Below are 275,390 nucleotides of genomic sequence, written 5' to 3'. Positions count from 1 at the left end.
GCTGATAAATCTTTTATTAGTCCTGAAGCAGTGAGTAATTATTTTTCAGACATTCCTTTGACATATATTATCCATTCGAGATGACTAATGTTCATGCAACTACTACGAATAAGTATTCTATTACCATACCTTTTTTTACAGAATTAGATAATAATGAAGAAATTAACTTTTTTTTAAATATAAATTCCTTTTTATTTGGATGGTCTGATTGGATTTGATTTACTTACTACATGGCAGTCTAAAATACACCTTAAGGATAAGATGTTAGTAACTAAATTTGGTTCGAATCCGATTCTTATGTATAACTCTAAAAATTGTAACTTATATGAAGATATTATACCTGCTATTAGTACTAAATTATTTAGATGGAAATGGAGACAAAAGAGGACGTAAGAGGCCTTCCTGCCAACGGCGGCTATATGCTTACGGAGACATGCCGCTGAGGTGAAATTTATTCCGGGAATTAGCGAGAGTACCGGGGTTGCCCCTGGCAAAGAGAACTGCAACACATTTCTCGGGATTTATTTGGAAGCCTGGCGAACTAGCGACTCAGTTGCGGTCTGGACTCTGTCCACGATGACACCTCTGTCTTTGTGAGTTGTATAGAGAGCGGTGTTATCGGAATAGAGGGCTAGCTCCACATTGGGAGCCCTAGGGATGTCGCGAGTAAACAGCGAGAAAAGAAGGGGCCAGAGGACCGAGCCTTGACGGATTCCGGCCCTGATGATATGCGCTAGTCTGTGTCTAGTGGCACTTGAAGGTGGTAGAGCTTGTAAACCAAGCCGTTGTGCCAGACCTTTTCGATAGCCTTCGCTATGTCGAAGAAGATCGCACCCGTGGCTCTCGGCTTCTGGGAGCTGTTCATCCCGGAAAGGATGGACTCCGTGATTCTATGGATTTGATGGCCGTACGAGTGGGCCGGCCTGAAGCCAAACTGCTCATCGAGAATGAGCCCTTTTTCTAGGGCGAAGTCTAGGAGGCGCTTTTCGACTACTTTCTCGTACAGCTTGCTAAGCGTGTTGAGAAGGCTGATAGGGCGGTAACTGGTGGGGTGTTACGGGGCTTGCCTACTTTGTAAATACTAATAACAATGGCCTCTTTCCACTGCGCCGGGAAGGTGCAGTTTACGAAGAGGGCCAACTTTTCGTTGAGCGGCTTCTAGATGTTGTAGCTGGCTGTGAAATGTTTATGTCTACGAATAGTTTGGATAAGTCCCTACCGAACTCTGAAACCGTTAATTCATTGTTTTAAATAGCAGCTGCCTAATCGTGTCTTCTTTAATCCGTGTTTCTCCTTTTTGAAACAAATTTGATTAAATTTTGTTATATATTGATACTAGTATTAGTTCACAATTTAACAATTTCTAAATATAATATATATAAAATAAATGATGTACAATCTCTTGAACAGGGTTTATTTCATTCGAGTTATTTTCTTCTAACTTAATTAAAGTTCTTAAGTGTTTTATATACACGTTATATCGGCATCTAGTTTACGTTTTACTATATCTACGTTGTCGTGGTCGTGGTCCAATTTTAATTAAATAGGTAGGTACGAATAGGGTTTAACTCATCATAAATTATTAGCATTCTAAATTGATACAGTAGGTAAGTTATATAGATATTGTTAATACGTCACATCACTGCGCGGTCTGATGCTCTGCGCTTCTGGATCAGGGTCTTCTAACATTCACTTGGCCGGAGTCGCCTGAGATGTAGCATATTCGTCTAGGACACTCTTCCTATTCTTTTATGTAACGCGCTACGAAAAATATTTTTCTTTTTTATAAAACATCAGAAAAACGCTCGGTTGTGGAACGGCGGAGGTCGAGGTGATACGGGTGGAATGTCCTATTCTCCCTCGACGTCTAATGATGAATTTCAGCTGCAGGTATTAATCCGAATCACTCCTCTCAACACTCCATGGTAAATGCGGTAGAAGATGCAGTGACCCCACATTTCTACGCAACGCAAAGGATCAAGCCGATTGGTCGTCGACCAACCGCTCTTTGTTGAACGGTCAGGTGGAAGGAGCTGTTACTATGGAGCCCCCGCCCAGAGGTGGGAACAGTACTCCATGTGGGGTCCAATTTGCGCTTTAAACAGTTGCAAGCGGTGGCCCGGAGTGAAGTACCGTCTCGCCTTGCTGAGCATACCAAGCTTTTTGGAGGCTAATTTAGCCTTGCCCTCGAAATGACCACGAAACTGAACGTCGTTCGATATGTCAACGCCAAGTATTCCGAAGCTGGCCGTGGCTTTAAGAGTGTCAGAGTAAAAGAGGAGTGCGAGCGACGGAGGGTGTTTTTTTAGCTAACAGGGCTATAATTATCAAGAACCAATAAAAATATTAAATTGTGGCGGCAATGTAGTTCACAAAAGTGTTCAATTTGCTGTGAGACACTTTGTTTGCCCCAATTGTGTGATGATATCTTGCCGGGGTGTTCTGGCGGTTGTCGCGGAGTTTTCCATTGTAAGTTTTTCCTTAGATTGTTTATATCATTTCCGATTTTTTTCTTCGATGACGCACGCGCGCACTATTGCTCCAATACTGGCAGAGTCGCCATGTAAGGATGCGAGTTAGAGACGGTTGTAAACACAGGAGTCAGGTTATGAACGGCTTTATTCTCGAATAAGATGTGATATATTAATGGGTCTTAATGATTCATACACTTAATGATGAGCAATCGTGTCCTCGAGGTACATAGGTAAGTAAAAATATGATTTTATAAATAAATTCAGATTTACGAGAATTAAGTGTATTTTATTTTTCTTCTTTAGATAAGTTACTATTTATATACAGCGACTCCGCGTCAATGACGGCAAGGCCAGACCCAGAGTGGCCCAGTGGTTTGACGTTTGCATGGAGCGACATGTCGGCGAGGTGAAGCACGACTAAAACACGAATTGCTCTCATTCAAAACGAGTTATATTTTTATCATCATATATTAATATTTTCCACTATGTTACACAAACATTGAGAAGTAACTAAAAAGTGAAACTCGGAATAGTTTTAACCAATATAATGCTAAATAATAACAGAGTGCGCGATGGCATTCGTTAGCAGAATCGACATACCATTTTGACGATTAGCAGACTTGCTCAGATCATGCTCTTGATCCATTGATCCGGTTTTTGCGGATTTATTCCTATTAATGAATAGGAATAAATCCGCAAAAAGCTCAATTGTTATTTTTGTACCGTTACATCTACCCATGTAGATATTAGCGACATCCGTCACGATGGTAGAAAAGACAATACGGGGACATAATCGGTCGAGACAAGACGCGGTTCGCAAGATTTGTTATAGAAGAGTAGAGCCGAAGTCGACCCCGCGACGCCATCGATGTCGTCGTCGACGTTATATGTTGTCACGTCACCGATCCGACAGTCGGAACGGACGAACGACGACTCGGCTAGAGATTCTTTATTTTCCTTCGCCGTTTGACGAAAATCCTCACGTCGGGGACGTCTCCAGCCTCGTCCGGAACGGTATCTTTGACGGATCGACTCGCCGGAATGCACTTTTGATCTTTGAGGGGGGTAGATGTCGCCAGTGCCGTGAGAGGACGCGCGTTGTCAATAGAGACGTTTTTCGAAATGTCTCCGTCGATTTCGCCCTCAAGAAGCTTAGATTGAACTCCCGTCGAGATGATGACGACGTCTGGACTGTCCGTGGATATGGCTGGTTTTATGTTTTCGAACAAATTGGCCTTTTCTGGTCTTTGAGTAGTGAGTTGCAGCGAGCAAATGACTGTACCATTTGTTAAGTGTTCACCTGCGGTCACATTGACGTCGACACGCGTGTCCACAGTGCTTTCTTTAATGAGACCGGGACCTGGGTTTGGATCGTTTTCAACATGATCGACAGCATTCTGCGTATCGTTACAAATAGATGCAAATTTAATCTTCTGGCTCTCGGCGGCTGCTCCGCTTCGAATACCTAAATCCTCAGGCATTATCAGACTATTGCTGCTTTCTCCAAATAAGTCGCAAAACTTCCTATGACTATCCGGTGCGATGGTGTCGACCTGTATCTTTGTGTTTTTCAGAGAACTCTTGTCACATTCCTTAAATTTTGTTTCGCCTAGTTTCTTTTTTTTATGTTTTTTGTTACTAATATATCCTTTACTTTGTTTGTCACTCTTTTCTGGACATTGTCTACGTTTAGGCTCTTGGTATTTTTTAGGTTTTTCAAGTTTAGTGCTCGTATCAGTATAATCTTCGCTTCCTGGCTCGCTTTTAAGTTTACCGGGTAAATCGAGCGGGACCTTATGGATTTCAACGTTTACTTTAACTTTGTTAACAGATTTATTTTTGTCTGATACTTGATCCAATTCAACATTATAAGTTGAATTTTTGCCTAAATGGGATGTTTCCTTATTTGAAAGGCTTTTTTCTGCTTTATTGCTCTCCAACGAAAGAGCTGCGTTTTGAGAGATGATATCGATTGTACTTCCATTATTTTCATTTTGAAGAGATTTGAGCGAATCTTTAGACGGTATTTCTGTCTCAGGGAGATTCTTAAAATGGTTTTCTTGATCTACTGGAATTTTACTATCGAATTCTTCATTTTTATTTGTTATCATTTTATTTTCACCGGAATTAGATGAACTTTGAAATGTGAATGTATTTTTAACCGACTCGGTATTTTTAATTTTGATTATAGTGGTGTTATCGGCGGTGGACGATCTATCTGCATTATCGCTGCCTTCGTCACTTAACAGCAAGTCTCCTTCGACGGTTCCTAAACTGACAAGTTGGCGTGGCTCCGTGTCATTAATAAATGGCATTTTATTTTTACACGCATTTGTCAACACACTTGAAAAATCGTCATTGTTTGTGGAGTATTGTGGAAGTTTACTTGAGTGACTGCTATTCACTTGGGGGATTTCTGATGCTTTTGAACTGGTTTTAGTTAAACATCCGTTAGAATTTACTTTGGCGTTTGACGAATTGCGATCGTCTCGTGTTTGATTTAAGGAGGTAGACAAACCAATACTATTAATTTCTGAATAAGTTTGCAGATTATCTTGAAGACATTGAACCGAAGGCGGTTTTTGCAGTAGCGCATCTGGAATAATTACTTTCGGAATACCCCAAAGTGACGGGTTAACTCTTTGTAAATAAATTTCACTAGTGGAGTTGCACTTCAAAACTTCTTTGCCGTTTTCGGCTCGTACAATATATTTCTTGCTAGTTATTCTGGGATCGGCCTGTGGTGTAGTAGCCGTGTGAATGATTTCTGCAAAAACAGTTTAATGTCTATAACTCGATAACATTAGCATAAATAAAAAATGCAAACTTGGCGCACATACCTTTAATCGATGAATGATCGGCATCACAGTACAAATAATCCGGCGATTGGCACGATCCGAAAGGGTCCTCGGGCTCCGTTAAAGCTGCACTGAAGCTTATTAGTTCTGAATCTCCGCAGATTTTTTCCGTACCAGCATATGTTCCATATGAATCGACGCGAATTTTTTTTTGACTTGGTTCTTCAGAATGTGGCAGTACCTTGTGTTTGAGAACAGGTTGTTCGATCTGATTGACTGGAATTCTATCCTGATGGGCCGAATGTTCTAAATCGTTGTACAGTTTTCGTATGTCGTGACTTTTATGTCGACTAAATCTATCGGCGGGTGGACTTCTGGATCTGTGACGCGAAATTCTTTGAGGACTGTTCCGTCTATGTCGCGCTTTTTCTCTCTGTCGATAGAGGTAATCGCTATGTCTATCGTTGTCGCTCCTGGTCGAGACGGACGCGTTGTGATATAATGGTTTGAATTCAATGGTGTCAGAGTTTTTACTTTTCTTGTCTAAGGCTTCATCGTCTCTTAGTCTTAGCTCCTTTGGTAAGTGAACGTGTTCTTCGTCACGTCTATTTTTAAATTGGCTAAAATTAATCGTGACTGTTAATCGAATATTTACCTATTCGGGATGATAAAATAATCATTGCATCCCTTACCTAGGAATTGTTTCCTTGAAATTTGGGATGTTTTTGGAGCAAGTCTTCTGTTTACTATCCAAAACATTTTCTTTTATATCCATTGTACACAGATGTCCTGATTTTCGTTTTCCAACCATTTTACAATGAATGTCCTCAGTTTTGGGCCTGTGAATATTTCAATATTCAAACCTTCCAATGTTCTATAGAGGTAGTATAGTATATTTAAAATTAGCTCAGTAGTTTTTAAGTTTTTTCAGTACAGACATATAAAAACAAAATATTACATTTATTTAAAACATTTATGAAGATATATTGCGTCCATGTGTATTGTTTAGCCTCAGAAGGCAGAGTGCATTTTATTAGCATGATCTGTCATTCTGTGGTAAAATATCCAATCCACCACCCTGGGTTTGATACCTGGCACATATATTTCCTATCTAGGGTAGTGCAAGATGAACAAAACTATTACTTAAATTTACCTGCTGTCAATATCAGTATTCTTAGACGTTGTCTTGTTATTATATGTTACTTTCCTAAAACATTGTCTTCCTTTATTTTGAAATGCTTGAATTACCATCATGTCTTTCCTAGAAATATAAACGTCATATAAACATGCTAACCTATAAAACACTATTTTATGACAAAATTTATAATTTAATTCATTAAATAAAATCTAGTTATAAACACAAATGTATGTATGTATTCCATATTCAAACTATCAAGTAAAGAAGTTTTTCTTAATTCCAAACAAGGGTACATACAGATCGGGTTGATACAGAGAGTATCACAAAATTTTGATTGAAGCAAATTGGTTATTATTCTTATACACTATACACACACAAACTTGTGCAGTCATATTCATAACAAATTAAATCTTAAATTAATTAAATCTACAAAATTAGTTATTTGAGCAATACTCACTCCAAATTTAACTGTGTGATCATATTTGTCTTTCTCTCTATTTCTGCTCTAGCAGTTTTCAGCAGCGATGAATAATTAAGTTCTAATTTTTTATATTCAGAACTAAGGTTTTCAAAATCCTGAAAAATGTTCTACAAATACAATGCATTGGCACTGCTATTCAGAGCTTTTGAACACCTTTTTAAGAACAATCTACTTTAAACATAACAAGCACACAAAACATAAACAAAGTAAAATAAAACTAAATATAACCAAAACAGGATATACTAGTACACTCACTATGGACACTCACAAGCCTTGTTCACTGATTTTCAGTGAGTGCATTAAATACAACTGAAGATATTGCAATATGCAGTAGTATTCAATGAAACTATACTTATTATTTCTGTGTGCCTTTTGGCAATTGCCTCCTCCAATGAATTGTAAACCTAAATGCACCCTGGCCCGAGAAGAAAAACTTAAAAAGTTCCTTTGCTTTTTTGAGTTATTACATTAGTTGATGTGGAAATATTGAGGAATTGTGTGTAGAGCTTGAGAATATTAAAGTTCATTATGTAGGTAAAAATTATTTAAACACTATATGTAACATTCTAATAACTTACAATTTGTAGTTGATTTATAGTGCTGGAATATTGTTCAAGTTTCTTCTTCAATTCACTATTTTCATTTTTAAGCTGCAAGAAAATAAAAAAATATTAATCTAAGGTTTCATTTTGGCGCTTAATTTTGTCAATGTCCGACATACGTCTTCAATTATGTTGGCTTCTTCATAATTCTCCAAATCATCATATATGTTTTCCATCGTGATGTGCGAATTCTAAAATATCTTATCTAAATTTCACACATTAGAATTAGTTTATATTGTCGCTTATCATTATTTCATTAGTGAACAAATCTTAAATTACATTATTCAAGTATTCTTTGTAAATGCGGGGGCTTGAGACAACTGACAAAGTTGACAGTTGACTTGACTATTCGACAGGCTCGACGCACTAGCCACTAACGCTAAGAAAATTTAAACGAAAGTTGTCACGTGACAAAGCGTGAGCTGATGTTATTGCTATAAATTCGTTTAATATTAGTCGTCACGACGATTGAAAATTATTTTGTCTCAGGCCCCAGATCACAGATTAAGTAGGGAATAGTCGAGTGTGATGCCTAATTATTGGGACCATGGGATGGCTTGAACGTTGAGTTACGACGAGGTGGAACTTTTCCTGACACTGAGTGAGAGCACCAGAGTTATCCCTGCCAAAGAGAGCTGCCACGCTCTTCTCGGAATTTATTTCAATGCCCCATTAAAAGTCTAAGTCAAATATAAAATGATTTATTCATATAGGTAATACAATGTAAACTTATGAACGTCAAAAAAGAAATACATAATAAATACTTCTAATTTTACATTTATTGCCAGTTCTCAAATCAAGTGCGTAGAACGAAAGAGAAGAACTAGCAATAAACTTTTCACCACTCTTTTAATCGCTAAGTTTTTTGTTTTACACAATGTTTGTAAGAAGCAGCAACCATTACACCATGTTCCACATGTCATCAGCAGGAGGCATGGTGAATTAGGAGCACGCACTTACATTTTCGTGGGAACCACACGCAAATACATAGTCGAAATAACTAAAATCACCGCATACACGAATTCAAGTACGACCAGTCACCACCCGGTAGCACCCGTTAAGGAGTATCACGCATAGCCAGCCATCGGCCCCCTCGCCATATTTTAGGGAGAAAGACAACCCAACGCATGGACGCCGCCACAAGCAATGACATATTTTAAGCGAGCATGACGATCCTTGAAATGTAAACTTGGCTACATAAGAAAATAATAATTATACTTAAATAATTTGATACCACATGGAGCACGCTTTGTTCCCACTTTACATTAAAACAGTCGTGGATGTTGATGATCGCCCCAGAGTCTGGAAATGCAGCCGAGAGATTCAGTCGCGTTACCTGTTTAACTGGAGCAAAACCAGTCCAAGCACTAGGATCGTTTAAATATTAATTTGTATTATAATAGGCCTAAGCAATTAGCTTTACTTTAACGTACGATTTGAATGTGAACACTTGTATCTCACTAGGCAATTGCAGCTGCATTACCCCATAAAATATCACCACAGGACATAATACTATGAACATAGCTGAAATAAACGAGCTTTGCTGTATTGTTGTCCGTAAGGTTGCGTATGTTTTTTAATGCAAACACTGCAGAACTTTGCTTATTTGAAACACTTTCTAAGTGTAGGCCCCACTGGAGTTTACTATCTAAAGTAATTCCCTAGAACACCGCATTATCAACAAAGTCTTTTCTCATTTTTTGTTATTATTTGATCATTACTATTTATTTATTTTTTAGTTTTTTAGTAGTTTAGCACACCAATTTAATACTTTTCGTTTAGCTTAATATTATTTGTATTAAACCAGTGAATTACACTGGAGATGGCACTGTTCACATTTACTAGTGATGGATTACGTCGTTTCACTTTAAATTAAAGCGTTATGCCATCAGCAAACTACTCGTACTATATCGTAAAGCTCCTTTACAAGAAATGGGAAGAATTTATAAAGTATGGAGCCTAGCGGTACACTCATTATAACAGACGTTCCGCGTGATGTCGTTCCATTTTCATTTACCTTTTGAGTTCTATCGCTAAGGTATGATTCCATAAGTTTTAGTTTATTAAGCACTTTATCGCCAGTGTTGAAGTTTTTTGATAAGAATTTCATGATGGACACAATTAAAAAGGGTTTGATAAATCTTAATGGCATCATAAGAATTTTCACAAGCATTTAAAATCTTGGAAATTAATTTAATACCAGTATCAGCTGTAGAACGACCTCTTGTAAAACCATACTGCTGGCATAAGTTTATTATTATTACCGGTGCCAGTCGCCTAAAGTCGTGGTTGCGGTTTGGAGTCTGGCTACGATGACACCACTGTCTTATGGATGGTACAGAGAACGGTATCATCAGCATATCTAGTTAAAAGCATAAATAATTTAACACAGACAGACAGATTAAGGATTATCTTAGAAACCAAAAATTATTTCAGCCACATATTCATAGCTATGCCGAGCTATAAATATGTGGCTGAAATAATTATAATATAAGTATATCTATAAATCTACGTCCTAGTTTGATTTCCAAACATCTTCCTTTTTGCATGAGTTGTAAATGTTTTGTAATTTAAAAAAAAAAACACCTTATATGGTATAATTTTTTATTGATAATAAATGTCGATAAAGTACGATACTAGTCCTCAAAAAAATTAAACACATTCAACACTGTTTATAAGCTTCTTATAATGTATTATTTAGTAAGTGCGTAGCGTTAGAGTGTCACAAGACAGTCAACTGTCACAAAGTAATTATGTGTGACTAAAGTTAAAACTATTGCCAAAAAAAAAAAAAAATTATATCTGTTATACATTTTAAATTATATGTGACTATGGTTCTTCTTTTACCTGTGGCGTCTTTTATCTATGGCCTAACGCGCATTTGTAAAACAAATCTTTCTCATTTTGCATTTTACCTAGGTGCATGTAGTCAATGCCCAGTAAGCAGCCAGATAGGCGTCTGAATGTAGTGTTCTACGCATGTGATGATTTAATGACAATTTTTTTATATATAATAGATAATTATTAATTTGGTGATTGTTTATGATTATATGATTGTGTTTTGCATATTTTCTTTGTAACAATTAGTTTATTTCTCAAAACGAAATGTTTACAAATACTTACAAATACTACATTTGACTTGTGTAAGACTTAATTTGTGCAACGGGCTTCTATAAATTATTGCCTATATATCGGTTCCTTAAGAGTTCATGATGCCGACGGACTCTGAATGCGAGTGTGACTTAGTGACTAAGGAGTGGCTGCTAGCAAAGTTGCGATCGGACGAGAGAGACACTATCCTGATTGATTGCCGTGGATCTAATGAGTATGCAGTGTCGCATATACGATCAGCAGTAAATTTCTCGATACCTAGTATAATGTTAAGGAGATTAGCTGCTGGAAAGATAGAGTTGGCTTCGACCGTTCAGTGCAAGGAATTAAAGGCGCGAATTACACATTGTTGTTCGAGAGGAACTTTTGTGCTGTACAGTGATGGAGCAACTCGGGAACCTGACTCGGTCCATGGCATCTTGCTGAAGCGACTTAAACAAGATGGAGTGCAAGTTGTGTGCCTAGAAGGTATGACTTTTATTATTTTGGATAATATTATATGCCCTTATGTTACTATGGAAATCGTGTAAATTTTTTTTTTTTTATATTTTATGAAGTACCTCTATCTGTTCCTAATATTAAGGTTCACTGGCTGAATTTATATTCACGCACATTCACAAATACACAAACAATTTCCTTTAATTTGTCTTCTCTGTCAAGAAGTAAAATATATATCTTCTGCACACTTTCAACGATTACATTAGCTTTGCTAAAGGTTTTTAATGCCTATCATCTTGAATCAAAACAAAAAAACATCAATTGTCATCATCCATTTAACTGATTGACTGTTAACTTACAGAGTGAAATGTAGCAGGGACCTGTTATAGAGAGAGAAATATTCATATTGTGTATTAAGATTTTTTGATGATTATAAGGTAACCTGAAAATTAATTTAGGCTTTGAGATTTTAAAGTTCAGGAATAGCATATGAATATTTATGATTCTAGTAAGCCAATAGTAATGCATTGAACTGATTTATATGTATATAAACATGTGACCTAGGCTTCTTATGTAGTGAAAACTGTATTTCTATGACCATAACATCACCATCACAACCTGACAGTTAATTATTTTCCTCTGCAGTTTAGTATAAATTAAACATTTGGAAACAATTATTCTTACAACCACCACTATTATTATGATGCCATGTTTGTGGCACCTTAATAATTGTGCCAATAAAATATACTATGCAGTGAAGTTAAATAAATTATAAAAGAAACCTTTATGCAGAAGACAAATACAGAATAAAATACTTTTATTCGCTCCTAGAAATGGTAGTTAACAACTACCTCATTAGGTTGGTTATTGCAAATATATTTGTTATTATCTGTATTTACTTCTGGCACATGCTTCATGCGGATTATAAAGCCAAAAGTAGCCAATGGTGGTGTTACCAGAAAGTGGTCTGCTCATACACAACTATAGAGATATAAAGATTTGACTTAAAAAATGGTTGTAAACTAATGTTTGTTGGGAATATAATATATTAGTAATGTTGATGATTGCCATCAATCAACTGTGAATTTTAGTGTTCATATTTACATTAAGGAATAGGTTAAATCTACCAAAATCAGCGGAACACACTGTGTACAAGATTTAATACATTTTCTTAAAAATGATGTCACTCTAATGTTCCTTACCAATTTTGTGAGAAGGCTAAGAGTAAAGCCCACCGACCATATAAAATAATAAAGAGACTCGGAATTTTATCTATGATAAATAAATAAATAATCAAATGATTTGTACATACTAATATACAACATGAGCAGACTGAGTTCGAGACTTAATTTGTGAAGCCAGGGAGCCAGGAGATGTCACTTAAATAAAAAAGTTCACTGCAGTCAAAACAGTATTCCAGTACAATTATTATTTAATTTCACCAGAAAATATATAATGTTAACTTCAAACTGACTAAATAGTAAAGTTAGATAATCCCAACTTGTAGCATGAAATAAGCATTCTCATTTAATTGTTGAATATAATTAATATAATAACACCTGGAGTTAAATTGATTAGCAAATGCATTAAATATTAAATGGCTGATTGACCTGACTTTTAAAAAGTGCAGAAATTCTTAAGTAGCGGTTTTTAACATGACGCTAGGCTTAATAATAATAGTGGAGGTCTATTACTATTATCTAAGGAGCATCCGCCGCCCGTCTGCCAAACGTGGGAGAGGAAGTCTGCTACTTATTGTGCTCCACAATGCGAGACGATAGATTATGATCGCCGTTCTAGCTCGAACACGTTCACGTTTCCGACCATTACATTTTATGCTGTTATGAATAATAATCCTATATTTTATGTCGAATTATTATTTGAAAATAATAAATTTATATCGAAATTGTATTTAAATGTGAGCATTAATTCTGCATAAAAGTAATCCCGTGGTAGCATGGCACAGATACCGATCTCGTGGTAGTGGAAAGTCTACTAAGCCGGACTATATTTTTGTTATCAAAAAAGTTTTCATTTACTAAGTTTTTAATTACTTCCTTTTAGATTATTAGATACACACCTACATTCATAATCTAATCAATATTCAATATAGAGTGTTTACTAAAATAAATCAAATACATATTTTAAATTCGTAATATCATTTACGTAGAATGTCGGACATTAGTAAATTTAAAAATATGCTACAGTTATTGATAAATTCTTGATTTCAAGTAGGTAATAAAAGATTTTTTTTTAATCAGTCCAATCAAGCTAAAAATTTAGTTTGATTATTATAAATTGTTAGAAATGAAGAAAAAAATTAAAAATGCAAAACTCTCTTATATAATATTAGAGGAGAGATTTATTTGTAGGAGTTTAGTGACTTAGAATTTACCTTTACACAACATTTGACGTAAGTAGTTTTGTTTTGTGGCAGCAAAAGAATTTAATGTTTTGGAGTTCTAACTCGGTATAGGCCAACATACATTGCCCATGGGTAAAACATTATTTTTTAAATATTGATACGTTGTATGATATTGTACAACATCTTGTTAATGCCCGCCTTCCACCGCGAGCGGAACGACCCATTACGGCCTCCGCTACCCTCGTTACGATGATTTCCATACATGCCGTCTCCGCTTTGATGGAAGAACACGGTGGTTTTCACGGCGCACGCGATGACAGTTTTTTTATAGATATTTTTTTAACACATTGGGTTATTTTATACAAAACGCAAATATTTCCTCTTTATAATATTAGCAAAGATAACACACATAATAACGAACACAAAAAATTAAATCTATAATAGGTAATGATCTGTTGGGCGTCGTTCATCTTCAAAGCGATATTGGATGCCGACTGGTGGATGAGGCCACTAGAGCAATATTCGTTGATACGGTTATCTGTGGCGCCACGTCTATTATCATTTGAAAACTGAGCAGACTCTTAATTGGACCTATATTCTTAGAAACGTCTAAAACCTATTTATCAATATCCATCTAAGCATACATACAATAAAGCTGTTCATCAAGATTCAACATAGTGCCTATTTATAGAAAATCAATATTAAGAGAAAATTAGTTATCCGTTATCTTATTATATTATCCGTTATATTATTATGCGGTCATCCTTACTTCTCCCCTAAACTACACACTGGTTGTGGTCGCCTTTTGCGTCACGTTACTATTGAGAATGAGCCTTAGTAAGCATTTTTGCCGGTTTACTCTTGCGCTCTCTCAACACCATCGTTTATTTTTGTTTCAATGTAACATCCTAAATGTTCAAGGCATCGTTTCTTAGAAGCCGATCCGGGCGAATGACGTCAATGTTACGAAGCTTGTTTAATAAATTTCTATTTTTATCTGAACATTGTTCCCTTTAAGGGTTGACTCTCGAGAAACTGGTAACTTAGGCGGCTTGCGTAAATAGCGACATACCCGTTTCCCAAGTTTAATAAGATAACTTAAAATGCCTCAAAACGCGAAAGAAAAATTCCTGAACGTCGTTTTTATTTGTCTCTTTAATAATAATAGTTGCTTATATTATAGTTATATTGTGGATTAAGCGCAAAACACAAGGTTGTATAGGAGGGGGTTCCAAGGCTTCGGCTCGACGCCCACCCGCCCACTACCACGCCGTCTTTCTCGTTTAATGTGTTATGATATACATATTATTATAGTAAGGAATTAGGAGAAATATTTTTTTCGAGGCGTGCTTAAGCGAAGGTACACTTGACAAATATTGATCTAAATACTTGTTTTTAAAGAATTATTTGCAATCAATATGAGTGACACGATATTAGGTCACCTAATACCGTGAACGGCGGGTGTTTTCCATCACGGCTCCATTTAGCCGTTGGTTCGCTTCCGCGATATAATTGTGGACGTACGTCGAAATTGATTTCCTGTTTTCCACAAATTCTATTTGAGAATGTCGATGTTATTTAAAATTTGATACGAACCAAACGTGAAGTTCGTTCAACGTGGGCGCAAAGTAAGTAGTGGGTGATATAAACGGAGTCCTTGGCGGGAGGACACCGCCCGGGAATACGTTTGGGCGTGGAGGGGGCTTACGGCGTTCATTGAGCGCGGCAGATGAATGGGACATGGTGAGTCACGCGATCGATGAAAGAGTCCCGCGCCTGCGCTCGCCGCTCTCCACACCGTGGCGACTGATGAATTAGACTCTCGCTCCCTTCATAATTCTTCTGACCCGAGCGTATTACATTTCCCGCATCAATGTAATACGCACACAAAAGATGTACATATAAGGACCAGACTCATATCATCGTCTGTATCGTTGAATTATCTTTCTGTTTATTCTAAATTTATAGGTTGAACACTGGGCTCACTATGTTCGCATCACCTCAACACCTTACCGTAGGTACCTTATAAAGCAATATTTACTATTATAACAATGTAAATATTTAAAAAAAATCAAGATCGTCAAACAATTGTTATCTATTTGCCATTAAGCTAAACTCATCATTTTTCGGGAAATATAAGTCAATTTTTATTGCTCAACGGATCAATTTAACTGCCACACTCTATATCGGAACTATAAAAGAACGATGCGTATTCCTGTGTACTAAATTGACTTTTGTTATAAGTTTATAAAATCAAACAATCCAAAATTGTACAACGCTTCAGGCGTAGGGATATGGTAAGATGACACTGCCCTATGATAGAACATATCTATGAGAAATGGAGTACAAGGCGTCGGATGTGCCCCGACGCACCGGACGCGGCCTGTCGTTAGTTTGGACGTGACCGAGATATAAAATGTTATTTAACTTTCTTGCGAGGAAGTTCGCAGCAGTCCTAAAATTTCGTGTGGAGCAGATGTGACTTTCTCCGTCACATCATAATAAAGTGAAACGTTATTTGCAGGTGACTTCGCGGAGTTCCATCGGACATATCCCGAGTGGTGCAGCGAAGCGGGCGGTCAGCATCTACCTCACTTGCCACTCATGGGACTGCGGTTAGTAACAATTAAAGGCAGGCATACATAGGGGAAAGGCGGTGACTTCATGGGAAAGCGATTTCTACGCGTGGGAGTCGGCATTCAGTTCATATTGGAAAAGCGCGATACAAACATTCATAAAAGGCAAAATAAACATAGGTTCAGAACGAACTAACTATATATGAATATAGTTAAGCGGTTAGGTGCAGTGTAGCGCGGCGTAATGCGTGGTAATAATAGTTCCTATTGACACTTGCACGTGTCGATTGATACTGGAAGGTGACTCGTAGATTACGTGGCTATGAAATATTCCATTCACAATTGTCGGCTCCGAGTAGTTTTTGTATTTACGCGTTACGTTATCGCTCGATTCTATTAATTAATATCTATTTATTGAGGCTAAATTATTCAATATAAAGTTGTTTTTGAACTTTCCTATATCGAAGAGCGATAAATGAAAGTGACTGGACAACATTACTAGAAGTATTAATTATATGGACTAGATAGTTTTTTTTTCTGTCGGTTCGCCTGAGGTTTGTGCCCCGGTTGAGGGCCGATGGCACATTGCAGTCGCCACTTGACATTAATAAAAGCGTATTTCTATTAGCTTACGTCGTTTAGAGCGTGGCCTCTCATTGAGTCAACTATTGCATTACGGCTACGCTCCATTCGTGCGCCTCGCGCGCTCACTTATCGCCGTTCACTATTTTCTAGGCTTTTACCTACAATATTAGAATCTTTCAAATCAATATATATTATTCGGGATCTTCCGAGCTTTGTCAACCACGTACGTTCATGGCTATAAATAGATATTTTTAAATTGATATTGCCTCCCACGATCGCTGTAAGGTGAGGCCTACACCGGGATTTTTCAATCTAATTTTTGTGACATTTCTTTCGATTTTGGAAGGATTTTGATAACTGTATAGTGGATTAGATTTGTTAGAGGTATCGTGGAACCGAAAATTCCTGGAGCAAATTATAATGGTCTAGGATAGGACTTTTCCAAGTCTTACGTTGTGTAATTAATTGTCTTATGCACGTGACAATTAATATGCCTGTCGAGGTTTATCAGTATCATTTAGAGTGCAATCGCACTATCATAGGTCGAAAACGCCCAAAAAGTAAGAACTATTAATTACGTAAAGTGAGAATGGTTGTAAAAAATGTAGTTGTTCCGCTCGCGGCATTGTTTATGTTTGTGCTCGGCTAATGTAGGTAAATCTGCTCAAGGCTGAACCGTGCAACTCATTCATTTGTCGTCGCTCGTCGTGAACGAGATAATAAAGGCGTCAAATTTATTTGGTAACGTAAATGATGTCATCGGTTATTTATCTGAACGTGAATGAGCCACGCAAACTAATTGTAATACCTAGGTTATAGGTATAGGTCCATCATTATCTAAACTTTCCTTTTAATAAAGGCAAAATGGGGCTGGGACTTGCTTTGGTATCGCTTGTATTGTACAATTCAATTTAATCTTTAGGGACACAGTGTTAGCCGCACACACACGCAATCAGAATAAATGCGACGAGAACTTTTTTGTCCGATTTCGCTCGTTAAAGCCCTGACAGGATGGAAACTAGTAAGTGAGGCATTAAAAAAGCCCTCGCAGGCGGTCATTGGCGTCGGGCGGGTCGGGCCACATTCCTGTGCGCTGGCGCACCGCACGCCTACACGTACCCCGCGCATTGCCAGTCCGACCGATAGCGACGGCGTTTTCCCGCTACCGCTCGGCCGGTTCGAGATGAACATCCAACTTGGTCGCTTTGGCGAGCCACTCGACATGTTATAGGACTCGCTCATTAATAACACGAGCGAGCTGTGTAGCGGCTTCCGGTACGCGCCCTGCCCCGCTCTAATGCAATGACCTAACAGTTTGCGAGCCTCTTAGCTCCGAAGTTCTCAGAGATGTATCTATACTTTGTACACTTCGTAGTCACTCAGTCTCTTACTTTCTATTGGAGTGAGAAATAAAAATAAAATAATAGTAGAACGTAAAGATTTCATTTCTGGTTTGTTGAACTCGTGCGACTGGCGCGAACCTATCGGTGTCGTCGTTGTTGCATTTAGCAAAATATTATTAATAAAAATGAGCACTGCTAATTAGAACAGTATTGCGCAGCAGTTCTCGACGAGCGAAACATTCAAGGAGTTGATGTGGGATGGATTCTATTGAACCGAAGCGGCGCGGCATTATTAAACAGGGCGCGTGGGCCCTGGCCTACGCCTACGCTCTGCCCACGCCGCACGCCCGATTGTTGCTTTTCATTGACATATCCATCGGATGCTCTCTAAACCGATGCCATCCTTATTGCGTTTATAATTATTCAAGGAAGCAAACAGTAACGAAGACTCCTGCAGACCTATTGCCTCTTCCTGCGATAGTACATTGCCGTTGTTGCAACAAATTGTTCAAAATAGACACATAAGTCAAACCGATTTTGCGATTGGTTTGCGCGATGTCGCTCTTTGATTGTTTTTAAAATGGCATAGTTACTGAATGGAGGCGAGACGAGGGAGAGGGTGATTTCGGAAAGGTATCGCGTGGGTGGAGACGCGTCGGCGGTGAGAGGGAGAAAGGCGTGGGCGGCCATTGATCCACGCGAGGGGCCGGGGTGCTGAATGGAGACCCTCCTCCCCCATTCAGCTACCTCCATCGATCGCCACCCGCTCCCATCGCTCCTCGCCCGAGCCCGAGGCCTTTGAGACTTTTGAGTAATTGTTAAATTTTATCGATTATCTACCATAGTAAAGGTCCTTCCGTCGCAGGTCGCTGCGCATCTCGGGTGCGGGATGCGACGAGGCGCTGTCTTCGGGATCGTCTTCGGAGTGCGAAGAAACGCACGTGCCGCAAGACTTCCCCGTCGAGATCCTGCCCAACCTATTCCTCGGAAATTCCGCCAACAGCGAGGATTGCGAGGCGCTCGCCCGCCACAACATTAAGGTACCCGGAGGCCCGAGGAAGGTTTTTTAATAGTCAATGTCATTAATTTACTAATATAATGTGCCCGGCATTGCAGTACGTGCTCAACGTGACCCCCGACCTGCCGAACACGTTCGAGCAGGGATGCGGCATCAGCTACCTCAAGATCCCCATCGCCGACCACTGGAGCCAAAATCTCTCTGTGCACTTCCCGCAGGCCATTCACTTCATCGGTGAGGAAAGGATCGGTCGCGGAATAAGGAAACTTACATTTATTTGGTTCGCTTTACAATTTCACTCGTTGAACACGCAGAAGAGGCGATGTCGGCCGGATGTGGCGTGCTGGTGCACTGCGTGGCCGGCGTGTCCCGCTCCGTGACCGTGACGCTGGCCTACCTCATGCAGCGGCACCGGCTGTCGCTGCGGGACGCCTTCGAGCTGGTGCGCTCGCGAAAGACGGACATCGCGCCCAACTTCCACTTCATGCGGCAACTGCACTCGCTGGAGCGGGACCTGGGCCTGCACGAGCGCTCCGCCCCTCTGAGTAAGGTCCGCGCTCGACACCCCCGCGACCCTCGCTCCGCTCCGGCCCCGCCGCCCTTCGGTCCGCCTACAGTCCGCGCTTGTGCAGGTGCTGGAGGAGACGGGCGCGCGTGAGCCCGCCGAGCGCTGCGGCTGCGTCGGCGCCGTCGGCGTCTCGCCCGACTCCGGCATCGAGTTCGACCGCTGGAGCGCCGCCCGCGACACTCCGCGCTGACCGTTCGCCCCCCGCTCCCCGCGCTCCCCGAGGGACGCCTGTCCTCCGTGAGGACGCCTCGTCGCTTTTGTATTTAGCCAAAGTCACTAGGTGACACCGTCTGTTGCGCGGGAAGACCCGAAGACGTTTGCCAATTTTCATGTAATCGTGCAACTCACGAAGCAAGGTTTTGTGTTTCTGTAATTTCTCTGAAGAGCCAAACCCGCAGCCAACGCAACAAAAATAAACAAAAGTAATTTTAAAAATATTCTATTTTGTGTAATTTTATTGAATTGCAGCGCATCCATCGCATCCGTCTTCCGTCCGGGCGATGACGAGTTCCGATGCATTGAAAAGATATATTTATGTTTAACGGAGTGCTTCTAACGGTTCTTCCACTGTTGTGCATGTTCCTCGAGCGACGGCCGCCGCTTAAAGGCCGCCGTTCGGTTCCGCCCTGTCTGTACTTCATCGGTTCGTCTCATTATTTTATTCGAGAGTATATTGACGAAGAAAGATCGAAAGTTTATTTTTTTACTCGTGTTCCTCTATTCGATGGTGGGAAATGCCACACCCATCGACTGTATTCTAGACAATTCTAGGTTTCGCTAGTGAACGTGTATTTTTGTATTCCGACGACTGCGTTTCCCGTTTAATATATTTTTGTATTACAAAGTTATACGTTATACGAGTCGGTTCGTCTGTTACGAGTGTAAGTAAGACAAGCTTTAACGTTAAGTATCTTAATAAAGTAGTAAATTGTTACAAATTGTAAATTTGTTATAGTTTAAGGAATATTATTGAGATTCAGCTTCCCATACTTTCCTCTCGAACGTCCGCGCGGACTAGATTTCATGATTGTTATTAGCGGAGGAGGAAGAAGCGGAGAGCGGACGTTCGAGCGTCCGGGCGACGCGATCTATCGGAGCTCAGTTGCACGTTGTTATTGAATTATATAAATTAGTGCACAAAGTCGCTCAGACCCGGCGTAGCTCGTGACGTCACAGGTGACGATATTCTTGTACCCGTGTATGAATATGAAATGTACAATTTAAAAATATATGTATAGTACGTTGACCCGAGAAGTTTGCTTTTTCTGTGGCGTCATTGCCGCCTGAAACCCTTGATATTTTTACCTCGGACGAAGTATTAAACCCTGGTGAAAAAGTTTTAATTAATTTATTTATTTTTAAAAGGCGCCACTCACGAGACACCTACGGACCGAAATTTAACAGCTTACACAGAAAACACGAAATACAAAAACACACAATAATCACATGTGTGCACAAATCATCAATGAGGAAAGAATACAATAACAATAAATGACAAATAAACTAGATTAAATCAAATATGCAATTTAAAAATGTATTAGATTTATTATTTTATTGTAATTGTTATTGGTGACGGAACAATGACTGCAGCATCTTACCATTGAAGACACAGAGACTGTCATAAAATGGTTCAGACTCGCATGTCTTCAAACCGTGGTTTACTGCAGACAGAGTTTAGAAGAGCAAAACAGGTCTGATGTCTTTCTTGTGCTTCTCTTCATGATAAATTAACTAAAGCCAGGCTTTTCTCATACTCTTGTTTTTAGCTAATGTTTACTACATGCCGGCATTAGTATTTGGAGAATGGCCGTTTAATTCGTTTCGGCCGTGGATTCTATGAACATGGACAGAATATTGAGGGTTCTAGCCAACACTACCATATTTCAAAATGCTACGGACCAGAAAATTTAATAATGTAATGTTTGAAACATTTAGTCGATCGTCTTATGACTGGCATTATAAGGCAGTGTTAAAGATAAATAACTTTATAGTATATTTAGAATTGAACAGCTCGCCAGTTAGACTGAAATGTATATTTCAAATTATATGTAATAAATGTTTTCCGGCAGCACAGATATGGGTCTAAAATGTTTGGGGTCAAAAGTGCTGCCCGTTTTGAATACCGTTATGATTTTACTTAGCTTCATCTGGTCTGGAAAGACTCCACAATCTATACATTCATTAAATATTATAGCTAACTCTGAACTGATAGCATCGATTACTGATTGTAAAATGAATACAGATACACCCCAAACATCTTTAGTTTTTTTTTAAATTTTAGATGTTTAAATATTTTTATAATATCATTGCAGCCAATGCGGCTTAATATAAACTCATGAGTGCCTACAGGAACATTTTTTTGCAATAATAAAAGGGCGGCTGATGGTGAAGAATTTAGAACGCTGTTTGTATTTAATGGGATGTTAGTAAAAAAACTCTTCAAATGCAGAGGATACTTCGAGGTCGGAACTAGATACTTTGCCGTTTATGTTCATCTTATATTCAGTTTCATTTCTGGAGATTCTTCCAGTCTCCTCGTTATAGTTTTCCAAGTAGCCTTTAGCTCTTATCAGAACTGTTGTTTATTTTAAGACTTAAGTGTTTCGCCGTTTAAGGTAGGTTTCTTCGGGACCAAAAAAGTTTTTGGAGTGAACACATTTTTGAATTCATCAATAAATTAATAAAAAAATGTGTTATATAAATTATTAGGGCATTGTTTACTAAGAAAAAATGACATTTTAAATATCAAATTCCTCCTAAATCTGTCTAACCGAGCATCTGTTATAGGAATTGTGTGTATTTTCTTTTTTGGACCTTTACATTTAAATATTTGAAATTTAAACAATTGACCAGAGTGGTCTGATGCTAGTTTGTTGATAATACAAGGTGCTGAGAGGAACCATATTACTATAGATATTGTCAATGCATGTTGCCGTGGTGGCTGTTACCCTAGTAGGTACAATAAAATTATTAATTAAATTATATGATTTAAAAGGATTAAGCATACGTTTACTTGAACTACTGTTGTCAAGCAAATTTAAATTAAAGTCTCCACTTAGGATCAATTTTTTCTTGGATTTTTCCTTCCTTTCTTTAAATTTGATTTTTTTACTAACCAATATTAATGAGCCACCACATATTGCATTTCTTCTGCAGAACGAACTACCAATCTGATGATTACAAAAATTGAAAATAACTTCACTTGTCTTTAACCAGTGTTCTGTAATACACAATATTATGTCAACATTTTCACTGCTCAAAAACATCTCAATTTCTAGTAATTTATTTTTCATGCCTTGTAAATTTTGGTGAACCAGATTGATAGTATTGTTCTTTAATTTACTTATCTTACTTACTAATTCCAGAGACTCTCTGTTGTCTTAGTAATTAATTTCAATTAGAAATAGTATTTCTTGGAATATCTTCCAAGGTCATAACTAAAACCTGCTCAATAGAAGCAGGTTGTCTAGCCAAATTCTTGGCTGTTATAATCTATAAATATTACAGCGGATCAGCTCTGTCTTTTTAAATATGTAGGTAGATTTGTATCTATCCTTTGTTAAAAAGTAATTATTACAAGTAATGTAACTAATGGTATCAATTAGCTTTTGCTAAAAATGATTGACAATTAAACATGCCATGGTTAGATAAGTTGCATAATTGATAATATTGTATTTTATTTACATTTGCTCGTTTATTGAAATGCGTCGACAGCGATTTTGTGCTGATGCTAAATTTTGATGGAGATCGCTGATGTTTTGCAATTAAATCTTGTCGGGTTTGATTATTAGCTGTTTCCAAGCCATAAAATAAATTTATCTCTTTTGGCGTCTATTCTTATGGCTATGGCTTATGGCTTCCTGCTCGTAATATTTATTCTAATTCTCCAAGTTAGAGCCTACAAGATCAGCATCTATTTCGCTATGGGTTTTAAAAATTATATCCCATCGTAACTTTATTGCTTTAAGAGCTTCCTCAAAACCACAGCGGTTGATGATTTCCAAATAAAATAAAACATTCGTATCGGTAATTTATTAAAATTTAAGTAAACGTAGTACAATACTCATAATCTATAACAATATAATTAGTTTGTGTTGTTAAATTTCTAATTCTTAAAGAACAGTCCGAACCGAGTCAGCTGACGACGTGTCAGAACGTTCAAATAAACCTTACAATATTTCTAATTGACTATCGTTGGGTGAAATACGGGGCCCGCGAAGCCCTTTACGACTAAATAAATTTGCTAAAATAGCTCTAAGCTCTATATAATATAAATATTATAGACTTGTAGTGAACATTTACAAAATATTGGTCGTGGACTCATGGAAAATATTATATACATCGATTTTGACCTAATTATGCCTTTGGATTCGGACGGGTACGCTTTGACGTACGGTTAACGAAACATAACGCTGTTCGGCGACCACGCGACGAGAAAAACCATCGGTCTTCATTTACCAATATATATACGACGACTAAAAATATTCCATAACATATCGAACCGTGGCGTCGACTCGGCGAATGCGGTCCCTCGGAGATATTGAAACCTAAAGTTCGACGACGAAGATCACAAAGGTGTCGAAAGAGATAAAAATAACTCGCCTAGCAATAACGGAAGCATTATATCGGTTGACGAGAACGGTAAGCGGCCGTCCGAATCCAAGAGAACGACTTTGCACAGAGCGTGCTCTACGTTATCCTACGGCTATCTGCTATCTACGCTTATGTACAAGGGCACTGCTTTATTGCTTTCGTTGAACGCCCAACTCTGTCTCTACTTGTCGGATACCGCCGATGAACGCTCGAGGAGGAGAGGTCAGTTCGTTCTTTGGAATGTGAGGAAGCGACTCAGCGAGCAAAACTCTCGTTGATCTATAACAATTTATGAACAGTACGATGGCACAACTAATTTGGAAAATAAAACTTAGAATTTCGTAACGTGCCATTATTTTCTGAATCCGAGCCGAGCGGACGTCTCCACGCGACGGGAGTCAATCGCAAGGGCGTCCCTCGTCGCCGAGACGCCGCGGCCGCTAGTGCACCGCGTCGATGTCTCGCTGGGCCCGAGAGATCTTCACCTGCGGACACGGGAGGCGGTTATCGCTGCGCACGACGCGGGGCTTCGGCTCGGGCGGCGGGCGCACCCACCTTGTCCTTGGGCGTCGAGGCCTCGCCGGACTCGAGAGCGAACATCTTCATCTTCTCCTTGAAGGACAGATGCTCCGGGACCGGCGCCGGCGCCGCCCTCGCTCGCTGCTCCGCCAGGCGACGCGTTCGAGGGTCTCTGCGCGGATGACGTCGCTCGGTCAGAGAAATGAGTCGAAAGAGAGCTTCGCGTCGCGTCACGTCGACGCCTCACCTGTACACCTCCTGGGCGCCGATGACGCCCGGCGTATGCGCGGCCGACGGCGAAGCGTGCGCCGCTCCGCCTGCGACCTCGTCCAGCATGCTCTCGGCCTCCTCCAGGAACCGCTGCGACATTCAGACTGTCTCACATTCGGCACATTTAAGAGCAATATTATATGTGAGGATTTATGGGTGAGTATATGTTTTACCAGGGGAGCAACGTGTTCCAACCTCAAAGTATGTGTAGTATACATACCTTCTCCAGTAAGTATTGATTATTTAGAATTATTTCTGAACAACATGACCGATGTAATTTGTAACAGAATAAATCAAGAAGCAACTATAATATTAGGCGACTTTAATATGACAAATATTATGTGGCAGGTCGACGAAAGACATTTTTCATGCATACCGATTAAACTAAGCCATGGCACAGTGGAAAATTCATTCTTAGCAATCGCCTTTTGCAATCTTAAACAGTGCAATATGGTTAGGAACACTTCTGAACGAACTCTGGATCTAGTACTAACTAACTCCCCCAAAACGGTAAATGTGAGTGAATGTCTAAATCCACTCATACATTTGGATAGTCACCACCCACTTGAAATCGAGCTTGTAGCGCAAATACAATTAAAATATCTTAAGCATAAGAGAATTCCCTCTTTAAATTTAAATAAATCCGACTTTACTAAAATTTACTAGTCTCTCTCTCTTATCTATAATGGACTGAGATTTTGGGATCTAATGGAGACATAAATCAAATGGTGGAAATTTTTTATGCAAAAGCTTTACCAATATTGAAAGAAAATACGCCATGCACCATACCAAAATGTGAATCTTACCCTCCCTGGTTTAGTAGACCCTTAATTAAATGCGCGAAAGAGAAACTTAAATACCACAATCCAAGAGACAAACAAACATTCGATTTATGAAGACGGAGGTATGATGAAATGAACTTTTAAAGAAAACGCTGCTTCAACATTGAAACAAAATCCGAAATACATATGGTCCTACGTTAATAACTTAAAACGAAAATATTTATATATATATATAATTATCTTTTAAAAATAATAAATGTGCAATTTGAAGTAAACTTTTATACCTTGGAATCTCTGAGCGTTCGTAGGGCAAACATCGACTTGCTATACCTATTTAAGGTAATTAACGGACTTGTGGATTGCCCAGAAATTTTAGAAGGTTTATCCATACAAGTTCCTCGGGTCGGGAGTCGTTTGTACAATCGAAGATGTTTTCACATCCCACATTGTCGAACAAACGTTGCCAGAAACTCTCCAATTAATAGGTTATGTCGCTACCATAATGAAATTGCACAGAGTTTTGAAATTTTTCATGGTTCTCTGGCCTCAGATCACCATGACCGATAATTTATTTTCTTGGTTCAAATAGTTTAATTCTTTTATAGTTTGTATTTTAAATTTTATTGTTGTTTGTATTAACACTGTATATTGTATCTACTTGATTTCGTTGATCGTGTCCACATGTTATGTGTTTGTCCTAATTATGTGGTCCTAATAAAAAAAAGAGAAAACGAACGTCAGACGTTCGTCATTTACGAATATTCATAACGACTCACGTCGGGGTCCTCTCTCGGTGCGGCGGGGACGTCCAAAGGGGGAGGCGACGAGGCGGGAGGTGCCGGAGGCGGCTCCGAGGCTCGCTCGTGGAAGGACACGCGCTTGTCTCGACCGGCGCCCGCCGGGGACCTGCGGAGAGATCGTCGTTGTAATCGGCCGGTTTCGACGCGACCCGGGAGCGGGGGACGGGGACGGGGGGCGACGTACTGCGGCGACAGCGGGCGCCTGGTGGCCATCACGGCGAAGGACGATCCGCGCTCGGGGGGCGTCGGGGCGACGGGCGCGACGGGCTCGCCGGACGCCGTGGTCACCGCCGACACCGACATGCTGGACACGTTCACGGACAGCTCGCTCATCCGGCTCTCTTCGCTCGAGCTCTGGAATTGAAATTGTGATGACGGATTCGGTCGTGACGGGCGAAGGCGCGAAGGCTCGTGCGTACCGAGTGCGTTTGGAAGCCGTTGACCGTCTCCGCTCTCGTGTTGCTCTTCAGAATGGACTTGGGCGCGGGAAACTGCGGGTACTGGGCGTGAAGCCTCGAGTCCCGCTCGACCAGGGGTTCCGAGGGGGGAGACTCGTCTTCGGGGCTGCCTTCGCCGTTTCCGCCTTCGTCCTGCGAGATAAATTGGATCAACTAAAAATAATCAAATAAAATATTGAAGTTTATATAAAAACTTTTGTGCCTCACATTACAACACTCTTAACAACCAAATTGCTGTCCCTGCTTTTCATCCCTGAAAGTTGCTAAAGTAGCTCCAGTTAAGTCTGGTCGTAAAGCCGATGTTAAAAACTACTGACCCATATCTGTGTTACCATGAGAAATTTCCAGGTATTACAGGAGCAATGAATTGCCTTTCATCAAAATTACATATATATTTATATAGGTAAAAACCCTATACATCGCTTTTGTAGATTACAGTAAAGCCGAATCTCTATAAAACACGATTGCCCCTGGAGAGCCTCAATACAACAAGGAATAAAAAAAAAGATACGTATAATTAGAAATATATATACAAGTAGCACGACTTATATCAAACTAGAGACGACGGGTGAAGAATTTCCTATAGCCAGGGTGTGAGACGTGGCGATCCTTTGTCTCCAAAACTCTTCTCAGCCATTTTGGATATTTAGAAATTTGGAATGGGATAATGTCGGCATAAACATTAACGGCAGACAACTTAACCACCTAAGATACCAATTAGTGCTCATTTCAGATAACACAAAGACGCTTCAAACTATGCTGCAACAGCTGATAAGACAGTTGGGCTTTCCACTTGGGCTTGGACTTAAAACGAAAATAATGACGAATAGAGAAACTATTCAAACTCAAACTAACTTTATTCATATCAAGTACCAAGTACAAGGTAAGGGTAAACAAGTACACTTATGAACGTCAGAAAAGAAGTTAAATTAATTGTAAATTTACATTTACTTGCCATACAAATAGACGGAGATGCTATCGAATATGTCTATGTATCACTACGTATATAGGGCAAATATAGTATATTTCATTAAAAGTGCGAAAAGCCTGTTGTCGGAACAAGTTGCAATGACGGTTCCGCACGTGTACTGAACAACTATTTTTAATACAGTTGCGAAAAAAATAAGAAATTTATGATATGAAGCGACTTTTTGACTTTTCCCGTAAAATGTTCTCCGAAGCATTTTGTGCAATTATACTGAGTTTGGGCAGTGTTAATGCAACAAACAACTAAACTCGCAAGAACATTTTTAAAAATGGCGCAAACCGTAAAAGAATATAAGCAGAGACTTTTTTTTTGTTTTCTTCAACCATTCTGGGTAGGCAAAGGAACTATGCCCATACAGCCAAGTCTTCAGTAGAATTTTTTATCGATATGAAATGAAATTTAATGAGGTGAGATGAAATGAAATCTAACCTAACTTATTGAATCAAATCATTAATTTTGATATTGAAACAAATTAGTAGCTTTTTTTAGAAATATTTGCATGAATCATAAAAGCTTCTATGGTTTTTTTAGTAAAAACTTCGTGATTTTTTTCTTTTTAATAATAGACATTGTTTTGACAATTGGGAAAGAGAACACACGAGTGCGGAAAAGGTAAAGAAAAAGCCCACATCCCGAACGCTATACGTCCCTGCAATACGCCACTTTTTGAGCAACTGAATTAAAAATATAATTTAATGACCAAATATATCTTGAGATAGAAACAAGAGTGTCTTGCGTACTTAAAAGTAAAGACTTCCCAATGGTTGTTAGAAAAAGGTGTTCAATTTATGTATCTTACCATGTGTCACATACGGCAGCCAGAATATCTCAGAAACATCTTCTAAAGTTGAGAACATGAAAGGTGAATGAAAAGAAGCATGTTCGGTGTAACACTGAGACATCGAAAAGGATAAGATCAACAACCAAAGTAGAGGACATTATAAAGAAAATAAGGCTAATAATTGAAATGGCGCCGGACCGGGCAGATGACGACAGATAGCAGGTTGAAATGGACCAAAATCATTACAGAATGGCAACCACACGATGGAAAAAGGAAAAGAGGAAGACAGAGCAGGAGATGGGCGAAGAAAACGATATAAAGAGAATAGGAGGCACAACTTGGACAAGAAGAGCTAATATCAGAAAAGAATGGTAGCAGCTGGAAGAGGCCTATGTGTCGCAGCACACGATGGTTACCTAAACCGGGTCACATTATGTATTTGAATTAAGTTTTATAGTGTTAATATATTTTACTGGGTGTCAGGCTTCGTAGACCTTAAAAGCATTAAACACTGTGAGCGATTACTATAAAGACTGGAAAGTATCGAAGTTATAGGAATAGCCTCGTACCTAGGTAACGACGAAACAGTGAGTAAACCAAAACAGTGAGTTCACGTTTGCTCGCCACCAGTGGAATCCCACCAGGTGTTCTATATCCTACTCTCACTCCGACAGCTCTGACGCTTTCTACTGCTTGACGCTTAAAATTCTGAACTGTACCGTCTGGTGTTGGGTCGCGCGGCGCTCGAAGTCCCTCTCGAGCTGCAGAGCTCGTAGCTGCTGGCTCTGCGCCGGGGTGCGCGCCGCGCCCAGCGCCAGGAGCTGCGCGACGGTGTGGTCCCGGCGGGCGCGGGCGGCTGCCCGCCTGGCCTCGGCCTGGCGCTCGCGCTCCTCCCGCTGCCACGGGTTGTGCGTCGCGTAAGCCGACGCCGACTCCTGGGCGCTCGCCGCGTACTGCTCTGTGACCGCACACACGATTGACGGATTGATTACGATGACGGTCTCGCGGCCGGCGTCGAGATAGCTCTCGTCGTGTTTACCTTCGTCTGGACGGACGCGGGCGGGAGTGCCGGGCGAGAGCTGACCGAGGTCGCCGGGATCGATTTCCGGCCTCCGGGGACCCGGCGGCTTGGGAGCCACCGGGGGCTGCGACCGCTGAGGCGACGGCGGCCCCGCCTGGACCCACTCGTACCTGGACACGATCACGCGTGAATGATGGCGTTACACTAATAAATTTTTCAAAAAAATTTAGTTCTTTCTGGGCGGACTCACCGCTGCGGCTGCCCGTACGGGGCGTAAAGCTGCGGGGTCGGCTGCTGGTTTTGGGAATTGAAGGCTTGTGAGCCCTGAATGTTGTGCAAGCCGTGCATCGAGCCTTGCAAACTCTGCAGGCCAGGGCTCGGAATGTTGTGCGACACGGGTTGAGGGCCGGGCTGGCTCGTCAGCTGCGAAGAGGCGTCGTACGCCGCCGGCGCGTACATCTGCGGCGTCGCCGGCTTGTGGAACATCTGTTGTTGCGAATGCTGCTGCTGCTGCTGTTGCTGCAAGTGTTGCTGCATATGCTGATATTGTAATTGCTGTCTTCTCGTCACCTCTTCGGACATTTCGGCCAACTTCGCCGCTCGCGCGTTCGCCTGGTTCACCTGGAATATTTTGATATTCGTCAACAAAAAACGACCCGATAGCCGTCACTACACAATTTTAACTTATATACCATATAAAATATTATTTATTATAAAAAATATTGATAAAATAAAAATATGTATTTCAAACACCTCCTCTACCTGATGTCGGTCGAGATCCGCGTGATGCTCGTCGAAGTGAGCCGACTGAGGCCGGCCTCCGCCGGACGACCGGAGGGAAGACCACCTACTGAAACGGACGGATGCAAATTAATATAAGGCGTCTAACGTTCGAGATTAATCCGAGGTCGTAGAGGAATACCTGTCTCTTCTGTCGTGGACGGAGGCGAGGTTTTGGTAGAAGGAGTCGACGGGCGGCGAGGACAGGTTGTGGCTGCTACGGGACTTGCTCGCCGTCGCCCTGACGCCGGGACTCAGCGGAGTCTGCGGGCTCAGCGGACTCTGCGGCGGCGGCGGGCCGGGAGGCTGATGCAGCGCTGGCGTGCTCTTGCTGGGTTTGACGGGTTCGGCCGCCAGACGCGAGGGCAGGTCGCGCTCCGATGCACGTCGACCCCCCGCAACACCGCCACCGGCGCCACCTGCCGCAACCCGAGGGTTATTGCGAACCGAGTAGGCGAGATTTCAAAGGCGCATTTGAATAATATTACGACGTTCGATCTTAAATTAAATAATTAACATATTCATAAAAACTAATACCGGGCAACGCAAACGATGAAGGTACGAAAATAAATAAGGAAACAATAAAGAAAAAGTGTACAAGTCTGTTCTCGTGCAAGAATAAATACTCTGTGGACTCGTCGACGTCGACACACCGTGTGTGCCGTATTAAATTGTAGGGCGAAACCGCAACTCCGTGTTTGCCATAATTTCACAAAAAGACATAACAAACATACAGTACACTAAGCCAGTGCGAAACTTAAAAAGTAAACGAATCTAGTTCTTAAATAATAAAAATCAAAAGTGTTGAACGCATTCGAAACAAATTTAAATATCTATATAAAATTGCGTAACGGTGCGGACAGCAACACACCTATCTCATGCGCTGTGGGGGGAGGTCTTACGCGAACTGGAGTCTGTCGAAAGAAGCGAGGACGCGGGACAGCTGAGACAATCGTCGCTGGCACTCAGCTCGAAGCGGCCGGTCGCGAGGGCGGCGTCCCGGTCCGTCCGCTCGGACGGCCGACACGTCGACACGTCCGAAGACGACGAGTGCGCTCGACGCACCACATCCACGATTCTGGGTGCGCGCGATTCGTCCCAGTTTTCTGTATTGTCCGTTATGCAGTAATCTTCGCTTAGTTTGACCGGGGAACTGACTCCGGATTTTGCCGATTTCAACTTTATATTATCGAGCGTTATAATTCTTGGTTTTTTGTCAATTTCACTGAACACGAGACTCCCATTAATCGAGGCGTTTGTTTCCGTGTGATCTTCGGAAGGCAAATTGGGCAATTCGAATTCATTGCCCTGCGCGAGGGTGTCCTCGCTACCGCGAGAACCGAATTTCGACCAGTCTTCGAGCTGTATCAGAATGCTCCTTACTTCTTTTTCTGACAGTTTACTTTCGCCTAGACTCGTGTCGGTCGCGCTCCGCTCGTAACGGATGTCGTATATGTCGGCCAAGCTAGCGCTGACCGGTAAGCTCAGTCTGTGCTCGGGCGAAGTCTCGTGGCGAGCGTGGGTCAGGTCGGGACTGGATTGGCAATTCCTTTTGTAGTTTTTCACGCAGTACGTGAGATTTATCTCATTAAAACGTTTAGTTAAAGCTTTGACTTTGCCGAATGCGGGACGGTATTCGTCGGGCGATTTCCAAGTTTTATTTTCAGCATACGCCAAACCCGTATCGTCAGGTTTCGCCTCGACTTCATTATTTGTTTTTTTAAGTAAATTAATTAATTTTGTATTGCAGTTTTCTTTCGTGGACGCGGTCGAAGTGTATTCGGTTTCATCAGATTTACTCGACAACGATTTGGTCATATTGAAAATGGTTTTCCTCAACCTGCAGTGAACGTCTTGTAAATTTTTAAATTCATCATTAAATTTCAATTCCAATCTGCGTCGAGCCGTTTTCGCCGAGACGAGGAGCTCGGTTCCCATTTCGGACGGCGAAGGCGGAGTCTGACAGGTGGCGTCGGCGGTCGCCGGTCTCTTCTCCTCCGACCCGTCGAGGGATAACGACGGGAGTATTCTACGTATTTTTGGGGTGGGTATGTTCTCGTTCGTCCCGTCTTTTTCGATGATGATCGGCTCGCAGTCCGGTTCGTCGATGTAAGGTATCCGGGGAGCCTCCGGTTGCGGCGTACGGCAACAATCACACGCACTAACGCAGTCACCGACGGTCGTACATTTCCGCACGTAGCGTTCCTCTTCGACACGAGCCTTGCACATGTCTAGCAGGAGTTTTGTACTAATGGGTTTCATTCGGGGTGGAAGACGGATGCGCTCTCCGTCATCGCCCCGACGTTCGCAGTAGAGAGGAGGGTTCGGGATGGGAGGCGAAGTTTCGTACGGGACGTGAGTGTCTCCCGGAGAGGGGTCGTCGTCGTCGCCGTCACACGTAAAAGTGAACACGGGGACTCGTCGGCGCGCGGCGAGATGGCCGTTAGCTTCCGCGTAACGGCCGCACGTATCCGGGGTCAAATCGTCCTGCGACTCATTATTTTCTCTATCTGACGTCACGACGAGCCTAGGTATGGAACCGCGATAACGCGATAATATGTCTTCGCTGTCATCTGTCGTGCTAGATTCGGAAGATGCGTTTCTGAGAAAATGGCATCTATCACGATTTAGGCGACGGCCGTATCCTGCAATCATAAATTCTTCTCAATTAATACGCTACGAGGTCTAACGAAACGGTCTAAAAACTGACGAAGCCGAAAAAAAGAAAACGAAAACCACAAAACGAGCGATAACTTAGAATGAACTGAAACGAAATCGCAAAACAATCAACAAAATATCGTCGGAGCCATTTGCCTGCGGTGGCCAGTTCCGAGAGAGGCGACGTCTGCTTCAGCAAGGCCGGGTGAGGGTTCGTGAACGTTCCCGAGTTTCGACGCACGCGGTCTTCGTACGGTACGTCGTCATCTAGAGTACGAGATAGAGTGAGAAATGAACGGCCTTCTTTAAATAGATCGAGGACGCCCAGAGGAAGACTTACCCGGACGTTGCTGCGCGTAGGCCGGCTGGTGCAGAAGAGTCGCGAGGCCGTGCAGCACGGCGCCCTGCTTGGCCACCTCCAGGGTCACTATCGGGCCCGTCCTCACTAAGTACTCGGCCGCCTGCGGAAGTGACGGCGAATAGTCAGAGGGACGTCACAGAGTTACGGAACGGAGCGGTGGATAAACTTTCGTCGTACGTTTTCCTGCGAGATGCCGACGAGCGAGTGACCGTCCACCGACAGCAGCTGGTCTCCGGCCGCCAACCGGCCGTCGGCAGCCGCGGCTCCTCCGGCGACCACGGACTTGACGTAGATGCCCAGTTTGCTCTGTCCGGCGCCCTGCGGATATAAATCGAGAGCGTAACGTCCTAAACGGTCGTCCGACGCGTCGCGACGTGCGACCGAAAGACGCACCTTAGCGGCGACGATGCTGAGCCCCATGCCGTTGGCGTTCTTGTGCAGCTGGATGAGCTGCGGCGTGGGATCGGGCGGGCGCCTGGGCGGCGCGGCGTGCGCATGCATGTAGACGGTCCAGAGCCCGACGGCGTGCGGCTGAGGCGCCAGACGACACAGCCCGCCCCTCTGCAGCGGCGCCACGAACTCGGCCAGGCCGGGCGGCACGCCGCGCACCACTTCCGCGCTGAAGCCGTCGCCGGGGATCAACAGCGCCGTGCCCAGCCACTCGCTCTCCTCCAGCTCGATCTGCTCGCAGAGAAAGGAATCGTGACGGCCGGGTCAGAACGGAGACCGGTTCGGCTCGCGAACTTTCGGGATCACCTCTCTTCCGTCGGCCCGGTACAGCTCGTCCGCGAGGGCCCGCGCGTGCGCCACGGCGGCCTCCACGAGTTCGGGAGGAAGGAGCGGCGAGAGCAGAGCCCGCACTTGGACCGAGTTGAGCTTGAAACAGGCCGCCAGGGCGGCTCTCACTTCCTCCGCCGTGCGGTACTCGCCCTGGATCAGACGAGCTGCGGGACGCGAATACGTATTATTGATTTGTGGGTGGAGCGAAGCGAACGGTCCACGCTCTGGGACGACTCGCGTTAACCCTCACCCGCTCTATGAGTCCTCGCCAAGTGGCAGTCGGCCGCCAGCTCCAGCCCCTGTCTCTCGGCCCAGGCCGCGAGCAGCGCCAGGCGAGCGGACAACGAGGCGCCCCATCGAGGCGTGATGTCGTTCGGCTCCGAGACTAGCTGTCGAAAGAGTCGAGCGTCAGACGCGTCTCCATTACACTCGAGAACGGAGGAAAGGGCGAGAGCGAACCTTGTTGAAGGCAATGGCGTTGATGAAGTGGAAGAGGTGCGAGAACAGCTGAATGGTGAGCGCGGCGTTCACCCGACAACGCCGCAGCAGCACCATGGCGGCGGCCAGCGCCTGCAGCACGGGCGCCGTGGCCTCCGTGTCGTCTCCTCCGCCGCGGGCCAGCGCCCACACCGCGCCGCGAAGTTCCTCCGCGAAGCACGACACCAGGTTGCTGAGGAAGGATACACGATATGAGTCGACGGGAGGGCGACGCGGAGGCGAGATGTAAGTAGCCCGCTCACCTGAACGCGTTCTGCACCGTGGCGGGGAGCGACTCCTGCGCCTGCGTGGAGAAGGAACAGATGTGTCGGTCGCACTTCAGGAAATGCAGCAGCTCGCTGGCGTTGGCCATCCAGAAGGCCTGCGCCGCGGAGTCTGCGCGGCGCTCCTGTTTAGAGAAACGTGTGTCATCGTAGTTCGGCAACCCACCCAAGGTTTGATCGAGTAATACAAGCTTGGACGGTGATCTTCGCTCACCTGCACGGTGGTGTGTATGAGGGTAGCGACGTGGTGCAAGAACGCGGTGAGCTTGTGCGCTCGTTCCGTGGGCGTCAGCTCCGGCCTGTAGTGGGTGGACGCGCGGTATCTGCAAGGAGAGTCACTGGCGCGTCAGAGCTCGGCGACTAGAGAGCTAAAGTTACGCGAAAAGGTATTTCGCCCTCACCTGGCACACAGGTAGAGCGTGTAGACCGGGGCCAGCTTGAAGGCCGGGGCGTGGGGGTCCAGCCTCGCGATGACGGTGGCCAGGAACTGGGCCTGCCCCGCCTCGGGAAACTCCAGGACGGCCGGCAGGATCGCCTCCTGTCCCGGTCGCCAAGCGCCGCCGCCGCTTCTGATTCGTCATTAGCGACTTTACCGAGGAGTACGATTGCGTGGAGATTAAAATTAAGAATGAACTTATTACGGAAGTTCTAAAAGTGATAAAGGGCGGGCGGGACCTTACCTTTAGATCGGCCCGAGGGACATTAACGAATTAAGAAGCGACAACGGCAAGCCGACGCGAGGCGAGAATACCTATTTTCGTGTCCGGAGCCCCCGCTCTTGGCGCTACAGATGCTCTTGGTCTCGACGTTGCCGTCCAGGTCGAAAGTGGTCTCGTAGTTGTCCTTGTAGCTGAGGCGATGCGACGTGCGACTCGAGTGCTCGCGCTCGTCGCGGCCGAACTCGTGCTTGGAATCGGTCGAGCGGGGCGACTCTTCCGGTTTGAGCGTGTTGTTATTGTCGTTGTCGTCGTCGTCGAACGCGGCGTCGTCAGGGTGGTCCTCGTCGTTGTCGTCGAGGAGGTCCCGGGGGTGCGAGGCCAGCGACGAGGGAGACATGGCTCCGCTGTCCGCGGTTGACCTAACGTTCGTAAACAAGCGTATGTCGTGAGCCAGTGACAATCATGCAAAACAAAGACGATATGTGACGAACATAACGAGCGACACGAAAAGAGTGAGTTCATGAGGGGTGCGATGGTTCTAGGTCGGAGACAAAAGGTCGGTGCCGTCTATTAGTGCAAACACTGAGTTCTAAATTGTCTAGGAACGCTCGGAAGCGGGCGGTCGCTTACCTGTCGTAGATGGAGCCCGAGCCGTAATGTTGCGACTGTGAAAGGTTTCGGTTGATGAGGTTTTCTTGCGCCGGATCGACGAAACGGAAGGTGGACACTCGCCCAAATTTGAGGAGGCAGCCGTGCTTTAATCAATAAAAAAATTAATTTCATTTCGATTCCCATTAGTAACGATGATCACGATATCACCTTCGCTTCGTGTTTGAGTACCTGTAGTCTAGTAGTGTGCGTGACCCGCCGTCCGTTGACGTAGACTTGTGCGTCAGCGTGCAGCGGAGTGACGGAGTGTCCGCCCTCGGCCGGAGCCAACACGCAGTGCCGCGGCTGAATGGAAGGCCCGTACAGCTGCAGCGCCGTGCCGTTCACCGATCCTACCTGAGACGGACGTAAAGAACGTTATGAGACATAATATAAGAGAACTAAACGCTCGTTTTTAGTAGAACGAGTAATCCCCGTGCGGCTAGCGTAAATATTATTATTGATGAAAATAAACATTATTGATGTCTATTAGCGCGAGTCCGTCTCCCCGCCGTCGAATGAGTTTAAGGGTCAATTCGGTTGATTTAGCTTTGTTGCAAGGTTATAAGGCTACGCTATGTCCTACTGTATCGGATAGCAGCAGCAGACCTAGTTATATTTTTTATTTACTATAAAACATACATTGACGAAATATTAGGCTCGAGTACCTAAAGACAAGAATACTCGGTTCGCTCTTATCGATTTTTATCTGTGAAACTGAGATCAGGTAAATGTTATACTGACGTTCATAATAAGTAATTGTGGAGTGAAGATTTGCTGAATAATGAACACTCGCCGCTTGCTCAATGTATAAGAGAGTTGTGAATCGAATTACCTAATGGATATGTACGTGAGACACGACAGTCGGTATCTAAGAAGAGGGCTTACAAGTAGACCCCAAGGTATAGCCATAGCTTCAATGTCTTATTCTTATTTTACTTAGGAAGGTAGGTTCTGTGACTTGAGTTACGTACCTCGACGACATCGGCGACTCGCAGCCGGCGTCCGTTCTCGAGGGCGGTGCCGTCCGGAGTGACCTCAATGAGCATGGGTTCTGTTCCGGGACGTGCGCCCGCGCCGCCGCTCGGCTTCTTCTTGCGCCGCCGCGGCTGACCCTCCGCCGGCCGACGCCGGACGTGGAACATTATGGAGCCTGGACAACGAATACACTGAATCGATCGGAACATAAGATGCCTTGCGCTATTCTTGTCGGCCGCGAAATCAAAATTCTAGTGTCGATGTCACATTTCATAAATTTAAAATAAAGTAATCTTCAATAGAGAACAAAATAGCGGTTTTAAACCCGGTCCCCATTCCCATGACTGCTACCAATTAGGAGTAGTATTTTAAATATAGGAGTTTAGAATCAGTTAGTGGAGTCTGCACCCGCCAAGCATCAACGTCATTAGAATCGCGAGTTTGACCGATATGTATTGTCCAATATTTACAGTACTATCTATAAACATATATCGGATCTGAGAGTATTCTTTTGTTTATTGTGTTATAAGGTATAAATGTAGTTCTTATCTATATGGAAACATACATCGGTTTAATAAATAAATAATGTGTAAAAAAACTTAGTTTAGGTAGAATTGTTTCATATAATATTACATAGTACACCACGAAAAGTTATGCCATATTTTATGAAATTGCTTTGCCTAAGTAATTGGTATTCATGCTGACATTGAAAGTTGCTTGAATAAAATTAATAATTCTGATACTTTTAGTATTATTAAAGGTCACTACGTGCCACATAAATAGACGCCAATATACAAATTGCTTCTTCAGAAGGAGAGTGAACTGCGCGAGGCGTTATAGAGCATTAGAAAGATAGCAGCTGCTGTCGTGCTTCAAACCAGCTATTATCAAAGTCGAGCGAACCTAGAATATAATTGCTACGAAAACGTGTCTCTGAGCTGTGAATAATTGACTAGTGTGAAAGTGCCTACGTTTTGTCGTATGTATTGTACATGAATTTTAATCTCGAAAGGGTTTTTGATCAGCCCCGTCCGTTTGCCCTTCAGAATCATTAATCTGCTAAATACGGTTAAACGGTACAACCCTATAGTTTCATTATACACAAACATGCTTCATTAGGTAATTCGTTTTACGACACTAAATCCGTATTCAAAGGATAAATTGGAAGTGTGTCATTAGATTATGTCCAACACCTATATCTTTTCAAGTTCAACGTAAATGTGTTAATAAGTTGTTTGTAATTAACATATATTTTCTAAATATACAAACCTTAAATGGAGGCAAAAGTACACAGCACACCTATTTGGTATGTCCTCATGCAATTCTTCGACGTGGATCAAAGCAATAAATAACTTAATAGGAGCGGCATGTAGCCATTGTATGGTAACGGCGTACAGCGTAACGTTATGTCTATTTGTGCGCTTATTTCGATACCTGCCTATTACGGTAATATTCTTGTAAATTAAAAAAATATTAGGCGGTGATAAATCATTTCATGATTTCTATAGGTAATTAAGGTAGGCAACTAAGTTACATAAAGCATAAATCGAATAATATGTTTCACAGAGAAAGCTGTGCGAATTCAAAAATCAAGCTGAAAGCCCTCTCGTCATTGCAATCTCTGTTGGGGCCTGATGCATATGGATGCATTGCAAATCTAAAAAGCGAGGTTACTTTGCCACTAGGAACAAGTTTTTTTTTGACTCCTTTAAAGCTCAATCTAAAAAATGACATAAAAATCTTGAAGTAAAATGGAAAGTTTGTTCTCAAGATATCGCACAGTGAGTGCCACTCGTGGCCTTTCTAAAGGTAAAACGTGTTCTGGATACCAACTACAGGCGGAAAGTCATTATTAGGAACCCTTTGTCGTAAACAACACTATTACTAGGTATTCATGATTTGAAACATGGATCGAATGGAATTGCCAAAAGAACTTGTGAAAGGACTTGCGAGAACTATAACGCCTAATAGTATGTTTTTAATAATTGTCGCGTAAGTCAACTTTATCAAAACGCATGTAGGTTAATGGTTTTGTCAAATGGGACTTGTCATGAACTTCGCGTCACGTTTACAACTCCACCTTCTCTTCTCTGCACTGTGGAACGTGTCTCCTTTAGGTATTATAATATTAAATAATACCAATGCACTATATTGACTAACTTAATTACCACCTATACATACTATGACATTTATTTAGTTTGCTTATTTTTTGTGTTGTCGTTCGGGTTGTAAGCAAAATAAACAATGTCTGGCGACCCAGAAACAATAGCTTAGCCCTCCGGGAATGCTGCAATTGGAACGCGGTCAAACACACGTCACATTTTCATAAATCTGCACATTTTTAATTAAACTTGTGGTAATTACTTTCAGACAGATATTTGAAAAACAATATAAAACCAGCTAGAGACAACCTGATTGACCACGAGATTACGTACTTGTGTTCGTTTAAAAATATCAATCTTTAGCCTAATCAACGTACGTGTCTTTAAATTTTTGTAAAATTTGCCATTTGAAACTCATACCAACTCTAAGATGTTAAGTTTCATAGCTAGTATTTGGTGTTATTGGGTGAGAAAGAGAATCATTATGTGCTTAAAATGTTAAACGTAAGTAGTGCTATCGAACAGTAAAAATTATGAGTTTCTTAGACGAAATATCAACTCAGTAGGTTTGCGTTTATTTATTATCAAAATAAAATATATTTATATATCATTGAATTATTTTAATGAACTACCGTTTTGAGATAAATAAAATCGGATGACTTAATTATACGTAATTTAGTCATTAATCTATGAATGCTCAACTTCAAACCATTTCGATGAACAAAGAGTGCTATAGAATGTTTAACCTCCTTACAACGCTCTTGTAAAGAACGGGAAAAGGCTCGTTTTAAGATAAAGCATTAAAAATCAATGTTAGCATCTCGTTAATCATCGTCCAGCTCAAATAAGTGGACATAAGTGTATATATAGACATAGGTATGTAGGCATCGATGGGGCGCGGACTTAATACAATTGCTATGCTTGTCGCCGAGCCCGACACATTACAGGCTATTTGTCTTCCCGAGAGCTTTTATCAGGTTATTGGGCCGAGTGCTCGCTCTCCCTGACATTTACAAGGAGACTAAATAGACATTGGGCACTTCGGTTCAAGTTTAAACTATTTCAGTATCATTTCAAAAAAGGAAATGATTATGCTTTTAATGTAAAAACAATGGAATCTCAATATTCTTAAGATATGTGAGTAAAATATCTTGTTGTGTCGACCCGAAACGTTTACGATCGACTCGTAAAACTCCTCTTGTCGAGCGAAATAGAGCAAGTTTAATGGAGAACATCAAAATATTTGATCTTTAATTCGCAACCACAAAGCGCTTAGAAAGTTTAGTCGAAACTGAACGAAGTACATGCACGGTAAGTTTAAAACAAGTTTGTGACTTACTGTCAGGTAACAGCGATATTATTTAACAATCCTATGAAACTAAAAACACTGTCAACATTCGCGAAACGTATATTCCAAGGACGTCATTATGTAGATCGATTCACAGAACCGACGGGCATCGAACCGCAAAACAAGTTAAAAATACCAGCACAGCCACGAGAACCGGCCTCTGTGGACACACCGGTCCGACTACTGGGCACATGCGTTTGTTTACTATCTGCCTCGATCGCATCACCGGCGAGGCCGCGGCGGGAGACGACGAAGCCGCCAACTTTGGACTAACGGCCAGTGGCCGCTGGGCAGCCGGCATCAGGTAACTTACGACGAATGCCCCAATCCATGTCGTGACGGAGTGCGGAGCGGGTGACTCGCGGCGTCGCGCCGACACGACTGCGGCCCTCCTCCCGCGCTCCCCTACTACTATTTCCAATTCCCGTATGTTCCCAGACTAACCGTGTTTACTGCACGAGCCATCACGTGCCGGGCTAATCGACGACATTCGATCATCACTTTTTGAACTTGGCACAATTATGGGAACTTCAAACTGGGGTCACTGACCCAAGTCCATTGAGACAAAGACTCCATAGGGGCTGTCGCGTGCATAATAATAACCGTTTATTACATTCGTCGTAATAGAATATTAAATGATGATTACCTGCGTAACATCTTTAACGGACTGATGACGGTCATTAAGGTTAATAATTTGCAAAAAATCGGCCTCTACATTTTTTTTCTCTACTTCAATGAATATTAATTACAAGTTTTCATTAATAAGACGTCGTATTAGCACGTCCCTTGGCATAAATATTTACGTCCCAAATATAAATTTTCAAATCAACTATTTAAAAAAATAATGTTGAGGTTGTGGATTACTGTAAAAAATGTTTTAGTATTTTTTGTTACATTTTCTGGAAATTGAACAATCCAATCATTCATCTTACATTAAATGCCACTTCCATATATGGCTGATTAAGCGATAAGGGTCGCTAGTTCGCAAACTTTTTCTGTCTGCCAATATAAGGAGTAATCACCCTGCCCGGGGCCCTCAATTACTAACTACTAATTACTATGAATACCGTGTTTTTAGAGTTTCAGTTCGCTCAAAAAGGGGTTTCATGGTCTCGCGAGGACGGGAATAAATTATTGTTTTCTGATAAAGCTAGAATCTCTTTGTGTGGAGAGGACCAACGCCAACGAGTGCTATGATGACTCACCGTTCCGGCGACGAACAAGCATACAAGAAGTTGGGTTTAGATTGGCCAGCCCTGTCCTGACCTCAAATCAATTGTGCATTTATGGAAAGTTCTAAAAGAGAAGAGTGGGATCAGTACAACCTGCTCACGCGAAACATAACGGAGCTAAAAAGAGTAATCGCAGAAGAGTGAGATTGTATTTATTATTTCATTTGTAACATTAAACTAAAAAAAATCTTGTCTTTATCGCCAAATATTTTATTGTTTGGCCGTATTCATTTAAAACATTATACCTAGTCTAGCCATAAATACTGAAACAAAGATAAAAAAAAATTCTATTGCAAATAACATTTATTACTTTTACAGTGTATTAGTTTAGTACATAAATATAAAACAATTTTATATATAAAAAGCTTTTTCGAAGTGGTCTCCATTGGCTGCAATACAGTCCTTTAAACGTTGAGGCCAGATATCAATAGAATTTTTTGTGACCACCCTTTGCGTACCGCTTCAATAGTTGTTTCAGTTTTACCAACCTATTCGTATTTAAATAATCAGTTAAGAAATTACTAGTACGTCTCTTAAAGGCTATCATCTTATAAGTCATCTTTTAAAATATGCGTATATATATTAAATCTTTTCCTACCTTTCGGACAGGATTTCTTTGAATTCTTTGCCTTACTGCTTTGACTACCTTTTCCGTAGTAACACTACTTAGACGGCCAGATCTTTTTCTGTCACAAACAGAGGAGGTCTCGTCGTATCTACTAATAGCCCGGTACACAAATATTTTACTAATATTCAACTAAGTACTAAGTATTCAAAGATTTCGTCAGACATTTAAAAAAATTTGCCGGCATTAATTAATTAATGGCACGTATTAATTTATACGATTGGTGTACAACCGTCAAGCATTACATTATTAGTCGTTATTACGTTATTTACATTTTGTTTTCTTCATTGCTTACACTGCTAACTTTTCCTAATTATTATTTGTTTCTACTGAGTATTAGATTCTTATTTTCTTTTGCGACTGAGGCGCAAACTAGCTGCTGTGGTCACTGGCAGAATGGCCAGCGCTGTGGAACAACTCTGCTCCTCAGCATAATGCTGAGTCAGGGCCAATTACGACCACAGCACACACGCATTAAACAATGAAACCTTTTTCTTTAAAAAAAATATTATCTCTCTCTTATTATTCTTTTTATTCTCTGTTGTTTATTGTTATTTTATGTGTCATATCATATCATATCATATAGACTATGTGGACTTCAATAACGTTACAGTCGGTCCACTATCTAGTTTAAGTCTTGCGGAGGCGATGAACACTCCTAGGGGACATGCGCGTCGGCGGAGGGCAAGATCGTTTGCAGTCTGACAAAGACGTTAGACGTTAAGAATATTCCGCACAGACCGCTAAATTTATTAATATCTATTAAGTCCTTACATATGAAATTGGCGTTTTGTATGGGAGGAACAAAAAGTCGAATATTTTTAAATATAATATATTTAATTAATCAACGTATGAACCATTGTTTTCTATGCACTTTTGCCATCTCATAGGTAGTTCATTGATCCCTTTACTAAAAAAACCAGTCGGACGGGAATCAATAAAATCTGTGAAGGCGATTTGGACTGCCCCATCAGAGTTAAATTTTTTCCCTTGCAAGAAGTTGTCCAAATTTCGAAAAAAAATGGTAATCTGTTGGAGCAAGGTCCGGGGAGTACAGAGGATGTCTTAGACATTCCAATTGAAGCTCTTCTAATTTGGTAGCCGTCTGTTGTGCAGTGTGTGGTCTAGCGTTGTCGTGAAGTAGCAGTGGCGTGGAGCGATTGACCAGCCTTTGTTGTTTAGCCGCTAGCTTTTCCATCATGGTTTGCAATTGCTGACAATAGACATCAGCCGTAATAGTCTGGCCAGATTTGAGAAAACTGCAATGAACAATACCGGCACTAGTCCACCAAACGCTTACAAGTAACTTTTTTGGGGTTAATTTTCGCTTGGGGCAGGATTTGGCTGGCTGGCCAGGATCCAACCATTGCGCTGAGCGCTTCCGATTATCGTAAAGAATCCATTTTTCATCACAGGTAATGATTCGGTTTAAAATACCTTCATTATTGTGCCGGTTCAGTAATGTAACGCAGCAGTCGACGCGCGTTTGCCGGTTTGCTTCAGTCAATTCGTGAGATACCCACCTTTCAAGCATTTTAATCTTCCCAATTTGCTTCAAGTGAATTAAAACAGTTTTACCACTAACACCGCAGCCTGCAGCTAACTCGGACGTGGTTTGCGATGGATCCGCTTCCACAATAGCCTTCAATACTTCATTATCAACTTGGGTCTCAGGCCGTCCACGGGGCTTGTTCTGCAGGTCGAAATTTCCAGAACGAAAACGTTGGAACCAAAAACGAACTGTGTTTTCTTTTGCAACATGACCGCCATACACATCATTCACCCTTCGAGTCGTTTCCGCAGCACTAGTGCCACGGCGGAACTCGTACTCGTAAATAATGCGATACTTTCAAGTTTTCCATTTTGTAAAATGAGTGACGCAAACAGAAAAAAACAGAAGAAAAAAACAAATGAATGACGGTCATCGAAGCACAAATACATGAGTAAATAGCTGTACAAATTTGAATTTGAAATTCCTAACCAAAGAGGAGGTATTTGAGGTCAAAGTGCCAGTACGACAAAACGCCAATTTCATAGGTAAGGACCTAATATTTACTATAACCTACAATTCGCGACAACCGGGACGGATATATCGGTCTGGATAAAAGTTATGCTACACCAAAACTATGACCCCACAAATATTCATCTAACTCTGATGGGGCCTCGACGTGACGAGCCTCGAGGCCAAGACGCGTCTGAACTTTTTCCAGAAATTGCGGATTTAAAGTTCTATTTGGCAAGAAGCCTCTGCAGAGAGCAGACCTGCGTTGTTATGTTGACCAACAGTGTAAAGATAAAAGTGGACTTTACGTCTATTCGTCGCCGAACTCGCGAATTAAATACAAATTGTGGGTACTCACTGCGATGTGGATGCGTCATGACGATGGCCAGAGGACACTCGTCGTCCTCCAGGATGTACTCTGAATTGTCAGTCGTGTCCACCTGTCATCAATTCCAAAATGTATCATAATGTGACAGATCTTTAAGAATAGGTAAGGATAAAAGAAGAAGAGTGAACGGATGATTCGGGTCGTGCAAAGAAGCACCGCGAAGACTTGAACCGAGGTCATTCGTTATGTCGTTAACCGACTTCACGAAAAGTAAGTTTAGGTATGTTCGGGGAAGGCGCCGACTACTGGGTAAGTACGGTTCGCAATTTGTGACATTTCTCCAGTCTCTCTGTTGAGGGCGCGGCTCGAGTGGGGAGAGGCGACAGTACCTGCACGAGGCAGTAGTGCGCGGGCTCGTGCCGCGACAGGCCGTACTTGTCGAGCATCTCGCGGAGCACGGCGGCCGCGGAGTCCCCGACCGACAGCAGCAGCGTCTTGTACGGCACGTCCGGGCACAGGGACGACCCGTAGATCTTCAGCGTGCCGCCTGAGGAGGAAACTGGTCATTATGGCGCTCGAACGTGTCGGTCTAAGGCAATGGGAGGGCGTGACGCGCGCGGTTACCGGTGTCGGGTCCGCCGTCCTTGGAGCGGAACTGCTGCAGCTTCCTCTCGAGCTTCTGCTGCCTCCGACGCCTCATCACCGCCTCGGGGTTGCTGATGCTACGAGTGAACGACGTCTCGGGCAGTTCTGTGGAATGTCACAGAGATTATTGGGAACTCCGGCGCGACCCACTAGGCTAGATCAATCGATGGTAAAGACTATACCTGAGTATAACTTCTCGGCGACCGGACGGTTCTCGTCATTCGTGTCCGACTTCAACCTGGAGAGTTTCTCTTTTTTCTTTAATTCCTTCTTCTCCCGTTTTGACAATTTCCGCTTGAAGTTTTGGTCTCCCTTCTCGTTTATAGAGGACAGTGGCATCTGAAATAAAAATGGGTTCGTTATATTCGGTCTTAGGAAACGACGAATGCGACGCTCGCCTCGAGATCGAGCGGGGTACTCACGTCCGGCTGGGAGCAGCACTTGAGCAGGAAGCGACCCTCGCGGTCGTCGGCGTGCCAGTTGAGCTGCACCAGTAGAGGCTTCTCGTGGGGCTCCAGCTGCCGCTCGTCGCCCGGCGCGTGCGTTTCCCACAGAGTGTAGGAGCCCAGAGACAGCATGCGCATGTCCGGACGGAACTTCTCTATCAACGTCCCTGAAATTAAGAGTATCGCTATCACCGAACTGCTCGTTTGCGCGTACAACGTATATTCTATTACCAAATAACAAATGAAATTTACCAATGACATCGATGACTGTAGCATCGGATGCGACGCGGATGCACTTTGTGGCAATCTTCTGGCCTGAATCTTGAAAGTAGAATCGCATAACGCCATGGAACTCCAAGTTCTAAAAAGCAAATATACAAATGAATGGATAATTTGAGATAAACGTGAGAGTTTCCTAAAATATTTTAATTGTGCCAACTAAAAGGTTTGCTCATTTTAGTTACTATGAGACCAGAATCCATAAAAGTTGTCAAAGGCTTTTTAAGCAATATGTAGGAGGAGGATTCTACTAATTCGAATTTTTGTAGGGATCATCGAATTGTATGGAAATAATATTTATTGTTATAATTTATTCTTGCAGTCCGACATAAGATATGTGAATAGAGAAAATATTTAGCTTATCGCGATCCTTTCGTAGATAATGGTAGAACGCATTGTGTGACTCACTCTCTGGAAATATTCTGTTATCCAAATATTAATAATCAGTGAAAATTTAGTTCGTAATTTTATTTCGTTAAATGGTATTTCGTAACTCGACAAAATGTAAAGGCAAAATATCAACATGGGCTTCAAGAATGATCGAGATGTATCACAATGAATGTATCTATAAATGTACCTCGTTGGGCTCGCTGAGTTCGAAGAGGTCGAGGCGGTTGGCGTTCCATTGCTGGATCATGTTGCGGAGCGCCTCGCGATCCAACATCCGCTTGTCCGCCGCGTCCATCTTTCTTGTCACCGCATCAATAACCCTGCAATCACCCACCAACGTCTATTAGTTAACTAATTGATTATTCGTTCGTTAGTAAATAAGCTAAAAACATTAAGAGAGCAATAAAGCTAGAGAATAGAAAGTCGAAAGGATTTCCTATACATTTGTGAGAGTAGAATTTTGATATTGTCGTTTAAACAACTCTCACTCTCTTCCTAAAATGGCTTCAACAAATATAGAGGTAACATGAACGATTTGGTAATTTCACTTAAAATCAAAATAAGGCTATGTTTCCAAAGAGATTGATAAGAAAAGTGAAAAGTGTATTTTCTTCTCTAATATTTATCTTCCTCCTTCCTTCCTCCGCAAATACTCAACGAATATTGCATTTTAATATTATTGAATCAATATATTTATTATTGCATACGTTTTTCTGTGTTCTATGTTTTGTCAAACACGCTTAAATGATAATAAGAACATTAAAAGCTACGTTTGTAGAATTAGTACAAGAAAATTATTTATTTCCGCTTCCCTGCGGAAATCTCGCAACAGTACCTACTGTCATTTCGTTTCTACATGTTGTTGAAAAGGATAAGAGGAAACAAAACAACTGGTAGGTTATATCACTTTGTTTGTATAACTGACAACCATAGTAAGTTAGTGCTTAATTAGCCACATTAAGTCCTTCCGCGGACCCCGGCACCCACAGAGTCTCTGTAGCCGACCCTTGAATGAACGCTTGAATGAGTTACTGATTTGCTTCACCTGAGCGTTTCTTAATGCAGTTTTTGCCGCGAAACACCAATATGTGGAACGTACGAACCAATTCGACTAAATGTCCTTCAAGAAAAGAGCGTACCAATTTTAAAAAGGCCAGCAACGCACTTGCGAGTTGCTTCTGGCAATGTAAGTGTATATGCAGGCAATATCACATTACATCAGATGAGCCTCTTGCCAAATTGCCTCCTATTACATAAAAAAAAACCCCGGAAACCACGAAAAGTCTATTGTGCTCTTGACATACTCTAGTTAACAGTCCCCAATTGGCAGAATTCAATGATCAAATGCGAATGCCAGCTAATTTAAGAAGGAATTGACAGGTATCTACTATTTTGCAATACGTCCGGACATATTATCAGTATCAGTTATTATCGGAACCACTATCAAGTAATAATTGTTAGCTTTTATCGCACTGAATAATGAAAACGAAATTCGAATAATGTCATATTGCTTCTTATCTCCTACAATTAATATTACTAAGAATTAAAAAATATTTATCTATTTCTGCCACAAATATATTTTCTTAACCCAGATTCTTTCACTGGATGGAAAAAAGTAAAATTTTAGAAAATTTAAAAATCTAACCAAAATTATTTGACACATTGAAGGCATCGTTATAATCATAACTCACTTAACCCATTCTTTATCAAACAGTGTAAACCAGACCAGATTGCATTTCGAATAAATAAACTTTACATGTAACATCAGATGGAGAAAAATTCAGTCAGTGGGCGGATCCTGGTATATATCATGCGCAGGCGCACCTACACTTTCGTGTTTGTATTTATAACGTAAACATATGGCCCCGCGCTCTACACCAAACCGACAACCATACGTGGCGAACTCATCAAAAACATCCGTGAATTCAACGACAATAAACATGCAATCATATAAGTTGTCTCTATAAGATCAGCCCGTGTGATATTATATCGCAGTGAAGTCGAAACAGTATCCAGGTTTCCGTTACTTGGAAACGTGTTGTTTGGAGTTCTAGCCCTCCGTCTCGACTAATGTTAGACCGAACTCGAAACCTAATCTCATAACATGTTAGGCATTCTACTACTTCGTTCGCCAGGCGATGCTCCGGCATTCAACAAATAAAACATACTGAATGCGGGAAGCATTCATTTAAACACGAATCGTTGACTCGTAAAAATAAACACGCACGGTTACATGCACGAGCTTATTTTTACAAAGGTATTTACTTACAGGAAATATACTATTAAAATAACTATGTAGGTCGGTGGTGTATCTACTAAACTGGTGTAAAATCAACCGTGAAGCGACATTGAACGATTTGGATAATATGTGTTTACACGACGGTGTACAGACCGATACGGTCGCTAGGATTTCCGAAGTGCCTAGTTTGTCATTGGCGTCGAAGGTTCACGCTCGAATGCCGACCTTGCCCCTTTCCTGTGCCAAACGGCAGAACCATCATAACATGTTCCATATTCTTATTCGACAAAACAGAACTGCGTTACTTATCGAGTCATAACATCTCTTTCTACTGCATCAGGGTGTGAGTGAGCGCTTCGTAGAGATCGCACCTAATTAACATGAGTTTCACAATTGTATGATGAATGGACAAGTCTATTTCAAGAATCCTACTCGGCTTTTGAACGTTGTTGATATCATGAGATATTTAATTTGGTGTTAATGTAATTTATGTCAATAATGAAACAAATGAAAATAATGTGTTTAAAAATATAACGTTCACTGGACGTAATTCACTTAGAGGCTTAGGTCCTTGGCACACTTGTCGTTTGTGCGACTTCATAACCGAGCATGTTATACATTTAGTCGGTAACACGACTGTGTTATTATATAAATCTCTGTACGCTTAGACCTTTTAAAGGAAGTACGTATATACGTAGTACGATAATACTTGCTTATTATACTGGAATGTTAAAACATTTCTATACTGTGCTACAAAACTGTATATATATATCACTTCGGACTTGTGCGAAGCCGTGAGACGCTAGTTATATATTAAAATATGCATTTTTCCTTCTACAATATTGAATATCTGATAGGTCTCTATGAGCGATTGCTTGGAATGTGCAGCGCACAAGACTACTTTTGCTATTATTATTTTCTAATAATATCCGGCATTGGAAATTTCAGCGAATACTTTTGACGCCGCTACGCCAACGAGTGAGCAACATCTAAAATAAAGCGTGGGAACGTGTGGAGTACAGTTCAGAGGGTGCAAAAACTATGAGGTCGAGCAGCGACCCTACAACAAGTGCATAGGGGCGTAACACGTGAACCTGTCGGGCCCCGAGGGCGACGACTGCCTTTTGCCATCCACTTAATAGTGGTGGTTAATTTAGTACAATCGCGTGAACTATTTAGCTTCAAACCTTAGCTGTTGTTAGTTACATTTTTATTAAATCTAATGATTTGCTAAAATCGGTATAAAAAATACGAATATTATTCCGTAATACTAATATATAGTACTATGATCAAGTTCACAATGTAACAAAGGCCGGGTCATCGTAGCGGTATCCACATTGGCTGCACAGCCTGACAACCTACCGTGGCGTGCAGCAGGCGAACAATGGAAAGCTCAGGTTACACTTACGGCGTTCGTGGGACATGAGTGTCAACTGGCACAGTTGCCTAGCAACCGCCGACACCTATTCAATTTTAGTTGACTAGTTGACAGCCAAGCAGTTGGTAGTTTCATCAAATAGAGTTGCGTGAGAGATAGAGAAGCATTCGGTTATATTCGCAGTAGCATTATATTACTTAAGCTGTTTATCTATTAAAAAACCAGTCGTCTACGTGTAGAATTGCACCTGCAGTAGACACGTTCCTAAGCCAGCTGTATTCAAATACTCTATATTAATGACATATCGTTTTTAACTTATAACTGAAGCTGATTTTTTTAACATTATCTCGCAATTTTTTAAGATTTTAATGAGCCAGGTTACGTTTAATGGATATACGTTTAGATGTACCAACCGTACAAAATGATGGAATGCAAAGGCGTCGCCTTGTGGCCTACCACTTCAATGACTCATTGTATAAATATGCACGACAGATACCTTTTGCTCGTAAAGGTATCTTCATCCAAAACTCACTTTTGTTAATCACTTTCGCTGACAAAGTAATTATTCGAAAATAAAATCGAGAGCATATTCTTCTAACATCCAGAATTCCAGAATCAATAATGAATATAGTTAGTTAACATTAACATGAACGATTTGTGTCAAGCATTTCAGCCTTATTCTGCTTTCGTCAAGTTTGTAAACATGCCGTCGGTGACATGGTTGCTCACCTGCCGAGGCGACGTGCGCATTCCTCGTTTAAAGCCACTGTAGGACTCACATTACAATAACTGTTTATGCGAGATCTGGACTAAGTCATTATCCACGCAGATCTTGTTACGATAACCGTATGAAGCTTTAAACCTGATAACGTATTAACAGAACAAAAGTAGTAAAGGCCCTTATACACCAACAGCATTATCGCAGGAGGGCAGGAAGTGGGAAGTACTTTTTTAAAAAGTCTTTGTAATCGCCAATGCTCGCTTTTGATTTTAGAGAGTAGTTGGGGAAAGTGATAGTAGGGCACGTCATTAGAAGTCTGGTTTCGTTCCGGCGCACACGACGCGACGACTGCGTCAGAGAGACCGTAACTTGGCACGCGGCCTCGCCGATCGTAAGGTGACAGACACTTTAATATTTTTGCCTCAAACACATCATGGATTTTCATATAACTGTAGGTTTCTATCTTAAATATTGATTGATTGATAAAAAAAATAATGAGATATTATCTATCATTGATAAAACGACGAAATATTTTTTATAGTCGAGGTGGAGAGGGTCGGGCTTCAGCGCCAGGTACGGCTTGGCATCAACCGCCCTTTCTCACGCAATTCGATACAAAAACAACGCTACTTTTAATTTAGCAGTGCCATAACCATAATCATCACCAGTATGTTATGTTCTCGTGTGATAATACGCTCAAAGCCCGAAACTAAGATGAATTATTAATTAATTTCAAATTCATCTTTATCTGAAAATCAGTTAAACAACAGAAAAAACAATGCACTTCTTGCGTCAATAGTACTAGTACTGCACGAAATACATACCATTGTTTACTAAACATTTGTCAGAACGATGTTAGATAGTGCGTGAAACGAACACATTGAAGGTACCGCTACAAGTACCATGGCGAAACTACTTCAGGCTCACACGCTAAGTGTCAATGCAAACTGCAATAAAATGACCTATAGTGAAGCAACCTTTCTTTAAAGATTAGAAAAACACCGTACAGAAGTTACCGGAAAATTAGTTTGAGGCACCGTAAATTATTATAACGATAATGAACGGGTTAACGCTCTCTTTGCGACGTTATTTCGATGTCATGATTATCGTCCAGGTCAAATGGAAGGAATTTTTAATTGAATGCTAAATTATCTTTAATTTTTAAAGTACAGATAAACATTTTTTGTAGAAAACGATATTTAAATTCCCGGTTTTTGATTCTTTTACATAAACGACTGTTTACTGATAAACTGTTTCAGTCCAATATTTAATGTAAAAAAAAATACTCAAGACATTTGAGAATCTATAGAAAGTGAAACTAATCGATGCCACGGGTCGACCGGAAATACATTTACAAAAATATTCGCCAAACGTTTCGTTTTTCCTTCAACATAATTGTATGATGACTGTTAGTTAGTAGTAAAGTGAAGCCATACAAATGACGGAAAATAATACATTGTCAGTGACCACTTTCAAGCCTTTGTTCGTTCTTTGTAAATGCGACTCATCGAATATTATAGACTCTGCCAGTCTCAAAAATATTGCCATTTTATGCACTTCGCAATTATTTTACATTTTAGGCAGGTAATGTAGAAACCGCACCAAAGTCTCACAGTATCCTTTTGAGAGAGGTTATCTAAGCGTTTATGGGGCAACGGCCGCGAGGTATGTGTTCATACAGACGCCTCTTAGCAGCATGAGTTGTGAGAAAGTTAAAAGACACAAACAGCGATAAAGAAAAGCGCGTAGAAGCACAAAACGCTCTACTTTAATGGCGTTCTTAAATATGCAGGACGCGGAGTTCTCACCGCGTCTGACCTACATGTCTTCTTGGTTTCTAACATCTGTCCAAAGTCCTTGAGATTGTCAAATAAAGCTCTCGCCATTCATCATTTACCAAGTTTCATTCACCTGTCGCCTTTTATTTTGGGAGGAAGAGAATTAGGGGGTGTTTTTGACGTTTTCGTATACACAAATTGAATAGAGGTAAAATCTGGCAAGTACATGATCTTTGGAGTCGAAAAAAATAAACAGTCGTCTTGAATCGGAAATCTAGCGGAATCGGATTTACGGTTTTTGGTCAAAAACTGGTGGCTGGGTGGGGTGAAGTTTTAGTCCAAAAAAGCCAAAATTATGAAGGCTTCAGTGGAGCCTTATCGCTGAAATTTTGCAGGGAATTTTTGTTGGGTACTGGTATGGAGTATATGTGTGTTACTGGTTTGCTGAATTACGTCCGGGAAAGATGAAAGCTTCAATAAATTTATGGATTTACAAGCAGTTTTTATCTCTCTCTAATTTATTTGCTGGGAGCGAAAATCGAAATGTGTAATGTGAGCCCCTAACCCCCCGCGAAAAAATGAAATTAATAAATCGGCCACAATGTTTCCAAAAAGTAGACCAAACGGAAATACTTACATGAATAACGAGATCGATTGATAGACGTTCGACAGGCAGTGATGTAGCTCTTAGCTCTACGTCATGCTATCTGCAACAAATAGTGATCTTATACATTTCTATAATATTTCGAGGACAAATAACACTTAGCGAAACATTGATCGAAAAGCATATGATAAGCGTAAAAGTACCTTCGTAAAATATATATAAATGGTTTTCATAGAAAAAAATATAAAACACCAAATGACATGACAATAAAAACAATCCACCACTTTTATTGATGTGTATATAGGACCTAATTAATACTTTCGATTCCGAAAAAACTATTCTAAGTGCTTTTAATCTACAAAAAATTATCAACTTATAATGAGCTGAATTAATAAAATAATCGATCCCGGATTTCTAATAGTTCGTTAACCTTTTAAAAAGTGTCTGTTAAATAGATCTTATGCCAAATAAACAAGACACGAAATTTGAGGCATAAAAGAAAGTCACAAGTAAATGACAAATGTATAAAACTAATCAGTATGCTGGCCCATCAACGTGCACAATGGCGCACGTGTCACGATTACGATTACAACATAAAACTGAAGAGGGCTAAAACCTCCAATAGGGAATTGTAATTTTAAATAATTAATACTCAAACTTAAATTCAATGTATAAAAAGTATGAGACAAAGGCTGTATGATTTGATTTAATCTTTCTCTGATAAACTAGCAACCCAGAAATCAGCTATTTATTGAGATTACTTACGTAAAAGATCATGAACCACTCAATTTAATGATGATTCTTTAGTCTTTCAAATGGCAGGTATCATATATTTATTTTGTTCATGTATATACTATATAAATATATTATTAAACAAACAGGTTTAAATACAATATATTTTAATTATATATGTTCTTCATCTACTTCAGCATTAGGACTCTACCAAAACCTAAGAAATGATATTAATTCAGACAATGTCAATACCATTTATTTAAACCTATTTCCTCTACTGTGTTGTACACATATACAACATGAGTCTCTTAAACTAATTTAAAATCAGTTTTTATGGTCAGCAGGGTAACCTGGGTCTGTCTTGAGAGAAGAGTACAAGAAGGTTCTTTCTTACAAGGGTGCAAGTTACAAAGAATTAGTCAATAATAGGTAAAATTACTCCAAAGTATAGATAAATCAGACATAAACATTTATAAACAGTAAAAATTCAGAAGAGAACTTAAATAACTATTCATAAGGTACATTTTAATAATAACTGGAACAATCAGTGTAACCATTATGAGTCATTCATATTAAAGTGATTTAAGTTTTTTTGAACACTTCCACTATACATCCCTATGTAAGATGTAAATTAATAAATTTGTATGTGGTTAATTATAAATGGATAAATACTTATGTGTATATAAAAGAACAGGAACAGAAATTATAAATCTCTACACAAATTAAATTAAATACGTATCAAGGTAATTATATGAGGTATTTAATATACCTTCGTAATACTTACTATTTTATCATAGAATTGGTACAATAAAGTTAAAAAAATTGTTTGAGGATAGTTTGTTGGTACTGTACTTGTAACACTGCAATGTCGTCATCACGACATTCTTGATATATACCAATTTACAAATTACAAGTTCAAATTACTATATGTACTCAAAAAGAACATAATTTACAAACCTGTGAAATGTAATCGGCATTTAAAAACTTTCACAAATAAACTTTGCTCATCATTACAAAATACAGACACTTGAAAACTTGTCCAACTTTTTAAAACTTTCATCGGATACACTTGGGGCGTAGTACTGAGGTTAACGTGATATCCAATATTACAACATTTGGTAAAACATTTATTTTTATAAATAAACGTTGTGATAACACTTATCGTATGTGTTTTAATATTAACCCGAAATAACAGAAATATGTGGTATCATCGCAACCAAGTACAACACAACACACGCGCGTTTGTCAAAACTTCAAATGCCTAAACTTGACTAAACGTTTTCTCTTTCCTGAATTCTGATTGCTCAGTCATATCCACAGAACACTACGATATTCACGCATATTTTTAAGCTATGTTATAAACACACTGATCAGGGTGATTATAAAAAGCTGACAGGCCCAATAAGAGATTATATTTTTAAAAACTAATTATATAAACACTTAAATTTCAACAACAGAATTTATGAAACTCATACTAAAACTGAATTACGTCACTTTATCGTGAATGCTTTATTTAACAGGACTTGACAACCAGACGACCACGACGTGACGACTGTCGAGTATAAAAACAGTAGTTTTGTCCTTAATGTCAAACATTAATTAACATTTAAAATTGGAATTTTCTATTATAGTATAAGATGGAATATCTTTAGCTATTCAGTCTAAGTATGGCATCACAATTGATATTGCTAATAAGTTCAAAATCTAAGCACGCGATTAATTTGTTTGGGTCTTTAGTTTGAAATTTAAATATCGCGTCGTAAATAAAATAAAATGTGTCTAAGCAAATAAGGATACCTATTTATCGACACCATTTTTTAATGCCATAGTAGAGTATACCCGTTGTAGAGAAAACCCATTTGGTTGAAGTACATGTTTTTTGCTCAAAAATGAGTAAAAACTGCCTAGCTGTTTAAAAAAAGATAATCAATCCTGGAAACATTTATTAAAAGTGTTTTCTTTGATGTTATCAACCCTATATTTTAAAGTTTCTTAAACTAATTGGAACATAACAACCGTTTCAATTTTATAGTGCACACCACAGAGTATATATGCTGCATAAACTGTAAAGATAATTTTTATTCTAGTGTCTTTGATAACGTGTCTATTTTATCCAAGTGTGCATCAAATTAAGCAGACTAGACGTGAATGACTTTAAAAACAATCAATAAATCAATTATAAAAGTCGTAGGCCATATATGCATTTTTTATAGATGGGTTCGTCAATAATAGTTCTGTAGGAATGTTTATAAAATTTAACACTCCAGCATATTATGATCATTGGTTTATAGTTCATGTTCTCACGATGCATTTATGTTAATTGCAATAAAAAATCAAGTCAAGTATAGTTTATGAAAAAGAGTAAACATCACTCACACAATAAATACTGGAATTAAGTCTTTGTATCAATTTTTTTAGCATAACCTAATCTTAATCTCTTCACTGCCTTAACTATATTTACCAGTATAACACATAATATGTACATCATAACATCTTTTGACTAGATAAATAAACAAAAAGGAGCTAGTTAAATTTGCAAGTACAATAAACATTTATTTAGAAAGAAAATATTTATTATAGAAAATAATACTCGACATTCGGGTCAAATCAGTAAATCTACAAAAATGTATTTTTTCTTACATTACAAATGAAGAGATTACAAATACCTAATATATTATTAATAAGAATAAATCTAAAAAATGATCTTACAAATAAATCTTAAACTTGTACGTTCTAAGGAGAGCTGGATCTAACTCAATTCATGTAAAATTGCCCTTAATTTTCATTAAATGCTATGGTCAAAATACTTAAAAAAGAAAGTCTGTTACTCTTTATATTTTATAAAATATACAATTTCACATGAATTGAATTGTGATTTAGCTGAGATTTTTGTACTGTCTAGATAACCCCTTAGATTTATCCGAATGACTTGCTGACATTATCTGCAATGTAAATATTCATGAAATTGTTATCCAGGCAGAGTTATCCATGACAAACAAATTACACTAAAATGAGTGACATTAGACTCTTAAATGCTTTACTCGTCTGAGCCTTCCTCTTCTTCTTCATCATCCTGTTCCTCTTCAGATGATGCAGTATCTTTCTTAGGTGGAGCTGCATCTTTACGTGGTCGCCCTCTCGCTCTTCCTTCTCCTGATGAAGACTGGAATGCATAATTATAAAGATTAGAAAATCATAAATAAAAATTTAAGCTATAAATTATCAAAGTAGATTTTCAAGACACCTTAGCTTTAGGTGCAGCTGCCTTTTTTTTAGATCCTTTAGGTCTTCCTCGACCTCTTTTGGCTACTGGTGCCTGTTCTTCATCTGAAGAATTTTTAGACTCTTTTACTTTTGCAGGAGCAGCTGGTCTTCCTCTTTTCTTTAAATCTCCTTTTGCTTCCTAAAAACAAAGAATTATCAAAAACATATTTATTTATACACAATGAAATTAAATAATGTAAACAAAATTCTCACAGCTTGTGTTCCATTTGCTTTAGGCCGACCTCTTCCCTTCTTCTCAACTGCAGTTGATCCATCGTCAGACATTTCTATTGTGATATTTTCAATCAACTGCAACAAGTTATTCAGAGTAACATTTAATATCACATTGGGTTAACCACTGTATATAAGACAGTTATCGGACGCATTATTACTAAAGCCGGGCAATGACACATACCTAATTTAAGTTTATACATAACTTTTATAATTATATGACATTACTCGTAAATTATTTATCAAGAAAACAGAAATCTTGAATAGATTTTAATTTGATTCATGCTAAGCTCTATCTAGTTTTTCTATTACAAACAATTAATGAACAATACGGCACCGACGCTAAGCTGCTTGTTATAGATTTAGTGGAAATGTCCAGGTTTATGAACAAATAAGATAGATATTTCTTCGCACAAAACAACAATTCTCATATACCAGAATTCACCACCTAAAAAATTTGCCATTGAAACATATAGGCCCACGAAAGCTAAAGTAATATTAACAAGCGTCAATTTAAATGGAGGCTGACTGCCTTTTGATAATAACAAGTATTATAAGAAACATACAAATGTTAAACACTGTATTTTATTATTAATATATTTTTATTAAGAATGGGGCCCTAAAAAAAATATTTTACTATTTATAAAAGTAATTCATTTTTACTCACCAAATATTTGTTTACAGCAAACAGTGTCGAATACTAAAAGATTATGGCGGGCTGTGAATTGATCCAACTCAATACTTGGCGTCGGTATAGAGGTCGCCTCGGTCTGTGTGATGCTGTTAACAACCGGTGTTGCCGTAAACTATTTTTCCTCAAGAAAAAAACTATCAAATTTAAATTCAAAATCATTTATTCATATAGGTAACACAATGTACACTTATGAACGTCAAAAAATAAATATATATGAAATGCTTCTAATTTCACATTTACTCCAAATTACTTACTGTTCTCAAATAAAAGGCGTAGAACAGAAGAGAAGAACTGGCAATAAACTCTCCGCCACTCTTTTTAATCGCCAAGCTTTTTGTTTTACACAACGTTTGTAAGGAGTTGCAACCATAACACCATGTCCTACATGACATCTTAAGTAAGTAATAATAATAAAATAAATATAAAACAAAGATTTGTCCTCTACCAGCATGGTAAATAGGAGCACGCACTTACATTATCGTGGGAACAACACGCATATCTTTACATAAGTAATAACGAGCGTCGGATTGTCCGATAATAAAATGCTATAAAATATAGTCCAATATTGTCAGTACACTTCTATTTAATTTATTGAAATTATACAGCTGATGAGTTTATTTTGTGAAAACGGTGCTCGAAATGTCTAAATCTGATACGCATTAAGAAATTATTTTTGTTAGTAATACATATCTTATATAACTTGTGAAGTACCAACAAAATAGTGTCTCATCGAAGACACTCTCCTCAAAGCTATAGTCAGCATTGGAATACTAGGCGTGGACATATCGAACGGCATTCAGTTTTGTGGTCATTTAAACGGATAAACTAAATTAGCCTCCAAAAATCTTGGGTGTGCTCAGCAAGGCAAGACCAGCTCCTTCCACTTGAAAGAATTCACTGAAGAGCGATGGCTAAAGGCAAGGCAAGATGGGGAAAAAACTCAAAATGGATAAAAATTATGCTTACTAATTTATTGGAGAAAACTATTCTATTTCTACTAAAATTAACACTAATGATTCACTTTTTAATTTCTACAACACAAAAATAATACAAACATTTTGTTACTACATATATATTACTTATTAATTAATTATTAATAAGATAAATACAGCCGAATTACTACATTTCATTCATTCACTGTCTTTTATTTCGAGAGGGATAGAGAGAGGAGTAGGCATTAGGTGTTAGGCTGGCGTAAATTTTTTGAATTTTGGCCAAAACCTTCACCGAATTATTTGCCATATAATATGCACATTTGGCGTTTCTCTCGCAATCAATCTGAAAATTGATTCGTATGCCTTAATTGACCAGTGCATTAAATCTGTATACCAACTTGAGGTTATTTGCTAGGTTCGAAAATCGTTTTATTAAGTGCTCATAAGCATTGTGATCTTTTCTAACTGCTATTTTATTTACCAACTTTCTTTGACAAGCGTAGGTAAGAAAGACTAAGCCTAAGGTTCAGTGGCAATGTCGGATTCTTCCTTCAGGCTCTATTCCATTATGAATGGGTCACGCCTGTTGATCACTTCTTCAACAAACTCGTTGTTATAGGTATTATTGATTAATATAGTTATACTATTATTATAATTTCGAAAATGTAGTTAGTTTTATTTTAAACTATTATTTTCTAGCCATTCCTTGACATTATTTCACAGTAAGTATCTTTATCAGTGAAACTTTTTGTGGATATATCCAATGTGTTAATTTTTTGTTTTATTTTTTGTTTTATACTTTTAGAGATGTAGGTGATTAGTACGTGTCGTCATGAAACAATAATTCGTTCTGAAAAGAACAGTTAATTGCGTTACCGTTAGGACAACTTTTTGCCGCGCCTCGATTTTATTGTCTACGCACCCTTCGCATCTTGGTACCACATGTTACCACTAGTGGCCAGGTAGGATAATTTTTGTATATAAATCTACAGTTTTTAAAAATTAAACACATTCCACATTCCATCTTCACCTCTTCTCAACGAATTATTAGGAAGTTTTATTTTAACCAAATAAGGACCAATCAACATAAACCAAAACTACCCTAAAGTGGTGACCCCGAGAAGAACACCAAGAAAATTGAAGATGACGAACACAGAAAATTCCGGTGCAGAGCGTCAAGTTTCATCACAACCGTCGAGCCAAGAAGTCTCCGGTATCTCACTGTCGCTCCGTGTGCCACCATTCTGGCGCGACCAGCCGCTCCTCTGGTTCTGCAGTTTCGAAGCAGCAACCGCCGATCTAAAACGAAGCCAGGCCCAGCTCGCCCAGATGGTCATCGCACAGCTTGAAAAGCAAGATATCCAAAACATCGCTGATCTCATTTGCTCGCCGCCGGAAGCAGATTACTACAACACCATTAAAGACCGTTTAATATCGCTATACGAAGAATCTAACAGCGCACAAACGAAGAAGCTACTGTCGCAAGTTGAGCTTGGAGACCAGAAACCCAGCCAGCTGATGAGGCAAATGAAGCAGCTTAACAAGGACAAATTTCCCGAGAGCACCATCAAAATGATGTGGCTCGAGCATCTGCCGCCACACATTCGTTCCGTGCTAGCCGTCAGCGAAGCGTTTAAAATCAAAACGACGCTTGACGACCTGACCTTGCTCGCGGACAAGATGATGGAAGTCCACACGCCGTCGCAATACATCGCTGCCGTCGCGACGCCTTTCACACCTGTAGCATCGCCACCAACTCCAGAACAACAACCAACCATCGACACCCTCATCGGTGAAATAAGAAGGTTGTCTTTGGAAGTTGCCGAGCTACGAGTACAACCGCGCGACAACTACCGCAACAGTCGTTCTCGCTACCATTCACATTCACAATCACGCTCGCGGAACGCATCAACAAAGCGCAACGAAAACCGACGAGAGTCACAGATGGAAGATCGAAGCCGGAAAAAATCTCCAATGCCGTACTGCTATTACCATCATCGCTACGGTATGGACGCGAAGAAATGCACACCACCATGCAGTTTCAAGCCCGTAAACCAGTCGGAAAACTAAAAGTAACGCTGGCCGCGGCGGAAACCGGCGTTACCGAATCATCACATCGCCTTTTCGTTACCGACAGGGTAACGAAACTTACCTTTTTGGTCGACACAGGAGCCAATATCTCCGTGCTACCAAAGACAAAAGGCTCACGCGAAAAACCACTGCCATTTCAACTCTACGCCGCCAACAACACGGTCATTCCAACATACGGAGAGAAGTCACTCCAACTCGATCTTAACCTCCGAAGACCATACACATGGAAATTCGTCGTAGCAGATGTGTCTAAGGCAATCCTGGGAGCAGATTTCTTGCAGCACCACCACCATTGTCGATGTAAAAAACCGAAGATTGATCGACGGGAAAACAAAGCTGGTAACAAACGCTCAACTCAGTACTGCAGACATACCTACAGTTCGTAGTATTGACATAGAGCAAAATTACCACAGCATACTAGCAGATTTCCCAGGCACAACCAGAATCACTTCAATGAAGCTTAGTCCCAAACATTCCGTTGAACACTTCATTGAAACAAATGGACCGCCCCTTCACTGCAAGCCACGCCCCATTGCACCGCATCGTTACGAAATCGTCAGGAAAGAATTCCAAAACATGATCGATCAAGGGTTATGCAGACCAAGCAAAAGCCCTTGGGCATCACCTCTTCACGTCGTGCCAAAGAAGAATGGAGACCTACGCGTGTGTGGCGATTACCGAAGACTCAACGCCATAACCAAGCCCGATCGGTATCCCATACCACGCATACGCGACTTCACATACCAACTCGCAGGGAAGAAAATTTTCTCCACACTCGACCTCAATCACGCGTACCAACAACTGCCAGTCAGCGAGCAAGATGTGGAGAAAACCGCCATCATCACACCTTTTGGTCTTTTCGAGTTTCCGCGCATGTGTCCTGGTCTAAAGAACGCCGGACAGACTTTCCAACGCTTTATTCACGAAGTACTGCGCGAACTCAACTTCGTATTCCCTTTCGTTGACGATCTACTCATAGCATCAATCGACGAGGAAGAGCACCGAAAACATCTACGCATCGTATTACAGCGACTAGAAGAATACGGCATCACCATCAACCCATCAAAATGTGTTTTCGGCCAGCGAACTGTGAAATTCCTCGGTCACCAAGTCACAGCGGAAGGAATACAGCCACCCCAAGAGAAGGTACAAGCTATTACAGACTTTCCAAAACCACAAACCGTAGAAGAACTACGACGTTTTCTCGGTATGATAAACTTTTACCGTGAAAATATCAAAGATGCCGCCACCATACAAGCGCCGTTAAATACCTACCTGCACAACGTCAAGAAGCGTGACAAAACTAAGATCGACTGGACCACTGAATCAACGCAAGCTTATGAAGCATGTAAAGAGAGCATAAAAAACGCCGCTTTACTTGCTCATCCGTCTCACCAGGCGACACTTGCTATATTCAGCGACGCTAGCGACAAAACAGCTGGTGCCGCACTCAATCAATTTATCAACAACTCATGGCAACCACTCGGCTATTTCTCGAAGAAATTCACCGACGCACAGACTCGCTACAGTACCTACGATCGAGAGCTACTCGCCATCTACATGGCTGTCAAACATTTCCGCAAAATGTTCGAGGGACGAGAAATAATTATATTTACCGACCACAAGCCGCTAACTTTCGCTTACACAAAAACAAATACAAACAGCGAATCACCGAGACGCACCCGACAGCTACTTTATATCAGCGAATTTACTACTGATATACGACACGTCAGTGGATCTCAAAATGCAGCCGCAGATGCATTATCACGTGTCGAAGCAATCACCTGTCCATCGCCGATTGACTACAATCTACTTGCAGAAGCTCAAGAACGCGATAGCTCTACCATTAAAGCACTCAGTCTACAGAGCAACTTATGTTTCAAGAAAGTCAACCTGCCCGTCTCAAATATCAAATTACACTGCGAAACTTCAACCTCACAGTTACGTCCGTACCTACCAGAAGAATACCGACGTACCGCATTCAACGCAGTACATAACGTTAGCCACCCTGGAATCAAGACTACGAGAAAATTAATTACGCAACGTTACTTTTGGCCCTCAATGAACGCAGACGTCGGCAAGTGGGCAAAAGTATGCCTACAGTGTCAGCGCGCCAAAATACAACGCCACACATCAAGTCAATTATCAATTTTTTCACCAACCGAACGATTCGAACACGTTCACATCGATATCGTTGGTCCGCTACCTACCGCGGCCAGCGGTCATCGATACCTCGTGACAATGATCGACAGAGCAACAAGATGGCCCGAAGCATACCCATTATGCGAAATATCAGCTGAAGACGTCGCCAAAGCGGTATACGAAGGTTGGATTTCCCGTTTCGGTTGTCCTGTAACAATAACAACGGACCAAGGACGCCAATTTGAAAGCAGAGTATTTGCATCTCTTTCTCGCTTACTAGGAATCGAAAAAACGCGTACAACTTCATACCACGCACAGTGTAACGGTATCATCGAACGATGGCACCGTGTCCTTAAAGCCGCATTAAAAGCAAGACTACAGACCGCAAGAAGCTGGATCAACGAGCTCCCAACCGTCCTACTCGGATTACGCGCCGCTATGCGAAGTGACACCGGCGTAAGCGCCGCCCAACTTACCTACGGATGCAACATACGCTTACCCGGTGATTTCTTATCAACGACCCGCAATGATGTCATCATGGACTCTGGCTACATCGATCAGCTGCGCGACGCAATACGTAACTTGCAACCAATGCCGAGTCAACCACACAGCAACACAAAACCCATATTTGTACACCGCGACCTGCAAACATGTGAATACGTATTCGTACGCATAGACGCCGTAAAGAAGCCATTACAAGCACCTTACGACGGACCCTATCGCGTGCTGAAACGAGACAGTAAGATATTCACGCTGCAGTTACCTAACCGTGAAATGAATATCTCTATCGACAGACTCAAACCTGCCTACACTATCACCGAGCAAGATGTGCCTACTGATACAACAACGAGTACCTGCAACAAGCAAAACACATCAAGTGCGAGCGAACTACGTGAACCATCAAATAGCCTGAAACATCAAAATGACAACAACCTGAAACAACAAGACACTGGGAACACCTCAATACCTACAAGAACAACTCGCCGAGGCCGCGTTATACGCCTGCCGGTACGCTTCGCTAGAGGGGGAATCCTGTAGGTGATTAGTACGTGTCGTCATGAAACAATAATTCGTTCTGAAAAGAACAGTTAATTGCGTTACCGTTAGGACAACTTTTTGCCGCGCCTCGATTTTATTGTCTACGCACCCTTCGCATCTTGGTACCACATGTTACCACTAGTGGCCAGGTAGGATAATTTTTGTATATAAATCTACAGTTTTTAAAAATTAAACACATTCCACATTCCATCTTCACCTCTTCTCAACGAATTATTAGGAAGTTTTATTTTAACCAAATAAGGACCAATCAACATAAACCAAAACTACCCTAAAGAGATATATCTGTTTTGTTTCCTAAATAAATACTACTATTTACTATTTTCGGACACGATAATCGACATATCATCTGTAAAAAGGATACATATATCAGTAGAAAAATTGGGTAAATAATTAATATACAGGAGAAAGAACAATGGAGTCTAAGTAACGCCTTTTTACCTTAGCCACACAAACATGTACCCCTATTCGTTAAGTTTAGTTGGGGAGGTGTGTTATTTCAACGTATATTAAGGAATACCATATAACGTTTCAGCTAATGTAAAGGTAAATGTCGGATTTGCTTGGCTCATGTCATGAAACTACAAGTTACTACCTACTAGAAACTAACGATATTTTAGGTAATTATCTTAGTAGTATTGTAACCTCTTTGAAAACAGTATTATTCATCATTTATTACATTGAATTTGCCTAGAAAAGAACTTAACCTATTGTGCATAAGTTTCACAAGCACTTTAGCTAAAGTTTGTCTGGTCTGTAGTTTTTAATATTATCTGTATTACCTTTTTTAAATATAAGTATATTTGTAGTTTTTGGGTGGTTACTGTGTCAAAAACCAGTTTGTAGTCAACAGAAGCTACATAAAGATCTCGCTACTTCTCGTTCCGTCACAGAACAAAAGTAACAACATAGACTTTCCTCACGCCAGCCTAACTCACGAAAATATATTTTAATCGTAAATCTCAGAAAATTACAAAGACACCCCCAATTCCGTCTGTCGCCGTATGGGAAAGTACCCCAAATTAAACTCTAGGAAAACTCTTAAAAAAGAGATTGTTACTTTCCACTCTTTTTTAGTTTTAGCCTTTTATGATGCTTTGTAGGGTAGTGTAGGGGACACTCAGGGATGAGATGAGACTTTTAAAAGTTATGCACGCTTAAAACAAAATAGGTTAGAAGACCCGAAAAAAATTATGAAAACTTTTTATCACATCGGAAATTACCCGGTTATTACGACATGCAACTTTACATACAAGAATTTGTCTTAACTTAAAAGTTATGAAAGGAAAGTTAGACTATACAAGTATATTTTCCTACCGAAAATGTAAATGAAAACGACATTAATATTTTTTATCTTCAATTACGCAACGCGATTGGTGACGGTGACGACACAACCGCCCTCTGGTAAACTAACCTGTGTCAGGGGCCATGCTGTTGCCTTCGAGCTTGAGTTAGTTAATAGGCATGCATGATCGGGGCAGTGCCACTGCCTCACAGAAAATCGACATGAAGTGATCCAATGGCGTCATCTTAGAGTGAAACTTCCGGTCGTTTGTAAGGAAATTATAAATTATCCTTCCAAGAGTTCTACTCCCCTCTTTGAAGGCACTCTCCTTTAAGCCTCAGCTAACATCGGAATATTAGGCGTTGACATATCGAATAACGTCCAGTTTCGCCGTCATTTGGAAGGGAAGGCTAAATTAGCCTCCAAAAAGCTTGGTGTGCTCAGCAAGGCGAGACGGTACTTCACTCCGGGCCACCGCTTGCAACTCTATAAAGCGCAAATTCGGCCCCACATGGAATACTGTTCTCACCTCTGGGCGGGAGCTTCCCAGTACCAGCTCCTTCCACTTGACCGTATTCAACGAAGAGCGATTCGAATCGTCGACGACCAATCACTTTCCGTGCGGCTTGATCCCTTGGCGTTGCGAAGAGATTTTGGGTCTCTCTGCATCTTCTACCGCATTTACCATGGGGAGTTGTTCGGTCTAATACCCGCAGCTGAGTTTCATTATCGGACGTCAAGGCAAAATAAAAAATACCATCCGTATCACCTCGACGTCCGTCGTTCCACAACTGAGCGTTTTCTAAGGCAGTTTTTGCCGCGCACCACCACTATGTGGAACCAGCTGCCCACTGAAGTATTTCCGAACCAATTCGACTTAGGCTCCTTTAAGAAAAGAGCGTACCAATTCTTGAAAGGCCGGCAACGCACTTGCGAGCCTTCTGGCAATGTGAGTGTCCAGGGGCGGGATTACTTAACATCTGGTGAGACTACCGCCTTTATATGAAAAAAACCCGTTATATAAAAAGAAATTAGGTGCACTATTTGCAAACAGGTATTTGAAATCAGGGTGAAATAACAACCCTAGACAACAGCATCCATTTTATGTAACGAATCTATGGTTCATGTGGACTAAAGACTTCGGCCTGCCTCGACAATGTGAAAAATGAATTCGCTCCAAATGTTATCGATTAATTCGCGCCGGCGCGCGTCGTAACTAACTGAATCTCGCAAGTTGGAAATAATTTCATTTCACTTGATTTCAATTGCGTTGTGTCGCTACATTTTTTAAAAATTAATGCATAATTACAGCAAATATCTAACGTGTTTATAATTTGGTTTAATAATTAAAAAGTGACCATTGAAAAATATATATTATTTTTCTCGGAATCTCTTAACAAAGCATATTATACGCCTATTGAAAATTAAATTAGGTTGTGTAGTGTTCATTGGTAAATCGAAAGAAACTAATTAACAATAATATTGTACAGTGTTATATATTTATAATGGGGTCGATTGTGTTAAAAAGTTTATCTATTCTTCTGGGATTGTTCTTCATATTTATGGGTATTACGAAGATTTCTCCATTTATTTCAAAGGAATTGCACAAGGAATTGGTTAGTTTACTTTTATTATTTTCAGATTAAAATAAAGAAATATGCAAAGGTTGTTGCATTACATTTTTGTTGCGAAGCGATGTTCCTTGCTATTTCGGTATTTGGCTTGCCGCCTAATAACACGAAATTCTGGATCTGTCTGGTGACAGAGCGTTTTGAATATTGAGATTAGTAATCTCACGTAAGTCGCGAGTCGCAAGTTATTGCTAATTTTTCTGATTGCTGTCTGAACGGATTGGATAATGTATACATTCCAAAATATTTTGAAACTGTCATTAAAATTGTTTGCAGCGAAAGGAGTACGTTAGATATGCGAAAGTGTTTCCGTTGAGCGAGATGCTGGATTTTAAAGTTCCGTCCAAATGGTACCGACGGACCATCGGGGGATGTGAAATACTTTTTGGAATAATTCTCGCTCTTATACCACATCGTAAGTTTTTCGGAATTATTAAGTTACCTTATTGAATTGTACAGAATGTAAGGCTTCAATGATTGAAAATCATTATTTATTAATATCTCAAAAGTTTCCGTTTCGACGCTTTCAGAGAGGATAAAAAACGCCGCAAACATTGGTCTAATCCTACTGATGGTGCTGGCGACGTACTCGCACGTGGCAATCAGCGATCCCTTCGACCGATCCGCACCCACCATCGTCTTCTTCTTCATGCTTTGTGGGAGACTGGTTGTTTGGTAAGCTGGAGTTCTTCGTTTCTCGCATTATTTGTATCCCTAGTGTTATACACCTGCTGAGTTACACGAAAAGTGAACATCGTCTGCGGTCTATTAATAATATGTGCGTAAAGTTGCACCTTGACCAATTTTTAGATGATATAAACATGAGTTAATAAATAAAATTAGTCCCATCACTTCGGTAGCGGCTTCTGGCAAGCATCCAGAAAATTCGGAATGAGAAATCGCCTGTCTTTAGAATTATAGCTTTCTTTAATCGCGATTTATCTATGATCAAATTAGATTAGTTCACAACAGATTTGCTAACATCGTTTAGGTATTCCAATCGACTTTATAACTTCAACAAAAATCGAGATTCGCTTAGATGAATTTTTTTTTTAATATTAAGATAATCACCACTTTACGATTTATGTAAAAACAGCCAATTCTATTCTAATTGTTAAAGTAATTATTGTGTGTTCTCCCGTTTAACGAGTAGCACAGCATCAGTTATTCGTGTTAATTAAAACGGCTGGGCGTCAGCGATGACGCCGTCTCGCGAGGACAACATCGTAACATAAACGACACATTCATAAAGACACTGTTTCTATTGACACGTCTCTTCGACGTAATCAGATCATCGCATTTATCTTCTTTACCAATTACTCGGATCGTACATACCTCTTTAGTCTTGCCTTTTCTGGTATCAATACTATTAATTACAATTGTGTTTTCAGGTATCAAACCCATCGTCGAGAAATGCTGGAGAAGTTATCCGCGGCACAAAACGGCAACGGTCTTAAGAGAGATTGATATTATTTTGTGGTCGAATACATTTAACTTTTTTTGCGTTTTCTCCATCGGTATACTGAGCGTTCCTTTTCAGCAGTTTCGTTTGTCGCACCTAGGTCCGGATAAGCGAACGGGTAGGTTGTCGAATACGAATTTATTAATGTTACTTCAGTGTTCGTATTTTTTCGTGTTTCTAGGATTAAACGCACTGTGATTTTGGTCTAGTCACTTTAATTTCTAATGGTTCCTGACGATCCTAAATTGTCACCTAATCAATCAATAAAGAAATCGAGTCTTAGCTGTATGTAAATATTAAAACGTTTGTGAATATTACTCAATTTAAACAAATATAAATAGCGAATAAATTTGTCATCATCATAATATTTGGTGACAAAATGCCACTATAATGACGGTAGGCCTTTAACTCATACCGATGTTGGAAAGATTCGTCCAATCGTTTGAGTCATTATTACTATTACTAAGTAGTCACTGAGCTCATTATTCCACGACCCGAGTAACAATAATTGTAGGTCTACGTCATTTGTTTTCAGTTTACTAATCATGCATCATTTTATAAACTTTGAAGGTTTCGTTGAACAGAAGTTATATTACTTTAAGTGTGATTGTTGTACGATATACTAGAGTAGGCTATTTGTATGACTGTAACGTTACCTACTTACTGTCTCGTATTTACCAATTACCAGACGCCAGTGTGTGACGGATGGGGTTTCCCCTTTAGCTTTATGTGAAATGAGTGTATTGTGGTGTAATTTCTGACTAAGTAGTCATTAATTAGATTTAGATTAATCATTTAATTAGATATAATCGTAGGCTAATCGCTCTGAGTTTGCTCAATACAAACGCAACAGCCTCGACATTTGGAAACTTGAAAGGAATTTATAAACGCACAAAAGTCCTATAGAGTTTCATTTTCTGCTCTCCTCCCGTTCACTTGTACTAAACATTATTATAATTTGTAATTTACGGTAGAGAAAAATGTTACCAAAATAACACACTGTATTAAGTAGGTACCCATTGAGATTGATATACGTAGATGGCACATATAGCCAATTAATAATAGAGATGTAGTATGAAAGCTGTAAGATGTAATATGTAAGTATGAAAGCTTACGATGGCCGAAGGCTCCTTTGTGTTGTAGTTTTGTACTTTTAAATACACGTATTGGAATTCGCACATCAATCTAACAATGGAAATCCATATTTTATTATTTATTTTAAAATTTATTACTATCTCCCTAGGAAAAGAATAGCCTATTGGCTGTGGTTAAAGTGTGTTTGTGTGTGATGAATAGGTAGACAAGAACGATCATGAGTGGTTATTAGTTTTATATAAGAGTATCACTGCCTGATGTTGAAAATTAGCAATCATGTAATTTTTTTTATTAAGAAATTGAATTTAAGCTTTTCGTGTACAATAAAAAATTAGTTAACATACCTTACTGGATTTTCTTTTCACATTAGTTAAGTTGCGTGTGAATGTAATCCCTGGAGTCGTAGGTTCGAAGCCCGGCTGTGTACCGGATGGACTTTCTGTGTAATGGACTTTCTGTCTATATGTGCATTTAACACGCGCTCGTACGTAATGGAAATCATCGTGAGGAAACCGGCATGCATTAGAGATTGTGTCAGGCACATAAGGTGCATCACCTACTCACCTATTAGAATTGATCTAATGGGATGTACCGCCATTGGTATTAGTTAAGTTAAATATTAATTAATTAAAATATATGAGTTCCATTAAGGTCTAATAAATATATATTGCTAAATGGCCAAAATAGGATTAAAACAATTAACCCAAAGAGTGGGAATTCCAAAAACGACTGTGAATAGATTAAATAATACTATTAATAAATATATAGATTGACATATTTCGTAGGATAATTTTATTAATTGCATATACAATTTGCATTATATTCACATATGAATTTATATATCTTTAATACTTATAATAATTTGATTAAATACAATACAATAATATCTTTATGCCGGATCATGTCCTGTCTGAAGGAGCTCTAGAGCATTTCTCAAACTTGAAATTGCAGTTTTAACATCCTCGTAATTCAATGCACTGCTAGCCCATTTGCAATATTTCTGTGCCTTAGCAATTTGATCGGGACTAAGCTGAGCAACTAGCATTGAATTATCTCCATAAGATGCTGTAGATGGAGATGGTTGTGGTTGTTCTGAGGGATCATATGGTACAAAACCCCCAGGGTTAGGGTCAGGCGTATAAGGTACTGGGGGAAGTTGTGATGCTGCTCTTAATGCGGCATTTGGATCTGGTAACGAATTGCTGTAGGTGGTAGGTATAACAGGTTGGGACAGAGTGCTATCAGTAAATCCAAACTCTTGTGGAAAGCTGGTAGGGACTGCGGGTCCTTGAGTTGTTGCTTGTCCACCATCACTTGATCCTGCTTCATTTTGGTTTTGGTTACTGTCCTCAGATGGTTGTGATGCTAGAATAACATTAAGTTATGAGTATAAGTATGAAACAGTATAAGTATGAAAAAAAAAACATAAATCACACCAGCTTCTGGCATCTCTCCATTCTTTAAGCAGCTGTGAATATGAGCTGCTCTCCACTTAGCATATTTCATGTTTTGGGCTGCTTCATCAGTCAATTCACCAAAAGTGGTAAGGACATCATAAATCATTCCCGCCAAGAAAAAAGATTTTACCACATTCCTGCCAAAAAAACCAAGACTAGAAACTGTCCGGGTGTAAAATACATATAAATAATATATTGTTTAGTAAAACAAGGTGGTTATGGTGTTGACGCAATAGCTAAACAGATTGATATATTTTAACAGCATTCTATCAAGGAAAACAGTATTCAGGATAATACAAAATAATGATGATGTATACAAGAAGATACCCACCATAAAATAATAAAATGGAAGTTAAAAAATTTAAATGGCTTTTAATAGTAAAGAAAATAAAAAAAATCATTTACTTTCCATAATTTTGCTCTCTGTCTTGCTTGTCTGCAAAAAGAAATAACTTAAGAGCATAATTCTCCAAATGTGCTTGAGCCACAACCTCATTAGATATTGCATCATTATCCTTGTTAATCTTTTTAGCTTCTTCCAACCAGTCCATGATAGCTAGATAAAACACAGAATGATTTAAACTATTGTGGCCAACTATTTCATGGCATAATAAATTGGCTAGCTAAACTAGGGCTTTATGATTAAATGCCTATGTGAAATGACATATAAAATTTGATTGGCCAAATTCCTAAACATCAGGATCAGATATGAGTTTTATAACTAATATGACAGGGCACAGTGGTTAAAAGTGATAAATTGTTAGATATAGAATAGTCACGAAATATACATAAAGGTCTTACTCATTAAAATCTTGGTTTCTTCTGGTGTTTTTTTTGTTGTCAGTTTAAGTCCGACTTGTAATGAATGCAGACGACACCAATAGGCAATAACAGGGTCTCGGGAATCATGCTCAGATGCTGTTTTAAGATAATATTGTATACTTTTCAAACTGGGTGGACATTCCGGTATATTTAAAGACATTGTTTTCACTTCAAAAAAATATATAAAATAATAATATTGGTTTATGTAATGTAATGAGTAATGTTTAATTATAAATGAAAATGTTTAAAATCAATCAATAAATATTATCTAGAAAATTACGAATATTACTGTGGAAGCTGAAAAGAGACACAAAAAATGTTAGTATACTAAATGATTACAATAAATCACATAATGAAACCACAAGAAATCCAGAAATTTAATAGAGATAGAGATATAGAGAGTATATTTTCAGACGCAAATTATTGCAATTAGATTAAGTCTAGAATATTGAAGGGTATCAATTGTAATGATGTCATTCGTCATGCACTCGCACAGAATAAGAACTAAGAGTTGGGTATGTTAAGTTAGATGTTAGAGTCTGTATTGAAAACAGATCGCCAACAACATCATTAAAATACTAATAGTTATATGTCATTCATAGTTCAATAGTAATAATTTTGATAATTAATAATATGGAGAAATTATACGACGCATAGCAAATCAGAATTTCATATTGTCCGGGCGCTAGTTTGTATTACAGATACATCGGCAACTGTTATAGACAATATTAATGATTAAAGAGTAATAATACACATTTTTTTAATGGAATCTCGCTGTTGGCCTTAAGGGCCTTTACAGCTCAGCTCGGGCTGTTTTGGCAAGCGTAGCTCGGCCAGAATGGATTGTTTTCCCGCGGCTAGCGCTAGGGCGTCTCCTGTGAGACTCGAACCTCGGCTTGGGCCGTCGCGGGGTGGTCAATCGCCTGAAGGGCAGGACGGAAGCTCACTGGAGTGAGCGAAGTACGAAGTAAAGGTCCTCGCCTTCCCCGGTGAAGGCGGTTTTTTACCTTAATCTGTGTATTTTTATTTTTATTATTATTGGCCGCGCGGGCGGCTTTTAATTTATCGTTTGCTACGGTAATTGGATCATCCGGATCCGTTAGTATGTGTCGGGGCCTCCTACGAGCCTTTTTTGTCGGGAAGGGCAATAATACACAAATATATATATATATATTTATTTATTTTTTTTTTTATTTATATATATATATAGTCATTGGTCAATGCTTTTCAATGTCAATTGTCGTTTGATAAAATATAATTTTAAACGATTTTGTCAGAACTCAGAAGTCAGAATATAACTAATATTTATTTTGTATAGCTAGAAAAATAAATCCTGTTGAAATATTTTTCGTGTTTAAATTTTGAATTATAGTTGGTGAAATGCCTTCGAAGCAAAGAAAAATTGCTATGATGGGCTACAGATCCGTCGGTGATTATTAATTTTACTATTCCTTAGTAATTTTTGCTGTGACGTATCATTTTAACTAACAATAAATAATTTAATTCGTTTGCAGGCAAATCCTCTCTGATTATACAATTTGTGGAAGGACAATTCGTTGATTCCTATGATCCCACCATTGAGAATAGTATGTATTTTTTTTTCTTAATTTAAGGCATATTAATAACCGAACCATGCATATAGTGTGGTTAGTTCTAGAACTTGAAAACGAAAACATATTCTTCTGTGCCTTGCGTTTATTTTTTCTATTTATTACCACTTATACATAATGTATGTTTTAGCATTCACAAAATTCATTCGACTTAACTCCACTGAATATGAAGTTAAACTGGTAGACACAGCTGGTCAAGATGAATATAGTATATTTCCCCTGCAGTACAGCATGGATTTTCATGGATATGTTCTGGTGTACTCAATAACTTCAAGTAAAAGTTTTCAAATTGTACAGATAATCTACGACAAACTCTTAGATATGGTTGGAAAAATTCAGTAAGTTGGTCATATTTTGTAATTAGATTGTTATAACTTAATTAGTGGGAAAACATTTTTATTTAATATTTGAAAATCTAAATAAAAATAATGGTGAATTAATATTTTCAGTGTCCCTATTGTCCTAGTTGGAAATAAAACAGATCTACATTTGGAAAGAAAAATTAGTACAGAAGAAGGAAAACGCTTAGCTGAAAAATGGAATGCTGCATTTGTTGAAACAAGTGCAAAAAGAAATGAGGTAAGTTGTAAGAGTAATATTTCAAGATTTGACATGAATAAGCATATAGCTTTATAGAAATATGAAATATAATGGAATGTATGTAGACTTTCATGAATTTAAGAAAGTGCGTAAAAGTACAGACAGGTAAAAAATTCTATAAACATTTTATTTCAGTCTGTGACGGATATGTTTCATGCAATGCTCTCAGAAATAGAGAGATCAGATGGTCACATACCAGAAAAGAGTGGCTGTGTTATTTGTTAATGATAACTAAAGCAAAGGAAATGCATAAGTAATTGTGAACAAATCCAGGTGATAGATGTAATAAAAATGCAATTGAGTTTAGCTGCTTAGCTACAATGTGTTCATTTAACAGATAACTTATAATTTTAAGCTGTATCCCATAAAAGAAAATTCGTATAAGGTGTACAATTGGTAAATGCTAATTTAGTCAAGTAACAAATTTTGCAATGTTTGGAATATACCTAACTTTCTTTGTAATTGTTGATATTGCAAGCCCACAAGCAGTTCAAGCTGTCATGAGCATATGTCATATTTTGTTAATCTTATATTAATTAATTTAAAATTGTATTGTCTTTTGTTAACATGGCTTTTACACATTAAGAAAACCCCTTTTAAACGGATTGAAGCTATGTATTATTATTATAAACTTATAAATTAAAATTTTCCGACGTTTCACGTGCTGTACAGCGTTCGTGGTCACAGTGACCACGAAATTATGTAAATAATTATAAGTTTATAATAATAATACATAGCTTCAATCCATTTAAAAAGTGTTTTCTTAATTTAAAATTGTTATTTAGTATGACTTCTGTTTGTAATATATATTTTAATGTATATTATTACCGTATAAACACTAATTTTAAGTTAGACCTGCCATTGTATCTGAATTTAGTTCAAACTTCTGGTATTTTATTACACATTAATTATTAGAATTTGAGACATAACATTCATAATATAGTTTTAATTAGTTTTGTATGTATTGCAAATTATCATACTATACATAATTTACTCACAACGGACCTATTGAGAGTCTAAGTGGAGAAACTGTATCCAAAAACTAATACATAATTTAGTGAATTAAATCAGAAAAATGATATTTCTCAAAATCTTAACTTAATGTAACAAAGGCAGTAAGGTCTAAGAATTTTTTGTAACACAATCAATTTCTAAACATGCAATGTGTTAATTCAGGATTACTCTTTCAACACATTTTATGTACAGGCCTTCTAATGTAATATTTAGACTGTAAATATAAGCTCTAAGTTATAATTATGTTAAACTTTGATTAAAAATAGCAGCTATCACTTGCAATGATTTTTATTCTGAACTTAATAGCAAGTGGTCAATAAATATATTTGCCTTTGTACACATATATGTAAGAGCAAAAATTTTGATTGTTAAAATCATGGTACTGAATGAAGCATTTAACTCATATTTCATTGGACTCAAAAGTAAAAGAGCCCATACAATGTTTTACAAACCTAGATGCAGCATAGCTTTTACTGGAATGGATAAGCTGTATGCAATTGACTAATGATTTTGTGCATTTAATTGGTTCTTAAGTAGATAGTAAGTTCAGATTCAAGATTAAATTTATTCAAAAAAAGCTGTGACCAAGTTTTCCTAAATATGACATAACTGCTATCATCTAGTGTCTATCTATCTAATGTCAGTAAATTGGTGAACGAATAATATTATGATTTTTTAAATTTAAATTACACTTCATTAACATAAAATACATATACAGCACTGTCTATAATTATGATAACAAAGATTATTATTATAAATTCTATATGTTTAATTAAAAATATTTCATTTAGATTTTTTTAGTGTTACTTGTATTTTGGAGCCGGAATAAGCACCAATAACTCTTGCTATTTCCTATATTTTATATATTAACAATACACTTGGGGTAAGATTCAGTCGAGACTTAATACTAAGTATGACTCTGACTCTTCCCAGCCATGAGTGATTAAGGCTGTAAAGCAACATAGGTATATTGTATATATAGTTGTAAAGTTAGTAATTAGTAAGGATACATTTTATTAAGCTTATATTACTTAAAATGGTTTATAATGGTTTTTATTTGTTTCATTATTATTTAAATAGAATAATTATAAACTGATTTTTTTACTTTTTATATGTGAAATTGCAGTAAAAAAAATCAATGGTCCAACTTCCTGCTATGACCCGGGCCTCAAATTTCTGTATCTTTTTCATGATCATTTCTTAATCTAATAGGCAATTGGAATATATTGTAATCTAATCTATGGGTATGGCCCTTTTAAGGTAAGCTGTGTCTGTTTTGCGAAAACAATCAAGAACAACGTTTAATTCTAATGCTTTTAATTCACAGATGCCCTTAATAATTAATATGACTGAACTAAGGGTTATTATTGTGTGCTTTAAATCACATAACATGCCATGCCACTTTACCGAGATTTGCTAATATTAGAAGCTTAAAATAACTTAAAGATTTTTAAAAATATCTTAATGGTCTGGTGTTCATTGTTTACAATGTGGATTTGTCCAAATGTTTCTTTCTTCTCAAACAAATGTTACTTTTCTTTCCTTTTTTTTTTCGTAATTTCACGTTAACGTAGTTTGTAGAAGGCTAGATTACTAATATAATAGTTACGAAATATGTTGATGTGAGGCATATTACATTTAAATAATTGTTAAATAAGAATATAGAGTTCTACAGTATAGTTTTTAGCATTACTAAAACTATACGTACCTATTACTATAGTACGTGCATTTAATATACTGGTCTCCGATTGAAATATAATCGCTTATTTGAAGCCTGCTCCAGACTCGCAGGGCGCCTTGTCGAGGCACACGCCAGTCGCCACGAATATTGGCGACTCCAAGGGGCTTAGTCATGATGCCTTAACAGTTAGTGTATGTAGAAAGTCGAAAACTAAATTTTTCATACCAATTTAGTTTCCATCTTTGTACATACCGTAACTGCGGGTTACTTTGATCTAAAATATGCACTTTTTTTTCAAATCAAATTGTAGCATCTCTTTGTGATCAATATGTCACGATTATATCTTTCCATTGTGAACTTTTTTTACAGGCGTAGTCTTCTGGATTAACGCTGCTAGTGAAATATCTTCGTCAGAGTCGTCATAGGATACAATGTGGATGAAGCAAGGCATAGTTATATCACTGGCGCTTTTTCACGAAGATAGGGTACGCTTTAGTTGTTTTTTCGTCTGTATTTTTGTTTTATTGTTTTGCAAACAGGATGGCCTTGGTTCTATCAGATCACCAACGCAGGTGGACTTTGCAGGAGGACTATTAAGTTTTCTTTTCTTAACAACATTTTTCAGTACACGCATTTGTAACTTTTGCATAAACAAGTCAGCAATAAGTTCGACGTTTATGATGCGGTCTTGATTTGGCAGTCTACCGTAGCTAGGTAACCAAGGGCCCTGGGACAAATTAAAAAATGGTGCTCCAGTGCTATGTAAACTGATTAGGTTTTATCAAATAAAAATATGAAATATACAAATACTTATTTTAAAAATGCTAAGCTATTTAAGCTCTTACATAAATTACAATTAATACTTGGTGTAGGTTTGGCGAATAAAACGAAATAGAGAAGATTCAAGTGTTTATTATATAAAGGTCAGACCTACCAACTGACTAAATAACAATTATATTTACAATATTTTCCTAGATTTAGTTTTCGCAAAAGTATCTGTTCGCGCTAAATCGGTGTCAATCAAAGAAGGATGACAATTGTCCATTTGATATTGACACACGAACCGGAGGTGTCCCGGCGTAATGGCGCAAGGGAGTTAAATTTTAACCGCTGTCGCGTACTCACTAAATATATACCGTATAGCATTTACTTTTTTTTGATTCGTTATTGAAGGATCCAGTGTTTGGAGTGAGATACGCCACCGTTGATGCTAAGTGCTAGTCTTATCGATTATTATATCCCTTTTTTTATTATACTGACACGCGACAGCCGAACCAGCGCATATTATTTCACCGAGGGAAGGGAGCATCCTCGATATAGCTTCCGGATACCCAGGCCCACACATCTTTTTTGGTCCTTCTCGAGCCGTATATGTGTCATATCTCTTAGATAGGCATATTTATTTTTCGTATCTTCTTTAACGTATTTTAGGTTCGTTAAGTTAAATTGCGGGTGGGTATTTTCTTACCTATATTACGACAAATTTAATATAGATTCCTAAATAATCGCTCGCTGTAATAATTTTGTTACTCTATGGTAAATTCATCCTGATTAACAATACCTAATATTTCTGAGTTTTGTTGATCGACAGGCTCAATATCCGACACTAAATGTTATCAAATGAGATCATATAGGTTCACGCGCATAAAAAATATTAAAACACGGAAAATTTATGTAATTTAGACTATGTTTGGAGACTAAAACTATATTCAAACTGTACTTCTTTGGTCAATCACAAATTAATTTTACTTCCACAACAATTTCATATAACTAACTCTAAAGCTGTGAGTGTGTTCAACACGACATCAATTTACATACACCAAACACTGTTTGTTTACATTCGACAACAAACGAATTAACAAACAAATATAGTGGCGCGGGGAATATGACGCGCCTCAATTTGACGGTTTCGCTTCGATAGATTACATTCTACATTAACATAGATGAAGCAAAAACGTTGTCAATACAAAAATTATGTGTAGTATATGAGACATACTACTTTATAATATTCTTATATAACATATTAATTTACTGGCACAATAAAGTAGTAATCATTATTTATATATGGCAACTTTTAAATTTCCATTAAAAAGGGACTGTCCCGAAATCGTTTTGTTTCTTTTCTACCGCCCGATTCATTTACTAAAGTTCAGTATTTGAATTAATGTAAATAGTTCTTGCTGAAAAGAGAGCTACTGCAAAAAAGTTAATTGTGCTTTATAATCATGAACGACCCTTCTTCTTTATGAGTCGCAAATCGCAATTGCTGGAATCTCTACTCTAGTGCAAAATATAGACTTTTACTGTGCTATATTGACGCTTTAGTGTCGTATATTGCCAAAACATGGCAGGGAAAGGAAGTGTAAAATGGTCAAAATGCGGTATAATATTTTTCGGTAACCTTCCATAGGTTTCCTCTTCTATCCAAGCATGGGTCTCTGAAGTAAGTAGATGAAACATTTATTTAAGATAAACTTCCTCCTAATTTTACAAGTTCTCACTTTTTGCACAATTCCTACCTGAATTATGCAAAAAGTGTACAACCTCTACTTAATAGTGTTCTGTGGCTGTAGTTGTCAAATTCAACGATCAAAGTTGTTTCAAAATATTAACTGTCAATTTTCAAGCGACTGCTGTAGTGCTGTCAACCAGAGTGAGAATTCGAGATTCTAATTATTATTGTTATGCCGTCAACAACATAAATTTTGAAAATAATTGAACAAGTTTATAGTGAAAATGGCGACAACAGGGGTTGGTTTTCGGTGGTTAGATTTATTGGAAAAGGAATTTGATAAAGCATGTGTTGGATTAGATACATCTTTAGGTGAGTTAACTACATTTATACATAAATACCTACAATCTCAATTTCACTGATGGAAAAAAATACTCGCAGTGACTGGGTTTCCTTGGTAAAAAAGTGATTTCGTATAGTTTGCGACTATAGGTTGTCCTGGTGTTCTTTGTTAATTTGTTGTTTATTGTTACGTAAAGAATTAGTTATTACTGTAAGGTCATTGACTCGAATCAATAGGAATTGTGTATAATCAGTAGAACGTGTGTTTCTCAGCGGATCTGGAGACCGAGGAACCGGATACAGTGTTTTCTTCTCGCCAAAAAATAGCAACGTTGAGTTCCTGTTTTGCTCAGCTCACTCACAAAGCCTTGACCATTTTTCAGCACAGTGCAAAACTTGAGGTAAGCTAATGACTAAAATTTGTTGAAATTTTTTAAACGTTTACAGTAGGAAAATTTTAATACATTAGCTGATTAATAGAACTTTTTAATTATGAATGTCTTGATTTATTTATAAGTTGACTTTATTTAAAAAGATCAGAACCAAATTGGTGTCTGACTTTAAATGTTAACACTAAAAGTCTAGCGACTGCTAGCCTACATGCCGTATATGAAGACATATACAGAGGCATTAAATAAAACAAACATTTTTTCATGCATCACAAGAAGATTGAGCAGTTCTTGCGATCAGTAAAGAGTAACATCCCTATGCAATGCAAAGTTTGAACTAAACTACCTCTACTCTAATGTGGCCTCTCTTGCTTTGTAGAACCCAACAAAGTAAAATAAAATATCAACTCAAAGAATACAGTACAATATTCCTCATGTTGCTGGCCATTGTCAATATTGTTTGCCTTGTATTGTAAACCTGTTAGATTTTATATTTCATTAGATCTTTTTATTTTTTAGTTATGTTGTTTATGATGTTCGTATTTATTAAAAATATTTGTCAAAATGAATGAATTCAAATTGAATCCAAAATGGGTTTAAACTTTACTAACTTTAAAAAACTACTAGGTATCATTTTATCCAAAGTACACATATATCCGATATATGATATATCTGAAGAACTGACAATGACCATGAAAGTGTTTGAAGCCGTTTAAGGAAGCTGGATACATATAATAATTATAATAGATATTTGTATACTATACAAACAAGCTGACTCTAAGAAACATGATCTACATGGCTGATCACGTTTCTTAGAGTGAGATCCCTATGAAAAAAACATCTGCAAAGCTCAGGTTGACTGTCCCAAAATCCGGATTAAATATCTAGTTAAGTATCTATAATGTAGAGAGGACAGGATAACATTCTTAGTGAGTAATTACTATAGGCACACCACCCTTTTTGGGAAGAAGTTTAATAAGTCAATTGCCATTACTCTGTGCGGTGTGTAGTTTTAGTGCATAACCTCTAACATGCTTATTTCATTAAAAGAAAATATATTCTCAAAGTGTTGCACATTATAACGACCCAATAAAATGATGATAGAGAATTGTATAATGTGATATTTACAGTACTTTAAATGACAATATTATAACTGTATCATCATTATCATTTTCTTATTGTATTTATGAAAAACTAGAATCTAAAGTTTAATAAAATAATTGTCTGTTTATTAAAGAGTACTTTATATCACATGCTTAGAATTAATTGTCAGAATTTCTCCAAGTAGGGCCGCGGTCATACGGATGTTTATGAAGATGCCTTCGATGTGGTAATTGGTAGGAAACACTTTCTGTAGTAGTCTTCGGTTTAGACTTCCCATCTACACTGCTCAGCATTTCCTGATCTTCTTCTATTATGTTATCACTGCCTGCTTCGAAATAAGCCATGTCCTGTTCATCTTCACCAAACTCCACATTTTCTTCCGAATCTGTTTCACTCCTACAATATATTACAACCATATAAAACGTAATTCAAATCGTGCTACGCTCAACTATCGAGTTAGTCTCGGATATATTTCGTACTAGGCATTACTTATGCATATTTTATTGGTAAAGAATTGAAGAATCAAAACCTACTTAATCCCCTTAAGTTTCTGTAGCAATCTGTCGGCAGCTGCCGTGACGTCACTAGCGGATGAAGACCCACCCGGGTCATCAGTGAGCAGTTTCTCTAGACGCTGAAGTGCAGCGTCGGCACGGTTCGTCAAGCCAATGAATTTTTCTGTGAGCTGTTGGAGCTCCTTTTCATTGAACGCTGCGTGTGATGAATTTCGGAATACGGTTTCGAGTCTCTTGCAAGTCGATTCCATCTGAAATGATTGAATATAATGACAATGAATAAGCCTGTAGTGACAGTTTCTTTGCTAAACGACGTCGATAGCTCAAAATACCTGTGAAGGACGATTGCTGAGAAGCTTCATTACTTTATTGTCGTGGTTACGAACACTATTCTGTATATTTTGCAATTCGTGGAATGTTGATGCAGTTCTGAAACAATCGCAGTACAAATAAGTAACTTATAGACAAATTTTCACACATTTCTGTGCATGTGATAAGAAATATTAGAAGACATACTTATTTATTAAAGAATCTATAAGTTTGTCTAAAACATCTGCCACATGAGTCGGATCATCCAGTTGCACTCGTTGACAGGAGTCCACAAATCGCCTCTGCTCGTTTAGCACTTCCTGCATCTAAAAAAGAAAATAGGATTACTGTTTTCTCTGTCCTAAAGCAGGCGATGGACTAGGCAGGATAGAAATAGATTCGGCCTGAACATTTATTGAGCTAAAGACATACCAGACTAAAAGTAGCCTAGTCACGAGTCACGCCGAGCGTTAAAAAATGCTAGTAGTATTTGTCCAGCTTAGCAACGACCAGATAAAAATTCAGTAATCATGAATTCGTGAGGAGCAAAAAAAGCATATAGGCTATATATAGATAGGAATGCAGGTATAATTATGCTTCTATAACTTATCGTCTATGAATATTTCTTGTCTTTGAATAATGGCCTTCTCATATTAAGCTGTGGTTTCAGTGCTTGCTGATATAACTATTAGGAATCTATAATATGTCGCTTGAAGGTTTTGGTATAATTTCTGTGCTTTATATTAATAGTAACATTATCGTATTGTGGGTTTATATTTTTGTCATTGGTTAATTATTGTAATAGAAATTAATTTTTCCTTACAAAATTGCAGTGTAATTATTTACATTTCATAAAATATGCCCAAAGTACGTAAGAAATATAAAGAAACAAAGATGTCTCTAGATTGATTAAAATCATCAATCATGAAACGAGTTATTTACATGAAATAAATCTTAAAATTATTTTGTTACCTTTAAGTCAATTTTGTAAGTGTTGTCATTCAATCGCCTAGAAAAAGCTGCCTCTAAGTCTGCAGAGTTGAGACGTGCATCTCTTTGTCTCCTGGCTAGGGCTCGTACACCGTCAGCAAGTTCTCTTCTAGTCACATTCACGAGGGCCATACCATCTCTCATTAGAGATTCCAGTAGTATGCTGCGACGCCAGGTGTCGGCGTATGCACCGCTTACCTTTAAATATAATATAATAGTAAATAAATGAAAGCAGCGGTTTCATCTCTTAATATTGTTTGAATAGCGTTCAATCTTCTAAACTCTTACCTTTTCTAGCAGATGCGAGTGGGAGTCGATTTGATTGGTGAGATTTTGAGCAATTTCAACAAATGTTGTTTGACTTCGCTCTATTTTGTCGGTGCTCTCTTTGATGGAAGCCTGGAATGAATAGTTATTATGTAAACAATTATGTTGGCGTGTCCCTATTTCAATGGTAATTGATTTCTACGAATCCTACCTGTACACTGGTTTGTAGCATGTGGAGTCTATGCTCTAATCTTTCCGCCGCCAACTGCGCTCTCTCAAGCCTTAATGATAGAGTTGTTTCCACGCGATCTGGAATTGTTGGAATATAGTTAATGAAGCGTACGTGCAAGAGGGTGCACTTGGTTAACTGATGGGCCTGTTTGTTCAATTGCGAAAGTTGCCCACGGTTAGGCACTAAAATAGGATATGACACAATAAGATCACACAGTGAGTCATTGCATTTTGAAATATTTTACCTAACACTTAGGTTCACGCTTTATACACGTCAATAGCACAAAATGATGGCTTGTGATGTTACTTGCAATTTATGTGAGATTGCATGTTTGCTCTCACCCAGTTTGTCTTGTATGACGTCGAGTCGTCTCGCTTGTTTAACCTGCAACGCACTGATGGTGTCCAACATTCTCAATCGCTCGTCAATATTCGCTAATATGCTTGTTAGATCCTGAAAATATACAATATTTCATCTTTTTCATATTACCACGTATTACCACGAATCAGTAACGCACTGAAGTCACCTTAGGTATGTGTAAAGCTAGAGTGTGTTGCTCGGCCGGCGAACAGCGCGCCAGGCAAAGGCAGGCGAGCGCCGCCACAGCCACATTTAACATGGCCCTGCCTGAAATATAAAACCATAAGAACAAACTGAATATCGTTTAAATAGAATAAGCCACTGGTGATACTAAGTTAACTGTGTTCATACAGTGCGATGCATCAATTTTGGTAAATCAATCCACGGATGCACGGATCCATGAATGTAAATGGTAGTGGATTAATTTCAGCTTAAAGAGTTGCCGGTAATTGATTTTTGGTAATTTTGACGTTGGTTAAGATTGACCATTCATACTGCAGCCATTCGCTCTAGACTCTGCATTGTATCTTAAACGATTCCTGTTTATACGAGGAGTTCGTTCGAGTATCTTAATATACAAACTGCCTAAATGAAGAATAAATGCCTCATTCTGAATAACAAGATCACAAAAACAGTTGCGTAAAGTTTATCGACACGATGGAGATTTTAAATTGTTTTTGTTTAAATTTCTTGTCAAAGAAATGGTGAGTAATCTTCTGTTCCGGAAGAAATCGCTGTACTGGTGACTAACACAGCACGTATTATTCCCAACGCATCTAGATTTTGCATTGTTTGTACTTTAAGCAGGTGTGCTATTTTGTCATTATTATGCATGACTATTTGTTTGCATTCCCCGACAGTTCGAAGACCCGAAGCCCGCTAGTATTGATTTGTGACTGTTGCATCCTCTAATTCTCAGCTAGCTTCTATCGTACCGTACCTACTCTTTCTAGACGCGGAATACGGCAATATATATACGTATAATGATACTAATATTACAATCGCGTTGAAATGCGATAAATTCGGCAGCGAGCCGCTATTACACATTATAACAATGATTTTATAATGTTCTGGCCCAGCTCCTCAAATTGTCGTCGCTCGCCCACTCAAGTTCGGGGTCAACCTTTCGTCAGATCAAGCTCGTCTCGTGTGGTTTCATAATCCGTCTTCTATTATACGTCAGTCACGGCCCCTGATTAAATCATTTTGTATGAATATCTATTTATGTCCATCGCTTGTTATGCTGAACTTGTTGCTAGTCGCATGAGTACATAAGTTCTTACATTGAAGAAATAAATTAAGTTTTTTAATACGATAAGGCTGTCGTAGTAGTGAGTGGTCACGTATTTTGATTGAAACTTGATTCGTTGCGCAGCTATCGAACTTATGCCCTATTCATAAACGCATGATAATTATCGTATTATATATTAGCATGTTACTGTACGTTTACAGTGTAGATTTATTTACAGTGTAGACGCAATTTATACGCGCTTTATAACAATCTATCAAGGTTGTATCATGCAAAAGCTCGCAAAACATGTTCACGTGGCGCAGGACTTTTAGACCTCTTAGACAATTGTATATAATAATGTCAAGAATTCAATTACTGTTGATGAGAGGGATGCGCTTCGTGTCCAAACAATGATATCATCATCGAAGCGCTACTGCCCATCGGGCCTTGGCCTAGTCGACCAAGAACCTCGAGCCAGTCCTGTACTTGATGATAACTGTCTGTTATTTAAACGCTTCTTTGGAAATATAATATTCGAGCGTTTTGTTTGTTAAAAAAATGTCTTTGAACGTACCAAAGTTGCCTTGGTGTGTTTGAAGTCAGACAAAATGTGTCAAGAGACTCATAGTTATCTGCGATGAAAAAGGAAAGGAATGCCGATATTTGGAGTGCGACCGTGTCCTTCGCAAAACTTGTGACACTGGACCCGGCTTACGAGAACTTTATTTTTTACAATATGATAAGACATATATAATATGTCATCTGCTAATAACAGTGTTGTGAAAAAAAACCATTTCATTTTATATAATTTTCCAAAAATCATGCGTTTACCCCGTATTACAATAATTGGGCGTTGTAAAGCCGCGTGAGCACACTAAAAACGTTTATTAATGTCTAATAGAAATAGACGTAAAATCTAGTACAAGTTATAGGCCGCTTGTTAAAGTGCAATAGGACTGGAGCGGAGCCAAACCGTCTAGGAAATATATCCAGGTTTCTTTCCTAGCGTTTATGTGCAAATATATTTCATAATGCAAAATTTCTTACAAAAAAGATTGTCAAATTTATTAAACTAGGCAATATTTGAATAACCATTCGTTTTAGTTCTGTATTGTCGTCGGCCTTTACATCTTTCCCCTTTTCTATTGTGCGGTTGTTTCCTGGTGAGATCATGCTTATTCCTGAGCCGAGCCACGATGCCTGTCAGCCATGCTGACAAACAAGCAACTCACTATGAAGGATTGCCCGACACTGGACAATGAAATTAATCGGTTTTTCTTGCGTAGTCATGCGGCTTCCGTATCTAAATTAAAACGTAGCAACCCCACTCATAATACGTTCTTTAGGCTTGGGTGAGAATATTATTGTTGTCGAGTTTTTACCTAACCTTACCTGCCTCGTTAGTAGGTATAGTCGAAGGTATTTTGTGCTCAGATAAAACTAAATTATATAAAGTGAAAATAATACAATGTCCTAATGCCAGTATTCATATCGATATGATTAGAATGTGAATATAAATGCTGTGACCTGCGCCTGCTCTCGGAATGTGGTCGGACTGCCGATTATAAATTTTCGCTGGGTGCAATTCAAGTGACTCACCGCCCTGATCATTTTCAGGACCACCGTGCAACCATTACTATTTTGTTTTATTAAGATTTATTGTAACCGGATCAATCAAGAACTATTTAATTTGGTTAAACTGTAAAGTACTTTTAACATTGTAAAACATTTTTATATTAATTAAAGATAGCCTCCTAGATTGCGTTATCTTCTTGGCTCACAGATCGGCCTCCTTTACGACTTTGTCACATTAAATAGAAATTGAAAAGACTAGGACACACTACCAGAGGGCTCGCAATAACAATGCCGTGACAATTTCAAGAGTTGCTGTAAACAACTACAATCTATATAATACAATCTGTATTAAGTCATAAATGAACATCTTCATATCCACGAACCCTCAAACATATATGAAATAGTATTGTACACAATAATGTTTTTTGTAATAGGCTCGTGGAGACTGCGCGGCGGCAACACAGAATATTTTCTGCTAAATAGCTGTCGTTCTGTTATTTTTATATTAATCTTTGAGTAAATGTACTATGAATTATAGCTCGTGCCATAAACGTTTGACAGCTCATCCGAAATATTACAGTATTTATGAGTAATAGGTAGTATAATTCGGAGTCGGCATGCCATCATAAAATGTGTAACATTTAAAAGTATCTGTTAATCCTGCTTAAAGCTGTGCGTTAGTACACAACATAAAACAAAGATTATTGAAGGACCAGAAGCTTTTAACGTTTTTCTTGTATGTGACTATTTCGATGACATTTTTCTGATAACACTGCGATGACAAATGTAATATGAGTCATGTTAACTTTTTATTTAAGGAGTCAGGAATTAACAGAAATGGCTGAATTGTTCCTTATCCAAATAAACACCAAAATTATGACAAGTACTACATTTAAAAAAAATTGCCCCTCTGTGTCACTGTCAATTAAACAGTAAAACTTTTAACAGCAATAGTTTTGCATTAGATATTCTAGAGATGATAATTATGATAAACGGAGATACAACAATGACAAAACAAACGCGTAGAAAGCACAGGTTTTCATTAACAAACAGTTGAATTGAAGCCAGCGTCCCGTCTCCTGCGTACAATTGTGCAACATGAATATTTAATCCGTACTAATCTCGCTCTTAGTAAACATCAATTCACGCAATTGATTTGAGTTATTCGACGCATTGTGTGTGGAATTATTAATATGGATATATCGCTTGGGGATTTACCTAAGTACATTTGCTAAAGTTTTTAGAGTTTGCTAGCACAATTCTCTTTTGTTCCGCAAAGTAATAGAATAGATAAACAATGATATCTTGTGTTATGCCCTCCGTCATGGTCTCCTTCATATTCTGATTACACCTCGGTTTATTTTGTTATTGTTAACGACAAATTAAACAGGTATTAGTGGGTGACGAGAAACACGAGGAAGTTACGGCACTGAGGTCAAGACGGCAAGGTTCAATGGCTGAGAGACGTTAATGTATTGTCAACTTTGTTGGTAATCTGAGAAAATAGATATTTTTTCTAAACAAAACTAATAATATAAAGTAGCGGGTTTATAAATTACCTTAAAAGTTACGCACCCGAGCAACGCAATTGCCTCTCGTCTCGTTCCAAGTAAAGAAATGAATTGTTTCGGGAATTAGGAACTGATAATAAACAAGACTCAGAACGAGCTTTGTGTTGCAATCTGGTTTTTTGATAAGGATCGTTTAATTTTATTTATTTTATTCGTCTGCTCAACCATTCGTAGAATCTTAGGTCACACTTTATGTAAACTACACAAAACGTTGTAATAAAGAAGGAATGCTTGCAAACCGGCTTCGCGGCGACATTATCTAAATTTCAACATTAGCATGATGGAGACTAAACGTCAGTTAGATCATTATATTTAGTTTGGCTTCAGCTACATATGTGAATTTTGAGTTAACAATGTCTAAAGCTATTTACAATCTTCTTTACAATATGAAAGTATTCTCTAACGTTGCTATAGGTAAACAACTTATACAGTTGTATAGTTTAATTATAAAGTAATTTATGAATTCGTTTATAGTTAAGGCAAAGGTGACGAGACAATAATGCTAAATACTTTCTCTTGCCATACTCTTATGCGTCGGGAGGTTAGCGGTTAAGATAACAAAAAACGCATTGCCAACATTAACAGAGCACGTAAAAGCCTCGCGCTATGAGTCCATTATAAATGGATGTATTTGTCAATCCGTCCTAATTAAAGTGCTCATAGAATTAGGAACGAGCATATTGAACGGCAATTATAAACATCGTAGAGATAGTAGGTACATTAAGATTAATAAAAAATATTCTTTATTTGTTCATGTGGGAGGCATATAATATTTGAGCGCAGCAGACGTGTCGGGACCGAGGAGCTGTTTGCGACGGACAAATACAACGCACTTGTCACCGGGAGCCCCACTTGTAGCTATTTGCTTACGTTGATACGCATACTGAATTAAATTCCCTCTAAAGAATGTTAGGTGATAGAAGCCTAGTAGATGGCGTGATCGTCCTGATTTTAAAGCAGGTAAAATATTCAAACTATATAGACTTTCAAGACATTTTTGTCGGCGTCGGGACGTGACGACCCCATCGCCCACTGGTGAAATAACCTGTGACTGTGCAATCAGTCAATCCCTTCATAGTGTGAGTGCTGTTGCCTTCCGGCTTCAGCCAAATAAGCAGGCACGACCGGAGCAGTACCTCAGGGTTTTACCACACGCGGTCGCGGTGAGACTCCCCCTCTTTGCGTCCTCTTAGAGAAATAACAAGTAAGTCGCCTTTTTAGAGGAAACACTCCATTATTATCGGTTTGCTGTTTTATTCAGCTGCAATAGAATTATTATCGTTCAACGTGTACTTGTATGATCAACACTCAACCGTTTCCCATTAAGTTTCATATGGAAGTTAGATCGTTCACGGGAAGTGCAAGTTATTCCGGGGCTGACTGGAAATGTAATTGATTATGGCCGCCTGCGGGCACTTTGCGAAATATCTCCGAGAACAATGGTTATAATTTAAGTAGAAAGGGCTTGTAGCAATTTTAATTAGAAAATATTTATTTGTGGCAACACAAGAGATGCCGCGTGTGTTCAACGAATTACACAATTTCCAAGGTGCTACTTTTGTAAGAATTAATGATGATTTAAGAACAGCTTTATTCTAATAACGCGCAGATTATTACTTTATACGCCTCAATTACTCTTTACTTGGGAAACAAATGATCGATTTCGAAATATGTTAAACGGGTGACGTGAAACAATTTCCTAAATAGTATCCTGATCACGTTATATCTTGATCTAATCTGCACTTTACAGTAGACGTTAGTGCCAACATGTCTTAATTCACAATTAATGATTAGCCCAACACCTCTTCAAAATCTGGACTTTCGTAAGTATCACTTGTGCACCTACGTTGATTACGTAAAGGCCAAAACGTCTAAAGGAAATATATGAATGCCGTAAAATAAAATCTAGATCCGAATCGCGAAGTAAAGGTCTCCGTTGCCTTGAGTGCAGCAAACTGATGATTACGATATCAAGACGGTAGTTTGCAAACCGGTCAATATTATGATTTATGCTCTTGGACTTGTTTGTTTGCCGCGAAATGCTCCATAAATTTCTTGAAATACAAAGTTTATATGGTAAATGAATATTCTTCACTGAAGAAGCTTACAACAGTTACTTGTTAGGGAATTAATTCAGAGAATTTAACGGGCAGTCAAATTTTTAACTGCTAATTAATTACACATTACTGCGTAGAATGGGTAAAACGCGAATAGGTTTGCGATTATGCTAATTTATTATTATCTTTCGTACAATGTCGCAATTTAGTATTTACTTCATTCTGTTATATCGGTTTTGTAAGTGTAACTTTGAGTAGAAAGTTTCTCATCAATGTGTAGTAAAATAATGTAAACCAGTAAAACTATTCTATTGTGTAATTGAGTAGGTATATTTTTAATGAAAAAAAGATCATAACTGTTATGTTAAAAAATGATATTGAAAAATAAATAAAAGCAATATTGTTATTAATAGAGTCGTAAAATATGTGTTTATAGGTAAATTATGTTTAATGTTATGATTGAAAAATGGCGTTTTCCTACCACAAATTAGCATATACATTTACATATATTATGTATTATTAATTGTGATTGTTCATGTTCAATATTTTCGTAAAAGTATGAAAACGGGAGTTTGTTTCGATTAGACGCATATGATTCTTAATTTATTTTCGGCACATTTAGAGAGTCAATCTAATCTGCATAATTGTTTCGTTAGGAATTTAAAGAGGTTACAATATTCGCATGGATCGTAATGGCAGTCCATTATCAAAAGATGCGGTGATAAGTTGATAAGCTTTGACGTTACCTATTTGGAGTTGGTGTCGCGACGCGTGCGATTTCTTAGAACGGGAGAGTTCACAATCACAGCACTCACAATTTATTTTACTTTAGAAACATCGTAATGTTGCGCGTGAACTTTGCGTGTTTTCGGTTTGCGCGCGACGAGTGCGGCCGGCCCAGCATCCGCGACGGTTGTGGCTGCGACGGCGACGGCCAGGCTCGGCCACGCCCCGTGCGTACGCGCACCTCCCCGCTACAACTGAAGCCTTCCTCAATAACTTTTCAGAGGTTTTACATCTTATGCTTTCACTTACAGTTGTAGCGTGGAAAGTGTGACGTTATTTTGTTTATCATTAATATTAGTCGCGAGTCCACGATGTCCGTCGCATTATTGTCAACCTATAGTAACAAATAAGTTCAAACATTTATATTTATTAAACATTGGGTTGGATAGAATATCCTACTGCAGCTCTAATAGCCGAAAGTCAAGTACGATGCCATAGACGGGAGTGAGGAGAGTGCGTGTGCGTGAGAAAGACGTAGATAAATAGTCAAGGGTAATGAAATGAATCGTTTGTTTCGATGTTAATTAATTAAATACGGAAACGGTGAAAAGACGTCTTTGATCGCTCATTACGGTTGCGACACTCGTCGTTTATATCAAGTGTCCAATTTACGATGGATCATCTCAATCAATATTGGTATTACAGTTAAAGTGCGTTACGTAAAACTTTCCCTCCTTCGATGGATGATGCTGAACATTTTGCGATCATCAAAAGCGAAGCCAATTTCCCACACACCTGTGCATGATTTACTGCCTTCTGCGTAATTGGTGACGGCCGGCTTGGGTTCCGGAGAAGTAGACATTTTCTATTTACATTAGTTACGGTATTTAAGCATCGTGTCTTTAATGTATTTTTTAGCATTTCAATTTATTGCCAGATAAAAATGATGTATTTTGTTATCTATCTTGGTTTGTATGTTGATTCTTGAGATGACTGCAGCCTTCCTTATCTTAACTCACTAGATTTTCGTCATGCGTGTTATTGTTTGCTTTGATGAAAGCAGATAAGTACTTTTTGAGGAACGCAATTTGTAAATTTTCAATACTCTTTCCTTAGTTATTAACACTTATAATTATAATATTCTTATAATGATAGCCACGTTTTTATCAAAGTAATCAAATTTGTTGAATGTATCTTGTTATATCGTTTGCATTATGCTAATGTGAACGTATAATGCATATTCAAGATTTATCTTAGCAGCTATACACAGCTGCTATCGTAAGCTAATATCAAAAGATCCAATATTGAAAATGCCGTTTCATTGTCACTGTTTTTTGCATAACACGATGTGGATGATGTGAGATATCAAGGACCCTTTTGACCGCATGACGAGATTTGCTTTTTATGTAAGTCTCGATTAATATTCAATGTGTGTCAATTTAAGCCGAACTGGGAACTGGAAATTAGTGAATATAATCTTGTGTGTTGTACTGCTAATTGGCCGTCGGGAGCCATTCGACAATGATTGCCTAGTCCGTGTGAATGACCAATCAGCAATAAATCAATTTAGCTAAACGATTCTAGTTTACACATCGTTTCTACACTTTATTGTAGCCAACAGTTTTGTAAGCTTTTTGATTATATTGGCGAATTATGTGATCAAGCAAAAATGAATATTTGAATCGTAATACGTTCCTATTTGTGGATCAAAGAGATTAGATCAAAGACGACAGAGGATACGTGGATTCCGTTGAATAGTTATTGGACGCTTTTGACTTTTGAGGGCAACGACGTTAATCATAAACCGAGTCTTTTTTCATTTAAAGTAGAGATGTTTATGAACCATACGTATTATTTTAAAATAAAATAACTAAGTAATTACCACTCAAACACTCACTCCGCTGGCTCTGCGAACCAAAAGTGTATTGGCCTCCGAAACGAGAAACTTCCTGGGCCTGTCTTGTGCGTCCTCTCAATTTATGACTTTCAGTTGCAGCAGGTCCTCCTTCACTATATCAACTAACCGATTTGACGTCTTGAATAGCTAAGCGGATGAAATTTAGAATTATTGTTTTAATTTCGTAAGCACCAGAAATAGGTGATCGCAGTATATTCAGATCAAATTATGACAAATATTTTATTCAATTACAGCAAATGGAAAGCCCTTGTTAGATGACAATTTGTATCATTGGACGCCGGACTTAATTCGTATCTAGCGGTATCAAGATATCTCCTATCTTTGCTAATTCGCCTTATATTCAAGTTATTCTAATTGCACAAAATTACGTCACTTGCGGGATAACATTGTCTTATCACGGGCCATTTCAATGTATTTTAATTACCATTTTATAAAAGTAAAACAACAATATTTGCAAACTTCGTCGTCAGGTTTTCTTATAATAAGTATAATATAAAGTTTGTATAATAATGTTGAGAATACTATTTTGTAAATGTTTCGCATTTTCAAAATATACCAGTGCCTACGGATTTTAGTCAAATTGTATCATCTTAAAAAGTTATTGATAAAACGAAAAGTCGCAATTGAGAGCATCAATTGAGCACCGACGTCGACAACGTGCACTATTCCTCCACTAATAATAACCATCGAGCATCAATCTGTTGAGATGAACGCTCCGATGCTGCAATTTGCAAGTCCACTTTAGTTTATATTAAACTTAACCTACTTTTCACTTTATGGTAGTCTTCTGGTACTATATCACGATTTTATGGCGTTCATAAACCACGGTTCCCGATTGATATTGCGCTGTAGATACCGCGTAGTACCCATCCACTACAAACTTGTATGTGGAGTAAAAATTAATCTATGTATATAGTTTTAGTTAATTGCGATATTAAAAACTAATAAACTTACATTTAAAAAAAAACCAATCGCTTCTACAACACGATAATCATTGGCTAGTTAAATTACATTACGAACTATGAATTATAATTGAACAAGTTGTTTTTCGTGATAATTTTTATGATATTCTGAGAAAGAGCAGGAAAGTATAAATTATAGTTCAAAGCTTGTCTATTAGTGTGTCAGTATGATCGATGCATTTCGATAACATTGTGCGAAATGGTGATATGTTAACGTTTAGTGCAACGACATTACTATAATGTTTTACATGATTGTGAAAATTTATATTTATATATATATATATAAATAGCTCTACAACCTTTTAGGTCTGGGCCTCAGATTTCTGTATCAATCTGTGCCTAAGGCATGCCTTACAATGTTTTTCGTCTCTGTACGAGCGAGTCTTAAATGCGCACATAGACAAAGAAAAAAATAAAATAAATAGTCAACTAAAATTGGCCAGAACAAAATACCTGCAGAAAGCGATTGTTTAAAGCTCCCAGTCGCCATATGAGAGACATATGCTATGGCCCGCATCGATTCTGATCACTAACCGCACGAGTTCCGCTATTTAAGTTCTTTGTTACCCCGTATGTGGTTTGTGGTTAGACCTAGAACTCGGCTCCGAGCAGCTTTGACCCTAACCGATTGCGTCTTTGTAATTGTATCTATTCGAAGGTAACAGATAGTTCTAAGGTTTCATTGCAGCCCAGTGTTTGGGCATGAACTGCCAACGCTTAGGTCATGCCTCGTACCCCAGCTGTGCACCAATGAAGTGTCGATCAAAACTTTGTAGTTTTCTCACAGGTACCAGTCCACCGGTGTTTTTCTATAAATGTAAAATGATCAAGGGAACAGTACAGATATCTAAAGCCAAGACGAATGCCAGTGGCAACGGTCTGTCATTTATATTATTGCTTGACTAAATCGATTTCTTCTCACAATCCGTAATAACAGTAACTCCTTATATAATTTTTGCGTTAACGGACAATCACATTGTACCTGACTTTGAGTGATCACATAAACTGGGAGCTATTAAGTTTCATCTCCAACGGCTCCGCAGATTAGATTGCGAGGCATTAAAAATAATGGCTCTTTATCGCGCCATAACACAGGCCATGTTGTCTAACACCAGTTGCAGTTGAACCGTCATGTTTCGTTAATTAGCTTTGAAGAAACTTTTAGCACGCTCTGTCCCGTTTACAACTTTCCCAAAAGTTGACCTTGTAATAATAAATACTGTATTTATTGCCTACATAAGAAACTTATTCATATTGAAATGTAACGTCGCGGGCGCAATATTTTGATCGGTCGTTAGGTGAAGCCCACGTCGGCATTAAAACGCATATTATTAGCATTTTTGTCAATGTTAATGCAGCACCTGTGAATGCCAATTACAAGGTGCCACACCTGTGCCGATCGGATAAACTTAAGCATTATTTAATACAATGTAAGATTTGTGAAGGATTACGAATTACGTACGTGACATTCTGAATGAGGAATAATTGGCGTCTAATGGGCTTATGCCCATTACCCTATTTACCTACCTACACAACTACACAGTACGCATTCTCAGTCTAAAAGTTTCGGAGTAAGCCTGCAAAGATGCACTAAGATGATTTCGCGGTCATATAATTGTACAAAGTTTCAAGATAGACTTATAGAAATTTATAAAAGATTGAAATTTATATTAAAATGCTGGAGAAGCTGAATATTGTCGATTATTCGCTTGGATTTTGAATGTTTGATTCAGACGTGCTCGCGGTGAGTTTTATAAATCTCTCAGGCTTACACGTACCTTAGCTTGCGACTGTGACCGCAAATATTGAGGCATGCAAACTTGTTTTCAAGGATCGCATAAGATTTAATGCGCGTCTTGCTTATCGAGACCAATAATGATATGATGTTGATACTTTAGTGTTCTTGGTTTTATTTGAAATGCCTTTAAAGATCGCAGTAATTACTCGGCTTGGATTTGTTTCATAATCATCAGCTGTAAATAAACTAAACACTTGCACGAATAGGTCTGACGCGTCCATAAAATTTAAACTAGCATATGTACTATAATTACTCGCTTATTAGTCATACGAAATAACTATTCACAAACTATTGTACTAACATTCATGGATATATGACATCAGCCTATAGAGTAAGTTAAATACTTGTAAAATGTTTAGTAATTTGGAAAATGGTAAAATCTTAATCGCACAAAATGAAATATATGCGAATCCCTGTGTAGCGAATGTAACAACTAAATCCGACCAACCGTTGTACATTGAATTGGTAATCTAATACGGGATGTTAACAAGAATGCATTACCTTCAGATTGGACGGTGCATAGACCCGATTCCTAGAAGTGCACTACAGACCTGATGACGTCGCTCGCATTGCCAGGTGCAATAATGTCGTTTGCATTTCACCGCTTATATCTCGTTTCCTCATGAATACAATATTTTCGTCTACAATAAGTCTTCGCTAAATAAATAGTTTTCTGATGATTGTTATATGACCAATGTCATTTTATAAATTCAATGTGAAGTAAAAGTAGGCATAATGCAACTGACTAGTCGCTGAATGATTCAACTGATTTTCGTAGAACTATGCTTAGAGGCTTACTTTTTAGCTCTATTTCCAATTACGTATCTATAGAAACACTCGTGATTAACGGTCAGCCAGAAACGTGTCAAATTAAAATGCTGAGAACATATCAGATTCTATTATAGAGGCATCTGCAATGCATTTATAACATCCTATAAATAGGGATTTACATGTCTTCCTTCAACTTGAGAAAAGTTCATTGAAACTTCAACACAACTGTGTAGTGATTTAATACATTAAAACGAAGTAACTCCTCCATTTATTGAAGTCATTGTGCTTAGTGCATGGTGGTTTAGGGTAATCTCATCCTCTATTTCAAATTCTTAAGCTTTTGTTCAATTATGTACGCCCGAAGCGTCTCCTCGGGAGAGCCTTGAAGTCTGATAAAATTACCGATTAAATTTAAAAAGATTAGAGTAACGTTTAAGAATGAAGGTAGTCGGCCGTTCCGTTATATTTTATTACATATCGGACAAATGTCAAATGAAGATAAACCAAATTAATTTCATAGTCAACTACTTGGAAGATTCCCAAGAGACGCCGTGTGATTATCCTGTCCGCCGTCATTTGTCAGTGGGTCATTTATGTAGGCATTCATTGTTTTCATTGTAGAACAATAGAATTTAATCGAAACTCGTCTTATACTTGTTACTACACCTTCTTTAGTCTTTACTTTTCCCTCCTAGTGATTTAAATATACATTTATACATAGGTGGGAACGGAGAAGATATTTTGCTCTTGTAGTGGTTGATGCTCATTCAGTCCGTTATGCGCCCGGGTGGTAATGTCTTTCATACGCCCATTGACTGTCCTCATTGTAGCACGTTTCGAATACTTTCAAATTGTTAAAATGCATTTTCTATGATGCGTAAGTTTAACAAGCTAAGCAATCGCTCCAGAAAGACGTTTTGTGCGTGGGTCTTGAACCCGGTTTGGCTGGCTCCGGCTGTTCACTTTTAATTCGACCTTTTGGCTGCACTTATGATAAAAACGAAATTAGATGCAAGTTCACCTCACACTGTCACATTATACCTTATTAGGATACCTTGATTCTTGAATAACGGCTCATTATCTGTACGACAGTGTACCGTATGAAATTAAACATTCCAAACTCTTTGTTCAAAGGAATAATGTTTAGTAAAGATGCAAGTTATTAACCTCCAGTCTGTTTAAATTATTCGAGAACAGTTAGTGTGGCGAGGTGTTTGCATATCGAGTGACAATAAGTGAAAAGGCGAAGGACCAAAGCGCCTCGGCCGCGTTCACCGCCACATGTAAATGTAACGAGCGCTATTATTCTAGTCAATACTCGGTACAGAGAACAATAAAGGGCGCGGCGAGACCGATTAAACAACGATCTTTCATACGTGCAATGAACTATTCGAGGTTCCACCTTTCGCTATTGATGAAATGTTGAATGGAATAGCCTTTTGAGTGCCCATTTGTTAAGTATGCGTAAGTTAACGTCCAATCGGTTGTAACTCTCGCCCAGGGCCGGCTTATACTACAACTATCATTACATAAATCAATTATGATCTCACCGAATTCGATATGTGTGGCCTCATTAAGATGCTGAGACTGCGTCCAGAATAGTTACTTAAATCTGACACCTGTTATTCAAATTAGGTTCGAATTTCATGTAGCATGTTTATTCCCGCAAGTGTCGACACAGACGGTGATTTATTGTTATTATTTTGTGTTGGAAGACTTCAGTGCGAAGAAGCGCAGCGCGTACGCTGGCTATTGCTATTGGCAAATTGTCTGTCCGAGATGCACACGCCGATAAAGAGCCGCAGGGAATCAATCTTGCGGGAACGTTATCTGCAGGCAATCTCAGCGCACAATATAACGAGGATAACGAATACGGGGAATATATCAATCAGTTACTTGGCGATTTGGGAGCAGAGTTGATCTGCTCCTACAGTGTGAATTTTGTTATAATATTTACAGGCGACGTCCACTATCGGTATTTATAATATGTTAATTCTACTATGTTAATGGTCTTGAATTCGGCGTAGGTCGTGTTTATTGTTTATTGGCCTCATAATTATATTCACTTATTCGATGCGCTAATGAAGTGTCTATAAAAGTGTTTATGAGTTCTATAAATTTTATTTTCACATATCGGTCTTAAATAATAAATGGCCAAGGTATTGCATGATTTTATGAACCTTTAATTTAGCGTGTTAGGTAATCCTCATTTTGTGTTTATCGTAATTACAAGTATTGGAAGCGGTTCTGTCTAAGTACTTCTATTACATCACTTAACGTATCGATTGATTAAATCCCTATTTGCTTGAACGAGTGAAACCGAGTTAGGTAATTTGTTTCTCAATCACATCTTTGTAATGAGCAGAACGCCCCGAATTTAAATCAGTCGCGAGTTAAGAAAATATATTAAATGTACGATCGATTAATAACAATAATTGATTGACGCGCCATATTTCAATTTTCGAAAATACACTGTTTGATACATTTCTGTGAAGCTAGTTAAATCACGGTCATACATTTCGGCTCGTTGAGGTTCGAGTTAAAATGTCATAAATAATATTTGTAAAATCATTTATACAATTAAAGTTAGTTAGTAGTAATGTTCGGGGTTGTGACGATTCATTCCCCATATGCGGCACTCGCTTATTTGAAATAAATTGGCCGAAGGTTGTGAATGTAATATATGTTTAGATAATGTGGGTACAACGCCAATGAACGTGTTACACATTTTCCAAAGATGTTATCTCCGGCGACGACAATAAGCTCAACCGATCTGGGTTTACGATTACATTCTATTGTCTGTTGACACGCCTATAGTAGAATGTTACTATTACAATGGAGTCAAGTTTCACTCTTTTTTTCAGGCCGAGTTGGTGGATATGAGGGCAGAATTGGTGCAGGCGCGCGCGGCGTCAGCTGGTGAGCATTTTTGTATTTTATGAATGGCTGTTATTACTTCCTAGGTCATATAATTTAAATGATGGACAGCTGATAAATAGTTGTCGGCAATTTTGCGTTAATTTAAAACCATTTTTTAAGGACATTTTTATTTGATTCTATATTCCCTAAACTAGACAGACTCTATAAGCATAGAGAGTAGAAAAGCTTTTCGAGTATTTGTATACATTCGAGGTGGCTGTCAAGAGGGTGGAGACGTGGCGGGCAACGTCCCTGAGGCGGCGCGAGCTCGGGCGGAGGCCGCTCAGCTAGCGAGGGAAAATGCATCGCTACGAGAAACGGTTCTCGCGCTCCATTCGGAACTTTTCGGTGCTAGGTGAGAAAGCAAATCGAAATCCTTTTACTTAGGACTAATAAAGTATAGAAACAGTTAAACGTTGTGAAGCAAAAGAGTTAAAGAATATTTGCATCCCGTGTGAGTACGTACTACGTACATACATACATACGGGAGAGATTCGATTTCTTTAAATACAAAATGTGGGACAACGCTTTGGCTCATTTCGGCTCAATGGTTTTTCAGATTAGCGACGAAGTATTTGGATAAGGAGTTGGCCGGACGCATACAACAACTGCAGTTGCTGGGCAGCGACATGCGAGCAGAACTGAGAGATTCTCTCTGGGCGCAGGTGAGAAACGGCATCGCCCGTCTATTGTTTTTAACATTGCAAGAAGTAGTTATATGTATTTATATATGTATAAGATAGAAGAACTGGGTACCCTATATTGCAATAAAGCCAAGTGGGGACCCGCAGGTGGAAGCGGAGATCTTGCTGCAGCGGCACAAGACGCTGGTGCGCGTGTGCCGCGGCACCTCCCCCCGGCCCCCGCGGCCCGCCGGCCCTCTCCGCGCCAGACCGCGCACCGTGCGCGTACGACGCTCGCCGCATCTCGGCCTCGGCATCTCGGTCACGGTGCGTATTCGTCGGGATTACTCTAGGAGCTCATTTTGATGTGCAGTAATGTTGTAAGAGTCGTCGCACGTTCCAGGGCGGTCGCGAGCACGGCGTGCCCATCCTGATTTCGGAGTTGGAGATGGGCGGACCCGCCGCTCTGACGGGACAGTTGTACGTCGGGGATGCCATACTGGCCATCAACGACGTCGACCTCACGCAGGTGATGTTATATACTGCGATTACAATGCGTCGATAATGATAACAGTCGAGGTACAAAACGTTTATTAACAATCACTGCCGACGCCAAAATCGTCAGGCATTAATTAGTTAAGTCAATTTAAGAAACCCCGTTAAAGTTGCTCTGAAAAGAGAGAGCCGTTGACGATTTGCTCGTGCAACTCCGGCAGGCGTGCCACAAGGAAGCCGTGCAAGCGCTGCAGAGCGTGAAGGGGGACTGCGCACTTTGCGTGCAGTACATCGCCACTGACGACGAGGACAGGCTCTCCGAAGACAACTACAGGTTTTTAATATTTGCACAATGCCGTCTCATGAATGAGTCGAAGGAAGAAATTGTACATTAAAATTGTGGCACGTTCAGGTTCCCCTTGTATCCGGAAGACGGCGAAGAGTACTGCGACGAGAGGGACGGCTCCGGAGTAACTCCCACGGCACCGAGGACTCCGGAATATAACCACAGGTTCTAATCTTTTTATTCGAAGGCTGACAATAATGGGAATTACTCGGTAACAATCCTCGCTTAACCTCATACCGATAGCTTATTTGAAAAAGTAGACAGAGACTCAATCTTAATGCAGGTTACGTATATCGTCGATAGAATTCTGCTTTATTTATAATTTATTTAAAGATTACTATTATCAGCTTACAAACAAACCTAACTTTCCAGATGCAACTCGGAGGAGAGATCGCGCACCGGCAGCGAATCGCGCTTCGTGGCGTTCGGCCCTCCCAACGGTCCCGTCGGGCCTGAACTCGCCCCTTACCCCGACTACAACAACATCAACAACAACCTCGACATCCTCGACATGGACGACGACTCCATCAAGATCGAAGCGAGGCTCGAGGCAAGGACGCTCCGGTCGACGGTCCCGCTCAGCTTTGAATGTCCCCGCTTACCGTGCTCGTGCTCCGTAGATGGTGAAGCTGGAGGAGGTCGCGGCGGGACGGAGTCCGGCCCCGTCGGCCTCGCCCGGCTCGACGCCGGTGCACCTCGCCAGGACCTCGCTCAAGAAGAGGAAGGCCCTGGTAAACGCCGTTCTACCGCATCACATCGCGTGGTCTCTGCCGAGCGACGGACGATCCCGTCGACGTTTCGAAAGATGACAAACAATTGTAGCAGAACCGAAAACACATTAATAATAATTACAAATATTAAATAAAAACGACAATCGCCGACAATTGTAGGACTGGAGGACGAAAGGCGCGTACAGTGCGGTGTCCGTGGAGGGAGTGTCGTCGGACGAGCCGGGGGGCGAGGCGGACGCGGCGCGCGCTCGCGACTGGCGCTCGAGGGGCACCTACGTCGCCCTAAAGCAGAGGCACCGCTCCGACGACGACGCCCTGGACAATCGGCCTCGATCCGGTCGGTGTCCCTCGACCGAGGCGCCCGAGAGACGACCGCCCTCCGGCGAGTCCGCCGCTTGACGTTCGCTCTGTTCGCAGGCGACTCCTGCGACAACGCAGTGCCCGTCGCTCGAGAGGTGACGATGGCGCCGAGCGCCGCCACCGACTCCGTTCCCGCCGTCTCGATCGTGAGTCCGGGGGCGTCGGACACCGCTTCCGCGTCTCTCGCCGCCGAGCGCAAGGCGGCCGGGGCGACTGCGCCGACCGAGCTCGACGGCGACTCGAAGCCGAGGAAAGAAATTAAAAATTTCAGGTAGACTTAGACTTAGACGTAGACATTCCATCGGTCGGCGAGGCCGAGTCGCTACGGTGAACGAACTTAAAGACGAGTGCGCTCCGTTTCCAGGATAGGTTCGGCGCGTCGCGTGGAGGCTCACGGCCTGCTCGTGAACGGCGACGGAGACCCCGACTTCGGGACTCCCGTTTGAGCGAGCCCTCGACCCGCTTCACCGCTTCTCGTCCGCCGCTCGTCGCCGGATGGAGCCGATTTGCGCCCGACCGTTATAGCATTTACTTTTGCGTCCGCCGGGGGCTCGTGACGATTCGTTTAACCCCGGAGATGTCGCAGTGTCCGAACGTCGATTATCACTTTTGTTTATTTATTTTTTATATAGAATTTCAGGCAGCTTCGCGTGTTCGCGCATTCGATGTACAGACCCGGTCCGGTAAAGCAAAGGAGGCGACGAGGCCGGTCTTCGACCTTAGATTAAGCAAAAATGCAGGCAAAAAGATGTGAACGTGGCGAGTGTCGAATATTTAAAGAATTCGCCCACACGTCGACGGGCCGTGGCGCGTCACGGCAAAGTCGACCTTGCCAAAAGTCAATTTGCCGAACCTCACTTCTCCGCTTTGCGCGGGACGAGTCGCTCTCGAAAACATTGGACAGACGCGAAAGTATGTCTGCCCGTGCCCCGTTAAGGTTATTGTGATTTCGATTACGGCACAAATACGCTTAAAAAACATAATGAAGGAATCATGACAAAGAGACGATGACTTTATTTAACTAATTGAATGTTGTGGGTTACGTGTTGCTAATTCATGTCAATACATTCTTAAGAGGAGACGCCCTACGGTAAATGAGTTTACGACAAACAGCTGTTTGGAGTCGATCCAAACTTAATCTGACCTTAACATTGTCGTGTCATTTGATTCGCTTTTACACATTCCAATGAATAATGACGAATGTTTTCTGACTTTGCAATGTTATCTATTATTTATTTAATTTTTTATACACAATTAAATATTGTCAAAAACACATATAATCATATAAATAATTTTACATTAATATATCACAATATTTAATAACAAGCGTTCATATTTATGAATCGTATTCATTTCTTTGTAAAACAGCTTCAGATCTCAGGGTTGAATCTCGAAATAGTTTTAAATTTTGCCATTTTCATATTGTAACGGCTTCCATTATTAATTCTACATGGTATGCAAACTCCAACAATATATTATAAATATTCTTTGAAAATACTGCACCAGCAATACATATGTATGTAATATAATTATTTAGATACAATAATTTGAAACGAAACTTTATTATCAAAATTTCATATTTTTTACTTGTGACTTTAGACATTGATATAAAGTTTGGTGTATTGAGGGATAGATAAAAACTACTTTCTGTGACGATATTGCTCAGCCGTGTACCTCTAGGCCTAAATAAGACTGCAACATTCCATAAATCTCCTATGCATTGTATAAGTTTCGCTGTAATTTGTAATGACATGTACCATGTAGTATGGTTTTACCAGTAACGGAACATAGTAGTGTATGTATTATTAATTTATGTTAAATTGAATAAATTTTATAAAAAACATGTTTTTATTGTTATATTTACTCCAAAGATAAATAAATAGAAACAATAGCTTAAGATAGAACGATGTCTATGATTATGGCTCTGACGATAAGTGTGTTCAATTACAATGTTTATGCTGTGAATATCTAGGTTAAATAAAAAAAAACTACTAAATTGTAATCGCATTAAAATTACTCACTTTAAGTAAATGCCATGGTAATTCTTGGCTTATTTTCCTGCTGGCATTCTCATTTGAAGTTTAATTCCGCAATTCAATTCTTTATAATATAAGAATGTAATTCTACTAATAATAGCTAATAATACTAATGCACATTATACCTATTAACTGTTTTCTTTTTAAATATACCTTCTATTTGTGTATCACTTACATTTTTTCTAAATAAAACAGCATTTTATTGGTTATAATCGCCTCATTATTTATTAAGTACGACATAATTAGATCGGCAAAAAATTAAAAATTAGATTTGTATAGTAACTTTTTTATTGGATTATTAAGGCGGGTCTTGCTTTCGTGGGGCGTCCACGGCACATTTTTGGCTTCTGCGGGTGGTGCCACATACCTGAGTCGGATCGCAAGTCCAATTATAAGCTTGCACATATAGTTCTTTAAAAAATGGGGCAGGTGCATTTTTCGTTCATCCAGGCGGTTTGTTGGGTGGGCAAGGCAACTCTCCAATACGCGAAAGCTTTCTTTTTGTATCCATCAAAAGTTTCGCCATCTTGATAAAATGGAATGTTACTTGCTGTTGCTTGTACTATCTAAGTATTTAGTTTTGATTCTGATTCTAAGAATTTGACATTTTTGTCAAGTTTGTACCATTGATACGCAAGAGTCCAGTCTTTCAGTTCTATCGGAGGTACAGTTATAAATGTCTCTGGTTTATGATTTTCCGACCACTCCTTGACCATGTTTGTTGCGACAGAAAGAAATCTAGACAAAGGTTGGTGGAAGGTGTGGCTGTCTTTTGTGCCTTTATTGAATGACTTTAGTGCATTGTTTGTCGCATTGTGGAGAACCTTCGGCTTATCCAAGATAGCAATTTGGATTGAGTGAAATTGTCTGAAATATGCTATGAATCGTTATTCACTTGCATGTTTACTTAAAAACGCAGTTAACGCTCGTTGAAATAACATAGGAGAGGTAGCCGAGTGCAACGAGTCGATATCATACTATTGTAGGACAACAGAAAGGAATGTTTTCCTTTCTGTTTCTTCTTCTCGATCAATTTTTCTACATTTATTGGATGTTTCTTTTTGCGTGTGCCCAACACATTTTCATGTGTTGTGACTGTGCCAAACACTTTTAGCAAAGCATTTTGACGAAATATTTCTATTTCGCTCTTACGCGCGAGCTATGCGGTTAACTCCCGACAAATGCAATGAAAATGAAATGAAATTGTTGCTATAATATTAATCAATTTGCCCAGCATATCTTTTTTAAAATTACGACAAATATGATGAGCAAGTTTTGTTGTGCTTAATAATATATATGCTACTTGGATAGTTATTTTGCTATGACAACCAGTATCATCTACATGCGCTCTGGTTAATTTTCTGTGCAGTCAGTATTTATGATAAGCATGCAATATGTTTGTACCTAAATAAATTTATTTGTATCGCATTATGAGGAAAAAAGTAATGTCATGTTGATGTATATTTTAGAATTATCTGCAGTACTTGTTTTGTTAAACATTTAGTTTATTTGTAGTGAAGTAATTTAATTGATGTAAAAAAGCATATAAATTATGAAAATATATTGATATGCGACTATTTATTTGATGTGCAATTAATAATTTCCCGTTTTTTTTAATGGCCCGCACGGTTTGTGCATTGTGGCCCAGGGTAAAAACAGGGAAACGGGTAAAAAAATATAATTATCAAATGGAAAGTTTTTTAAGAATAAAAATTAAATCTAAAAAATAAAAGATCAATTCTTATAGAGCTAGTTAAAAAGGATTGTAAGACAAGATATTTACAAAAATTTACTTTCTAAATATTGTCTAAATTTTTATATCATTACTTAAGATAAAATTTATATACATGTGGACCCACATGCACATGTTGCAAGTTAACAGGATATGGATGAAGCGAAAGGAATATGAAGGGAAATGAGACCTTCGAAAAGAGCCGATCGGTCGCGTCGAGAACAAACAAACATGATGTGGTTCAAAAAAGATATGATCCGGCAAAAAAAATCCTGTTAACTATATGAATCAATTTGATTTGGAACCTAGACAAGTGTTTCCCTAATTATGTGCTATAGCCAACCATTACCAATTTCTATATGGAGGTTGTGACGTTTCTCTAAAATTCAACCATACAAATATGTCAGTGAGTACGTTTGTTGCTTTAGTAAATGTCTATGTCAGGGTTCCTGATTAATTTAAGTTTCAATGTCAATTTTATATGAAGTAACTATACATGACATTGACAGTGGCAGCTAAGTAGGAAATTTCAGTAATTGGAAACTATTTTGATAGCCAAGCCTTATTTTCGTCTAATTAATAAATTGTAATTAAAAACAATTTCTGCTTCTCCAATACAAAAGAAATAAAATAAAACATTATGGTTGTCAAGGTTTACATAAGTGGGATTTCAGGAAACAAAGAAGTGAGTAAATAATAAGCTGTTGTTAGTTGGAATGTCTTCTTCTTTAGGTTTAACAGAGCTGATTTACAATTTGCTTCATTACTAACAATGTTCTTTTATAGGTGAAAAAAAGACAACAAAGAGTACTGATGATATTAGATTCGAAAAACATTAAGTATGAAGTCATCGACATAACGGAACCGGGTAAAGAGGACGATAAGGATTTTATGCAAAACAATGCGAAATGTAACGGCGGAACTGTGAGCGACCCTAATCCCCGATCACCGCTGCCGCCGCAAGTATTTAATGATGAGGAGTATTGTGGGGTAAAAAAACTTTTAAGCATTTATTTCCTGCCATGAACAAATTTCGTTTGTTGGCTGATGATGACATCAGCATCATAATACTATGACTAACGAATTAGGAACTTTTTACTTGTGGTAATATTGGATTTGCTTAGTTTTAAAATTATGTTTAAAAAAATAAGGTTATAGGTGTTTCTGAAAAAAAACAACAATCATAGGACTGACAAAAGCAATTTTAATAAATTTCTTAAAAATTCTAATCTCTCAGTCACCTATATTTTTAAGTAGCTTTGTTAACTTACAAATCTGTAAGTACAAAGTTCCTTGAGACATACCAAAGGCCTCTGTACAATCATTAGTGTGAGTCAATTCCATTTATTTCTTTATTATGCCATTATATTTAGGAAAATCTCCTCATGGGTAAATTGCATATTAGCTTGCTTGCTTGTTAAATGTTACTTAAAGTGTAAATAAGTAGTAAAAGTAACTTTTTAATTAACCCATTAAATTAGGCCCTGGTTGACTGTTTTCCAAGATTTTTAACATAATTACAGTATTTTGTAATAATAATAGTATTTTACTATGTTATAAATATATGTAATTTACTATGTTATATGCTTACTGTAGTTATAAGTTTTTCTTAAATTAGTTTAGTAATAACTTATATCTTCACCTAATTAATTTTTTTATTTATACTAAGTTTTAATTTTATGTATCTTATTCATATTCAGGATTATGACCAATTTGATATGGCTAATGAAGTGGATACCTTAGAACAATATTTAAAGTTGGAAATACCATCTGAATCCCTCCCGGGTCCTGACAATGAGGTTGGTAAGAGTGGTAGTGGAACTATATGGAAAATTTATAGATAATCATACAATGTCATATTATGGAAATTGTTTATTGTTCTTTCATTTACAGGTGAGTATTAAGAATGGCAGTGTTAAGGAATCCAGTATAGAGAAAAAATATAAAAACTCCAATGTTGATGCATCTGAAGAATATGTAAATAATGAGGCTAATGAAGGTGCTTCTACGAATGAAGAGATACAAGCTGCTAACACAGAACTAGATGAAAATCTATTGGAGGAAGTAGAAAATGAAGATTCTGAAAATAGGTTAAAACCTGAATATGTAAATAAATCCTCAAAAGAAATAGCCCCTGCAAACGACGAAAATGGCCATGAAAATGGAGTTATCAGTTCCCGTGAGCCATCAAATGAAAAAGAAGAAATTCAGCATACAAAGGAAAACCTTTCAGAAGCCCTCATTGAAAGTGAAAAGGCAGTCTCTACTGAATAGTCTGTCTGTTTTATTGCTTATCAGCTCAAATCACTTATAGCACTAAGCATTACTCATCATTATTTATAATCATTGTTCACATTATTGCAAAATTATATCAAATCATTGTATATAACAAAAGTATTGTTGAGATTTTGTGTTATGTAGCTATGTATGTTTACATTATTATGAAGTGGCCTACATCGTTTTAGATATAATTCAATGTAAGATAAATATTTTGACATTGTATTATTTTTATGAATAATTTAATAATGGATTGAATATTGGTTGTAATCCTTATTAACATTTAGATAGAGTGCCTCTTTCTACGAGGATTATATTTGACTATTATTTTCTGCATAATTTGCTTGAAAGTTTTGATCTGGATTTATTTATATAAATGAAATGAGCATTCTACAAATGCTCTTAATGAAGTTCAGGTATATATGATATATCATGGCAGACATGACATTTACTTGTAAGAAATGCCAATATCAAGACTTATAGTCTTAAGGTGCTAAATTCTAGCCTTAATTGCGTTTTCTTGCTTAGTCAGTGCTTTTGTATTGTAATTTTAGTTTATTACATTTATTCATCAATTCTTAATATTATTAAAGACATTTTTAACAATTTTTTCTTATAATAAATTTCAGTAATTATTATCATTGTTTTAATTTTTGTATTTTTTTTTCATCAGTTAATTACGACATGTAACGGAACACAGAGATCTTGATTCAAAGTTGAGCAATTAAAAAAGACGAAGCTCGCGACCCGCGCAAACTAGAGCTCGGCTTCGATAGCAACGATGCTAAGTTCAGACAGCACTGCTTTTTATATTTATGTATGTACGTCGATGTGTTTATCCTAATTTTGCGAATCAAGAAAAAAGAATGCAACTTGATGCCATCTTTACTAACATTCAGAAGGTGTTTGACAAACGAACCCCATTCCATAAATATATTATTATTAGAAAATGGCGCTACTACCTTTTTAGGTCTGGGCTTTAGATTTCTGTATCTGTTTCATGATCATTTGTTAATCTAATAGGCAAGTAGGTGATCAGCCTTTCGTGCCTGACTCACGCCGTCGACTTTTTGGGTCTAAGGCAAGCCGGTTTCCTCACGATGTTTTCCTTTACCGTTCGAGCGAATATTAAATGCGCACATAGAAAGAAAGTCCATTGGTGCACAGCCGGGGATCGAACCTAGGACCTCGGGGACGAGAATCGCACGCTGTAGCCACTAGGCCAACACTGCACTTCGTTTTATATTAAGGTCCTTTGGTCACATTGAGACAGTTCAAAAACGTTTCTTTAGAAAACTTTGCAGTCGTCTATACTCGCTTGGTCTATTTTAAACGTGCGAGGCTCGTTTAAACTGTTTCGAGTTAGACACCCTAAAACTATAACGTGACTTCATGGAACTTCTTTATTAGAATTAAAAATTTAATACTAATACGGCATCGAGTTGTCTCTCTCCCTAAAATATGGCGAAAGGGCCGATGGCTGGACATGCGTGATACTCGTGAACGGGTGCTACTTGTGCTGACTGGTCGTACTTGAATCCGTGTATGCGGTGATGTTAGTTATTTCGACTATGTATTTGTGTGTAATCGTTGTGTAATATTAAAAAAAAAAGTGGCGGAGAGTTTATTGCCAGTTCTTCTATTACGTTCTACGCCCTTGATTTGAGAACTGGCCGTAAATGTAAAATTAGAAGCATTTAATGTATACTTCTTTTTTATTGACGTTCATAAGTGTACATTGCGTTACCTATATGAATGAATGATTTTTGACTTTGACTTTGACTATACTCATACAAGGTCAAGGACTTAAAAAAGAATAAAGTTGATATCGAAACACGTAAAGATGAAAGCATAATATATTTCATGATTATTACTTTGAGCAAATAAATTCCTTAAAAATTTCCTAAATTCTTAACTTAACAATAAATATGGAATAACTTGATATAAAATCTACAATGGAAATGTATAACGCTCAGGTATCTGAAGTCTCGGCGTACGTCTACCCGAAATGTTACTACGAAGTAGCCTCTATGACGTTTCATATATTTTTCTTGACGACCGGAGTGGGTGGACTGCTGAAGTCTCTGCGAAAGGATTCCCTCAGGTCCTCAATTCTGTGTTCACCGTCGGGGAGCTCGTCAAGCAAGCAGGCTTGCACGTTCTTGTCGAGGGTGACGAGCCTCTGGCGCGAGTTCTTGAACTCCTCCACGAGACTGAGGTTCCTCTTGATGCCGTCGACTAGTCTGACCACGGAGTACTCCCCCATGGCAGCGCCCTCTTGTAGCTTCGTTCCCGCTATCTTCGCCATCGATGAGGTCTTCACGTCCGTCACGAGCTGGACGAACCACTGCCTCAAGTTATTCAGGATCGTCACGGGACCCTCGTACTCGTTCGGCACGATCCCGTCCACCTCGGATTCGAAGAATGACAGCAGCGGAAACCATATTCGAGTCCTGAAAACCAACAAGTTTAATCGAAATATTTTAGAACTGGTCGAAGTCACCCCCAAACTTCCCTCTACCCTACTAACCCTATTTCAATTGTCAGCTTCAAGCATGGGTTGTACGATTTGGATGAAACTTTTACTTTTTCACACAATAACTTTGATTCCCACACGATTCAACAATAAAATGCGAGAAAATACCTAGAAGAATCGTTCTGCATGAGCGCCTGGTTGTTTGAGAGCGTGTGGTAATAGAGGAAGAGCCGCGATGTTATGTAGAAGGCGATGAAGACGTCGATGGAGTAGTGCTCGTGCGCAGCCAAAATGAAGAAAATACCGAACATGTTCATCACCCACGTCAGTATATGCATCAGGTACAGGCTTCGGGAGGTGTCTGCGAACATACACCTCTATATATATGCATGTATTAGATTATTGACGATAGGCAAATAAACCTTGAACCAAATGAATCTTTGGACGTTTCTAACTCAAACTCGGGAACTTACAAAAAAAGTTTCAAAACCGAGCTTCGAAGACAATTCACAAGAGCGTTGACTCGCCCCATTACGGGTACGTAAGGTAGATATTAGCCGATTTATAATACGATAAGATGTTAAGTAAACATTCATAATTATTAGGTTATCTAATGAAAATATTTTTATTGCTACGATACAAAAGATAGCTGGACTTCTCGGATGAAATTGTTTTTGGTAAGAAGTGCATTTAAATATATGTTATTAAAATTATGAATTATATGTACTTTCCTTTATCGTGAAGCAGGCGGCAAAGCAATAATAAACATTTATTTTGTTTTGCTCTAAGTCGACGTAATTTTACAGAGGCAATGGTGCCATATCGTTATGTAAACAAATAAACAAACCCGCACTTCCTTATGCGCAAATCGAAATTGGTACAACAAGATAAAACTGATTACATTAATTTAGAAATCGGCGACATTGATTTATTCTTAGATATTTAAATAATTTTATAACGTTAACGTGAAGCGTCCAGTTTTATATAATTCTTCGCAATAATGAATATTCACGCAAAATCTAAATCCAGGAACTGATTTGAGGCAGCAAGAAATCGTCATAAGACGACGTTCGCCAGACTTTAAGTCTTAGAATGAAAATTCATTTTATTTCTTTAACAATGGATGAAAATTACAATAATTATTGAAATGACACAAAACAGTGAAATTGTATCTATGAAATAAGTTCATATATTCCTGGTACAACAATGGTAACTGATGCTAATTATTATTCCCAAACACGAATATATTAATTTGTTTTTAATGTAACAATTGATGTAGGTCATGGTAATTATAATACTTCATACAAAACAATATAAAGAAGAGAATTATTTCGATGAGTAAAAGCCTCTAACCCTAAGTTTTGATCCCTATTATATCAGTAATTACATATACACACATTAAATTTAAAACAAAAATTTGTTGTAGTTCTAATAGTTAACTTGTACAATGCCACACAAAGAAACCTGTGGTCACTTCTATATCATATATTTATCAATAAAAATATGTGAAAGTACTCACATTCAGTGATGAAGAAATTGAGTAGAGTCAAAGCGACTGTGTGCCCAGAGAACATGTAGTCACCACAAGTCCGCACGCCCCTGACTGACATTCCAGCACCACTCCATATGTCGTAGGCCTGCTGTAGTCTTCTCCCCCAGACAGTCAGATCATCGGCAGGTGGATAGAATCTAGGCTCGCACTTTAAGTGAGAACCGGGTACGGACAGCGATGTTATTAGCATTGTAAAACATCGCAACAGAAACACAGTCCCGGCCAAAGCAAAGAACCTTCTAAGAATTATAAACCTAAAAAAGAAAGGTAGGTCATAATTTAGGTTCTTGTGCTCTCTGTTGTGGAAGTGGCAGACATATTTTACAACAGTATTATTAGATAGATTATTAAGAATATATGATGACTTTGAAAATATAATTCAACACCTTTATTTTATGTAAGAGAAATAAATTAATTCACATTACTAACTAAAATTAAATTACATTAATATGTAAAATATTTTAAAATTATTTACACAATATGTTTAATAGAGCTACACTGTATAAGTTATGTAACTTACCTATGTTTATGGAAAAAAAGTACTATTAGCCAAATAGCCATAAGTAGAGAACCAGTAATTTCACACATATCAAAAGCCCATGGAATATGGGGCACATTATCCAGGAAGAGATCAGGAAGGGGTGGATACTTTTTCATATCTGGGACCTTATCATGCACTATTACCATGACCACCGCCGTCACCCAGGTCACTAAGAAAAGATAGCCTGCAAATTAGAAATTTTTAACACAATAGAAACAAAGTACATTTTTATGTTTAATTAATAATATTTACCCAATGCGATGGCTGTTTTCCATATCTCTGGTTTTAATTTTGATGCCTTTATGTCTGTGTAATTGGTCACGCAGTCTGTACTTCTTCCATACACCTCATTTTGTAATTGACTATGAAGATTATAACTTAAATGTGATAAATTGGTGCCAACAAAGTTTATATTTGTCGCGGGGTTGGATAATGAATCATCAAATAAACCCAGCTCACACATAGCATTTCTATTATTTTTTTGCAACTTCTTCACTAATAAAATAAATCTTTTTCGATCGCCTAGTTTTAACTTATCAAATGGATAGTCGTAAAAATCTCTGTCTAGAAAAGATAGCAAACATCGACCATCGATATCCTGAGATTTGCAAATTTCTACAATTAAACTACTTAATTTCTCTTTATGTAATAATTCAAGAACTTCTTTGTTGCTCCATTTTACTATATCCGCATCCATGTTCACAACACTGGAGAAGATATACTTCACAATGAAACTAAAATTATAATGTAGCACTGCAAAATTTACCCTAATATTAAAAATATATATTTCAAAGAGAAAGTGCAAACATTGTTTGAAATAATATTACATTGATATTATACAGCTAACCTTTGTTTTCAATATCCCAACTACGCCATACTTGTTTGTCAAGTGAGACATTGACAATTACCATTGCTTGTAGAGGTTAGGACAAATCACTGGCATCGCCTTTAGATGAAAAGCACGTCTGTGCTTTACATAGCACTAATTTAAACTATTTGTACAATAAGAATATTTTCTGTATCAGCATGAACATTGACAAGAATGCATGCTGCAAATATCCTCAAAAAGTATGTAAGGAAATTGAATATCAAGAAAACACTTTTTAAACGGATTGAAGCTATGTATTATTATTAAAAACTTATAATTATTTACATAACTTTAATTTTTTTCCGACGTTTCTCGTGCTTTTCAGCGTCCGTGGTCACGGTGACTGCTTCAATCCGTTAAAAAAGTGTTTTCTTAATATGTAAAAGCTATGTTAACAAAAGACAATACTAAATTGAATATCGTTTAAAATAAATGCTTTTATCGGAGTTATTATATTGATAAAATAATTAAAGTCGCTAATTGTTTGTGGCATGAATAGTAAAAATCCATGTTATTCACATGGCCAGTTATTTTATGTCGCCTGTTACCTTGTCGGAATACCAACAAAACTATTTATATACGCGCCAGAAAAACAAACAAAAGATGTTGTTTATTATAAAGCATTAGAATAATAAACAGTTCGTTTCTAAAATATTTTTTAGTTATTATACCAATTCGCAATTAATATTCATACTTCAGACAGGACAAGGTGAGTCGGGTCCGCTAGTTGATATGCATATATGACATCGGAAGATAACAAAATCCGCAAATTCCTAGGAAATATTTTATAAACTTTCGTACGATTCTAATTAAGAGATAAATAATTAATGAATGAATTCTACGTCTACATTTTCGCAACTTTATCATTTTCGACATCTCGTGGTAAATTTATAAACTAAAGAATAAATCCATGCGTAAGATTCTTAATAGCCGTTAATTGTTAATAGCGGTTTGTGACTTTTTTTAACAAATCAGAGCGCACATGCCGTTTGGTTATCGCTTACTTATTATTTTACGCGTGAGTACAGTAAGTTTATCAATAAACGAAAAAATGAGCGTAAAATAATACAATTTATCTCTCGTTTAGAATCCTACAGAAGTTTAGGAAATACATAAAGTTGCGGATTTTGTTATATTCCGGTGACATATACATATATATCTATATGTACTTAAAAATTTAACGTTACTTTAATATAACAACTTTTTAAGACCAGGAAATTATAGTGTCAATAAAACCTGAATTCGCATTTTATTAAGTCCATGATCCGAGATCGTGAAGGATATACTTTTGAACTTGCGGAACTAGAAAGCGATGGTCGCATCAATAAAATAAAACAGCAGTCGGTATAAAATTATATAATAATCGGTTTACATAATTACTATTAGTCAAAGTTAATAGGATAAATATAGCACCAAAATATCACAGTTCATAGTATTTGTAATTGCACCAAGTACTTTATATTCACTTGCGCTTCGTCATAAACGATATATCTGGTAGAAATGTTTAGGAATATACTGTAATATAATAAAGATTACATACGTGACGTTTGAGTTTGAATTGAGTCGTGAGCGAACAGGTTACTCTGAATTACTACGTACTTTTACGTTACTACGTTAAAATCAGTGATTGAAGTCTTCGTAGGCAACATACTGACCGACCACAATCAATTTCGGAATCGGTCATCAATCAGGCTTCATGAACACGAGAAGGTTTAAGGCAAAAGGATACTCGTTGTGATTCAGTACGAGTTCGTAGCGGTCGTCTCTCGTGTTAGGAACTATGGCGCCCAGCGGGACTTCCGTGCCGTCGGGTAAAATCTCCGATGCGGCGGGATCCGGCCGAAAGCGACCCACGCCCCAGACAGAGTTCTTGCCCTGCGGTAGTTCGGTGACCGGCACCCTACCGGTACAACGTTTTCTGGAAAAGTGTTTACTAATAAAAAGGAAATATTGAAGAGATATTCCTACGTCTCTCGTGCATCCCAATTTTTTTCAAGGTCAAGACGGTATTCTATCTCATTCGATATTATTAATAATAATGTCCGCTAAATTGCTAGCGCAGGAGACGTTGACCTTTCTTTGTGATCCTAGAGTTACTCGAACTAAAAGTCTTCAGTGAATAAGCTATCTCGCTCTTACAACTTCATTACAAACATTGACGAAAATATTAATGTGGTTTAAGTTTTCATTTTGTTTGTTTGTTTATTACTGTTATTTTTTGATATATTGCTTATGTTCTAATGTAATTGATGTGTATGTGTGTTAAATTTGAGATGTCATATTTTCTTGTATTTTTTAACCATACACATTGTGTTTAAGAATGTATATATAAATAAATATAACCGTACATGTTTCCCAGGGCCACCCGGCACAAGAGCAGCACACCGGCGGGGTGGTCGGGCGTCGTGTACGCGTATTGCGCGGACTTTGTGACGACGTCGGCAAAGTAGATGCCCTTACCGAACATGGCACCCGTCTTCTCGACGCCGTCGGGGGCTATACGAAGTCCTGAAATTAGAATCCGCATCACCGCATCCGCATCGAGGATACTTCGATAAACGTTCTACATCAATTTCGTCGCAAACCTTGCAGCAAAATGGCCGCCACGTTGGAGAGCCGGGAGCCGTGCCACAGGAGCTTCCGGTTGGGTAACGCGGCATAAGGCTCGAAGCGCTCCGCTTCGCCCTGTCGCTCGACGCTCAAGATCTGGAAACCGCCGACCTTTAGACTCGCAGACCGCTAGAGCTGATTCGCTAGGGATTAGAGATCTCACCTGTTGGACCTTAATTTTACAGGAATGGGCCGACGACTGAGTGTTCACCAAGTACCTCATGACCGTGTCGTATTCCGGGGAATCGGTATCGAGAGGCACGATTTCGGTCTTCAGTTTCAAGTAATACTGTTGCATGAGGCCAATTTTTACATCCATCTCTAAATAAAACATTGTCGAGCGTCAGAAGAATCAGGTTCTAAGTACAAAAAAAAGACGGTCGAAATAGAAGAAGGTACCTTCGTGCAATATTTTATAGGTAACGTGGGTCTTGGAAAGATCGTCGAGCATGTTCATCTTCGACCTAATCAAATCCACATTATCCAGTAATATCAACTTCTCGAAGTTGCCTCTGTGCGGTATTTTGGTATAGAATCTATAAAAAAATGTGCTAAAATGAAATTGGCAAGCACATTAAGCTCCGAGGGGGATCGGGGCCGATGCGATTAGTGAACTCGCCTAGTGGACAATTCTTCAATCCTCGTACGGTCTTCCCGCCCTTCGCTGACGACGGCGTACAGATCGCCCAATATGCGGAAGCCGGACGATATCTGCTCCTGCGACGGAACACCCAACGGCATTTTGTTGGTGTCGATCTGAAAGCGGTCGAAATTGTGAATCTTGTCAGTGATAATTTTACCATAGCTCATTATAAACTTGACTCAAACATTAGTGCAGGATAACATCGTGTCAAAATCTACATTTTAACGGATGTTCGGGTTCACCTCAGGCCGATCTCAGTGATTAAATAAAAGCGACTCACGTCCATGTCGGCGATGGTCTTGTTCATGATGTTAATGTCGAACAGCAATATCATCAACTCCTGCACGGCGCGCGGCAGTTCGCTCTGCGAATCGAGGCACAGCTGCTCGGTCTCCCTTTCGGACAAATCGGCCATTTCGATCAGATCGAACTTGCCATATTTCTGAAAGAATTACAAATTGTAAAGAAATGTAAGAAATTAAAAAAAAAACTGAAGGCTTCTCGTACCTTTTGAAAATTGCGTCTCCGGGTCCAGAAGTTTCCAGTTTTTTTATAAAACACGTCCCGGAAGAAAGCTTTCGCCTCCCCCAAATCGTCAAATTCTTTCAAGTAGTGCTTCGGTTCGGAGCCTGTCGGTCCGCAGCTTCTCACCACGCAGTATCTGAAAGGTCAATCGAGACTCAAATGACCTTTTCGTCACATAACCACTTTCATTGGGCGAAGAAAAGGATAAGAGACCGTTTCTGAACATCGGCGACCAAGAGCTGCATGGTGTAGCTCCTGTTGGTTCCGTGCCTGGCGTCGATGTAGACGCGGTTCAGCGTGGCCGAGTACGGCTCGCCCCTCTCGCGATACACGTGGGCCAAACGCTCCAGGCCGGTTCCCATCACCAACGGGATGCCATCTGAAGGATTTAATGAGCCATTCCATCGTAACGTGTCAGTGAGAACGAAAGTTCTCAGAGAAACTTAAACGTAATGTTTTAAAATCGTTTCCAATAAATTGAAACCCAGAGCTCACCCTTGACTTTCAGGGTGGATATATGAGGTTGATCCGACTTAAGAATGTAAACACCTCCGGAGACTCGAACTGGCTCTCCTTCTAAGACCTGTCTGGGCACACGCGAGTAGATCTAAAAAGAAAATAGTTTGAAGACACGTTCCTCGTACGAACACGATGGCTAACTATAACACAAATTATGAAGATGTTTACATTTTCCACCTTACCAACGAGGATGTCAGGAAATAATTTAAGAAACGGGAAGATTGACTTTATTTTGCAGTAGAAACATTTTTCTTGAAATAATAGTTCTTTAATTTTGGTTGTCTTTTTTTTATCGATTAATATAGTTAAATAACGTATGTTTTCTGTTTCGTATATTTAACAATGTAATCTGTTGTGGCTTTGTATAATATAATGTCTCAGGTGTTTTCTTTTACAATATGTATATGTGTATCTGAAAGATTACTAACAAATTAATTAGCAAGCTCGTGTCCGGGATTTATCTCGATGAGATGCAAAACTTTTTAATGATATTGTAATGAGGTTTGATGAATGAATAATAAATATAATCTCACATCCGAAGAGAGCTCGGAAATGTTATGCTCCTCTATGAGCTCGATAGACTCGAGGACGGAGAGAGAATTCTTTCGCGATTCTACTTCATCGAGAAACGACGCTTGCACTATCTGTAATTAAAAACACTTTACAAGTTTCAATTATTCTTGTATCTCCATTAAACTGTTTGACCCGTGACTCACGTGAAAGCCGCCCAACTTCATCCTCTCGGTGAGGGCAGTATTTTGTTGATAATCCTCTTTAGCGGCGATGACGGCCGCCACGGTATCCACCAGCTTGGGGGCGACACACCCGCCCAACTTCAAAACGCGACATTTTATGGTCTCTTTATCTTCTTTATTAGAGATGAGAATATAAAACATAACATTCTTGAGCGGCGGCACAGTCGCTTCCATTTTGATTCTGTAAACCGTAATTTTTATATTTATTTTTCCACACAAATAAAGAAACTTAATCCACTCGGTAGAGACTTCCATCCGTGTCACCTCGACGTGCATCGTTCCACAACTGAGCGTTTTCTAAGGCAGTTTTTGTTGTGCACCACCGCTATGTGGAACCAGCTGCCCACTAAGTATTTCCGAACCAATTTGACTTAGGGTCCTTCAAGAAAAGAGCTGACACTTGCCGTCCTTTTGGCAATGTGAGCGTGCATGGGGGGCCGTATCACATAACATCAAACAAGCCTTCTGCCCGTTTACTTCATGTTACATAAAAAAAGACTATCACCGTTTCGGAGGCGAAGGCTGGAAGTCATCAGAAGGTTCGTCGGCAAAGATCCTTATGCCGATACTGGGTTCGTAATCTTTGAGAGCAGAGTAATGCTTCAACTCGTCGGGTACAGTCAGAAGAACCCTCTGCGGTGATTTGGTCGAATATGTACACCAAAAGTATTCACTAATGAAACCTGAAAATCATTAATTATCAACTTCTTTATTAAATTCCTTATTATAATCCGGCAGTTTACTGATCAGGATCAATTCATATTTGTGCTGCAGAAGCGAGCCATTCGGGGAATAAGTTTAAGAAATTTAATATTATGACACTATCTGGTCAATTTATTCTTGAAGCCTTGTTGTATATTCAAAAAAATACATAACATCAACATCATCATATTTAACATATTTTCTGTTGACGTTTATAAGTGTACTTGGTTACCGATATGAATAAAGTTATTTTGAGCTTGATAAGGAATTACCTCATTATTTTAACATGCAATAATGGACTTTACAGAATGAGATGACAAAAGGAATATTTAATGTTAAAACACTTTTTGAGCACTTCAGTCAGTAGTGAAAACGATAGAATTTTAATAACTATAAAGTGAACGGGCCAGTGGCGTATTATACAACTTTTTTATTAAACCCTTGTTCTCGTCTCTATCGTCTCAACTCAACATTTTACTAAATGCTTAATGAAGTGTTTAATTTGGTGATCTGCACATATATTTATACAAACCTGAACATTCATAGAAGAACGTCGTTAACTTAAGTTGTCCGTTACATTTAGGGCACGGTTGTAGAGCACCGAAGACCATGCAGTCCGCTAAGAGATCTAGAGGCTGAAATATTATTCATCATCAATCCAGTACATTTCTTTTGGAAAAGTGGTTTCATAACAACTGCATTCAAATACTATAATTATTTACCTCTTCTGTTCCTTTAAACATGTAAAGGTTATTCCATTTACAAATGATCTGTAAATCTTGTTTCGATAAAGTCCTCAAACAAGATTTGTATTTGTGAAACAGTTCGCTTTGTACCTTCACAGCCTCACTTTCCAATTTAAAAGATGTTTCAGTCTTAATTTCTTTTACATCTATTGCAGTCTTTTCTATGTTTTGTTCGTCTTCATCTTTAATTTGCTCACCAAGCTCTTTACACTTGGATGAGGAAGTTCCAAACTCTGTATGAGGTGGGACTATGTAATTTTGTCTATAACAAATTTAACAATTTACTGAGGTCGTCTAGAGCAAAGGGTCAATAACAGTAATATTTGCTGACTAGGATATGGCATATGTTAATTTTACTTAAGTCAATGTGAAATATAAAAAGTTACCCCTTTATATACTATAAAGAATATTTTATAGTCTGGCTATAAAAGTTAAACTCAATGTAAATCTTAAACTTAATCACATGCACACACCATCAAGACTGCTGTATCGCAATACTATAATAAATTTGTGTAAAGATTGCTTAAATGTGTAATTAAAGCAATCTTTATTTTTTCCTGTTATCATGAGGTACCAAGGAAATCAGAACAATTACCGAAGCACCACCTAACATTTTATATGAAAGTCCAATAGATACTCTATACTGAAAACCTGTTAAATATTACATACCCAATATAACTTTTAATAATTTCTTGATTGCTATTTGTTAAAAACTCAAAGCCCGGCAAATATTCACCACTTCCTGGTAAATTAAATTTATTCCTGACATTTGCAAAACATTTCACATGATAATAATATTTAATTTCACCACGTTTTTCCTCATATTGAATTTTAGAAATCCGCAACTCATTCTGAAAAAAGGAGCAATATTATCATCATCATTTTGTGATCACAATAAGAGATTTGTAGATTGATAGGTTTGTAGATACATGCCTTAACAATATGAATATTGCAGAGTCTGCATCTGGCTCTAGAATTGTTACTCTCTTCTACACCATATTCAGAGAGAATGGCTTTATCTCTTTCATTAATTACCAGGCCTAAAATGTCAAAAACAGGAGCAGCGAAGTCTTCTGATGGATCAACTGTAAATATAATTATTTATACATATATTAACATTCTGTAGGGACACTGATAATAAACCAATGAAAACAATAGGCTCATATGAACATATGATGTATAAATAAATATTTAATATGTGGTCAGGTAGTCTGTAATTGGTGTATTAACATTACCTAGTTTTCCCTTGATTCTTAGTTGGTCATCATATTTAAGTTTGTTATAATCTTTAAATTTTTGGATTGTTCCTAAACGCTTTCCTTTCTTAAAGAAACATCTTTCATGGTGCCATAATGGTGTGTAAAAATCTCTTGGCTAAAAAACATATATATTTCAAATTATATAAAAAAACGAGAGCTCAAATTATGTAGTGGCATACCTAACAGAAACATTTGTATATGCAGTTGTAAATTGTAATCATTAATATAAACCAAGTACGCATCGGTTGCGCAACCAGTGATGGCAACTTGGGGGTTTCCCTTCAAAAAGGTTTTAAATGCTTTTTTTCTACAACATACTATATTATACTATATAATATTGAGTATATATATACTACATATTATATACTACTTAAATGGATCTATAACTCATATTTGAAATTACATCTAAAAGCGAGTCATAACAAAAACTTCAGGGAGTTTTTAATCGATATGTGGTTTCTGGTATCTGTAGTTGGGTCCTAGGGGAAACATTTTGTAGGAATTGGCAATTGGCATCACTAGCACAGTATCATGTGTCAACTTCGTGTTGTTACTTTGTATAAGTTGGCTGTTGGTCCCTTAGGACTCTTATCTCGTTCCTGAATATCACCCTAAGGAAGTTGCTAAGGAAAGTATAATTTACTCACACTAGTCACGTGATCATAACAAAAAATTTTGGGCCACGGCTAATATCCCTGTTCATGCCTAATTTTTACTTACCTTTATTAGAATTCCGATACGTAATTCACCTTTAGTAATATTTTCTTTGCACTGTTTACATTTTGATGTTGACGATTTAGAATATTCAACTTGATAATTAAACATTGATAAGTATTTAAAAATTTGCCTCGCAAAATTGTTACAATCTCACATAAATTAAATAAAAATGATATAGACAGGAATACACCGCATCAAGCGAGGGCCAAGGAAGAACTAATTGTAATTAGTAACATATTTCTCGTTACCGCGCTTTCGAATTTAATGTGATCGATGACATTTGTCATTGTCTTGTTCTTGCATATCCACAGACATATATCCATACACAAATTATGATTACGCTACGTACATATACATTTATATTGTTGTCACTTAAAAATTCTCATTTCTATTCGGAAGCTTACAATTTTAGGATTTATATGTTACAAATGTTTGTAGCTGCTATGCCACTACAAATATATCGAAAAACCGAATGGTGTTTAGCCTTGTCGAAGTGGCATGTGAACGACAATTTCATCCATTGGGCGATGTTCCTCACGTAGAAGGGCGTACGGGTAGCCGCCTGTAACCGGTGGATATGGGAGGGGGTACAATGCGCGAGACTACGCTAGCATAGGTCATGCATGGTCGGATTTAAGCCTTGTCTGTACAAGTCACCTTGTGTCTAAGGGATAGAAAGAATTATCGTTACGAAGAAATAGATATTAAGTCATGATTAAAAATCTATTTTGAATACTATTTGGACAACTATGAGTTTTATATGAATATCACAATATTTTTGTGTCACATTAAGATTAATTTGTAGTATATTTTATATTAATAAAATTATTTGGACATTAATCTACTATTTATTTAACGACTTCCTGATTAATTTAGTAACGTAGTGCTTTATTACTGCGGCGCCGACGGAAACGATTTTGAGGTATGATATGTTTAATTAAATTTAACTTACCTGCCATACTATCAATTTATAAAGTAAACATTGTAACAGAAATTAAAAATATAATAACTTTCATATTAAATTTTAGGATAAAACTAAACATAATGATCATATTATACATGTATAATTCCAACACTTGCCGTGTACTTCACAAATGTTAGGGAGTTCTAATTGCCTTCCTCTTTCATATCCGGCTGATACTTCTTGCACCTTGCTTCTTAAATCGATATTTGTTGAACAGAAATGGGTATTCCAGCGAACATCAATAGTAAAAATGGGCAGAGATATAAATATAGTAGGTAATGGTATTTGACATCCGGAAGTCATGATTCATGCTTTGCGTCTCGTTTGTTCGCCACACCCAAAAAGCAATTTCTACATGCTCTTACTGGATATATGACAAACTAAGCAATACGAAATCATTCTACCTAATTAACAATTGTAAAATTGGTCATGGCGAAAAATTTAATTTTTTTTAAACATGTAGCTGCAGGCACCGCGTACCAAGAAACAGCTACTATTAAAACTCGACCACGTGCACGCAAAGAATCCGCCACTAGAATCAACTCTATTGTCTTCGGGGATCTTATGTTTAGATCTACTATTATTCTAATTTGGAAATTTTGATAAATAAATAAATATTCTAGTCTTGACTTCCAGCTTCCGTCCCGCCCTTCAGGCGATTGACCACCACGCGACGGCCCAAGCCGAGGTCCGAGTCTCACAGGAGACGTCCTTGCGCTAGCCGCGGGATAAAACGCCATTCTGGCCGAGCTACGCTCGCCAAAGCAGCCCGAGCTGAGCTGTAAAAGCCCTTAAGGCCAACAGCGAGATTCCATAAAAAAAACTTGACCATTTCATTTCTCTCCCAGAGAGCACTCTCTATAATGTTATTTATTTTTATCCTTTGAGTGTTTTTATAATTATTTTATTATTCTACTAATTACCTCCATAGGCCAATTTCTGTAATGAAGGTTGACTATTAAATTTTTCAAATATTGTAGAAAAACAATGAAAATTCCTTGTTTGAAAATGCATTTTAATAGTTTTATAACAGGTTTTGTGTTTTTGTTGAAAACATTATTGTTTCATTTTAACATATTAAGATATTACAAATAAACTGATTGTTCATAAATTGAATAGCATAATTAGTAAATTCAGCACATCTTATGTTGACATACATATAATCTAAATTCTGAATGACATTTTGTATAAACAAAACAGATTCAATCAATTAACTTTAAGTCATTAACAAAAACAATAATCGCTGCCTCGTAAACGTTAATCAACTTAAGACTAAAGCAGAACCATAAATGGTAATGGCACATATAAACAGTAAAATTAATCAAAAACATATTGGAGGCACCTCGGCTAAGGCTACAGTTTTACAATTTAGCCCAACCGACACCTTAAAACATCAAAGAAACTAATCTTCTACAAACCTTATCCATAAAAATTAATTCAGTCTTACATGGGTTTAGATGAAGTATAATTAATATTGATGATGTAGAGATAAAAAATAATAGTGTAATACATAACTTCTATGGAAAATTCTACCTTTTAAGACAAAATGTTCATGCCATTATGTGTGGAAGAAAATGCTGAAACTGTGTAAGACCGATTGTACTTCTATGAATAGAGGTTAGTTTATGACTTGGAGGAATTCAGTTCAAACACTATCCAGGTATCACAAGCATTTCGGTCTCACCTTTAATCTTCTTTTTAATAATTAGGGAACAACAGCATATAGCAATATATAATCAATATTTGTAGTTGAACTTCACTTGCAGCAGGTACTTCGCGTTGACCTGGGCGACGTCGTATACGATGAATCTAGCATGGAGTCAAGGTAACGGAACGGTACTGAGGTACATCGCACTGTAAATATACAAAATAAATCAGTGGCGCTAAAACCTTCTTAGGTCTGGGCCTCAGATTTATCGTATCTGGCTCGTTATAATATTTCAATCCAATAGACAAGGTGATCTTCTCGAGCTTGAAACACGCCGTCGACATTTTGGGTCTAAGGCGAGCCGGTTTCCTCGCGATGTTTACCTTCAACGTTCGAGCGAATATTAAATCCGCGTATAGACAGAAAGTCCATTGGTGCACAGCCGAGGATCGAACCTACGACCCCACCCTGTAGCCAGTAAGCTGACGCTGCTCAAACTTTCCACTTTAATACAACAAAAAAATTATAAAACAGTAAACTAATGTTTTTAAAGGATACTCGTTGTAAAGTAATGACGTTTTCTCTTTCTTTTGAACAGACTTTCCCAGCGGCACAATAACGCCGTCGTCGAGTATTTTATTCTGGGACGGATCGGGCTCTGTCTGGCCCATACCCCACACGGAGTGAGCGCCGGCCGGTAACTTCGTTATGTACTCTGCTTGTTTGCACTTTTTCCTGTGAAAATCATAACAATGCGTTAAACATAATAAAATTTAAAAAATGAACGAAGTTACAAAGTCTGGACAATGTGCTCACATGTCTCCCAAAGCCACCTCGCTGAGCAGCATGAGGCCGACGGGGTTGTCGGTGTTGGTGCAGCAGTAGTTGGCCGACTTGGACACCATGTCGGCGAAGTATATGCCTTTGCCGAACATGTAACCCGTCACGGGGGCTTCGGGCGGCGCTATGCGGAGACCTGCGTCACACATTTTTTTACAGATAATCAGTATCCGAATGATGCTTGCACATTATGATTGAAGTCTAGAAGAATCGGTCACCTTGTGACAAAATGCCGGCGAAGTTAGTAGTCCTGGACCCGTGCCATAGCAGACGCCTGTTGTGGAGCTTACGGAACGGCTTGTATCGCTTCGCTTCACCTTCGCGCTTCACTTTAAATACCTGTCAAAAGCGACAACTTGTTAAAGAATGGAGTTCTGATTAGTTTAAAACAAACGTCCTGTTTAGTGGTCACCTCCTGCAATTCGAGGGTATAATTAGTGTGGGTGGCCGCGTGCGTGTTCTTCACGTAATCGGCTATCATCTGGTACTCTTCATTACTCTTGTCCAGGGGCTCCAACTCCGTCTTTAACTTTTTGTAGTTAGATTCGATTGCACTCACGCCTTCCTCCTCATCTGGGGAAGAAGATCTTATTGTATAAATGTTGTTGATATTTTAATAAATAACTGATTTACAATAACAGTCATTGTATCATCCGGTCTAGTTCAATTCGTACATTACCGCTGTACTGATAAATTCCCAAGTACCATTTTTCCGTTCATAACGGCACCTCCGTTAAAAAATCTACCTTAATTCTGCAAAGCTGGTGAATAATTACCCGAGTTGAGAAGACTGTAGGCGATTTCAATTTCCATCAAGCTGTCCAGCATCTGAATCTTATTCAAAACCGCCTCCTCGCTGTCCAGCAGCGGAGGATTGTCGAGGCCGAAACTATGCGGCACCACCGTGTAAAATCTGTAACAAACGTTCAAAACTCATATGACACCGATTCTACTTCGAAGTTTACTTGTGAACGTTTTATTTAACGACAACCGATGCGGTTTCATCACTAACATCACACACGAAACAATACACACACACAGAAAAAGACATCACAGCATTAAGCGGTAACTATTTCTTGGGCTACAGGAACTGACCTGTTGTCAGTTCAGTCGAAGGACATAGAACAAGTATTTTAATATAATCATATCGTTATATAATATATACTTTTTATTTAATTACAATAATTAACAACTTTAAGGTGCGACAAGGAGCATGATGCATGGTTACAGGTGCTTACAAACATTTTGTAACAAAATCCCTAGGCGAGCAAAAGAGTGTCGAGGTTTACCAGTTCTTGTAGACCGTTCTACGCCCTTTTTGAGAACGGGCAGTGAAGGTTAATTTAAACCATTATTATGAATAAATTATATTTTGTTTGTCCGTAGATTACCTGTTGGTCGAATCCACAATTTTGCTGTTACTTGCGTTACCCTTTTGAACGATCGCGAGGAGTTGGGACAACACGTTGTAGCCGGACTTAATCTGTTTCTTAGAAAGCTTTCCTAGAGGCATCTTCTCCGTGTCGAGCTGAAACAGGTCGAAGGCAGTTTTAGACACCGACGCTGCCTTAAATACATCAGAAAATACCCTTTCATACAAGACGCTCACCTCGAACTCTAGCAGCGTTCTCTTCATGGTGTCAATGTCGAATATCATCTGCACGAGGTTCTGGACGGGCAGAGCGAGACCGCAATTCGTGTCCACTTTCATCCTGCTCTTCTCTTTCATCACATTGTCCCCGTCGCCGTAGTCCACCTCGATCGGATAGTAAGCGCCCGGCATCTATGTAAACATTCTATACGATATTAACACAATCTTTACTACTCTTCCCTCGTGAACATCCCGCTTTGCGAGGTCGGAGGACTAATGACGTCGGCTGTCAATGGCTTACCTTCATGAAATCGTCGCGCATCTCCCAAGGATTTTCAGTTCTCTCCATGTACATGTCTTCGAACTTGCGGACGGCGTCTTGAAGAGATTTGCAATCTTCGAGCTTGTTGCCCCCGATTGGTGTGCCAATTCTACCCCACGAACGGAAGAACCAGAATCTACGCAACGATTGGACGCAATTGAATGTGCTATTCTGCTCTCATAAACGTGATTTATATTTATGTATAATGGCCATGCTGTGAGTGATGTTAATTGAAAACAAAAATTTAATATGTTTAAAAAGAAAAAAGTAATCATAGTAGGGCTAAACAAGAAACATATCTAGCAAACTGTTTTTTTTTCTTCTTCTAAATAATTCTAATCGTTCGGGGCACTTGGCAAATGGAAACAGATAATATGACGTGTTTATCTAAATGTTATCATGACGTTAAATAGTTTAGTAGTTCCAGAGATTTAGAGCGATTTACCCTTTAGCTAAAGTACAGATTTTGTTATTACGCCTCAGGAATCGACATAATTAGTATTGATAAAAAAAAAATATTCAAACAATTGTTCATTTACAACTGAAACCAGCTGAATAAACAACTAATCTTTTAAAATTAAATTTTTGATATCGCTGTGATAGTTGTGTGCTCACGATCTAAACGAAAATCTTCCTCCTTTTTTAAATAGAATATTGCGCGAAAGTACTCACTTCTTCTTGTTATCAGCCGCCAAGACCTGCATCTTATAATACGAGTTCTTGCCGGCGACGACGTCCGTCTTCGCGAGTGTCACTGTATATTTGGCCCCTTCGGGGTCGACGTACACGTGAGCTTCGTCGGAGACACCGGAGTCGGGGTCGACGGCAGTCCCTCCTGTGCGAACCGATTGAACGGAGATTTACGAAATCTACTATAATCAGAAAAGGATACAAGAAAATAGAAAGAACATACCTTTGATTTTTAGTTTAGTGACACCGGACGACTTCACGTAGTTGCTGCCGGACTTTTGAATGGACTTTCCGTCGATCACGTCTTGGGGGACGCGCTTTGTAGGCTGTCGTAAGGATATTTCGCAAATTATATACTTTCGTTACGTATGTAATAATATTGATAAATTACGTACGAATGTCTAACGGTACGGCTACTCACATCCGATCCCCAAGGCGCAATATTGTTATGTTTGATGAGGTCCAGCGTTTGGGAAACGGAACCACTTTTTGAATCGATCAAATCGAAAAACTCTTCGTTCACGACCTGCAAATTATCACTGTTCTAGATTGTGAAGTCTTAATAAGCATTGGCTCCTATTAGTTAGATGTAATACGATTTATTAAGAATTCAACAAGTCATCCAAACGAGACGAGCCTCACTTCGATGTCTTCGGCTTGGATGGACTCCATCTTGGCGGCCATTTTCTCCACCTCATTCTCCGTGGACACGACCGCGGCCAGCGTATCGGTGACTCGGCTCGTGACCAGACCTCCCATTTTTAAAATTCGCTTTTTAATTTCCTCTTTATCCCCCTTGAATTTACCATACATGAAAAACTGGAGATTCTTTAGCGGTGGAATGGGGAATTTCTTCTCACTAAAAATAGATGAACAGTTTTAGTATATTTTATAGTTATAGTACACGCCCATTTCAGTAGTTGCGTTGCCGGCCTTCGAAGAAGTATACTCTTTTTTTAAACAATTGTAGATCGTATCTCCAAGGAAGACCCCTACCGGGAGTCGATCCCACAGTTCACTAGTTCGCAAAAGACTTTTGTACTATTGATAATATTTGAATATGAGAGAAAGATATAACAGATGAGCTATAGCAGATATAAGCGACAATGTACAAATAATAGAATTCTGTTACCCTTGCGGTTCCTCCTTCTTGACGATGATGGCCGGAGGAGGTGCAAGCTCAAACAATCGCTCACCAATTTTTGGTTTGTAGGACTTAAACACTGATCCTTTTTTGTAGCTGGAGGGCACTTTCATCGGATTCCGTTTCGGTGTCCTCGTTGTGAAGCTACATTTGGTCCATTCGCTTATATTACCTTCGAATTAATTTAACGTATACAAAATGGCTATTTATGAATAAAAGACGATGATTAAGCTGTCCTACTAAATTATAACTTGAACTTATTAAAATTATACGATGTCGATCTCGAACTGAAAACAAAATCATACCAAGAACGAGGTATCATAAATAGGATCATATCTAAATTACCTGTGCATCTATAATTGAAAGTGTCCAAAATAAGCTGACCCTGTCTGCATTCAGGACAAGGATCCAGAGCCCCAAATGCCATCATGTCCGCCAAGTGGTCCAAGCACTGGAAACAAGCGTAATATTAGTCTCTAGTCATCAATTATTTCTGATATCTAAGTGAGTATAAATCTTTGGTTTGAAATGTTATTTTATGTTGAAATCACCTCATCTGGTCCTTTTAGTATCTCCTGTGAATTAGCTTCGAGCAGTTCGTGCAAATCACTTTTGCCAAGTTCACTGAGGCGGCTTCGGTACTTGTGGAATGAGTCATTTTGCTTGCATAAGTCTTTTTCTAATTTTTTTTCCTTCTTGATTTCTTCTTCATCTTTAGGTTCTGATTTTAATTTCTTTATTGGACCTCCATCAGGACTTATAGGTCTATTGAAATAAGTAGTTAAACATATGAGGTCAATGGCAAATAGAATTTAAAATTAACAAATAATTATTAACACATACTTAATTTCTTTCTTAACCATGGCTTGATCTTCCTTTTGGAGATGTTTAAATCCTGGTATGTCCTCTCCTCCCGCCAAGAATAAAAACTCAGCCTGTCTTTCGGCAAAGCACTTTACATGATGCCAAGCCGGTGCATCACCATATCGGGGATCAAATTCCATTTTAGAAATTCTTACTTCATCCTATTTACAGATTGTTAATTATATCAAGTTTAAAACAAAGAATTTTGTTTGTTAAATCTTTTAGAATTAAAGTACATATAATATGCTAGATATACAGGTGTCCCAAAAGTCGACGTCAAGTCGAAATTTTCTCATAGGTAATGCCACACCAGTTATCAGAAAAAAATAAGTCATGTATTTTTGAAGTTATGGATATTTTTTTGTTATTCCAGAAAATGCACACCATGTGACAGTTTTTTCATTCCTATTGTTACAAATATTTACTTTTTGCCAATTTTTTTCTCTTACGTCATCCCGAATAGTGTTTTATGTAACCTATGATCCTAAACTCTGTGCTGATCACTCCAACTTTTAGGAAAATGTCATTTTATACCGTACCAAGTTTTCAAAATTAATTTTCGCACTACTTCAACTGATCGTCCTGAAAAAAAAATATTACTCCAGTTTGGCAAGTAGCTTTAAAAGTTAGCGCATTTAATAAGGATTCTACAGTGGTATAACACTGAGTCCATTATTTCTTAGATCGGCCATAAGATTTTTTTTGTTAAAGTCTGTTTTTAACAATCTCTTTGAAATTACAACAAATGATTCTAGCGCACCCAAAACGTTCCTAATGACCACAGCGTGGTTTAAATAAGATGGAGAGAGACATTCCATAAAATGTGAGAGAGACAGATAGTGACGCTTATGACATACGGACGCAAATAAGTAAAATAGACAGTTTCTTTTTTATGATTAGATTTATTACTTTTTTTATAAAAGATGTTCAAATTGCCGTCCTTCAGCTGCAATACAAGCTCGACATCTCCTTAAAAAAGATCGTGAAATGAAGCGGGCAAATCGTCCATTATTCACAAATTCTACTGCTTCCGCTATTCTCTTTCTAAGCTCTTCTACATTTTGAATCGACTTGGAATAGACTTTTTCCTTTACTGCTCCCCAGTAAAAAAAATCAAGAGGATTAAAATCGGGTGAGCGGGCGGGCCACGAGATTGTACCACCCCGCCCTATCCATCTGTCTGGATACTCCTGGTTAAGGTGGTTTCGAACCAAGCGGCTGTAATGCGCTGGACAACCATCTTGCTGGAACCACATATCTCGTGAAATAGTAAGCGGCACGTCCTCCAGCAAATTAGGCAAATGATTTTGTAAGAAATCTAAATAAATTTCAGCATTTAAAACTTCTGGTAACTCAAAAGGCCCTATGACTTTTCCGTTCAAAATTCCAGTCCACACGTTAACTTTGAAACGGTACTGTGATTCATCCAACCATAAAAAAAAATCTAAGAATTGTGGGTATTCTCGGTGTTTTTGAATTATTGTTTGGCAAAAAGCAACCCGAGGTTCATAATCTCGAGGTAATAAGGATTGTACTCGCTGTACATGAAATGGATGGAACTCATTTTTTTGTAGTATTCGGTGAGCTGTACTTTTGGGCACACCTGTGCTGGCCTCAATTCCACGTACCGAACAACTTGGGTCCTCATCAACTGGTTGAAGGACAACTGCCTCGTAGGGTAGTGAAATTCTACCTTCATCGTGCACTTGTGCACATTGGTAAAAACTCTGTGATCCGGATAGCGATCTGCATTAGAGTATCTCTCGCGATACCGTCTAGCGGCTTCACTGGCATTACATAAACATTCCCCATAAATGAGGTGCATGTTAGCATATTCCTGTGTAGTGTACGTAGCCATGGTATGGTACAAATACACAATAACACGTAAGTCCAGGGAAAAGAAAAGGTCGTCGTAGATCACAAATGTAAAATCCAAATCACAAGCAAACAAGTCCGTAAACGAAGCCCAAGTAGTTAGAACACAAAATAACACCAGCGAATACGAAAAGATGCGTAGTAAACGAATTAGCGTTGCGTACTGACCTGTAGTGCGTGTGTCAATAGCAATAAGTAGCGTCACTATCTGTCTCGCTCACACTTTACGCCATCTTATTTAAACCACGCTGTGGTTATTAGGAACGCTTTGTACCCAAAGAATAGAATCGTTTTTTGTAATTCCAGAGAAATTTTTAAAAATAGACTTTGTTTAACAAAAAAAATTTTATGGCCGATCTAAGAAATAATGAAGTAAGTGTTATACCACGTTAGAATCCTTATTAAATGCGCGAACTTTTAAAGCTGCTTGCCAAACTGGAGTAGTACATTTTTTTTCAGGACGATCAGTTGAACTAGTGCGAAAAATTAATTTTGAAAACTTGGTACGGTATAAAATGACATTTTCCTACAAGTTGGAGTGATCTGCACAGGGTTTAGGATCATAGTTTACATAAAGCACTATTCGGGATGACGTAAGAGAAAAAAAATTGGCAAAAAGTAAATATTTGTAACAACAGGAATGAAAAAACTGTCACATGGTGTACATTTTCTGGAATAAAAGGAAAATTTCCATAACTTTAAAAATACATGACTTAATTTTTTTTTTAATTTTTCTGATCACTGGTGTGGCATTACCTATGAGAAAATTTCGACTTGACGTCGACTTTTGGGACACCCTGTATATAGTATATATTGAATTTGTTAAGACCACCAAGATTATACAGTTTAGATTAATAATAAAATTTACCTTGCAAATTTTAATGTCACACTGTTTGCAAGTAGCTCTACTTGACTTAGCATATTCTACTGAGAAATTACAAATACCAGGTTGTAATTTGTCTTCTTTTCTCTTTGTGCCCTTTCCTTTTTTACCTTTTTCAACTGGCATAACAGCACCAGATGAATTAGCTGTAAGAAGTATGAAATAAGATACTCATGTTCCATAAAAAGCATTGGATTTTTAATAGACATACAGTGTAAACTTTAACTTTATTGCATTATAGAGAGTTGTTGTTAATTGGAGAGTAGAAAAACATATAGATAATCCATGACTCCTACTTATTAGTCATGGCCAACAACAGTCTACAGAAGGTTCATATGCATGATGCCGACAGTCAAGTTTATTGCAGGCTACGATAATAAAGCAACAAGAGAACATACACAGCTGTGCAATTTTTACAAACTGAAAAAGTATTACACAATTTTTATCATTATTGTAAGTAAGTGGGTGCTTTGTAGATTGTATCATTGTATAGAAGACAAGCTAAACCAACCTAAGCCAATTGATTTCAATACTTTAAGGAGTTTGTCGTTAAACTGTGGGACATTACATGGGGTTTACACTGTATATAGATTAACATTGTAGCTGGTAGAGTAAGTAATATTATAGTATTAGTATGGCTTATAATATAATATAATTCATACTAAGTCTGCATAAATATAGTGTAAAGTCACTAAACAATATTATAAGAACCTTATTTCCATAGTTATGAACTTACTTCTGATGTTGCTGTGTTACTAATGAGCATGACAATAAATAAAAACCTCTGAATTATCTTACCCAATAGTTCTTTAATTCTTTTTTGATCTTCATTTTTTAGTTTATTAAAATTTCCTATTTCTTGTATGGTTGGACATTTTTTCTTAAACAAACATTTTTCATGGTGCCAATTTGGTTGTTTTCCATCATGAAATGCTGACTGCAAGATAATAAAGTTTGTTTAAAACAAAATAAAATTAATTTTAAATATTCCAAGGTGAAACCATGGTGGACCATGAGGATTGTGTTGAAGGTAGGCATAATTTTGTATTAAATTCATTGACTACATTGTTTAACTTGAAATACCCCTCGAATACAAACCTGCACCATTATCGCAATACGTAATGATCCTTGATCAATTTTCTCTTTGCAACCTTTACACGCCGCTCGACCGGACTTTGCATATTCTGCTTGATACGGTAATTCATTCATTTTCGAATTATCTGTTATAGAAATTCAAATCATACACTTACAAGTGTCTAAACGTGCTGCAATTGAAAAAATATAAACAAAATAAAAACAGTTACCAACGTTCACCGGTTTGCAATTTGTATACCAGAGTATACATACTACATAGTAGAGTAAAATAGATAAACATACTCTTAGTGCCCTCTTAAAATTTTAAATTCCTATACCTTAGGAGTTAAAACTTAGTGAATACGACAAGATTTAACAAGTATTTTATTTACTTTGAAGTAAACAATTATATTAATGAATACGCGCGAAATATACGCGGCCAACTACTAGCATAAGCCATAGAGTAATGATTATGTACCTTCTTATAACTAGCCGATGTCTAGGGTTTACTTATTAGTTCATATTTGACATGTCAGTTTAGCGTCATATTAATTATTATGTTTGTTTCTTTTACAGACGCAACATAGTTCTCTAATCTCTATTGAAAATTTTAGTTTTTATTACCCCTATTAGGCACTAGCTTACCAAATTATACCAAACATCCACGCAATCGGATAGAGCCTTGGCCTTGGCCCGAGAATCTAAACTTCAAGGAGAAATAGATAATTAATTAACTTATGTGCTTGCAAAATTAAGCAATTTTGCAGTTCTAAATCATTTATGGTCGACTTCACTGATTGCAATGATCTAGGATCTTTCGTTTATTTTGGAGGAAAAATACACCATCCTTTTTCAGTTACCTATTTAAGAATAAATAAGGTTTAATCACAAAATATATGCAATTAATGTTCCTTGGTTTCGAAGTCGCCTTGTACTAGGTTGTTATGCTTTAACAGCTAATGGTAACGAATTTACGGTTTGTTAACGAATTTCAATACATTACACAAAATTTTCAATATTTTTATTTTAGTACTTAGACGCAACTCCGGCAGCGAAAATCATTTGGAGGTGTTCACATCAAGGTCCCTCAAGACACCTACATATTCAGTATCAGTTATCAATTCGGGTCATGAAATTGAAAATCCAACTCCAACTAATTATTACATCATACACAAATCAATACATTCTCTTTTTAAATAAGTGGTGATTAAACTGACTTAAAAACAACCGAACCGGGTTAAAAATTCGACGTATATTTTTTGGGTCTGATTAGCTTAGCTCCTTTGACGGTCTGGATAATTGAGGTGATAATTGATATAGTTTTGCAGGTCCTAAAAGTTATTTTTAGAATATTAATAAGTTGTCAAAACTTGAGTCGCCGCGTCGAAATTAATTAATAGTTCTCGCTATAGGTTTTTAAAATTTCAACCATTTTTTTTTTCTATATTCTATATCTAACGGCACGTCATAGTACAAAAATGCACATGCTTTATATTATTTATATGTATATTAGCCTAGTCTTCATTCCGCGACAATTGGGGTCCTAACTTTTTATTCTCACTTTTCTACTAATAAAACCACAATGTATGTCATTTAATAGCCATTGTATGGTAGTTAAACCTCTACTTCCTTAATACATTATGACAAGGAATGTAACATATAATTAAATCTTAATGGTGCAATTTCATAAGACAAAAATCTTACTATATATAAATATCATTCATCATCATCATCAAGCTTCGAAACCCTTCATTTGGGCAATTGCATTATGATGATCTCAATGTTTAAACCATATAAATTATCATAACGCGACGTTGTGTACCTAGATCATCTGTTAAGTTTTATCTAAAAGGTATGAGACGGCCATTGGACATCATGCTGTCTTTGATGGTACATCTAGTTCATTTAGATCGCTGACTTTTGCTCAGTCAGTTAAAATAAAACATCCAGCTCTTATAATATATTATTTAATATTTATAAACACACAAACACAAAAAAATATGAAAATTAATCACAAACAAGTTACAGTTTCAGACATAAAGTTGTTCTTACACATGGAATTCTCCACCATCTCTTTTTTCATCAGATAAAGATTTAAGAATACTAGTTGATGTACTTTGGGAGAGCCACACAAGACTTATAAATAGTCCCTCTAGGATTCCTAAGCCGATGCCTGCAAATATGTCCAAAAAGTAGTGTCTTTCAATAAGGACTCTAGATACTGCTACAGATGTAACCCAGGCCATCAAAGGAGGATAAAAGATGAATGAGACTGGGTCTACACATATCAGTATAAATGCAACTAAAACAGAGCGACTTGCATGCCCAGAAGGAAATGAGTACTTGTCTGGATTTCCTGGTATCAGTTTATTCATTGGTATTGGTCTTCTTCTCCTCACAAATGCTTTTATTATTGCTACTACCACAATATCGAGTAGCAGAGCTGAAAAACAAATCACTGGAATTAAGGACAGACAATACACTAATAACTTTAGGGGCAGAATACAAAGACCCTTTTATTTTATTCAATTCAGAAATCTGATATAATCTGTTGAACTCAAATTAAAAAATATATATATTTTTACCTATAAGCATGTTAACCTGTAGTTGATACAATTCACTATTATTGAATAGCCATATGAATGTGAGCCACCCTGCAAGCCAGACCACTCCGTGACATGATACCTGTAAAAAATAGGATATCAATTAATCATTACTTAAACAAACATAATAAACAAATACAAGTGTTATAGCAGCCAAGGTTGAAGAACATAGTTAGGTATGATTCTATTTAATTCTATAAACTTATCTTACCTCTAATAATTTTGAATGATTTCCAAGAGATCTAAGGGCAGTTACTTTTTGAGCATTTTCAACGAATTTCTTGGTAATTTGTACATCATATCTTAATATTTTTTGTAACATTTCTGGAACTTTTCTTTTATCTTCGTCCCCAAACTAAAAGAATGAAATATTGAGGCATATTAATTTTTATTTAGTTATCATTTTCTAAAATAATATTTAAATACAAAAATATCTTACCATATCCATGCTCAGAATCTGGTAACGAAAATGGATTTTTGATGGAGAATTTGATTTGGATGTTGTAAAAGCTGCATGCAAAGAAACATATTTTTATTATATATTATAATGTGCAGTATGATTGCTTATTTTATTACATTTTATCACACAAATTTTAGATTTTTAGTAACGTGTTAAGATAAATAAATCAGTAATTACGATTAATTTTTACTCAATTAAACCTATTAAAATATTAGGTTTTATAAATATAGGTAATTAATATATATATACATATATATATAAAAATATATATTACCTTCGTTTTCTTATGACGTTCGACTTATTTATGTCTTAAAACTTTGATAAACCGGCATCGACCTCCAACTTAAAATTTAAATCGTTCGTATTACGGTTAATTGAATTGATATAAATTTTACAAACGTTCGAACTTGGAATTACGAATAATAAAATCTGATGTGAATCACCATTCAATTCAACCAGTGATGCCAACACCTACACAACGTTCCTCCTACGACAAACTTCATATACCTAAAAAATAAATACCACTAAAGTTTTTGTTGTACACTCGAATTGAATGGAAATTTCAAATATGCAAACATTACATTACATGACAGTATAAAAAAGCTTTAATTTCGATACTGGATTATTATAGCTTGGAGTTATATTTGGATAGTTTGTTGGTTGCATTCGAGGTTTAACATAAATTGTATCAAATCGTGCGATTAAAAAAAAACAACTTGAAAAAAGTACCTTGACATGAGTCAAGTAGTGATAGTGCCCCTAAATTAAGGGGAAAACGCTAAAATTGGCATCACTGCATTCCTAAATAGAATATCTCTGTTCAATACCACAGAACCCACTAAAAAATAAGAGTTATAGAAATCTGAAATATCATTACTATCTTTTTAATAAAATAATTATTCCTTACGTATATCCTAAATTATAAAATTACTAAAAACCCACAACACACGTAATTTAAAAAATGTATGGAACATTTAAAGCCGGTTCAGTGTCTCGCGAGCCGCCTCGTCGAGGCGGCACGAGTAGTTGCCATCCACAATCTCGCTTTATTTAGTTGCTTTCAACGACATAATGGACGTGATTGGAATGAATGCGTTAGCTACTTATAATACCTTGTGTTTGTATCACAAATATGAAGTAGTAACAGTTGTTCGGATTAATACCTGCAGCTGAGTTTCAACATCGGACGTCGAGGCAGAATTCAAAATTCCACCGGATCACCTCGACGTCCGCCGTTCCACGACTGAGCGTTTTTCAAGACAATTTTTGCCGCGCAACAACGCTGTGTGGAACCAGCTGCTTCTTAGGCCCGTCCTTAAAAGGCCGGCAACGCACTCGCGAGCCCTCTAGCATTGACAGTGTCCATGGGCGGCGGTATTACTTAACATCAGGTGAGCCTCCTGCCTGTTTGTTCTATAAAAAAAATACAAATACATTATATCATAATATCATGCTGGTATAAATATAATTTAAGCTTTCTTTCTTAGGTGTACTGTAAAAGTCGAAAGTCCTTTTCGGGTAACTCATCTCTAGTTTTAATTTATTTCGTATGAGAGTTGCGCTTGTTTATAATTGTTCTTATAAGTATAAGATTAAGTAACGAAATTTAGCAATAAGTACACAAAGTATAATACCAATGTGAATACTATGCAATCCTAACGGAAAAAATATTTTGTACGTGAGACGTATCTGTGCTAGTATATTGTGATATCTGTGCTGAGACGTGGGAATCACTAAAACTATATATATATCTGCTGCTCTTGTAAGAAACTAAGAATGGTTTACGGTATTTACTTAACACAGATCAGGTAGAGGATAATGCAAGAGTACCTACTTCATGATTCTAACAAGTAACACCAGCTTTTCACGATTTAATTTCCAGTTGAATATTTAAATAATTTGGTGTTCTATGTTATGTGTGTTTTTGTTATTGATTTGTTATAAACCTACGTTTAAGGACTGCTTGCAACAAGTTAAATTGTATAGGCCATTTTCGTGATATTGCCTGGTAAGTAGTAGTAATAAAACTAATAATCTCTTCGGCTTTATTGGAAAATTTTTATATTATAACAAAAAATTCGTATCGTAGATACCCACTTGGTACACAATGAGCCAAAAAGAAAGAATAAAGAAAGCTTTGGGAATCTCTGTATATCCATGGAGTTCTGGTATGTATTGATTAATAATTTAAGTATACTTATATAGTGGGCCTGGACAATGCTAGGCAACAACCGAAAAAGTTGTAGTGCATATAGTTTGAAATCATTTTGGCTGAGATTCAGAGTTAGCACTGTGACTTGTAGTCCTATATAAAAATGCTACATGTTTATACATATGGGGATCTCAGGTAAGAGTCCAATAAGTAGGTGAGATGAAGATAAATTTAGATATATTATTATGATTTCTTATGTGCAAAGAAACATAAGTAAATAGTTTAGATTCAGAGGCAAATCTATGCACTAAGTCTGATTAAAAATGTAATACTATTTTCATATTTGGGAGTTTTACTTAGCCTAAACTGTAAACAGAGGGGCCGGGTCATATAGATTATAGTAGCTCTTAGATAAATACAGGTGCTTCCATATATCTATTATACAATAAATGTTTTACAGTTAAGTTAGTAGTTTGTATAAATGGTATAAAGCCTGGTTTGTGTGTGGTTTAAAGCCTATATGTAACACATCATCATGTTTATAGACAAAATATTGGAGGTTTTCCATAATAACATTTTATTGTATCATATCCTTGACATAAAGATTGTTATCCATGATTATATATTAGATACAATATTATGTATAATGTATGTTTAAAAAAATATAGATGAGGAGTCAAATTCTGATGAACCGGCTGCACAAGCAACTGAGCAAAGTGCTGAACAGATGGAAACTACAGATCAAGCTGGCACTAGTGCTGTTTGTAAGTGTTGCTATCAATAAATTATAAACTGCGTGTTACATACCCTGCTATTCCATATACTGCCTATTTACCTATTAATAGTTTCATTTTTATTACATATGTATTTTTATTTTAGAGGTAGTTTATAGTTCTTATTGTAGAGCCTTCTGTGTTTACTGTAGAAAATTAAGCCTAACTCTCTCTCTCTCTTAGGTATTAACTCGCTTACTTTGTGTCTTGGAGAAAGATAACTCTATATTTGTTGCTATATATAACATTGTCCAATTTAAGTACATATATTATTGTTATAGCACCAAATGAAACTCCAAGTAGTGCAGCTGCTGCAGATGCAAGGTCAGATCCAGAAAACCTCCGAAGGTTAAGAAATATATACTGGAAGATGCTAAATCTGCCAAGGCATATGTTTGGCTCTCAGTATGTATCTTTAATAGTTGTTATGTTTATGTGACTATAATTTAGAAGGGTTTTTTCGACATGAATTATCTAGTTTTGGAGTTTCTATATTACAAACAAACCAACATGAAAATAAGAGAAACTAAGAAATTTTATATGTCGTAATCTGATACTAATTAATTTCCAGGCAAATAAACAGACGTGATTTGGCCGAGATGCGACGTTTAGGCCCCAACACTCCGATATCAAGTATAGAGCGCGTGATCGCTATCAACAGAGTGTCCGATTGGAACAGATTAAGAAGGGGCCTCGCTTGTAAGTTCATGTCTATGATTCTATTAAATGTAATGTAGTTATAATAGTCATGTATGTCAGGCTAAACTATTACAATCTTTCTTATTAGACTCTGACTGGTTATACTGCTTATTCATATTATTGATTGATTTTCCTAATACGATTTTAATCAGAATTGTTATACTATATGTATATACATCTGCCGTTATGTATTAGAGATTACTAAATGTTCTCCAAATAAAAGGAGGATATGGTATGAACTCTAAACCTGTAAAGCGAAGACTGAATCCAACTCTATTGAGTGAGTAACGGTATTTACGAACTGTTCCAGAGAAATTAATCTTGAGAATAACTTGGAAATAAATTAAAGACGAAGTATAACTAGATGTAGCTAGAAAATAAGTCATTAGAATTTTTTTCTAACGAAATAATAAAACATCTCAGTAACCTCACTAAACGTTACCTAAACCTTCATGGCCTTCTTAAGGTTTCCGTCCGACTTTTCCATCTGTGAAATGTGAAAAAACCTACAGCACATATTCCTTCCGAACGAGAGTCTTGACTTGAAATGGACTGCCAGTAACAAAAAAAAAGTTAGGAGGTTTGCATAACATCTACAAAATATATTTCAAATCGTTTAAGACTTATTGAGCTGAACATATGTCTAGCCACATAATTTTTCTTTCAATTTCGTCTTGAATATGTTCCCAATATTTTCCACATGTTCCCAACGTTACGGAAGTTATAATAATTGCTAAGCCAGGAATCATTGCTACCTTCACTAACGCCTCAAGCCTATTATCGACGAAAAGCAGCTCATACCGGATCATCTATTTGTAGCACAGTTATGTGACAAAGTGCGGGACCGAGAACTTGCTATAATTCTTAAATATCAAGAATAAAAGAATCGTTCGAGTTAGTGAACGTTAGTGTTGAGAGCTTAGGTTAGCTTAGAAATTAGTATACACTTCAATTACTTATTTGTTGTTAGTTAGACTAGCTTGTAATGTGATGATTTTTCAATGAAGGAAACGAAAGAAAGGTTACTAGGGCCATCCGTACACGATCAGTATCTTCCAAATCACAACATAAAAAATGTTATGTATCCCCATAAGGATATTGGAATTTACCCTTAATATGTAATATCAATTTTATTAAAAAAATCTTTAATGCTCTAACAACTGTTACCAATGTTGGCAAATAACTTAAATTTTAGGTGTAGATAAATAATATATATTCGTTGACATCGGTTAATGCGGCCTCGAAGCAATAGAGATATTAATGAAATATATATTCAGTAGTTTAGTATATAGTAACGCCATACTAAGCGTATAGCGTTTAGGATAAAGAAGCTTTTGTTGCAGCAAATGCTAATAATGTCGAAGAAGAAGAATCATCATCTGATGATACGCCTCAAGACAATACGACGGGTAAGTCTTTTTTGTAAAGGAAATCTGAAATATTAGTCAGTTTCGTATGATATTTCGTTTAATATTTATAATATATTTTCGTTTTGTGATTTTATCGTAAGAATGTCATTAGTTCGGATTGCATGTATTCATTACACGCAATAACGATCGAAACCAATTATTGTTAAATTGTTTGTTTATGCTGCTCTAAAAAAATATATTCCATGATAACTCATTAAAAGTTTAGAAGTAGCCAATAGAAATTTTTTCTTACATAGTATATTAGTCAAAAAGCATTCAAGGAAGATTTAAGGACTTTTTCCAGCTCCGTCAACTTCTAGAATGACACGAAGAGGCGGGAGGCGCGTTATGCTCGCTGGCACGAGTCAACAAGGTGAGCGTTATCTATGTCATGCACGATGTGAACCAAATGTGCAAAGTTAAAGTCGAATTTCGTCTCTAGCCACGTCGAACGACCGTGAGCGGCCGGAGCGTCCCGGAACCGAAGGCTTTCAAAATCAAAGCAGCACTTTGGAAACTAATGGTGTGTATTAGATTTGACACTTTCTGTTATAACTTAATGACCTAAGATTGTTGGCTTCGCTCATCCGGGCTCGACTGACGCTGCAGTAGGGTCACATTGGGGTACACGAGGCCTATCACCATATGTAATGAGACTACAAAATCTACATTACTAGTAAATTTCTTCTTTCTGTCAAAAGAAAATGAAGCAGCACCGGCAGAAGGGCAAGCCGCGGCCCCGCAATCAGAAGAAGATCAATCGGATAATGAAGAAGAGAGTGATGACGGTATGTTCGGTGTTGATTGTTTTATCATAATTTAAAACAAAACTTAATTTTCAAAAATATACGAAACACAGGTCAAAGAAGATCTCCGGAAGCCAACCCCGAGGAGGCCGGGGCCGAGCCCTCGGCCAACGCGGGAACTGCTGAAAATGAACCGCGTCAGGCGAACGACGAGGTTGTTCTTTTTAATACTTAAGTCGAAGTGAAAAGCATAGGGGAAGGCAAAAGAGATAAAAGACCTTTACCTTTAAATTTTTTTTTATAACAGCCATTTCCATTCCATATACATCCATCTCTATAGAATTTCCCAATGACCTACAAGAATTTGTTTTCCGTTTATTGGCTGAAATAATTTTTATATTAAGAGTTGTATTCGTTCCCTTTCAATTCTTATTCGTTCAAAGTGTAATTTAAAAAATTGCAGGAAAACGAAGAAGAGAATAATGCCAGTAATAATTCTGATGACGAGCAACGCCGCCGACGTAAGAGGAGAAGAATAGGTAAGTAAAGAATCCTCAAAATATATCTACATATACAGGGTGTCCCAAAAGTCGACGTCAAGTCGAAATTTTCTCATAGGTAATGCCACACCAGTGATCAGAAAAATTAAAAAAAAAATTAAGTCATGTATTTTTAAAGTTATGGAAATTTTCCTTTTATTCCAGAAAATGTACACCATGTGACAGTTTTTTCATTCCTGTTGTTACAAATATTTACTTTTTGCCAATTTTTTTTCTCTTACGTCATCCCGAATAGTGCTTTATGTAAACTATGATCCTAAACCCTGTGCCGATCACTCCAACTTGTAGGAAAATGTCATTTTATACCGTACCAAGTTTTCAAAATTAATTTTTCGCACTAGTTCAACTGATCGTCCTGAAAAAAAATGTATTACTCCAGTTTGGCAAGCAGCTTTAAAAGTTCGCGCATTTAATAAGGATTCTAACGTGGTATAACACTTACTTCATTATTTCTTAGATCGGCCATAAAATTTTTTTTTGTTAAACAAAGTCTATTTTTAAAAATTTCTCTGGAATTACAAAAAACGATTCTATTCTTTGGGTACAAAGCGTTCCTAATAACCACAGCGTGGTTTAAATAAGATGGCGTAAAGTGTGAGCGAGACAGATAGTGACGCTACTTATTGCTATTGACACACGCACTACAGGTCAGTACGCAACGCTAATTCGTTTACTACGCATCTTTTCGTATTCGCTGGTGTTATTTTGTGTTCTAACTACTTGGGCTTCGTTTACGGACTTGTTTGCTTGTGATTTGGATTTTACATTTGTGATCTACGACGACCTTTTCTTTTCCCTGGACTTACGTGTTATTGTGTATTTGTACCATACCATGGCTACGTACACTACACAGGAATATGCTAACATGCACCTCATTTATGGGGAATGTTTATGTAATGCCAGTGAAGCCGCTAGACGGTATCGCGAGAGATACTCTAATGCAGATCGCTATCCGGATCACAGAGTTTTTACCAATGTGCACCGTCTACTGTTCTCTGAGGGCCGACTGCCAAACCAAGTGCACGATGAAGGTAGAATTTCACTACCCTACGAGGGAGTTGTCCTTCAACCAGTTGATGAGGACCCAAGTTGTTCGGTACGTGGAATTGAGGCCAGCACAGGTGTGCCCAAAAGTACAGCTCACCGAATACTACAAAAAAATGAGTTCCATCCATTTCATGTACAGCGAGTACAATCCTTATTACCTCGAGATTATGAACCTCGGGTTGCTTTTTGCCAAACAATAATACAAAAACACCGAGAATACCCACAATTCTTAGATTTTTTTTATGGTTGGATGAATCACAGTACCGTTTCAAAGTTAACGTGTGGACTGGAATTTTGAACGGAAAAGTCATAGGGCCTTTTGAGTTACCAGAAGTTTTAAATGCTGAAATTTATTTAGATTTCTTACAAAATCATTTGCCTAATTTGCTGGAAGACGTGCCGCTTACTATTTCACGAGATATGTGGTTCCAGCAAGATGGTTGTCCAGCGCATTACAGCCGCTTGGTTCGAAACCACCTTAACCAGGAGTATCCAGACAGATGGATAGGGCGGGGTGGTACAATCTCGTGGCCCGCCCGCTCACCCGATTTAAATCCTCTTGATTTTTTTTACTCCCAGCAGTAAAGGAAAAAGTCTATTCCAAGTCGATTCAAAATGTAGAAGAGCTTAGACAGAGAATAGCGGAAGCAGTAGAATTTGTGAATAATGGACGATTTGCCCGCTTCATTTCACGATCTTTTTTAAGGAGATGTCGAGCCTGTATTGCAGCTGAAGGACGGCAATTTGAACATCTTTTATAAAAAAAGTAATAAATCTAATCATAAAAAAGAAACTGTCTATTTTACTTATTTGCGTCCGTATGTCATAAGCGTCACTATCTGTCTCTCTCACATTTTATGGAATGTCTCTCTCCATCTTATTTAAACCACGCTGTGGTCATTAGGAACGTTTTGGGTGCGCTAGAATCATTTGTTGTAATTTCAAAGAGATTGTTAAAAACAGACTTTAACAAAAAAAATCTTATGGCCGATCTAAGAAATAATGGACTCAGTGTTATACCACTGTAGAATCCTTATTAAATGCGCTAACTTTTAAAGCTACTTGCCAAACTGGAGTAATACATTTTTTTTTCAGGACGATCAGTTGAAGTAGTGCGAAAATTAATTTTGAAAACTTGGTACGGTATAAAATGACATTTTCCTAAAAGTTGGAGTGATCAGCACAGAGTTTAGGATCATAGGTTACATAAAACACTATTCGGGATGACGTAAGAGAAAAAAATTGGCAAAAAGTAAATATTTGTAACAACAGGAATGAAAAAACTGTCACATGGTATGCATTTTCTGAAATAACAAAAAATATCCATAACTTCAAAAATACATGACTTATTTTTTTTTTTTGATAACTGGTGTGGCATTACCTATGAGAAAATTTCGACTTGACGTCGACTTTTGGGACACCCTGTATATTTTCACAAGCCCATATATATATTTTCTTCTACTTAAAATATAAACAGACCGTTTTATATCAAAATTACTATTTATTTATTACAACAGACGAGACGAAACCTTTTATATTTTATAATAAGGCTTTCTGCGCCTGAACTTTGTAAATAAGTTAGTAAAATATCTAAAAAGAATCTTTTAGCTATGAATATTTTTATAAGATAAATATTCTTTGATTACAGTGACCCACGAGACCGCAATTGCTTTGAAGAAATTTAATGAGGTGGGTTCGGTGAATTTGAATAGTAGTAGTACTACCACTAGTACCACAGTTCTGGCAATGAGTGGCTCATTACCTCTGACAACTGTTTTTCACACATACGATCACGTGTTTAAATTAAAAGGGTTTCGAGGCATCCAATGGTGGAGGTGGGAAAGGAAATATTTCGTTTGCGATATTTCAAGGATAATTTCTAGTTACAAAAATGATGTAATGTACTCTACATTACATCATTTTTTATTACATATTTAGTTTTTTAATGACTGAAGTCATTCTCAGCATGGGTCGTATAGAAGACATTGCTTATCAGCGTTCAGACCGCCACTTGCACTCGGCTCTGTGCCGCGATTACTAACCATGACGATTGTCGTTTGAAATAAATAGTAAATAAATAACTCAAGGAAAACTTTTGCACCTAACAAAATGTTTCCTCAATAGAAGTTTCTGCGCGTTCTCGAATGTCCGGTGTGTCTGGAGTGCATGGCTCCACCGCTGAGGCAGTGCGGGCGCGGACATTTACTGTGCTCGCGTTGTTGCTCCCGTCTCAACTCTTGCCCTCTGTGTCGCACGGGACTGTCGTCGGTGCGCAACCGGGCGATGGAGGCCGTGGCCGAGCTGCTGAAGTACCCGTGTCGCCATGGATGCGGACAGGAGAGGCGCTTGAAGCACCGCGAGGCCCACGAGGCGAATTGCTCCTCGCGGATCTACAAGTGCCCCGCCACCTCGTGCACCGAAGGCTCTTCTATGACTCTAGGGGACTTGCCGAGGCATCTGCAGGTACGCGGCGTCTATTTGAGAGGTTACGCGAACGCGACGATTTTGTTATCTGTCACCGTTATGGAACGACCACTCCCTCAGACGCGTCACCCGGCCATGGTGAAACGCAGCCCCCGACACACGATGAGGGTCCCGATGAACCAGGAACACCGGGAGAACATGGTGCTCATGGTGGGACCGGAGATGTTTCACCTCAGGCTGGACGTGGAGCAGCGGCGTGGACTTCACGTACACGTCGCGTACTTGGGGCCGGTCACGCGCGCGAGATACTTCGCTTACGAGGTTCGGCCGTCAGTTATTACTTATGTGGCCTCGTGCTCCGACTAGCTGGACTGATTTGCCCCGCTTCGATAGGTGTCGGTGGACGGAGACGAAATGCGTAAACTCGTGTACACCCGCGTGACGCACAGCGACCTCGAGTGTTCGTCGGTGATCTTGCGCCGCGTGGATTGCTTCCACCTTCCCTTGGCCCAAGCCCCCAACTATTTGCGCTCTCAGCCCGGGGTGAGTCACCTTTTAATTACTTTCACCTGACTTTGTAGATGTTAATATGGTGAATTGCGTTTCAATTGTGAACAGAACAGCGAGGCGAACGCGGGACATTTGGAGCTCACCGTTCAAATATTGGTCAACGAGCAGAGGTGTACGAATCTGAACGAGCCGGGTTCCTGATTGGAGGGGATCGTGTACGTCAGCGAAGGACGTATTGTACGTTACGAGACGTGCCCCATAGTAGACTAACTTATTTGGACGTTTTAACTTGTGCTACGCGTGGGTAAACGCGTAAATAAGTAGGTAAATTGAATGCTAAAGAAATCACAATTATACCGTCGGCTACCGGCGTTAGGCCGTGCTGCCGTCGAACTGCAGCGGGTTTTCACCGCAAAATGAAATAAAGCCGGTTTCGGCGGTTCCTCGCTTAGCCTCGTGGGAACACTCGAGGCTCGTGTTAAGCGTGTATAGACATTTAAGTGTAAGAGATCTCGTATCGTAGGATTTAAGGGACGCACAAATCTGACCCAAACGTGATATAAACAAAGGCCGATTCGTCTATTCACTAAATGTATTAAATGCATTTATTATTTAATGATAGCGTATTTGCATGTTGTACAGTGTTCACTTGTATTTTTGTCGACCTAATTTATTCGTGGTGGGCGGCGAAGGGACAGACCGCTCCATCTATTTCTACATTGTTCGTATAGCCCGTGTGTATATAATAGAAATTTAAAAACTTAATGTATTTTTATATCGTCATATTAAGTGCAAATAAAGGAATCAACCAAAAAAGTGGACGTTAAAACAATTTTATTAAATAAACCATAAACTTAACATGTACAGTGGTTATATACAAATACTACTGCTAAATCACACGGAGTGATCGTTTTGTTCAGTGCTAAATTTAGTGTAGATAAACATTATACATTGCAAATGTTTAGTTCGATTTAAAGATACTCGAGGTCCGTATGCTAATACGAATCTCGAGTTCTCGTCTCGTCTTGTAAATATTTGAAATTTTCTAGAATAAGTTAAAGTTAACGGTCTCGTCGAAGAAATTGTATCGTGTCTCTGTTGCTAATTATAATTAACGTAATTGAATACACATTTCCAAATTTTTGTCTCAGATCATTTATAAAAACATACTCGAAAATACTATTAGGTAACGAAGAAGTCGGGAAGTAAATCTGCGAGACGAGCGCTCAAGCGACCAACTGCTTGGAGGCGATGCACTGTTTCCCGTACTCGGTGGCGGCGAGACCGCGGCACGCGAGGGAAAACTCTCGCATCGCATATAGTACACGCCGCTTATTGCTTATTTCTCTGCAAAAAAAAATATCATAGTAATCGATCAAAAAGCTCGCCGAGAGTTACGTTCATACAGAGTTGGCTGTGTGGCGACGTTAATCTATGTCTCTCGAGTACCTAACCAAAGATTGGGCTGATGAGTCCAAAGTGTAGAATGAAGGAGATGATTCCACATATCAAACCAAATACAACCTAATGACTCACGCCCATAATTTCACTAACAATTTTCCATACGGCAATAATCTTAAAAGGTCCTTTGTTGTCCATCGTTACCTCAACCGATACACCAACAATACCTTTCAAATCGAAGCTATCTGCACAGTATGTAACTATGCACGCTGCTGTGACTGTAAGTTCCTCTGTTAGGCAAACTTAACGTTATCTCTGTCTTGTCTCCAGATATTATCGTACTCACCGAATCCTGGATTTATCTTTCTGGATTTTTTTATTACTTTCAGGGGTTCTTTGAATGGCTTTATTTGCGAAATCTCAACATGTGTTGATGTAACGGTATTGTTGTTCTCACAAACAACATCTTACACAAACAACTTTTTAGAATATCGGTTGACGAAAATACACTACGCACGGTGAATCAATCGATCCTTTAGATTTACGAACATCTGAGCAATTCTTGGATAAATGAGTGAAGATATCGCAAAGCCATTCTATCTACACACGAAGCGAAAATACTCGTGATTACAAACACGCTCAAACTAAAGTCAGGCGATTGGATAAAATAGGAAGTGTGCTAATAGTAATCAGGCTAAGACACATTTTGGTAGCTCCGATAACCAACTTCTGTGATTAAAGCCTTTCCCTCGGCTTCAAAGTTAGCAAATTTAATCCCAATCTTTAAAGGTGGGGTCGGCCATTATTCATAATGACCTGCTAAATCTAAACATAGCAAAACTGATGTGCTATATGTCAAACCGTTCTAATCTGAAAATATGCAGATTTTCATTCCCATGGCCCGGGAAAATCTCATCGATACTCGGTCCTCACGAACTAGTATTCGATGGGTAGGTTATCAAAATAATAAACCCTGTTCTCTTATTGCAAACTGCTTGGGGTTCTTCTGAAACAAATCTCATAAAACTGCTCATACAGATATCCCACGGTCAGCCTCCACGAAGAAATCAATACTTGCTCAGCAACATCATATATTCCTGCCTACGATTACCTGGACACAGGCAACCTTAAATACATGGAATTAAATTTTTAAAGGCAAGGTGTCTCTGTAGCCTGGCCGAGTATTTCGACCAACTAAGCTTACTATTATGACATTATATTACTTTGCCTATTTTTAAATGGCTGATTGTGCGGATTGTATAATTATTCGATTTAAATGTACCACTTTCTTTGCAAATAAACGATTTAATTATTTATAGAGCTTACTTTCCCACACCCAAAAAGACGTCTTTTGTCAATGTCAAAGGTCCCTTTTTTACATCAAAATTATACATATGGCTAATTCCGAGTTGGTTAGATTGTCTACAGATTGTTAGAGCTACAGAAAAATTATTACTCGTGGTGGTTGTGGTCGGTGGTGGGATGAACAAGTTTACGGCCACGGCAGTCATTATTCACGCACAGGCATATTTATTTAAATTTTCGATTCACTTTAATTTTTTTTCTTTTACTATATATTTTTTAATACTAAGCTTTTGTTCTCTCCTTGTACTCAAAATGGCTGGTCACTCACACGCGGGAATGTCCTCGTGTGCCATAACATAATAAGGTATAATGACATTCATTTGTTGTTCAGTCGTACATTCTCACCTGATGACAGATTCCACGAACTTTTCCTTATCACCGGGCGAGACGTGAGGCGAAGGGAAGTTAAGCTCAGCGAGAGGCCGACGAAGCCATTCCTTGAACTCGTGTGGGTTGGTGGCCACTCGATTCATGGCCATCACTAACGCCGTAATCGCCTCCAGCTGGCCCCTTGGTCCTTCGCAACCTGTTTATGAAAACACGTTGATAGCGACGTTTTTTTATATTATGTGTTGGATCGAAGGTCGACGACCTTAAAAGCAATTAAATGAATTTCCATTATTGACGTCGCAAGAAAATCTACGAATCGTCGCTACTACTAAACGCTGACATACCTGATACCGGTCTTCTTTCGGTTCGATCGAAATAAACGGATGAATATATTCTTTCCCTCGTATGTACATAGCACGTAAAATACGAACAATCGTGTAGTTATCGTAATAGTAAAAGTAAATGTTACCTAATATACTAACCGTAAGAATAGAATTCGTGTAGTTAATAATCTATAAAAATCATGTGCAGCGAATAATGAAAAGCGTTATACTCACTGATGGCGAGTATTAAGGCTCGCATGACGTTTGGCGCGAAATGGCTCAACGCCTGGACGCCGTGCGTCGCCAACGACCCGATCCAAACGCACGCCGTTCGAATCGCGCGCGTTTCCGGCACGACTAACGCCCGAAATGCTGTAACAACATTATTTAATATACACAATATACATATACAAAGCCAAATGCACTTGAGTAGTTTAAAAAACTGAAATTACACATTCTATTGTAATTGGTCGATTGTCTCTTTAGCCTTAAGGTGTGATAAAGGTCAGCTCATAAATTAAAATAAAACCTTCGGACCGAGGAGCCCAAGGCCGTAGTCTTGTTGATCAAAATGTTTAGGGTCGGTGGAAATAAATGGTATATAAATCAGAAACGGCGGATAATTACCCAAACTCATCAATTCCGGCATCAAACTGTCGATCCACTCGAGATGATGCGTCTTCTTCCTGGTGAGGGTATAGAGGCCGTAGAATAGGGCTTCGAAGAGGTCGGGCCGGGCTCCTTTAGCCTCCTCCGACGTCAGGAACTGCACGAGCCTTCGCAGGCACCCGTTAAGCAGTCGGTTAGCTTTCTCACACTCGGGGCCGACCATTTGTATTACCTGGAAGTCAAAGTCAATGTCAAAATAACTTAATTCATATGGGTAACCAAGTACACTTAAACGTAAACTATAAACGTCAACAGAAAGGATGTTATTTTGATTCTAAATTTATATTTACTAGCAGTTCGCAAGTCAAGGGCGTAGAGCGGGCATGAAGAACTGGCAAGACACTTTTTTTATCGCCAAGTTTAGAGTCACACATATTGTTTGAACTGGAGCAAATCAATCTCAAGGACTGGGATCGTTTAATAAACAGCTTTTTTGATTAATTTACGTTTAACGAGAGATTACAATTTATTCAGTGACCATTCTCTATTTTCGCTCGGGAGTTTGTTCAACAATTTCCATAGAAGAAATCGAATAATAAACTAAATAATACTAATAATAAACTAAAAATAATAACTAATAGTGTCATAATAAACTAAATAATTTCTTAAACTTATTCCGTACCGACTTCCTTGGAGAAATAACAAATCCCCCGAACAGCCCGCTTCTAGAGCACAAATATGGAACAACCTCTGCCACAGAATACAGTAAAAATAAAATAAAAACATCGACAGAAATTATCGATATTATTTCAATGTTACTTATAACTGGTGGTAAATTATATTTAAATTTGGTGAGTTCCAACTTACAAATACAACTAGTCCGAACCCCGAAGCGGAAGGGTGCAGTTGAAAGGCGGTAGCGGTGAGTTGGGAGATCTCGTCCAGGAACGGCTCGCATTCGGCCATCAGAGCCGACACCGTGTTGTTGAGGATTTGGAACAGAGGCTGTGATTGAGACAAAAACTGCATATCGGTTGCGAGTTCTTTTAACATATTTACAATCACAACTTGAGTGATAACATTTAAACATAATTTATTTGAAATAGTTAAAGATACATGAGAAATGAAATAAGGCTTACGTCAACCAGTGCTGGATTTGTGGTGAGCACAGTGAGCGAGGGTAGAAGCCCTCGAAACATTTCAGCGGCGAGCTGAGGCTGCCGCGACAGCGCACTCATCAGAGCCGCCGCACATTCCGCTGAAACGCTACCGCCCGCTGGCGCCTTTGACAGGATGACAATTTTATTCAATATGACATCTCGCTACTCAGTATTCGAATCAAATCAAAACTTATTTCATCACATTTTTTAATGCTCGTCGGGATTTAAAGTCATTGTGTCATTAATACCAAATCATATTAAAAATGTAAAGATGTGTTCCGTAATTGTTATTTAAAATTTATTTGAGTGGACTAATACTTGCCAATAAGTAAAAAAAAATCGGTCACAATTTTTAAGTTTCAGTTCAGGATGTACGTAAATTAAAAAAAAATCCTTACTAATAAGAACTACTTTATACGAAAAATGCTAGAATTGTATTAGAAAACTAAATACGAATTGAAATCACCTGCGAGGAGATCTGTTGAGCGATGTGTTCCGTAAGTTGCAGTAGAAGCGGAGACGACACCGAGTGTTCGCACGAGGCCAGGGCGCCTCCCGCCGCCGAAGTCAGCTGACGTCGCACCCACGGGTAGGACACACTTTCAGCGCTCTGTTTTTATCCAATAAAATTGCATCAATTTATTTTTACACCGTTAAGTAATTGTTATTTAAAATGACACTGCTGTCTGCTGACCCAACGCAGACATGTCCCGCTTTGTACATTATTTTATTATACATTCATTATTATCTTGAAATGTCACAAGCAAGCGAGGCTGCGAGCCCTTACCTTACCGTCGCGGCCTCGTATATCATTTTAGTGAACTTTTTTACTCACCATGGCGGCATGTACGATGTCCCGCACCAGTAAGGAAGCGGCGTCGCTGCACTCTGTGGTGAGGCGGCGAAGGGCCAGGGCCGCGGGCATCGGACAGCGGCCTAGGGCCGCACCCGCCGCGCGCACGCACTGCACGCCCAGTCCTTTGTATCCGTCGCACGTCTCCTCGATCAGGTTAATCCACGTCGCGTGCGTACCTTTATCGAGCGGTATCTTGGAGATGTTTTTCTGAACGATTTCATATTTTATATCCGGATTTGACTTCGAGATGAATCTTCGACTCACCGATACACTCCAAAGCCGTCTCTAGGGTGCGTTTGTCCCGAGTCTCGGCGACGACTTGCAGAGCGCGTCGCAACAGACCGGGCAAGGCGGCGGGGGCTTTATCGTTTTGCGCGACGTCTGCCAACGAACTGAGGACGTGTAAGGCGGCTTCGCGGCGCGACTCCTTCTGGGCCGTCTCCATGACGGTGGCCACTATGTCCCAGCACATGTCGCCTATCACCATGAAGCAATACATCTGTAAAGATTATGTTGTAGCTTTTGTGCGGAAGGGAAGTTTAAAATAATTGCATTCCGGCCGCGAATGCGATTTTGAAAATATTTATCTAATGTTTAAAACAGAAACATAAAAAAGGATTAAATCACTGAAATTCGTACAACCGCATCTCCGATGTCCTGCCTATAGCACCGCAGGAGTTCTTGATCGTCCCGCGACAGGTCGGACTCGGGAGGCATTTCTGACTTAGTGATGAAGGCCATTAGAAGCTGAGAAAACACTTCTTTCCATATTGGCTTCAATTTTTCAGCACTTTCCGAGTCGGATCTTCCGAGGAGATCGTCCTGAAAATAAATTTGGCGTCTTTTTATACGTAGATTGTTCCTGGGTTGAAGCAAAATTGTGGGTTCATTTACGTGACAGACTAGAACGAAAATTTCAAATTAGAATTTAATCACTAGAATAGGTTTATTTACAAAGTAGTGTCCTATGTACCTGTAAAATGTACCAGAGGCTGAACAGTAAATTGGATCTAGTCTCGTGAAGTGGGTAATATCCTGGCGCTCCCTGAGCCTCCAGAAGTAGACGAAGGAGTGGCAAAACTACACTGTTCTCGCCGTCGGCATTGATGGCTTTCACCACCGTTCCCGAGTGCGTCTCGCACACTGATACGCAGCAAGTCACCATTGCACATACCAGCTCCTGCAATTATTATAATATTAATGACACGCGATCCACATCCCAATCCTAAGAGTCCAAGATTTTAAAGTACCTCATTAACTGAGTCCGGGACGTTGTTTGCCACGAGCACGGGCCCCACAAGCGATGCTAGGTCGGCCATCACGGTTTTACCAAAGTTCTCATAGTTACAGGCATCTCCGTGTGTGGTAGCTATTCGCATTGCAGACAAACACGCTTCACAGGCTTCTAGTGCAGATCCACTAACTATACCATTTGTTCTGTTGATAAGTATTTGATATGAGTAATATCCAATAAATATTTACACTATATATATTTATTATATATCTTTACACTCCAATTTACTGATATCATATACATATATATATCTAATTACTCATTTGTGTTCGCGGTTTTACTTGTGTTGATTCGATAGTAATGTCATGTGTTATCCCTTACTTAAAACTAAAAATCTGTCCCGATACTTTTTATTCATTGAGTATGTTTCTATCCTATCCAGTAACCAAAAAATACATGACAGGCAAATTTTTAATAAATCCTTAAACGGTTAATGTGTCCTTTGCCTCAAGACAAACTGTGTTGATAAAATGTCTGTAATAACGGTATATGTAATATTTTACATATACCGTTAGTACCTATTGGTACTAATTACAGGCGGTTGAAAACCATAAGGCAGGCCAGTTCCTTACATCTACTATACAAAACTAATATGAAAGGTGAGTAATTTACTTACGTATATAATACATGAACAGCCATTTGTAAAGCACGTATCAGGGGTGCTCTGTCAGTAATAGAGTAACAAATTTCAGAAAGAGCTTCATTATGGATCACGTTAAGCCAGCTTCCAACGCAAGTGGCTGCTACCGTCCAGGAGTTTACTATTTCTTCACTTGGTGGTCCACTACTCCAATCACTAAGAGAAAATTTGTTAATGTTTTGAGGAAATTATGAATATTAAGGTTTTCTATAATATTAATGTAAAAATGTTACATACTTATACACATTTTCCAAAATCTTGAGCATATCATTTACAACCATGGGACAGGATTTATTTAAAGTCTTTAAATTTTCTAGACGCCGTTTAGAACCCATTGTCATACTGCTGAACTAAAAGGAAATTCATAAATTACAATGAGAATAATTCTATGCTCAAAAATTATTTTATGATATATTTGTTATTTTATAACAGTTTTCGGTAACGGCAATTAGGGATAATTAGTTGTAGATGAAAGTGAGTGGTAACTGTCAAAGCTTTTATAGGTAAGGGTGGGTAAGTTGGACTAGGTTACCAACCACATTAAAACTCTTATCTAAATGGTTTAAGCAATTAAAAGAAATAAAGCTTTTTCTACATACTTCTTCTGGGATTACTGTCAGGACTTCAAGAAGTAATGATGAGTTTTGTGGTGATGTTAGTGGACTAAGGATAGGTGCTAGATCCATTGTTTCTTGCTGAAGGATAAAGGCAGCCAACTGAAAATTTAATTTACAGTGAGATATAAACCAAAATATAAATAAAATAAGGGACAAATAGTAGCAACCTATTATTCTAATATGTGAATGTTATAACATTATAACAGTCTAAAGCCGTACTGTTCATTATACAATGAATATGCTTACACTTATACATAGCCTATTAGTGACAATCTTTGGTCCATTTGCATATGCCATAACTGATTGTAATAGTTTGTTCAAGAGTTCTTCGTGACTTTCTTTAGGTAGTTCATTCCAACATCTTAAGATTTTAGTATGTAAGGTTGTAGCTGCATAAAACTGCACTACTGTGGCCTGCAATAAAATAATATGAAGTCTCGAATTTTTTTTGACAATAAATCTCATAAGGACAGCAAAGTAAATTATACTTAATATATTTAAATTTTGAATTACCTTAGTGGGCTGAAGGAGATCCCACACAAAGTTCCAAGCTTCAGGAACCTTTTGAGCGTTTGTTAACCATGTGTGAGCCTTAGCACGCTCTTCTGGTTCACCATTATAAAATATGGACACGGCGTACTCCAAATTTTGCACAGTATACTCCATTTGTTATAGTTTTGCTATACTTCAGAAAGCAATATTAAAATTATGTTTATGTAAAGTGTAATTAACAATGAGAATTCGAGATACCACCAAAATAAATGCTTATTATGTTATTTATGTACGTATTACACAATTCAAATTAATTTTGTAATTAAATAGGTATTCCGTATTAGTGGATGTCATTTTTAAGGGTTTAGTAACTAATTTTTGCTATTAACGTTTAGATTATATCATGATAAGTTTTTGTATGTAGTACAAGTTAAATATTTATTAAATTATTTACAATATTTTTACACATCGCATATATATGAAAATTTTAAGACTTTGTTACTATAAATTTCTGTAGTCTGTGATTTAGACATTTGTGATTAGATACTGACAGACTCGCAATAGTGGATGTTGTCTATAATGGTGATGTCATTCAAAGAGTCACCTCACACAAATTTTTAGGTATTATCATTGACCAGAAATTGTCATTTGAAGAACATATTAAATATGTATCTAGGAATGCATTAAATGGTGTTAACATTTTAAGATGTCTAGCAGGTGTTACATGGGGTGCAGATCCCAAAATACTTTCATTATTATATAAATCTATTGTAAGAAGTCATTTTGATTACAGTTCTTTAGCTTATTTAAATAGCACTCATGTACATAAATTGGATATATTGCAGAACAGAGCTTTGAGGATCATATCAGGAGCAATGTGTTCGACTCCCATAAGGGCCATGGAAGTCGAAACAAATATTATGCCATTGATATTGAGACGACTTATGCTTGCAGAAAGATACTGCCTGAAACTATTATCATCAAATAATATCCAAATTATAAATAGGATAATACCTCACCCAATCAATATAGATGGTCCACTCACTTCACCAAATGATCTCCTGAGAGGTACATCTCCAACTCTGTGCCAGATCTTCTTAGAAATTCAATCTCATTATTCGAACATAAAAAAACTTTCACACTGGTCGTGTTACACTCATTCATACAGTTGTATCACTCATCCTATTACGATTTTATCAAATTCAATCGAAAATAATTCAGATTTACTGGCTTTTATAGAAGAAAATAACAAGTATTATACAATCTACACTGATTAAAGGGTAAAGACTGGCAGTAAAGGCAATGATTTTGTGAGAAGTGCGGTATATGATTCCCAAGAAGATGTAGCTCAAAGCTTTGCTCTCGATAAAAAGTGCTCCATATTTACAGCAGAGGCATATGCAGTGTTTGCCGCTTTAAAATCTATAATTTCTATAAATAATTGTAAATATTTTCTAATTTTGACAGACTCTTTGAGTCTTTTAAATAGCCTTAAGCATTCTTATATTAATAATTTTAAAACTAATTATATTATTTATTTAATTAAAGATACTGTCTTGCGGTTGCATAAAAAAGATATAACTGTTGCCTTTATGTGGGTGTGAGGGCACATAAAGGTATTACTGGTAACGAAAAAGCAGACAAAGCTGCATATGAAGGGATTAACACTCTTAATGTCAGAAATGTGGTACAGGTTCCTATGACTGATTATTATTATTATATCAATAACTCGATAAAAAATTTATGGACAACATTATGGGAAGAAGATCAAAAATTGAAAGGAAAATGGTATGGTAGTATACAGGAAAATTTACATATAAGACCCTGGTATGATGAGTTGAATACTAGCTGTATCGTGAGTCGTGAGTTCGTTACCACAATCAACAGATTGCGCTTTGGGCATAACACTGCACCCGCGCACCTCGCTAAACTTAATATTATAGCTAACAATATTTGCTCTTTCTGTAATAATAACGAGATCGCAGATATCAACCATATCTTTTTTAAATGCCAAAACCAAATATTCATTTTTAATAGACTAATATTGGCAAGTGAAATAATGGAAATTAGTGATCCCTCCCGCCGCCAGTTGTGTGATTTGCTCAAAAACAAAAAGTGTTATAGTGCATTATATAAATACATCAAAAATACCGTGGGGAAGATTTAAGAAAACAAGTGAAACGATAGAATAACATGTGAATTAGTGACCGTAAATAAGACTTGGCTTAAAGGTCTCGTTACCAGGCCATAAAATTATTTAAAAAAAAAAAACAAAAAAACAGACTCGCAGAATAGGGAGAAAATAAATGTCAAATCCACGGGCCGAATACTTTCCACAGAATCAAACTGTGCTATTTAATTTTTTCTTATTTATTGGTTCTAGTATTATTGTATCACATATTTAAAAAAATCTAGTATCTATGTAGAAGTCCCAGTAGACAGTATATTCCAGACACAGTCAAGTAACAATTTATGTGTTATTAACACATAAATTATTGTTATCTATTATTATAATTTATCACATTGTCTCTGGTTTTTAGAATTTCAGTTTTTCAAACAAGCGCGAAGAAGCGAAAAAGAACTTTTATTACTCAAACTCTGCAGTTATTGTATTGGCAAAAATGAAGATTGAAGAAGTCAAGAGCACTGCCAAAACTCAGAGAATATCAGCTCATAGTCACATAAAAGGTTTAGGCTTAGATGAAAATGGGGTACCTATTCAGATGGCAGCCGGTCTCGTGGGCCAAGAATCTGCTAGAGAGGTGTGTTATTATTTTGATTAAGGTTCCTTTCAATGTTCTCTTTTATTTTTAATCAGACAAGATTAGTTTAAAGTTAATTGATACCATAAAAGCACATGAAGGCGAGAAGGTATTGATCAAACACTAAGGTTATGTTTTGGTTGCTATGATAAACTACTAAATAAAACTTAAAGTAAAAATAACTATTTTCAATAAAATGGCTAACCTAACAATTTGTTACAGGCGGCTGGATTAGTGGTTGATATGATTAGAAGTAAAAAAATGGCTGGTAGAGCACTACTACTTGCAGGCCCACCTGGGACAGGCAAAACTGCCATTGCTCTAGCAATCGCGCAAGAACTTGGTAATAAGGTAATTAACGTGATATTCAAAGTCCTGTGGTGGAGGTCAAAGAATTTTTAGTATTAAAATGTAAATCATTCTAGGTACCATTTTGTCCTATGGTAGGCAGTGAAGTATATAGTACTGAGATAAAGAAAACTGAAGTTTTGATGGAAAATTTCCGAAGAGCAATAGGTTTGCGTATTAGAGAAACAAAGGAAGTTTATGAAGGAGAGGTCACTGAGCTGACACCAGTTGAGACAGAAAATCCTGCTGGAGGCATGTATTATGACATTTTAAACTTTTAAATTGCATATAAGTTATGTTCTTTTTATGTCAGCCAACATTGTTGCTAAATATTATGAATGTTATGGATAATGCAATGACATTGGTAATTATAAAATAATAAATAAAAGATTTAAAGTAGGAATTTGTTTCCAGGTTATGGGAAAACTGTATCACATGTCATCATAGGATTAAAGACTGCAAAAGGCACAAAACAATTAAAGTTGGATCCCACCATTTATGAGTCTCTTCAGAAAGAAAAGGTTGAAGTGGGTGATGTCATTTATATTGAAGCTAATTCTGGTGCTGTTAAGCGTCAAGGAAGAAGTGATACATTTGCTACAGAATTTGATTTAGAGGTATTTCTTTTTAAATAGAGGATATTTTGTGTTATTGTAATTTTATAAGATGATGAAGAATGTTTTTTTTTTGTTTAATCAACACCATTTTGATATAGATTATTTTTATGTAAAATCTAAATCTAAACCAGCCTAAATGGATTATTAAAGCACTTGACTTTGAATTTATAACATAGCATAAACATGAGTTGACAAAAAAAGTGTACATGATTAAAAGATTACAATTAGTATTTGTTTTTAAATGGATAGAATTTAACTATTTTTTTAGGCAGAAGAGTATGTGCCGCTTCCAAAGGGAGATGTTCATAAAAAGAAAGAAGTGGTCCAGGATGTAACTCTGCATGACCTGGACTGTGCCAATGCCAGGCCCCAGGGTGGACACGACATTATGTCTATGATGGGACAGCTTATGAAACCAAAGAAGACAGAAATTACAGGTACTATATTTGTATCTATTATATATATATTTTTAAATTGTTTTCTTAGCTTACCGTACAGTGTACAACTTTAACAATTAAATATATTTTTTCAGATAAATTACGAAAGGAAATCAATAAAGTAGTAAATAAATACATCGACCAAGGTATAGCAGAATTAGTGCCAGGGGTGCTGTTCATTGATGAGGTAATAATATTAATAAATGCCTTCAGTCTTTTAGTTCCAATCCTTAATAAATCATAGTGTAAATATGACGTTTTTACTGCAGCCAAGTTGATAAATGAACATTAATTTTCAGGTGCACATGTTAGATATTGAAACATTCACTTATCTACACCGAGCTCTCGAGTCTGCTATAGCTCCCATAGTTATTTTCGCAACCAATAGAGGGCGTTGTCAAATAAGGTTTGTATTCACAATTCTTCTACGGATTTAGAATATTCTAATTGCTAATAGGCTATTTGAGACGATCTCAAAACCATTTCTGATTATTTATTAGTACAAATTAATATTTTTAATTCTGTTCAGAAAATTCAGATTAAACAAGATCTCTCTAAACGGGTGTAGTAGGACCGGTCCGTCTGTCGTCCCATGCTAGTAAACACGTAATCAAAATTCAAGTATTTACGTGTTAATTATCATTCTTAAATAAGAAAAATGTTCACACAATATATGCCAAAGAAATTTCAAGATACATAAATATGGAGTTTTTGATAATTTAATGATTGTGTGTAAATTATTCACAGCACGTTTTAAAGCCATTTGCGTTATAGGTTAAAATTGTTCACGCCTTCAAATAGCCCATTGTGGGTTACTTTGAAAAATATGTTCTTATATATATTTGTATTTTTCAGAGGGACAGAGGACATTATCTCCCCTCACGGCATTCCCTTGGATCTGTTAGATAGACTACTCATAATAAGGACATTGCCGTACAATAAAGCTGAGCTATTACAGGTACACAATCTGAGCAATCTTAGTTTACGTAGTGAAAGAGATGTACTTTATTTAGTGTTGTCGTGGTCGATACGACGACTCGACGTTGACTGCTGCATTTGATGAGATAAACATTTTATAGATATTAAAACTGCGTGCGACCACAGAGGGTATATCAATCGAGGACGAGGCGTTGGCAGCACTCGCCGAGATCGGCACCAATAGTACTCTGAGGTATTTCCATTACATTTATTATTACATGAAGTAATTCTTATTATTAATGTCAAACGTTTGTTATAAATATTTATTTATCTAGATACGCAGCACAACTGCTGACGCCGGCGATGTTAGCGGCGCGAGCAGATGGCGCCACTCGTATTGCGCCGGCGCATCTCACATCCGTGCACTCGCTATTCTTAGACGCTAAGTCTTCAGCCAAGATCCTAACGCAGCACTCTGATAAATATATGAAATAATTAAGAAAAAGACTAAATTACGTTATGACAATTAATTTTTCGTTTACAATAAAGTGATTAGATTGTTCTACGAGGAGCTGAGTCACCGCTGTGTGGTTCAGCTGCTGGTGCTTTTCGCATAAGAGCAGTTCAGTTCGAAGGATTACTATCTGTGATTTACTTTTATGTTTTAATTCGTAGTTTCTGTTCTCCGATGTTACGTTAAGGTAATTAAAAGTTCGTTTAATAAATAGCTTTAATTAAATATAAAAGTTACTTAATCTATCTTATTTACACATCCGTTTAACATAAATGACACAATCTGTACAATGCTTTCATTAATGCAATATTTCCATTAGTAATTGTCATTGATGTACTCTTTTTTTAAGTCTTTCGTGATCGAAGGCGAGTACCGAGGGTCGCTAGATCTTTTGACGGGGGCTATCGTGGGAGTTGTAGTGATGGGAGGAGAGAACGTGGGCAAATCGACCTTCACCGCTGTGGGTTCGGCGGTGTGCCTGTAAAGCGCCTCGAATTGCATTTCTTCGGGGTAAGAATGTGACCGGATTTTCTTCTCTTCTCTCGCGTTAGTCGGGTAAACTATAACGATTTTTTCACCCTCCCTGTGCAGTGCCACGGGAGGCAAGGCCGTGCTAGTGGCTATAGACGGGCCGGCCACCACTAGCAGCATTTCTGTGGGGGCCGATTTTAATCTCTCCGCGGTTGTAGTGGGCGTTGTGGATGATGATGTGGTGGTAGAAATGACTACGGGAATGTCAGGATCTTCAGGGGTCTCGAACTCTCGCTTCTCTCCGGGCGGACCCATCGTTTGAAGCATTTCAATTTTCATTTCTAAAGTCGGCGTCGGGACGGGGACGGAATCTGTAGCGTTCAGTTCTTGGGTGGGTATGAATCGTGCCGTTGATTTTGGAAGCTCTCTTGACCCAAATATTGGTAGACTTGGAGCGTAGGCTGATACTAACGGTAGAAGAGTATCCCTCGCGTATCTTTCTGCTCTCGATATGAAGGAAGCTAGACGAGCAGGAAGAAACTGAACGGCAAAACTGGTTTCTTCTTTGTCTGCCTTGGCGTCGAATTGGTCACTCGTCGGAGTAGTTACGTCAAAATGTTTCGCTTTTCGTAAAGGAGGGGGCGATGTAGATCTGGGAGCAGACGTCGGTCGAAGGAGTGGTTCTAATATCTCGTGCATTTGTTCGGGGTTGTCGGATCTTTGTCTCGGAGTTTTTCTCGGTCTAGGTCTAAGGACAGGCTCGGCGATCTCCACTAGACCGCTGGGTGCAGTCTTGGTGTTTGTCATTCCAAAAGCACGGCCAGTGTCACCTCCGCCCCATTCGTATGTATCCACAAGTGCAAAAGGTCTCTGTGGTGACTCTTCGGGAAGCTCGTTGTCATGTGGATCGTCGCCGATGATGTTAGTCACGTTGTCATTTAAGATTATATCTTCCTTTATATTTGTTTCGTTAACGATTCCGTCAATCTAAATATGAACAAAACATAAAAAGTAAAATATTTTTGTGTTTGATATCTACTATATATATTAGTAATACTAAGTAGTATATACTATACATACCGGTTTCATCTCACAATCCCCAGGATAAAGAGGTAATTGAACCGACTCATCTGACACCAACCATAAAAGTTTGCAAAATGAGGATCTGTAAAATTAACAGTAACGTACCTTGAAATTAGTCAGAGATTGATTTGAGCGATTTTTACAAAATTTTCCTAATTCCTTTACGAATACTTTTATATACCCGAGAGTACTGAATTTTTTGCTGTAGCAATTTCTCTAAATACTTACGTTTTTCCAAAGCTATCAGTGATGAGTAGTTTATCGAGATGCACTCGCTTAGCACCGGCGCTCAGCCAACCGTTGTAGGCGGCGTAGTGCAGTGTGGCCTTAAGAGGAACGCCCAATGCCGGGTGTGGGACTAGAACCCGTGTCCATCGGCTCATACCAGAGCTGTCCTCGCGTCTAAAAAAATATTAATTGTACTTATAAGATAGGTTTCCGCAGGGTCACAGCTGTTTTGTACTCTAGAATCTTTAAGCAATACTTGGAATTAAAGGCCAGAAAACTAACGCTAAACGCTACTCTTTATAATTTGTATTTAAATTAATAATTTACTTGGTCATAGGGAAGGATTCGTTGAGGCCCGAGTCTCCGTGTAGAGTTAATGTTACTCGACCAAAGTTAGGCTTTTCCCCTGCATCGATTCCACCCCATACTTCCACATGGTACTGATGCGCTAAAAATAAACACAGGACTGTTAAAATCATAACGAAACTTATGTCGTTCTAATACCTCGCAGCTCGTTAAATTAACATCACGGAACAATATTAAAAGAATAACACCATTCCAAGCGATACCATTTTTTTGTAAAATAGTATCTTGACATTATTACGTACCGCAAAAAGGCTCTTCTTCTCTCGTCAATAAATAAAGTTGACCTCTTCCAAGTGAACGGTCAGCGTAATAACCCATGTTACCGCATCGTCGCTCCGCGTCACATGGAAAGCATCGACCCTGGAATTATCATATATTTAATGAACTCCTAAAACGTATAGCTTATTTAAGATAGACCATTTCACAAGGAATGACGATTCAAATCGTGTAGTGCTGCGCTTGATATGTCAATAATGAACCAGTAAACCGGTAGCACTGTCACACTTGCACTTGCCAAAGTACTATGAAAAGGCAACATTTCTTTCAATCTATCAGTCATTACATTAATTAAATGGATATTGCATAATAACCTCCGAAAAAGCGTCGTAATTTGAGCAAGGAAATGCGGGAAAGTGGCACTTAGGCGACACAGAATCTGTGAAGAATTTGTACGCTCTCCGATGGTTGCACAGGGACCTGCCCTCTATAGATGCCGCCGCCCATGGAAGAACCAAGTCTGACACGGCACCAACGAATCTGAAACATTAATATGACAAAAGTTAACACAAAGATGTTGATTATGATGAGTATGTTTATTTGTTATTGCCTGAACTGACTGCCTGACTTTCTTATTTCTATTTAAACAATATGTTTGTCTTACAAGTTAGAGCATCCATGCTGTACTCTCCCTCCATTTGGGTAGAAGTCTACATGGCCGAGTGGTTGTGCGGCGCCTAGACCTCCCAGGATCAGATTCTCTCCGTTCGAGTGTATTACATCTACGAATTTAGCATCATTTTTGTCCAAACGAGCTCTCGGGTCTTGAAATTCAAATAGCGGGCCCGCTGGATCCAAACCTGTAAAATTACTATTGATAAAGTATCTCGATCATCATGAAGTCCTCTTGGAATCTTTCCAAATTGATATACCAGAAGCTATCATAATAACAATAATAAATGGTTTTCATTCAGAGAGATTAATGTCATAAGAACAGTTAAGTTATTTACAATTATTGTCAAACTTATGGTCCAAATAGTCGCCCACGCTATGAAGGCCCTTTAAATATTAATCACCTTCCCCTTAGGCATAGGAAACTTCTAGGAAAGTGATCAAGTAGTTTGTTAAAATTTTTTGCATACGAGGCATGCCTTTTGTGTTTTGTCATTTCCATATTTCCCGGAAATTTTGAATTTGGATCTATTCTATATTCGAATGTGCTTAAATTTTTAATGTCAAAACAGTTGAAGTTATTAGCATTAATGCTATTGTTTAGTCACAGCTTCGTCTGGAATCTGTCAGGTTAAATGAATCTTTCTAAGGAAAATGTTCGTAGAATAATTTTCCACAACTTTTGAAGAGGCCTGACACGGCTTCAGTGTTTTGAAGAGCTAACATCTGTGTTCAGTGATGATGCCCCATGTCTGCAGACTGTCGAACGCTGGTATTTAGATTTCCAGCACATACATAACACTAGTGTGTTGGTGACAAATCTCGCGAAGGACGCCAAAAATCCGACTTCACTGACATCATTGCTGTGAGACAACTAATTCTCGAAGATCGTCATGTGACGTATCGAGAGATAGATACTCTAATAGGCATTTTAGGGACGACCATTCAGAAGATCTTGCACGAAGCGCTTGGAAGGCACTTTAAGAAAGCAGCTTGGGTGCAGCATGCTACCCACAGCTGTGTTGGATCCCAAGGGATGTCCTCCTGTATCTACCGTAACTACAGGCAAGTTTCCTTAAATGTTTTAAATAATTTTGGATACTTCTTTACAGTCATAACTTCATCAAGGACTATAATGATGAATGATGATGAATAGATGTATAAACTTGGTACTGTCAAAATACCAAGTCAAGTTCTTAAAAAATGGCCCATAAGGTGCAAGAGGTCCAACACCCATAATATCCCTAATACATTTTTACTGATTATTAAAAACTTTGTTTACATCTACCGAATTTAGCTGTTACCCTGGGTATACAGGATAAATATAAATATACTTAATAATAAATTATCATAATTAGTGTAAGATGAAAATGTATATACCTGTTATGCGACTTATGTTTTTAAGTTCAGAGCCGGCGAATCCTGCAACATGGGCTCCTAAACTAAATCCTATTAGGTGAATGTCCTCAAAACGAACATCTATGTTATCCGCCAAACCTGGATTGAACAATTCCTTATTAGTACCTTAATTAAAACATTGACGAAAATGATATTAACCATAAAATGGAATCATACCTTGTAACATCATAGCAAGCTGTTTCCCAACAAGCCTCGTGTTAGCCGCGGCCCTTAAATAATTGGGCATCGACGCTCCTCCTTCCCAGTCTACACAGATCACGTTGCATTCTTCCTGTTAAAGAAATTATGCTCAAGCTTGGCAGTAAAAATTTAAAAAAAATCTTAAACAGTTTCTACTATTTTAACTGGTTTCCGACTTCGACTTCGTCTAAACTTAAATTTGACAAATCGTATAGTAAATATAGTGATAAGTATAAATATAACTCACTACAGCCATTAAAGCGGAGCGCATTTCGTACACCCAGACATTATCGCAATTAGAGCCGAAGCCGTGAACAATAACCCGTGTAGGGCGCGCCGCGTCAAAGGCCCGAGTTGCCCAACTCCACGCTGCAGACATGTTGCTTGCCGAGACTGCCAGAAGTGGCTGGTCACCTCTAAGAACAAGCTCAGTTAGTTGGAATATGAAGACATAAGTTATGATAGTATAAACACTTGTCAGTGTCATGAAAAATAAATTTACATATAATTTTTTTTAAATTTATGTTATATGATAGATATTTTTAATTTATGTTAGATGATCTAATTGAAAAAGGCATACAAAAATGAAACTATATTCGGCAAACGACAATATTACCATTACACAGTATGCGTTCTACTAATGTAAGTCAATATACTGTGAATGTAATAAAAAAGGAATAGTTTTCTAGAAATACCTGCTTATCGTGGAATAGAGTAGAAACTGGGTGCCGACCTCTTTCGGAGGACTGGGAAGCGTCTCCAAATAAGCGAATGGCCCTGCATCTTCAAAACATCCAAATTCTCCATAGCACACACTGCCTTGAGACCTCTTTATCCTAAAATTATTAAAAAAAAAAACAGTGTAATATTACTTAATTATAACTAAATAATTGGTGTTCAGTTTACGGCGTCTTGAATATTTATTAGTTACATCATCTTTTATTGCTTTCATTCTATTCTAATTTCTCTAATCGGTTTTCTATTACGTATAGAAAATACAATACATTTTAAGTACATATTTCAGAATGTTTAATTCGTCATTATAATACCATGATATATTTAAAAAATAATTAGTGAATTAGCGTAAACTATCATATCTATCAATAGGAGCTATTGGCTATTTAACCTGCCTGCTGCTATTAAAGATTGTGATTAAATATAGAAAAAATAAATTAACTATCATTTAGATTTTATCTAAAGAAGTTAATAAAGGATTAAGTAAGCCGTTTGAATCAGCAATTCTGTCTCTGGTATCGACGTAACCAAGTTCATAGATAAACAAAATGAGGGAATCCATATATTCCAAACAATAAAATGTTTTCGCCTTTCACGCTGTCTCTTATACAAATATTACTCGTGTATTGTCAGCAAATGGCTGAACATGTTTTAAGCTGAGAGAAACGATGTCTCGTCTGCAGTGGGAAAAGAACATATAGGTATATATATTTTGTGTTGTTATCGGATTCTTAACGGGCAAGTACGTGCTTTGCATGTACTTTCTAATAATTTTCTTGTTTCTCATACCTCGAATCTTCAACCTGACTAATCACATCGAATAACCTGCGCGATTACTATGTATAGAATGTAGTAAATTTATCGAAATTCTGAAGCTTTCACATTAAATTAACAATTTCGTGAGAATCGTGAGCAATCGTAGGGAACACTCGAATTTCAGTCGCTTGCGAAATTTTTACTGCCTATAGAAAGTAATGAAGCGGTGAAAGCGTGATTAGACTTTCTGATAAAATGCATTCAAATGTCCTAAAGACCTGCGAGTTTATGCCACTTTTCTGAGAAAGTTTGTATCTATTTCGTGAAAATGAATTGGAAGTTAAGATTTAGAAGAAGTAATATATCACGAAGGCTTATTGAGATCAATCTTACAAGTAACGTCCCTTCTCTCGGCGCCCTTTCTTATCCGCATTCTGCTGACAACAGTACGATACTGTCCATAGAATTCCGAGTTTAAAAATCTCATTATTGTAATATTGTTCACTTTGGATTGTTAACATGGCCTTATTATGTAGTTTGCACATGAAACGATTCGGAATTTAATATTTTGTTCAATGAAACAAATCAAAACAATGCGTAAGTATTATAATTATCTTTACGTTCTAACAAAGAGTATTATAATTATCCGTTATTATTGGTTCCGGATATTTTTTTTGCTCATTTGCTTATGCTTGCTTATTTTTGATTGCTCAGGTTAGAGAGATAGATCAGCCAGACAGATAGGTATCTGTAATCAACATTTATTATCAAAACATAAAATCGTCCTTGGATACTTTTTTAAGTTAGAGTTTGAGATTTTTTTAAACTATCTAGATTTTGTAAAATATTGTTTTCATTGGAATAATACTTTCTTTAAATATGACCGGTGATAAAATATTACCTCGTTCGTCCCTTCCTTAGCTCCCATTGCTTTATAGAATATCTAACAGCGGCTAACAGTTCCGAGTCTCGTTTCTCATCTTCAGCCTCCTGCGCTGCTGTCACAGCTGGACCTGCGCCTCGCCACGCATCTAGTTCTGCATCTAGAAAAAATTGCATTTTTACTTTCATGTATAGAAAGTAAAAGTTCGTGATATAAAGGAAATTATATTATTTCTTGCGTACGGGATTAGCGTTCTGAGAAATTCTAGCTAGAATATTTGCGCCCATCAGCTAGGGCTGAGGGTTTAGCATAATATTCTTAGCAATTACGCCAACATTCTTCCAAACATTTGAAGAACCTAATACTGGAGCTGACATCAATATTTTACAAACACGCACAATAGAATGGAAATGGCTTTAGGACACTAGGTTACCTGAATTGCATACGGATTTGACTTTTTGCGGCCTTGATATCACGTTGTAGGGCATTGTGTAAGTAACGCATGTGGCCTACTCTGGACGAAAGTAAGACGCTCCCAGCCATCGCAAATGGTGAGAAACTTGAACGCTTTTTATTACGATTGTGCACTAATGGAATGCCTGCTTGGGCGTGCTAATAGTTGGCATTAATTGCAGTAATTTGGCCTCTTATATGCAGCGATTAATTATCTAAAATTTACTACTACTATTATTATTATTTATTTCTACTGAGTATTAGTATTATTAGATTCTTATTCTTTTTTTTCGACTGAGGCGCAAACTAGCCTCTGGCAGAAAGACCAGCGCTGTGGAACAACTCTGCTCCTCAGCATAATGTTGAGCCAGGGCCAATTACAACCACAGCACACACGTATTACACAATTAAACCTTTTTCTTTAAAAAAATGTATTTATTTATATTTATTTTTGATTATTGTGATTTTATGTGTTTCTGTGTGTGTGTTTTGTTAGTAATAAATGTTGTCTATGTCTATGTCAAAATAGTCAGAAATATGACTGTGTGCAACCCCAGTGTGCTATGTCTTCGAGTACAGTTCCTATGTACCTATGTCTTCGACACTATAGACATATTTATATGTTTGCAGAGTGAATTTACAGTAGCGATATTATGTGTATTACGTGTTTACCTTTATTATATTTTATTTTTTCTCGACAATATTGTATTGGCATAGTCTGTAATATGTGATAATGTACGTATTTCTGTAATGTATGAATAAAAAAAAATTAGTTAAGTACATTAAGTATATTTCTACTAAAAGTACGTTCAATTAGAATTAAATTACATTCAGATGCTAAGGTTGAAGGTTGATTTAGGGCGTAGATATCACAAAATTGCATTAAAGCTGTGTTTTTAAAGATAAAACTATATCGAGGTTATTTTATTAAAGGTAAGTGCAGAAATTGTGATATTAATGCCATCGCAATCATTGTATTGGGTACACTTACACTTAGCTACTACTATGGTGGATAGAGCTAGAAGTAAGGCGATCGAGCGCCAGACGTGCGTCGCCATCCATACGGCCCGGCATTCACATACACCTGGAAAATAATTTACCATATTTAATAAACATTTCGAAAGGACTAATTTCGAATTGAATCATTTTTCAAACTATAATTAAAGTCAAAGGAATCCTCTCACGTAATAAAAAAGCAGATGATTATATTACTATTGTTATGATTATGAGGCACAACTGTTTGTTTTGCAGTTTTCATTGAAACCGCAAGTTAATTGTCACATGACAGAAACCACAAAAACGTTTCCATACATCTATCTCAGCAATTATTCTAAACAATAAGATCATTATAGCACCCAACAGTAAAATACTATAGTAGAATGGCTTTTGTCTCGAAATAATTGTCGTCCAACTTGTTACACATACAAATCTCTATTGTTATAGTTTGAATATTTGTTCAAAAAAGGAAATTGTATCTAGACCAATTGTTTGAGGTTTTTACTTCTTGCTTACGAAATTGATTCGTAATCAAATGCGGCCTGAGAAATTGCAAAAACAGTCAAAACCGTTTACGACGACATCGTTTAGAACAACATACCGGCTATATTGACCAAAAGCAAAGGTCCCGGCTGAATTCTATTGTATTAGGTACTTAATAACAACGTCATCGGCTGTTACGACTATCGGTTTTTACGACCAAATATGAGTAGTTCCGTCGATAGATTTTGACTGTATATTATTCTGAAGTTATGGAAACTCTATCCCAGTCGGGATTTGCCAACAAGCCAACATACTATTAGTTAGTAGTAGTATCACTGGTTTCTAATAGACCACAATACTTTTGTCTAAATTGTGGATTGAGGTGAGGTTTCTATGAGGATAAAATCGGAAATGAAACATTATCCATATATAAAAATAATGGCCTAGATCAGAGCTAAACATAACAAGAGGTAGAGACACTTTATTAAACATGTCACGTGTATATAAGTACAGGATAATAGAGCTATAAATCTTATCTAATATGACACTGGAGCGCAATTATATCGTTTGTGACAAAGTCTTAATATATGTTACTACTCTTATAAACAGTAGGAAGAACATTGAGAAGTCGCTAAAGTGTAAAGTGAAGCCTTCCTTGACATCAGTGTCTGACTTGTAGATCGGATAGTGACTCAACCCTAAGGCGGTGCAATGGAACCCCGTATGTGCACCAATGCATTTTTCTATGTATATGGCAGTGAATACCGGTTCATACACTAAAAATCGACGGCGTGTATCGAAGACTACTGATCACCTATTTGTCTACAAATAATGATCAAGGCGACAGACAGAAATCTGAGTGGTTGTATGGCTATTGGTATATTTGTTTTTATTTTTATATTTAAAAACTTCTGGTGACAAATCCGCATACTCGCAGGCTCATAAAAATGAAAGGCTTTGATATTCAGGCTAACCTCGTCCAATTGTTGCTGCACTCAATATTTATTTAACCTTAAATCAATAAAAACATCACAATTGGTATTGTTCTTTCACGAATCGTAATTTATATATGTATTATGTAACTTTGTTCCTTTGACTATTATGCACATTATAATAATAGTATTAATAGCCTTTTAATTCAGATACTTATACATTTGAACATATGACATATTAGCATATTCACTAGATATAAATATCTCCTATATTAGGTATCTGTATGCTCTTTTATGGCATAGGCCTCCTCCAAATCCCGCCATTACTCTGCACTGAGCCACTCTCCTCCATGCTACCTGCTGTTTCCTTAATTTGGTCTATTCAACTTCTAATTTGACTTCCTCATTGTTGCACATTAATAAGATGCTACGCGAAACATTTTATTTTTAAATTTCTTACAATTCAGTTGCTTTAGTTAATAACTCCGTTTCGAATTTTCTCTATATTTTATATTAAGCCTTAAATCTACGTCCATATCCAGTTTAGGTGTCTCTTATGCTCTATATATAAAACAAATTATTTTTGTGGCGATGTCTATACTCGTCTATAAACATATTTTTGTAAGGATGTTGAGAGTGATAGTGATTGTAAGTATTCTTTCAGTGGGGTAGTGGTGTAGTTAATTATATGTAATGATTATTATTATTACTGTAGAGTTTAAAAGCAAGACTTTAACAAGTTGCAATTCCGGTTGAGTTAGCAACGCGTCTGTAGTGGAAATGTTTTATGTAACTTTTCATGCGGTCTCTTAAACGGGTTTCATTTTGCAATATCTTATAGGTCGTACGTAGTCAGAAAATATTATTAAATTAGTAATATAATATTTAGCTTTTGTGGAATATATTGTTAAAAGTTTGTGGTGACTCAACTCAAGAAATATGTAGAGTCGTAGAAACAAGAGTTAAGTATATATGTATTGTATATACGCTAAGGATATGGTGAAATATGCAATAGTAGAGGAAATGATGAATATTCTAGTACCTAGTCACTGAAGTTATTTAATTTATTGGTGAATCAATGATTGTTATTCTTTCAACTCTAGCAGAATGTAAGTATATGAAAGCTCGGTTTAGATTTCAATTATACACACCGATGAAAGCAATCACGATTAATTGAATGTTCTATCGTGAGCAGAGTAATGATGAGTTTGATTGGATCAACATTATTTGCAATCAAACATGTCGGTCATGATCGTCAGTGACCCGAACGCGAAGGTTCGACCTCAATTTCATGGTTCGACGATGCTCTCAGCCGGATCCTATGAAATTGATATATTTCCGATTGGATTTAAATCTGATCATATCTAACGGATTGCTTTTCCGCATACCATCAATAAATACATTTAAAAATAGGTTTATAGCGTACGATTAGTTGCGGATATTATTATCTTAATGTGTCCGTTGAACATTGATTTAAACATTTTTTTACTAATTTCAATTATAAAATCACAAATTTCAACGATTTGTTCGTAAAGACTCGAGTTTTGTCCTTCTTGATATTTGGTGTAATATCTTCTTTTTCTATCTCAAGGTCGTACTGATAAGCTATAAGTCCGTTACAACATTACACCCTCGCTTACGAATCACATCAAAGTATTAAGCATTGGCTGAGTTATGCGATATTACGATAGCAGAATAACTATTATTTTGTGTTACTTCGAAAAAGAATTTGAAAGAAATTAAAAAGGCTCTACATTTTTTTTTGGTTTCGTCTAATATACTGTGGCTACTGTGTTCCATTATCCAACCCGAGCTCTAAATCAAGGGTAAATTGCGGATGGACTCATCATGCTATAACGCGCGATGACCTCATGGCTACCCAAATGTAATGTAATTTGAACTACTTCATAAAACTAGATTTTATAAATTATTTACCTATTTTTATGAGTATGTCGAAACGATTATACGATATAATTATATAATTATAAATTCCTTGCAATTAAGATTTTAAACACAAAAGATTTAATAAAGAAATATTTCTTAAGCAGAAATAATTAATAAGCTTTTAAAGCTTGCTAACGGTTGTATATATTTCTTTTGGAATATGTAATGAAAGCGATAAAATAGTAATTGGAAAATTGTAGACGTTTTACTATGGGATCGTCTAATTTGTAACAACACAATGATGCATGACGGAGAAGCACAACTTTCACTTAGCTTCATGGTATTATCTTGCTTCAATTTGAAAGTTCAAAGCTGAGTGCATCACGAAGGCCGCTCGTGAAATATTGCTCTATCTATAATAGAACAATGGGTTCCCAATTTGTATAAGTTCTTCCTGTTTTTAACTTGGTACTATTCTATTTTTGATTACGTTAGGTTTGGTTTAGAGCAAATAATTTGTGCTCTTCATAGAGGTTAATGATTAACGCTTTAGAGTTTAAACGGTCAATGACGATCAGGCAACAATTCAATACTGAATATTGTAAGTTAAAATAATGCGTCGCCAAGGTGAGCAGGTATCTGAGACATTAAGATATTTATGTACTTATAAATGTTATTACAAAAATGATTGTGAATGTCTGTAAAACACATTTGTGTTAAACTCGAGTAATTTAACACAATGCGATGTAATTATTTAATTATTATAGTTAACAATATAACGAGTAACGTAATTTTAAATCAGAAAGAGCATCAAACCAATAATCATAATAGTTTTCGATTACTCGCCATCAAGTAAATTTTATAGCTTTAAGATATTTAACACTAAGTCTAGAAAGAATAATGATTCAGATGTTTGATCTAATAAGGAATGTCCTTAGCACCTACAAATTATGACACCTGATCAAGTGAAAGCTGGATACAGATTATATAACATTTAAAATAAGCTTTATACTAACCCTGTCACCTGATTAAATTTAAACTTCTTAGTAATATTTTAATGAACCAACTATATTTACAAATCAAGATTGTTTTCCTGGAGTAAAAATCTATGTAGTCGTGAAGTATTGTAATTGGGAGATATAGGTACCTAAACCCCCAAAGTATAAAGGTGAAAGTAAGAGCGCTGCATGTGCTTAGTGCTAACTTCAAACTTATGTACACACATTGAATTTATTAATAATAATTTTCAAGAGTGCCTAATGTTTATGTAACTCAAAGTCAAATATTAGATATTTTCAGTTACTATTAAATACTTACTTACCTTAGCACTTATAAGGTAATTGGTGCAACGATTACAATATTAGTTATTACATTCTCCGTATATAAGAGTTCAACGCATTTTCATTTTCGTAAATGGGACAGTATATAGGGTTTTAATTAGAAACCAATTTTAATTTAATGAGCCTTCTTTCATTAATATCTATCTTCTTATATTAAAGCTATCCTTGCAGAGGGCGACTGCTAACAAAATACAATACATTGAGCAAAGTAAATAATATAATACACTTATGTTTATATTGTATCGTTTCATACATTGCTTTTTCCAGCATTTGTGTAAATAATGCCCCCAACTAAAAGATAAAAGGTCTGAAAGAAACTTGATTATACATCAACACGATGAATAAAGGTACCTAAGGATTCCTTAAATCCACACCGTTATCCATTAAGGCACTTTCGTAAGCAACCTAATTGATATACCACTTCACGCATTGTTTCCTCACAGCTATCGACATTCACCGAGCGCCAACAATAAGTTGCGTATGCAACCTTTTTTGTACATACTTGTTGCAATCCATTGTTCGAAGGAAATTTGAAGAAAAACCGGGAAACGCGTTGCATGTTAGCAATTTGTCGGTATTTCTGATGCACCGATGATTTATAATGGACCGTAGGTGAGAAGTTATCCTTAGTCCTCAAAACCAGTAGTATATATTTCCCTTCAAACGAATTAGCTCCGTGCCAAATAGAATCAAATTTTTTTTGTATATTGATTGTGAAAAACAAATAGTGAATTTAATAAATTCTTTAATTATAAATATGTAGTTCTTTAAGAATCTGCAACACTGAAATGTAGTATGACAAATTTAACGTTCACAAATACTTCTACACCTCCAACACAATACAGTCTTTGACTTTTTTTAACTTAATATCTATCGTAAAATATTCACTTGTTTATTATTATAGTGACGATGATTCGCATTTCAAACTTTGTTGAAGATACATTTTACAATAAAGCTGTTTACGAGTATTACTCGCATATAAAATGCTAAATTTTACATCAATATATTCCAACTAGTTGATAAAAAGCTTGTTTGTTTATTAGGCCTTTAAGCTTTAATAAATATTCATACTCTTATTGTTAATATTGATAACTTATTTTAAAAATAAAATGGTTAATATGATTGGGAAAGCGAAAACATTATCATCAATTCTTTAGCAAAACAGCCAATGCCACAGAATAAATATGCGCTTATATCACGTAAGGTCTAAGTATAAGAATATTAATTAGACAAACCTTACAGTTAGTCGGACACGGCTGGCTGACCCAAAATATTTATCCACCTATCACAAATGTAACATATATTATCAAAACACAGGCACATAGGAACACACGTCGTATTGACCGTTTGTTTGAACGGGGCCAAAGCATACGCGTTGCTGAACGGCACGGCGTTAACTGCGCGGGCGCATAGAGAAACTCCGCCAAGAGAAATGTGGTTTCCCCACTCAGTTACATCAGTGCTCTGGTTGTGTTTTGGCCGACGTTAACGTGGACATAACTTCCTCTTTCCGCTTCATCCACGTAACATCGATTATGCCAGCAAATGATTAGAACCTTTTATTACATTGTTTATTTGTATATGTTATGTGTTTCATTTATCTAATATGTTATTATGCACCGCTGATTACTTTGATCTTTATTGTATAATGTACGTATGTAGTCGATTATGTTACGAGTATTTTGACAATTACGTTTAGGAAATAGTTACGTTATAATACTGATAGCATAAATAATAGATAACGCCTGACCCTTTATGTATCTATAGAGCTATGCAGGCTGAGATTATTAGAGATGTTCTAGACTTGAAATTGGTACAATTTTAGCGTTACTAAGTTTTAACCAGGCGTTTAAAATAAGTTCGCATTGCAGAGAGACTGAAACTAACAAATTTTATTAATAAAGATAGGTCCTTGAAAACAAAAGTGCAGTGTTGAAGTCTTATATTAATAGTTGGGCGTCAGTGTCGCGGTTTGCATCATTGCACAAGCACTTTCTCTGATCGATAACAAGAGGCTCAAATGAATGTGACGCATCTATTACGTAGGTATTGGTCATTCTTGTTTAACCAAAAAATTAAAATCAATAATCATTTAAACCTCTTTTTGGAGTCGTGTTCTGTGATACAGTTCCTGGTCTTAAAGAAGTTTATTAGAACTTCAGCAAAAAAAAAATTTCTTTTCAATAATTACGTTACGTTGTCGTTAATTAAGATGTCATATTTCTTCATTTTTTACACAGAAACAATTGATCGAATTGATTTGTATTTTAAGGGCTATGGATTACAAAATACAATTTAAGATGTGATTGCGATATTTTTATGTATTCAGCGTAATCAGTTTCCTACTCTGTAATTGTACTCTTTTCGTCTTAGGTATATTTTTATATTAAGGACTTTATTTCACTTGGATAAATAAAAAAGGATTAATTTAATATTTGGATAGTTACTTATACTGCCACCTAGATATATGTTTTGTACATTCTAGTTTGCGTTTACTCTTTCAAGCGCCCTCTATTAGCGCAATGCGACTGGAAACGAGTTTATGTAGATGGCATTAGTATCCGTTGTACCGACACATCCTTTTAATTTCTAAAAATAACACCAGAGTTCGTATGTAGCGCTATATTTAGTTTTTAGAATTTAGATATTTGACAAGAAAGATGGCAGCGAATGTCGACGGCTGTCCATCGGATTTAATGTGAAAATGGCGCATTATGTGATATTTTCACACAATTTATTTATAATAAGTGAAATAATGTGTAGTGTTTCTTTGTGATAGTGAATTTTACGTAATTGACAGTGTTACTGGTGTGTAAATTGGAGAACTCTCTGCTTTCTTAGGATATTGGATTACACAAAATAAAGGTATTTAATCCTCCTACGCTATAAATATTCATTATGGATATAATATTTCTCATATATTTCATATAAATTAAAATATTCTTGCTATAAATGTAAGATTTTTAAATCGCACTTTCGTTTACTTTTATTCAGATAATCTTAAAGGTTGGTGAACTTTTCGTGCCTTGCGATTAGGCATGGTACATAACTTATCATTATTTTCTCGAAATGTAGCCTTAGTTTCATGACATCAGCACTAGTACAGTGTATCAAGTACAACGGCTTTTAAGTAAACTTGTAGAGTACTGAATTCTGATTCATCTAAACATTGAATCAGTGCACAAAATATGTGGGAAAAAAAGGTTATACAATCTATTTAATAATTTTCCTTGTTATTCATACTTAAATGATTTAATGTTTAATATGCATAATATGTTTTGAAGTGGGTACTATTTTTATTTTGATATTTAAAACCTTGATTTCACTTTGTCTATCTAAAATCAATACTTACAATATACCAGTTTAGTAAATGGATACAGGTTAGTTATTATCTTACACAGTTTTTGTAATTCCTGGAATTTTCAATTATGTTAAATGAAGATTCATTATGTTCTAACTGAATTATGTTACACAAGCTACCTCAAAACAATCACTGACCTTGAATATAAGCTTAAGTATGTTAAATTCTAAATATAACAGGAAAAATTGGTCTTTTCAGTGTTGCATATTTTCATAATATATTCAGATTGTGAGTAAAATCATTTTATCTTTAAAAAATTATCTAGTAAATCGAGGTTTATAAATATATATTTTTATTACTTATACTTTTATATATTATATATTAATATTTTACTGAATTAAACATATTTACACTTGTCTGCTTGAAATGTATCAAAATTTAAAATTAAAGATCTGTTAGTAATTTACAAAGCTTGAATGATTTTTATTTTAAATTATGGATAAGGGATTTAAAAAATTGAAACATAAGAAAATCCATAAGTTCTAAGACATTTTTGTTAATATTATTTCTTACAAGTATTATTACTTTACTGCAGGTTTTCTAAGGAACACAACAGATATGTCACATTAAATCTAATAAATTTAATTAAAGATAAAATATAATGATAAGTGTCATCAGACTGGTTCTTGGCAAAGTGCTTTATGTCTGTCATCTTAAGAGTATGCTTGCTGACAATTATTATGATAGGGAAATTGTTTTAAACACTTAACTGAAATATTAATGATTATACCATTCATTCATATTATATGCATGACAAATGTTCACCGTTAATCTACTTCCCAGACAATGGAAGTGTCTCATAGTATATACTTTTTGGGAGACTTTGTTAAATAGACTGACAATTATCATATTTCAATGAAAATGGATAATGGAATGAAAATATATAATATTCATATCTGCCGATGATTGTTTTTGAAATTGTAATCAAATATCCAAACTACCAGCATATTGAATAGCTTGTACCCCAAAAGTCAGATGTTGTAGTGCAGTGTTAGTTTAGTTTTTATAATGCTCTCAAATCTGAGCATTTGGTTCCTGTGCCACTATATGATGGCTGCTCATGAGTGTTTCTTTCTATGTGCACAATTTAAATTCATAAGTTGAACATTGTGACATGTCAGACATAGTACAATTTTCCATCAGGCATTTTTTACTAGTTTTTCTAAAGACGTAATTGGACACAGAACAAAGTTTTTGGCATAAACCTATTTTTTTTCTTTTGTTTAAAGTTATACAAAGAAAGAAGAATAAGGATTTTCTTGGATCTTTTAAGACAAATTATACATGAATTGATTGTATTGGTATAATGTACAAACATTTTCATTAAATATGAACTTGTTGATCTGGCCTGTTTCCAATGTATGCAGTATCGTCACGGAGTGATAAAATGGAATTCAATACACCCAATATTGCAGTTACTTAATTTTTTTTTGTCGAAATTCTGTATCTTTATTACTAGTTGTATTTTTTAAATAATATCAAAAGAAATATAAGAACTCCTAATAGTGTAATGATTTACCCTGAAGCTTTTAAGTCAGCGGCATGGAATAATATACTCTATTTTTGTTACATCCATCGGCCCATGTTGTAGACTCTTGCCAAATAATACACTTTTATGACAAAACATGCATACCTAAACGTAATATAAGTTAAATTATGCGTGACCACTCGGTTGTGTCTGTTAATCGTGTGTTAATAACGGGAAACATTCACTTTTGTTAAACATTATAATAAGCGTTTTGAGAATTAAGTAACCGTGAGATCGCTGCCGTAGTCATATTTATATATTTATAAAACAAGTTTTTAAACAATATATTTAATAATCTTTGCGGATAAATAAGTCGTCAGTAGATACCTATCACCCAATAGTATCTGTAACCACAATTATATTGGAGGTTTGTGTATGAAGAAGGGGTATCGTAGGCGAAGTAAGTGCGAATAGTTGATCGAGGTTATTCAACTGGTGACTAGACAAAAATAGCGCGATCACTAGCGGCATCTCGCGCACCTCTGATGACGCTCCACGAACCACTTGTGCTTCCGGGATGCGACCTAACTCACTGACCTCATGATTTACGTATTCACCTACATTCCAAATAGTCACACGTTGCTTAAACTTTCCCTATAATACTGATGTTAAACAGCGAACACGAAATTCATTCTAAGTTCTGGTGGAATCCAATTTCGCATATCAATAATACAATTTAACGATCCATTGTATCAGTTCGTGATGTCACCCTGATGGATACCCTGATTTATGTTTTGCATTTTCGACGATACGGCGGCGTTGCGGCTGTGGCAGTGTTTGGTGGATATTTATAGCGGCGCCGAGACGCCTGCCTCACGATGCCGCATGTTAATTGGCTACTTGCTCCGCATTTTTCTGGACGTGACCGTTCATGCAACGCCAATGCCATCAGCTATACCAATCGACATTGACGGCCCATACCACGATACGTTGGTGCGCTGTGAAGACCACAGTCTAGACATACTATTTTATTCCAACTAATCTGATAGCTTCAGCTAAAGTAGGCAAAAAAATTAATTTGTTGAGTAGGTACTTTTGATACTTCGTGACCTTGCCTGAATTGTTTATGTAACAGGATAATATCAGTCAGTCCGATTTTATAACCGGGAAAACACGGAATATACTTATGGATATTCTATGCTGCAGCGAAAATATTTTATGTAAATTCTAATGCGTGGTTTACCGAGCGTCCTAATTCCGCTTTAAAACATTTCGTTTTATTACTGATGCTATACTTGGAAGACTACCGACATTGTATATGTATTTCTACGATCGTTTTATTTCTTTAATAGGAACTCAGTCTATGTCCTGGGGACTTGGCGTGAACATTGACCAATATATAAAGTCAAGATAATTAAAAAGCGTTTAGAACTAAACGTTAGCACAAACATGCATGGTTCGAATTGAATACGTTTGTACACTATATTAACTGTATGGAGACTCAATACGTTGAAGCCAGAATGGACATATTTCTGTTGACGTACGAATATTTTTTTAAAAATTATAATCATACAATCAGTCTTTGAGACTATAAGTAGATACGTTGAGTGCTTCTTGACGTGTTAGGCGCTACTCCCAGTGCTAGTCCCAGCCTGCCTATTCTTATTGAAACTCAGTCTGTTGGGTTGTCCTGGTAAAAAATGTCTCGCCGCTTTTTTAGTCGTCGAGTACTTTCTGGTATAGTTAGTTGTCCTGCTAGCTTTCGAAGTCTTAGTTTGTAGTTTAACCCATGAGTGCTTAGTTCCTCTTTTACCATGGGCATATTAAGAAATTCATGGACTTCTGTTGTTTTGGAAAACCATGGGGTGTTTGATATTTGTTGAGTATGTAATTTTGAGCTCTTTGTATTATTATATTTGAGGCACTAGCAGATCCCCAAAGCTGTTTTCCATATGTCCATATTGGTTTTAGAATGGTTTTGTATAAAAGTAATTTATTTTCAATGGATAGTTTTGAATTTCGTCCCAGTAGCCAGTAGAGACTCTTGTATTTGTGGTTAATTTCGTCTCGTTTTTTTTAATATGTTTTTTTCCAGGTGAGTCTGCAGTCTAAATGTATTCCTAAATATTTGACTGTATTTTGATGTGGTAATTGGGTGCCATTTAGAGTGACGGGGGCGCAGTCTTCCTTTCGGAGCGTGAAAGTTACATGCACCGATTTGGACACACTAACTGCAATGACGTACGAATAATTGACAACAACTTTTGTAAAGTTTGTGCTGAAGCCTCTAAGTATGTTAAGATATGTTTCATTGGGTTAGGTTTGTTCTATTTCGTCTTGGATAAAACTTGTTCGCAGTTAGTGCTTGTTACTAGTAAAGCACCTACTTAATAAAGTGGCTTAACGTTTTGTAAAACTATTTTAAAGTGTTCTGAAATATAAAGAGACCGAAGACGGAAATAGCAGTGTTAGAGAAAAATATAATTGTATGATTCACGACGCGTCCACTGTGACACTGTTTAAAAATGGTTGTTGTATTTATAAAAGCATACTTCCAATAAATAACGACAAGAGTGGATAAAAGGATTATTGTTTACAGAACAATTTTTATTTTATACCCAAAAATATTTCTATTATATTTTTGTTTGTCATTTAAAATGCTGCCTGTAATTCAAAAAGCATAATTTTTACAGATAATGCACTTTTTATCACATATGTAAACTATATATATAGTTTGTAGTATAACTTTGCTCTCTTTAATTATATATATAATTTAATATAATTTTAAATTTAATTAATTTAATATATAATTTAATTAAATTTAATTAATATAATTTTCAGTGTATATGTATATGTTTTTAAACGAAGAGCCGATAACAAAATTTGCAATGTGGTGTGAGCAGACAAATAAAAATGTTATGAAACTATGTTTCAGCTAAACACCAACGTTTTTAGAGTGAAATTTCTTTGTAATTGTTGTTTTCCACTTGATAATGACGAAGATATCTCTATTATTATGTATCATGTGTCAAGTAGGTTCCGGTTCCGCGCTGTTTTAATGGACACTTACCACGCGCGGGTGAATTGTGCCCAACGTAATGTAAACAACACCGATAGCTAACTTTAAATCCGTAATGCTGAATCAGGTTTTAGTTTGATTGAAGTAGAAAACAGATACTTAGCAAATAGCCTAAGTAATTACAATAATAAAACCAACAATGAACTTTACAATTGGCAGAATCGCCAATAATATTGGAAACAGATAACGCTGGCTGGTCTTAAATCTGTGAAAATACTGATCAATAATAAATTGTTCAATGTACTCGATATTTAATTCCGCTATATTAGATGCAATCCCTAATATATATATAATAATTATTAAAAAATACACTTGCAATATTTATTTATTTTTTGGCATAGAATGTTTCTTGAAATACCAAGCTTTGTGTTTGATTTATCTTTTGTTCCATGCGATGTTTCTATGTTAATTGTAATGCCTCGTTTTAAGGCGAGTGGGCGGTGGTGTACGACTGTCTCGAACTCATCTGTTCTATTTCAGCGATATGTATTTCCACAGATCTCTCTTACATATTACCAAGTATTATTCATTTTTATAACTTGGTAATATAGTAAAAGCATTACGCGACACTCTGTTAGACGTTTAACAATTTATGATACTCCTAGTAAACTTTCACGACACTTCAGCGATTTTGTAAACTTTCTTAGCGACCAGTTCAATTATTCATTGGTTACTATACTACTTACTGGAAAAATAAAATAGTTTTTGCAATTCTATGTTTCAAACGAACCCTTAATTCTTCCCGAAGTAGTAACACTTTGAATTTGATTGCAGTACATAAGGATCATTAATAATACTTAAGTACTGTAATCGTAAGATATATGTGTATCTATTATAAAGTTTTAACAGTAACCAAGTAGTTCAATTTCGTACTTCTAAAATATATACAAATTACAATACAATACAATTCATATATTTTCTAAATATTATATAATAACCGTCTAATACTTTACTAGAAATTTGTCGGATAGAACAGTGTAGCATGAAATTTAACAATTTTTGTTTACTTCAAAAGGTTAGGTTAGGTTAGTCATCAAGTCTTAATCATTAAGTCTTATATATCGATATAGTTTTGGTGTTTTGAAATAACTTGCGTCCATATTCATAATATAGTTTTTGAGGAAATTCAAATGACAGAAATGAAAAAACCTTGATTATAATTGGTAAAAGTGTTTCTTAGAAGTTCAGTAACGATTTCTCTGTATTGAACAGAATTACCGAAAAGTTTGCATCATTGAGAAAGTGAGCTTACGCGGCGAGTATTTTTGTCACGTTAGCTCGTGGGCGTTGCCAGGACATTTTATTCACTTTTTATGTTAATCTTTTATTTGCTTGGATTTGTACGTACTACTACTAAATATAAATTACTTAGAATAACATATTATTAAACTTTTAAAATTAATATAAACATTTCTGTTCTAATATTGTAATGAGTGAGTTTGTTTGTAGTAATCCCTGGAAGTAGTCTCTCTCTGTAATCTCTCTAAGTAATACCTGGAAGTAGTCCATAGTGCATCTTATCTCTGGTAGCATATTGCAAAATACAACTACACTATTAAATGTCTTAGGTAATAGTAACATATTGTAATGTAATAATAAATGGTAGTTCCTGTAAATTTTGGTTACCGGGTCTAGCTCACATATTTTACAATTGTACATTACACGACTTTAAGGAGTAAACAGAAGTGTTGTGTATAAATACTTAACATAGTGTACAATTTATTAATGTGATTTATTGATTCCAGACAAAATGGTGGTGGGCGAGAATAAACGTACGGCCAACATAATGGACGGCATAGAGAACACCGGCGACGTCAGGCTGCACGACCATCGGCTACGATTGAAACAAAGGTACACACCTATTTCGCACTAATGAAAAAAGAGTTAAATAGAGCAGTGTTGGCCTAGTGGCTTCAGCGTACGACTATCATCCCTGTAGGTTTGATCCCCTGCTGTGCTGAGGAAACCGGCAAAATGGTAGATTGACTAATGATCATGAACCAGATTCAGAAATCTGAGGCCCAGACCTAAGACCTTTTTTTTATAAATCTTACCTTCTGATATATATAAAATGTACATAGATTATCTTTCTTACTTTGTATGGTTATAGATTTGATTCGCTTTTGAATTAATTAGATACATCTGTCTCCGTTACCTTTTTATCTTTTGAAAGAACAATGTCTGTGATCTGATTACAACGATCTGCTGTAGACGTGGTCGTAGTTATTTTATACGTATAATCAACTTTCGAAGCCGGCAATGGGCTGCCTGAGAAATCCTTGATTCGAATAAGGCCGCTCTGGATAAGTCTCACTACTTTTTTGCGCAAATCTACCAGATGGACAAAACCTTCTAATGAACCCCATTATTATGATCCTGATTATATTTCATAATAATCCCAAGTGACGTTACTTTCTTCGATAAAAGTTTAAAATTAAATAACCTTTTAACTTATACATGTTATAAAATAATCTTATCTCAATGCCTTACGCAGTGATTGGAAGGCTTCAACCTCAAAGGCCTTATCAAAGACTTATTAGCTATTTTATTATACACTTATACGTGGCAAGTGGATTACGTGTACTTACATAAAATTGATATAATTAATTTAATTAATTTGTTCTAATACTACATATATATCTTCTGAATACGTCTTAGTTGAAGTTTGTATGTTTTATTTGATGTTATGCATTATAAGTTACATATAAATGTATTGAAAATTTCGGTTCTAACATTAGTGAAATTAAAAATGACTTTTTTTGTGTCTGGCGAATGACAGTCAGTTAATAATGAAGATAGTATTTCAATAATTGAAGTAGGTACTTGTATTAATCGTAGCAGGGGCGTGTGCTCTGCCTTGAGTTCACGAAGAAGTAAACCGTTAATATTTTATTCTAACTCACGTTTCTTTTCAATTCTAAGTATTTTGTCCGTTAATATTTTATTCTAACTCACGGAAGTACAGTTACGGGGTTATTTTCGATGCGCTTAACAGTAGTTAGGACTGGGTTGCAAGTAATATTGAATATGCTGTTGTGAGGCGCAGCCGGTGACCGCATTTTGGGCTATAGATTTATGCTCCTACGCTCAGCTCTTCGGAACTATGTGGGTGTAAAGGTTGTTGGTGACGTCACGTTTTATTGATGTTTGATTTTAATAGCAATTTCTGTTATTATCGTGTTCTGTTTGGTAAGGGTTATTACTTTATCAAAATATAGTTTGGACATTTATTCAATTTGATTGCGGTGCAAATAATTAAAAGTATACTTGATGTGGGATCAATTGATAATTGATATAGATTTTAAAACTAGTATTGTTAGTTGTATCTAGTTTAGATTTCCATTCGTGGCCTTGACGGTTGGACGGTGTCCAGTGAAATCAATCGGTATTTCAAGGTAGAAAAATTAAAAGTTGTTTGTCATTATCAGTTAGTGAAAAAAGTGTGCGTATATGATAAATCTATTGTCTATAGAAGCATCATTACAACATCATATGTATGGACCAATTGTTATATACATTTAAACGTATATTTGTTACAAATATTCTACTTTTCACCCATGTCTTTAAATGACATAATACTAATTAATGGAAATGGAAATTTCAGAATGGGATGGCAGTACCGTTTCGCCGTTAGTCAAAAAGATTAAAATATTCACTAGATAATAAAAATACGATATTTATGTTTTTTAAAATAAATGACGACATGTCGCGTTACAAATGGTGATTGTGCTCACAATGTTTATTGTTATGGCTTGTTTGTGAACATCAAAAAATATTCACCAACAGCTATTGTTAAAGAGATTTAAAAAACTAACGAAGATTGCACTCCTAAATTTTTATGTTGAATTTTAAGTACGTTAAAACAAAATGTTTGTTTAAACTCGAATCATCAAATGGGTAGAATTTTAATTCAATCATCTACCCGTATATTATCCTTGTATATATTGGGTTGGATACAAAGACATTTGAGTTATGTTATATAAACGCTGAATTAATTGAAAATTGGCTAATTATAACGAACTCATTCGAGATGAGATCCATAAAGCAGATTTCTGGCGAAGAAAGGTATACACATTTTAAATCAAAGTTATACAAAGTTACTCTTGATAAATTAAAAAAAATCGGGCCCTTGAAAAAAACTCGATGAATTCAATTAAATAAATATTAATTTGCATCCCTTGGTAAGTTGAAGTCCGGGCTTCTCTACTCTCTATAATTTGAAGCTCTTATCATGCTCATACACTATTATTTGTTTTTTTTTAATCCTTTGGACAACGATAGACTGAAAAAAGATTAGGTACTTTTCGAAACAAAAATTTGTGAATAATTGTATTTAATTTTAATACATAATAGTGATATAGAAATAATAAATCACGAATTTTAATCAATCTCCAATATAGTTGAGTAGTTATTTTCAAACTGTCGGTAATTTGGATTCGAGAGTCGACTGTACACACAATGTGTGTTTTCTCCGACTTCAATATTTTAGAATATCTCTGCCAACACGACACTGCCTTTCTTCAGTTTACAAATCGTTTCTATTGATTTCACGGTCCCTATTCAGATACATAGTGATACTACGTCGTTCACGTTTCAGATTCGACATAGTAAGAAAGCTAGGCCAAGGCACATACGGGAAAGTCCAATTAGGTATAAACAAGAAGACTGGACAGGAAGTGGCGATCAAGACGATAAAGAAATGCAAAATCGAGACCGAAGCGGACTTGGTACGAATCCGACGGGAGGTACAGATTATGTCATCGGTCAGACATCCCAATATTGTACACATTTATGAAGGTACGGAGTTTTATTTTGTTTTTTTTAGGTCTTAATCGTAACTAAATTAACAAAATTACATGGCATAACTACGCAGTTGCAAACGTAATAATTTCGAAAGGGGTTTACTCTTATTCAGATGAGATTTATTTTAGCTAAGACTTGAACAGGTCAAGTATCGGATATTTTTTGTAATATAAGCCTGAAAGTAATTTTATAGTCACACTTTTGTGTAGATTATAAATAAATACTTAAGATTTTATAGATTCATTTATTTCGTAATCGTACAGCTAACAAAAAACAATTATACAAACCTATATATAGCCAAAGATGGAATACACCATGTAGAATGCAAAAGTAAAAGGTTCAAACATTTACGAAAAAAAATTAAATACATTTAACTAAGTACTACTTATTTATTCGGCTGTGTGTGATGGTGCTCATGATGTTCTTAATACTCCTTTTAACCATATTCCGCGATAGCTTAAACAAGTCAAAACTGAATATTTTGCATAGTTGGTGATGATGTGAGGAAAGTGAAAGAAAGCAGGATTATGTGTTTATGAGTGTGTATTTTTGTTAATATGCGTGTGAATCTAACCAGTCTGAAATATGTTTTAGTCACAGGTATAAGTTATATGTGTTGCTTTATCTCGAGACAAACAGGAAAATTGCAATTATTTTGGTCACATTTGACATTATTTCACACTAACATTTTATTTAATTAATTTATTTATTACATAAATACATACATTATCCTTACAGACTATGCCAATACGATAATGTCGAGAAACATCAAATAAAATATACTAAAATACATATATAATATTAAACACATAATATACTCAATATCGTTACTGTGATTACACATATTATATACATTGATTTATTTATGTATTCATTTACTTAAAAGGCTTCATATCTAACCGATTATATAATTATTTGAAAATGTGTCCATTTTTATTTATACCTATATGGCTATCTACAAATACATAATGTATTAAATATAAACGCGTAATAGGTGAGTAATGTGTTAATTTTACTTATAATTTCTTTTTTGTTGCAGTATTTGAAAATAGTGAAAAGATGATTTTAGTAATGGAATACTGTTCGGGTGGTGAACTGTATGATTATCTAAGTCAAAAGAAAGTTTTAGAAGAGGACGAAGCCAGGAGGTAACTCTTTTTAAAGTAGTCTCTCTCCTTTTCATGAGCGCGCATTATTAGGCTAGTAAAAATCATGATTTCATCGCGTGTTCCTCCACTAACTAGTAGTGACTAGTGAAACAAATATATGTCCGAAATTCACATGAGATGAGACGGACGATACAATGTAAACTATAAATACTTTTTTATTTAAATAAGTCGTAAAATATACAATATTTATTAAAATCGTTAGTAACAGATCTCGGCCAAAGTAATGTGCTGTAACTCAATTACTTTTTGGCTCCATAGTACTCGCTATGATATCGAGGATTTTATATTATATTCTGTTTTTAATTAGATTCAACCATTGAAATTTTAGTGAAGGATCAATACATATTTCGATAAAATCAAATCTACGGCGAGTGATTTTGGTTATTGCCCGCTCTTATGTACTTTCTGCTTAGTGGGATTCCAATGTCTTATTACGTCTGTCTTATATGCTTTAATCACGAGCAAGCAATGCAGGTGAAGATGCCATTTTCTGTTTTAATACATTCGAAGTGTGTCATTCGCAGGTTATTCCGACAGATCGCAACCGCTGTATACTATTGCCATATACATAAAATCTGCCATAGGGATTTAAAATTAGAGAATGTTTTACTCGACGAGACTGGTAGTGCCAAGGTATAGTCCCCATATTGTTTCATAAATAAAATTATATTAACTTGTTTGAGTCGCAAATGTATGCAAAATTAATGTGAATTTCATTTAATTATCTCATATCCTACATAAATATGATGTCGAGGCAGAATACGAAATGCTACCTGTATCACCTCGATGTCTGTCGTTCCACAACTAAGCGTTTTTAAGGCAGTTTTTGCCGCGCACCACCGCTATGGGAACCAGCTGCCCACTGAACTGTAACTAATACGACTTTATTCAAGAAAAGAGCGTACCAATTATTAAAAGGCAGCAACGCACTTGCGCTCACATTATCTCACGTTTGGGCGGCATAATCACTTGACATCATGAGCCTCTTGCCCGTTTGCCTCGTATTATAAAAAAAGACGGATATAGTATGCTAAAAAGCGATTTCGCTTGCACTTGACGACTTATACATTTATCATAGGTGTAATTCCTGGACACAACTTAATGTATTTATGAATAACTTAACAGCTAATTAGATAACAGGAGATTATAGTTTATATTAAGTATGCGACACTCCATCGATTTATGAAACCGCTAATTAAATAGCACTACAATACAACAGCACAATATTTTTTTCATCCCATTTTCAGATCGCAGACTTCGGTCTATCCAATGTGTTCAAAGAGACCTCTCTGCTGGCGACATTTTGCGGGTCTCCTTTGTACGCGTCGCCGGAAATCGTTAAAGGCACTCCGTACATCGGACCTGAAGTAAGTCTTTATTCCGACATCCGACCTGGCCTTGACATTGAATTTACGCCATGGACTGACTTAATTTAACGAAATCTTTAAAAAATTGTGTTGAGAATTGACAAAGTGTTGATTGGAGTTGTCCTGACAAAGTTATTTTACCTCCAGGTTGACTGCTGGTCCCTGGGAGTACTCTTGTACACGCTGGTGTATGGGGCGATGCCCTTCGATGGCTCCAATTTCAAGAGACTGGTTCGTCAGATCAGCAACGGGGATTACTACGAGCCCAAGAACCCGTCTTGTAAGGCGTTTTTATTTAAATCCTCGAGTTATTCCTTAATTTTAAAGTTTTGTTTATAAATTGTCTATAATTGTGTTTAAATACGGTTTATTTGCATGTAGTCTGTGCGAAAAACCTATGTATGATATCTAAATTCATGTCAAGCTATAAAAGCTTCGTTTCTAAAATTATTTATAAAAAGTTTTAGTCAACAAAAGTTATAATATTTCAGCTGCATCTCCTCTGATCCGTGACATGCTCACTGTGGACCCTTTGAAGAGAGCCGACATCGTTTACATCTGTGACCATCCGTAAGGATTTTTCTCCTAAGAATAAGAAACATTTTTGTTTTTGTTACCACGATTACTACTTTTCATGGAGAGAATATCGTAACTATGGTAACGAACACGTCTCTAGGCCACGTTTTACAAAAAGCTATTTCTGTAATATTTTTAGGTGGGTGAACGTGGGCTGTGAAGCGTCATGTCTGGAGATAGCGGAGGCCTTGGCGGCTGAGACTCCGGTGCGACTCGACCTGTTGCTGTCCTTAGCACCTGCGGCTCCTTCTAACACCAATAGCGTAGTCGTTCCAGAGGTACGTACGTGTCCGTGTACGCTTGGACGAATGGATCTTTGCAACACAAGTTATAAAAGAATTGGTAGGGGCAGTTATTAGCGATTTCCTCTTTTTTGATCCAACAGTGATAATCTTATGTATTTATTACAATTAAATAATAATCAGAAATTCGTATTGATTTATTTGAAGGCAATTTATGGTAATTTTTGCAGCAAGCCGAGCTGGGCGGTCCGACGGAGAGCTGCAATGACCTCACCAGTTCTACTTCGATGGCAGTGGAGCCCAGCAGTTCTGCTGAGAAACGGATATTGGAACTTGTTGCGGGTATTATTTACTTTCATCTCGTCTAAATTGTGCAAAAGTGAAAAGCTTCAGCGGTACAAACTGTCTTGTGATTTGTTAAATCCATGAGAAATGGTGGCCAAGATAGAAAATGTTTACAGAGGGCGGCGAGGATGCCATAAAGCCATCCCCGACGCGCACCATAGTGGCGGCCGCGGACAATAAACGCAAGCTAGAGCTCGCCACGTCTGGCACTGGCCTGCAGAGGAAGAGGGAACGGGTCGCCAGGTATTAATTAATTATCCCACCCAAAATGTTTTTGATCTTCAAATGAATGTAATAAATATTAACCTATTGATAAATTCCTTAGTTCCGCTAGTATAGCAGGTGCGCCCGCCCTGCCGGAGGAGGCTTGCGTACCCGACGAAGACTCCACAGGGCTGCAAGATGGTTCTAGAGCTGATGTAAGTCAAAAAGTGCTTTTAGAAGTTAATAGTTATGGTGAAGATATGGTTTAAAGAGTTTCTGCCTCAGTTTATTTGGTTTACCGCTATATCTCGAGATGAATATCGGGAACTGCGGTTGGAATTGAGAATTCGTATTGAGGAAAGCTATATTCTCTTTATTTATTTAAAGTGTTACTCAAAGCGAAAACAATAAAATTTACAATAACTAGAAAAAGTGAAAAACAAATATACCAAAGCTACAAAAGAGAACAACCGAAGCGGGACACACCTTATTGTCACGAACAAGACACGAGCGTGTAGTTTTGCTCGTCGGTCACAAGTGTCTTACATAAAACCACTTGTATCATTTTTCAGATGCCCCAACCCTCTCTGAAGTCATCGGCCACTATCACGATATCGCACACTCCGGCCGCAGTAGAGTCAAACCAGGCGCCCACCGAAGAGATCAAACGTGCGCTAAACGACGAGATAAAAGAAGAAAAGCCTAAAGCTAAGAGAGTCCTCTCCAAAGTTGACACAGCAGAGAAGCGAAACGAATCTAAGGTGTGTCATCACTGCGAAAAATATTTCGAACTCCATTCGGGGATTATCTACAGGATACCGAGGTATTCGCTTTTGAGAGTTACCTGATGCGAGTGAAACGATTGCAGGTGGAAGACGGCAAGCCGTCCGTGGCGGCCACCGCAGACAAGTTGACGTCCTTGTCCATCTCTCAGCCGGCGCCAGCCTCCGCTCCCGTCAAACCGAAGAAGCTGTCTATAGGTCATTTTCTTTCTTAATAAGTTCTATTTCAGCTTAGAATAACGTAGTACAACAGAGTTATGCGAAATTATTTATTTCAGGAGGTCACGTCGGCAGCTTCAAGGAGCAGTTCGAGAGACGAGCGTCTCTCACCACTCCACCGGAAGTGAAACGGACCGTCACTAAACCTGGTACTTGTTCATTCGAACTAAAGTCGATTTCTTATATATATATATTGTTACGGAGATCGGATAGAAAATGTCGTAGATTGCTTCAAGGGTTTATTTCTTGATAAATCAATGAGGAATTTATAAGCATAAATTACTCGCAGAAATGCACTAAATACACACACAAAATTCAGTCACAAATTACTTAATTATGCACACAGTACTTTATCACTTCACTTTATCGCTTCGGTGTTTATCTCTTGATATCGCATTCGAAACTAAACTAATTAGTCGCGTTTCGGCTCGCGTATATATCTCTGGGAATAATTTTGTACCGCATTCGAGAACTCTCTAGGCGTGATTGCTACTGAGTAGCAATTCTAGAACGTCCGTACTCTTTGTCTCTTTCACACATTGCGCCGTTCTTGTCGTACGGCGTTCTAGAGTGCTCAGTCTAGCTACGAGAAGGTTTCGATCTTCCCTCTCTCTCGCGTCTCACACCTAGATAATTCGGTCCAGAATATTCATTCATCAAAGGGGTATAACTAGGCCTGAAAACGGGTCTCCGGAAAACTGCACCACTCGACTACACATGTTCTAAAAACTCCTGAAAAATGTTTCGGCCTCCTGAAAAGGTCAGAAATCACATTTCAGCCTGCTGAAAAGTTCCCTAAGTAGTGTAAATCTAGAAATATTGCAGTCGACCCGTCTTCGTAACAATGTGTGTGTAAATAAGTCAATAATGTTGCATATTATTGATTTATGAACTTGTACACAGTGGTGTCCAAGATCGCGAAGCCAAAAGCCCAGAGCGAGGATCGGGAGTTGAACAAGCCTCTGGACAACGGGACCGTGAGGCTTCAGCAGATCGGTATTGAGCCGTCGCCGGTGAGTTTAATTTAAAAATTTATACTAATCATTGACTAGTTCAAGAAGCTGCCCAAACGCTTCTTTCTGCAAGATGGCGATGCTTGTAAATACATTAACAAACGTCAAGTTTTTTACGTGCTCATTATCATTATCTCATAATCAATCAAAGGGAATAAAACTCCAAGACAGTGTTACGATTAGACAGACGAAGAGACTATTTTGTGCCATACCAACATTCTTATATATTTCACTCTGCAACGCTTTTAAAAGTTATGATATATAGGCATTTCTCTTAATGACACTTTATTTTTCACACTGCTAAATAGTCGGTGCCGTTCGAAGAGCCTCAGACGCAAATGAACCGGGGTGGAGTAAAGAAGACGGAGAGCGAACCCACTCACCACACGCAAGTCGACCCTGCGGTCTTGCTTCAGGACGCCAGGAGGTGATGAATTGCTTTTCTTAATTGTTAAGAGAATGGCTAAATATATCGAGAGAAGAATTCGCAAAATGTTAGACTCGTTTAAAGAAATTACATAATTTTCTATTTTATTCAACTATTAATAACCCAAACCTACACATTTTCTAAACACCAGAGTTAATTTACACATCTTCATAACGTTATGTCTTTATCAGGAGTCTCCAAAGTTCGATGGCGAAGTTGGCAGAGGAACGGGCGGGCGAAGAGAACAGACGTCGCGCCGCAAGAGACATTATATCCTCTGCCATCAGAACGGGTGAGCGTTTAATGATTTGGGTGATGATTTTCGCTCAGGCTCACTTAAGTAATAGACGTTTCCGTAACCCCTTCACCCGTTTCCCTAATTTATATTACCCTTGTATGAATAAATTAAATTAATGACGTCTTCCAGGCAAGCCTCCCGTGCCCTACGGTAGGTCTTCGTCGGCCGGAGTGGCGTCGCTGGCGTCTCCGCCGTCCACTCCCCCCGCGGCCCCGCCCTCCGCCTCTCCCAAGGTCTTCAAAACTGAGGCACACCATCGCGTGGAGGATCACCGCAACAGGTAACGCATATTAGACCCCGTAAATCGCATCCTAAATGAACTACTGTCGATTTAACGATATTCCTCATCAGAGGCCTGTCAGTGGAGCGCATAATACCGATAAGCGTGGCGACGGAGGAGAGTCCCGCGTCTCCGACGTCTCCGTCCACGAACGCGCACGTTCCCACGCACAAGCCCGCACCCAGGTCGACGCATACGCCACTTAGGTATGAAACGGCGAAAGTACACACTTTAAAAAAATCGAAATGTCTATTTAGACAAATTTGACAGGCACAACATTACCTTAAAGGAAATAAATTGAAATGAGTGTAATAATTTTAAGACGTCTGGCTTCGACGGAATCCACGGGAACGAGCGAGCCGAGTCCCAGCACGGGCGAGCCAATAAAGAAATCGGCTCGGGAGTTCATTATACCCATCGCGGTGGAGGGCAAGGGGTACGTCACACCCAGACAACGCAGTCTCGAGCCCGACGCGTCGCCTTCGCCTAGGGTGCATCCCCCCCGACTTACGCCTCGGCGCATCAGGTGGAGTTTCTTTTTCATTTGCCTATTTAAAGTGTATTTTAACACTATTGCTGAATAGTTATTTATCTTTGTATGTACAAAGTTTATAAGTATTCTTTTTAATTCACAGTAGCTTAGTAAGCGGCGGCGAATCTGAAGAAGAGGATGACACACATATGCATCGATTGAGGTGAGGTAGACTTTCTATGTGCGTACGTCAAAATATCGTAAGGAAACTGGCTCGCCTTAGATCCAAAAAGTCGATGGCGTGTGTCAGACACAGGAGGCTGATAACCTCACCTGTTAAATGATCATGAGACAAATAGATATCTGAATCCCAGAAAAAAGTTGCAGCGCCATTGATAATAATAATCGTTTATTTGCCAAGATAGTGGTACAGTGTTTAGATCGATCAATTATAATTATCCGTACAATCAGCCATATATAAATAGGCATGCAAATGTCATATCAATCTTTAAAATGTCTCATAAGAACATAAAATAATGTCAAAGTTAAGTTATTTACAATTGGTAGGTACGGTCCAAATACTATTATCGCCTATTTATTTTATTTTTTATAAATTTGATATGAGTACGTTATATTAGTCTCCAAGCCGAAAGACTCCAAGTCGAACAACGAACCATTAGATATAATCTTTTGCTTGTAATTCCAGATCAAGCCGCTTGGCTCGAGCGGAATCCGTGTCCTCTGGCGAGGAGGACGAGGAAGATGAGGGTTTCCATCTTTTGACGGCTGAAAACCTTTTCTCCACGCTGTTGCACCGGGTGAGCGCTTTTTTCTCAAATTACAAACACTTTAAATATTGTGTGTAAACATTTGTAATAATTTCAACGTTTCAACGTTTAATAATTTCGTTCAATAATTAGGTATATTTCAGATGTTGAAAAGAGTTTAATAATAATAAAATCATTCACACGAATATGTCAAAACTGTTACCTCCAGGCAAGAATAATCCACAAATTTCAAGATAATCCACCAGAAAATATGTAGTTTCAGTTAGAGTTACTAACATTTCCGTCTTAGTTGCCGTTAGTATTGTACTTGTTCTTTGTAATCAACACATTCAGGATACCATTGGGGCACACGATGCATCAGGAAACATATTCGACGTACTGCAGAACCTAGGCAAGCCCAATGGCAGCCTAAAATTGTAAATTGTATTGGTTTTTACAACAAACTCTCAAGCGAGATTAGAGAATTATGACTAAATAAATTCAAAGCCCTCGTTAAACGTAAATTAATCAATAAAGGTTTTTATAAACTTAAATGATCCTAAATATTTTTAATTGATTTGCTCCAGTTCAAAGAATTTGTATGACTCAAAAATTGGCGATTAAAAAGAGTGGCGGAGACTTTCTTGCCAGTTCTTCTTGCCCGCTCTACGCCCTTGACTTGATAACTGGTAGTAAATGTAAATTTACAATTAATTTAACTTCTTTTTGGCGTTCATAAGTGTACTTGGTTACCGATATACATAAAGTTATTTTGAGTTTGAGTCTGAAAACATGTTATCCTGAACGACGTCTTCTGGGTGAAACTCATAATGCAGACCTGCTGAGCAACTTATTTCTCCTGATAACCCCTTTGAATCGGTCAATTTTATTAATAAATTCTTTGTTTCTATTGGTAAAGATCTGGCTGAAAAGGCATATTCCTCTGGTAGGGGTTGTATATCCTCAATGGCCAATCCACTATCATCCTTAGTTTTGGATAGTACCGATGAAAATGAAGTTAACTGTATTCTCAACTTAAAAAAAGGTAAATGTACTGGACGGCATAATATTTCAGGTGCTATATTAAAACGGTATCATCAAATAATAGTCCCACCATTGACATTCATTGTAAGTTTGATTTTTTCCACAGGCGTTTTTCCGGATCAGCTTAAGCTGGCTGATATTGTTCCGCTTTTCAAGGGTGACAGAGGATGTGTCAATAATTATAGACCAATATCTAAACTACCCACGATTGCAAAAGTAATTGAGAAACTTATAAACAAACGCCCTGTTAACTATCTTGAGACCATGAATCTCATTTCTAATTCGCAATTTGGTTTCCGTACGGGTAGTTCTACAAACGACGCCGATCACAAACTTACTGATCACATTGTAGCCAAACTTGACCGAAAGCAAAAAGTTATAGCGATATTTTTGGACCTTGCTAAGGCATTTGACACAGTGTCTGCGCCACTTCTCTTAAACAAACTTGAATCTTTGGGTATCCGTGGTTCTCAATTGGGTCTTTTCCAAAGTTACCTTAAAAATAGATTTCAAAGGGTTAAGGTCGGTGACTTTGTAAGTAATGACTTGCCAATAACTTACGGTGTCCCCCAGGGAAGCGTACTTGGCCCAACGTTGTTTCTAACATTCATTAATGAGTTATGTAACCTCCAGTTGCCAAATGGTAAGATAATATCTTTCGCAGATGACACTGCCCTTGTCTTCTCTGGCAATAATTGGAATGAGGTGTATAATTCTGCTCAGTTTGGTTTTGGCCTTGTTAATGAATGTTGAGAGGCAACGGCCTTACGCTTAATGTTGATAAAACAAAATTTATGCCCTTCTCTATTAAAAACGTTCCGTCTCACATTCATGATTATTTTTCTATCACAGCCCATACTTGCTCTTCAAATCAACTCTGCCATTGCAAAAGCATTTCCATTGCCTATAGTGTTAAGTATTTGGGTGTAGTTATCGATAGTAACTTGAGTTTTAATTCTCACGTGGATCTTCTCTCATGCAGAACTCGTAAACTCATTTACATCTTTAAGACTTATAGCAGACAATAGAATTGTTAAAGTAGTATATCAGGCTTTATGTCAGTCAATTTTAAGCTATTATATCACTGTGTGGGGAGGTACTTTCAGAACCAATCTACTAAAACTTGAAAGAGCCCAACGAGCAGTGTTAAAAGTAAGTCATTCCTTACCGTTTCTTTTTCCCACTAAAGAGCTTTATGCCCTAGCCGATGTGTTAACAATTCGTCAATTATTTATTCTCAACACAGTTTTAAAACAACATTATAAAACTAGTTACGACCCCGAATTAAATATAAACAAGCGGATTAAACATAAAGTTTGCTGTCGTATTACACGATGGACAACTTCTTTCTCGCAAAGATTCTTTGGTTTCCTGGGCTGTTACCTGTATAATAAATTAAATGAAAAAATTAACATTTACCCACTATCGAAATATGAATGTAAAAAAATGGTTACTAATTGGCTGAAGACGTTGAGTTATGATGAAACAGAAGATTTAATAACTGTTACTCTGTAACACACCCACTCGCCTACACATACACACACACGCGCGCACACACACACAGACACAAACACACACCAATCTTATTTTTACGACTCCGTTTCCATTTTTTTTCCTTTAGCACTTGCTTATTTTCTACTATTGTATCTTATGACAATGACCTGATTGTACGTGTTCCGGTCCGGTGGTGGAGAGGCTGGCTATCTGTCACTCAGGTCTCCTGTTACAGAGACCAGTCTCTCACATACACTTCCAAATGTTATCATCTTAGTTTAATCATAATAACCTTCTATGTATGTATATGTGAGAGAAGAAATAAAGATTATTATTATTATAATGCACAATCGATGCTCCTCACCAGGTTCGCGCGTTAACTCAGCGGTTAAACGGCGAGGAAGGTCCCGGCTTCTCCCAACACCCGCACTCGCTCTTCAACAACTTGCATTCACCGTTCTTCAACAGGTAACTTGCGAAATAACCTTTGGATTAACCGATAGACGGGTTTTCCTGAACTAATTGGTATTGAACGCACTAATTTCATAATAATTGCAGGTCACGTTTTGCTTACTTATAAGTTTTGTGATATAGCTACTAATCGTGATTTTTCGCATGCAGCCCTCATTTGCCGAGGAGGCATTTCATGTGAGTACAATTGTGGTAACATAAGGTGGCCGATTCAATAGATCACGTCGTATATTTTCAATAACGATCCTAATCACGTAACAATGATAATAAAGTAATTTTACTAATAAAACATTTTTACTAACGATTTCGCTTCTAAACGAAATGAACGTCGTTACAATGTTGATAAATTGAATCGAATACAATGATGTTAAATTGTGAACGTCTTTTTTGGTTCAAAGATACTTTATACATCGAATCCTATAGAAAATAGCAATAGCTAAATTTACTCGTTCTGCAACTTTTGAGATATAAACTGTATAACGTCTTAAAAAAAATATTCACTAAAGTAAATAAACAAAAATACTATGTACAATATTTAAAAAAATATCTTACTAAAGAAAATAAAATACCTGTAATTAATCTTTCGTAATAAATCAATTCGATTCACTTTAGTCGGCAGGTCATCTTATACTAAAACTGACGAATGCCAATCTGATCTATTGAATTGCCTTCATGCGGTGACATAACACAGGCACACTCTTGTGTGTCTTACATGAACTAAGATATACTACTTTCTAGACCTGAAACTGTTGTCGCTCAATGTATTATTTAAGGCACAGATATGTCTGATAATGACTTTAGACTTATTCATAATACTTAACACATAACACTATATCTGCCGTATATGTTACAAACTCTTTTACATTTACATAAATGTTACAAAAACAATACAATTAAAATAGTATATAAGATATAAAAAAATACCAGAAAAAATGTTAGCAAATAACTTTTTATGGCTTTCGTGAAACTTTAAAATATTCGGCATGAAAACGTCATGTCAAGGACCTCAATTAACATAAATACCTTGAATTAAAAGCATGCTTCACTTCCATGCAGCACACATAGGTATACGGAAAGTAAAAGGAGTGTTTCGGAGACGTAAGTTAAACTTTCGAAGCTCAATTATTACATAAATGTAGTTGTATCGATGCCGATATTGGTTTTTATATATCTGGTTCAAGTTGAGTCAACATTCTGTCTGTGCAGGCGCGAAGGCTGGGGCTCGCGAGACATGCAGTCGCCGTTCGAGTCCATGTTCAACAAATCGCGTCAGACGCCGCGCGGTGAGTATTCCCCTCGGTAGCTGTGCATCGCTTGAGCACCGGAAAACGCTGCCGATACCTAAAGCTTCACGTAGGTCTCACCCGTGCACAACTCATGGCACATCGGCACGCGCTTTGGCTGTATTTTTTAAAAATTTTGACGTCAGGTTTAAAGGAAATGCTGATTTCATTTTCTTTTGTCTTAATGTCTTCAACGTACTGTAACTGTAATGTACTGAACGAAATATATCGGCGCAACTAGAGGCTATTATTGACAACGGCTGATGGCAAATGGCTTCTTAATCAATTAACGATCATTCATTCATGACTTTATAGCTCGAGACCGACGGCTATTTTCGATATTAGTGGCGTTTTCCTTTGAGTGTTTTTTATTAACGTCGATTTCGTTGCAGCGGAACATGACAATTCTCGGAGTTGCCATGTTCCGTTGGGCATCAGCGTGTCACTTAAACCCTTAACAGTTGAATTTAACCAAGTTGTGCACCGTAGTGTTTTAATGTATTCAAATAGCATTCTCTGTGCAGGTATTGAATTTTCTCCTACCCGCTAACAATAGCAGGAAAATGTTGCGTTGCTCTAGATTTTTGTAGTAAATTGCATGAAGCGCACAAGGCACTCGACGCCGCGTACGTCGCACGCGAGACGTGCGGCGGACGTGATAAATGTGTAGATAGTGGATGTGGTGGCACGTAGTGAGGGAAGCGGGGGGAAGTGGGGGCAGCGGCTCGACGTAGTGAAGTGAGGTTTGTGGTTGCAGTGGGGTTGCGCGTTACTCTGCATGCTCCGACCACTTCACTCCACGGCGGACCCGGCGCCCGCCGACCCGCCGCCGACGACACGCAGGAATAGGTACTCGTCCCTTTATTTACTCTTGTTTTGTGTTGCGCTTCTCGCGATACGGCCGCACCCGACTTTTAAGATCGCTGTTGTGAGAATGCATTTTTTGCAAAGTCAAAATTCAAAAGCAACATTTTAATGCATCACTTTCGTTCTTGGTTTGCGATGGCTTATTTTGACCTAACTTCTGGTTTTTAATTCACTCGATTTTCATTAACTCCTAACACAAACTTAACGAAAAAAGCGAACGACATAACCGACCTTAAACTTGATCTATTTCCCTAGTCGACGCGACGGGTCGCATCGGAATAGAGCACTGTAAATACGCATAGCGTCCCCGCGAGCGTTCCGCATGATCGAAATGGTGTGTTTTCCTGTTCCATTGCAGGTAGTAGTAAGAAGGGCAAAGCGCGGACCGGCGACGGCGAGGACGACCGTGAGGGCGACGCGGGACTAGATCTCTCGGACCTAGACTTGAGCTCGATTCGATTCTCCGAGCGCGAGATGCGCGCCCTGTCGGGCCTGACGCCGGCGCTGTCTCGGCGCCTGCAGCGGCAGCTCTTGCGGCATCTGCCGCCTCACGCCGCTCGCTCCTTGCGACGCACGCTCTCTCTCGGCGCCGACCGATCCGAGCCGGCGGACGACCTGCGAGAGGTTCCCGCTGACGACGAACATTCGCGAGAACCTCCCGACACCGAAATCGACGACGTCCCGCGAGCTTCCGCGTCCCAATTCTGCACTCTGCCGCGTTTAAGACGACGTCCTAGAGCGTCGCGCGAACCCGCGTCTCCGACTTCCCCTCTCGCCGACAACGATTGTACATACAAAATGGCGGCTCCGCGGGACTCGAGCGGAACGCGCCCGGAGTCCCGCGGCGCTACCGATAGACCTCTACTGAGTAAATATTTATCTGAGAGAGCGACTTCTTTAGACGACTCGTACGCGTCGGACGGAGGCAGTCTAGTCACCGACCCCAGTTATATCGCTGCGTACGGGTCGCCCGCTTACGGTAACTCGACGGGTCAAAATTTCAGACGACATTCCCTGAGATTATGCGGCGATCGACCGAAAAAACGTATTTCCAGATTCCTCAGATCAGATTTCTTCGAGTCGCCCCCGGACGAAAGTGTTTACACTAAACATAAAAAAGAAAAAGAATTGGAAACTCAAAAAATATTGAAAGAAATAAGAGAGAAGAGAAGTAGAACTGCGGACGGTGCAGCGACGACCCCCACTGATGTAAGCGACGGTCAGAATTATATAAGCGAGGATATAACGCGCAAGTGCTTGTCGCCTACGAGTATTTTAATTGGTAAAGATCGAAGTAGATCAAACACGCCTTTTTTTCCCAGTTTAGATAATATTAAGGAAAACACTGTTGATTCCTCAACTTTACTGAAAATGAAAAACAGCAATGAAACACGAGACTCACATATCAGGAATAATAATGAAAACGTGACTAACCAAGAAACAAGGATAGTCCGACCAAAAAGTTATCCAGCTAAAAGCATTAAAACATACAATACTACCAAGACCGAAAGTGAAACAAAATCAAGTCAAGAAAACGAATCTGAGATTAAGCATATTACATCTAGGGAATCAAAATTATTAAGACCTAAGAGTTACCCGAATAATACGAATCTTTCCAATAAAACGAATTCCAACCGCACTATTAGAGACGAATGCAAAAGTTCCACCCTAAATGAGAGCCCTTCTCCTACACCGGAAGCAAAAACTGATGTAGAAGTTAGTTTTAACATAACACTGCCTAGAAAAACAAAACCTACCCCGACGGGCAATTCATCACAGGTTGTCACACAAAATGAAAATCTTAACGCTAGAGAAGATAAAACGAAAATAGACAATGGTTCATCAAATCTTGTTTTGAAAAAATATAAGGTAGTTAATTCCACTCAGAGAGAAATGACTTCAGCCATGGATCAAAATACATTAAACGAGAGTATCGTGGACAATGCAGATGCTGTACGAAAACGAAATTATCCCAATTCCATAAAAAATAACAACTCAAGTAATGGGTTTACTCGAGATAATAGTATTCCTAAAGATGAGTCAAAAGAAGAAAAGAAGATTACAAAAAAGAAAGTAATTAAAAAAGTACCTTCAAAGCCAAAGACGACTGAATTAGGAAACGACAAAAATACGAATGATATTAAATCTTCAAATGATAAGAAAATTCTTGCTAAGAAACATAAAGAAAAATCACCTGAGGATAGTAAACAAAATAATGTTACTAAGAAAAAGTCGGTTTTACAGTCGATAGGTCACAAATTAGAAAAATTGACTTCTTCAAAATCTAACTCACCAGAGAAAACATGTAAAAATAGCTCAGTAAATGCTAATAAAAAAGAAACTCTTAAACTACAAAGGACACAAAGGGAACATTCCGTTCCGGTCGAACCGCCGACCGAATCGAAACTCATCAAGAGAGCTGTAACTGTAACAGATGTGGGCGCGCTGGACAACCAAAGCAGCACACAGAATAAAACGACAGTTTCTAAAGTGTTGGGATTATTTAAGAAATTTGAACCTAAAGAAAAACAGGTGAAACTTATTTCAGAAAATGCACTAAACACAAATATTGACGAACAAAACATTTCTGCAGAAATTGAAAGTGACATCGAAAAACCACGAAGACCATCGTCCCTGTTATTGAACGGCGTGAATCGTAAAAATAACATATATAATAAGACTGGTAGCGACAGTTTCACCGCCCTTTCGACTGATAATGATGAAAAATTAACGAAGAAAGACGAAACGAAAAGCATTCGTAGCACACTAAAATTGGACTTTTCAAAACTTCCCAGAGTGAAGAAAATAGTTCCTACTAATCCTGTGATAGAACCTCAAATAATGGATACGTCAACGGACAAAGGTAAAGGTAGAAAAAGTGAAACAAATGGTGATTGTATATCGGATGGAATAGCCAAGTTAGACTTGGGTGATACCATAAGTAGAAGTAGGTCTAGAAGTAGATCGATATATTCTAATTCTGACGTTAAATCCGATCATAGCGCTGAACTAAAAGAGAAAAACCTAATCTCTCCCAGCAGTCTTTATCCTATCCGAAGTCACGACTCGACCACCCCGGAGAAAGAAGACGTCGGGGATAGAATACGCAGAAAAAGCTTTTACTCTAGATTTAATGAAAAGAAACAACGAAGAAAAAGTAACTTAGTCGGTCCAGGCGCCGTCGAATACGATCCCGTGGCTCGAATATACTCGCACTCGACCGATAAATACGATGCTTCGCCCACTTCCCCCAATACATATGACATTTCGCCCGGCTATTCCGTCTCTTCGGATGCGTCTCCTTCGACAGACCGTTATAGGTCCTCGCTCGCCGACCTACCTCGAAATAATTTACGATATGATAGCCTCAGCGACAAAGTAGACACGTATAGATCTCTAGACAGGAGTGACCTCAGAAAATATTCAGGAACACGAAGCTACCTCGACTACGACCAACCGTCGTCTTACGGCCAGAATAGATATTCCAGAACGAAATCACTGTTGGAGACTTCGGACGGCCCCGACAGTCTCGGCCTCAGCCTTTTGAAGGAACCGCACAAGTATAACAGGACGAACTCTCTGTACGCCCCCGGGAGCTACGCCACGTATCGCCCCAAGAGAACCCAACTCAACTCTGCCATAATATTGAAAGAGAGCGAAAAGGAACCGAGCCCGGAAAACATTCTTGAAAAAATTCGTAATAGGAAATACTCAATCAGAGTGACGCGAAAGTCGGACCAGGACCAGGATTCCACGTCGAGGTGTGTATATTGTAATTAATATTTGTTTCGTAAATAATGAATAACTCTCGAAAAGTTTTACTTGATGCACGCTTCTTGCTTTGTATTAAATTGACAGCACTAATGCCTTTAGGTTTAGAGATTATATTTTCATGTCCCCTACAGACTTTGATTTTAAAGTAGTTAGACTTAATATTCGTGTCACAGTCTACTTTCTTCCGCCCGAGTATATCGCGGTAGCGTCTATCGTATTTTTCTAGACGTGGATCCTGTCATCAGCTAGAGTGACGTGGATATGTTTCAGACCCGCTGGCTCACCTCAAGGCGAAGGCGACAGTGCAGAACGCTCTGAGAAAGGCGACTGAGAGGCGTTGACGACGCGTTGATCGTTTCTCATCTGTTTTATTTATTAGTCCTTCTTGAATCTCTTCTAGGTAATTCATCGTTTCCTATCGTCGATCTGTACTCCGAGCGTAGGGACATCTTGCCAACGGTAAAAGTCGCTTGCATTTTCATAGTTAGTACTTAGACTAATGCACATTGAAATCTCTTTAGTGACAAATTAAGAATTAATGTCGGTAAGTCATCTCATAATCATTTCTAGAGTCATTTGCTTCTACAATGCGTTTAATTGTCGGAGCGGACGTTGTTTGACGAACGAATTGGAATTTTAGTATTCCAATCGCCAAATACACGATACATTCAATGAATTTTGAATATGTAATCTTACGCCAAATATTTATTCTTATTACCATTATATTATACACTAATGAAATTAATTGATAGTTATCGAATTGATTTGCTAAGACATTAAGAATTGACTCACGTGCCTTTACGCGACTGGAATTGTCCATTTATTGAATGCGACGTGAAACAAACGCGTGTCTGCACAAATGATGTATTTATGTGTTAATTACTCAAGTGCAGCGATCGGATTTAGTTTAACTATTTATCAGAAAGTATTGTTTGCTAAGTCAAGTAACAGATATCGAATAGAATGGTGCTTAGTTGAAGATTTTCGTAGAAATTTAACGTATTAAGGTAAGGTAGAAACAGGTGTTCTCTAAGGAAATAGCTATTTTGTTGACCGTTCAGAAGTATTTTCAGTAGTTTTAACTTAATTTGTTGCCATTTCTTTGTTAGGTATACGATTTAATAACGTTTAAGAAATAATTTATCATTTATACTCATATTTATTTGTAATCGTAACGTATTGCGCTATTTATTTGTGTGCGGTATAATAATGTTTTCGTGGCCACGGTTTCGATGCTTTGAAACTGTGAAGTGTTGAATAATATTGTAATTACCATCATACGTTTTGTATTGAATGTCAATAAATTATATAGTTGCAAGTTTGTTTATTTTTAATGCTATCTACCCGAGGCGACTTCGATTTTACCCCCAAACAATGCTAAATGTTGATAAGACGAAACTAAATTTCAAAGATTTCTAATCTGTTGTGGCTTGGCAAGTGACACGCATCCCACCCCTTCTGTGCAACCAATGGAGTTTTCTTCTTGGGTATTTAGGTCTTACGGTGATGGAAAAAACATTGTGAGGAAACTGGCACGCTTTAGAGCCAAAGATAAAACGGCCATTGTCATGCTCAGAAGGCTACTTGCCAACTAATAAAGAAATCTCAGGCATATGTATAAAATGGATTTTTGTACAAATAAATGCTTGTTATAAAACTTTAATAGTACCAAGATATTGGTGGCCGAGATGCATTTATTTAGAAAATAGAAAAAATACAGAATCCAAAGGAAATATCTCATTTAAGGAACGCTGTTATTCGGCGATTTTCTCTACTTCCGAGAAATATTTACTGTCGTTCTCGGCCAATCTCTCCAAAATATCATCGACCTTTGAATTGGGGAAACGTTGGACCCACGACGTCACCATGCCTTCGGCTGTCGCCGGATAACGTGTTAGCTTCACGTCCTCACCTAAAAATAATGAACAATTTGTTTCAGTGAACACGAACAGTAATCGCAATCACAATTGGAAGTTACAGAATAAGCGTGCTGTTAGGAAAATGTATCTATATATATATATATATATATATATATATATATATATATATATATATATATGTATGGATAATAGACAAAAACTGAAAACTAAAGTTGTTAATTACCTTTAGCGACAGTATTGGGCTGTACAAATATGTTTCGGGGCTGTTTGTGCAACAGAACAATGTCTCTCCAGCGGTTCCACGGCGCTTCAAGGCGACTGTACTTCTGGAACAGCTGCTCTCCCGCCGAAAAGTCACCCGTTGCCTTTATCGTTTGCAGCTTCACCAAAAAGTCGCCTGAAAGATATATAATGTTATTTTAACAAAATAGTAAAGGAAGGCCCAGCCCCTTTCGAAAGGGTCTGGGGAAAGAAAGAGCGAGAAACATTCAACTCAACCCGTCTTCATATGAACGTGTGAGTCAGGTTCAAAATAAATTAGTCAGCCTGAGTTGAAAAGACAAATGCGCGAAATCTTCAAAACACCTAAGGGCACAATAGTCGGTGATGTCTTGTCAATACTCTCGCCGGAAGTACCGGTACCATCAGTTCCAATGGTACATCATCCTTACCAATAATCTTCTTGCCGTCGGTGTGGAGACGGTCTTTCTGCAGATTGAGCAGCAGGTTCCTGCCGGGCTCCGTCTCCGTCACCGTTAATAGGCCATCGCCCTCCACCTCCAATAGACGCATTATCACGAACCGAGCGCGAGCGTGTGCCTGAAATAATTTTATATAAAATAAAAATGATTGTTCGTAATGTATTGAGGTAATTGAGGTTTTTTAAATTGTACTTGATACGAGATATTTGAGGGCTAGCAAAACAATATGCAGAAGAGCCTCGGTGGTGTCGTCGCCAGGATTACCTGCAGCCACGTGTCGGTCGTGGGTTGGAACATCTCGGTCGCTTTGGCGGCCCCGTTCCACAAAAGACTCAGCCAATTCACGTACGTCACGTCTTCCGCCTCTTGGCCTTCGTAACCGAAGATTCTGAAAGCCGACAAAAGGAGACTGTAAAAGTTACCATTTTTTTTCAGAAGATGTCTGATTTATTTATTTATATTTACTTTGAATCATTATTGAACTATGAATTTGTAAATTAATCAGAAAAATGTGGTATTGTCTTTTGTTAACGTAGCTTTTACACATTTAAAGAAAACACTTTTTTACCGGATCGAAGCTATGTATATAATATAAATAAACTTAAAATTATTTTACATAATTTTAAAATTTTCCCGACGTTTCGCATGCTTTACAGCATTTCAGAAAATTGTGGTTTACGCTCAGCTAAATCCTTTCCTAGTATTAAAAAAATGTGTCAAAATCCCGTCTGCGGCGTAGACGGAAATGCAATCTAGAATCGAGACAGAACTGACTTTAATATTTCCTGGTCGAGAGACAGATACAGTCCGACGGCCTCCGCCCTGCACTCCTCGAAGGCGGAGCCGAGGGTTGTGAACTTGCTGTCGTAGGTCTCGCCTTCCGTGTACCACGACTCTATGTTCTTGCCTTTAGGAGATATACAAAATTATTATGTTCTAACATTTAATGTGTACTTTAGTTTTTCGAAAAATATTACCAAATTGACATAATCACAATCGAAGACGGACTACAAAACGGCTAAACAATTTTTGAATTTGACCACTTGGTGGCATCGGGGCAATGATATTGCAGTAGGAAATAGTAAGTATACCTGTCAGGGGATTCTTGACTTTCTCCTTGTCGAAGTTGAAGGTGCCGTCAGCGTTTTGCCTTAGCAGCTTACCGCTGCCGTGGCCCAATAACTCGTGAAGGCCAACTTGAACCTGACCAATAAATATTACATACGGTGTATTATAATTACGAATTTGCCGGCTCATACGTATCCATATATCCAGTATAGCATTTATGATATAAAATTAAATTTTGACAGTGATCATCAACATCTTGGGATAATAAGGAATGACAGGTTCATTATATAGTCATTAAGGTGAATACGAGATCTATTAAGCCACTTATAATGTATTTAAAATGAGTAAAAAAAAGTTTTGTATTTTTATATAACAGGAGGAAACGGGCAGGAGCTTCATATGCTGTTAAGTGATACGGTCGCCCGTGGACACTCGTTGCTAGAGGACTCGCGAGTACGTTGCCGGCCATTTAACAATTGATTGGGACCCTAAGTCGAATAATACCTCAAAGGCGGCAACCCGATACTTCTCCAGCAGTTGCTTGTCTCCGTCGCTGAGGAAAGGAATGACCGACTCCTTGTAAGCGGCCGGAATCACGTTGCCTAGCGACACGTTCTTGAAGCCTTCGTTCTGCCGGATCTCGTCATCTGTAATATTTCAGTGAATCAAATTGGATTCATACAAAAACGGTGAATAACTAAATAAAAGATCTTTTTATTAAATGATTCTTACAGTTTGGAATGTTAATGCCAGCTGGAATGCCACTTCCAGAGAATGTAAGAACGTCAAGGCTAGTAAAGTCAGGTCTCAGGAAGGTATCTTTTTCCAAATCTTGGCCCCAGGGCAACAACTTGATAAACCTATACATTTAATATGGTAAATAAACATATAGATAATAATCCATGACTCCTACTTATTAGTCCTGGTCAACAACAGTTTACACGTGCAAGCAATCCCAATTTGTAAACGATAATAAAAGAACGTACACAGTTGCGCAGTTTTTACTAATTTTAGCAACTTAAAACTACTTTATTGCTCAATTGTTGTCGTTATTGAGAATGGTTGTATGGTGTATTATTGTATGGAAGACCAGCTAAACCAACCAAAGCTAATTAATTTCGACGATTTAGGAAGTTCTTCGTTAATTCGAGGGACGTTACAGAATGGGGAGTTTGCACTGTATATAATTATATAATCTATTATTAATAAATATAATAATTAAAAATTCATTATAATAAGGGGACGTAGGAATTTCCATCTATAATGATCAAAAGAGTATTGTGGGTATACCTTTCAGCACCATCGACTAAATCACCAAATTTCTTAGACATCTCCTTATTCACCATCGCCACAAATCCTTCGAATTCTCCCCGCTGACCGCTTGGGTCGCGGTAGGTTTCGATGAATCCCTGGTATCTAAGATACATCAAAGGTTTGTGAGTATGACTGTATTAATGTTTCTTAATGACTTAGAATATTTATAAAATATGATTTTTATACAGAATCTTAATGCAAAAACGCTACACAAATCCATATTTTTTTACATATTTTGACAAATATGTATAACAATTTCATTAATAAGTGATATTTTGCCAGGAACGGAACTGTGCACCTCATGTGCATAATAAGCGTGAAACGTGGTTTTAATAAAACTTACGTTTCAATAATAGGTCCCTTATCTCTAATCCAAAATCTGCTTCCTTCTTTATGTTCATTCAAATCACCTTCGTTAAAACTATTTACATAATGCCTCAACATATTTTTTTCATTATCGTTGGCAGCGAAGTCGACAGCTTTTGTGAGGTTTTCGGAAGCCAATTTGAGAAGAGGCGAATAATCACCACGGGTGACTTGGAAGTAGGCATTTTTATATTTCTCCTTTTCCATTGTCAGTCCTGCTTTAGGTGATGATTCTACACTGGCCAGATGGATGGTGTATAGTGGTACTGAAAAAGAAAGCAATATCAATTTGCATAAAAATATATTAAAGTCTGACATTGACATTGGCGTCAAAAAGTCGAATATTTTTAAATATAATATATTTAATTAATCAAAGTATGAACCATTGTTTTCTATGCACTTTTGCCATCTCATAGGTAGTTCATTGATCCCTTTACTAAAAAACCAGTCGGATGGGAATCAATAAAATCCGTGAAGGCAATTTGGACTGACCCATCAGAGTTAATTTTTTTCCCTTGCAAGAAGTTGTCCAAATTTCGAAAAAAATGGTAATCTGTTGGAGCGAGGTTCGGGGAGTACGGAGGATATCTTAGACATTCCAATTGAAGCTCTTCTAATTTTGGAGCCGTCTGTTGTGCAGTGTGTGGTCTAACCTTGTCGTGAAGTGCGGCGGGAAGTAACAGTGGCGTGGAGCGATTGACCAGCCTAGGTTTTCCATCATGGTTTGCAATTGCTGGCAATAGACATCAGCCGTAATAGTCTGGCCAGATTTGAGAAAACTGCAATGAACAATACCGGCACTAGTCCACCAAATGCTTACAAGTAACTTTTTTGGGGTTAATTTTCGCTTGGGGCAGGATTTGGCTGGCTGGCCAGGATCCAACCATTGCGCTGAGCGCTTCCGATTATCGTAAAGAATCCATTTTTCATCACAGGTAATGATTCGGTTTAAAATACCATCATTATTGTGCTGGTTCAGTAATGTAACGCAGCAGTCGACGCGCGTTTGCTTCAGTCAATTCGTGAGGTGACCTTTCAAGCTTTTTAATCTTCCCAATTTGCTTCAAGTGAATTAAAACAGTTTTATCACTAACACCGCAGCCTGCAGCTAACTCGGACGTGGTTTGCGATGGATCCGCTTCCACAATAGCCTTCAATACTTCATTATCAACTTGGGTCTCAGGCCGTCCACGGGGCTTGTTCTGCAGGTCGAAATTTCCAGAACGAAAACGTTGGAACCAAAAGCGAACTGTGTTTACTTTTGCAACATGACCGCCATACACATCATTCACCCTTCGAGTCGTTTCCGCAGCACTAGTGCCAAGGCGGATCACGTACTCGTAAATAATGCGATACTTATAGTTTTCCATTTTGTAAAATGAGTGACGCAAACAGAAAAAAAATGGATGACGGTCATCGAAGCACAAATACATGAGTAAATAGCTGTACAAATTGAATTTGAAATTCCTAACCAAAGAGGAGGTATTTGAGGTCAAAGTGGCCAGTACGACAAAACGCCAATTTCATATGTAAGGACCTAATATATAGATTATTACAACAAAGAACTGGAAACTTAGTTCCGATTGCAGTACAAAATGTGATTACCAATTATACTTTATTTATTCTGGAAAATAAAATTAAGATAGTGTGATACAACTAACAATATAGTTGGTACAATCCAACTTACATCCATCCTCTGCAACTGTTTTGAAAGTTCTGCAGACATATGCTTCAATTAGTTTGGTTTTCATCCAGTCATTGACCAAATTAGAGTCTTCCTCTGTGCAGTTACTTGAAAAGTATGTGGTAACTCCCTTTAATTAAATTATAAATAAATATATTTATTTCAATTTTAAATTTAAGCCTATTAACATACATAACTATTCATATATAGGTACAACTATAATGAGACTGGAGTGATTAGAAAATCACCTTATAACTAAATTTAAAGTAATTAAAATCATACTGGTAGATAACCAATACAGTAAAATTATTATAATACTGAAATTTATAACACTATCTTAAACAGATTACACAATGTGGTGAATTGCATAATCTTATGTATAAACCAGAAAAAGTAATAATGATAAAAATAATAACAACCTTTTCAGCAAGGCCAAGACTAGTTAATCTTGGGGCTATACTGTAGATAGCAGTTTGTGTCTTTTGCAATAACTTTGTAATATGTGTGCTGTCATTTTCAAATGCCTTGGATGCTTTAACAACTGACTCAAAGGATTCTTTAGATAGATTTGGAATGAATTTTGTATCACCAAAACCTTTGTAATTCCCACTATTAGCAAATACTCCTCCAGCATATACTAGAAATGCCTGAAACATCACATAATTTAATATCATCATCAATTTATTAATTAGAATTATTTATGTATTCATAAAACCTATACTTAAATATAGTTTGTAAATATTTTTAATGTAACAAAGTTTAACAAACATAACCATAAGGGAGGTATGGTATCTTACTATCACATTAAATTTTTATATGATTCTTTGAATTATAAGAATAGAATATATAATGCAGAAATGATGGAAAGAAAGGCTGCATGTGCCAAATAACCACACTCGGCATGGTAAATGGTTGCAATTACTGGCTGGCAGTGACTCGGGTGTAAGAATTTACTCAGAGAAGCACCATTTACACATGTCTTGCACTCCCTAAATATTATTGCTTGTGGGACGGAAATATATAGTTACACACTGGCTGAATTCACAACAATTGCATAATTTATAAATAGGTTTAGGCTTTAAGTTTATACTTGTTATGTTTATATCATGTTTTTAGTTTAATATTCTATTGTATAAGTATTGAATTACTGTAAAAAATAGGAAATTAGGAAAATAAATAAATGCAATAGATTTTTTTTTATATTTAGGTAGCTAGCCAAATCAATACCATACTCTTGTATAACTGACAAAAATTAAAAACATAAGTATATTGTAAAACCATAACCAATATTATCACACAGGATGTAGATAAACATAGATTCATGGGAACTATTTGTAAGAATAGCTAAACTTTTACTATTGTAATAATTTGATATATTAAATCAATTTAATTATATTAATATATTGTACATGTATTTGCCTTACTTGAAAATCATCTTCTGAAACACCTGCTTTCAAAGCTGATTGCTTGAGGTTCTCCAAAGGCTCTTCCAAGAAAACTCTATGTAGTAATGAAAATATTTTTGGAGATTCCGGGCTGGTTTGCATAAGGACAATCAGACCTCCATTCCATGCAGCCTGGAAATGTTCACTAGTAAAGTATTTCATCTTCACAAATATTTCAAGTTGTATAAAACTTGGTTTATACCAAGAATGATAGGCCTTTTACCTGACTTAAGTAATGAGCATATAGTTTTTCTTGTTTAGTCAAATTTTCAAAAGCTTGAGAGCTGTCCAATTCCACAAACCTTTGATTGTTTGGTAACAGAAAATGCGATCTGTCCATGGCTGAAACGTAAAATATATTAAAGTCAATTTATTATCAAATGGGGCAATAAATCAGAATGATAGCTGCATTAGAATATTCTACAATACTCCTAGGTTAAAAAAATAAGAACATAAAAAATATAGATCATCTACTGACCATTAATCAGCTTTACAGGTTTATTTGTGTTCAACATTGGAGCTTTTGAGCAGTATCGTTTGTATTTATTAAGATATGAATTAGCACAATCACGCCGGCACCTACACAAGTTAACAATAGAACGGAACATTGTTCCTTTTTATTAAAATATTTATAATGGTACTTACTAAGGCTTTACAGTATTAAATGAACAATGTTGTGTGCTGACTTATATTTTGGTTTAACTTCACAAAAATCTCTTAAATATCAAGTTATTACTAATTAATTTACAACTATGCTACGGGACGGGGGCAAAGTGATTAGCAAAATCGCAAACATGACAGTTAACTGCACTCTTGACTCTGCACAAGGCCCTGTCATTTAAGAAAACCTTCAAAGAATTTGATGTAATGGCGAACTTTTGTTTTACGACCATATTGAACGCAAAATATATATTAAGAAAAATATCTAAAGTAGTTTGTTTTATTTCCTACGTAAATAAAAAAAATATAAACAATGTTATGATTTTTCTCTTTTTTACGCAATAGAATGGTGTTAGGACATAAATAATGCACATATTTTTTCATAAAATGTATGTTAGTAACAACAGTTAACAAAAACGTTGTTACATAATTATACATCGCTGTTATGTTGTTTGTAGCTGTATTTAAAAAATAAGTATTTCAGATTCAGACATATTCCAAAATTGTACACATTTGTACAATACACAAATGTCATGCAAAAGCAACGATCCAAAATAAATTATAATCTGTTTAATGCTAAATGAATGTCAGGTGCGCAGTGTGGAGGTGTTTTTACATTTTTAGTCTGTGCTGTGAAGTAAACACTCAACATGGACGGTTTCCATAAAATTTTATACGTATTTTTTTAGTTTTAAAATGTTGATATTATGATTAAGTAAAGTTTTAAAGGAAAAGTAAAAGGCTTGAAAATGTCTTCTGAAAGGTAATTTAAAATATAAGTGACACATTTCTGTTTAAATGACCAATATCTTAAAAACAAATCGGTATAAACTTGCAAAATCAATAAAGTATACGCGGAAATCGTTAATGTCACGCCCAGCATTCGTCTGTTGCTGTGCGGTAGGGATGCAGTACCCGATTATGAATTACAGCCATGTTTTATTCTAGGGTGGAATGGGTGGAGATAATAGAACCGAAGACAAAGGAGCATATGTATGCTAACCTTACCACAGGAGAGTGTGTATGGGACCCACCTGAGGTACTATTAGTCTTCTTATTTATCTGTAGCTTAAGTCCTATATATGGCTTTCAGTACTTTGTTCATTTTATATAGTGGTTACAATTAAAGGCAGTTTATGGGATCCCCTATAATTGAACTGAAATGTATTTTTTTATCAATACTAATAATTATGTACTACTACTATTTCCTCTAGGATGTCAATGACCTTGTATGATATATTAATTACAATCACATAATTTATATACCATGACAATTCTATTAAAACATATATTTTTAGGGTGTTAAAGTGAAACGTACAGACTCATCGCAATGGTGGGAATTATTTGACATCAATACTCATAGATTTTATTATTATAATGCATCAACTCAGGTAAGTTAATGCCAAATATGAATTAAATATAGAGTGACTTATAAATAAATGTTTTAATTATTTTTCCATCCCCAGACAACAGTGTGGCATAGACCCACAGACTGCGATATAATACCATTAGCAAAGTTACAAACATTAAAACAGAATACTGATCCACTAAAAAGGAGAGAAACTTCAACACAGACTAATTTGGCAGCACCACAGGTTGGTGTTCTCTTTAAAATTCTTGTTCTTGTTAATGTAAATTTTGTATATTAATTTTTACATTTCTTTTTTTAACTTAAATAGGTATGTGTTTTTATTGAAATATATTTTGGGTATAGTACTGTCTTTTGTTAACATAGCTTTTATACATTAAGAAAGCACTTTTTAAACGGATTGAAGTTATGTATTATTATTATGGTGCGATGTTCACCGTGATCACGCACCCTGTAAAGCACGTGAAACATTGGAAAAAAATTAAATTTAAAATTATGTAAATAATTATAAGTTTATAATAATAATACATAGCTTCAATCTGTTTAAAAAGTGTTTTCTTAATATATTTTGGGTGTCATAAATTTTATAGTGTAATAATATCTATTAATATAATAAATAATAAGTGCATCCTTTTGTTGGCTACATTCACTGTTATATTGAAACTGAAGAAGTGACTTAGTTCAAATATTATTTAATTTCAAGATTTTATTAGAAACTTGTTAAGGAATCTATTTTATAGGATTTATATTTAACCATTATAAATATGAATTTGTATGTTGATAATTAATAACTTCAAATTTAAAATCATTAATTCATATTCCATCTTTGTCAGTGGAAGTGTTGTGCACTTTACACTGCCTTTTCTCCCGTAGTGAGCATCTCAACCTACCCTGTTAACCTCTTTTTCTAAAGTGAATTTTTACATTATTGCACTTTGATAACTTGGCTCTGTGCCAAAGGTTGTTCAAAACTTATTCAGATTTATAGAGCATGAGTTATACTGGTTTAAGTACTGTGACTACATTGTTTATAAATGTTCTTTCAGTATTGATAGTAACAAAACATGAAAGTCACTTAATATTGCATTTTTATTTAAATTAGTTATTTTAATGTAATAATTAAATTAATATGAGACAGTTAGAATTTTTCAACAATTACTTTTAATATCCGTTTATGATTACCACATTTACATAGATGTTCTAGAATGTCCGTTTCACAAGGCACTTTCTTTTGCGAACGCGATGCATTTCTAGCAAAATTCATCAACTTATTGATTTTGTAACAAATTTGATTTGTCAGCCTTGTAAGATTTGCGTTTGCTTTGCGTTAATGCTTCAATACATGAAATATGTTAACTTTTTAGGTACCATCAATACTAGACCCCCTTAACAGTAATGGCAACAGTACAGCAAGTGCCAGTAAATTATCACCATGCAATACCAAAAGCGTTACAATCACACAAACAAGTCCAGTGCGTACCCGGAGATCTCATTACCATCACAGGTAGGTTTTTACATTTTATTTTTGCATTGGTGTGGAGAAAAACATTCCCTTAATAGTTAATTTTTTTATTGAGAATTAAAGAAAGTTTCTCAAAAATATATTACCATTTTACAATACTAACTACCCTTGGGAAGTCCTACTCTTTTGATCGAGTAAATTGGTTACTAAGACTCAAAATTGACTACGATTTCAGAGTGAAAACGTTACTTGAATGTTTGCTTATGTAGCATTGTAGTTTAATCTAATGTGGATGTCCTAATTTTAAGTTATAACTAGTTTCAAAGGTCAAACTTTAAATATTTTGCTAGATATGAACAGAAAGTCCTATAGTAATCTAATGCTTCACAAATAAACGCATTCTGTTCAATGATATCATGTTACGAAATCGTGCAGAATAGAGTTCAATTACCATATGGCCACGAAATCATCGTGATAAAAAATGTAATTTTATTGAAATTAATTTATATAAAGGCATTTTAAGTAAAAAGTTTATTGAATCGTTATGGTTTTACGTCTCATCGCACAAAAATAATAATTTTGGGTTCAATGTTTACTAAATAGGTTGCTTATAAATAAATATTACATCACTGAAAGTGTTTATTTGGAGTGAATTCATTGTGGTGGCATCAGTGGTGTCACGACCTATTGCCTACTTTTCGATTTCGAGATATTTTAGGCAGATGTTCAAAGACTTCTTAATAAATTCTTGAGAGCGCTCGCAAAGATGCTGTGAACCCGTGGCTTGGCAACGTGATATTTTTAATTTTCTTTATTTAAGTTACAATCTAACATTCTAAAATATATGACAGTAACGTTTGAGATAAGATTTACAAACAAAGAGGTATTACATTTCCAAAAAAGAGATGAATAAAAAAAATCGTAACTTTAACAATAAGTTAACTAACTTATAGTCTTCTTCGTCTAGACCAGGTTAGGCACCTGTTCTGTTCACCAGGCACCGGTCAGAACTGAGTTTTTTTTTAAATTGATCACCCCCCACTACCGAATTTATCAATGCATATGCACTGAATGTGTAATGTTTATTCTTTTGTATTCGTCACCTGGAAGTTCAGGCGCCTCATTGTAGAAAAAAAGTACTGACAGAACTAAACATAGATAATTTATGAGGTTCCGTTGATTTTGAACCTTGGGAATGAATAAGAGACGACAATATTAATATTCAGTAAGAGGTTGACTATTTTGTACTTGACGATTAAACAATTTGTAAAAAAGACATAATACCTGCTATAGATCTCCAATTATCGGGGGAAGCCTTTACCTGGAACGAAGAAGGAGAAGGAAATAAAACTTGAATATTTAATATTCAGATAACATTAACCTATGTAAATGACACCTAACACCGAACGCAGAGCTATTGAATAACACTTAAACGTTATTAAATTAATTAATATTTTTTAATTATAATCCAAACCTTAAAATCACATTTCACAGCTTTTATTTCCATAAATAATTTTATTTACTCGAACAATTCCGTTCTTTAGTTATAAAATTATAAATCTACCATGTGAGATAATTCCAAAGCTTTTGTATTTTTGTGCGTCTGAAAACTAGCGTTTAGCAATTATTTTTTATTATGATTTATAGGAACAGCGGCGAAAGCCGTCGGGGGAGGCTTAGTGAAGATGGAACGACTCCTCTTTGTCGCCATACGGACTCGGGACGGTCATCCGATAGTAGCATCAGTAGCGCACAGCAGAGACGGAAACAGGTAAGGTATTAATATCTTTAGTCTGGAATACATCTACAGAATCATTTATCTTTTTTGCTTTGAAGTACTTGAGGTTGTGTAAAAAATAATCACGTTTTTATCCGAAAGACGCTGCTATAGCTGCATTATGCACCAAATGTATAGTTCATGATCCCTTCCTCTGAAAGGCTAAGATAACCAATGTATAGAATTGACCTCAGGACGTCTTTTTATTAACTGTAGATAATATTTTTATGTCCATTTAGGAACTAAGTGCTGTATGTAATCCACCAATTTGTACGCCGCAATTAAAGAAGAGGAGTAGCGTTCAGCCACCTCCGACCCACGGTGAAACTGATAAATGGTCGCCACATTCAGGTAACAATTAATAACAGTTAAACATTTTGGCCATGGCAATTTACTTTCCTATACGATCCTATTTTTTTAAATCAGTTTTTTACCTATTGTGTCTAACCTATCTCAATGTTTATAATAATACATAGCTTCAATCCGTTTAAAAAGTGTTTTCTTAATATCGCAATGTTTGACAACTCATACTTAGTTACTAAGAATTTATAACCAGAATTGAAAAAATGTTTTACGGTGGTAAAGTAATTAACCCCTTTCTTTTAGGATTAAACCGCAGTGGAAGTTTTATCTCGCCACGAAAAGACGCATCCGATGACTCGATGCATGAAAAGTATTTTAAATCCGTCGAAAGCACACCATTAACTAGACGTAAGGTAATAACACTCCTACATATATTATACGAAAGTCATTGTGTGAAGTTTGAGAGCCCTTGAAACTCGATTCGTATACGAGTGGAACACTTGCACGGGTTTCATTCAAGGTTATCTGTAAAAGGTCTTTATTGTGTAATAGGTTTGGTGATAATGTGAATCGGGAAATTATACTATAACTTTGACTAAGTAAAATTTTTAATGTGTAAACGGATATAAAATTCAAAGATATCATCGTAGATTATTGAAGTGAATTAATTAGTAAGGGAATCAAAGTTTAGACAAGTGTTAGATTATAATTTAAATGATACAGTGCACAAATAAATGTTAATCGTGACAGTTAAAGCAGCAATCTACGGGTGGTTCATCCTGCGAGTCAGCATCGCCTCAAAGTCCCAGCAGTCCATTGCAGAAGCCCCAACCTACGCCGTTTTTACAGGTAAATCTATTTGTGAAATCATTCTGGCTCGAAGGTCCAAAAAAGGATTGATTGTATAAAGAATTATGCTTTTCTATTTCAATTTAACATATTCTATCGATTTTCCATGTAATCTATAGTGAAAATTTGATTTCTCATTCCAACTTAAGCGGTACGAAGTTCTTGGGGTCGGTCTTACTGTATTGAAATTTGTTATATTCGATACAAATTTGTTATATTTGATTATATTTCAGACGTCAGCAGCCCGGCCGTCGTTGGTGTCGTCGATATCTCTGGCCACTGAGGCGGGTGGCGCCAGACACATGCTGAGCTTGGAAAGACCGCATCATCTCTCACGGCACTCCCGGGAGAGGTATTCGGATAGGTGAGCATACTACAAATAGTCCACCGAAAGAAACACCAAACTTTGCCATACTTTATTCGACTTTACTACAATACTTGAGCGATAAAAGTTCTTCTTCTTATCCATACTTAATAATTAAAGCACTCCAAACAAATGATTATTTCATTTATCGAATCGCCTTTTTTGACTTACTAACTAATCTACTTATATAATACTAAGCACATTATTATAACTAACACAAGAATTACTATATATACTTATGATTGTCTGCTTTAATAAATATATATATTTGACTTAATGATAGATGTATTTTCAAATATTCGAATTTTAGTAATGGCCACATATTCATATCTTCAAGTTTTTGAAATAAAATATAGAGAAAGTTAGAGATATGTGTAAAAGGTCATTAATATAACTATATAATAATTTACACTGCAATTACAGGCACCTAGACAAAGATCGTTTGGCCGAGTTGGACCGTATCGAGCGTTACCCGGAGAAGCAGGCCGTGTACAGCGTGGACAAGCCTTTCCGCCAGACCAGCCTCGACCTCCGCCATAATACCAGCAACTGGCATCAGCCGAGGGAGTTTACCAGGTTAGATAAAAGAGGCAGGTGCCGTAGATCAGGCTTTTTTTTACAATAAATATGTGCTGTTTGTAAAAATGGATATTACAAATCCAGTCAAATGATACATTTGAGTAATTAAGTGGGCAACGCGCTGCCTTTGCAAGCCGACAGACAGACTGAGGAAAAACAAAATAAGATAAATGCAAGAACTACAAAACTACAAGTAATATTAAACAAGCGCACACAAATAGAATAAATGTAGACAAAGGTAGTAAATATACCAGGGACTATATTTTAATTTTCTCATAATTTTTCAAATTTTCAATTAATTGTTCCATAGTTCGTCAATTTCCAGACGCCAGCAGGCAGAGCCCGAGCGCTTCACTGCGAGCAAATCCTCCAAACAGCAGCAACAGCGGCCCCACGAACACAACTTCATGAGGCTCTCGTCCGCCAATGAGGCCGATAACGTCGCTGCTGGTAATTTCCTCAATTCGAGTAACACGGCAAAATTAACTAACTCGAAAGTCATACTGTATAACAGTTAAAAATGTTAGGTGTTCATGATGTTATTAATTCATATATGTTCACGCAATAATCGTACATAAAATAAAATACAAATAAAGCAAATAAAATGTTACTGAGAGTTATCTGTGGGAACACTCATGTACATTTAGTTTATTAGTCACGTGACACCAAAAACAGCCACAAATTAGTCGAAAAATTATGACGTGGCATTCTTGTAAATAATATGCGTTCGCTTGTCTTGTCCTGCAGTTTAATTTTGTCAGAGACTGATTTTGATCGAAATATATCTACGGCTTTCAACGTAATACGTCACGCAATTTTTCGAGATTATTGACCCCCATGAAACGGGCCGTAACGTTTTCTGTATCCAATAGTAAAACGTTTCGTTACCACCCCTAGTGACTGTTTATACCTAAAACTTACCATTGTATGGTGTAAAGTACTGAAAAGTGGAAAATAATATTAACAATAACGCGTAATTCAATCTCCGCCTCGCATCGTAACGTTTTACAAGAGGATGCCCCCCAAATTCGTTACGTAATACTTGAACGCTCTCATAAAAATATATAAATGTATTTGAGTAAATAAAAATTAAATTAAATATCACAAAACGTTTAATTTTGTATAAAATTATTGTTTCAGTAAACTATAAGTTAAAAAGCGTGAACTTGGAGCCAGCCCTGACGGAGCCGAATGTCCAGAAACATAACCAGAGACTTGAGAGGACTACCACAAGGGACAGAACTAAATCGCGACGTTTGTATTTTTATCATATTAAGACCTAAAGTGTATTAAATAGGTTAGACCTCGAGAAGATACACTGGATAGCGCTTGCTCACTATAATACCTTTGGTGCAGGTCACAAGCGAGCGGCAGAAACGGAAGAGGGAGAAGAGGAGGAGGAGGGGGGTTCCCCCTTGTACTGCAACTGGGACTTACGAGGACTCCAGCATCTGCTGCCACTGCAGGATTATATCATACAGCAGGCAAAGCTATCCAGTGAGTGACTCTCCTTACATCTTAATTATTAACCTCAACTTTTAATTGCTCATTACTTAGATTATTATTTCTTTTTGAATCCATGTAAAATACATACATTTTCATTTTCAGGCCGAAGCCGCTACGGCCATTCGGACTCTGAGAACGAATCCGGATCTTCGCATTCCAGATCTGGCTCCGAATCCCGGTCGCTATCCGGCCACGAGCCGGATAACGAATCCTCAGATGGTGGAGCTAGAACGCCGGATGACGATGACGGATCCGGCGTGTACCTGCCTCACACGTACACACAGAGGCCTTTAGATGTGGAATATATGAATCATGGCGTCTCCTATTACAATACGTTCGTTGGCTTCGAGCGGGATCGGCTGCCGTCGCCGGGGATTCACAGGGTTAGTTCCGGTCTCTTTTTATTATTTTGACATTTTTTCATTTCTTACTTCGAAAACTGTTTTTTTTTTACAATAATTTAATATTAAAGCTTTACGAGTATGACCACGATTAAATGATTTTGGCTTTTTTATTATTTTAATATTTAATTTCTTCAGACGTCATCAGTGGGCGGTGGCAATACCAGTATAGGCAGCGCATCGGCCAGTGTTCCGGACGGAGCCGAAGGTGGAGCCTTGTACAGCCCCGTGCGGTCGCATCCGCGTCACCCCCCACTCCTGCCCCACATGCCCCCGCCCGAACAGGACATTGAGATATTCGCAAAGGACAACCTCAACTTCAGCAAGGGAATCTTTCGGAGAAAGGTATTTTTGTTTGTATTCTGTTCTTGTATTGTAGCGACATTGTCTATTTACTTATCTATAATATAAAAATGAATCGTAAAATGTGTTGGTAAGCGCATAACTCTACAACGCCTGGACCAATTATACAATTCTTTTTTTAAATGTTCGTTGACGTCTAAGTTCATATTAAATTACAAGCACTCACTGTTGTCTAAGCAATGTCGAGTAACAATAGCGCGAACCCAAAAAATTGAATTGTCAAAAAATGTGAGAGCTATAGATCATTTGTACTGATTTTTAATTTGGTTGGCTTCGCGATATTATTTCTTTTATTTTAGTTTCGGCATGCGACATAAAATGCATATGTTTTCACGTCATTACATCTGTCAAACTCATCGCGTTAAAAAAAGGATTTAATTTTTGAATTATTAATTTAATATCCCTATCTGAGCAAAATTATTTGAATACATACTAATAGGAAAATATATCAATGAGGCACACAATTTTTAAATATTTATCACTTTTAGGTTCCCAATATCCTTTTAGATTATTTTCCAATCAGGTTTGAACCCTAAGTCCGCCTCTTACTTTGAAGCCCTCTAGCAGACATCCCAGTCGGGGTTTTTTAGTGGGTAATAAAAGAGTGGCCAAAGTTCGTGGAAGTGAAGATACCCGCTTTGGTCACCCGAGCTGAACCTCACACATCGGCCTATCATCATCGCCGACTATAAAATTGGTAGGAACAAAAAACTGCCACATTTCAAATCTTTTTGACAGAACGAAGTCTGTGGTCCGCTAGTTTTTAATAAAATATATTTTCCCATTCACATTATTTAAAAATCCATTATCTTTTCAGGCATCAGTCCGCGATATGCTCTCTTGGACGTCTTCATCGATAAGTGCCCCAATGGTCGGGGCAGATTGGGACAAGGGCCACAAAAAGGCCGCGATAGATCTGTTTCGTCTGGTGCAGATATATATGGGAGACCGAAAAGCTCGTCCCGGTATGACGCTCAACTCCGTAGCCCAGGATATATTACACGCTACATTCACTAATGAAAAGTGAGTTTACTATTTTTTTTAACATATTTCGATAGTGGCATGGAACCTTTCAGTAATAAATTTATAATTAGAAGTGTCTTTCAGTACTTAATTATAATTTTTTGTCGAACCTGCAATCTTAGATGGCAATGCAAGTCAAAAAATCCGGCTCGTAGGACCAGTCGAAAAGTTAACCGTTTTTATATATAATTTTTATAAAGCTACATCTTCTATTGGATCATAAACCGACTTTACAAAAAGTTATCAGTGTAATCCCTGTGAAATTCTAATATTTGATTACGATATTACTACTATTGAGTCTTCAAAGCACGTATTTGGCCACAAGTGTCTCAACTAAAATAACATAAATGCGATCCTTTTTTACTCGAATCAGGAATTTTCCAACAGGAAATAGTCTAGGTTTTGAGATATGATATAAATAATGTTGATAGGTATTTGATGTCGGTTCAATTTTATTAAATTGCTTTCATTACGATTTCTTTTCCATATGTAATTTATACTATTGTATATGGTTTATCAATAACTTGTCCCTCAGGCTCCGCGACGAGCTGTACGTGCAGTTGTGCCGGCAGACCACAGAGAATCCTCTCAGGGACTCGTTGCTCCGCGGGTGGGAGCTGTTGGCCGTGTGCCTGGCCTTCGTCCCGCCCTCGCCGGCTTTCCAACCGGCCCTCACCAATTATGTCAACAGGCATCGGGATCCCGCCTTTGCCGACTGTTTCCCTGAGGTGAGTCGAACATAGCGCTTAAATGTGGGTAGATACAAAAATTTGCTTCACTTGACGTTATTCATTTTTTTTACGATTTAATATAGTTTTCGTAATAATAATTGTTAACATAGGTCGGGAAATGGCCGATTCACGTGCAAGTGTCCCACTACGCGAGCGTAGCGTGCAAACGACTCGAACGAATCGGCTTCGGAGGCAAGAGACAGCCGAGGAAGCCCACCACGGATGACATCGACCAAGCTCGGGTGAGACAGACCTTTCGAAGGGATGATATGCCCAGAGTGCCCTGCCGTGTTGTAATTGAATACACATAATTGCGAGAGATTCGCGGTCTTTGCCTACCCCACACGTATTTTAGCAAAAAAAAAACTCATTTTCTATTTCCATCCACCAGATACAAATCTTCCGCCAATCGATGTTCGGGAATACTCTCCAAGAAGTGATGATGCTTCAGAAGGAGCGGTTCCCGAACAGGCAGCTGCCGTGGGTGCAGGTGGCTCTCTCTCAGCAAGTGTTGGCCCTCAACGGGAGGGAGACGGAGGGTATTTTCAGAGTGTCGGCGGATGTCGACGAAGTTAACGCCTTAAAAGCCAAGATCGATAACTGGGAACTACCCGATGTCTCGACCTTGACAGGTTAGTCAAGATTTTACTTTGACCTACGTCGGCACAGTTAAAATGTCATTTGTGTGTGTTACAAAACATATTTTATTATTTCTATTTTTTTTTTAATTTAAAACATATTCACTTTAAATAAGCTACTATAATTATTTAGATGCGCACGCGCCGGCTAGCCTTCTGAAGCTCTGGTACCGAGAGTTATACGAACCCTTAATCCCGGATGCCTTGTACGGGGCCTGCGTGGCGGCCGGGAGTGACTTCGCCGCCTGCACAAGAGCGTTGCAGAGGCTGCCCGCGCTTAATCGATTGGTAATTTTCTAAAAAAAAAATTTGTACATTTATTATAATGCTTTTTAGCATTCGAAAAATATTTATCCTTGTCTCTCTTGTGTCATTTTACAAATAAATTTATAAAAATGCATTTAGTTATTATGCATTTATTTAGTGTTTTTATATATTACGATTTAGGATAAGACTAACGGTCTGTTACTCGAAGGTTTAGATTCTAAACAGTGACTAAATCAATGTTGTCAATCAATGTAAATCAATGTGAAATCTTAGTTGGATGAAGAAATTGAAGTAATTACTAAATCTTCAATTTCAAAGTTTTTTTATTTATTTAACATATCTTAGCGGCCAAAATATTTGTTTTTTCATTGATCTTAGTGTTTCTCGCAGGTACTGACGTATTTAATAAGCTTCCTGCAACAATTCAATGCGCCCGAAGTGGTAAGTCAAACTAAGATGGATTCGGCCAATCTGGCCATGGTGTTCGCTCCGAACTGTCTCCGATGCACCTCGCAGGACCCCAGGGTCATTCTGGAGAATGCGCGCAAAGAAATGACATTTCTGAAGACATTAATCACTAACCTCGATACCACTCACGTCCACGATCTTCTGTGACCGAATCTCAATTATTATAATAATAATATCACGGAATAGCTTTCGCATAATAAAAGCATACTACACCTAAATCTCTAAAAGCTCTCACGACCAATAGATCACTTAATCCCTAGGGAGATCTAAGATAATAAAACTGTCAACGTGCTTAAAATTTCAAAGTTTTCAAAATGATTTGATAAATTTATGTTGTATTGTTTATTCTAGTCTCGAGACGAAATATCAAAACGACGTTTACTAGGGTAAAATGAACCGCTTTTTGTTATTCTGTCTCAGATTCATTTAACTAAAAATATTATTTTATTTAATACTAAATTGTTCTACGTGTAAAAGCAATATTTTCTAAGATACATATTAAAACTTTGAAAGTGATTTGAATTTCGGAAAAAATGATTGGTTGAATCCAAAGATATATAATGCTATTATAATGTGGCACTCCATGACATTACGTTTAAGTTAAGGACATTACGTTACTACTTTGTACGCTAAAGTGCGTACGCGTGCCGTGAATGATAGCGTGCACGCACATCGATTAAATTTATTTATTCAAAACGTTGTATATGAACACATTATTTTAATAGTTCTAATCGACCTTTAACTTTTGCTTCAATACCTGGAAATCATTTAAAATAATTCCATATAAATGGTATAATAAATATAAAAACATATAACCTTTGGTCTTTGTGGTCAGTTATTCAAGCGCTCTATAATTATAATTCAACATTTTGCGAGCCAGTAACCGGCTCTTTAGGCTGAGATACGTAAAATAAAAATGATAAAGAAACATACACAATTTTTTGATATTCCATCATATTAAATATATGATGTAACAAAAATCCCCATTTAGTTAACGAACAATTAAGTTTTTCAATGAAATGAAGATAGAAGCAATATAATGATATATATATATATACACAATTTGTTTACATTAATGTATGTAATGACGAAGCCTGTCACGTTGATGAATAATTATGATTCCGCAAGTGTTAGGTTCTCTTAACCTGGGTTTATCTCTGTCTTTTAATTATAATAGTTATACTCTACCCTGAGAACGTGATTAATGACATCTTCAATGACTACTACTACTACTTTACAATAAAATGGTAACTGTTTGAGGACATATTCCCCAAGTATGGGAATGGTGTATCTATCACTTCCTTTCAAGGAGAAGTATTTCTCCTTGGAGATTAGGCAAAAAAAATCGCTTGAATAACTGAAAATGTTACATATATTTCCAATTGAATCGAATAATACACCTAGGACATCTGACGCACAATTTTAATTACGTCACACAACTTTGCTAGAATAGTTGTTTAAACAAACTATACATGAAATCGTGTTTAATAGATGCTTAATTAAATAAATGTATATTCAGGATACAGAAACTATGTTAAAGTATAGAACAACAATTTCAAATAGTGTTCATTATATATAGATCGTGTAGAATTACCTGAACCAAATGCTTAGGGCAGCTCTAAGGCCTTGTAAATTCTATATCGAAACTTCTAGAAGATATAATCGGTTTTCTATATTCGAATATTTAAGTAATGCGCAGCTATAGTGTTGTTATAGTTCTAAAATATATACGGCATAAATAGGTGAAGTAAAAAGTTGATATCTTTCAAGTTATTGCAGCCACACTATTGTGTGTATGTCTTCTCTATTTTGTCGGTTTATTTTAATTATGACTATAACCAGCAAACAAACCGCCTCTTTGTCACAACGCTTTTAATTTAAGATTTATTTCGCTAACATTTAACTTGATTTTATTGTCATGATGTTATGATAACGCTGTCGTGGTTAAAAATAATTCCTTCGGACATTCCGCGTTCCAACGAAGATTTACAATTATTTTATTTTTATTTTATTAGAACAGCTAGATATGTAATAAGTAATATTTTTTAAAATTTCATTTATGATGTCTGTCTTAATAGGAATATACTGTAAAATTATTAATATTGATACATAGAATCAAGTGTTATGTTACTGATATATAAACTAACTTATGTTATAAATGTTTTATTAGTTTTGTTTTTACAAAAAGTGATCACCATCCCGGTTATTAAAAAATTCATCTTTTTTCAAACCAACTTATAAATACATCGCTTTAAGTAAATGTTTAATTTATAATGGGTCGTTATGAATTGATATTAAAGGATTTTTGGAAATTAATTAATCGTGCCATAAATAAACTGATCGAGACTGTAAGATGTTATTAATAGATCAGATCTACTTTGATTATAACCGGAATCCTATTTGAATCTCAGTTTAATTGCCATTATACGGTTAACTCCCGCATCAACTCGATTATAAGGGTATTTACCGCTTAAAATGCCTTTCAATTAACTTTTAAGTAATCAATTGATATGTTTCCTTTCGACTATCGAATATATGATGCTTATATTTTACTTTATGTTCGGAAATAGGCAAATAGATTTTGCTCGATAATATAATTGTGATTATACGCAGATGCATGAACGCACCTAATCAATTTGAATTGCATTAATGATATATTTGGCAATGAGATGTTCTATATTATATACCGAAGCTTGTATTTTAATTATGTAAAGTTGTATAGTGCTTATAAATAATGTACTTTTACTTTTATCCCTTGTATATAATAGGCCTTTCATTTGTTCAAGACGAAATAACTATAATGTGGACATCGTTCATTTTGGTTATTACTGTAAATGTGAACATTTGAACAAATAAATATATAATCGTCCATTGGATGACTGCAAATACCAGTCATTTGTTTTATTTCATTTCCCTAAATTGCCTACACTTTAGGATTAATTTCCATTTCGGTTCAGTAAAGGCTGGGTTGTGAAGGTTGAACTAAGGATGTTTATTCAGCGATTTTTGAAAAGAAAACGCCAATTTCAGCACACTTTAGATGGATACGTTTTTATAATGTTATTGAGAAAACTACTAGGTGCATCATTTTTCTCTTTAAAGTGGTCTCGTGATAGAGTAGTTGCGACATTTAGTTATCTCGGGTTCGTTTCCTTTAATGTTTGGTACTTTTTGTATTTCTGGTCAATGTATAACGTTTTCATTGGTGATCAAACGATCCTTCGAATTCTATTTGAAACTAAAATAAGGCAGTACGGGGATTTGGTGGAAAATATTGTGATAACTGCCTACGTCGTATACACAATGTGGAAAATTTCATATGACTTAAGCGGATCGACTGAACATATCCAGCAGATTATGGAGATCGACGCTGAGATCGAGAAATTGGGTGAAAAGATAGATTATTCTAAAAGTGCGACCGTATCTTTATTCGTTCTGATTTCGCATTTTGTCGTCTGCTTCATACGTGTACTCGTTGTATGCATTTCCATGGGCAACAGAAAGGCGTCTCTTCATTACAGTAAACTATTCCAAATAACATTTTCCGATTCCCTATCTTTTACAGTGACAAATTATTTTTGTACGTATCTCTACGCGCTACGGGATAGATATAAAAGAATTAACCAGGTCCTTATGGGTTTAGGAACGCGTACGGATAAAAATCTGTTCGTTCGAAATAAAAACCTAATAAATGTGTATAGAATGGAAGATAGATATGTTTGTAAGAAGATAAATGCTTGTGGGAAAGTATACAGTATGCTGTTTAAGGCGTCTGAAACTGCGAATGACAAATTCGGTTTTGCATTGCTCCTGACTATGTTTGTGTGGTTGATAATGACTGTATTATATCTTTACTATTTTATGGAAGCCACCGCTGCCGGACTGTTTCACGACGTTCAAAGATACATTTACTTTTTAGTTTATGTGTCTTGGCAGATTATTTTCGCTGTAGCCATTATATCATCTGCTATATATTTTTGTGAAAATATTGTGAAGGAGGTACGTATTTCTATAAAAACTACAGTTAAGTTTGAATTATTATTTTTTGAAAATTGATTTATTGTTTTAGGCTAAACTTACATCATATTTGGTACATACAGTCATCAGCGACACTTGGGATATATCTGTAAAGGAGGAGGTATTTATTTAATATTTTCAAGCTATTAGCTATTAGAAACACTATATATTAGCTTGCAAATTAGCAAGTAACGTATGCATTGTCATCACATATTGAGATACCCTAAGATTCGCTATCTATACTTTGATTTTGTTATATACAGGACTATATTATTTTTAGGCTTTACGTCTGTCGATTCAAATTGTTCATCAAATGCCTAAATTCACAGCACGGGGTCTGTTTATCGTGGAGTATGAACTTTTATTAGAGGTAGGTAACTATATAAAACTCATTACTTTAGAACAATTGGTAAGTTCGTGGCAATAACTCATTTGACTTTACGTATACCGCCACGGACTTCAAGCACACTAGTGACGCCGGCTTTTGTAGAATTGGTAGTTAGTCTATGCTTAATAGATTCGGTTTCGAAATACTAAAGAAAAGAAAAAATAACGCCTATTATAAATAGTATAAACGGTATACAGCTCTGAAATCGTGCGCAAAATTTAAGTTGTCATTTATAGTCAAAGGCAAAGAGGAAATACTCTACTAGGCCGTTGTAATTTCTCTCTAAGCATTTAAATGCATACTGTGTGCAAATAGCAGAATTTAATGATCTTTTTCCTGTTGTTTTCATGGCTAACTTTGGGTTTTACCGCTTGTTTTAAGAAGATACTGTTTAGGAATACAAAGTGTCGCTTTAATATGCAATAAACAATTCTTGTTAACATAAGCTCAAGGAAACGAACTACATGTTTTTTTTTCAGGGAGCCCGCTCTGTTTTGACCTTTCTTGTGATATTACTACAATTCGTTACTCGTTAGGGAAAGCAGTTGGCGAAAGACCTTTTAAAGTATTGTGAGATGAATAAAAAAAATTACAAAATCTGATATTCGACTATTATTCAGCAGATATTAAACTTACGTACGGAAAAAGGCATAGACCTAATAGAACTTTTATTTTTTTCATTTATACATACTACTTGTTCGTTTGTTGAAATAGGCTGGCGAAGTTATTTCATTTAATACCCACCGAATAATTCTTGATCGTCTGACTACAGATTTTTAGTCAGAGATTGTCGTTTATTTGTAAATTATCTTAAAGATAGTATTTAGACAGATTTCTATTAATAGTTTGTTCGGTAACTAGTTGTTACAATTTATAGATAATATTAAACGAAAGAATAAGATTATGGTGTTTTATATTAAATGGTGTTTAAAAACATTGAAAAACTAAACATCTCAAAAAAGGTAACGTCCTTTCTACTAGGAAAAAATTAACACACAGCTAGATATCCTTCCAAAAGCCAAGGAGGACACTGGGTCAAAATAACATTGAAGTTGACACGGCTAGTGAAGCTTCTTCGGCTTCACACGCGTTGAGACACAATTGTGGAAAGCGACTGCGACTGCCCCCAAATGTCTTCGTGAACCACCTTTATAGAATACCAAAAGACAGAACGGAACATTAGGACCGGAAATCCTAATCTCTCTTTAATTGGTTTAAAGCCAAACAACAAAAGTGGTGGTTGAGGGCTACCCAACTATGCCATCCCCAACCTGCGGAACCCCATGGTTATGGAGATATTCATGATTAAAGTTTTGAGGTTAGAATGGTAACGATTTAGAAACCGCCCAAATTCGATGATACTAATTATGTAGTTACTCTGTACCTTGATTGGAACACCTCCAAGTGATTTTTGCTGCCAGAGTTGCGTCTAAGTATTAAAAAAATTATTTAAAATTTTGTGTAATGTATCCAAATTCGTAAACAAACCGTACATCTTCTACTTCTTTATTGGTTATTAGAGATGTGACACGTGACATAAAAATCGTTTTTTTAATAAATCGACTATTTTTAGCATGAAAAATAGTCTTTTTTATATTTACCAATTTTTTCTTAATTTTTGAACTTTAAAGTTTTAGAATAATAACCCCCAACCACTTTCACGCGCCAGAAACAGTTATTAAAAAAATATTAATATGCTAACCTAACCTAACCGAACAATAGATAATAATTGGTTTTTGGACTGCTCCGGCGCTACGGGAAATGCAGCCCCTGCGCACCTCCGAGCTTTTATATACACTCTAGGGGTAGGCAGACAAGACCACGTGGATAGTGGGGTGCTCTGATTCGGTTTTGGGTACTTTTTGGATACTAAATAAGTAAGTAAACACTTAATTGATTGATGACACAGAATTAGATAATACAGAAAGTTACAAGCAATGAAATGAATTTATTATAATTTATATACATATTTAATCGCAGTTAGTAGTTCTTCGTATGCATCTAAATGATTATTAAAATTCTTCAAAGAGTAGTATCGATACTTTCAAAATAATTGGAGTGATTGACGTTTGAGATCAATTATTTGTCAAATATATTTTGTAATGGCGTGTTATTTACCAATTTGTATGAAAAGTTTAAAAAAATGTATCTCATGAACCGTAATTTTGCGCAACCTAAAACTTTGCAAAACTCTTTCTTTTAGTGAGTACTATCTACTATAATATGGGAATTAAAATCGACGGTCCATATTGGAAAGTTTAGCCGAGAAAGTTGTTTTACCTGTATTTATTGCCCCGAAGTTGATATCGACTAAAAGATGACGGGTTTTTGCAAAAATGATTCTCGGTGTCATTACATACGCTTTGACCAACCGAAAGTACTTGCGAAAGAAAAAAGATTCTATCCAAGATTGGTACGCGAAGCCATTGAAATAAAAAAAAAACACCCCAATTTCAATAGAGAAGACGGCCTAAAATTATCAAACACCTGGGATCCAATAATATCCAAATTAAAACCACAAGACAAACAATCCGCGAAAATAGAGGACACCGTGAGTCATTTTTGCAAAAACCCGTCATCTTTTAGTCGATATCAACTTCGGGGCAATAAATACAGATTACACAACTTTCTCTGCAGCTGTGATACTTTTGACATTTAACACATTTTGTCTACAGTCACCGTGACCCCGCACGCTGAAAAGCACGCGAAACGTCGGAAAAAATTTAAAATTTAGAATTATGTTAATAATTATAAGTTTTTAATAACCAATCCGTTCAAAAAGTGTTTTTCTTAAAAGCAAAATAACTCGTTTGAGTCAACACTAGACTGTTAGACTCTATAAACAAACGTTACGTAGATGCTGTAAGTGGATGTGACATAAGTATACTATGATTAAACGACCTAAATCGCGCGACTTTGTCGACGTTGAACCAATTTTAAAAGTTACATTTAGTATAGATAGTAGTTAGTAAAAAAATCGTACAGAAAGAGTTCGGCATTTCCTTGCCCTGATTTATTAAAATGAATACTAACTTTTTTCCTTTACTTTATTTATTGTTTGATATTGATTTGAGATAACTTTAATACAATACACGTGTGAAAAAATCTGAAGAAATTAAATCTATTAAAAAGGTTTTTAGAAAAGTTTTGGTTTAACAAAAAATGTTTTCTAATGTATTATTAATTAAAATTATATTCATAATTTCTATCAAAAATGCTTACCCTATTAAAAATACAGACCATTTAAAGAGACAATCAATTTGATTAAATTTTACCATTTTGAGGAAAATGTACAAACACTGAACTCACTGCTATTATTATAGTGTAATAGATTTTATGCATTATCTAGCTAGATAACTACCACGTTGAAGGCTGTTCCATGAACTCATCAACCTTATAACGACATGAACTGTACGCGGAAAATGTCTATATAAAAGGGCGCATTTTCATAGTTGTGTGTTTGAATACGCGTGATCTAGTCATGTGTTTTGTTTAGTAAAATGATTGTCTACTTATTGATATTAGTGGGTTCGCTATGGTTTGTCTTCTTTCAAATAAAGAGGAGGCGGATGAAGCAATTGGCCTCCCTTATACCGGGGCCAAAAGAAGAATTACCTCTTATTGGTGTGGCCCATTATTTTCTAGGAAACACTGAAGGTAAGTTGAAAAATGTCTGAAACCATATCGGAAAATATATTATAAACTTAATATTTTAAAAGTATGTATATATAATTATATGTAATAATAAATAGATCAAGCAATAAAAATGTAGGTATTTATAAACATTCCATGGAATAGTTGTGTATAACAAATATGGGTGTGTATATTTAAACTTGTATCGTAAATTCTAAGAATATTAAGAAAAAAATCTTTGTCTTCAAAATTAGTTACAAGTACCATGTTCAACCAGGTTTTGAAAACAATATAGTTTCATTTTCATTTCAATTTTCATTATTAACAGAGTATTAGAGAAATAAACTAACGTATTTATTTCTAAAGATAAGTGAGTAATCCTCATCAATAATATAGTATAAACCCGATACCGAGATTATACTGAATGCCCCACGAATATCACTTTCAGATATTATGAAGAGCTTACAGTATTTCAGCTACGCAACTATGAATCAGGGTGGAATAATGCGAGGATGGCTTGGTCACATTTTATATTTCTGTAAGTACATTTAATATACTCTCTCTCTCTTCAATCGGCAGCTCATGTCTCAGCGTCGTGGTCAGCAACGAAGCATCTGCTTCCATCTGTACTATCGGTTAATATACTAAAGGGTACCAATTAATATCAATCTCGATAAATAAATAAATGCGCTCTTTTGTATGGGTGACATTATAAAGATAGAATTTACTTTGAACGTAAGAACGAACTTATAAGACAAAATGGGATATATTTAATAAAAAATCACGTTGTTTGTGAGTTAATGAAAAGGAAGACGGTAGGCGGAAATGCGAAGTAAGGTGAACGGTCGAACGAAGACGTTTCTTACGAACGCTGACTTAGCTTCTCCTTGATGATGACAGATAGATGATGAGATGATTAGTTCAAGAGAAAACTGATAGAGCTTGAGCCAACAAAAAAGTCAATGACAGCATATGTCTAACTTTTGTAGTCTATTTAGTCTGTCTGCTAGCGATAAACACAAAAATTTCTATTCGGAATTCCTTTAATTTCCCTTTGTTTTTCCTTTCATTTTCATTGGGGCCGGTCGCTTGTATGACATAATTAATTCATATAACGAAATTATTTAGCACAATATCGCAAGTACGCACTACAACCTCTGCTAAAATATAATGTTCAGTCCAATGAAATGTTATCGCTAAATTTCGAAAAGAAGAAACAAAACAAGATTCCAAAAAACAAAAGTTATGTAGTTTTAAATAAGTTTATGCATTTCAATACGTACCTTGTCGTCATATTTCACAAATTTATTCTTGATACAAGCTACAAATCATCCTAAATCCTCCATCGTTAATACATTAGAAACAACATTTTAGTAAAGTAAGTAAGAAATTATAAAAGTCAAGTCTATAAAATTAAAATTTATGAATTTAAAAAAATAATCCTTAACAGTCAGACTTGGATTAAATTGGACTTGTGTGCTTGCTATCCGCGAGTGATTGTCTCGACATGAAGACGTTCGACACTTATATCAATGAAAAAGTACAGTTTCTTCCCCATACTACATCCGTACCGAATAAAAGTAAAGCTATAAGTTAGGAACAAGGCTCCAGGAGAAGAAACTATGGCTTTTCAATGAAATTTCGTATTTTTAAATAAGTTTCTGGGGAAGTAGATACTAGCACTATCAATATTTTTTTTTAACCAAACTGTTCGCTATGCCTTATCATTTTATTTAAGGCTGATGGAATGGCAGAAGTGCTTGAAAATAGGTTGTAAAAAAAGAAGACCGGCAAGATTCTTGGCTTGATTGTCTCTGACCATCAGTTCTTAATAATTACTGAATTAAATCTATCTTCTAAGGCCTTTCTCGGAAGTAAATAATAAATTCGGCTTTCTAAGCACAGAGCACCAAACTGCAACCAAGCTGTAGCTTGATCACATGATTATAATTTTCTTTACTATGCTCAATAAATAAAATTACTTAGCTAAGTGACGTATAAGTTATGCTAGCTTTAATTATCCATATACAATTATTATAATAAATTCCTTGTAAACTAATAAAATAAATTGTTTGTAATTATAGTGCTCATTGATCCAGTGGACTTAGAAATGGTATTAAAAACGTGTATGGAAAAGGATGATCTGCACAGGTTCATTCGAAACGTTATTGGAAATGGTGGGATTTTCGCTCCAGGTATGTCCAGTAATATGTTTTTATTTGTAAAGAAAAGCAGACCGGTTTCTTCACTATATTTAACTGAATTGAATTAAAAATCTCGTAGCTAACTAATGTTAATTGAGAACATAAAATGAAAAACGAAGTTCGTACGCACTCAGCAACTCACGGTTGAGGGTGTATGGTAGTATACGCATGTATATTTATAATAATGAATTACTGATCGTGTGCCTCCATAAAACTCGAGAATCACTGGACCTATTTGGCTGATCAATCTATAAATAAATATTGAAGTAAGTGGAAGTTTATGGCAGGGTAAAAAGATGGGAAACATAAATCATAAGTAAAGAAACATATTAAATATTGTATTAAAAACTTTTTCTAGATAAAGTATGTCATTGGTTGTCATATATTCAGAAAGTTCTGGTCTGTTTAAAAAAAAAATGTATGAGGATTTGACGCAAATAAATGTAGATAATACGAAGTTCAGCGGTTCATCAAGTATATAATAACTAGGTATTGCTTTTCATTTTAAAAACATATAATAACAAGTAGATTTTTTTTGGTATTAAGTAATAAGATTTTGGCCTAACATATAAAATTTAACCAATTTTATTTATTAATTTACTGTATACATAATCAAAGAATATATAGATATTTAAAGAAATATTGTTAGCAAGGAAACCACTTTTTGAACGGATTGAAGCTATGTATTATTATTAAAAACTTATAATTATTTACATAATTTTAAATTAAATTTTTTTTCCGACGTTTGGCGTGCTTTTCAGCGTGCGTGGTCACGGTGACTGAAAACAAAAGGTGTTGAATGTCAAAAGTATCACAGCTGCAGAGAAAGTTGTGTTATCTGTATTTATTGCCCCGAAGTTGATATCGACTAAAAGATGACGGGTTTTTGCAAAAATGACTCACGGAGTCCTCTATTTTCGCGGATTATATTGTTAGTGCTAATAGGCCAGTTGCCCACCCCTTCTTCCTTTATAACTATATTTCACGTAGCATCTAGTTGGCCGTATTGTACAAGTACAAAGTGATTGCTAGTTCTATTATCGATTTCCGCAGATAAATCAAGTAAGGTAAAACTAACAGATCATACCTTCTGATGTAAACAAGTGTATAAAAAACATACCTACCTAACTTATAATTACATTAAATAGCATTTTAATTATTCGCAATGCGGTTATATTGTTATAATATAATTATTTGCATATGTACCTTATGGTATTGGATCTTTAATAATAGTCATTATTTGATATAACTTGTTTTTTAGAGATATGTATGATTATATAATTTATAAGTACCCATAATATATATTGAATTTACGATAGTGGTCGCATAATGACATAATAGGTTGGCGAAAAAGTTTCCTCGCATTTTTTAATATAGTTTATTTTCATTTAACTTAAGTATGTAGGTACCATTTTGTTTGATAACTTTTAGCCATCTTGTAGGGACATGATCCCATGCTATATGAATTTTGGGGCTTCAGATCAAAATACTGCGACAATTGTTTTTGGCTGTCCTCTCGTGATGTTAACCTGACACTGCCTAAATAATTCCGAAGTGACCGAAACAGGTGGAAATCTGAAGGGTCAGGACTATACGGCGGATGCATTAACACCTCCCAGTCAAGCTCTATTTTATTTATTGCTGTGTGGCTAAAGATGTATGATGTCTAGCAGTAACATGATGAACAATTTAAGATTAATTTTAATTCCGGCCGCTTTCTCTCAACTTCTTGCTTTAATCTCATCAGTTGTTTGCGGTAGAGTTCAGAATCGATGGCCCTGCCTGGTGGTAACAGCTCATAATTAATAATGCCCTACAATCATACACACAGAGCTTCACCTTTTTTCGAGTTAACCCGGGTTTCGCCATAGTCTGTGAAGCCTGACTGGCCTTTGACCACGACCTTTTTCGCAAGTTCTTGTCGATCGTGATCTACTTTTCATCACCAGTTATCAGCTTCTTCAAAAACGGTCCGGTTTCATTACGTCGTAATAAATCACATCACAAATGAGTACACGGTTGATTAGGTTTCTTTCAATGAGCTCGTGAGGTAAATATTGAGCTTTTTTGTGTATCCAGGTTTTTCAAATGCGCGAAAACTGTTAATACGCCGTGACTACTGATATGCCGATCTTGCTCCACTTTTTCAAAAATGGCATCCATTTTATCCGTAATAGGGCGACCAGAACGACATGCATCTTTGACTTCAAAATTTCCGAAAACCTCTAAACCAAATTTGTGCTACTCTCAAAGACATTGCCCAGGTCCATAAATATCGAAATAAATTTTTCGCGGCTTGCGTTGCATTTTTACCTTTTTGTAGTAAAAAAGGTAAAAAGAGATTCTCTGGCCGTAGGGTTCAAGTGCACTGGCGCTAGTTAAAAATTTAAGTTGGCGCCTCGTAGATAGTATCGGTGATCCCAGAGCTGGTGCTTTCCTCGCTCAACGAATAAGTATTTCAATTATTGTTTATGGTTGAGACTGTATTTAATTGAAACATATTTTTTTTCACCAATTGAGATAATTTCTTGTTGGTAGTATCCATATGGCGGAGGCGAAGAAAAATATTGATACCAGCATTCAGCCCAAAGATAGTGGAAACGTTTGTCGAAGTATTTTCGGAGCAGGCAGAAAAACTGGGAAACCTTTTAACAAACGCAGCTGGCAAAGGACAATTTAGCTTGTGGCCCTATTTATCATCCTATACTCTTGATTCTGTTTGTGGTAAGTTGAGTCTAACAAATTAATATATAATCACTTACACTTACAATATTTTTCTTTTATTAATAATATAACCTAATATAATTAATGTATATAAAGTAATCCTACAGCTAAAATAATTTTTTTTAACAATAACTAATATATATTATTAAAAGGAGTAGACAAGGTTTCGTAGATGCTGGTAGCGTTCCCTGTTTGAATAGCTAAACTAGATTCTTTGTCCGAGGTAGATGCCAGGACCTCGGTCTTCTGTGATGTTGCTTGACCTTTTCGCTATTTCCTTAAAAAGCCCCACGGACAAAGGGTCTCGATACCGAACGACACAAAATCATTCTCGGAGCCTAGACCCCTGTATTTGCAAGCCTTAGCTTTTTCAGCCGCTTCCTTATTAACGTTACATATATCGTTGTTAATAACAATTAAGCAATTTGAGTTAAAAAATACGATTCTTCATTTTGTAAATTGAATTATATAGAAAAAACATTAACACAATTTATTGTTTTCTTTTTCACAGAAACCGCCATGGGTGTGAAAATGGGAGCTCAGGAAAATCCGAATTCACCATTCCTTTCGCGTATGAACACACTCCTAAACGTGGTCTGTGAGAGGATTTTCCATCTCTGGCTGCAGCCGGACTGGATTTTCAATCTTTTCCCTCAAGCTACAGTGCAGAAAGATTGCATAGATGTGCTGTACGGATTTACTGATGAAGTGAGTAATATTTTATACAAATGCATTTTGAGTTGGTGCTTGAAATGATGACGGGCTGACGAAAGCCCTAATGTTCCTCTTACATACTTAATAATGAATTCTAAAAGAAGTGTATCTAATGTTAAATGAAATTATGTATAGGTAATTCAAAAGAAACGAGTAGAATTGAGAGAGGAAAAAAATTCAAAACCAGAAGCTGATACACATTACCGTAAGTATCAATGTTAATATTTAGTCACCAAGACTGTAAAAGCTTGCTAATTACCTACTCCGGTAGCACAACGACCCGAAAAGGGCCTAGGCCTTCTAAAATTAGGTTAAGTACATCTACGTTACCATCACTGCAAGCTAGTACTAGTACTAGGCATTTATTACGACGTAGCGAGGCGTCTCTTTGGCTTTTTTAATAAATTCTCGTTTATATTTGTTTTTAAACTTTATAGTAATTGTTAAGGCCTAGATAATCTTAAGATTTCACATATTTATGTTAAACATATGAGCAACACGAATACAGAAAAATGAAGATGTGATTTTTTCTAGATAAAAATAGTAAGTACAGACTTTCCAGTAGAACAATTTACAAATAAAAAATAATAGAATAAGGAAGCACTCTACACAAAACTAAATTAACGATTTTCGGGTTAAAAACATTTTCTATTTTTTAGTTTTGGACGATTACAGACGAAAGAGTTTCTTAGATCTACTAATATCTTTGTCTGGAGGAGAAAGGGGATACAATAACGTGGAACTCCGTGAGGAAGTTCTTACCCTGACGGTAGCTGGTACGGACACTTCGGCAGTGGCAATTGGGAACACACTTAAACTCCTGGCCAAGTACCCCAAAATACAGGAGAGGTTGTATGACGAGTAAGTTAATGACTAAACTTTAACCTTGTTATGGGTTATTATTAAAGAAAACATAATTAACACATATTAGGATATTTATAAAAGGGACTACAAACAAGTTAGCTAATTCAATACAATAATTAAAATATACTAAACTAAATCTTATAATTAACTTAAATAAATAAATGTGGGCGTCAGGAAGATTTTGGTTTATCCTACCTATGTGATAATGTTATAAATAAAGTTATAACACACGTCTACGACAGTCTAATACACGGAAATCACCGTCCGTGACTGTAGTTTTGTGTTGTTGTGTAAGTGTAAGTTTTCATAGGCACGCAAAGCAAGTGAGAAAATACTTATACATCGAAAATAAATAATTGTACAAAAGTGACAATAACTCGTTTATCTACCTAATAAATAGATAAAATATTCCTATTTACTTCTTAATTTGTCTATACTGTAAATTAATAAACATTCTTTAATTTTCTTTACTCTTTAGAGTCAATGAAGTTTTCGGTGATTCCGACAGACCTTTAGTTAAGGAAGATTTGAATAATTTAAAGTATTTAGAACGAGTTGTGAAAGAGTCTCTAAGGTTGTTCCCGCCGGTGCCTTTTATTATAAGAAAAGTCCTGACGGATACGAAATTGCGTAAGTATTATAAATAAAAGTTTAAAAAAATTGTATACTGTTGTTTTTTGAAAATAAAATTTGCTTACTGAGAGCGGTTTCTTCTAGATAAACCAAACAATTTTTACTTCATTATGTATATAGTAAGAAAAATACTTCCAATAGTTCGAGTAAATAGAAATATGATTTTAATTTTTTTAAAAATAAATAATTGTTTCAGCGTCAGGAAATATCTTGCCAGGTGGTTCAGGCGTGGTTGTGTCAATTTGGGGAATTCACAGAGACCCTAAATATTGGGGGCCTGATGCTGAAAATTTTGACCCAGACAGATTTTTACCTGAACGATATAGTATTAAGAACTCCTGTAGTTTCATGCCCTTTAGTAGTGGACCGAGAAATTGTTTAGGTGAGATAAAAACGACAGTCGTAGAAAACATAATAGACATTTGCTCAAACCTGCTCATGCTTCAATCGATTTCAGTCCGAAGGGATCAAAACCCAATCGTAATAGTGTAAAACAAAAGACAATTGTATTGTGTACTTGTGTTTCTTGATTCGTTTTGGTTTGGCATTAAATATTAATGTAATGCAATAAAATTTATAAAAGATAGCTTAACTTTTATTTATTGATTAAATTTTACTACATCATACGATTAGTATTAAATCTACGGTAACGTAATAAACTTTTTATCTCAAATGTATGACAAATGACAATTTAGGTAAACATAAATGTTACAAAAAAATACAAGTATGTACAAGGTAAAATAAAAATACCAGAATTTTTTGTACAATTGAACTTATTGTTTGTTTCTTTAGTAATTACTACGACTGAGTTATTGTGTTACAGGATATCAGTACGCGTTGATGTCAATCAAAACAGCTATAACCGGTGTGGTGAGAAAATACCGGATTATTGGTGAGGAGGAAACCAGCCCTGCACCGAGTATGAGAGTGAAACTCGATATCATGATGAAGGCTGTTGATGGGTACCAAATGGCATTGGAGAAACGTTGATAATAAGGGAATCATACACTAATATCACTTTGTTCTCTGATATCTGTGTCAAAAATAATATGGTAGCAAAAGACGGGACAACACGCAAACGCAATAACTTCGATTTTGCAGTTGGCTGGTTTATAATTGTGGTGGATTAAATGGTGGATAAAAGCGATTCTTAAAAATATATACATCACGAAGTTATCTCTTAAAAACAAGAAAAAAAACAAATATTGTAAAAAATAATCTAAATGTGACATAGTATTATGACTTCGTATTTATCTGTATTTAATTATTGAAAGTATTCCTTGAATTTCATAAATTAATCCTAAATGTGAGTGTTTTATTGGCCATACCTTAATTCTTTGAAAGCACGTGAAACTGGTTTACGACTAGTCTTTTTACGATTAATGTTGTAATTTTCCTAGGAAAACTGTATTTTATTTGTTTGTAGGTAATAAATGGGTTTTTAATAAAATATTGATCAGTATTATAATATTGAACCAATTAAAAGTAAACCGGTTTTTACTATGAACAAGATATATAATTATTCTTTTCCTCTGACAGCAATATATATATATGTAGCAGATATAGTATGTGTCGAATATTTTTTTTTATGGTCCAGAAGACTATGTATGAACAAGCATGTTAATTAGAGTTACGTGCTTACTACCGCCCATGGACACCCGCATTACCGGCAAGTGAGTTGCCAGCCTTTAACGTAGCACTATTCTTTTGAAGGCCTCGAGGTCGCTACGGTTCGGGAAACCTGGAATGGCAGCTGGCTCTATCAAGAGGTGGTGCGTACCACTCTCCAACACTTCCCGTGATATATGCGATAGAAGATGCAAAGAGCAGCGTACAGACGTACGCAACGATCAGAAAGAATATAATCGTCGATTCAAGCCGACGCAGAGCGCGTTAGATGCGGTCAAAAGGAAGAGCTGGAATTGGGAAGCCCCTGCTCAAAGGCGGGAACAGCCCTCCATTTGGGTCTGGATTTTATAAAGTTAAAGCTATGGCCCAGAATGAAGTACAGTCTCGACCTGACAGCTGAGCTGAGCTTTAGAGACTAATTTAGCTTCCCCAATGACTGGGGAACTGAAAATCGACACTGAGGATTCTGATACTAGGCTTTTAGGATTCAACGAATAGTGATGTTACGACGAATGGATTCTTTCTAACTTTATTTCTTATCAGCCTTTCATATCTGACGCACACCGACGGTTATGAAGTTAAGCTATTTACAATGTTATTATTTTAGCGTACGAGTGATTGTTAAATGTGTATGTACAAAGTAAAATCCATAGGTGTTCGAGCGCACGACCTGAACGTTGATAGCCGCACACCCAAGCTAATTGGCAGTTAGTTTTTTTTTATAGAAGAGGGAGCCGACTGGCAGGAGGCTCATCTGATGTTAAGTGATACCGCCGCCCATGGACACTCTCAAGGGCTCGCGAGTGCATTACCGGCCTTTTATGAAGAAGTTAAAGAATCAAATCCAATTGTATTTATCAACAATATAATAAAGAAGTAATATTGTTATTAATACTGCGTAATGTATCAAGGTTTGTAATAAAACAATAATTACAATAATATACTGAAGCAATGAATGAGTGAAGGTTGATGACAGGTTTCTATCAAAACAATAATATATTGACTATTACACATATCTTACGTTTAACAATTAACCGATTCCTTAGTATATTGACAGCCAGAAGCTTAAAATGGACAAACAATTAAGTATCGGCTATAACATACTACAATTATTTTAAAGAGAAAGGCTCTGACAGATTTCCTACTCAGTGAGCGACCTGCAGCAAACGACAAATATAAACATACAAAAATATCACCCTTGCACCTATCCCATAGAAATATACAATAAAATTATCTTTCCTAGTAATGTTCAAAAGTAATAAATGTATATGATTACATTATAATGTATTTAAAATAGCAATAATGCCTGTTCGCGCTAAATCGGTGTCAATCAAAGAAGGATGGCAAGTGTCGATTTGACTTTGACACCCGAACGGAGATGGTAGGTGGTGTCCCGGCGTAATGGCGCAAGGGTATTAAATTTTAACCGTTGTCGCGTGCGCAGTAAATATATACCGCATACCGTATAGGATTTACTTTTTTTTGATTCATCATTGAAGGATCCAGTGTTTGGAGTGAGATACGCCACCGTTGATGGTAAGTGAAGTTTTAGTCTTATCGATTATTGGATTCCTTTCATTTATAATATTGTCACGCAACAGCCGAACCAGCGCATACTATTTCACGGAGGGAAGAGAGCATCCTGGATATAACTTCCGGATACCCAGGCCCACACATATTTTTTGGTCCTTCTCGAGCCGTATATGTATCATATCTCTTAGTTAGGCATATTTAATTTTTTACCGTATTTTAGGTTCGTTAAGTTAAATTGCCGGTGGGTATTTTCTTACCTGTATAACGACAAATTTAATATATATTTTTTTAAAATTTGTATTAAATATAGATATATTATCCGTATTTCGTATTTACGTATTTAATAATAGATTGTGCCTGATTTGGTGAGAATGATCATGCGTAATTAATATCTACCTACATCACTTTTTTCAAAAAATTATTTCACAGTTAACGTTAGTAATAAATCTGTTTATGGTTGAATTTAATCGTATTGTTGATATTTCATTTTATTTTAAAAAAATTATAAAGTTAATTTTGGAATAATAAATAATTATTTCTAGATAATATGGATAAAAGAACAAGAACAAAGGCCGGTGAATGTTCACCAAACGGGTTGGAACATGTTCCAAGTTCCATATTATTATTGCAAGAACGACAAAATTCGTATTTTTCTAAGATTCAATCATTATATGATTTGACGTTAAACCTGAATAGTAAGGAAGACGAAAAATGTTTTCAAAACAAAACGTCTAATATTCAAGCACTACGTACTTACTTACGTACATGGCTTAGTATCTCAATTAAATATTGAGAAAATGAAGCATAATCCTCAATTCACTCCTTTTCACACATGGCAGGGAGTCCTTTGAGGACCTGTACGCAACCATACAGGGTAAGCTACAGTAAATTAAAAGTACTACAGTAGAGGAGAAATTAGATCATCCAAAGTTAAAATTGCCTCCAATTAAATTACCACAATTTGGCGACCCAGATAATTGGACTTCATTCTACGAAGTCTATAACCATTTAGTGCACAACAATAGGGAAATTTCAAATTCCGAAAAGGTGTTCTATCTTTGTGGGCAACTAACAGGGAAGGCCCTTACTGTGATCGCCGGCATAAACCCAACGGCAATTAATTATGATTTAATTTATTCTACCTTAATTGACAAATATCAAGGCATACGGTCCCTTGGCTTTTATTATTTGGATAATATTTTTATTTTAAAACATAAACAGCGTCGTCTACAGACGGTTTTAATAGTTTTCCTGATTATTTTGTTACACCAACTGCAGATTTTGAAAAACTAGAAATATTAGGTATTTTTAAATTGGATTTTTTGTTTTTATTTTTGGCACTTAAAAAATTAGACAACCAAACAATTATTTCATTTGAGAATTTCTTTAGTAAAGAAAAAATACCCTGTTATACGCAATTAATTATTTATTAAGGGAACCGTGTAAAGTTTTGGAACGAAAAAATTCTACTATGATAAAACCGGCTAATAATAAATATTCCAAAAGCGTAAAATCTTTTGTAACTTCTAATTCTCTTCAAACTAATTCAAAATGTCCTTTATGTAATAGTAAAATTCACGATCAGTTATACAGTTGATTTTAATTATCTTTCCACAATCGCAACTTCATATTCATCGACCGCCTTAAGCATCACTTCTAGCTTTACTCTGATGTTAGGGATGGGTCCAGCCTCCGGCGCACCGACCACGCGATACACACGTAGCACTGTTGATAAAGCGGTCTTCATTGACATCATTGCATATTGGTAACCTGTAAATAATTAAAATTAGGTCTCATAAAGAAAGTTAAGTATTAATTATAAATGAAATAGTTGATCCAATCTCCAACGAATATACTGGAATAAAGAAAGAGAATAGAGAAAGATGGTGTCACCGAGACAATTGCGAGGTCCGAAGCTAAATGGAATATAAGCACAGGCTGGGAGGTCTTTGCATCTCTCTGGCAGGAATCTATCGGGATCGAAGCAGTCGGCGTCAGGGCCCCAAATGGTAGGATTACGATGAACACCCCAGATGCTGCATACTATACCAGCACCTTTGGGCAGCGTAATATCTTCGGCTGAAAATTGGAAGGAATATTTTTGTAGCAAATTTTATAAACTATTCCACCAACCAACCACCACCGACCAATTTCTTTACGTTTCTCTTGTCGAACACGTATTAAATACGCACTTAGAAAGAAAAACTTTTGAGAGTGCAAGATCAAGCCATTAGCTCAACATGGCTCTTACAACATACTAGATATGAAGATATAAAGCTAAATACAGTCTGATCTTAGAGAGAGTACAATATAAATTCACCCGTTTACAGAGACTGTATGGAGTGTATTATTTGTAGCCGCTCATGTCCCCTACCCTCTTTTTCTGGGAATGGTGGGTTATGCAAGCTACGCCTCAGAAGTCAGCTTACATTGTCAGTGTAATTATTTAGGAAACTAACGGGACGGGTTCATAATCTGGATAAAATGGAGAAACTGGGCCTACGGGTACCAAGAAAAAGCATGAGTCTCAACCGCAAAACCACTCACGCGAGCAATACATAGAATAAATAGATTTTCTATCAAGGTAGACCTATTTGTTTGTAAACTGGCTGAGTTCACAAGAGTTGCTTACTTTATTGGTTATAAGATCTAGTATACACATATATTTTTTACATTTTTGAATTATAGGATTTTCCTGTATACGTAGTTCTATCGCATTTGTAAAGATAAATAAATAATTATAAATCAAAATATGTTTTCATATATTATATATACTTACTCAATTGTGTATCATATTCCGCTTTTCGAATAAGAAACGGGACTGATGGGAATAATCTCAGAGTCTCTTTAATAACTCTTTCTAAATATTGGAGTTTTGCTAAATCGTGTTTATATAACAAGCGGTCTGACCCTTCAAATACTGCATCCAGTCTGGAAATTAAATTTAAAACATGTTTATGAGGCAAATTAAACAAGTAATAAGATACACATTAAACACGGGCGTAGTAAGTATTTCCAGGGCTCCTTTGTGTGTATGGTAAATTACGCAGAATATAGGATAATTTTGCTTTAACATTAAACATTCGCAGGATGTAGAGATATAATAGTCCTTCAGGCGTTCTAGATGAATTTTATCGCTGTATACGTTGGAAGCAGAGCAGAGTAATGTCTGAGAGCTCAGGGTCAGAAGAGTAAGTGGATTTAATTGTTAACTGAGCCAATTCTTGCAGTCAAAGCGCATTCTTCTAATCGAACATTTAGTTTCATACATTATACAATACTTTATAACATCAAATACTAGATTAGGGTTATTAGTCTACTTGATTTAGGATAGGAGACAAATATATCTGTGGCATATTCATTTTCACACATGATATTATTTAGGTATTTTTCACTATGTAAATGTGCGTCAGTTCAAATGTTGTATATGACGGCGCCACTATCAATGTTTTGTAAAACTGATGGCGCCACTATCAATGTTTTGTAAAACAACGTGCAACGGGCGATTAGTCGAACGATCGTACGATGTGTCACTCGATCCCCACTACAGAACCAATATAAAGCAGCGCGCGCGCACAACTCAGGCGCGTGACTGGCAGAGCGGCGCCTAACCGCCAATGCCGCCAAGACAGGCGACCTACCTAAGCGTTACACTGGACCGAGGCCTCACAATGCGGCATCATACCGCTGCAGCTACGGGTCGCGCAAAGGCGGCTGCCGCCAGATTGCGCCCCGTACTTCAGTCATCACTACCAATAAAGCGGAAACTGGCGCTATACAAACTCTATGTTCGTCCTCACCTTACGTACGCGGCGCCCGCGTGGTATGCGCTTGCGGCCGCGACGCATCGACGTCGGTTGCGGGCCGTGCAGAGCACCACACTACGGCGTATCGTCGACGCGCCGCGCTACGTAAGGAACTCCACAATCCAACGAGACCTACAACAGGAGAGCCTGGACAGCTTCATCAAAGCGCTAGCGAGACGAGTGTTTAAGCGTGCGGACGCCTCCGGCTTCCAGCATCTCGCCCCGCATCACACCAGGCCCCCCGACCACCGCCGAGCCTTCCCACGCGAGTTAGTGCGCGCGGAGGATCCTGATACCGCTTAAAGGTCCAGTTTTCGACCCGAGTACATCTTAAAACAAATGGGCTGGGAACCTCCTGCCGGCAAATTGGCGCGCTCAATGGACTTCGTCCGCAGGTCCCTCGCTGGGCTTCCCTCGGGTTTACCGGGGGTCTCACCCGGTGTGGTCTGACCGCGAGTCCGGTGCGCGCCTCACCCCCCATTACCGCCGTCGCGGAGGCTTCCCAGCCCCATTGACAAACATCTACACCAGCGAGTGCTGCGAGAGCGAGGACGCTCCGCAGCACCTACGAGACCTAGTGCCGCTCCAGGCCCAACATAAAGACCGCCCCGTCGTTGAGCGAGGCGCGAACAGATACCCCCCGCATGCTCTTGGGCGTAACGGGGCTCCCGGCGCCACCCGCGGGTGCAAGCGCGGAAGAAAGCAGATCAACTCAGGCAGTCGTTCATCGACCATTGCCCGGTGCACACGTTACGTAATTACCGAGTAGCCTTCGAAATATTTACCTATTGAATTTGTTTATTGAAATCGTATTGAATTAAGAGACTGAAATTAGAATTGGAATAAATCAAGTGATTGGGAGAATTCTTTGTGTTTGTTATCTTAACAATGTCGGGGCCTGACGCTACATATACTTAACTGTTATTTAGTAGTATTTTTTTTCGTTGTCTCGTTTGTCTTGAGTCAATTTGTCAATAACATATATGAACAACATATACCAAGACATGACATCTTAATTTACATTCAAAAAGTGTGATTCTAGACGAGTACATTACTACATTTCTTCTCTTCCTTCTTCATTCGTTCAGTAGGCCCGCGTTTTTTGTTTTCTCTCAGTTTAAATTTCATCATTTCAAAATTTCTAGACGTAGTTGCTTCTTCGCTTGTAGTGAAAAATCTTTCAAATATCTTAGGACTCAAAAACCGTAAACAAAAAAAGAGGGGCCCGACCAAAAGCAGATGACGAGGCGTTTGTGATACCATTTTATTTTATTGTCGGATTTCCGGAATTTTAGATTTGAACGCAAACAAACAAAACCAATCAATATGCAAGAAGTATGTCTGTCCACATAAACGGAGTTGACTGAACTCAAAATACAATATATCGAGCTTCAAAAAAAGGGTGAAGACCATCGCAGTGTTTTGGTATAAATATAAAACAAAAAGAACATAAGTTAGCATATGCGAAGTTATTTGTAATAATATCAAAAAAAAGGTTGCAATAGAGTACCGTGATTTTTCTGCTTGTAGGGCACGCATTAAATTGAATATTAGCTTTCGTTTGAATGTTATGAAGAGAGAATACAATTACAGAATCATTTATTTAACGATCGTAAGTCTTTTTAGCATGAAGGAAGGGCGCGGAAGAGCTTGGTTTCTTAGCACCTATGGGATATGTGCGACGGCGAAGGCCTAGGTTATTTGCGAGGGCCAAACCAAGATCGTTGCACAGATCCCCGTTATTCTCTCTATCCGACACTATCGACATACTTATATTTCCGCATAGTGAATTCACAGTAGCGATATTGTGTGTATTACGTGATTACCTTTATTATATATTATTTTTTCTCGACACTATTGTATTGGCATAGTCTGTAATATGTGATAATGTACGTATTTCTGTAATAAATAACTAATGTAAAAGTTTTAGAGCCCCGACAGTGTTTTGTGTTACATTCGTGTGTAAAAATAAATCTCCGAATTAAAATGCTGGGCCCGCGTTTTCAAACTTATCCTTGAAATTTTTTTCAGTTACAATTTTTTGTCGGCTATTTGAAACCTTTAATATTAGTGGTAGGGAACAGCTAATAGGGAAAAATGTCTATTATGAGAATAAAAGTTCTGTGTGTTTTTAAGCAATGATTAGCTAAAATAAAAAGTTACCCAAAAATAACTTACTCTTTAAAGACTTTTTGCTGAATTTCTGGATATTTCCCTAGGAGCTTGAGAACGAACCCCATAGTCGTAGCGGAGGTGTCCATGGCAGCTATAATGAAAGTTAAGACTTCTTCACGCAACTCCAAGTCACTGTATCCACCTTGCAGATCAGACTGACGTATGAGATGATCCAAAAACGTAGTCTCCAAGTTACCTTGTTCGACATCTAAAAGATTTGTACATTGTAATAAAAAAACCGTAATGTGAGTGTAGTAGACCTCTTCCCTGATTCGAATCACGGCTGTGAACGAATGGAGTTTTCTATCTATATGTGCTAACTTGCTCCTACGGTGAAGACAAACATATTGAGGATACCGGCGTGCATAAACCCAAAAATGTATGGCTAGACTCAAACCTACCTAATGCAATCTGGGATAGGGTTAGACTACTCATACACACTAGATTATTATTAATATCATATCATAATATATACTATGTAAGTGTTCGTTTATCTACGCTTATAAAATAATTACTTGACTATCTCATATTAGTATCACGATTAGGTTTAATACCAAATTAATAAGAATGAGTAATTTTAGTTGCATAGAACAGAACGATAAGACCGTTGCACGAGATTTGATGCCGAATATTTTATTATGGAAAGGAGTATATTATTCTAAGAAATCCTAGTAGTCATGTCCAGTTACATCAATTTAGCATCTTAAATTGTTATAAAAAATACATCACCTGGTTTATGAGCAATATCTTTGTTCTTCGTGTTGAACTCCGTCTTTTTCTTGCGAATAATCTGGGAAAGGCAAATGAAATATATATACTGAATGAAAGATAAGCTGCTTCTATATGCATTTTGATGTTAAACAAAGATCGGGTTGGGTCGGTTATCTAGATAGAGTATCTAGAATTATTCGTTTTACTTACACAGTTAACATACATTTTATAAGTACATTTCTGTGGCTACAATATGGAAAAGTGTACGTAAATATTATTTACTAAGCCATAAGTTTTAATTAAATAAAAATACAGTACCTCACTAGTGAAATCATGTACTATTCTTGTGTGATTCAAAAGTTGGGAGTATTGTGGGAAAAATTTAAACAGCCAGTCTGGTTGGAGCCACAGGTGGAATATCCTCTCAGAAGATAGCCGAAGGGATTCGTTTACCGCCGTAAGGATTGGGTTATCCTGGCTATCTTGCGCATTGATCTGGACACCCATAGCTGTTTCTATACAAAGGAGTGCATTTTCTTATTTTTTAGGGGATTTAAATGACTGACACGCTTGATTAAATGAGAAGTCTCTCATTTGTAAAATACATTGAGAATTTAGTTGTCTCTATATACTAGTGTTATTTTAAGCTTAAAACATGTGTTAAGCGATATATATAGGAAGTAGGTGACGGTAAGCATCCATTAGCTTTGGGCTAAATAATTATAATATTAGGTTGGGGAAAAAGTATTTACGCATTATAGTATGTATGAACTTGTAATAAAATCTATTTGGCTATACTATTTGTATCCCGCTGGTTTTGGTATCATTAAAAGTTTAAATATTAAAGAAGATAATTCCAAATTCAAATTAGGAAAATGTGTGATTTTTACTTATTTTTCGTACTGTCAATATGAGTGAATGCAATGAAGAAAATAGGTACATTTTAAAATTTTACCGGCTGGAATTAATCTACAGAAGGGGTGTGGTTTTTCATCATGATAACGCTAGACCTCACACATCTGTAGCCAATCAGCAAAAATTAAGAGAGCTTGGCTGGGAGGTGTTAATGCATCCGCCGTAGTCCTGACCTTGCACCTTCAGATTTCCACCTGTTTCGGTCTCCTCAGAATTCTTTAGGCAGTGTCAGGTTAACATAACGAGAGGACTGCCAAAACCAATTGTCGCGGTTTTTGATCAGAAGCCCCAAAATTTCTATAGCAATGGGATCATGTACCTACCTACAAGATGGCATAAAGTTATCAAACGAAGGTACCATTTCGTTACATACTTTAGTTACATGTAAATAAACTATATTAAATAATGTAGTGAATTTTCTTAAAAAATGCGAAGAAACTTTTTCACCAACCTATTAAAAATAGTATTTTAGTTCAGATACTCTTACAGTTAAAGATGACTCTCTCACGTCCTCTATTTTAATCTTTTTTAGGTATCTACGTGGCCCTTCCTGGCATCCTCCAAATCCCGCCATTCCTCTAAAGAAAAGTTCCTCTCCCCGCTTGGGCTAAATATATTGTGTATGATATATCACTATGTACACTTTCTTTGTATAGCGATCAGTTCTATTCATCATTAAGTTAGATTATATTTTAAGGCAAAATTTAATTTTTTTAGCATATACTTACCCATTATAGCATCCAAGCTATACGCATTGACATACGGCCATAATTTAAAATTTCCAGCCCCAGCCATAGGTTTCAGTTTGTTGGATAGTTTATCCGATTGAAGCGAAAAAACATTGACAAATTCTGATAAAATTTTTGGACTGAATGCTGTAACTGTAATTTTACGACGTGGCCTCCAAATTGAAACTAAAAAAAATAATGTACATTAAATAAAATATATGTCTCATTTATATGATTTTATAATATTTGGCTATATTTATACTGTAATTGTTTGTTTTTATTGTATATATTGTATATATATTTTTTGTAAGTTGTAAAATTTTAAGTAGGGCTTTCGAACAGGCTTTCATCAGATCAGGCCTGGTTGACAGGTTACATTTTTTATATAAGAAAAGCTTGGAAACCTTTCGAAAATATTGATGCATTGCCAACGAGGACTTGTATAAAACGATGCAAACCGTCCTTTTCAAGAACGGTTTTTAGTACAACCTCGATCTTATCAGCATCTGTAATCACTGAAAATAAATTTATTTTAAAATAATATTAAATTATTCTAGACGTATTTGATCGTAAATATTTAATATGTTCCATCTCTTTGCGATAAAACGCTCATATGAAAAATAATTCTTATTGAATTGTGATTATTATCCTAGAATTAAAACGGTTCTTAGCTTATTATTTGTATATTCAATACTGAAAGATATAAATTTCTTGAATATACATTACTTTTTATACATAAATGATATTGAATGTTTTAATATTAGGTTGGGGAAAAAGTCTTCTCGCATTATAGCATGTATGAACTTGTAATAAAATCTCTTTGGATACTATTTGTATCTGTCTGGTTTTCATATAATTAAAAGTTTAAATTTTAAATAAGATAATTCTAAATTCAAATTAGGAAAATGTGTGATTTTTATTTATTGTTCGTACTGTCAAGATGAGTGAATCTAATGAAGAAATTCGATACATTTTAAAATTCTACTACAAAAAAGGTAAAAATGCAACGTAAGCTTCGAAAAAATGCGATGTTTATGGACGTAATGCAGTGTCTGTGAGAGTCGCTCAAATTTGGTTTAAGCGTTTTCAATCCGGAAATTTTGATGTCAAAGATGCACGTCGCTCTGCTCGCCCTTGCCATGGATGGAAATGGATGCCATTTTTGAAAAGTGGAGCAAGATAGGCATATCAGTATTTACCACGTAGCTGAAAAACTGGGTATTGACCACAAAACAGGGTACATAAAAAAGCTCGAAATTTGAGTACCTCACGAGCTCACTGAAAGAAAACTAATTTGTGATTCTTTATTACGACGAAATGAAACCGAACCATTTTTGAAGAAGCTGATAACTGATAATAAAAAATGGATCTTGAACGAAAAGAACGTGCGAAAAAGGTCGTGGTCAAAGGCCGGTCAGGCTTCACAGACTGCGGCGAAACCCGGGTTCACTCGCAACAAGGTGATGCTGTGTGTGTGGTGGGTTTGGAAGGGCATTATTCATTATGAGCTATTACCACCAAGCAGGACCATGAACTCTACTGCGAACAACTGATGAGGTGGCAAAAAGTTATCGATCAAAATGTAAATGAACTATGTTAAAAAATGTTGTGAATTTTCTTTAAAAAATGCGAATAAACTTTTTCCCCGACCTATTATATATGTTCTATTAGTGTTGACAATTAAAATATACACAGACTGTAGACTAAAACACTTGATTAAAAAAAAAACTAGAAAAAATACTTTAATAGAAAAATATAAAATAAATTTTGCTGGAGGCGAATCGAATAGCCTAAATACCAGTTTAAAACAAAGAGTTTCATTTAACATACATTCAATAACCGCCATCAACCTTAACTTGAGTTACAAATTTATTTAATCCATATATTACTTTATTCTTAAGACCGAAGCAACGACACTTATCTTTTTAGTGATTTTTGACACGATTTCGTATCTATTAATACACTGATAATTTTTACGTGACAAAAGAAAGATTATTTAGTTTATACTTTTATTAATTACGTCAAACTTAAATGACACTGAGTCTATTTATAAAATCAATCTAGTCAATCAATAATCAGTCGAGACTAAATAATCTCGTTGGTTTAGATATTATTAGTTTTAAAATCCGCTGATAAGAATCTTCAAATGTTTTCTTAAATACTTACAATAATATAAAAGAGGACCAAGCCACCCACAGGCGACACCTCCGGAACTTGTTGCGAAGTCGCTATAATATTTCATTTTATTCATGATAGCTGCAACACAAAAATTAAAGGCACATCTGTGATGACTCCCAAAGTTATTGTACATTTGACTCCCTTTGAGAGCGGCTTAAGTTATCCCAATTTCACCTTTCACCCAGACACAAACCTTCAGTGTTCCCTAAAACCTCGATGGAAATTCCAAAGAAGGGGAACAATAATTTCGGCGTTTTAACTTTCTTCGCCAAGAGGTACATATTTCGCCTTTTATATCGAAATCCACCGTACCATAAAATCACTGCAAAAAGAATACAAAAATAACACAAATACATTGGAAATTAATCGTGCGCGCGGGTGTATAATCAAGTTTATACTGAAGGAAATATATATTCCAGAGACCTTTATACTTGCATACAATTAAAAATTACAGATTGATTTAAAAGAAGTTTGTCCGGACGATTTCACGACACACGTTTTGTTGCACACGAAACATAAACCTTTGAAGCAAATACTGTCAAAATTTTATAAAGAGCACTTACAGTTTATACACGAATTGTAAATGGAATGGAATTGTTATGTTACTTAAAATTATTACTGTTGTTCTGTAACTTCGTGTAAAAATTTAAGCTTAATAACTTACTCGTTATTTTTTTTTATATAAAACATGTATTTGGTGTCACATTACAATATGTATAAGCAGCCTAACGATCTAGAGATAGACTATTGAAGTAACGAAATGAAAGGGAGATATGCACGAGAAAAAGGCAGGACGATCTTATGCAAGAACTGGTTTGAAGTTGCCCAAAACAGGCAACAATAGGTGAAAATGGAGAGGGCCAATACCCAAATAGGGTCCAATTTAAATATATAAAGTAAATTAATAACATTAACTGATTAATATATTTTTACTGGTAAAAATAAAGTACAGGCAAACCTGGATAAGGGAGAGCTCAAGAGACCGCGTTTGATTTTTCTCTTATAGAGGTTTCTCCCTAACCCGAGTTTACAGTAACCTTTCAGAGTTAAGGAAGGGGTCTCACTTATAGAGGTCTATAAAAATACGGCAAATATGACGTAATGAGGAACACGTGTATGTATGAGTATTACATATTTATTGAAATAGTAGCTGAACATAAATGTTTAAACTAATTAATATTATACCAACATTTACTTGAAAAAATCTGTTAATTTCTTTTGCGATTTTGTTTTTAAATTTTCTGCCAGTTTTTCAAGTTCATAACTTTTATCAAATATGGTTTGGTTAACCGCCGCATATTCATAAAACTGGTGAAGCGTAGATACGCTATTTAATTTAATTAGAGAATTGCCTTTAACTTTCAAGAAAAAAAGATGAGGCAAAACTACCACAAGTCTGAAATATGTACGCATTTATTTAACTCATTGAATTAAATCGAGTTTAGTTTCTAATGAGTAGACCATATTTATATACGACATTGTATGTGTATATTTTCCTTATTCAGGTCCAAGGAAGGTTAACTTCGTTTAATTATGACAGTTTAAGCAAAATTACAATTAATATCATATTATTATCATAATTATGGAAAACGGTAAACCTACAATTTGGATACTCGAGACTTGGATAGAATATATTCTATTTCGTTATAAATAATCATTTAATTATGGTTATAAACAGTACTACTGAAGGGCTTGTCTGTGTGCCTGCTGTGCACCAATATACTTTCTATCTATTTGCCCATTTGGCACTCGATCGTAAGGAAAGCTTCGCATGGAAGCCGTATAGTTAATATCAAAACTATTTTAAATTTTGATAAAAATACCTTGGTAAATTGATAACTGGTTTGAATTTTAGACTTCAGGTTTGGTTTTTAACTATAAAAAGGTGTGAATGAAAAGTGTACATTAATTGTCAAATAACATTTTTATTAATGTCATTGAAAGTACAATAAATAATTTTATCTCTAAATATAGCACAGAGTCAGTTTTCATCGCTCTTCCAGCGTCACTTCAAATCCATCTATGGGCTTCAGCATTATTTCCATCCTCACTCTAATGTGTGGGATGGGTCCAGCTTCCGGTTCCCCGACCACGCGATACCGACGGAGAATAGACGACAGCACAGTCTTCATGGACATCATTGCGTATTGGTAACCTAGTAAATGGATATATGTAAAATTTTAGCAATCTCCCACTAAATGATGTAATCATTGTGGTTTTCTCTGACTCCAATGAACTTATCAATCCTATTTGTTGTCTGTTGGCTGGTCAAGGTACATAGTATTATTTAGAAATACTTACCAAGGCAATTCCGAGGTCCATGACTGAACGGTATAAAGGCACAAGAAGGAACACCTTCCATCCTTTCCGGAAGAAATCTGTCTGGGTTAAAACAGTGTGCATCTGGCCCCCAATACTTGGGGTTTCTGTGAATTCCCCATATCGATACAATTATTCCTGACCCCTTTAGCAATGTCATATTTTCCTCTGAAACCAAGAAGATACTCTTAGTTGATTAAGTTTAAAGCACCCCACTAACACGGGCTGCGACAACTGCCCTGTTTGAGTTTGCTATTTGCCCCCTACGCTATTTAAAAAAAATATATAATCGGAAGTCCGAGTGGGCTTTAACTGTACCCCTGTTGCATAGACAAACATAGTTGGTGGGTATGGCCGGTTACCTATCGCAAAGTTTTTTGTTTAAGGCTCTATATGATCTATCTATTGCAGTCAAAAACAGAAATATCTTGGAATTGTTTGTTAAACCACCTGGAAGAATATTTTGAACTCACTGAATGCCACCACATCTTCAGTAGTTGTTCTTATGATTATTGGTACAGAAGGATAGAGTCGCAGCGCCTCTTTAATAACGCGTTCCAAGTATTGGAGTTTTGGCAAGTCATCTTTTTCAAGTAAACGATCTGACTTTCCGAAAACGGTATCGAGTCTGAAACAGATATTAAATACTTAATTAGGAATGGTCGCTCCGACCGCGTGGATTTTACACACTTGTTAAATTCGGTAAGAATGTAAAAAAAAAACAAACTACACTTGTATACTACAAGTACATTAATTTTATAGACTGTTTCTGCGGATTATCTGCTGTACAGGCAACGCACACTGCTACGAGTTTCGGTTGACACTCATATCCTGGGAGATTTATATAAACTACTAAGTACTTACTGAAGCCATAATTAATAATAAAAACAGAAAATATACTACAGGATGGTAATAATACCTGGTAAGGTATTCGAATCCTTTGACGTATATATGCTTTGTGTAAACTTGATGTTTTTATAGAACACACACAAACCAAATTTTAAGAGAATTTAGGCTTTATCTATTATTAATAATTTATAATAAGTAGCCCGAATATGTTGCTTCGAACTGAGTAAAAAGGTGGTTTAGTAGTTTCGAATAAAATTATGTACATTCGGACAAACAGACAGAAATAATAAAAACAATGTAAAAACCCTTTTTCATCTCGTATTACTCTTTCTTCATCGCGCTTTTCGCCACTCTATATTTCCATTAAGAAGAAAAATTCATACTCTTCGAAAACTTTCTGCTGTGCTTCTGGATACTTCGCAAGCAGCATAAGAGTGAATCCCATGCTCACAGCAGAGGTGTCCATTGCAGCTATAATGAAAGTCATAACTTCCTCACGTAGCTCCAAATTGCTGTATCCCTTCTCACCCCCAGAGAGATTTATTAGGAGATCGAGGAAGTTGAGAGGTTGATGAGATTGATTTGTACCTGTCGAAAAAATATATTTTCATTATTAAATCTGTACATAACATTCTAATGTAAAATTCTTCAGCAGCACCTTTCGCTGTAGCTATTTCTCGTTCTGCTACTTGCAGTCTTTTATTTTCTATTATCTGAAAGTAAACATGAAATTCGAGTCAATGGCGTAAAATTCAATTATTTATTAGTTATTGCTACCAGTAATAGAATTGGTGATATAAGAAATAGAGAAAGGAAAATATTCTAAATTTATTATTATATATTGTAATAAAATAAATAGGTTTTTATGAATGTGCATGAATGTATGAACGCGGGTCACGGATAAATTGTGTAAAATCGTGGGACATAGTTCTCCATGAAAATCTTATTGTACTCTAAACTTAGCAACATTAGTTATTAGGGACCATATTTGCCATTTTGGAAGACTTACCTCATCAGTGTAGTCGTGCAACACTTTACAATAATACACCAATTTTTCATGTTGTGGGAACCATTTGTATAACCAGTCAGGTTGCAGCCAAAGTTTAAAAATTCTTTCAGAGACATAATCCAAAATTCTATTCGTTGCTGTGAGAATCGGATTGTCGTGATTTTCTTGTGCGTTCACATGGACACCCATTGCAGTTTCTGTAAGAACGTTACAATACAAACAATCAATAAATAATATTTTTATGTAAATGGTATTTAAATCTTCAAAACAAACCTATATTTTTAATACTGTAACCACGTATGTTAGATATTATTTAAATTTAGTTTCAGTTGGTTCAAAGATCAAACGTCGTCAAATTGTTTTTTATATTTTTTTTTCAAAAAATTTATCGAATGTTTAATTAAGCCACTCACTACGTTGTTTTTTATGATTTGTGATAATATATGTGATACGTATTATATTTATATGCTATAAATTATAATTATGACACTGGTTTTATGGAAGTTAATATTAACTGTTGGCAGTCAGAAAGACGTATACTAGTTTTCAGAAGGTCTTACCCATAACAGCGTCCAAGCTATATGCATTAAGATGTTTCCATATTTTAAATGGCCCTTTGCCCACCGTGGGCTTAAGCTTATGCGCCAACTTATGGCTTTCTCTCGCAAACACATCCACAAAGTTAGATATTATCTTCGGACTGAATGAGGGAACAGCAATCTTGCGCCGGGGTCGCCAAATAGACACTAAAGTACACGTTATTTAAAGTAAATTGTTTGTATAGCTATTATAAAAATTATTGACCATCAGTAATTTGTTTTACGTACTTGAGGTTTGTTTAAACAGCGAATATATAAAAGTACTTACCTGGTGCAAATATAGATGCGTAGCCAATAGCGAATCGTATAAAACGCAATATGTTGTCTTTTTCCAAATGTTGCTTCAGTATAACTTCAACTTTTTCTGCATCGGTTACCACTGTAACGTTATATCAAGTTGTATTATATATTTAATGAAACATATCACAACTTAGCGGTAGAGTCATGAGAGTGAACTTTTAGATACTCAAGCTGCATACTTACTATAATACAACAAAGGTCCAACCCACGCCTTCGCAAAACCACCAACACTTGTTGTGACGTAAGAATATTCTTGAAGCTTAAACATCGCACCTAAAAATACAGTAATGCAATATATTATATGTCTAAAGGTCATTTTATTAACTTCCTTGAGTCAAACACGACGGTTTCATTGACAATTTTTTAAGATAACTAAACATTATTAGTCATTATTAGAGAGATTATTAGTCGCGCAATGAATTATGCATATGAACATATCTTCTGCATACTTAATACATAGGTCAGTCGTAAAGTTGACTACATTACACACTAAGACATATTTGTTTTTCTTTTTAACGATATAAAAAGGTTTTAAATGTGTTTTGCTTTGTATGTATTGACTTTTACACTTAGAACGAATACGTACTCGTAATAGGTAAGTCGACTAGATTAGACTTAGAAGAAACTCGGAAGGGAGGAAGAGCAGAACCTTTCCAAAAAATAAATAAAACGTAAATTGTATTAACACATCCCAGTACTTAAGCTATTAATAGTTTCGATATATATGTTTATTTGACTTCACGTAAATGCGGACTTGTGTAATCACACATCTTCGCAAACCAATTGGTTTAAACGGCATAGCGTATACAATTTCTTATTCTCAAATTATCCTATTTAATATTTTATACACGATTATGATTAGATTACAATATACAAAGCTAAATAAGCTATATATAAATAAGGGCGAGTGCGCTTACGTTCGGAGCCTCCAATGAGGTAAGGTGCAATTCCGAAGAACGCTATATCATCTTCAGTTCCGGTCACTTTATTCGCGACTCTGTATAATTGCCGTCGTTTAAAGCGAAATATTCCATAGCATATAATCGGCAAGAAACAGAAAATCCACAAAATCATTGTCACAATTCACGCTACCGGTCAAAATTTGTCGATTGAGAGAAATATTATTCATATCACCAATTTATAGAGATTTCCTGATGTCATACGCTGGTTTTTATATCATTTTAAATTTTTTATTTAAAAAAATTACCATATTTTTAACAAAAAATGTATAATTATCAGCATTAAGCTAATCATTACTTTTCAGATTTATAACTATATTTTGTAATAAGAACCATGTCTAGGTGTGTCGTCTGGCTCTTAGTACCTGTTAATCGTCAGCAATTCCGCCATTCCTTCGGTTTGTTTTAGAGTTTATCCATTAAAAAAAAAGTTAGACAGAGAAAGAAAATATTGAATGATAACCATAAATTATTAGAGAAGAAGTTGACGGTATTTGAACATAATTTGTGTTGGAAAAATCTCAAAATAATCTGTTCACGTCTGGTTCATCAGTTCGAGTGGTGGTCTCCGAGTATACAAAAAAAAGAGGGGCACTTACTTAATGCTTGTCTAAAAGCAATAAGGCTTAATAAATTGCGGGTGTTGTTAAAGCGGTACGCGAAAAACCGTCACCGAAATATCCTCTTTACGGACGAAAAAAATGTCTTAAAGACAAGTACAATAAAGAGAATGATAGAGTGGACGCTAGAAGTTCTGAAGAAGCTGGAAATAAAGTTCCGAGGGTGCAACGTGGACATCATCCATCATCAGTAATGTCCTGGTTGGGAGTGTCCTATTACGGACTAACTGAGGTTCATTTTTGCGAAAAGGGGGTCAAAACCAGTGTAAAAGTGTACCAAGAGACGATCTTGGATCGGCTGGTCAAAGACCTGCCCAGCACACTATTTGCGGGATATCACTTCTTGTTCCAGCAGGACTCTGCGCCTGCACACAAAGCCGAGACCAATCAAGCCTGGTTTGAGCTTCAAAACATCGACTTAATTAGATATGAGGATTGGCCTTCCTCCAGTCCGGACCTCAATCCTTTGGACTATAAAATTTGACAGGTATTAGAGAAGGAAAGTCTGTGATAAACCCCATAAAAATTTGGTCATCATTCAAGTCATCATTAAAAAAAGCAGTCACTGAAATCCACATGAGTATGGTGCGTGCTGCGATAGATGACGGTCCAAGGCGCTTAAGGGCCTGTATTTAAAATATGGGAGGTAATTTCAAAGAATTATTTTCTTTAATTAATGTGCTATAAATTTATTTATCACTCATTCGAAACTGATCAGCACTTTAGTTTTTTATCATTATTTCTATTTATGACGGAACTTCGGCGACTACGTATAATTTTTTTTATAAGAATTACTTATGCACTTATAGCATATCGATATCGATATTTCATAATATTTTACACACAGTATATGCTAACGAACTAATAAGCTTACTTTATTAAATATTAAGCTATTTTCCAGTAAGGTGTGCTTTAAGTACTATATTAATGTGAGTAGTAGATAAATAACCATTACAATGCGGGTAACAAAACTGATAGAACAATCTGTTTTAGAGGGTTTGCATTAATTTACTACAAATCTCCATGTGCCTTACGTTTGTAACCGAAGTATCTGTAGTATATTAAAATATAGTAAACTAATCGCTAACTAACCGCCAATGTTTGAATTTATATTTTTGTGTCTACTAGTAATAAAATATGTAAAAACTTTTTTCTAAATGTACGTTTTTAAATGAGGTTGTATAGCTTAACTATTGTCATTGACTTTGACTTTTGCTAAGTTATTTGAGGCATTACACCAATTCCTCTAAATAAACAATATCTAAACCCATTTAACATGAAATGATAAGTATAAAATGAATTTATGGATCGCAATATTTGCTTTGTAGCGAGGTAAGAATGTTTGTGTTTACCTGTAATATAACATTTTTTGTGTACATTAGCTCAATATAAATAATAAATATATAATAACTAGTTTGTACGACTTCATTCACGTTGAATCAATAATTAAGGCAGTAATTTTTAGCTTTTTGGGATGACATGAAATGTATAAATGTTAAGTACACATAATATATGATATGTGTAATGACGTTTAGGTCTAAAATCCAATTCATGAAATTTTTAACGTTACTTATATTTTAACATATGCTATATACAAATAGCACTTCAATCGTCGGACTAGAAGGGGCCATTTGTAGAGGCTTCCCAGAAAGTAATCAATGAAACTTCTGTTGGGAAACCTCGCTCTTCCTATGTAAACACCTTTTTTGTTTGGGGTGTGTACATGCGGGTGTGTTTATTGTGTGTGAATGTAAATTAGGCATCTTTCATACATAAAGTTTGAATGATTGTAGTAAGTTTTCTTAATTAAATTAAAGGGATGAAAATGTACCCAAAATACATTAGTTTTAAAACGTCTATGTATCACTGTTGGACAAAAAACTGTTATCCCTATAAATAGAGCTGACCCAGAAACCTAGGCAATATTTAGTCACTATTGATAATAACATAAAATTGCTGTGTTCTGCAATATTATTCGCAACCTTCGAAGTTCTTGATAGGTAAATAAAGACAAATTACACTAATGTTACCGTTTACTTTATAAATATAGATATTAGACTTTCTTATTAAATAGCGATCCGCTTTGGTATTAATAAAAACTTATTGCTTTTATAACAACAATTTAGTACTTGAATCGATCTATTATTTTATAACATAATTGATTCAACATTTAAGGCGAGTCAAAAAATTATCACAAAGTTTGAAAATATTGAATTGTATAAAAGTTACACAGTACCTTGACAAAATAATGATATTACTATTAAAAACTTAAAAAGAGAAATATTACCACAAATTACATGAAAAATGTTCGTTCAGTACATTTGCGAGTGAAGATCTTCACGTCATTACTTATCGGTGGCATTTTCTTTCATAACAGTCACGAATCCTGGCATGCCACGCTATAAATTTTCCCCAGCCTTTGATGCAAGGGAGCAGTGTATAGAGGGCTGCCGATCGGAGGAGTCGGCCTTATTTACCTTTTACGTACACACGAAAACAATTTTATAATTATTAAAATTTTTGAAAGATGACATGGTTTACTCTATGAACGTTTTATATTAGGTAAGTTTATGAACTTTTTTTGTATTTTCGGCACAGAATTCTATTTATAATTATATAGTTTATGATACTACAGCAATAGATTTTGATTTTGAATTAAATCTTGAAGATTGAATGATTTATTATTTTGTGTTTCTTGCATACGTTTAAACATGAACTGCCTTGGTTAATATGGTGCAATCTATGATAAGTTATTAATAATTATCCAGTTACAAAACTACATTTTAAATTGTTGTTCGCTAAATAATAATTAGCATTCTCCTTATTTAGTTGGTCTAGTGGTTGGGCGTCAAGCTGTCGAGCTCGAGGTTCAATATTTAGCAGTTACGTACGGTAAAGAATATCATCGCGAGCATACCGTTCTTGATGCAAAACATTTCAGGAAAAATATCAACGACTCCAAAGTATGTTTTATGCATGGGAGTTATGGAATTTAACAAAATACTTTTTTATTTTAGAAACACCAAAGTCTTACTTGTAGGAAATATCGAAAGATATGGACAATGACGAACCATTTGTTTATCGTTTAAATGATAACGGTACTGGACCAAGTTTACTTGTTAAGGTAAGTTAAATATATTTAAGAGTATCTGACATATTAGCAGTAGTCTTTATTGCTTTATGTTAAAGTGTATTTTATGAAACACAATAAAATTTAGCTTTTATCGGCATTGCTCCGTCTGCCGTTATTGACAGTGGTACTCTTTTAAAATTTAATGATACGGTTGAAATAGGCAACATTACAAACGTAATAACTGTATTACTTTTCTTTGAAGGATTTTTACACATCTTGTGACAATCTCAATTTCAAATATTCAGTTCAAAACCTCCGTAGTTTAAATTAATACTTTGAATATTTTAAAGCTTTGTATTATTAACCAATTAAAAAAATCGAGAGAGGTTTACAATTCGATTTTATTTAGGTTTGCGCTGAGCGCGGATGGCGTATCTACCAGGCTTCACCTGGAGAAGAGAAATGGAACCTGTGGTGGAGGAGCAGTGCTTTCCCAGCCACCTGTTATAAGACCCTTGAAGACTGGCAGGTAACATTACATATCATTTAAAATGATGCAAATAATTTATAACTAGTAAAACAGTTTACACGATTTCTTATTATACATGTAATTGCCACTCATAAAGTTTACAACAGTCCTAAAGTCCAAAAGCTACAAACTGACCAAGCTTTTATTTTAAGTATCGATGAAGCCCATTTCCAATTTAATTATAATATGTTTTGTTTCTATCTAAAGATGTTTTATAAGCGAGTTCTTTCAGATATCTGATTATAAAAAAATACTCAAATTTTGCATCTATAATATGTACGTTATCTTACAAGGAGTTAAATCGTCGCACACACTCAAAGTATACGTATGCATTTTTATCATAAAAATATTTTTTATTTCTGTTACGTGTGATACAATATGAAAACGCAAGCAAAACGATGTTCCACAATTGTTCATTGATGGTTGTTTTCTATGGAATTTTCTCGTGTCCCGGACTAATACAAAGTTATGAAGACTGTGAACATAGATAGTTTTATGATCGATGCTCGTGTTTGACAATATTTTTATTCATGTTTACGGCCGCCGTACAATAGGCTCGCTGTCGTTCCATTTCAATCTATAGATATACCTATTAGGGAACGTTTTACCATTGTGCATGCTTCAGTTGGATTACTGTGCATTTTATATTATTTCCACGACAACTTTCGTCGTTCAGATCAGAAGTAAAATAAAGCATATTAGATCTATGAATTATGATGAGTACATCCAGTAGCTACTCACGTTGATACTACAAAACTATTAAACGCCTCTGTGTAAACGATTTGTATAACCTTTGTTTTGCACATAAGCGACAGGAGCGCTGTAATGTAACAAAATTGGTCTCAAATATTAGTTTTAATTGTGAAACTCATGTTTTGGTATCGATTACCTTGTCATGCCTATGAGGTTCATGACGAGATGTTTTATTTAATGTATTTGTTTTTGTGTTGTATATGTGATATAATATAAAAAGTATAATTTATAAAAGTAACTATTCTTAGTTCTTAATGTAAGCTTTACATAATTCCACGTCTCAAAATACGTTACTACAGCATTTGGTTTATTTAAAAAATGTGTAATGTTCAGAGTTCCACGCCAAAGCGATAAAAGGGTGTGATTAGCCCACTCGTTCCTCTTCGTCTCTCTTCCTTTAAACTACTTGTATGCTTATTTTGTACGTTTTACTTTGTTGTAAGCAGGAAATTTTCATTATAATCATATCCCAAGGTCTAATAAACCACTCTGTATTGCTGGTAATTATAATGCCGGGTGTTGTTTTATAAATTATAAAGGTATTTATTTTACATTTAATTTCAGTTCATGAATCACATACCAAAAGGAGGCTCTATTTGCCGCAAGGATAGCCTATCCCGACTGTTACGGTGTATGCGAAGAATTTACGGACCCATTTATGACTTTAGGTATGTTCGAGATGATTTTGATAAGTTTAGTTATCTTTTGCTGGGATAACGTGCCAAGTGCACGTATACATAACGTACACGTAGCAATAATAAAAAGTACATAACATGATATTAATAGGTTTAAAACAGTGTGGCGACATTATGTTCGTCATTACAAAGTCTAGCTTAAATAAACAATATACGTAAATTTAGCTATATGTCATGTGTAATGTAATTATAAACTGACTCACGTGACGTCAGACATCCCATACAAAGACATCTACACCGTTCGCTAGAAGAAAAGTAATTTTTAATTTACATATATTCAAAAGTATACAGTATTTCTAACTACACAATGTCAACTAAAGATAATATCAAATTGCAAAAGCGCCATATTTTATTTTAAAATCATAAAAGGGCCAAGGACTGACTTTAATCGCTTTTTGACATTAATTCATGGTTAGCGGAAGTATCGTTTAATTGGGTTAAAATTTGCAATAATCAAAAATGACGTTTACGACGTTAATAAACGGAAATTTTGATTATCGAAATTAAAGAAACGCGATTGAAGACGATCTATAAAAGTCGGATAATTTAAAGTCATAAAAAATCGACACGCGATTTCACGAATGTAAATTTTTAAATATAAAATAATATCAGTTTATTTTTGCTGTCACGATAATATATAAAAATCGATGTGGAATAGATAGCGTTATATATTATATTATGAATTACTATTCCTTCAATTCAGAAGTTTTAAACACAGAGTTTTTATTACGAATACATATATATATATCCACAACTCTAAGTCTTGTTTTTATTGATAATATTTTTTCTTTAAGGCGAAAGATATGCGAGTTTGAACGTATGACCCAAGGGTTAAGAACCTTATTAAAAATTATTATTGTTAGTGTGACTTTTATGAATAATAATTTAGGCTTTAGGTTTATAAAGAGTCCGCCGAAAAAAATATTCCCTTATCCTTATCCCGTATATTTTTTTTCAAATAAATGTCAATGTTTTTGTTGTCAATAAGGGACATTCACGTGTGAACTGTATGTATTACTGTGTGTATTTTATTAAAAGATATTTAAAACGTATGACATTTTTCCTTCCCTACGTCCACTTTTATAAGTAGAGCAATGTCTATCAAATTGTCATTCTCCCTAGGCCACGAGTCAATCGCACGACGTCATTGGAAATTTGAATGAAATCACGCGTACTTTTGCGTGTCTCACGGCACTAACACGAATAAAAGAAAATACTTTTTGTATACGTTTGTTTATTGAGTTCTGGGATTTTGATGCAAAGAAACTTTGTTAGTTTTTTTGAGAAAATCTTTAATTAGGCTGGAAATGAGATTTGTAAATTTCTTTTTTCTTTTACCCATCTCAGTCTTTTGGGATCGAGAAGCTAATGAGCGGTACCGACTCCTTTTCCGAAACCGAATGAAATCCTATTCACTTAATTTTTAATTTGACAAAAGAATTCCACGAATAAAAATGAGAAAGTTTTTGCAAAGGTCAATGCAAGTATTGTTCCTGACTTGGGACGAAGGTGAAAGTTCGAGGTAATATTAAATTATAGTTAGGAATATTAATGAATCGTGCTTTGATAGCAATTACCCCAAGTGGTACCGGCGTTCGCGTGATCCGAAGAAAAAGTAAATGTTATTTGCTTTGTGCAATAGAATTAACGTGATTATCTATAAATTATATGCACCGACCATGCAACTTCATAAAACAAATGTCCAATGTCGAAGTTCAAGGTATACGTTAGAAATATTCTCGACTTAAGTACAGACGTCACGGTATTTCTATTAAGAAATATTTGACTATATTCTATTTGAATTGAAATATCAGTTCAAATATATCTTGAATTAGGACCAAATAGTTCTCAACATGATGAAACATACGTTTTCGCTTCTTGTTACTGAGCAATTACATAGACTATAGTAATTTTTAAAAGGTAAATTTATATGTACGAAATTAGAGTTTCCTAAGTTATGTTTGCTCAATAGTGTAATATGCAGTAATCTCTACGTGTTTATCGTGTCCCCGTTATAGGAGTTTTTCGAATAACGCGCTTGATGACCCCATATAACAAGTGATTCTCGTTGAAATCAAATATTAAGAAATAGCTATGCTAGGAACGACATATATGCGTACAAATCATTATTAAAGTACAGAAACGTAACGCGTTATGTGGGGGAACCTGTATTATACGAGGGACTGACATCACGTAATATGAAAATACGTTATAAAAGTATCGTGTTATAAGGGGGTTCACTATTATATAACGCGTACGTACATTTGTAATGTAGAAGTGAAGTTGTTGGAGTCTGTGAAACGTGTAATTCTACTTTAACGCCAATGCCTTAACTGTGTGACACTGTGGCTGACACAAATTATTTATTTATTGATATTTTAATAAGACTTTAAAATAAATTGTTTCACCATGAATGTATGTGCACATAACAGAAAGCGGTCATATAGTAAACTTATAATTTTCAGTCCACCATGCTTCCACCTGCCGCTGGAGTATGCCAAGCTAGTATCAGAATTCTCAAAGTTACGTAGATGCGATGAAGGCGCTAATGTTGTGTGGATTCACAAACCAGTTGCGCAAAGCCAGGGCCGAGGGATATTTCTCTTTCGTGTAAGTAATCAGACATTATGATTGATGAAACCTTTGTAGCTGTAAAGATTAGAACGGAGCCAAATTAGAATTTCGTTCCTTATCAATGCAACATTTTGTAAATGTGGTTAATTTATTACATGCGTAGTATTGTGTATTAGTAAGTAAAAGTTAGTACGTTAGAAGGGGTACTGGCATTGATATCAAACATACAATCTTTAATAATATATTATGTCAATAATAAATAATATATTATTAAATTACATAAATAGAGGCGTAACAAACATATTTCAGTAGGCTATGAATTTAATGGCTTCATTAAAATAAAGCATTGTCAAAATAATTTAAAATACTATGATATTGACGTCATCAAAATCATATATGTATAAACCGATACGTTCAATTAATCACTTATACTAAGCAGTATATAAAGCGTCCACTATTATGTCATAGATGGACAAAAAGTAGCTTCTGTATAATTCTCAATTGTAAAGCTTCATTTAAACAATTTGATTACTAAATCTCTTCATACGTCATTTATGTGTTGCAAACAAAGTATTTCTAATCACGCGATTGAGGCAGGTCATATACCAACGTTAAACATGAATTGGGACTGAAAATAAATATACCTATTGCCTGGATATGCAGGTTTTCACTTTTGTTTGTGATTGACAAGCGGCAATGTTAGGCAATTGATTAGTGAGTATTCAATCCTGGAGTTGTGTCGGCCGTGAATGTGTGGATTTGTATTAGCTTAATTAGCATTTTTAAATAGTTAATTTAAGCGACAGCTAAGAAAGAGACAAAATATTATTAGCGTAAGTCATAGTTCGTACGAGATGCTCAATTACATTCTATAGAAGAGTTCTTACTGACTTTGGTCATATCACTTCTCGCGAACCACATAACCTGGAAAATCTGGTGGTCATCGGCAAGGTGGAAGGCAAATCGGGGCAGATCGCCAACCCGCTGGTGTGACCAAGTCATGACTCTTACGGGTCTCCCCAAAACAGCTGCGTCAAGGGAAGCTACAGACCGAATAAAGTGGAGAGATATGAATAGTAGGCAGCAGGCACCTTACAGTGACCCGAAATTCAGCAATGACGAATTACTAGGAGGAACTAACGAGGAGTCATAGTTCCACCCTGTCCAAAACCATTAAAACTATATACTAGAACTTAATTTATCATTGTTAATTTTATTTTGTTACAGAGTATCTGTGAACTACGTTGTGGTACGTCCGCCGTGGTTCAACGGTATATAGAGAGACCTTTGCTCATGGCAGGTTACAAGTTTGACCTCCGTTTGTATGTATGTGTTCCCGGTTACAGACCTTTAACGGCGTATATGTATGCAGAGGGGTTAGCTAGGTTTGGTAAGTGTAAAGTGTTCCGCATCCATTTTATTGATAATTTATAGGAAAGTAAGCGATCAGTATTTTGAGGCACAAGTCGACGTTTGTTGGGTCTAAGTTCTAAGTCTGGTTTCTTTATGACGTTTTCTGTCACTGGTAGATAGTTAAACTATTACGTTATTTTTGCAGGTACCGATAAATACACTCTATCAGACATACACAATCCATACCGCCATCTGACAAACTCGTCTTTGAATAAAACAGGACCAAGATATTCCGAATGTAAGGAAAGAATTGGCAGCGGTAAGAAAAGTTTCTTGAGAATGTATTATATACATGAGTTGTATTTTCGAGCAGTACCCAATATTTGATACCAATAAAGTATATTACGGCGGTAAAATTGTTATTTGAAAAAACCTATGTTAAGCATTATCCTTGGTTGCATAATATGCGTATACAGCTCTGTAGGATATGCAAGCCTTTAATATTATCGAATACATAATTATTTTAAAAGTATTGTCCTGTAGTGATTTATTTGTGTGTGTGTATTAATATGTGTTTGTAGCAATTCTTAAAAGGCCGGTAACGCAGTCCTCTCTGGCATTGGGAGTGTCCATGGGTGACGGTATCACTTAACATCTGTTCTATAAAAAAAATAGGCACAAAATAGGTTGCTACGAAACACAGGCTAGGTAGTACTTGTGCTTACGATTGTAAATTCGTAGTCGCTACTTTGCAGGTTTGATAAATTTGTAGAACCAAAATTCTTAACCAACATGATTTATGAATCCTCTTAACGTTTAAACTATACTTCTGGAAAATGACTTTTATTTAACATATTACAGCGCCATCTATCAGTTAAACAATAAGGCATTTTCAGGTTGCAAGTGGACGCTGAAACAAGTACGTCGTGCCCTTATCGGTAGATGGGGCGCAGTAGAGTGGCTCGTTTGGCAAAAAATCAGAGCCCTTGTTACCCTGACGCTGTTGGCACAAGCCGCTGGCACGCCACCTACAAGGAATTGCTTCGAGTTTTATGGCTTTGATGTATTGCTAGATGACGCTTTAAAGCCTTGGTTGATCGAGGCAAGATATTTGAATAGTTGTCATGAAGTTCCTTAACCTTCTAATGGGTTATCTAGCTTACCACATCCGGATCTGGTTTGTCGGTTTTCTTTATAGACATAGGTTATTGGGCTTATGTGCCTGACACACTTCTAATTTTTGGGACTAAATAGATCTGTTTCTTATCATTCCCTTTTATATATACTATATAATGTAGTAATGTTATGACCAATCATTCAACTATTTGAGGGGTAAATGTTTAGTTGCTATTAAAACAAACATTTATCATAAAATGAACGTGTAATTAAATCTTAAAATTATATCCAAAATTGTTTTAAAATCAGCCCAAATTACATTATGTACATATTTATTATTTTTTATATATTTTTAGGTTAATCTGTCGCCAGCACTACAAGCTGATTGCGAGGCGGACGTTACAGTAAAGCAGCCAATGCTACACGAACTGTTCGATCTTCTTGGTTTACCAATGAGGCATACTGGTCTCTCCTACTTACAGGGACCACCTACACCACATATCATGAGGTATTATAAGTAGTGTATTGTAGTTTACTGTTAATGTTATGAATGGTATATTTTGCTGAAAATAACTAATATATTTTTGAAAAAAGCAAAACAATTCTTCTTTCGTTTTATAAAATTAGATTTTGCTTTTGTTTATTTATTGCAAGTAGAGTTTGATTGTTATTAACCATCTGAAATTTACCAGACTATCTCTATATCTAAGGAAAACGTCTTTATCCTTCTTCCTGAGGATTATTTTTCTTTCTCAAATAACTCTGTTAAACGACCATATTTTGATTTCCAATACAAAACATTGTTCCCTTTTGTGAATTTTCTAAGTAGTATTAAAATTTGTTTACTCCAAGCTGCAGTTCGGAAGATGAGATTGGTGCTCCAAGTACCGGAAGTCGCTCGTCGTCTGGTCATAAGCGTGGTGGGCGATCTCAGCGACGTCGGAGAGCGATGCCTTTGAATTGTGTCACCCTACAACCGCCAGTGGCTGAAAAATATAATGTAATAAGAAATCGATCTAATCACTTACACGATTCAGTTTAAATATATGAAATACGCGTGATTACTATGTTTGTTACCATAGTTTTTCTGGCAATTGAGACAGTAGGTTCTTATCTCGACGAACACAGAAAGTTAAAATATTTAATTTTGAGCCTATGACTGCTTCATTATAAACCACCAATGAGTTCGAGACGCAGGTTTACGTAAATAATAAAGCAAGATTTTAAGTATATATATATATATATTGGGCAAAAACAGGCAAACTGTCTACTAGACAAACCAATGTATAGCGAGGACATACTTTTTTTAAAGCGGACATTTAGTAAAAAAAATTGCTTTTTCAGGATGTTTCGACAAATAATTTAAGTCAGCTTAATTCATACAAATCATCATCAGACATAAGTGAAAGACTGGACTCTCAGGTTTGGATAATTCGTTAAAACCTTGATATATTAGAATAGTCACTATTATAAGACGTTGCAATCATAATAATAGTTAGAGTACTTATAATTAATAAAGGGATAATATATTAATAATCCATTACTATTTTAATTAAAATGAAACCACGTCGCTTGAATCAATCAATGTTTTTACCTGATCAGGCATTCAATATCAATAATATTTGTACAGGCAACTCCATTTATACTTTAAGATATTCTTTTCCACTTTTTAAGTCGCTCTTTCATATAACATACTCATGTAACATAATATTAATAATTATTTATCGTCGTAATATGTTGAAAGTTTCTAAATACGGCTGTTAATCTGTTATTGCATAGATTTATCGAGATGAATAATAAAAATTACTAAGAGCCAAAAACGACTTGTGTTTTTGCGTTTTTAAATGAATAAGTAATGTAAAAACTGACAAACCAATTTATTTAAAAGAATTAATAATTTAATTGTAATATACTTTCAGTCTGCTACAAGTATAGCTTCACCACCAGAACCAGTCGATGAGACATGGCGTGGTGGTTATGCAACGGCTGCATCGCGAAGGCGTATGATGAATGCTTGTATGTGGGGAAACGGGGTGAGATGGGATAAAGGGGTAAACCGTGTTGGCCAGTGGATACGAATATATCCCCACATGCATTCTAATGACGAGCAGGTAAAAAAGAAGTGTTTTAATAATACTTAATAATTGTCTAAGTAAAATTGCCTATTGCAAAGTCGTGTGCGAAGACAATTTCCTTAGCTTAGTGATGTCTATTGAATTATTATCGATACATTTTGTATTTAAATAGCGTGTCGGCGAGCTACATTAGGAAGGAAAATAACGATTCGGACTAATTGTTAGTTTCCTTAATGGACGTCAAGGCAGAATACAAAATACCATCCGTATCACCTTGACGCCCGTCGATCCGGAACTGAGCGTTTCTAAGGCAATTTTTCTGCCACCACCACTATGCTCAATGAAGTATTTCCGAACCAATTCAACTTAGGGTCCTTCAAGAAAAGAGCGTACCAATTCTTGAAAGGCAGTTGCGAGCCTTCTGGGAATGTGAGTGTCCATGGGCGTCGGTATCACTTAACATCAGGTGAGCCTCCTGCTTGTTTGCCTCCTATTAAAAGAAATACAAACTTAAGTCATTTTCCGATAATAAAAATCTTATTTTGTTTGACATGGACGTTCTAGGTAAGATTTTCGAAAAGGCAAAAAGGGGATAGTTGTGTGGTCTTTATATATTATACTGATATGTTCAAAAACATTACTATGGTTTAAAAATCCAGAGAGTTACCCGTACTTATGCTTATTATGTTAGCTCACTCACTCTAGCTAATAAGGGTCGGTGGAAGTTTTTCGTTTTGAAGTGCAAAACATATTATGTGTTACGGAGCCAGCGTATCTAGAAACTACTTATTTCCTGAGGTTAACACATCTTCATATTAGTATAGGTATATATAATTTCAGTTATCATTTGAAGATGTCAGAGAGAGCGTAGCGCATGTGTCCAAGTTGCTGAGAGCTGCGCGAGAGGTGACACGCGAATGTCGTAATGTCAAATCACGTGACTCAACGCGTGATGCCGTGTTCGAGGACAGTCTACGTAAAAAGCTGGCGTATGGACCGCACTTTGAAGTGTGGTTGCCGCCATTTTAATGTGTTGATTATAAGATTAAATATATTTTAAGTTGCTCTGTTGTAAAACAACCTAATTAGTTTTTGTATAAATTCTCAAATAACAATGCCATGATTTCCAAATTATTTATCCAAGAAGCCTGTAACTACTCCAGGTGGTGGAAAGACTTGAGCCAACAATATCTCGCGCTATTTGGACAATCGCATTGTCTAAAAGAGCCCATAACTAATAATAATCAACTGACTGACTTTTTAACTTGCAGGCAGAAATAACGGAATTTTAAAAAACTTATTTTTCCGTTTATTAACGGGATTAAAACATATCTATTTTAATACATATCTTAGTAATTAACTCTGATACTATTTTTATTA

The 275,390-nt window shown here is 37.0% G+C and overlaps 26 protein-coding genes across 61 annotated transcripts; 12 read left to right on the top strand and 14 right to left on the bottom strand.

The window, feature by feature from the left end:
- Nucleotides 1–2,923: 2,923 nt before the first annotated feature.
- LOC123707181 lies at nucleotides 2,924–7,815 on the bottom strand. Of its 2 annotated transcripts, none has more exons than XM_045657022.1 (7): nucleotides 7,613–7,815; nucleotides 7,470–7,541; nucleotides 6,868–6,998; nucleotides 6,426–6,533; nucleotides 5,965–6,111; nucleotides 5,315–5,892; nucleotides 2,924–5,241 (listed from the first exon to the last, which is right to left on the bottom strand). In XM_045657022.1, the coding sequence occupies exons 1-7, from the start codon at nucleotides 7,667–7,669 to the stop codon at nucleotides 3,413–3,415; spliced, it is 2,922 nt and encodes a 973-aa protein (XP_045512978.1). In that variant the 5' UTR covers nucleotides 7,670–7,815; the 3' UTR covers nucleotides 2,924–3,412. The 2 variants fall into 2 exon arrangements, with proteins under 2 accessions (XP_045512978.1, XP_045512979.1); XM_045657023.1 differs by having other exon boundaries at nucleotides 6,868–6,986.
- Nucleotides 7,816–10,392: 2,577 nt separating this feature from the next.
- On the top strand, nucleotides 10,393–20,743 carry LOC123707174 (dual specificity protein phosphatase Mpk3). 2 transcript variants are annotated; one of them, XM_045657012.1, is made up of 6 exons: nucleotides 10,393–11,072; nucleotides 15,932–16,022; nucleotides 18,777–18,951; nucleotides 19,028–19,163; nucleotides 19,244–19,479; nucleotides 19,562–20,743. In XM_045657012.1, exons 1-6 carry the CDS (start codon nucleotides 10,703–10,705, stop codon nucleotides 19,685–19,687), a joined length of 1,134 nt encoding a protein of 377 aa, XP_045512968.1. In that variant the 5' UTR covers nucleotides 10,393–10,702; the 3' UTR covers nucleotides 19,688–20,743. The 2 variants fall into 2 exon arrangements, with proteins under 2 accessions (XP_045512968.1, XP_045512969.1); XM_045657013.1 differs by having other exon boundaries at nucleotides 10,394–11,072; nucleotides 19,244–19,474.
- Nucleotides 20,744–23,514: 2,771 nt separating this feature from the next.
- LOC123707711 (afadin) lies at nucleotides 23,515–55,458 on the bottom strand. Of its 6 annotated transcripts, none has more exons than XM_045657991.1 (32): nucleotides 55,141–55,458; nucleotides 53,485–53,554; nucleotides 46,919–47,051; nucleotides 46,315–46,423; nucleotides 46,039–46,229; nucleotides 45,799–45,955; nucleotides 45,596–45,721; nucleotides 45,361–45,518; nucleotides 45,002–45,083; nucleotides 37,331–37,509; nucleotides 36,549–36,713; nucleotides 36,339–36,463; nucleotides 35,801–36,127; nucleotides 35,451–35,618; nucleotides 35,264–35,372; nucleotides 35,029–35,174; nucleotides 34,748–34,958; nucleotides 34,539–34,677; nucleotides 34,265–34,452; nucleotides 33,902–34,189; nucleotides 33,686–33,826; nucleotides 33,488–33,608; nucleotides 30,632–30,908; nucleotides 30,472–30,559; nucleotides 29,960–30,330; nucleotides 29,728–29,879; nucleotides 29,408–29,646; nucleotides 26,881–27,051; nucleotides 26,438–26,815; nucleotides 24,857–24,969; nucleotides 24,646–24,781; nucleotides 23,515–24,575 (listed from the first exon to the last, which is right to left on the bottom strand). In XM_045657991.1, coding segments are annotated over exons 2-32 (5,235 nt in total). In that variant the 5' UTR covers nucleotides 53,487–53,554; nucleotides 55,141–55,458; the 3' UTR covers nucleotides 23,515–24,530. The 6 variants fall into 6 exon arrangements, with proteins under 6 accessions (XP_045513947.1, XP_045513951.1, XP_045513950.1 ...); XM_045657995.1 differs by having other exon boundaries at nucleotides 23,515–24,781; nucleotides 26,438–26,567; nucleotides 26,646–26,815; XM_045657994.1 differs by having other exon boundaries at nucleotides 30,472–30,556.
- A 1,304-nt stretch (nucleotides 55,459–56,762) lies between these two features.
- Nucleotides 56,763–58,463, bottom strand: LOC123707017 (high mobility group protein HMGI-C). The gene is made up of 4 exons (XM_045656761.1): nucleotides 58,346–58,463; nucleotides 57,661–57,756; nucleotides 57,428–57,586; nucleotides 56,763–57,346 (listed from the first exon to the last, which is right to left on the bottom strand). The coding sequence occupies exons 2-4, from the start codon at nucleotides 57,730–57,732 to the stop codon at nucleotides 57,221–57,223; spliced, it is 357 nt and encodes a 118-aa protein (XP_045512717.1). The 5' UTR covers nucleotides 57,733–57,756; nucleotides 58,346–58,463; the 3' UTR covers nucleotides 56,763–57,220.
- An 8,614-nt stretch (nucleotides 58,464–67,077) lies between these two features.
- Nucleotides 67,078–70,413, top strand: LOC123707421 (novel acetylcholine receptor chaperone). Of its 2 annotated transcripts, none has more exons than XM_045657453.1 (4): nucleotides 67,078–67,497; nucleotides 67,789–67,927; nucleotides 68,043–68,187; nucleotides 68,904–70,413. In XM_045657453.1, exons 1-4 carry the CDS (start codon nucleotides 67,387–67,389, stop codon nucleotides 68,977–68,979), a joined length of 471 nt encoding a protein of 156 aa, XP_045513409.1. In that variant the 5' UTR covers nucleotides 67,078–67,386; the 3' UTR covers nucleotides 68,980–70,413. The 2 variants fall into 2 exon arrangements, 1 of the variants encoding a protein (XP_045513409.1); XR_006753495.1 differs by lacking the exon at nucleotides 67,078–67,497 and adding an exon at nucleotides 67,523–67,678.
- A 431-nt stretch (nucleotides 70,414–70,844) lies between these two features.
- Nucleotides 70,845–72,804, bottom strand: LOC123707604 (vacuolar protein sorting-associated protein VTA1 homolog). The gene is made up of 5 exons (XM_045657790.1): nucleotides 72,688–72,804; nucleotides 72,328–72,516; nucleotides 71,932–72,082; nucleotides 71,506–71,663; nucleotides 70,845–71,434 (listed from the first exon to the last, which is right to left on the bottom strand). The coding sequence occupies exons 2-5, from the start codon at nucleotides 72,506–72,508 to the stop codon at nucleotides 70,959–70,961; spliced, it is 966 nt and encodes a 321-aa protein (XP_045513746.1). The 5' UTR covers nucleotides 72,509–72,516; nucleotides 72,688–72,804; the 3' UTR covers nucleotides 70,845–70,958.
- An 811-nt stretch (nucleotides 72,805–73,615) lies between these two features.
- On the top strand, nucleotides 73,616–76,364 carry LOC123707526 (GTP-binding protein Rheb homolog). Its single transcript, XM_045657631.1, has 5 exons — nucleotides 73,616–73,777; nucleotides 73,863–73,934; nucleotides 74,089–74,296; nucleotides 74,408–74,537; nucleotides 74,694–76,364. Exons 1-5 carry the CDS (start codon nucleotides 73,729–73,731, stop codon nucleotides 74,781–74,783), a joined length of 549 nt encoding a protein of 182 aa, XP_045513587.1. The 5' UTR covers nucleotides 73,616–73,728; the 3' UTR covers nucleotides 74,784–76,364.
- Nucleotides 76,365–79,897: 3,533 nt separating this feature from the next.
- LOC123706949 (Golgi-associated PDZ and coiled-coil motif-containing protein-like) lies at nucleotides 79,898–104,141 on the top strand. The gene is made up of 14 exons (XM_045656612.1): nucleotides 79,898–80,077; nucleotides 80,321–80,448; nucleotides 99,687–99,741; nucleotides 99,955–100,096; nucleotides 100,301–100,406; nucleotides 100,533–100,691; nucleotides 100,768–100,893; nucleotides 101,081–101,193; nucleotides 101,272–101,370; nucleotides 101,578–101,755; nucleotides 101,826–101,936; nucleotides 102,096–102,273; nucleotides 102,354–102,567; nucleotides 102,661–104,141. The coding sequence occupies exons 1-14, from the start codon at nucleotides 79,990–79,992 to the stop codon at nucleotides 102,740–102,742; spliced, it is 1,779 nt and encodes a 592-aa protein (XP_045512568.1). The 5' UTR covers nucleotides 79,898–79,989; the 3' UTR covers nucleotides 102,743–104,141.
- LOC123706950 lies at nucleotides 81,662–91,564 on the bottom strand. The gene is made up of 10 exons (XM_045656613.1): nucleotides 91,394–91,564; nucleotides 84,380–84,480; nucleotides 84,195–84,306; nucleotides 83,833–83,930; nucleotides 83,643–83,753; nucleotides 83,337–83,552; nucleotides 82,572–82,690; nucleotides 82,388–82,484; nucleotides 82,074–82,306; nucleotides 81,662–81,936 (listed from the first exon to the last, which is right to left on the bottom strand). Exons 2-10 carry the CDS (start codon nucleotides 84,470–84,472, stop codon nucleotides 81,699–81,701), a joined length of 1,317 nt encoding a protein of 438 aa, XP_045512569.1. The 5' UTR covers nucleotides 84,473–84,480; nucleotides 91,394–91,564; the 3' UTR covers nucleotides 81,662–81,698.
- Nucleotides 104,142–106,590: 2,449 nt separating the features above from the next.
- LOC123707575 (SH3 domain-binding glutamic acid-rich protein homolog) lies at nucleotides 106,591–108,979 on the top strand. Its single transcript, XM_045657734.1, has 4 exons — nucleotides 106,591–106,749; nucleotides 106,851–107,054; nucleotides 107,765–107,863; nucleotides 107,958–108,979. Exons 1-4 carry the CDS (start codon nucleotides 106,705–106,707, stop codon nucleotides 108,336–108,338), a joined length of 729 nt encoding a protein of 242 aa, XP_045513690.1. The 5' UTR covers nucleotides 106,591–106,704; the 3' UTR covers nucleotides 108,339–108,979.
- A 1,198-nt stretch (nucleotides 108,980–110,177) lies between these two features.
- Nucleotides 110,178–113,875, bottom strand: LOC123707425 (ceramide phosphoethanolamine synthase-like). 3 transcript variants are annotated; one of them, XM_045657455.1, is made up of 6 exons: nucleotides 113,758–113,875; nucleotides 113,163–113,663; nucleotides 112,890–113,094; nucleotides 112,337–112,623; nucleotides 110,986–111,178; nucleotides 110,178–110,794 (listed from the first exon to the last, which is right to left on the bottom strand). In XM_045657455.1, the coding sequence occupies exons 1-6, from the start codon at nucleotides 113,819–113,821 to the stop codon at nucleotides 110,380–110,382; spliced, it is 1,665 nt and encodes a 554-aa protein (XP_045513411.1). In that variant the 5' UTR covers nucleotides 113,822–113,875; the 3' UTR covers nucleotides 110,178–110,379. The 3 variants fall into 3 exon arrangements, with proteins under 3 accessions (XP_045513411.1, XP_045513412.1, XP_045513413.1); XM_045657457.1 differs by having other exon boundaries at nucleotides 110,180–110,794; nucleotides 113,163–113,272; nucleotides 113,758–113,872; XM_045657456.1 differs by lacking the exon at nucleotides 113,758–113,875 and having other exon boundaries at nucleotides 113,163–113,739.
- A 1,244-nt stretch (nucleotides 113,876–115,119) lies between these two features.
- On the bottom strand, nucleotides 115,120–122,489 carry LOC123707168 (poly [ADP-ribose] polymerase-like). Its single transcript, XM_045656999.1, has 20 exons — nucleotides 122,258–122,489; nucleotides 121,514–121,652; nucleotides 121,212–121,363; nucleotides 120,948–121,129; nucleotides 120,255–120,540; nucleotides 120,065–120,167; nucleotides 119,336–119,513; nucleotides 118,792–119,011; nucleotides 118,609–118,719; nucleotides 118,052–118,163; nucleotides 117,770–117,935; nucleotides 117,539–117,692; nucleotides 117,312–117,473; nucleotides 117,008–117,144; nucleotides 116,788–116,924; nucleotides 116,552–116,709; nucleotides 116,364–116,484; nucleotides 116,127–116,286; nucleotides 115,508–115,696; nucleotides 115,120–115,269 (listed from the first exon to the last, which is right to left on the bottom strand). The coding sequence occupies exons 1-20, from the start codon at nucleotides 122,360–122,362 to the stop codon at nucleotides 115,206–115,208; spliced, it is 3,036 nt and encodes a 1,011-aa protein (XP_045512955.1). The 5' UTR covers nucleotides 122,363–122,489; the 3' UTR covers nucleotides 115,120–115,205.
- A 1,770-nt stretch (nucleotides 122,490–124,259) lies between these two features.
- On the bottom strand, nucleotides 124,260–134,644 carry LOC123707093 (poly [ADP-ribose] polymerase). Of its 4 annotated transcripts, none has more exons than XM_045656880.1 (21): nucleotides 134,628–134,644; nucleotides 134,174–134,340; nucleotides 133,874–134,012; nucleotides 133,061–133,221; nucleotides 130,297–130,478; nucleotides 130,005–130,218; nucleotides 129,799–129,904; nucleotides 129,442–129,625; nucleotides 128,952–129,168; nucleotides 128,731–128,835; nucleotides 128,533–128,635; nucleotides 128,292–128,454; nucleotides 127,599–127,755; nucleotides 127,316–127,489; nucleotides 127,098–127,234; nucleotides 126,483–126,619; nucleotides 126,119–126,279; nucleotides 125,925–126,045; nucleotides 125,683–125,842; nucleotides 125,425–125,601; nucleotides 124,260–125,027 (listed from the first exon to the last, which is right to left on the bottom strand). In XM_045656880.1, the coding sequence occupies exons 2-21, from the start codon at nucleotides 134,282–134,284 to the stop codon at nucleotides 124,955–124,957; spliced, it is 2,982 nt and encodes a 993-aa protein (XP_045512836.1). In that variant the 5' UTR covers nucleotides 134,285–134,340; nucleotides 134,628–134,644; the 3' UTR covers nucleotides 124,260–124,954. The 4 variants fall into 4 exon arrangements, with proteins under 4 accessions (XP_045512836.1, XP_045512835.1, XP_045512834.1 ...); XM_045656879.1 differs by lacking the exon at nucleotides 134,628–134,644 and adding an exon at nucleotides 134,488–134,505; XM_045656878.1 differs by lacking the exon at nucleotides 134,628–134,644 and adding an exon at nucleotides 134,384–134,441 and having other exon boundaries at nucleotides 134,174–134,295.
- A 1,456-nt stretch (nucleotides 134,645–136,100) lies between these two features.
- LOC123707677 (phospholipid phosphatase 6) lies at nucleotides 136,101–137,721 on the bottom strand. Of its 2 annotated transcripts, XM_045657948.1 has the most exons (5): nucleotides 137,487–137,720; nucleotides 137,192–137,262; nucleotides 136,964–137,107; nucleotides 136,735–136,834; nucleotides 136,101–136,592 (listed from the first exon to the last, which is right to left on the bottom strand). In XM_045657948.1, the coding sequence occupies exons 2-5, from the start codon at nucleotides 137,198–137,200 to the stop codon at nucleotides 136,198–136,200; spliced, it is 648 nt and encodes a 215-aa protein (XP_045513904.1). In that variant the 5' UTR covers nucleotides 137,201–137,262; nucleotides 137,487–137,720; the 3' UTR covers nucleotides 136,101–136,197. The 2 variants fall into 2 exon arrangements, with proteins under 2 accessions (XP_045513904.1, XP_045513906.1); XM_045657950.1 differs by lacking the exon at nucleotides 137,192–137,262 and having other exon boundaries at nucleotides 137,487–137,721.
- Nucleotides 137,722–138,965: 1,244 nt separating this feature from the next.
- On the top strand, nucleotides 138,966–148,682 carry LOC123706625. Of its 2 annotated transcripts, none has more exons than XM_045655893.1 (16): nucleotides 138,966–139,220; nucleotides 139,302–139,380; nucleotides 140,033–140,128; nucleotides 140,419–140,542; nucleotides 140,721–140,836; nucleotides 142,180–142,245; nucleotides 142,550–142,618; nucleotides 142,688–142,768; nucleotides 142,947–143,033; nucleotides 143,105–143,205; nucleotides 143,455–143,530; nucleotides 146,247–146,287; nucleotides 146,723–147,061; nucleotides 147,143–147,343; nucleotides 147,416–147,565; nucleotides 147,641–148,682. In XM_045655893.1, the coding sequence occupies exons 2-16, from the start codon at nucleotides 139,320–139,322 to the stop codon at nucleotides 147,731–147,733; spliced, it is 1,701 nt and encodes a 566-aa protein (XP_045511849.1). In that variant the 5' UTR covers nucleotides 138,966–139,220; nucleotides 139,302–139,319; the 3' UTR covers nucleotides 147,734–148,682. The 2 variants fall into 2 exon arrangements, with proteins under 2 accessions (XP_045511849.1, XP_045511848.1); XM_045655892.1 differs by having other exon boundaries at nucleotides 138,967–139,220; nucleotides 140,709–140,836.
- LOC123706624 (importin-13) lies at nucleotides 148,350–157,104 on the bottom strand. Its single transcript, XM_045655891.1, has 17 exons — nucleotides 156,641–157,104; nucleotides 156,374–156,541; nucleotides 156,110–156,226; nucleotides 155,748–155,860; nucleotides 155,487–155,666; nucleotides 154,827–155,013; nucleotides 154,550–154,756; nucleotides 154,216–154,398; nucleotides 153,841–154,075; nucleotides 153,556–153,752; nucleotides 153,187–153,330; nucleotides 152,700–152,843; nucleotides 152,428–152,565; nucleotides 151,579–151,792; nucleotides 151,186–151,323; nucleotides 150,644–150,824; nucleotides 148,350–148,879 (listed from the first exon to the last, which is right to left on the bottom strand). The coding sequence occupies exons 1-17, from the start codon at nucleotides 156,791–156,793 to the stop codon at nucleotides 148,759–148,761; spliced, it is 2,820 nt and encodes a 939-aa protein (XP_045511847.1). The 5' UTR covers nucleotides 156,794–157,104; the 3' UTR covers nucleotides 148,350–148,758.
- A 2,026-nt stretch (nucleotides 157,105–159,130) lies between these two features.
- LOC123707046 (ruvB-like helicase 1) lies at nucleotides 159,131–162,447 on the top strand. Its single transcript, XM_045656812.1, has 10 exons — nucleotides 159,131–159,381; nucleotides 159,604–159,732; nucleotides 159,807–159,981; nucleotides 160,144–160,346; nucleotides 160,615–160,783; nucleotides 160,879–160,970; nucleotides 161,083–161,189; nucleotides 161,639–161,741; nucleotides 161,863–161,954; nucleotides 162,037–162,447. Exons 1-10 carry the CDS (start codon nucleotides 159,241–159,243, stop codon nucleotides 162,194–162,196), a joined length of 1,371 nt encoding a protein of 456 aa, XP_045512768.1. The 5' UTR covers nucleotides 159,131–159,240; the 3' UTR covers nucleotides 162,197–162,447.
- On the bottom strand, nucleotides 162,420–176,699 carry LOC123707045. Of its 2 annotated transcripts, none has more exons than XM_045656810.1 (14): nucleotides 176,548–176,699; nucleotides 170,669–170,761; nucleotides 169,243–169,384; nucleotides 167,546–167,686; nucleotides 167,098–167,266; nucleotides 166,827–166,941; nucleotides 166,632–166,748; nucleotides 165,244–165,439; nucleotides 164,954–165,119; nucleotides 164,606–164,723; nucleotides 164,325–164,445; nucleotides 163,998–164,171; nucleotides 163,767–163,851; nucleotides 162,420–163,673 (listed from the first exon to the last, which is right to left on the bottom strand). In XM_045656810.1, exons 2-14 carry the CDS (start codon nucleotides 170,733–170,735, stop codon nucleotides 162,531–162,533), a joined length of 2,754 nt encoding a protein of 917 aa, XP_045512766.1. In that variant the 5' UTR covers nucleotides 170,736–170,761; nucleotides 176,548–176,699; the 3' UTR covers nucleotides 162,420–162,530. The 2 variants fall into 2 exon arrangements, with proteins under 2 accessions (XP_045512766.1, XP_045512767.1); XM_045656811.1 differs by having other exon boundaries at nucleotides 176,553–176,699.
- A 1,281-nt stretch (nucleotides 176,700–177,980) lies between these two features.
- LOC123707566 (NUAK family SNF1-like kinase 1) lies at nucleotides 177,981–206,435 on the top strand. 15 transcript variants are annotated; one of them, XM_045657703.1, is made up of 29 exons: nucleotides 177,981–178,177; nucleotides 184,966–185,071; nucleotides 187,818–188,017; nucleotides 189,063–189,171; nucleotides 189,717–189,825; nucleotides 190,440–190,559; nucleotides 190,707–190,839; nucleotides 191,051–191,129; nucleotides 191,275–191,413; nucleotides 191,608–191,719; nucleotides 191,839–191,965; nucleotides 192,048–192,141; nucleotides 192,499–192,687; nucleotides 192,795–192,906; nucleotides 192,987–193,076; nucleotides 193,831–193,940; nucleotides 194,249–194,367; nucleotides 194,559–194,659; nucleotides 194,795–194,945; nucleotides 195,017–195,151; nucleotides 195,268–195,471; nucleotides 195,581–195,640; nucleotides 196,124–196,235; nucleotides 199,090–199,190; nucleotides 199,344–199,370; nucleotides 200,250–200,291; nucleotides 200,400–200,476; nucleotides 201,702–205,104; nucleotides 205,388–206,435. In XM_045657703.1, exons 2-29 carry the CDS (start codon nucleotides 184,971–184,973, stop codon nucleotides 205,446–205,448), a joined length of 6,417 nt encoding a protein of 2,138 aa, XP_045513659.1. In that variant the 5' UTR covers nucleotides 177,981–178,177; nucleotides 184,966–184,970; the 3' UTR covers nucleotides 205,449–206,435. The 15 variants fall into 15 exon arrangements, with proteins under 15 accessions (XP_045513659.1, XP_045513665.1, XP_045513664.1 ...); XM_045657709.1 differs by lacking the exon at nucleotides 201,702–205,104 and adding an exon at nucleotides 201,234–201,325; XM_045657708.1 differs by lacking the exon at nucleotides 205,388–206,435 and adding an exon at nucleotides 201,234–201,325 and having other exon boundaries at nucleotides 201,702–201,842.
- A 321-nt stretch (nucleotides 206,436–206,756) lies between these two features.
- LOC123707252 (dipeptidyl peptidase 3) lies at nucleotides 206,757–214,380 on the bottom strand. Of its 2 annotated transcripts, none has more exons than XM_045657142.1 (15): nucleotides 214,221–214,380; nucleotides 213,799–213,917; nucleotides 213,555–213,707; nucleotides 212,550–212,777; nucleotides 212,134–212,260; nucleotides 210,424–210,712; nucleotides 210,057–210,182; nucleotides 209,499–209,626; nucleotides 209,271–209,413; nucleotides 208,790–208,901; nucleotides 208,473–208,605; nucleotides 207,963–208,086; nucleotides 207,669–207,816; nucleotides 207,221–207,394; nucleotides 206,757–207,029 (listed from the first exon to the last, which is right to left on the bottom strand). In XM_045657142.1, exons 2-15 carry the CDS (start codon nucleotides 213,913–213,915, stop codon nucleotides 206,872–206,874), a joined length of 2,160 nt encoding a protein of 719 aa, XP_045513098.1. In that variant the 5' UTR covers nucleotides 213,916–213,917; nucleotides 214,221–214,380; the 3' UTR covers nucleotides 206,757–206,871. The 2 variants fall into 2 exon arrangements, with proteins under 2 accessions (XP_045513098.1, XP_045513097.1); XM_045657141.1 differs by lacking the exon at nucleotides 214,221–214,380 and adding an exon at nucleotides 214,054–214,210.
- Nucleotides 214,381–214,874: 494 nt separating this feature from the next.
- On the top strand, nucleotides 214,875–229,226 carry LOC123706956 (rho GTPase-activating protein 39). 3 transcript variants are annotated; one of them, XM_045656629.1, is made up of 22 exons: nucleotides 214,875–214,998; nucleotides 215,184–215,274; nucleotides 215,534–215,626; nucleotides 215,702–215,830; nucleotides 216,969–217,108; nucleotides 218,714–218,837; nucleotides 219,083–219,194; nucleotides 219,450–219,559; nucleotides 219,906–219,995; nucleotides 220,229–220,359; nucleotides 220,783–220,935; nucleotides 221,249–221,388; nucleotides 222,079–222,192; nucleotides 222,295–222,435; nucleotides 222,547–222,827; nucleotides 222,984–223,190; nucleotides 224,026–224,231; nucleotides 224,767–224,959; nucleotides 225,073–225,204; nucleotides 225,354–225,594; nucleotides 225,734–225,888; nucleotides 226,258–229,226. In XM_045656629.1, the coding sequence occupies exons 1-22, from the start codon at nucleotides 214,985–214,987 to the stop codon at nucleotides 226,480–226,482; spliced, it is 3,222 nt and encodes a 1,073-aa protein (XP_045512585.1). In that variant the 5' UTR covers nucleotides 214,875–214,984; the 3' UTR covers nucleotides 226,483–229,226. The 3 variants fall into 3 exon arrangements, with proteins under 3 accessions (XP_045512585.1, XP_045512586.1, XP_045512583.1); XM_045656630.1 differs by having other exon boundaries at nucleotides 219,897–219,995; nucleotides 221,264–221,388; XM_045656627.1 differs by having other exon boundaries at nucleotides 219,897–219,995.
- A 166-nt stretch (nucleotides 229,227–229,392) lies between these two features.
- On the top strand, nucleotides 229,393–231,276 carry LOC123707776 (putative gustatory receptor 28b). Its single transcript, XM_045658114.1, has 4 exons — nucleotides 229,393–230,334; nucleotides 230,405–230,473; nucleotides 230,633–230,722; nucleotides 231,220–231,276. Exons 1-4 carry the CDS (start codon nucleotides 229,393–229,395, stop codon nucleotides 231,274–231,276), a joined length of 1,158 nt encoding a protein of 385 aa, XP_045514070.1.
- Nucleotides 231,277–233,997: 2,721 nt separating this feature from the next.
- On the top strand, nucleotides 233,998–242,948 carry LOC123706696 (cytochrome P450 4C1-like). The gene is made up of 10 exons (XM_045656045.1): nucleotides 233,998–234,397; nucleotides 234,822–234,911; nucleotides 236,458–236,568; nucleotides 239,116–239,301; nucleotides 239,813–240,009; nucleotides 240,151–240,220; nucleotides 240,675–240,876; nucleotides 241,358–241,509; nucleotides 241,709–241,894; nucleotides 242,336–242,948. The coding sequence occupies exons 1-10, from the start codon at nucleotides 234,241–234,243 to the stop codon at nucleotides 242,500–242,502; spliced, it is 1,518 nt and encodes a 505-aa protein (XP_045512001.1). The 5' UTR covers nucleotides 233,998–234,240; the 3' UTR covers nucleotides 242,503–242,948.
- A 3,307-nt stretch (nucleotides 242,949–246,255) lies between these two features.
- LOC123706697 (cytochrome P450 4C1-like) lies at nucleotides 246,256–255,560 on the bottom strand. 3 transcript variants are annotated; one of them, XM_045656046.1, is made up of 10 exons: nucleotides 255,381–255,560; nucleotides 255,176–255,265; nucleotides 253,414–253,524; nucleotides 253,010–253,195; nucleotides 251,685–251,881; nucleotides 251,385–251,445; nucleotides 250,659–250,863; nucleotides 247,454–247,605; nucleotides 246,568–246,753; nucleotides 246,256–246,444 (listed from the first exon to the last, which is right to left on the bottom strand). In XM_045656046.1, exons 1-10 carry the CDS (start codon nucleotides 255,541–255,543, stop codon nucleotides 246,278–246,280), a joined length of 1,518 nt encoding a protein of 505 aa, XP_045512002.1. In that variant the 5' UTR covers nucleotides 255,544–255,560; the 3' UTR covers nucleotides 246,256–246,277. The 3 variants fall into 3 exon arrangements, with proteins under 3 accessions (XP_045512002.1, XP_045512004.1, XP_045512003.1); XM_045656048.1 differs by lacking the exons at nucleotides 255,176–255,265; nucleotides 255,381–255,560 and adding an exon at nucleotides 254,899–254,992 and having other exon boundaries at nucleotides 253,414–253,515; XM_045656047.1 differs by lacking the exons at nucleotides 255,176–255,265; nucleotides 255,381–255,560 and adding an exon at nucleotides 254,840–254,859.
- Nucleotides 255,561–257,131: 1,571 nt separating this feature from the next.
- Nucleotides 257,132–261,349, bottom strand: LOC123706699 (cytochrome P450 4V2-like). The gene is made up of 10 exons (XM_045656049.1): nucleotides 261,181–261,349; nucleotides 260,447–260,536; nucleotides 260,232–260,342; nucleotides 259,925–260,110; nucleotides 259,365–259,561; nucleotides 259,014–259,068; nucleotides 258,739–258,943; nucleotides 257,980–258,134; nucleotides 257,489–257,674; nucleotides 257,132–257,342 (listed from the first exon to the last, which is right to left on the bottom strand). Exons 1-10 carry the CDS (start codon nucleotides 261,335–261,337, stop codon nucleotides 257,176–257,178), a joined length of 1,509 nt encoding a protein of 502 aa, XP_045512005.1. The 5' UTR covers nucleotides 261,338–261,349; the 3' UTR covers nucleotides 257,132–257,175.
- Nucleotides 261,350–264,865: 3,516 nt separating this feature from the next.
- LOC123707120 (probable tubulin polyglutamylase TTLL2) lies at nucleotides 264,866–275,090 on the top strand. Its single transcript, XM_045656915.1, has 12 exons — nucleotides 264,866–264,966; nucleotides 265,325–265,444; nucleotides 266,762–266,865; nucleotides 269,358–269,502; nucleotides 270,694–270,856; nucleotides 271,025–271,138; nucleotides 271,716–271,921; nucleotides 272,292–272,443; nucleotides 272,788–272,935; nucleotides 273,280–273,357; nucleotides 273,855–274,046; nucleotides 274,851–275,090. The coding sequence occupies exons 1-12, from the start codon at nucleotides 264,898–264,900 to the stop codon at nucleotides 275,037–275,039; spliced, it is 1,680 nt and encodes a 559-aa protein (XP_045512871.1). The 5' UTR covers nucleotides 264,866–264,897; the 3' UTR covers nucleotides 275,040–275,090.
- Nucleotides 275,091–275,390: the final 300 nt, after the last annotated feature.

The sequence above is a fragment of the Pieris brassicae genome, chromosome 3, assembly GCF_905147105.1.
Source record: "Pieris brassicae chromosome 3, ilPieBrab1.1, whole genome shotgun sequence".
Taxonomy (NCBI): domain Eukaryota; kingdom Metazoa; phylum Arthropoda; class Insecta; order Lepidoptera; family Pieridae; genus Pieris; species Pieris brassicae.
The sequence above is the reverse complement of the archived record's forward strand: the minus strand, read 5'-3'. Positions and strand labels throughout refer to the sequence as shown.

Excerpts from the sequence above, each read along its gene's own strand:
- LOC123707181 (XM_045657022.1), bottom strand. The coding sequence starts at position 7,669 with ATGGAAAACATATATGATGATTTGGAGAATTATGAAGAAGCCAACATA. Across the intron at positions 6,999-7,469 it reads CTATAAATCAACTACAAATT|AACATTTTTCAGGATTTTGA; the intron begins GTAAGTTATTAG and ends TTGTATTTGTAG. Across the intron at positions 5,893-5,964 it reads TTCAAGGAAACAATTCCTAG|CCAATTTAAAAATAGACGTG; the intron begins GTAAGGGATGCA and ends GATTAATTTTAG.
- LOC123707174 (XM_045657012.1), top strand. The coding sequence starts at position 10,703 with ATGATGCCGACGGACTCTGAATGCGAGTGTGACTTAGTGACTAAGGAG. Across the intron at positions 16,023-18,776 it reads TTGCCACTCATGGGACTGCG|GTCGCTGCGCATCTCGGGTG; the intron begins GTTAGTAACAAT and ends CTTCCGTCGCAG. Across the intron at positions 19,164-19,243 it reads GCAGGCCATTCACTTCATCG|AAGAGGCGATGTCGGCCGGA; the intron begins GTGAGGAAAGGA and ends TTGAACACGCAG.
- LOC123707711 (XM_045657991.1), bottom strand. Across the intron at positions 30,560-30,631 it reads GTCCACGACAGAAGAGACAG|TAGGTGGTCTTCCCTCCGGT; the intron begins GTATTCCTCTAC and ends CGTCCGTTTCAG. Across the intron at positions 26,816-26,880 it reads ACGGCTTCCAAACGCACTCG|AGCTCGAGCGAAGAGAGCCG; the intron begins GTACGCACGAGC and ends TTTCAATTCCAG.
- LOC123707017 (XM_045656761.1), bottom strand. The coding sequence starts at position 57,732 with ATGTCTGACGATGGATCAACTGCAGTTGAGAAGAAGGGAAGAGGTCGG. Across the intron at positions 57,587-57,660 it reads AAGCAAATGGAACACAAGCT|GAAGCAAAAGGAGATTTAAA; the intron begins GTGAGAATTTTG and ends CTTTGTTTTTAG. Across the intron at positions 57,347-57,427 it reads CAGCTGCACCTAAAGCTAAG|TCTTCATCAGGAGAAGGAAG; the intron begins GTGTCTTGAAAA and ends TATGCATTCCAG.
- LOC123707421 (XM_045657453.1), top strand. The coding sequence starts at position 67,387 with ATGGGGTCGATTGTGTTAAAAAGTTTATCTATTCTTCTGGGATTGTTC. Across the intron at positions 67,498-67,788 it reads AGGAATTGCACAAGGAATTG|CGAAAGGAGTACGTTAGATA; the intron begins GTTAGTTTACTT and ends AATTGTTTGCAG. Across the intron at positions 68,188-68,903 it reads TGTGGGAGACTGGTTGTTTG|GTATCAAACCCATCGTCGAG; the intron begins GTAAGCTGGAGT and ends TTGTGTTTTCAG.
- LOC123707604 (XM_045657790.1), bottom strand. The coding sequence starts at position 72,508 with ATGTCTTTAAATATACCGGAATGTCCACCCAGTTTGAAAAGTATACAA. Across the intron at positions 72,083-72,327 it reads AGAAACCAAGATTTTAATGA|CTATCATGGACTGGTTGGAA; the intron begins GTAAGACCTTTA and ends TGTTTTATCTAG. Across the intron at positions 71,435-71,505 it reads TGGAGAGATGCCAGAAGCTG|CATCACAACCATCTGAGGAC; the intron begins GTGTGATTTATG and ends ATGTTATTCTAG.
- LOC123707526 (XM_045657631.1), top strand. The coding sequence starts at position 73,729 with ATGCCTTCGAAGCAAAGAAAAATTGCTATGATGGGCTACAGATCCGTC. Across the intron at positions 73,778-73,862 it reads GATGGGCTACAGATCCGTCG|GCAAATCCTCTCTGATTATA; the intron begins GTGATTATTAAT and ends ATTCGTTTGCAG. Across the intron at positions 74,297-74,407 it reads GATATGGTTGGAAAAATTCA|TGTCCCTATTGTCCTAGTTG; the intron begins GTAAGTTGGTCA and ends TAATATTTTCAG.
- LOC123706949 (XM_045656612.1), top strand. The coding sequence starts at position 79,990 with ATGGCGACAACAGGGGTTGGTTTTCGGTGGTTAGATTTATTGGAAAAG. Across the intron at positions 100,692-100,767 it reads GCCTCGGCATCTCGGTCACG|GGCGGTCGCGAGCACGGCGT; the intron begins GTGCGTATTCGT and ends CGCACGTTCCAG. Across the intron at positions 100,894-101,080 it reads ACGACGTCGACCTCACGCAG|GCGTGCCACAAGGAAGCCGT; the intron begins GTGATGTTATAT and ends CAACTCCGGCAG.
- LOC123706950 (XM_045656613.1), bottom strand. The coding sequence starts at position 84,472 with ATGTTAAATGTGGCTGTGGCGGCGCTCGCCTGCCTTTGCCTGGCGCGC. Across the intron at positions 83,553-83,642 it reads ACTCGCATCTGCTAGAAAAG|GTAAGCGGTGCATACGCCGA; the intron begins GTAAGAGTTTAG and ends TTATATTTAAAG. Across the intron at positions 81,937-82,073 it reads CAGAAACTTAAGGGGATTAA|GAGTGAAACAGATTCGGAAG; the intron begins GTAGGTTTTGAT and ends AATATATTGTAG.
- LOC123707575 (XM_045657734.1), top strand. The coding sequence starts at position 106,705 with ATGGTTGTCAAGGTTTACATAAGTGGGATTTCAGGAAACAAAGAA. Across the intron at positions 106,750-106,850 it reads GGATTTCAGGAAACAAAGAA|GTGAAAAAAAGACAACAAAG; the intron begins GTGAGTAAATAA and ends GTTCTTTTATAG. Across the intron at positions 107,864-107,957 it reads TCCCGGGTCCTGACAATGAG|GTGAGTATTAAGAATGGCAG; the intron begins GTTGGTAAGAGT and ends TTTCATTTACAG.
- LOC123707425 (XM_045657455.1), bottom strand. The coding sequence starts at position 113,821 with ATGGTAATTGTCAATGTCTCACTTGACAAACAAGTATGGCGTAGTTGG. Across the intron at positions 113,095-113,162 it reads GAAAACAGCCATCGCATTGG|GCTATCTTTTCTTAGTGACC; the intron begins GTAAATATTATT and ends TCTAATTTGCAG. Across the intron at positions 111,179-112,336 it reads CAATTTCTTCATCACTGAAT|ACACCTCCCGAAGCCTGTAC; the intron begins GTGAGTACTTTC and ends GTATGTTCGCAG.
- LOC123707168 (XM_045656999.1), bottom strand. The coding sequence starts at position 122,362 with ATGTTTAATTATCAAGTTGAATATTCTAAATCGTCAACATCAAAATGT. Across the intron at positions 120,168-120,254 it reads TGTTTAAAGGAACAGAAGAG|CCTCTAGATCTCTTAGCGGA; the intron begins GTAAATAATTAT and ends ATAATATTTCAG. Across the intron at positions 115,270-115,507 it reads CTCGTACTGAATCACAACGA|ATATATCGTTTATGACGAAG; the intron begins GTATCCTTTTGC and ends CATTTCTACCAG.
- LOC123707093 (XM_045656878.1), bottom strand. The coding sequence starts at position 134,420 with ATGTATACTCTGGTATACAAATTGCAAACCGGTGAAC. Across the intron at positions 128,836-128,951 it reads TCCAAGCCGAAGACATCGAA|GTCGTGAACGAAGAGTTTTT; the intron begins GTGAGGCTCGTC and ends GATAATTTGCAG. Across the intron at positions 128,636-128,730 it reads TTGCGCCTTGGGGATCGGAT|CCTACAAAGCGCGTCCCCCA; the intron begins GTGAGTAGCCGT and ends TCCTTACGACAG.
- LOC123707677 (XM_045657948.1), bottom strand. Across the intron at positions 136,835-136,963 it reads ATCATTCAAAATTATTAGAG|GTATCATGTCACGGAGTGGT; the intron begins GTAAGATAAGTT and ends TATTTTTTACAG. Across the intron at positions 136,593-136,734 it reads ACAGGTTAACATGCTTATAG|CTCTGCTACTCGATATTGTG; the intron begins GTAAAAATATAT and ends TTTGTTTTTCAG.
- LOC123706625 (XM_045655892.1), top strand. The coding sequence starts at position 139,320 with ATGAGCCAAAAAGAAAGAATAAAGAAAGCTTTGGGAATCTCTGTATAT. Across the intron at positions 140,837-142,179 it reads ATTAAGAAGGGGCCTCGCTT|CAAATGCTAATAATGTCGAA; the intron begins GTAAGTTCATGT and ends CTTTTGTTGCAG. Across the intron at positions 147,344-147,415 it reads CGAGATACTTCGCTTACGAG|GTGTCGGTGGACGGAGACGA; the intron begins GTTCGGCCGTCA and ends CCGCTTCGATAG.
- LOC123706624 (XM_045655891.1), bottom strand. The coding sequence starts at position 156,793 with ATGGAGTATACTGTGCAAAATTTGGAGTACGCCGTGTCCATATTTTAT. Across the intron at positions 155,861-156,109 it reads TGACAGTAATCCCAGAAGAA|TTCAGCAGTATGACAATGGG; the intron begins GTATGTAGAAAA and ends ATTTCCTTTTAG. Across the intron at positions 150,825-151,185 it reads AGCCTTAATACTCGCCATCA|GTTGCGAAGGACCAAGGGGC; the intron begins GTGAGTATAACG and ends TTTCATAAACAG.
- LOC123707046 (XM_045656812.1), top strand. The coding sequence starts at position 159,241 with ATGAAGATTGAAGAAGTCAAGAGCACTGCCAAAACTCAGAGAATATCA. Across the intron at positions 159,382-159,603 it reads GCCAAGAATCTGCTAGAGAG|GCGGCTGGATTAGTGGTTGA; the intron begins GTGTGTTATTAT and ends AATTTGTTACAG. Across the intron at positions 160,347-160,614 it reads CTACAGAATTTGATTTAGAG|GCAGAAGAGTATGTGCCGCT; the intron begins GTATTTCTTTTT and ends CTATTTTTTTAG.
- LOC123707045 (XM_045656810.1), bottom strand. The coding sequence starts at position 170,735 with ATGGCGACGCACGTCTGGCGCTCGATCGCCTTACTTCTAGCTCTATCC. Across the intron at positions 163,852-163,997 it reads ACTGATAGCTTTGGAAAAAC|ATCCTCATTTTGCAAACTTT; the intron begins GTAAGTATTTAG and ends TTAATTTTACAG. Across the intron at positions 163,674-163,766 it reads GGGATTGTGAGATGAAACCG|ATTGACGGAATCGTTAACGA; the intron begins GTATGTATAGTA and ends GTTCATATTTAG.
- LOC123707566 (XM_045657703.1), top strand. The coding sequence starts at position 184,971 with ATGGTGGTGGGCGAGAATAAACGTACGGCCAACATAATGGACGGCATA. Across the intron at positions 191,414-191,607 it reads ATAGCGTAGTCGTTCCAGAG|CAAGCCGAGCTGGGCGGTCC; the intron begins GTACGTACGTGT and ends TAATTTTTGCAG. Across the intron at positions 192,142-192,498 it reads AAGATGGTTCTAGAGCTGAT|ATGCCCCAACCCTCTCTGAA; the intron begins GTAAGTCAAAAA and ends ATCATTTTTCAG.
- LOC123707252 (XM_045657141.1), bottom strand. The coding sequence starts at position 214,183 with ATGTTCCGTTCTATTGTTAACTTGTGTAGGTGCCGGCGTGATTGTGCT. Across the intron at positions 210,713-212,133 it reads AACAGTTGCAGAGGATGGAT|TACCACTATACACCATCCAT; the intron begins GTAAGTTGGATT and ends TTTCTTTTTCAG. Across the intron at positions 209,627-210,056 it reads TTAGTCGATGGTGCTGAAAG|GTTTATCAAGTTGTTGCCCT; the intron begins GTATACCCACAA and ends TTAAATGTATAG.
- LOC123706956 (XM_045656627.1), top strand. Across the intron at positions 217,109-218,713 it reads AGATCTCATTACCATCACAG|GAACAGCGGCGAAAGCCGTC; the intron begins GTAGGTTTTTAC and ends TATGATTTATAG. Across the intron at positions 224,232-224,766 it reads GCTACATTCACTAATGAAAA|GCTCCGCGACGAGCTGTACG; the intron begins GTGAGTTTACTA and ends CTTGTCCCTCAG.
- LOC123707776 (XM_045658114.1), top strand. The coding sequence starts at position 229,393 with ATGTTATTGAGAAAACTACTAGGTGCATCATTTTTCTCTTTAAAGTGG. Across the intron at positions 230,474-230,632 it reads ATATATCTGTAAAGGAGGAG|GCTTTACGTCTGTCGATTCA; the intron begins GTATTTATTTAA and ends TATTATTTTTAG. Across the intron at positions 230,723-231,219 it reads AGTATGAACTTTTATTAGAG|GGAGCCCGCTCTGTTTTGAC; the intron begins GTAGGTAACTAT and ends TTTTTTTTTCAG.
- LOC123706696 (XM_045656045.1), top strand. The coding sequence starts at position 234,241 with ATGATTGTCTACTTATTGATATTAGTGGGTTCGCTATGGTTTGTCTTC. Across the intron at positions 234,912-236,457 it reads TGGTCACATTTTATATTTCT|TGCTCATTGATCCAGTGGAC; the intron begins GTAAGTACATTT and ends TTGTAATTATAG. Across the intron at positions 239,302-239,812 it reads TACTCTTGATTCTGTTTGTG|AAACCGCCATGGGTGTGAAA; the intron begins GTAAGTTGAGTC and ends TCTTTTTCACAG.
- LOC123706697 (XM_045656046.1), bottom strand. The coding sequence starts at position 255,543 with ATGTATTTGTGTTATTTTTGTATTCTTTTTGCAGTGATTTTATGGTAC. Across the intron at positions 253,525-255,175 it reads TGGTCCTCTTTTATATTATT|TGATTACAGATGCTGATAAG; the intron begins GTAAGTATTTAA and ends ATTTATTTTCAG. Across the intron at positions 251,446-251,684 it reads TACATGATTTCACTAGTGAG|ATTATTCGCAAGAAAAAGAC; the intron begins GTACTGTATTTT and ends TGCCTTTCCCAG.
- LOC123706699 (XM_045656049.1), bottom strand. The coding sequence starts at position 261,337 with ATGATTTTGTGGATTTTCTGTTTCTTGCCGATTATATGCTATGGAATA. Across the intron at positions 259,562-259,924 it reads TAGCTTGGACGCTGTTATGG|AAACTGCAATGGGTGTCCAT; the intron begins GTAAGACCTTCT and ends ACGTTCTTACAG. Across the intron at positions 258,944-259,013 it reads AGAAATAGCTACAGCGAAAG|GTACAAATCAATCTCATCAA; the intron begins GTGCTGCTGAAG and ends TTTTTTCGACAG.
- LOC123707120 (XM_045656915.1), top strand. The coding sequence starts at position 264,898 with ATGGACAATGACGAACCATTTGTTTATCGTTTAAATGATAACGGTACT. Across the intron at positions 272,936-273,279 it reads CAGTGGCTGAAAAATATAAT|GATGTTTCGACAAATAATTT; the intron begins GTAATAAGAAAT and ends TTGCTTTTTCAG. Across the intron at positions 274,047-274,850 it reads TGCATTCTAATGACGAGCAG|TTATCATTTGAAGATGTCAG; the intron begins GTAAAAAAGAAG and ends ATATAATTTCAG.